General features: G+C 36.3%; 5 protein-coding genes, 2 long non-coding RNA genes, 1 other non-coding gene and 1 pseudogene across 17 annotated transcripts; 5 read left to right on the forward strand and 4 right to left on the reverse strand.

Annotated features, from left to right (window-relative positions):
* The first annotated feature begins 8405 nt into the window (after positions 1-8405).
* Positions 8406-9334, forward strand: PMCH (pro-melanin concentrating hormone). Its single transcript, XM_006205902.4, has 2 exons — positions 8406-8780; positions 9128-9334. Exons 1-2 carry the CDS (start codon positions 8532-8534, stop codon positions 9332-9334), a joined length of 456 nt encoding a protein of 151 aa, XP_006205964.2. The 5' UTR covers positions 8406-8531.
* Positions 8774-62982, reverse strand: PARPBP (PARP1 binding protein). 2 transcript variants are annotated; one of them, XM_072973108.1, is made up of 12 exons: positions 62901-62982; positions 59131-59286; positions 50270-50503; positions 46359-46418; positions 44919-45026; positions 39510-39680; positions 38043-38197; positions 28093-28276; positions 25430-25608; positions 23520-23601; positions 10830-10965; positions 8774-10367 (listed from the first exon to the last, which is right to left on the reverse strand). In XM_072973108.1, exons 2-12 carry the CDS (start codon positions 59281-59283, stop codon positions 10030-10032), a joined length of 1800 nt encoding a protein of 599 aa, XP_072829209.1. In that variant the 5' UTR covers positions 59284-59286; positions 62901-62982; the 3' UTR covers positions 8774-10029. The 2 variants fall into 2 exon arrangements, with proteins under 2 accessions (XP_072829209.1, XP_072829211.1); XM_072973110.1 differs by lacking the exon at positions 46359-46418.
* Positions 62983-63018: 36 nt separating this feature from the next.
* Positions 63019-107960, forward strand: NUP37 (nucleoporin 37). 2 transcript variants are annotated; one of them, XM_072973164.1, is made up of 11 exons: positions 63019-63125; positions 64322-64537; positions 72956-73080; positions 79984-80056; positions 82745-82839; positions 100000-100090; positions 103141-103322; positions 103813-103863; positions 105882-105975; positions 106476-106574; positions 107729-107960. In XM_072973164.1, exons 2-11 carry the CDS (start codon positions 64382-64384, stop codon positions 107777-107779), a joined length of 1017 nt encoding a protein of 338 aa, XP_072829265.1. In that variant the 5' UTR covers positions 63019-63125; positions 64322-64381; the 3' UTR covers positions 107780-107960. The 2 variants fall into 2 exon arrangements, with proteins under 2 accessions (XP_072829265.1, XP_006205965.1); XM_006205903.4 differs by having other exon boundaries at positions 106476-107960.
* Positions 96624-115800, reverse strand: LOC140700189 (uncharacterized). The gene is made up of 3 exons (XR_012078481.1): positions 115737-115800; positions 104634-104698; positions 96624-96800 (listed from the first exon to the last, which is right to left on the reverse strand). It is a non-coding gene; the product is annotated as an uncharacterized lncRNA (long non-coding RNA).
* On the forward strand, positions 114926-159091 carry WASHC3 (WASH complex subunit 3). 5 transcript variants are annotated; one of them, XM_072973165.1, is made up of 7 exons: positions 114926-115119; positions 116701-116799; positions 124982-125047; positions 126860-126967; positions 131163-131273; positions 147888-147952; positions 158851-159091. In XM_072973165.1, exons 1-7 carry the CDS (start codon positions 115108-115110, stop codon positions 158933-158935), a joined length of 546 nt encoding a protein of 181 aa, XP_072829266.1. In that variant the 5' UTR covers positions 114926-115107; the 3' UTR covers positions 158936-159091. The 5 variants fall into 5 exon arrangements, with proteins under 5 accessions (XP_072829266.1, XP_015096077.1, XP_006205966.1 ...); XM_015240591.3 differs by lacking the exon at positions 114926-115119 and adding an exon at positions 115932-116139 and having other exon boundaries at positions 131166-131273; XM_006205904.3 differs by lacking the exon at positions 114926-115119 and adding an exon at positions 115985-116139.
* A 53671-nt stretch (positions 159092-212762) lies between these two features.
* On the reverse strand, positions 212763-247841 carry DRAM1 (DNA damage regulated autophagy modulator 1). 3 transcript variants are annotated; one of them, XM_072973167.1, is made up of 8 exons: positions 247322-247824; positions 232748-232815; positions 229456-229598; positions 223998-224175; positions 220135-220193; positions 215650-215742; positions 214846-215053; positions 212763-213024 (listed from the first exon to the last, which is right to left on the reverse strand). In XM_072973167.1, exons 1-7 carry the CDS (start codon positions 247450-247452, stop codon positions 215009-215011), a joined length of 717 nt encoding a protein of 238 aa, XP_072829268.1. In that variant the 5' UTR covers positions 247453-247824; the 3' UTR covers positions 212763-213024; positions 214846-215008. The 3 variants fall into 3 exon arrangements, with proteins under 3 accessions (XP_072829268.1, XP_072829267.1, XP_072829269.1); XM_072973166.1 differs by lacking the exons at positions 212763-213024; positions 214846-215053; positions 215650-215742 and adding an exon at positions 218565-218936 and having other exon boundaries at positions 247322-247841; XM_072973168.1 differs by lacking the exons at positions 212763-213024; positions 214846-215053; positions 215650-215742 and adding an exon at positions 219344-219658 and having other exon boundaries at positions 247322-247831.
* On the forward strand, positions 224140-229538 carry LOC140700190 (uncharacterized). Of its 2 annotated transcripts, none has more exons than XR_012078482.1 (4): positions 224140-224442; positions 225731-225872; positions 228603-228724; positions 229408-229538. It is a non-coding gene; the product is annotated as an uncharacterized lncRNA (long non-coding RNA). The 2 variants fall into 2 exon arrangements; XR_012078483.1 differs by lacking the exon at positions 229408-229538 and adding an exon at positions 229128-229372.
* On the forward strand, positions 233984-237382 carry LOC140700354 (large ribosomal subunit protein uL15-like; annotated as a pseudogene).
* LOC116282710 (U1 spliceosomal RNA) lies at positions 238535-238697 on the reverse strand. The gene has a single exon (XR_004192295.2). It is a non-coding gene; the product is annotated as a U1 spliceosomal RNA (small nuclear RNA).
* Positions 247842-261821: the final 13980 nt, after the last annotated feature.

The following is a 261821-nucleotide window of genomic DNA, read 5'->3' on the forward strand; positions in this document are numbered from 1 at the left end:
ATGTCTCTCGTGGCCCACTCCAACTAGAAACATAAAGAGAAAGAAATTTTGGAAAATGGAATTCAGTCTAGCCAGGTTGATGCATTACAAAGCTAACACAGAAACTGTTTCTACTTATCCTATTTTCTGATTGCATTTTTGTAAGATTGGTATTATCATTTGGAATAATTTAAGAGTAAAGTCATTTGAGCCTAGAGTTTTCCTTGTGACAAAGGGTTTTAATTTATAGATTCAATTTCTTTAATAGATATAGAAATATTTAAATTTTCTATTTCTTCTTGTGCCAGTCTTACGTCTTTTTGCCTACAGCATTTGTCTAGTTCAGGGGTCAGCAAACTATGGCCCTCAGCCTGTCTGTATTTGTAAATATTTTTACTGGGACACAGGCATACCCAATCATCACATACTGTGTACGGCTGATTTTGTGCTGCAATGGAAGAACTGAATAGATGTGATTGCATGGTGGTCCACAAAACCTAAAATATTTACCATCTGGCTCTTTACAGAAGTTTGCCAATTCTTGATACAGCTCATCTAAATTGTCAAATTTCTTCACAAAAAGTTGTTCATAATATTCGTTTACTATCTTTTTAATGTCTATAAGATCTGCAGCAGTGTTCCCTCTTTACATAACTGATGTTAGTAACTTGTGTTTGTCTTTTCTTTCTTGATCAGTCTTTGTACAAGTCTTTAATTTATTAATCTTTACCTTTGTTCTTTCACTAATTCCTTAAGATGTAAGCTTAAATCATTGATTTTTAAAATCTTTATTTTCTAAAATATGTGTTTTAGAGCTATACATTTCCCTGTAAGTGCCACATTAACTGAATCCAAGTTATGCAGTATTTTCATTATCTTCAGTTCAAAATATCTTATCTCTATTGCGATTATCTTCTTGAATCACACAATATTCAAAAGTACATTGCTTAGTATTAACACTTATAGTCTTAGCTATTTTCCTATTATTAATTTTAATTCCAGCATAATAAGAGAATATACTCTATTATTTCAAACATGAAGTTTGTTGAGACACAGAATATCCATAGTTTTGAAAATGAAACAAGTTGGGTCATTTACACTCTTCAACATTACTATAAAACTATAGTAACCAAGATAATGTGGTACTGAGATAAGAAGCAACAATTAGATCAATGAACAATTTAGATGATGGCCCTAAAATAGGTCTGTACTTTTGGTCATCTAATTTTTGATAAAGGCACCAAAGGAACACAATGGGGGAAAGAGAATCTTTTCAACAAATCATGCCTAAACATCATGTTATCCATATGAAAAAAGGAACTTAAGCCCTAACTCACATTCATACCATACACAAAAACTAATTTTACGTGAATCATAGACCTAAATGTAAAAGTTAAAACCATAAAGCCTTAAGAGAAAGTACAGGGCCCTCTAAGAGCAGGCTTGTCAACATCTTGTGATCCTTCTTTAGATGCTATCTTGTTCACACAGTTTGTTTGCGAGATTACTGAAGGGGAAGCTAGGGAAGAGATCTGGTCATCTGTTAATTACTTATTCTACTTCTTTGGAAGAAGAATGGAAAGAACCAATGAGATAGGAAGGAAGGAGGCAGGGCACAGCCATTCAAAGAATGACACAGCAATTAACACCAAGATGGCAGAAGATTCAACTCCCAGCAGGCCTTGAGGCCCAAGATGGTGGGAGATTTGATTTCCAGTAGACCTTGAGCTTCATTATACATTCATTGTAATATATTAGCATGATAAATGACACTCCTACAGGCACCATGACAGTTTCAAGGCTAATTATAAAAGGTCAAAAAGTGGGCAGTGGCCCAATTCCTGGGAATCCCAGCCTCTTTCCTAAAAGTAGTAGAAATAATCCTCCCACTTGTTAGCATATGAAGTTACTAAGCCCATAAAAACTAACAACCCCCACACCTCGTGGATGTTTTCCCTTCTGAGTAAGATGGCTCACATTCTGTCTATGGAGTATATAACTACTTTTACTTTAAACTAAGCACCCAATCCCCATACCTCATGGCCTTTCTCTTGTCTTCTGAAACAGCCTGCACTCAACAGAGTATGTAACTCTCTGAATAAACCTAACTTTACTCAACTGTAGCTTGCTCTTGAATTCTTTCCTGCACGAAGGCAAGTGGGGCACGTCCCAGGGGCTCAACTGAGACCTGGGACATGGCCATTCTCACCCCACATTCATTTTCCTATATCACCAACATGTAGGGCAAGGTATTGTGTGATCAAAAAATCTGAAAAGTGTGCTAGTGATAGAGATGAGTAGAGCATGGGGGTGCCTACTTTAAGATTAGTGACAAGACAAAAGGGACCTCCTGCAGAGAGCTCTCCATCAAAGAGCTCCTTCCTGCCAAAATCTGCTTACAGAAACAGTGATGTCCTCAGAGCAAAAGGTAAGGGTGAGAAGTAGAGGTGGGTAAGTGGTGGCAATTCACTAGGAAGAGGCAAGAGATAACTTTCTAGGGTGATGGCAATGTCTTATCTTGAAAGAAGTGTGGGTTACATAGGTATATGCATATGTCAAAAGTTAGCAAATGTACACTTATGATTTGTACATTTCATTTTTTGTAAATTTTATCTTAAAAGAAAAATTCTAAATAGTAAATTCTAGTTAACACGATATGCATGTTGAAGTATTTAGTGAAAAATATACTAATATGTGTAATGTATTTTGAAATGCATTAAAAGAATAAGATGATTAACGGAGGGATAGAAAGATGAATAGATAATAAAACAAGTGTAGTAATATATTAATGGTAAAATCTAGGTGGAAGTATATAAGTTATCCACTGTATAAATTTTAGAAGGAATTCTAAGTTTTCTTTAATCTTTTGATAATATAAGTGAGCAATCTTGGCCAATTAAAATTAGCCAATAAGAAATTCAGGGTTCTCAGTAAAACAATGACCAATCCCTAATCTTACTTGCATTGAATTTACTGGCATCAAATGGCAAAGATATGTTAATTGAAGGAAAGAGAATTTCAACAAAGTCATTTATAAACCTATGATGTTAGTAAGTAGTTCTTCAGAAAATGAGGATAGCATTTGATATAAACTTTTTGCCTTTCCAAGGTTTTCTGAGCCACCCAAGCCCATCTGGCAATAGTTTTTTTCTTCAAAGTTCCTTTCTACCACTTGGGGACACTTAATTTTCAGCATCAATGGAAAAGAAATCTACTATGCTCCATTGCACATCAGAGTAACCAAACTTAAAAAAAAATTATCATTAAAAAAAAATTGGCAACTAACTCCGTAATTAAATGGTTATGGGCTCATAATGTTCAGAGACTACGACAATTTAAGCAAAATAAAGGAAAACATTAACTAACTTTTCTAAACTGTCAAAATGGTTTGGATTTGGTCCCAATTTTGGGTGAGGATTGGCCAAACCAATTCATCTGGTAGAAATTTAAAACAAAATACATAATTATTAATATTTATACTTCCAGAACAAGAGCTAAGGAAAAAAGGTTACCACTAACAAGGACTTTTGTAGATTAACTCCAAAGCAGGTTAATACCCTGAGAAACAAACCTGGGCATAGTTAACAACATTAAAAAAATAAAGAAGCTCTAAAAGCCGTGAAGTCAGATGACTTCAGAGTCTTTTATTTATAAATATACTCTCAGGAAATATATGCCTAATTAGATTTAAATAGTCCCCAAGAGAATTAGCAGCTAACTTTGCCCATCTCTGATCAAATATACTTAAAAGAAATTAGAATATTAAACAGCACCATTTAAGAATTTGAAATACAGACCCATGAGTTTAAAAGGAAGTAATTTAATATACAGTACATACACAGTTTGTGCAAATGGATTCAAATTCCCTTGCAGAGAGAATTTTCCACTAAAAAATGAATTGAGACATCCATTTCCAGCAATATGGCAGACTACTTGCACAGAAAACACCACTCAGTAAAAAAATTCCTTAAAAATGCTAGATGAAAAATCTTTTATAAAGTATGGCTGGACTGGCTGTAAACTCAGGAAAACCATAGAAGGCCGGAAAAGAGAAAGTGCAATATTTCAATAGGAGTTAGCAAGAATTAGGGGCTGCATTCACGCTGAGAGATTCTGTGGATTCCTGGTGGCCTAACACCTGGTTTTAATGGCCCACATATGCTGGAACAGAAGACAAAGCTTAGGACCTATGTAAATGAGAGATCAGACCAGAAACTCCCAAATAAAGCTGGGAACCCCCATAAAGTACTCTGAAAAAAATGCAGCTAGTAGAAGGAAACATGCCTGTGTTGGGAGTGGCTCTGAGCAGAAGTGGGGGGGGGGGGATATATATATATATTATCCTGATAATTCCTAATGAGAAAAGAATACTAATTTAGTTTGGTATTTGCAATGATTCTGTGGCCTGAAAAGCCTCAAGAAGAAATTTTGGTTTAAAGTGCCCCTCTATTGGTAGTACTCCAGGTGCCTGGCACAAGAAAACACAGGAATTTCAAAAATTCCTTTGGATACAATTTAATAAATATATGTGCAAAATGAAAATTTGCTAAATACATGAAGAAGATACTATAAGCCAGGAACAACAGAAATAACAAACTGCGGATCAGACAGGCAAAGACAGCAGATACTGAAACAACTAGATACAAATATAAAATAAATGTTTAACATATTTAAAACAATAGAAGAGACTGAAAATATGAATAAAAAAATAGAAAACCATAATGTAAAAAGGAACCAACTAGAACTTATAAAAATAAAAAATATAAGAAGTTAAATTAAAAGCTCAATACACAGGTTAAGCAGCAGATTAGATACAAGTAAAAGTGCACTGGTGAACTGGAAAACAACTCTGAAGAAATTATTTAAAGTGTAGCACAGAGAAAGAGAAAATAGAAAAGAGAGGTCATAAGATATGGTGGAAGGAGTGAGCAGGAGGTCCAATACATATTTACTGGGAATTCCATAAGGAGAAACAGACAACAGGAGAGAGGCACTATCCAAAGAAATAGTAACTAACACTTTTCCAGAATTCATGAAAAACATCAACCCTCAGATTCAAAAATCTGAGCCAAGATAAATTATAAGAAATCCATTTCCAGATACATCATGTGAAACTGCACAACATGGAAGCCAAAGAGAAGATTTTACAAACAGCCAGATAGAATACAGAGATTATCTATAAAGGAATCATGATTAAAACCAATAGCTGAATTTTCTGTAGTAACAATAAAAATCAAAAGAAATTGAAATAATGACCAAGTACTAAGAGAAAATAATTGTCAACTGAGTAATTGTATAGTCACTGAAACTATTTTTCAAGAATAGCAGAAAACATTTAATTAAAACAAAACAAAACTTAGTTCATACTAACAGACTCTCACTAAGCATCTAACTTAGTATACCTCAGAAAGATGTATTTCAGCAAGAAGATAAATGGTTGTCAAAGAAAGATCTCGAATATAAAAGGGAATGGTGAGAACAAAAATAGCAAACTTGTAGGTAAATCTAAACATTAGTTAACTGTACAAAATAATCCCTAATTTGTTTCATTGAAAAATCAAGATAGAACTTAACTCTTTGAAAATAATAGCATACAAATTAGGAATAATAGTGCCTGAAGTTAAGGATTCTGTCTTTACATTATTTAGGAGAAGGGCAGAAATACTGATTAAATGTAAATAACTGAAGATGATATTAAAATGTCTAGTATACCCTTTAAAAAATGAAAAATAGACTAAACTTAAATCAGAAGGCAAGAAGGTGGGAGGAAACATATAAGAACAAATAAAAATCACAAAAGAAGAAAGTAGTACTGAACATTAGTAATTCAGTAAACAGAAAAATGTAAATGGACAAAACTCTCCAAGTAAAAGACAAAGATTGTCAGAATAAAAATTCCAAATTCAGCTGTACATTATTTACAACAGACACATGTAAAACATATAGGTGATAAAAGAAAAGTGATAGTAATAGACACATCATTAAAGCTAGAGAAGGTCATGATACATGGTTTGGTTTATAAGGAAGATGTAACAACTTTCAAGTTGAATGTCCTAATAATGTAAGCTCAAAATAAATAAATAAAGCAAAAACTAAAAACTACAAATAGAATTAGATAAGCCCATTACCATAGTAAAAGAATTGCAAATATTTCCCTAAGTAATTGATGGTTTATGCAGACAAAAAACTCAGTAAGACATCTGTTACCTCCATGTCCAGCATTTACTGGAGGTTTTTATTTATTGGAGGTTTTAGTCAGTGTGTATGCACCCACTGACAGACAGACAGACAGACAGACACGTGTATAGGACTTGTAAGGAGGAAATAAAATATCATTATTTTATTATTTATATCAACATAGAAAATCACAAAGAATTAATACATTCATAAACTATCGGAATTAAAAGAGTCTAACAAGATTTTTGTATATAAGAGCACTAAACAAAAGCCAATTGCATGCGTACAAACCAGCAATGTTAGAAAAGGTAAATGTTTAAGAGATACCATTTATAGTAACTAAAAATAAGGAGGTTAATTGTAATTAAATTAGAAACAATTAAATTCCTGCAACAAATGAAATGCAAGATTTTTATGGAAAAAACAAAATGTCATTAAGAGATTACAGAAGATCTAAATAAATAAGGAAAAGTACCATGCTTATGAGTAAGAAAATAAATTATCTTAAGGGTATCAATTCCCCTCCAAAATTAACCTATAGAACCAAAGTAATTCCCTTCAAAATCCCATCAAAGTTTCTCACAGAACTTGAAAAGCTGATTTTAAGATTTACATGGAAAATAAATGGACAAAAATAGCCAAGGAACTGCTGTAGGAAAAAAAAAAAAAACTGGTGTGTGAATAGGGGGCTGAGAAACCTGACCTACTAGATACCAAAAATTATTTTGAAGTTATAATAATTAAGACTATAGATTTGGTGTTAAGATTCTGGGGTTAAGGATTAACTGAAATCCTTAAAGGAAATAGCTCAAAAAGAGACCCACACATATAGAAACCTAATGTACTGCAGAGATGCTACTACAAATTAGTGGGGACAGAATAAGTTCAAGAAATTCAAGAAATATACAAGGACATTTGGAAAAAGTAAAAATGGATCTCTTATATACAAAATTCTAGATGAATTAAAAATTCAAATTTGAAAGTCAAAATATTTAAACTTTTAGAATATATAGAAATATATTAATGATCTCAAGGCTGGGAAGGATTTCTAAATAACATTAAAAATACTACCCATAAAAAGAAAAAAATTTAAACATTAAAATTAAGGAGTTTGGTTCACCAAAAGACACAATAAAGGCGTCCAAAAGGCAAGATGTATATGTGAGAAAAAATATTTAAAACACATATAACTAACAAAGAATTAATCTCCAGCATATATAAAGAACTCCCATGAATCAATAAGAAAAAAGCAAACCCAGCAGAAGAATAGGCAAATTTTTCTTTCAAAAGCAATTTACATAAAAGGAAAGATAAACAACTCATAAGCATATGAAAGAACATTCAACCTCTTTGGTAATTAAAGAAACACAAATTAAAAGGACAATAAGATAACTATGAAATGGAGCAATAAGAACTCTCATAACCCTGCAAGAGGGAGGTTAAATTGGTTACTATTATTCTGTAACCATTTTGGCATCGTAAAGCTAAATATGCACATACTTCCATGACCCAGCAATTCCATAACTGGAAATAAACCCTAGAAAAACTATGGCACATAGATACTAGACAGTATATACAAGAATGTATTCTCTTATTAAAATCAGAAATTAAAATTAGAAATTAACTCTGGGATGTTTAATTAAAAATCATACAACATACTGATTCAAAATTAATATTTATGGAGCATGTAACAATTCTCTTCATGGACTTCTTACTCATTAATTGCTAAATTCATTAATAAGTATCAGTAATATCCTTTTGTAAATAAAGAGATAAAACACACCTGACAGGTCAATTTTATATATAGCATGAATGACTTTTTGTTCATACTAACAGGCATATATACTTTAAACATCATAGACTCTATCAAGCACTTACAGAAAAAAAATCCTTTCTGAAGATTATATCAATTTAATCAGGATTAAAAGTATTTAAACTTTTATCCTTATTATCCTGAGTGAAAGAAAAAACTTTAGTTTTAATATTTCACTTAATCAGAAAATATACAGAGGGAAACAGAATGTGGAGAGCCTGATTTCCTGTGGGCTTCCTTAATAACAATCTCTTTCAAGAGACCATAATCTCTTCAACACAAAGCATTCTACCAAGGATCTTAATGAGATTCTGAGAAAATTCATACTAGAAATAAACATGCCACTAAACCCAAAACAAAATAGGTATTAGCAGCTATACAAAAAGTTAGCTTCTATCTGATGAGTCACTTCTAAAATGATGAAAGTCTACGTCTTTCAAGTGCTTTCTATTCAAACTGGAAAATATATAAAGGTAGGAATCATTTACAAAGCAGGTTGACTGAGAAATTTTACTTCATTTTATACATCCTTGTTTTACTCTATGCAAACATCAAACTAAGAATGGCAAAAATGAGTTTCTCTTCCTACATACTAATACTAACTTTTTCTTTGCTTTCTCAAGGCGTCTTACTTTCAGCATCCAAGTCAATAAGAAATTTAGAAGATGACATGGTATTTAAAGCGTTGAGGCTAGGGAAAGCCTTTCAGAAGGAAGATACTGCAGAAAAATCGGTGGTTGTTCCTTCCCTGGAGCAATATAAAAATGATGAGAGCAGTTTTATGAATGATGAGGAGAACAAAAATTCAAAGGTAAGTGGCAATGTGATCTGTCCTTTATTTCAACAGAATTTGAATGATTTTTATGAATCCTTTGAAAGTAAAGTCAATATTTTTTATAAGCAGAACTATGTGAAAATAGCCACAATATGCATTAGAACAACTAATGAAATTTCATACATACCAGGTTGTTCTTTTGTCCTAAAAAACACCTCTTTATCAAAAGGGTTTTTTCCTGAAAACCTTGTATCTAAGGTATTTTCAAAGAGTCAAAACAGTGCAGAGCATCTTTGAATTGATCAATAAGAATATTATACAATTGTATGATAGTTCCATTCCCAATAAAACAGCTAAAACACAAATCAACCTTTTCTTTACAGACTACAGGTTCCAAACATAATTTCTTAAATCATGGTCTGCCACTGAATCTGGCTATAAAACCTTATCTTGCACTAAAAGGATCTGTAGCTTTTCCAGCTGAGAATGAAGTTCAAAATACTGAATCAACACAAGAAAAGAGAGAAATTGGGGATGAAGAAAACTCAGCTAAATTTCCTATAGGAAGGAGAGATTTTGACAGTGAGTAGTCTTTTTAAAATTCAATTCATGTATCTTAATACCATAAAACAGAACTCTGTGTTTAACTGAATTTGGGTCCAATCATAACGAAATCAAACAAGACCATGGTTCAGTTTACACCTGATATTAAGTGACCTCTGCCAAAAACATGAGATTAAAAAGTAATTAATTAGTTATTATAATTTTGATTTACTCAGAATTAGCTATACTAGATCCATTCTTCTATTTCTAATCAATTTTGTGTGATAATGCTAGTTTAAACAATTTCAACTTTTTTTCCCTTCAGTGCTCAGGTGTATGCTGGGAAGAGTCTATCGACCTTGTTGGCAAGTCTGATGATACCTGTTGGTCCACATCACCTTTTCAGAAGAAAAAAAAATCATTTAATTGCCTGTGGGGGAAAAGCCGTTAATGTTACTATGACTTGTATTATTTTAAATGTCTGTTTTAAAAGAAAGTGGTATTAAGATATATCAGTAACCTATATGATATGCTTTATCTGTGCATTAAACTTTGTGAATATTCTGCATAATTATGACTTACTAGTATTTTTTAAACAATGCCTAACATACTAACCTTACATACACTGCAGTCCAAAATAATAAAACACCGTAATTTACACCTTGATCTCTTAAAAATAAAGTAGATGCCTTTCATGAATGGTTTTATATATGCATAAATCTAAAGCACATAAAAGACAAATTCATAGTCTAAAAAACTGAGTTAACTTTGTCTGGCCAGTAATCAATTTGTCGTTGGTGGTACACTTGTTGCTTTTTGCTACTCTGACTAGTTTGCCATCCAATTTACTTAGCAAATCTTTTGATGTCTTAGGTATCTTAACATTTTTATGTTGAAGTGGTTCGTTTCCATTATCACAGAGAGTATTTTCATCATCCAGATCCACCTGTTTCCTTTTTGAGTTTTTATTTCCAGTCTGACTACTTGATTTTCTTGCTACTTCATTTTTACTTTTGTCCAGATGAACATTTCCAGAACTTGCTCCAATTGTTGGTCTTCCAACAGATGAATCTGTACCTTCTGTTATGCAAGGTGAAAAGAGGAAAAAAATTATATAATACTTAATACTATTATACATGAGAATTTTATAAAAAACTTTTTAAATAGCTAAAGAATATTCAAAAATTTATGATTTACAAACAATGCTATAAGTTACATGATTAACAAATATAGCTGTATTACTATCACATTTCTTCTCATTTTACCATATCACTTTTTATCCCTACAAAAAATAGAATGCATTTCTTTAAATGCTACAAGTCATTTCTTAAATATACTTACTTAAATCAAATTGTGTCCTATTCCTATATATAAATTTGTAATTAGATTTAACTTCTTAAAAAAAGTCAGGTCTTCAAAAATATAAACCTTTACATTTCACATTTCATATTTTGTAAAAAAAAATCTATTTTTACTTAAGTTAAAATCAATTAGTACACTAAAATTAAATTGTTTTTAAATTGCTCAAATAAGGTCAATTACCAGAAAGGTCATTTTCCATGTGAAGAACACGCAAAGCCTTTGATGCTGTATTAACATTATTCCATTTATCCTTGCTTATCATGCAGTCATCTTTGTAAGTACAAGCAAACTGAGATCTAATTAACATTTGCTTCACCTGGTAACAGCAAGAAAGAAGAAAATATGCAATTTAGTCTTCATTTTGATTTATTTTTTCACTTAGATAGCAATACACTCTATAGTAATCAAGGTATCATAAAAATTTCCCTTAAAAATTCCATTATTTCTTGGGAACTTTTAACCCTTGATGTTTCATAGCTTGCAAACTCATTCACTGCTACAACTAGCATTTTTGTCCTGTTCAGTAATACCACCTTCATGTGTAATTTTGAAAATTTTTGTAACAATTTAGAAAAAACAATTTTGGACTCTTGAGAGGTCTTTGTTACACATTCCTGTGTCTGATCTGCTTTAGAATGTGGATTTTATTATAAATTTAATAGTAATATATATGATATACATAATGTTTATGTATATCCTAAAAAAAAGTATACATATCCTATGTATCCCTAAAAAAAAATACAAGTTCTTCATCCTAATAACGAATTACAAAGCATAACTCTTTTAGGGCAAAAAATAGCATATGAAATTCAAAAAATGAGAGAAATTAAGGAAAGGAGAAATGCAAAGATGAAAAAGAGAAATAAGAGAGGGTAAAGAAAAATAGGAAACTAACAAAACCTGAAAGATAAAATTCACAATGGTGAATGAAAAGCATTATTTCTTGATTAAAAATTTGAATCTTTAGAAAAAAGTGAAATATGATCCAAATATATGATTGTAGGAAGATTTGACCAGGTGATTTATAGTTGAATATTCAAAGTATACTCTTGTATTTATCTTCAAACATCACAAATAGGAGAGAACTAGAAAGCTAAATTTAATTCTTAATCACTGAAAAGGATGCCAAGAAAGTACTTTTGGAAATGTATCCTGTAAATATAAAACCAGTGGCTGTTTTAGGGACAGAAATTAATTTCTAAACAAGGTAATCTACACAGATAATACAAATTTCAACAATTACAGTTTGCCGTGTAATGCCATTCAGTTATAATATATTTGCCAAATAATTAGAAATCACCTCAAATCCTTTTCGGAAATAGACAGTTTAAATTTCAAATACATGATTAAATAAAGAGGATCTCAACAATTCAAAAAATTTAATGCTTCAAAGTATAACTGCGTTATGCTGAATAACACAAACTATGTATTGATACAGTTCATGAAGACTAAAACAGCATGAATTTATATTATATATTCAGTAATTATATATTGTTATATATCCAGAAAGAAAACTGCATTAACCCACTCATATGTCTGCAAAGATAACAGCAGTAAAATCCACTGACTACAGTTTAGAAGAAGTTAGAGTAGTCTCCAGAGCAGCTGCTTCATAAAAGCAAGTTTTCTCAGGATGACAAGTTCTGTGTCTTTCTGAGTAACTCCCAGAGCACTAAAAACCATGTTTACTTTGAAGATTAAGACAGTTAGAATTTATCTTCCATTTAAGCACAAAAATACATAAAATTGAAAAAAATGTGAAAATATAAAAGATCAAAAACTGTTATTTTAAAAAGTGAAACAGAGTAGGCTCTAAATAATGGATGGATCTACAATCCAGTATCCTCATGAATCCACAGGAGTGCAACCACTGTTACATAGTTTCCACCATGATATGCCCTAAAATATAACGGAAGGTTTTAACTAGTCCTTCCTGGACTTTATTAATTCCATAAGTAGAGAAGTAAAGCAATTGATAAAGCTATTAAAATAAATTTTGTTAATAAAATTAACTTTATATTACATCATATCATTACTATAGTAACATTATTCAAAAACCTTTATTTCTATCTACAAAACCAGTGCCGCTGACTTTTTTTTACACAAGGTTTCTTTTATTTTACCAGAGTTTTCCCTTATAGAGAATTATAAACTTATTGCTTATAAAGAGTTATGAAGAATATAGTAAGACCATGAAGGAAAATGGATGCTAAATAGCTGGCGAGAATCACTCCTGTACTGTCCAGATGGTGATGGCACCGCACCCACAGGTGGCTTGGGGAACTTCAGCCTCCCACTACAAAACCATCAGTACCACCCATAAAACACTCTAAATAAAAATATAATAATTACATTATTTAGTACAGACAATTGATGTTTTCTCAATCTCATGCTTCACATGAATAAAAATTTCTTTAGAAAGTTGTTATTTTTATTGATTTTAAACATACATCTAAGTAAAAACCTTTCTTTGCTATGTAAATACAGTCGCAAAGTAAGTTCAATAGCTCTCCTAACAGCTAGATTTCCTCTCTTCAGGCCCTTTCTCCAACAAAGAGAAACTCTCTAGCCCTTTGTGATAGTAGGGCAGTTACAGAAAACCAGAGTTACAAGACAATGGATTCTTAAAATACTGAAAATAGGTTCTTATGTGAAAGGAAAATAGTTAACCACTTTATTTACCATGAAAAATATTATTTATAAATATATCAAAACATGAGAGAAAACCACAATGGTTCTACAGTAATCTTGGAATACTATGTCCAAAACAAATAACTGAGAGTAATCATACTGAGGGTGTTTTTCTCTTTTTATGAAATATATGTGTGGATTTTTCCCTGTCCTGTATAAAAATCTTTTTTTTTAATCAATTACCACTTATTAAGTTCCAACTATGTGACAGACACACAGTATCCTAAAGAGATTACTAGGATAGCTTCTATAATCACAAAGATATTCTACTTATAAATTTTGCTGTTGATACACAGCTGGAAGAAATAATAAATAAATTGGATAATAGAAACAAGATTGAAAAGATCTCAGAAGGCTAGAACCGTAAGTAGAAAATAATAAGATGAAAATGAACGAGGATAAACAAAGCCCTGTATTTAAGTTCAAAATATCAATTACAGATGTACAGGATGAGAAGAACCTGACTTAAAACAATATATGAAAAAGACCTAGAGATTGTAATTGCTCATGAATGTGACTGGAGCCAACAATGTGATGTCCAACTAAGAAATCAGCACAAAAAGACAAGATGATATGATGGAAAAGGCATTAGGTTTGCAGTCAAAAGATCTGGCTTCCAATACTGGCCCTTTCACTTTAGTTGATCTTGGGTAAACCTCTAAACATCTCACTTATCCACACATAAATGCAAATACTCACCTTACAGAATTGTCAGGATTAAATGAAGTTAAAAATATGAAAGCTATGAAAACTCTAGACATATACATAGATACTATACAGTTATTAATGTAGTAATTTATAAAGACAGTATTCCTGTAAAGTAAGAAATCTGTTGAATTAGATTTCTCAGGACCAGGCCAACTCTAAAATGATTCTAGGAATGAAGCACAAAAAAAAAAAATGAACTTATAATTAGCTTCTTCACTTTACTTATTAAAACAATACAAGTTACACTGGCTTGTATTTATAACTTAAAAGAGATTGCTTCTCCTTTGTTCATAAAAGTTGAATTTTTCTGCACAAGATTAGTGGCTACATAGAACTGAGATTACTTCCTGCTGCAAATCTTCCAAATCTCTCTGTGTATTTGATTTGGAATCACAAATAAGCAAAACAATTCCCTCTTGAAAGTGCTTTTGAAGTACTAAACAACTACGAATAATGTCCAGATTCATACATGGCTGTTAAAATCATTTTAAGTTCAAGTCACATGAGAGAAAAGGATTCAAAAGTTTTCCTTTGTAGAGTGATTTCCCCCCTTTGGAAAGATTTCTATCCACAGTAAAATTGCAATGAACTTCAAACTTGCCAAGAATTGGAAAAGTCACAAGCTCTTTTTAAATTGAAATTATTAGTAGGTTCCCAGTTTGAGGAAAATAGTACTTCACATAAGAAAGCTTGATTCCAGTTAAATTAAGAAAAAAGAGTCAAAATATTGAAAAGTTGCAGAAACTCTCAGTTAGCTTAATATTAATAAGAAAATGAAAGTTCTAAGCGCCCAGTGTGCCAATAAATTTTATCAAGAGGTTTGAAAAAAGGAAACTACTCTCAACAAGGCTATTACACTTGTAACTAAAAATATTCAAAATTTATCTTTTCATTCTTACACTAACATATTTTTCAAAAGAACAGACATTTGCTATCCTTGAATTGAATATGAATTTATAAATATATCAAATGATCTATTTCTTCATCACCGAAATTCTATTTATTTTGCTAAATAGCAGGAAGATTAATATTTTCCACCTAGGTAGTAGCATTATCTTTTTATTACTCTTTATTATAACTACTATGCCTTTATTTACTCTTTGGAAACAGCATAAATTTTGAAGTCTTACACCTAAAAACAATCCTTGCTCTGTTATTTACTAGCTATATGGTCTGAAAAACAATGCTTTCTAAAGTTCAGCAAGGATTAATTAGAATGGGGGATATAAAACGTCTAGTATAACACTTGACACTTACAAGGTATGCAATAAATCTCAAATTCATTACTTCAGCCAAAACGAGTTCAAATTTTAGTTGAGACTAATACAAACATCCTATTTTCATTCTGTTGAAAAATGTTGCTCATTCTCTTAAAATCTTTGCTTAATGTCACATTTTCAAAGAGACTTCTACTGATTATTCTCTTTAAAGCAAAAAACACACAAAGGAACACACTCTCCTTCCCACACTCCCCCTCCCCAGCTTTATTTCCCACCATAGCACTGATACATCATATAATATACCGTATAATTCACTTATTTGTTTTGTTTACTGTCTGTCTCTCCCAACTAAAAGATAAGCTCCATGAACAAAATTTTAGTTTGCCAACTGATGGCCTGCTCTGGCCCTCCTGTGACCCTCCTCTCCCCACAGGACGCTGGATATGCCTAGTAGGAGCTTATGACCCCACCCCCCCTTTTAGATCCTGTTCCAAGTACCTGGGACCCCAGAATTCCCTGCTCAAACTGCCCTAGGCACTGGGCCAGTGCTGGCCTCTTCCTCTAGGAAGGGCTGACTGTTTATGACAAAGATGATGGGGAGTGGGGTATGTACATTTCTTGGTGGAGTATCCCTAAGAGTATGGAACAGAAACAGGATTGAAGGGACATGGGAGTAGGCAACAGGTTTCCATTTATATTCTTGCATCTTAGTCCCATTAATTTTGGGGGAAGATTTGTCCATAAGGGCAGGGGGTCTTGTCTGTTTTGTTTACTGATATACCTACAGTGCCAAGGACAGAGCTCGGTATCCAGGATGCATTTAATAATGTTTGTTGAATGAATTAATTAGTTAAGTAAAATTATAATAGACTCTAAACAGGTGTATATAAGCAGAAGGTATGAGGGAACAGAAATCATAAGTAAACAAAAGCTTTGAGGTAGAAAAAGATGTACAGAATAGATTCTATTCTTTAATAGAGTGTAAAGAAACCATATGATACAGAAATGAGAGAATTAGACTGGTAAAGAACAGCTAAACCACCCTAAGGACAAAAGCTCTGAAATAGAAAAACATGTACATAGTAAACTCTACTCTGTTCAATAGAGTAAGGAAATCATTTGGTACAGAAACAAGAGAGAGGTTATGCACGGAGAGAAAAGTTAAATCATATTTAAGTATAGAAAACCACATAGCTGAAGTCCTTAAGTCCCATTATATCCACCATTCCTTTCAAGCTCTTAACTATTCCCCCTTTCCCAGGTTCTCTTGCACATATCCGTACAATAAGCCCTACAAAAAATAACTATTCCTTAAAACCACATGTGGCTTTAACCTTGCCCTACATTACTTGTTCATATAGTTTGTACAACTACCCAATGTACAGTCTCTTGATACTAGTAAGGCAATCTAATACTTTCAACAGGTTGTTTGTTCAGTCTGAAATGCTCTCGTCCATTCTCACTGCCTATTTGAGTCTTATTTATTCTAATCTCTCATAGTCAGAGTGCCATTTCCTCTACTCTATTGTGAGTTTCTAGTTACTGCAACAGTTTAATATGCTAGCCATGTGTAGTTAATTAATTAAAATTAAATAAAATTAAAACTCGAGCTCCTCAGATGCAGTAGCCACATTTCAAGTGCTCAAAAGTACATATGCCTAATACCTACAGTACTGGACAGCACAAATACAGAATATTTCCACAGAAAGTTCTATTGGAGGGCACTGTTCTAGAACAAAGCTTTACAATCTGTCCTGTGGCACATACATGAAGGGCAGATGGATTTTCAAAGGACTCTGAGACATTTTTAGTCTGCTGGGTACATAATACTGGAATTCATATACAACTTTATATTAGTGAAGGAAACCATTCATCTGTTCCCCATGTCTTTTAACTACTACCTGATGTGAAAGGACCAATTAAGCTTTGGAAAAATTTATAATCATTATATCTTCAAATACTTTTTCTAGCCTATTTTCTCCTCTCATTCCAGGAATCCAATTAGGCATATGGTAGACATTGTCTATGTCCTCCTCATCTCTTTCACTTTTTTATTCTTTATTCTCTCTTTGCTTTAGTTTAGAGATTTTTCTAATGACCAACTTCATGTCCACTTATGATACCTAATGCTATGTCTGGTCAATTATTAAATTCATCTAATAAATTCTTAATTTTAGATAACATTTTTACATCTAGATAATGTCCTGGAATGCCTGCTTGGTTCTATTTTAAATTTTTGATTCTTTGTTGGAATTTCCCAATTTTATATCCATTTTGCCTATCTTTTCCTTTAATTACTTTTATACATTGAAAAAAATTTAATTCCTTATCAGCTGATTCTAGGTCATTTGTGAGTCTGCCTCCATTGTTAGTTTTTTCTCTTGATTAAAGGACAAATCTTCCTGTTTTAGCTCATGTCCATTATATTTTAGTTTCAGGCTAGATATTGTGTATAAAGGAGCTACAGAGTTTCTACATGAAATTTGCTATCAAGAAGGGTTTCCCTTGTCTCTGTTAGGCAGACACAGTGAAAGGCTGATAACCTCAATGCAGTCAGGGACTGAGCTGAGTCAAAGCTGGACTGCAGTTGTAACTGATATTTGACTACTGGTTCTTACCTTTTCTTTGAGAATGTCCCTCCCAAGCTTTCAACAGGGAGACTTGTGGATCTCTATGGCCTCTTGACCTGAAAGTCTGGGGGATTCAGTCTGTCTTTTCAAATTGTGCTTTCTGGCTTCTCAACCCACTTTATTTCCAAATGTGGCAAATATGTTGAGAAGCAGACAGCCATCTGTTTGAGGCAGGTCCCACTGCTCAAGTGGAGCCTTGTCTTCTGAGTTACTGCAAGACCACAGGTGATTTTAGTCTACTGAATTGAGGCTCCTTAGTCTTCCCCATTCAGCTCCAAAATTCAGCGTAAGTGCCCTAGGTAAAAATAACTGCATTCAGGGCTCCCACAGTTTCCAAATTGTTGCCAACCCCTCAAGACACTAAAATATTTGTTATTTCCTCTTTCCCTCAGAGAAGTTCCTTTACTTGGGCCAACATCAATCCATGGCTCATACCACACAGGAACTATGTTCAATATCTTGTAATATCTTTAATGGAAAAAAATATGAAAATGAATATATGTGTATATGCAAGACTGGATGTTGTACTGTACATCAGAGATTGACACATTATAATTGACTATACTTCAATTAAACAAACAAAGCTAACATTATAAGTGAAAAAAAAAAAATCCATAGCTCATAGCCAAAAATGGAAAAACAATCCCAGGAAAGAAAATTCTGTTAGATTGTTCACCTCAGAAAAATTTCACCCTCTCCAGATTTTTAGTTTATTTAAACTGCTTTCTTATGTCTTTAAAATATATTTCCCCAACTTATCTGCCTTTTGTTATTGTAGCAGAAACGGTATTCACCATGATCTATTACATCTTAGTTAGAAACAGAAACCTCTAGGTCCGTGAGTGATTTCTTAATTCCATTTCCTCCTTATTTTAGAGCATTTTATTTCTTCCTCAGTTACATTTTTAAGGCTGCATATTTTGTTATCCCTCATTTTTCTGCAGCCTGAGAAATAGTGGAGGCAGAAGTAATGTTCAATTGAGGAGACAGGCAATTTCTGGGGTCTGCACTTTCTTCTAAGAGTTTACTATATATTACATGCAGTATAAAAAGGCTCATTCTCTCCACTTAGAAACTGTATTTCATTCAAATGGAAGGGGATCATTGGATAGTTTCCACAATTCAATATGTAGAACTAGAACCTTCACTGTGTCAATGTGTAAATCCCAGAGTTCATTTTCCACATTTTATTCATATTACTATGCAGTTGCCACTTCTACTGTTTCTCTAAAATGAAAGAAGGAGGAAAAAAAAAAAACAGAACACATACACTTACTAGTTTTTCAGCCTTGGAAATATTAGTGATAATTCTCAGTACTCTGTCAACTCACTAGCACAGTAGGTGGGGACTGGGGTTGGATTAAGTTGCTATATCATGTTTTGCCTTTTCTCTCTGAAATCTTCAGTTTCCTTCCTTGGCCATCATTTTTTGAAGTTTATTAAATCCAATTACATTATTTTTGTGTTGTTTGCTCTTGGTGAACATTTTTACACTAGTTTTTATTATTTTATACTCATTTAAGTATCGGGGGAAATTCTATGAGTTGAACTTAATCCACCATTTTTTTAAAATTTTATTTTATTCAGTTGTAGTCAGTTTACAATGTTGTGCCAATTTCCAGTGTAGGGCATAATTTTTCAGTTATACATGAACATACATATATTCATTGTCACATTCTTTTTCACTGTGAGCTACCACAAGATATTGTATATATTTCCTTGTGCTATACTGTATAATCTTGTTTATCTATTCTATATATGCCTGTCAATATCTACAAATTCCGAACTCCTAGTCCGTCCCTTCCCATCCCCCTCCTCCCTGGCAACCACAAGTTTGTATTCTATATCTGTGAGTCTGTTTCTGTTTTATACTTATGTTCATTTGTCTTTTTCTTTTCTTTTCTTTTAGATTCCATGTATGAGCGATCTCATATAGTACTTTTCTTTCTCTTTCTGGCTTACTTCACTTAGAATGACATTCTCCAGGGACATCCATGTTGCTGCAAATGATATTATGTTGTCATTTTTATGGCTGAATAGTATTCCCCTGTATAAATATACCACCTCTTCTTTATCCAGTCATCTGTCGATGGACATTTAGGTTGTTTCCGTGTCTTGGCTATTGTAAATAGTGCTGCTATGAACATTGGGGTGCAGGTGTCATCCTGAAGTAGGGTTCCTTCTGGATATATGCCCAGGAGTGGGATTCCTGGGTCATTCTATTCCTAGTCCTTTGAGGAATCTCCATACTGTTTTCCACAATGGCTGCACCAAACTGCATTCCCACAAGCAGTGTAGGAGAGTTCCCTTTTTGCCATAGCCTCTCCAGCATTTATCATCTGAATCCACCATTTTAATTTGGATATATTCAGTTTACTAATACCCTAAAGGTTAAACTTGGATATTGAATTTTCTAACACTATGACCATTAGACTGCCTGGCTGCTTATAAAAGAGTTAGACCCAGCCTTTTTTTCATACTGCCTATTTCCACTGTCCTGACTATGCCATGTTTTAAAGAGCTACTATTTTTCAGATCCACTCACTTAAGTTATTAAGTCAGTTAACACTGATGATTATTTTGACATATATACAATATGAAGGAAAACATTAGACTCAGAATAAGGAAAAGGGATGTATATACAACTTTTCGGTTGTGTCTGATATGCAAAATACTTCTAAATCAAGCTGGAAGGAATAAAACTAATTATTTTAGAAGAATATAAGAAGGCAAATTTCTACTTGAAAAATCTTTTAATATAAAAGTATGAAGGTACTTTTATAAACTGCTTGGAAACTGGGGGTATAGTGAAGAGAAAACATTCTCTAAATGTTCCTACCAAAACTATGAAGGTTCAGGAAGAACCTTCTGATTTTGGCAGAAAATTTATTTGACCATCATAGAAAGTTTCCTAAAAGGCTACAGTAGAAAATAAAACTTGAAGACTTAAAATGAGTTAATGAACACTTTCTAAAGTTGTGTCATAGGATTTTGTGACCAGAGTAGTGCCTATTTCTATTTATGAATGAGGAAAAGAAAATCTCAGAAAAGTTCATTTACTCCATATAATAATGACATGGATATTTCACAATCAAGTATCATCTGCAATCAAAATTCTAAGTTCTCTAGTATTATCTACCTTTGCCTTTCCTAGACAGTATTTCAAGTATAGATCATATATTCTTTCCATGACCGAAAAAGAATTAAATGCCAAAACAGAAAAAGTATCAGGATTATAAAGTAATAAGCTGCTAAATTACTTTTACATAGTTACTTAGTAGTAAATATTAACATTTTCTGTTATTCTAGCAAGTACTCTACCTGGCTATGATTCAGCTGTTTACCAGGCTAAACCAATTATTTTCACACTTAACTTTCATAAAGAGTACTGTACTATAAAATATAATCATAAACACCAATTCCTTTCTTTCTCTACTGCCATTAAGTTTCAGAGCTATGTAGACTAAGCCAACTTTACTATTAAGTAAAGGAAGCAATGTAATTATAATCTCATTAGTATTCAATCATGGCTTTTCACACTGGCATAAAACATTTCATGGTAGTTATGACATCTTGGATAAGGTACTTTCTCAAGGAGTTTGGTCTCCTTATCTGTAAATGAAACTGAATCAGACAATCTCTCTTCTACTTCCCAAAACTTTCCACATTTGTCCACAGATTTTATAGTAATTAGTTGACTCTTCCCAATGTCTAAAAAAATCCTTCACATTCTTCAGATTTTTTTCATTTTGATTTACTTAGTCCTAATAAAATATCCCAATGATCTTTAAATAAAAATATAAAAGCTTGTAAGTATCCATAGCAGGAAAAAAAATTAGGAAATTTATGTTACATTTCTGTTTCTAATCAAGTCCAAAGGATAGATATCTTTTAAAAACTCTAATAACTCAACTACAAGTACTTATGTTAATACAACAAAGAATTGAAAGTGTCCATCAATAGATAACTGGATAAAGAAGTTGTGGTATATTTATACAATGAATACTACTCAGCCATAAAAAATAATGCCATTTGCAGCAACATGGATGGACCTGCAGACTGTCATCCTAAGTAAGCCAGAAAGAGAAAGAAAAATACCGTATGATATCACTTATATGTGTAATCTAAAAAAAAAAAGATAAATGAACTTATTTATAAAACAGAAATAGACACACAGACATAGAAAACAAACTTATGGTTACCAGCAAGGAAAGGGGATGGGAAGGGATAAATTGGGAATTTGAGATTTGCAGATACTAACTAATATATAAAAAATAGATAAACAACAAGTTCATAATGTATAGCACAGGGAACTATAGTCAATATCTTGTAGTAACTTACAGTGAAAACAAATATGAAAATGCATATTTTGTTCATGTATGTATGTTCATGTATGACTGAAGCATGATGCTGTACACCAGAAATTAACACAACATTGTAAACTGACCATACTTCAATAAATATATATATCTATATCTCTAAATAAAAGTAAAAAATAAAGAATTGACAAGTTTTTTTCACAGAAAAATTATATAAAACTCAGTGGAGTATTCCATAGATATTAATTACTAACAGCTACTAATAACCTATAGAAAGATAAAACTTACTAATCTTAATAAACTAAATAGACTGTGGGTGTATAGATGAAGCAGATAACTAAAAGCTTTGCTAGTTGGGACTAAGTTTCTAACTGTGAATATAAAAAGTATACAAACTAGAGTTCTCAAAGTTGTATTAAGATGAATACTTATTTGATAATTTAAGGATAACTATAAATTTTATATGAAAACTTTGCTGAATAAATGAATGAATTCTCAACCATAGAAATAGTGTTTGGCACATAGCAAATACTCAATAAATCTATGTTGAATAAATGAATGAGTTAAGATCAAGTGTCTTTTTTGGAGGGTGGGATGTGGAGGGAGGTAATTATCTTTACTTACATATTTACTTTTTTTTTAATGGAGGTACTGGGGATTGAACCCATGACCTTGTGCATGCTAAGCGTGTGCTCTACCACTTCAAGCTATACTCTCCCTCTGATCAAGCGTCATTTTGAAAAATAAGACCAAGAAAATTTTAAATGCTTGATAAACATGTTACTGACTACTTACAGGCACAAAAGTTTCAACTGAGGACTGGAATACTCAGTTCAAACCAAATGAAAATATAAATAGCTCTAGTCAATAAAAAATGTGAAAGGTTCTTATCTCAATGTACAATCAATATTCTGCCATTATATCTTCAGACAGGAACAAAGTTGAAATTACATAGTCTCTCAAGATTCAATTTAAGATATTAGAAATGTAAATGAGAAAATCATGCCTTATTTATTTCCCCCCTTATTCACTGAACAGATATTTACTGAATACTAACCACAGCAGGTGCTTATTCTTTTTCTTCTTTTAGGTCCAGGGGATTGAACAAGCCAGAGAAAGATCAGCCAATATTGTATTAAAAGGAAAGTTTCTGTATGTCAACTGCCATAACTTATTTTCCATTTAATTCCTATTGTTCCATGCACAATGTATATTTATAATATCCAGCTCAGCTTTATATATTTATTTCTTCTAAAAGTAAAACAATTTTTATCATTTTCATAACAGTACATTAAATTGTACCTTAATTTTTTTCTCTTGCATTGACTTATGGATGCGTTCTCTTAGGGGTTTCACCGATGAATTATTCACTTGTGTGGGAGATCTATGCGCAAAAAAAGCAAAAATTTATAAACCAAAGTAGCTTTTGTCTCTCCCCTAACCAAAAGCAGTTATAAAATAAAAAATATTCTAAACAACTGAAGCTAGTTATTTATAATACTATGTAAGAGTGTCAGTATTCCTATCCTAAAAGTTCTAAATATTAATAATTTGCTTAATTAATTAGTTCAGTCACTAAATATTGAGCTTCTACTATATATAAGGCATTCTATAAGATATTGTGAAGGATAGAAAGTTCATTCATTCATTGGCCCTTAAATTGAGGCATCTTTATCTAAGTAAGGGAAATATGATATCTACATAACTAAAATTCAAAATAAAAAAGGACAGGTGCCATAGCAGGGGAATTCGAAAGAGAAAAACATAGTTTAGAAATAGGAGGGTCAGAGAAGGTATAATAGAGAAGGAGACACTGGTGCTTTGAAGTCAGACAAACCTGGATTCCTCAATAAATTCCTTTTTGGCTTAATAGAGCCAGAGTCATAATCCCTTCAACTCAAAAGACCAGGATAAGAATAAAGGATAGTCTATTCTAAGAATGACTAGTTTATAACCCTACAGTGACTTACATTCATACACTACATTGTCCTTAATTTTATCATTTCAATGCAGACCATTAAAAATTTACTTTACCATGCACTAGTACTTGTCTGCACAATGTTAAGGTAAATATAAACAATTGAAATATGTTTGGCCACATGATTGAATACAGAAAAAATACCTCTTTAAAATGGATGTGGGAATTAATTTTGTTTAGAAAATCCTATAAAGACAAAATAACTTTCTTGAAAAAAAACAACAATTCAATCTGAGAGAAAATTTATATCATTTATATTTCTACCTAAAGAAAACTTTGTTGAACAGAAGGTAAAAGGAGGAAAATACGAAGGTTCATTTTCTTTATAGTATTTCTGGGATTCCAACACAGGGTATAAATAAATCATTGATAAAATAAACTTTCATTATAAAGGAATTAGAGGACAATACTGAATGATAACGCATTATAAAGTTTCTCTTTAAAGAGAAGAAAAAAGATGGTGAGGCACAGGGGAGAGAGTGCATAAAGAAATGATGGAAGGATATGAACAATTTTAGACTAAAATCAGATCTCTAAAAAGTAGCTCAAGCAGAAAATAGAAAAGATCAAACAGAATGATTTTGTAAAAAACCCTCCACAATGTACTAAATACAATTTAAAATTTTTAACTGTTCTATAAATGAATGTTTATTAACTAAATGTATCACCAATTGTTGTTAAAACTGGATAGTATCAATAACTTGCACAGAATACCAACAATAATTTCACTGTAAGTTTAGCATACATGCTCTCTGCTATTCTCAGGCAGAACAGCACAATCCTTGGAGCAGAGACCTTAGGCTCTGGAGAAAGACATCTTTGCTACTTGCTAACAGATTACTTAATTTCTCTCAGGTATTTAATTTTTCACATAGGAAATGGGGATACTACTAAAAGAGACTGTTATGAAGGAAAGCATTTAGCAAAGTTCTTGATACAAGTATTTAAGCAAATAAATATATTTCCAAGGCAAAAACACAAGAACAAAAAAAAACAAAAACAAACAAACAAAAAACCAGTGTTACACTCACAAAATACTGTCTTTTTATACATAACTCTCTCACATTCAAATGTTCAATTTCCCTTTAACTAACTTTGTTTTTTCTCTTCATATAATCTCCAAGTTTCCTACCATAGCATGTATTTCTTTTATAACCAATGAGGTGTTTTTTCAAAAATTTCCTTTTTAGAGTGCAGATAACTTTCACATACATATATCTTTCACATTTCTTACCTAAAAAGTGTAAGAATAGAAGTTCCATTATGATGAATTGTATTTTCATCATCATATAAAAGCTCTGCTTTGTTTTTGGTAGGAGCACTGGCTGCTTCTTCATCCAACAGAACTAATAAAGTTTTCACAGTATCTCTGCCACAGTATGCAGTGCCATGGTTTATGGCATGAGATTTTGGCTAGAACAAAAAATAATTTCAAGTAAATGAATAATCACCCAAGCTGGGTCAAGAAGCCACTCTTTTCCATTTCATGTGCTATTGGTTCTCCTTCCTTCTCTATTAAATTATAAAAAAATCAGCCATAAGAAGTGGCACATGAGTATTTCTCCCTCAAGTCATCCTAAAATCAATCTCATGAACTTTCAGAAGCACAAAAGAATACAGAAAATAGCACCATCAAAAGCAGACATTAGGTTCTGGTCAAAATAACATTAGGCTTTAAGTCAGAAAATTTAGCTACAGTCTATGTGACTTCAGCACCATGAATTTACCTCTCTGAGTATTTTTTCTCTCTTATACCAGAAGCAGGGTTCTGATGATCTGAATACCAACTCCACAGAGGGCTGTAAAGATCTACTCAAATGCTAAGACAAAAAACTAGTAGGTGGGGGTGGGAAGGGACAGATTGGGATTTCAAAATGTAGAATAGATCAACAAAATTATACTGTATAGCACAGGGAAATGTATACAAGATTCTGTGGTATCTCACAGCGAAAAAAAAAATGTGACAATGAATATATGTATGTTCATGTATAACTGAAAAATTGTGCTCTATGCTGGAATTTGATACAACATTGTAAAATGACTATAACTCAATAAAAAATGTAAAAAAAACAAAAAACAAAAAAACTAGTTGGCATTCATTCATTAATTATTCACAAGTACATACTAAGTCAGGCACTGTGTTTGAAGCTAAGGGTACAAAGGTAAAAGCCAATGCCTCAAGGAACCCATCATCTCTTTGATAAAATACTTAAGTAACCAGTAATTGCACTATAGAGTGTTGAGTGCTATTTCTAAGAGAATGTATACATTATGCAGTGGGAGCACACCAAAGGTCATCATCAAATTACCCTGGGATCAATGATAGCTTCACAGAGGAGAAACACAGGAATAAGAGAGAGCATGGTGTCATTATATTATATGATAATATAAAATTACATATAGATACACATAAGCACAAACTCTGAAGGCATTTCTGGCTAGGTTTGATACCGACTTACCAGTTGTGTGTGCTGTGTAACTCTGGGAAAGTTGCTTAACCTCACTGTGCTACAGTTAAATCACTGGTAAAAAAGGGGTAATGATATCACTTAACCCATAGGGTTGTTGGACATTGTGCTTAAATATCAGAGTTGCCCTTTCTGGGATATCTGTTATAGTTGTACCACTTTCCTCAGCTTTCATCAACATGGTCTTGGTCTCCTTTCTCTACTTCACTGACTCAGGCTACACTGGAATTTTAACAAATTGCATATCACAATCTGGTGCTTAACATATATTTTTCATTAGTACCAAAGAAGTCTATACTGTTTAATACTAACTTCATTGAGAATTATTGCATCATATTTTTCAAACATTTCTGATTTGGTTGAAAATGTAAAATTAAGAACCCGGTGTCTGCATCTTTATTTCCTGTGATAGGAAATGGGAGAGATTGGTGATCTTAATTGTCTTTGTTGTGATGGTTCCTTATTTATACTTATAGTAAAACTTGGTTGTCATCTGAGCTAAAGTAGTCATAGGAAGTGTTAACATACATGAAATACTTGGGGCAACAACCCAGAATCTTCCCATGTCCTGCCTTCAAATTAAAATAAAAACATGCATTGTTATAGAAAATAGCTTAAAATGGTTCCCAAGGGCTGTGGATAAATAAATGAATAATAAAAATTAAACAAGTCTTCCCTCATACACTATCACAATTACACCTAATGAAAAGGGGATTTTTGTTACCCAAATAATTAAATTGTGATAAATGGACTATTAAAACACATACTCCAAAATTCTGTTCTAGAACTAAAAACATGGTAGTCAATTTTATCTAGAATACTATATTTATAACATAGTATAATGTTTGACTATCTATGTAAAAAAAAAGGTAAATTTTCTCAAATATATAGTTGGAAGATTTCTAAGTAGAGGAGAAATTGCTAACGTTTGCAGTAGACTAGCAATAGAGGTAGAAAATAAGAGCTCATGTAAATAGAAAAATCCTATTAAAGAAAAATAAACTGCTGAATAGAAACCATTTCTGTTGCTGTTCTATGAAGTGCCTAGTAATTGGGTCATAACTAGGTTCTCATCTCATATCTGAGTAAATGGGAAAATAATTGTTTTATAAGAATAATTATTGAAAAACATGACAAAATTCCCTAATATCCATCAAGAATTATAAATTTCTAGTGCTACAAGGGATAATGAAGATTATCGAATGCCCTACTTTAACAAACACAGACAATTTGGCCCCAAAATGTTATGATTTACCCAAGGTGAACATAATCCTATATAATCCTATTAAAAACTTTAATTTTCAACAACATCTTATAAAAAAGGAAATACACTCTTCTGACTTAAGTAGCAATAGTAAACTATTTCTACAGCAAATAGAAGAGACAATGTTTTGTATAGAAGGATAATGAAAAATAAAAAACTCATTACCCGTGCAGGACTGCTGTCAGTGGTACTAACAGCTACATCTCCTTGTTGAGAATTGGTAATATGTTTAATCCTCAAATCCAAATCTTGAGCAACTTCCTCTACTGCCTTATAAAAAGGATCCCTGCTGTTCTGACCTTTAATCAGCTGCATCTTTATCACTGAGAGTATTCGACCCCCTGCAATGCTGAAAATAGAAATAAGATCACTTTTATAATAGTATTAGAAATGACAATGTTTATAAGCTTGAAAATATAATTCTCAGAGTTAATCAACACTTTTCAAAGAATATGGCTTTGATCTTCTAAATCAAATAGTAATACACCTAAGAAAAGGATGAGAACCATTTGAAACAAAATTAAAAAGTTTTTCTAAAAGCAAGTTATTAATCATAATACAATAAAGGTGTTAAAAAATAAATAAATAAAAGCCAGTTATTTCAATAAGGTAAGTTACGTCTTCCTTAATTTGAAAGCTAAAGGCAAATAATTCAGTTATACATGATATATGATAAAAGATTCAGATGCAGTTATATACATGCAATATACTTAAAATATACACCTTTAGGTACAAAATAACACAAACAACTACCTTTCACTGGATACCTAAAACCCTACATAACTTAATCTTAAAACCAATTCAATAAGTACTATCACCCTTAAATTATATATAAGAAAATTGAGTCTCAAAAAGTTTAAATAGCTTGTTCAAGAACATACAGTGGGCTAGGAAGGAGGTGATGAGGAAGGAGACTGACCTGAAATACATGATATTGCATTCTAATATGAGAAGGGTTATTATATGAAAAGGAAACTCAACTATTTAATACTGACCTAAAGCAAACCAGAGACTGGACAAACTATGGCCAACAGACAAGTATTTTAATAAAAACTTGAAATCAATTCTTTCTTTGTACTAAGTCTGAACCTGAATGAATTTGGGTTGCAGTTCCTGCTCTAGAAGGCTGACCTAAAACCAATGTAAGAAATAAATAGAAAGGAGGATTTTGATCCAAGGAAGATATTAGAGCTGTCTAACAATAAAAGAGGGCTCCTTTTCGAAATCAGGAGATCGCCATCCCTAGAGGTATCCCTGGAAAGGCTGCATAGTACCTAAGGAAGTGGTGTGGTCAGGCTGTGGAGTCAGACTGCCTGCGCACACATCACAGCTCCCCCACTTTCTATCTTGATTATGCTATTTAACCTCTCTGTGACTTTTATAGTAGCATAAAGGAAATTATGAAGTTTTCATCCTCACTGCCTTATTGCCAGGCTTCATGTTTTAGAGAAGAAGCCAGGTTCCCTAATAACACTGGAAATATGACTGTTCACATTTACATAACTTGTCCAAATAGTGAAGGAAAGTTAGACGAAAACTGCAGAGAGACAATGTGTGATTGTGCAATTGACCAGTATCTTCCAAATTTGCCTGATCATCAGAGTCATATTCAGCATTTGCTTAAAATATCAACTCCAGATCCCGTTCCACTGAATCACAATCTCCAGAGAAGGGTACTGAATGGTTATATTCGTTTTAAATGTTCCACAGGTGATTCTTATGACTAGATGAGCTTGAGAAACATTTCATGAAAAAATTAGTTCCTAGAGAAAGGAACCATATTTCACTAGTCTTCATAGTAACAGTTTATACTTGACACACAGAAGAAATAATTGATATGTTTGTTGAATAAAGGACCACCATCACATGCGACAATCAGAAGTTTTTACTTATTAGACAAAAGATTTATACTTTACTATTATTCATATTATTATTGCTTGCAATATAAAAAAGCACTTACAGACTTTCAACTGACACTATGGCAGACTAAGTTACTCTGGGGAAACATTCCACTGAGCTTGGCAGGAATGGGGGAAATCTCTAAGTACCACCCGATCTCTCCCCTAAAAAGTGACAAACAAAAGTTGGAGCGGAAAGTTGGAAGCTCTGAGTGGTAAGCAAGGAGGATGAATGGGATTTTCCTGAGGACAAAAATCTCTAATAGCACTGTGATCAGGATACAAAGCCCTGAGTGGGAAAGAGATTCACAATGACTCTGAACCTTCCAAAGGGGAAGAAGCTAGTATGGCTTTTATTGGATTTGTCCCATGCATTTTATATTTCTGAAGCTTTTTGAAAAACATTTTCTATTTGGTTACAGTGTAGACAAAATTGCTTTTTTTCCCCAATTGATCTGTGACCAGCAACACTGTTAAACCCTACCATCAATTTTAATAATTCGCCTTTAGATTCTTGGAGTTTTCTACACATATAATCATATTATTATCAAACAGAGTTTTATTTCTTCCTTCCTAATTGTTACATCTCCTATTTATTTTTCTTGCCTTACTACACTGAACTGGACATCCAATATTACGCTGAAAAGAAATAAGAGCAGAAACTCTTGTCTAGTTCTAAAATCTTAAATGATTAAAACATTTTACCACTAAGTAGGTTTTCATAGAAACCCTTTATCAGGTTAAAGCCCTTATTCTCAGTTCATTTTACACTGAAAGGATAGTAGCACTGTAGGGTGACTATGTTGTCCCAACAGACACCTCACCTTGGGCAGTCTCTGGCCTTTGTCCCCTGCCCCTTCAGACTTTAGTGGCTATAAGAATAGACCCTTCAAATCACCAAATTTAGCAAGTACTCTCAAAACAAAAGCTTCCCTTCTTGACTTCTCTCTCTGGCTTTCTTCCTTCCCCTACTTTTTGGCCTGTATTTTCATTATATTCACCTCCTCATTAATGCATTTAAGAAGTATTTTAAAAATATGTTATCCACCAATATTAATTATTTTCAATGGAAGGGTCAATTAAGGGATCTATTCTGCCATACATCTGTGACCAGAAATCTGAACAGACCCTAAGAATTATTTTATGTAAATAGGCACTCCCTTTTCCAACTGGTTTTTTTTTCTTAATTTTCAATTAAAAGTACAGAAAGTAATTGGATGAAATGTAGCCAAAAGGAAAACATAGTTAACACTATGTGCTTTTTCTGGGAAGTAATCTCTAATGGAAGAGTTTTGGAAAAGAGTCAAAAGGATAATCAAATATGAAAAAGCGTCATAATGTCAGTTACAAGAACCAAAAAAAGAAAAAAAAAAAGAAAAAAAGAAAAAGAAAGCTTTCAATAACATTAGGTAAAAGTCATCTTTGCACTCTCTTCTCATTCCTTCTACAAAAACAAATATCCTAAATTTTAAAGATATAATCCCCTGAATGAATTCTATTTAGGAAAAATTTATAAGATTTATCTTTCAGATGCTTGCCAAGCTTAGCATTTTGACCTTTAACAAAATATGGCAAATACCAGTGCTATATGACTAGTCTATCGCTATACATTCACTATAAGAGCCAACCATCAGCTCTTCAAATATCTGCTCGGCAACAAAGTGGCATAATTCAAATTCTTGCCTCTAGAGCCTAGAAACTCCTGAATTTTTAACCTGAATGATGCCAAGACATTTGTGCTAGGCACTAGAAATACAAAATGAATAAAGTGTTTCTTTTCAAGAGGTCACAATTGATCACTTGTGATATACAAATGACACTGAACGAAATACTAATGACACAGAGGGAATTTAAGTGGGGAGGTAGGGAAGAAGAGGGTATTCAGGAAAGCATCCCAGAAGATACATTATGACTACTCTGGATAAACATTAATAGAAGAATTTATGTGAGAAAGAGGTAAACTGACGCTCCTAACTACTAAATGCATCACATTAAAGCCCTAGGGCAGAAAAAGAAAAATGAAGCTAGTGAGGAGAAACACAATTAAATCCCCAAGCCTGTATCAAAACATAATGACTGAAAGAATAATAAGCAATAATGTAAATAATTGGTAATATTTTAATGTAATCATTGACTATCTTTACTATATAGAACAATTTGGCTTTTCCCTACCATCTTTAAGAATTTGATAACTATTTGCTAAAATAAATTACATCTTTAAAAATTAAATGTAACTAAAGGTGCTACAAGAAATACATTGAAAACACTTCTGAAATTTTTTATGAGAAAAATGTAGCATTAGAATTCTGGACTGGATAATTTCAACCAGATTTAACATTCTATAAATGTGTAATATTTAGCTCAATAAATATAAGTCAGATGTGCACTAAAAAGTTGTGTAGTAAACTGGAAATACAGGGTTTTAAACGTCTGAACAAGGAGCTAATTTATGTATTCTGAAACCTCTAATTTAAGATGTTTTTCAGGTGAAAGTATAGTATTTTATAGTGGCACCTACTGGTAAAGTGTAGAAATGCAGCCAAATAATAGCTAAGATGGCATGATGAAAAGCTGGCAGTGGGGAGGTATGATTTTAATTCCTTCTCTGTCTGTCTATCCCCTATCCTTCCCTGGACTCAAAGATTAGTGATTCCCTACCACCCTTTTATAAGACAAGCAGTACAAGCTTACACTTAGCTCCAGAAGTTACATACATTTTTATTTCTGAGTTTTAATGTTGAGAGAGACAGAGGCCACACTGAGATACAAGCAGGAGGTAGAGAGTACAGAATTTGTACGTCATACTGAGGTTTCTGGAGTTTTATCCTGTACCTAATATGGAATCATTGAAGAGTTTTCATTATTGGAAGTAACATCTGCTGTTTTAGAAAGACCACTGGCAGCAGTGAGGACAACAAGATGGGGCAATTCAAGATTGGAGGCAAAATGAATAACTCAGAGATAAGTAAAAAGCTCTATGCAAGAAAGGATCAAAGTCTGAAAACAGATTTTTCTATAAAGAATTGAAAAAGGTAGTAGCTGTAGGAATAGAGATGAGAAGAATATAAAAAATGTTGAGTAAGAAGAACCGATGGATCTTGGTGACTGAAGGGACAGAGAAAGGGGGGAAAAGGAGTTTAAGATATGTTCCACATTTCTGCTTGGGTGGTTGGAGGGAGAATGGCTTCATCAAGCTGGGTGCTTTAGGAGGATAAGCAGGGAAAGATGAAGATTTAGTTTGGGAGATGCTAAGTTTGAGTTTCCTTTGAGGTAACAACTTATAGGTAGTTAAAGATATATTTTTAAAATTCAGGAAAGGGTTTGAATTTCGCCGAAATAAGGATTTAGAATTTGCATATATGCTGTCAGAGAGGTAGATGGAAAATAAGAAAATGAGGGAGATTTCAGGGTACTCAGAGTAGGGAATAATAAGTTATGGGGAAAAGACTTCTAAGAGAGAAAATGATCAAATCTGAGGACTCAAAAGAGACCAGAGACTACTGCCAACTAGAAGATCATAAATTGATCTTTGGCAGTATAGCTTCAGTGGAGTGGAAAATTGAATGAATGTAAGTCGTTAAATACAGACAAAGAAGTAAATACTGAGTGCCTACTCTGGGCCAGAAGCTGTGCTAGGGCTAGGCAATATTAGTGAAGAATACCAAGAAAGCCCTCACAGAGTTAACAGCCTCATGAGAAATTGATATTAAATAATTACAAATTGGGAAGTAGAATAAAAGACAGCATTTTTTCAAGAATTTCAACTATAAAAGGAAGAAGGAACTGACAAAAACAGAGAAGATGATTTGCTGTTTTTTCTTATAATCTTTATAGACTGAGGCTAAAGGACTAGTAGAAATTGAAATTATATAACAAAACAAATAACCAATGAAACGTTGTCCCAATAGGTTACCCACATTATATCACTATTGGAAATATCCTCCCTTCTCCTTCATTTCACCTCCATTCTCCATGTCTGGGTAATTCCTTCAAGTTCATCCTTCAAGATTAAGCTCAACTCTGACAACCATCCAGGTGAACACTCCTGACACTCTTATCCTTGGCTCTCATAAACTAGGTCAATTGTCCTTTCCTCTGTACATCCTTCTGTTATTGCATAAGTAGGATATATCTTTTTAGTTTTTAATAACTTTCCTTTTTAAAATCATGAAATGAATATATACTTAATATATGTAAAACTGCTCATAAAGACTGCTCAGATGGACTATTTAGACACCCGCTTGCACAGCCCACTATTTAAACTCCCACTTCTTCAGTATCTTCCCTAGAAAATAGAGTAATTACTCATTACGATCAAATAGGATATTCAAAGCAACTGGCTGCTAAGTTGAAGAACTGAAGTCTATTTTCTCACCCTGGATGCCTCTAAAATGTATGTCTGTCCTGTAATACAGAAGTGTACGTACAAATACACTTCTACCTGGCTGACAACTTAGATTAACCAGAAATTCCTCCAAAAAGAAGTATCATTACAACAAATTACATTGGACTGAATACATGCATTTATATCTGCTCCCTCGTAAAGCCCCACTAAAATGATAAAAAGGCAAGGGTTTAAAATCATAAAGAAAAAGAGAATGGGAGGGGCGACAATAGCTAATGAGAGCAGGGACATATCATGAAAGTACAGAAAGATAAAAAGCAGATGGGCAAGTGATAAACTGACTACCCAGAACAGAGAAAGCTATAACCTAAGCAAATGCTAAAAGAAACACCAATAAGAAGCAACCTCAGAAACTCTCAGAAATTGAAGGCAATCCTGTAGGCTAGAAGGTGAAGGTGGGGTTGCAAATAAGAAAGGTGGTTGACAGTCTATATAAAAAACACAGAGACCTCTACATCTCCTCTCTTATTCTTAGCAGTCAGGCTAGTGCACTTCTCTCACCTCAGCATGGAAAGCAGGATTACTCTGAAGAAACTAAGCCAGAGAGGCCCCAGACCTAGAGGCACCAGGGACTAAAAACAGAGGGACTGAGTAAAAGCCTACATGTTGAATGGCGAGACTCAGCATCAACTTACCGTCCTCAAATCCCAGAATACTGCTAGCCAGACTTACAGTTTTCAGAAAGAGACTAAAGGATGCCTCTGTGGAAATTGTTGGGCAAGTCCCAAAGAAAAGACCTGTAGTTACTCACATTTGGAGAATCCCCAACAAAAGCACCAACTGGCTACCGCAGTATAATGAAGTCCATTGTACAGAGCTGCGAATCAGCTTTATAGGGCCTCATTGTTAAATACTAAGGAATAGCCAGAATCACCATACATTTTAGGAACACCTCTAACATGACAAAGGGCAAAAACAAAAAGAAAAATACTCAAATTAGATGAAACAAAGACCATCCAATAAGCAGATAAAAATAATCTTAGAAAGTAAATAATCTTAGATAAATGAAACATGACATAAGATCATATACAATCAAATGTGAGAATAAAGATGTTTACCTACCATTTACTTTTTCTCAGAAAACTACTTGAGCAATATAAGGGGTTTAACCAACTAAAAATGGAATCATGACATCGAGGAAACAAGGCAGAGGCAAAGAAAATTCACAAGGTACAGAAGCTTCATGGTTGCCATTCTGAAACAGGCATAGTAGGCAAAAGTACAGATTGAATGTGGAAGATAGACAACTCTCCAGAAGGAATGCCTTCAAAGGCAAAAAACCAGAACTGACAGATGACCTAATAAAAACAAGAAATTGTATAGTTTTGTTGACAACTTTGATAAAGAATTGATGATAAATATATAGGAAGCAAAGCAAAAGAAAAAAGTAGATAATCAATAACTCTAGAAAAAAACAAAGTGTTGTACAAGAAAGAAAGTCTAATCACAGTATATAATATAACTAAACAACAAGGTCCTACTATATAGCACAGGGAACTATATTTAATATCTTATAATAAACTTTAATGGAAAAGAATCTGAAAAAGAATATATATATGTATACATACATATAACTGAATAACTCTGCAGTACACCAGAAACATAACATTGTAAATCAATGATACATCAGTTAAAAAAAAAAGATGCTCCATATCACTAATAATTAGAGAAATGCGAATCAAAACCACAATGAGACATCACCTCACATCTGTCAGAATGGCTATCGTCAAAAATACCACAAATAACAAATGTTGGAGAAGATAGGAAAAAAAGGGAATTCTTGTACACTGTTGGTGGAAATGTAAATTGGTGCAGTCACTATGGAAAACAGTATGGAGGTTCCTTTAAAAACTAAAAATAGAAATACCATTTGACTCAAAAATTCCACTCTTGGGTATCCATTTGGAAAAATAAAAACACTAATTTGAAAAGACAGGTATGCTCCATTGTTTATAGCAGCATTGTTTAAAACAGCCAAGACATGGGAACAATCTACCCAACAACAGATGATTGGATTAAGATGTGAGCTCTACATATATATAAAATAATGGAATATAATAATATAATGGAATATTACTCAGGCATAAAAATGTAATAATGCCATTTGCAGCAATGTGGATGGACATAGAGAATATTATGGTTAGTGAAGTAAGTTAGAAAGAGAAAGACAAATACTATGATATCACTTATATGTGGAATCGAAAAAATAATACAAATGAATGTATATACAAAACAGAAACAGATTCAGATACAGAAAACTTATGGTTACCAAAAACAGGGAAGGGACAAGTTAGGGGTATGGGGTTAACAGATACAAACTACTATATGTAAAATAGATAAGCAACAAGGATTTACTGTATAGCACAGGGAGTTATACCCAATATCTTATAATAAACTATAACGAAATATGTGCAAAAACACAGAACCACTATGCTGTACACCTGAAACTAACACAATATTGTACATCAACTATACTGCAATAAAAATGAAATTTAGCTGCATAAAAATTTAGCTACATAAAAATTTCTTTTAAGATATAGAAACAAATACAAAAAAATTAAAAGTTAACTCATTTGAGTTTTTACTATAAGTGTGTAGTACTATTTGACTTTAACAAAATATACCTAGACTGCTTTGCTAAAAATAAAATATTTTTAAAAATTAATTATCTGCTATCTCAGAAGATATGGCCAGGTAATATATTATTTGGAAGTTCATAAGAAGTCACTGATACTGACTATAAGTCATATTCAAACCCCCTTTCAAATTCACTTTGTTTTAATCTATATCTATATTTGAAGATAGATGGAAACAATTCAGAATAAAATCCTGAAAAAAATTCTTCCTGGAATCTCAAAGTGGAAAGAAGTTTTATAGAATAACATATAGTGACTAAGAGAATGGGTCCCAGGGTCAGAACTGAATTCAGATCTCAACTCTGTTACTTAAATATCAATGTGACTAAGGTAAGTTACTTAGTCCCAATGCTTCAGTTTCTTCCTCCCTAAACTGGGTTATCTATCTAGCACATATAATGTAAGGTTGTTGTAATGATCAAATATAATCCCCATATAGAGCTTAGTATAATGTCGGACATGTAGTAAGTGTTTGATAAATGCCAACTATTTTTATTAGTACTATCCTATGGCATACCAGCCAAATTGACAGTAATCTACCATGTTTGGCTAGCATAAACAACCCACTTTTGCGCCCCACAAACTAATCTAAAAATAACTCACCAACCAATATACTTATATTATAAATGAGAATCTATCACATTTTAAAAAAACCTCGTATTTTCAATATCATTTAAAAAGGAATTCCAGATGAATCAAAGATTTACACGTAAGAATATGAAAAAAAAAACTAGCAGAAAACAGAATATAGAATTCATCACATTTTTATCAATTTCCTTACTCATTCTTGATATGGGTTTCCTTTATTGCTAAATTGAAAGTTTAAAAAAATTATTCAGTCATTTCCTATCCTCAAAAACCTATTTCTTCCGGAAAAAAGATGAATGGTAATCCCTCTTCTCTAGCCAAATTTAATCTAAACATGCCATTTGACCTTGGCAAAAATTTTAGGATCACAGATAGGCAGAAATTTAGTTGGGGGAGGTCATGTTTTCATAATTTATTCACATAGATGTCTGTTTCTTCTCCCTAGTTAGGTCTCCCTAGTTAGGTTTCTTCTCCCTAGTTAGATGCTTGGTCATTTCAATAACTCTTATATGCAAATCTACCTCTATTTCTGTGAAGTTTTAAAGACAGATTAGTAACACACATTTGTAATTTATGAAAAGTCATTACCTTGGATTTGGTATTTCTCCAAGAATTTCATCTAATTTGTCAATGAAATTAATAAAATGAGACAATCCTTTTATATGTGTCCTTAAAGGATCAGATGGTGATGGTGCATATCCTTTCCCTCCAAGCTCTAATGTTCTAATAAATGATGTGGCCACCTGTGAATTAAAACAAATAATTTAGTCATGTTTAATGATTTAACAAGTTAAAACTACATATTTTATGAAGCTAGGTACATTTACATATTTCTAGGTACACAGGTAAAGTGAAGCACTTTTTAGACTCATACCATACTTTCATTCAGAAGTAAATAATCAAAAAAACAGGTGCCATGGAGAATTTATGCCAGCAAGGGTGATGGCAATGCAGGTGGAGACTGAGGAGCCAACTTACGGACAAATTAAGGGCATAAGAATATGTTCATAAGAGTATATCACTGTCTATAAAGAATTAGTTGGTAAATATATTCTTCAACATAGATTGACTATTGGCTATTGGAATTGTTACATTGAACAAAGGGATTTTTCAGTGTCAATCATGTTGATTTATTTAAGGTTGGGCAATTAATTCAACTTTTCCAAACCTTAGCTTCTTTATTTGTAAAATAAAGATTTAGACTAGATAATTACTAAGTCCCATGTAGCTTTTCCCATGTAGCTTTCTCTTTTTTTGGAGTGAGGTGTGGGGAGGGAGGTCATTAGGTTTCTTTCTTTTTTAATAGAGGTACTGGGGATTGAACCCAGGGCCTCCTACATGCTAAGCATGTGCTCTACCACTGAGCTATACACCCCTCTCCATGTAGCTTTCACATCTTAGAATTATTTGATCACGTGTAGTTCAAAACACCTTGTCTTTACAGTGATAAAAATACGCTTATACACAAGACTATCTCCATCAAAGATAAAATGTTCTAAAGCTGTATTTTTCAAAGTATATCCTAAGAAAGAAAAAAATCTATATAAAATTTCAATAATCTGGGGAAAGTTTCATGGTTAAATAACTTAGGAAACAAAAGATTAAATAACAAGGTTAACTTAAGCAGATTTCTTTATGGCAGGACTTCTCAGAGTTTTTGACATATAAACATGTATTACGTATATCCAATAAGGGTATATACAATTTCTAACTTTTTGCCCTTGGAAACATTTACTCAAAGAGGAACTTTTGGAAACGTTTATTCAAAGAGGAACTTTTGCCTCTGGAAATATTTATTCAAGGAGAATTTAACAGGGCTAGCACTCTACAGAACATATGTTGGAAAACACCACTTTAGAGACGTTCTCCCTTATCAACTTTGAAGGATATGGTAAAAAATAAAAGTACTACGGGTTCTCAAATATAGAGGTAGAACACATATTTGCAATTTAGGGTTTGTTGTTTTATCACAGTTACAAGAATTCTATATTAGGGTACATGGCTCTACTGTTCAAAGAGTTTTTAAAAAGTCTTAAAAATGTAACATGTCCATACCAAAAAGATAGACATCTGTTTCTCTCGAGCAGCATGTTTCAAAGCAGTGAAGGCTTCTCTTCCAAGTCCTCTATCAGGAATATTGAGAATATGAGCCAGAGCCAAGTCATTCTTTGAATTCACCAGCAGGTTTAAATACGAGTAGATAATTTTCTTTGCTAGTAACCGCACCTGTATAATAAAATATTATTTTCTTTATTGAAGATGTTCTAAATACAAAGATCATCTCTTTTTTATATGCAGTAAAAATATTTATGACTATTCAATATCTTACTCAGCTCTTTGGGAGCATAGAATTGCCACATAAAACAAAAGTTGGAGTTAAACAATTAACATATCCTTGCTCATGAAACCAAGTTGCCACCTATGATACTCTATGAACAAATAACAACCTATCATAATAGTTGGAAGATGTCTCTTAGAAAATAATGTAAAAGATACAGTCCAAATTATTAAGGAAGTCTTGAGTTTTCATACATCTTAAGAGAACTTTCAAAGACAACATGCTTTTGGATTACTTTAATTTCATGTGGAAAAAAAATTCTTGAAATATGGGAGGCAGTCAGGGTCAATTTAAAAAACCTCAATGGACAGGAAAATGTTACCTTAAATACAGACTCAAAATACAATTTAAGTAAAATTTATTAAAAGAAAGAGTTTAAATATTAACTATGAAACTTTTTTTCTTATATATTAAAGAGAGTAAATGTGACCTTTGCAGGGAGGCTCTCTGATTTTCCAAAATAAAGTAGTGTCAACTGAAAAAAATGCACAATGTGAGAGTTGTGAGTTAAGTGTTATTTGGGGCAAAATAAAAACTATAGCTGGGAAGAAAGCCTCTCAGATAGCTCTGAGGCACTGCTTCGAAGAGGTAGGGTGGGAGGTCAGTATTACATGTGATTTTAGTAAAGCAGGATATGTGCACTCCGGCACACATTTTGGCAGAAGGTTGCTGCTAGTCACGAGGAGTAGATGTCTCCGTTAATGTTTTTAGTGCTTTCCGAGATATGAGAAGATACAAGAAACTGCGCTCATAAAATCTCTTGAAAATATCTAACTCTGTGAAGGCCTGTTCTGCCAGTTTTTCCCAGAGAACAGAGTGCCTCATTTCTGATCTCCACCCTGAACTCCATGGAGGGTGTGTTGAAGGTCAGTGACTGCAGTGGCTCGTGATTTCATTCATATAGAACCAAATGGCAAGTATCAACTTTTTCTTGGCAGGAGCAATTCACATATTCCCTTTCTTATCACCCTGTTATAACTGCATATCTGCCAGTTATAATTCTCTGCACAAGTCTTAATACTTTCTGATACTTTGTTTATTTTCTTAATCTTTCTACTATTTTATGTGTTCTGTGAGAGCAAATGATGTATCCTTAGAGCCTAAAAGAATGACTGGCATTATAGCAGGTAATCAATACATTTTTATTAACAGGTTCTCAATCAGTTTTCATTCAATGACAAACAAAAGAAAAATTAATATATGCCCTTTTAGATATTTCAAAATTGAAACTACTGATAAAAACTTATCTGGGACCAAATAAGTACTTATATATTTTTATCATATTGCCTTAAAAACAGAAGTACTAGGGTACAACTAAATTAAAATTATCTTTAAGATTTGTCCTAAATCTTATAAAATAAGGTATAACACAGTTTTCTGCTCATATTTCAAGTGTCTTTTTATCTTTACTTTCACAGTAAATCACAATACTTAATGAATCTATAATACAAAGATTTCCATTTTAACTTCACAGTGCAACAGTCTGTCTAAAAACATAGGAATTTCTTCTTTATCCCTTTGAAATTCGGGAAGGGTAACACAATTTGCCAAAAATCAAAGCAGAGAAAAGTGACATTCACAATGGAATCAGAAACTTCTTTACTCTTTCTATATTTAATCTCATGCAATCTCTGTTTTCACTGTATTTCTGCTGTTCAAAAATAATGAGAATTTATCAATATGTGTATGTCTAATCCTTATTAAGTACAAAATCTGGACTTAAACTCCCATATCTACAACTTGCTCTTTAAGGCTAGCAAATTCTGTTCTTCTGATCTGCGATGCTAGGCAAACATCAGGGAAAAACATCTTGGAGTCCTCACAGTTAGAGTGTTTCTTTTAACTCATGGCTACAATTGGAAATCTATCCCTATCATTATGGTCAGATAATATGGCAGTTATGGTTTCCCTGCTCTTGTATTTGCAAGTGGGTTTTAAAGAGGCTCTCTGGAAAAGCATTCCACATAAATATAGTTATGATGTCCAGAAGCAAGGGCCTAAATTGAAAAATCCACAAAATTGAAGCTTTTACCAAGATACCAAAAATAAAGATAGTGTTCTGTTTATTTGTTTAATAAACTGATTCTATCCATACCACAAACTATTTGCAATGTTTGTTCAGACATAAAACAATTTTATTTACGCTTTCTGATAATTTCAAGTTAATTATTACTGAAATGCAGATATACCATCTCAATTTGAAGAAAGTCAGTTTTTCTATATTGAGAAGATTAACGATTTATACAGGTATTTTTTTGCTTTCTTGGTCAACACATAAATTCTTAGCTATAATGAATCAAAAAAAGTTGGATTAGAACTAATATATCTGTAGAATTTTTTATTTAACTGATTATTTTCTTTCAGGGCCTTTATTCTATTTTCCCTTCATTACCTTAGAATTTCTAAAGCAGTACTTTAGTACCTTAGGGAAAATTAAATGAAGTAAAATTTTAAAAATAAGGAAACAAAAATATCATTTCTCCAATTCATTCCATTCATCTACTTGAGGAACTGGTGTGGCATTAATAAGCACATTTGGTGATAAAAATATATCTTTGCAAGACTGCTGCCCCAAAAGTCACTCTGGAGTTTTAATAGAAATATACCGCCTTCCAAAAACGCTTTGTAAAAAGAAAAATTAGAAGTCTGAAAGTAATCGAAAAATGGTTGACAGGATGGCTGTTACTTTAATAGTCCTCATAAAATTTAACCCATCAGTTAAATGGTAGATAAAATTCTCTTAGAAAATATAATCCAAGAAGGCAAAAGATAAATAGTAGAGGATTAATGCAAAGAAACTCATTGTTTTTCAAATGAGAAAACTATAAGCTTACAATGAAGACCCTTCAGTTTCTATATACTATAATCTTCTTTCATGGATATCCCTTTAAGATAGTATTTTATATCTATAAGACTCTAAAAGCTTAGGCCATTTTACGTGTACAAATTGGTTCATTCTTCTTAAATAAAAGGCACAATAACAATTGTTTCCTCCTTGTAGAGCCTAGAAGACAGATCGAAGAGAAGTGATTTATAAGTGATCTTGATGTATGAATGTACTCCTTTAAGCACCACTGAGAAAAAACAATTTGGTAAACATTTTGTCAAGGTAGGATGAAAAAACAAGGGGAGTGAATGCAAAAAAATTAATTTCTAGCAGGAGAAAATAGTTACAAATCACTACAAAAAAACTATGCCTGGGCAGGAAACAATTGAAGGTGGGCTTAGAATATTTTCTTGTATCAGAAAAGAGGGACGTGCTCAAAAGTCTAATAGGGCATATAAAAAAAACACAGAAGCCAGCTTGAAGGGGACCCCTATATTTTAGCATCAAAGATTAATGACTAATTGATTTTAAAACTTTGAATAAATAAAAATCCATAAGTACACAGTAACATATACACACATGAAAAAGAAAAATAGAATAAAATTATCTAATTTGCTTCCTATAGTACAAGTAACTATTACACCAACTACTAAACTGGTAATTAAAGAGAAAGAATTAACTAGTGACCCTACCATTTTTAGAGAACTGTACTTCATACCAGTTGATAAGATATAGCTCTTCTTTACTGAGAAGGAACATGTAAAGACATGACAGTTAAAAGACTCACCATTCTGCAAACTCTAAAGAAAAACTGACTCAGACAAGGATCATCAATGCATGCTTAAAACCATTTGGTGAAAGGTTGGAAAACAGGGTATTAACAGTGTCAGAGTATCACAGATCTCTTCTGACAGCAAAAGGAAAACTACATCTTTATACTGGACAGACCCAGCAATTGAGGAGAACTTGGGTTTGTGTCTTCTGATGTGACACAAAATTAAACAGTCAGCATCAGTTTGAAGTATTTGTTAGGAAATGTTAAACCTCAATCTAAACAAGCTTTTAGATGTAACTTTCATTTTATCGTAAATAAGAGGAACAAGTTAAATAATACCAGTAGGAACTCATCAGATGACAAGAAGGGAAAAAAAAAAAGACTTGTGGGGAATACTTCTAGATTAAAAGAATCTAAAGAGACACAAAACCCATTATGGGGACAAATAGAGAGTTCTGAATAGGGAAGATAGCGAATGATACTAGGGAATACTTAAGTATTCTTATATATAATATAATGACATTGCAGTTATGCCCTTACTCTGAGGAAATGATACGCTGAAGAATCTTAGGGATTAAACGTCATGATGTCAGCAACTTAACTTTCAAATAGGACAAAAATCACTTCTAGGCCTTGTGGCTGAGATCAAGTGGAGTACCAAATAGGACAGAGAAAATATTAGATTTTTCTAATATATAGAAGATATAAGGCACATTACTAAGCCTAGGAAGTAGGTAGATAGCTATTTATTTGGGGGCAGTGATAAAATATATTTTTAAAAGTGCTACCTGCATAGCATGGGACTTATGGGAGAATCTGCCTTAGCAACATTTTCTGAAAAATGAGGGTGATTCATCAAGCGTGGTAACTTATTGGAGCATTTGGATTTGGAAGTTAGCATATTCTAGATCTTTTATACACCACATTTTTAGATATCCTTTTTCTAATAATCTTAAACTTTCATCTTGTCAATGGTAATTTTATTAAGAAACTTTCATAAACACAACTTCCATGATTAGTGAAGGATTATTACAACTAATTAGGTACCTAGCATAATGTTCAGCAGAAGGTAAATTATATTAGAATAAATCTGTACTACTTTTCTTGTGGTTTGTTTGCACAACAAATCCTGTTATTAGAACTTGAGATGCATTAGTTATTCTACTCCAGAGTGCAGAACAGATTTTTCTGTTGTACGTATCTTTCTAAAAATCAACCATTTAAAATGCTAACTGTGAAGTTTACCAAATAGAAAACCTGTACCTTCAAGTACTTTTCTGATATCTGGAATGATAACCTATTTTTGCACAGCGCCTGTTACCACGGCCAAAACCATGAATAAACTGATTATTATCATGTGCCTGCCAGTTTTCAATGTATTACTCCTTGTAAACATAGTTTTATTTAAACAAATTAAAAACTTTTAAAAAGAGAAAAAAAAAACAGCAACTGTAATGTACAATCAATTCATAGTGATTTGAAGGGATCATATCCTGTTTTAATTTACTCATAATTTATCCATACCTTTTCATTATCCTGGTTGTGTTTACTCATTGGTGATGTTGGTACACAGAAATCAGTTTCATCATCTACTGCATATTGTCTGCCACACAGAAAATCCCGTAGTTGACTCTGTAAGTAATATAGGATAACAAAATATTATGCCAACTGTAAAAAGTATTTCACACTTAGCTTTAGTTAGTGTCTCTGACGTTCCAGTGTACAGCGTATTACATGACCTCTGTCAGCAGTGCATAATACACATAGAATTAAACTTCCTATCAATCTCTTTCTAGTACACATGAATTCAGTTTTACACATTTAGAGTTAAGAGATAATGTTGGAAATTTCATCTGAGCCTTTTATTTTTATGGAAGAAAATTAAAGAAGTCTTACCTAATGTCCACAATAAATGCTTCATTTTGGCATATATATATATGTAAATCTATTTCTAAGTGGCATAATATTTCAAATAAAATGAGATTACATGAAAAAATAATTTATAGAGATATTTGCTTTCAGTCTACCATACTACTCAACATTTCCATATTATTTCATGTATTTTAAGGGACCTAAGATCATATAGGTATGTATAAACACACACACACGCATATGCACACACATACACCATCCTGATAAGTGAATCTAAGAAAAAGATACAAACTGAATTAACAGCCCAAGAGATAATGCAAAGTTACAACTGAAGTAACTCATCAGTATGTACTTCTTAAAAAGAAATAGTGTTTGCCACAATTCTATTGATGTGATAAGCTAGTACTCATAAAGAGTTAATCATGAGAGGAAAAGAAAGCAAAATTAGAAAGCCTAGGATTTTGTTGTTCATAACATATATAATTTTTCAATCTCAAAATTCAAGATCACCAAAAAAAGAATTCACTATTCAACAAATTTTGAATAAAGGTAGTCCTCACATTTGCAGTTCTTATGTTTTCAGAAGAGATGTTAAAAGCAAAGATTTATTTTTCCATAAACACAAATGTTATTTTTTAAAATGAGAGAATATTACCTTCAGGTTAAAAGCCATTTTCGTATTTAATTATATGTAAAATGCATTATTCTAGATCAGTTCAGTGGGTCTCCAAGTATGGTCCAAGGACTCCTGAGGTCCTTAAGACCCATTTAGGGAATCTGGGAAGTCCTCCCTTTTCCAACTATATATCAATGTGATCCGAATTTTCTTGATATACTTCAGTCAAAACAACATATCAAACAAAAGCATACATGAGAATCCAGCTATTTTCTATCACATATGACACTAAAGGCATTTGTAAAAATATAAAATAATGTCACTATTCTCATAATTTTTTTATTTTTAGAAAATTAAGTTATTCTTTGTTATTTCTATTAAAATGTAATACGTTTTTGTCAATATTTTAATAAGTGATAAACATACACATTTCTCAATTTTATTTAATATGGCAAATATCAATAGATATAACTCACATGAACAAAATCTCCTTCTAGTCCTAGATAATTTTTAAGAGTGTAAGGAGGTTCCCAGACCTAAAAATTGGACAAGCACCTTATTTAATATAGCATAAAATTTTCTGAGGTAAGCATAAAAATCGCAATACATTTGCTGTGATATACTATTAATTTTAGATTTGTACCTTTACTGATTTGACAAGTTGCTATTCATTGTATTTTTATCCTCTTATTAATTTGGAAGATGTACTGTATTTTTCCCACTATGTTCCACTAGTGGTTACCTTCACTTTCCCTGTTTTCAATCAGACTCATATTTCTCTATTCTTATTTAAAAGTGATAACGCCTGCTACTTACCCCTAACAAACTACAAAGTTTAGCAGTTCTGATTCTAAACTAGTATCAGAATCTCCCTTAGTATAAGCCTTCCATTTAGCACACATATTCCCAGTCCATCCTTATCATTTTAATTATACATATACTCTCCAAGTTTTAGTGCACACTACCATCTTCCCCTAGATAGGTATCTGTTTGAGTTTATCTGTTCAATTATTATTGTCTTTGGAAAGGTAAATGCTTCACAAGAGGTATGAGGAGGACATTCTGTAAATTTTTCCATATCCTCACAAATGCTTTAATTTGGCTGATAGATGATATCTTGGTTGAGGATGAGATTCTTAGGTCCCTGTCCTCTTCTTTCAGGACATGCTATTTAATGTTTTGTTCTTTTTAAATAACTTGTTCTTTCTGCAGGAAATTAATTTTATCTTCATCCTTAAGAGTTCAGGAATTTTACCAGGATATGTCTAGGTATGTCTTTTCTCACCAATTCAGCATGAAACTTCATAAACACTCTTAACCAGGAGACTCAGGAAAATATTTATTATAACAAATGTAGTTGTAACATATTTATTTAATCATGGCCTCTTTAGCATCTATTCTTTTTTCTCCTTCTGGGACTCCTATCATTCATATGTCAAATCCTCTAGATCTAGATGTAACCTCCAAGTTTCTTAACTTTTCCTTCATTATTTCCTTTTTTTTTTTCTATGCTTTAAATATTTATTGTACGTGACTTTCAGGATACTAATTTGAGTTCGAATTCATCCGTTACATTGGGAAATTTTTTCTTTCTTCTTTCAGACCTAGAAAGTCTTTTGTAGGTGTATCCTTAAAAATCCTTGAGTACTTCCTATTTTTATGGATTTCAGTTGTTATCATTCCCCTCTAGCAGCTCTACTTTGTTGGGCATGTGTGTTCTCAGCTGACTCATCTTTCTCTGGCTATTGGGACTCCTTAGGTTGTTGTTGCTTCTCTTCATTGGCTCCTTGGGGCTGAGTCAACTGCTGAGGTACATTAAGTGATGATAGTTCCACAAGTAATAGAAGATAAAATAGTCTCCACTCCTTATGGAGAAGCAGTGGAGAAAGAAACAAGCAGCCAGTCACCTGCTTAGGCTGAGGAAAAGTCTTCTTGTGGTCTTTCAAGCCTCACCAACAGTAACACCATCAATTCAGCTGCTTCCTGGCTTCCTGAGAGTCAGGAAGCCCTCACACACTCACAAGGCAGTTGTTGACCTTCCCCAGAAAGTCCCCTAGGGACTGCTAAGCTCTTCTTAGGATCTACCATTTCTGCTCCTTAGCCCAGGTCTCTGATTTGTCCTCCAGATAATCACTCAGTTCATGAGAAAGCAATCTTCACACTAATTCTCCCCACTTAGACTCCAGTTAGAATCCAAGGCCTTCTATGCCCCCAGATGTCCATGGCCCCTGCATCCACATTCTCAGGAGAGCACTTAGAAAAGTAGGAAATAAAGGGGAAAGGGGCATTGTTAAAATTATCATGTTCCCAGAACTTCCCTGTGTTATCTTTATCTTGATTTCTCATAATTCTTGCCTTATTTAGGCTACAACAAATTAGAAATAAAAAATCTTTATCAGGATAATGAAATTTCAGGACCCTGAAACTCAGAAATGTTTAGAACCATCTGATATGCATCTTTAAAGATTTTTTTAGCATAAATTAGGGTTATACTTAGTGCATTTTTGAGAAATCAAAATCCATCTAGGGATATTTTCTGGCTCACTTTTTCCTCATTGGAAATTTCCTTTGACTATCGTAAGTATCAGAGATCAAGTTGTTAGTATTCTAAGGTTTAAATGCAGAAAATCTACTTCATATACTACCATCTCAGCAGCTCCCACTTCATTCCTGATGTTATGCAGAGGAGACATTGATATTTGGAGACAGAATTCCTTCAAATTTAGGCCCTTATATACATCACACTGTAAGTTGATTCACTTAAATAAAGAGACTTATTAGAGGACTTAGAGGCAAAATATAAAATGAAAGCAAAAACCTCAGGCAGATTATACACTCACTGGCTTATCAGCTCTTATTTGTTGTTTCTACAACCTAATACTTATGTTTTATTAAGCTCTCTAAATTAACTTTGTGAAAAGTAGTTAAAAATCATCTCTACAAGAAAGCAAATAAAATATAACTAGGGAAGAATAAAAAAAACTGTCTTCACTCACAAGTATCCTTATCATAGTATGAGTGTACATGTGTGGGTATGCATTTACACATGTGCATGTGTTTCAACAAAGTTAGAACAGGGCAAAGGTTTCCATGACACCTCAATGAGGCAAAGACAACAAATCGCCAGCCAATATCCATTTTCCCCTTCTTCCTTTGTATCAGAGCTTTCTTTTTTCTTCTGGCATGTTACTACCCAGAATAAAGACTATATTCCCTATCCTTGCTAGCATCTTAGTGTGGCCATGTGACTAAACTTTGGTTAATGAGGTGGAAGCAAAAGTACTATATCTCTTTAAAAGGAAAGGAGAGTGCTGTGCTCTTATTAATTCCTGCTGAAAGGAATGCTGATAGAACGTCTGGAGCTCTAACAGCTATCTTAGACCACAAATGATCTTGAGAGTAGAGGTTAAGAACTAAGATGGGAGAGCAAAATGGGATAGATGGGACAGAAAAATCCTAGGTATCTGATAACCGCAAAGCTATCATATCAGTCCTAGATCCTTACCTTTAGATATCATTTATAAAATAATGAAATAAACTTTCATTTTCTTACACAATTGTTATTGTGGAGGTTTCTATTATAAGCAGCCAAAATATTATTCCCAAGTATAGACAGAAATATTTATAGAATATTTTAATACCTTAGGAAATACAGTAAACATTTTCTTCTAATTACGGCTACAATTATTTTTTTATTACCACTATTTAATTACCACTTTAGTGGTAGTTGGTAAATGTTAAGATAATGAAAAATATTTTCAACACTTTAAAACAAACTAGATACATTCAAATATATTCTGAAACAGTCAACTATAATGTAGACAAAACTGCAAGGAATGCTATTCCATTCATTTTAAAGTTTATACTCCATTAAAAAAAAAGGCAATGAAAATGTCTGCAAAAAAGGTATAGTGTTATTACCTCATGTATATTGCATTCAAACTATCCTCACAAAATAATACCCCATCTTAGTAAAATAATATTATTACTCCAAAGAAAGAGTCACAGCAATCATTTATATAACATACACAAAATTAAAAGATGCACATTAAACCAAGAAAGTAAAATAAAAAACAATCCTGGACATAATTCAAAAAGAAATTATGCATTTGGGACTGATTTCTTTGTTAAATCTTTTTTTGATCTAATAAGTAGCTGTCCTTATATTTCAACCAAATAATAATACAAATTCAACAAAATTTACCACCAAAATATTTCTTTCAAGTAATGACTAGCTTTCAGGTAGCTAAATTTTCCATTTTTAACATGATCCAAAAAGCAAAAGCCTTATCAAGTTACTATAAATGCTGATATCATAGTTTAAAATAAAAATATTTCCAGCCAAATTTTAATTTGATTAAGATAGAATTGTTTAAAAAATACTTACAGGAGATATATTGGCATAATTTTCATAATTAGAAGTCAAAATGCCACATTTTTTATAAACATCGATCAGATCTAACATGTTACTATTCTTAAAGAAATCATCATAAATCCTCCTAATGTCCTCATAATGGTCAATCACTTCCATATTTTCAACTGGTAAGTTCAATTTCTCATGTAACAAATATTTCCAGGTCAATAAGACATCGCTGAGAGAGACTGTAAATTCTCCACTGTGCTGAAAGAGATAATACCACAAAGAAGATAAAGTTGGGTGCAAGATATTCATTAAATTATAATTAAGATGGAAAGTACAAATTGAATTGTCATAGAAAAGTCTACATTGAATTCCTGTGGGTTTTAAAAGAACATCCAAGTAATTTTAAAACCAGATATAAAAGAAAAAGATTTTGATAATTTTATAAAATATGAACAACTGTGACAAGTTTGCACATGACAAAATTGGCAAATATATAGTCATCTTTCCTGAAGTTCATTAAATTTCTCCTACCCAAAGTGGGGTAGGAGCTATACATAAGTGCTACTGATTGGGGAAGCATTTGATTCTGTTAATATTGTTCCTTTCAGTTCTTTTTGCTAATGTATTTTTAATCTCTTATTTAAAATTGTCAATGCCATATTGAACTACTATATACCAAATTATTCCAAGTGTTAACTCTTAAAGCATGATCATAAAAATTTTTAAAAATTATGTTTCATTTCATTATTATTCCTAGGAAAGCAAAATATCAGTGCTAAAATTTGGGGTCTGAGAAGAATTTTGAACTTCCCGTTAACACACTAAACTATAACAAGTGCTAAAAAGCCACAGTCAGGTTTCTTTCTATAAGTTGTTAGATGTTACTAATAAGGCAAAATTGTTCTTTTTTTCCTCTTCTTCAACTTCTACATGATAAATTATCCCAGTTGGACACGTTGAAGACTTTTTAATTGATTGTATTTTATTCCACTTAATATTCCAGACATTAATAATGGTGCGCTCCAAAACATGCCAGACCTAATTCAGTGAAAAAATTCTAACTACTCTTTCCAATGCAGCATGAGTAACAAATATTTTTAAGTATCCATACATGGTTTTGAGAAATGTATTTTGTTGTCTTCTTTCACAGTTAAGGCCTATTAATATGTTAGTAGTTTCTGCTAATACCAATGTCTTTCCACTAATAGCATTTAAAAATGGGTGGGTATTCAAATAGTACTATAATTCACTGGAACTAAACTGTAACATCATCTTTAGCCAATGATGAATAACAGAAAGAAATCAAACAGAGCCAAATAATGTATTATTTATACTACATATCTGACTCTCAAATCTGTATTTTTATATCTTTTATAAAAAGTCAGTCACATTTTCTAGTTACTATCCAAATTTAAGACAAGGTGTCTTTACACTACCATAAAATATTTAACTATTCATCTATATAGTGGCAGCCATGAAAATTATCTTTATTGTCCTTAGAGTAGGTGCCTGTTATAGCATAATTATGAAAACTAATTACATTTCATGAAACAAGTTCCACGAGCAACAACAAAAAATCAATAACTATCAAATATTGGATCCATAAGCCAAATGTAAGACAGACTTGCAATTTCTCAGCATTGCATCAAAATTGTATACTTTACTTTCAAATCCCACAAAGGTTATATACCATAAAATCTCCAAATGGTATTCAAGTTAAATAAATTCAGTTATTTAGAGTTTCAAAACTAAATTGTTTTCTCTCAAAAATTCCTAAAAACTATTTTGGTATATAACATTGTGTTAAAAATAAATTAAGATTTTTACCTAATGTAAATGTACAAATCTCATTCTATTGACTATAACTAGTTAAAGTAAAACTATGCATGTTCTTGATCTTGTGAGAAAAGGTTTTGACTAGATTAACAGTGTTTATACTGGGATTGTAAAAACATTTTAAATCCAAATAAAAATGCACTCCAGATATCAGTTTTCATGATCAGGTGCCCACCATGACAGCATATTCTATTATTCAAACCAGTAACAACTGATTGAGAAAGTCTGTGGTCAAATCAGAAAATGTTTTGCTAGGAAAACATGCCAGCTGGCTAATATTTGAAGGAAGTTCAAAATGTTCAATGCTTTAGTTCTCTGATGGACATAAGAAGGATTCTATCTCACAAGAATAAAATGAGAAAAAGTGATAGTTACACATTTTCAGAGCACTCGTACTTTGTATATTTTACCGAAGTTATTTTTATAATTACTCAAAATTTTAAATAAATTTTACATTTTTAACTAATGAGAATTTTTACTGTTATCAAAAGAGAAAAGATAACTGGTTTACTTAAGAGCATTAATTGTCTGTGTGTGGGTAAGATACTGAAAGCCCTCTAAGTCAGCTTCCTTGGTTATAAAGTGAGATTGTACAGATTAAATAATACCTGATAAATGGTAGATAATCAAAAATGTCAATTTCCTTTCTTTTCTTATTGAAAGTAAAATAATTGTTAGTTTGTTGGGGGAGGGGTGGTAGATAAATGTAATACAATTTTAAAAACTGTTTCTTCTTATTTGTTATGTCACTGTTGGGTCTTTTTCAAATCTGACTATCAACCACAGGTGCTGTGATTGCTGTCCATGAAGTTATAAAATTAATACCTTTGTTTCATCCAATGGAACATTTGTAATGTTCTTAAGGCTATTTGAGGTGAGAAATAGCTTTAGTAATGTAATTGCCAGACAGATTAAAACTATGAAGCCAATTCCAAAGAAAGAGAAGGCTAAAATTTTATTTGCAATGTAGTAATAGAGTTATATGTATTTTCCATATAATGAAGTCAGTAATCCTCAATGAATCTATAATAGATTTACTCTTTAGCAGCATAAAACTGCTAGAGAGGTGTCATATAATTTAAGCTAAAATATCTTCCCCCTCAGAAAACATGCCAAAAGCCTAAAACTCAAAGGTTATTTTAATGTATCATTTATTTTTCCCCACTAAAGCAGTTAAGAAAACAAACAGACCAATAGAATACAAACTCTACCAGGTATTCAAAGGTTTTATCGTAGTCAAATTCAGTTGTAAGGACTATACTTTAGGGACTTATGTTCTCAAACTTCAGAGAATTAAAAGTCTAAATAAAGCTTAAACAGGGTGGAAAATATAGGTGAGGGATATACATAACCAATTCCACATGTTTACTATCTGATACTTTCGAATGCATCTGCAGGCATGTGTATGATGTTTCATATTGCTGAGGGACTTGGAAGTCTGAGCACAGATGGAATGCCTGAGCTAACTCTGTATATGGAGAGTTACAGTAAAACTGAACCACAACCCACCATCTCCACTGCACACATGCACACACATGAACTGAGAAAAGTTCAGTTCCAATTCACCTTTCCTTTCCTTTCCCATCCAGAGTCTCAATTCTCATACTGAATTAAGTGAATTAACAAGTAGGAAGAGACCCTGAGTGAATGCTACGTAGACAAATTCTGAAGAAAAAGTGACTTGGATTGAATTATTTCAATATGTCAAATTTTTTACAATGAGAACTAAATTTTCTTCAGGGTATATTTCATTTTGCTTGTGGATGTATTTATTTTTTAATTATTCATAAACAAACAACAGGAAGTGCTTTGAACATGGTCTGTTTGATGCCAGAACAATAGCCCTCAATCACTATATAATAATGATTCTTAATTTCTTCACTTTCTCTCTCTCTTTATTTTCCAGTGCATGGCCACCAAGGTTTAACCTTCAGCTAGCCCATTCCATTTATACAATATTCTTAGACTCTATTACTTACCTTAGTACCATTTCTTCAGATTACTAAAGAAGGACAGATTTGCTTTAAAAAATGCTGAGGCAGTAAAATTGGCAAAACTTGGAAATGAATTTCAAATGGGAGCAAAGGAAAGTGATTCTGTGATGACTTGGGTGTCTAGCTCCAGTGACTAAGTGAATAATGGAAGGGAAGGTAGGTAAGTTGATGGAGCAAACAATATGGTCTACTTTTAAAAACTGATGTGAAGACAGTAATGGGACATCAAGGTAAAATATCCAGTGTCAGCGGATGGGTCTGGCATATAAATACTGATGAAACAACGTAAGGGAAGCATATCCAGTGAAACTGGGTAAAATGGCACACACTGGAAGACACTAACAAATTGTATAACAAAGAGAGTCTCTAAAATACATATAGAACTCTTTTAAAGAGTAAGAAAGAGACAAAAACAAGTCAACAGTAAAATAATCATAGGATATGAATAGACAGTTTAAGAAAAGGATACCTAAATGATCAGATAAGGATTTTAAAGTGCTTAAATGCTCTAGTTACCAGAAAAATTAAAGTGAAATACCACTCTTTCTCCATTCTAATAGTTTGATAACATCTAATATGGAGAGAGATAAGAAAATGATACTTTCCTACACAGTAGACATAAATGTCAATTCTAACAGCCAAGCTGAAGAGCAGTATGGAAGTATCAAGTCAAATTACAGATGCATCTACGATATGACCCATTGAGTATGGGGGCCTAGAGAACATCTCATTCAGTGCACAGACATCTCGTTTCAGTGCAGAACTGCTTGTAATACAAAAAAAACTTCAATAAAATTCCATGGTCCATCAAAGAATAAAATCTACCAGGTATACAAAGGTTGACTGTTAAAAATGAATAAATCTGATCAAGTCTTCTGTCTATCAGTACCTGAAGAAGTCCTGAAAACAATGTTGGATGATAAAAACAAGATGCAGAAAGAACGTATACCATCTCCTCTAATTTTAAAATAGCACATTAACAGGGCAATTTGCCCAACTGGATAAACAGAGAAACTCCTCCTGGTATAAAATATCTATAATTATGGGAGGAAATAGGAAAACTTTTTTAAAGCATGACTGAATTGTCCATAAGAGAAGGGAAGTTACAAAAGATTGAAAGCGATGAAAAAATGACAAAGGGGTAAGCAAATGGCAGGGTCTGTGCTTCCTTGGTGTCTACCATTCCCTGGCACTTAAGAACCTGTTTTTTATGAACTCCGAGCACATAATTTAGAAGACAAAATTGGCCAAAAGAAGATGGGAAGCTGGATCAGAGACCCTCCCTGCCCACTATGCCATATAAAGCCAAAAGCCCCTAAAGGTGAACACTCTTAGTGTGTCCACTAGAAAAAAAAAATCTGCCTAGCAGAGGGTGATGGTAGAAATACTTGCTGGTGAAGAGATTTCTGAATAGTCTCAGCATTGTGCTTACCTCTCTGGGTAATCTTCTCTTAAATTTTTGCCTAATAATTAGTTTCTGCTGAGGTAAGGGACACTAGTCACCCACCTCAGCAGAAAATTGGAGGTTTATCCCCTGGACAGGGTAAAATAGTCCATGAATTGAAGAGTGCAGTTAAGAAAGAGTATCCAAATGAAAACCATAGGAGTCACTTGACAGTTTACTGAATTTTGACACTCCTTTCAGGCATCAACACATTGGCAGTTCAACTTTACACCATTCATGCAGGAAGAAAGACGACTTCTAAAGAAACTATTCCAAAATGGATATTCTATAGATATCAACATCAAAGGTTCCCCAACCAAATGACCCAGTAAGATCAGGTTGCCAAGCCCTAACCCTTCACACAGAACTTCCAATAAGCATTTGGGTACTCCACTTAAATATAGGCGAATGGTCAAAGATCACCATGAAGGAAATCTCTAATTGGAAGAAAGGAAATCCTTCCCAAATAAAACTAACAAAAACAAGGAACTTAGAGGAAAAAGATTATGCAAGAAGAAAACCTCAACAAAATATTATTAATAGTCTCAAAGGGGAAAATATTAGATGCTGGAAGCAAGAGCAGCATGATATTTTTAAAAGATAGAGAACAAAAAAGAGCTCAGGTAAAAAAGAGGATGACAGCAGAAAATCCAATAATTATTTCACTATTAAACTAAAAAAATATTAAATATTGGTTGAAAGAAAAATAAAACAAGGTGAATCTATAAATAAACTGATACATCAACACAATGGAATATCATTCACTGCTAAAAAGAAATGAGCTATCAATCCATGAAAAGATACAGATGAACCTTAAATGCATATTACTAAATAAAAGAAGCCAATAAGAAAAGGCTATATACTATATTCCAACTACATGGCATTCTGAAAAAGGCAAAACTATGGTGACAGTAAAAATATCAGTGGTTGCCAGGGGTTGGGGAGAGGGAAGGATTAATAGGTAGAGTACAGAGGATTTTTAGGGGCAGTGAAAACATTCTATACAATACTATAATGGTGGATATATGTTATTACACATTTGTCAAAACCCACAGAATATACAATACCAAGAGGTAAAGACTCAGGATGTCTGCTACTTTCTATCAAATGGTTCATACAGAATAATAATGGTAATATGCATATATGTATATGTGTATTTGTACAATATATACATGTATATACTTATATTTTATATACACTTATAAAATACTAAAAGAATAATGCTGCAAATGTGGCAAAATGTTAATAATTGATGAGTCTAAGTGAAGGGCATACAGGAGTTCAGCATATTATTCTTGTCATTTTTCTAGAGGTTTAACATTTTTTCAAAATAAAAAGTCGAAATTGCTACTTCCTTTTTTTTTTAACATGTCTATGTGAGACTGATTTTTAACAATGATTATAATTAAAAACAAGGAACAAATGGGACTTGCAACCACCACCGCCACTGCCTTTCAGCTACAATGGCCCATCTGCATTTTCTCAAACTCTATCCGCAGCCTCTAGCCAATCTGCAGTCTCCTGCCACAGGACCTCTGCATATGCTATTCCTCCATCTTCATCTTGTCCCTCAACTCTTTTGACTAATTTTAAACCCTCTCTTACCTTTAGGGATTAGCTTTCTCTCTCTCACCAGATCAACTCCCTGGTGTCATAGCATCAAATACCTCTTCATCTCACAGCATCAAATACCTCTTCTTCTCACAGCAATAATTTTACATTTATTTGTATTACCCTCTATATAATGTCTGTCTCGCCTACTAGGCAATAAGTGTCACATAGGGAAGAGCCATGTCAAGCTTTGCTCATCATTTTAACCCCAACACTTATCACAATGCTAGGCACATAGTTGAAGCTGAAAAAAAGAAAAAAGAAATCTGTGGAAAGGAGGAAGAGAGGGGAGAAATTAACATTTATATAAATAGCTGAACAATTGTATTAGCCTCCTTGCTGTTCCTTAAACATGCCAGGCATATTTGTACTTCAAGGCCCTTGCATCTGCCATTCCTTTTGCCTGGTAGTCCCCTCCCACAAAAAATCCCATGACTTCTCCTTTCCTCCCTTCTTGCAAATCTTTGTTCAAATGGCTACTTCTTGATAAGGCATTCCTTGACAACCCTATTTCAAATCGCAAGAACTCCTCCACCCCAAACTCTGTACACTCCTTAGTTGCATCTCTGTTTTATTTTTTTCCCTGCAGCACTTCTTATTGTCTAAAATACTAAATATCTTATTTATTAGAGTATTATCTGTCTCTCCTCATTAGAAGGTTAATTCCACAAAGCAGGGATTTCCTTCAGTGCTGTATTTCTAATGTTTAGAATAATGTCTAGCACATAGTAAAAATTCAATAAATATGTTTGAAATAACTGCCTACCTAAGATAGAATTTTGTCAAAGTTTTTCTATGTTCAAAATTTATCTTAATACACGTTATTTTAAATATGCAAAACAACCAACTATCCATGCATAAGAAAAACCTTCTTTTACATTAAGATTATATAATTCCTAATTTTTAAAGTCTTAAATCATTCTTCCTTTTTCAAAATGATGGTCCTATTCATTATTTTTTCTCAATGGCTTTATGTGCCAACATGAGAAATGTTCAAATCTGTCAATGTCTAATTTGGGGGGGAGGGGTGTTTACTGGTATATGCAGTTTAAAAGTCTGGTAATTGACATATGGGATTAAAATAATTCATCAGAATGTCATTTCACTACCTAGCCCAACAAACCCACCGAAACTATTCCAACCCTCAAAAATAGTTTTTTCTTACCATCTCAAACCATCTCTTTACCATCTTCAAAACATCAAGATTTTAATCTCCCTGGATGCTTCTTCGGAACTAACTTTCTTCTTCTTATATCTTCTCTTTAAATCCTCTCATGCAAAGACTCCCCTCCTTTAAGACTAACATGTAAAATCCAAGAAGCCTTTCCTTACCACGCCAGCCTGCACTCACACTTGTCTCATCTGAACGCCTCTAATCCTTTAGGTAGAGCTTATTCCAAACATAAATTTGGCCCAAGCCAAATATGTAAGAATCACTTCAGATTAAAAAAAGGTTAAATGGTTAAAAAAGGACAATTTCCAGGGTCTCAGTGCAGATTAGGAGAATCAGGTTCTGAGACTGGGGCTGAGGAGCCAGGATTTTTTAAAAGCCCTCCTGAATGATTCTGATTTGCAGGCTGGCTTAGGAATAATTATATCATACAGTCTGAAATTAGTCATATAATACTTGGATTATATTTTAATAAACATTATTTATGTATGCCTTCTAGAATCTTACTTAGAGAAGTCTTATAAAATAATTTTCAACCATAATAATCATAATAGTTGCATGTTTACCTTAAGATTTTAAATTAAACATTAAATGTGCATGTCCTACGTTAAATTATACATATAAAGGCCTTATTTTGAAACAAATTATTTCAAATTCAATTGTAATATTTTGACACAGATATCCAGAGGCATTTGTGAAAACAGCATATTGCTATTATCATAGGAGGGTGTATATTGCAAAGAAATTATGTAATTAAGCTTATTCAAATGGGCAAAAACCAAAATACACTTAAAAAAAAAAAAAGTTAACCTAAATACAGTCTACTAACCTGTTTGTTGTTCTCTGCCATGGAAAGCTGCAATGCCAAGAGCATGGAGTCTGCACCACACACAGTAGTCCTCTCAGAGTTACAAAGAGTATGCCAATTCCTTCTGAACTCTCTAATCATATGCATAACAGACTTCTGGTTAAGCACAGCCATCCTCTTAAAGCAGGACAGAATACAATGTTAAAAAGACTTATTTTAATTGGAAATTAATATTTAACATATGTAAGGAAGCAGAGTTTGAGAAAAATAAGTAGTGAACAAGAAGTCATTTCATATTTACTAAGACTGCTTTTAATTAAATTTAGGAAAACAGAATAGAATTTCTGCTCAATCATACTTTCCTCTCCTTTATTTTTAAGCCAAATTTTTTGAAATAGCAAAATCTAACCTTCAATGTGAAAATTCATACAAAACAGATAAACACACATTTTGCAAACTTGTAATAACAGACACAAATATAGCTAGTTAAAGCTGTATTTTAAAAATATTATTTTGAGATAGATAGCAATATCTGCGGTAGATTGAAAAAAAAAAAGTCAGTTTCCTCCCATCCCTATATTTTCCCAAAAAGGATGGTCTATTTTCCACCCCTTTGAATCTGGGTCAGCCATGTGACTTGATTTGACCAATAGAATGTGGCAAAAATGCCATCATGGGAGTTCCAAGCCAAGAGCTTCTAGAAGGCCAGTGCAGAAAAGAGTTAATACAGCAAGCCTAACTACTATCCTTCAAAATGCACATTTACAGGGTTGACCCTTGATTGGCATCTGGGAACTCAGATTTCAGGAGGGTTTCCAGTAAGAATGTCTCACTGTGCCTAAACTATTTGTACAAGCAATATAGTTTACTCTGAATACACTCTTTCCTTTTGAATCTGGAGTTTGGGGACCCAGAGGATACCTACTTGTTCAGCCACCAGTAAAAACCCTTGGCGCTGAATCTCTAAAGAGCTTCCCTTACAGACAACATTTCATATATGTTGTCATAATTTGTTGCTGGAAGAATCAAGCATATCCTATGAGACTCCACTAAGAAGAGACTTTTGGAAGCTTGTGCCTGATCTCCCCTGGACTTCTCCCCATGTACCTTCTTCCTTTGCTGATTTTGCTTGGTATCTTCTTGCTATAATAAATTATAGCCATGAGTACAACTACATGCTGAGTCCTCTTAGCAAATTACCCAACCTCAGGTGGTCTTGGGGGCCTTCACACAAGGCCTTGTAATTTTAGCTCTTACTCTCTTGCTTCTCAGAATGATGTATAAAGAGGTCCAAGTTAGCCCGCTGGAGAGGCCATATGGAGGAGAACCAAGGCACTCCAGCTGACAACCAGTACCAACCCACAGACATGTGAATGAGGCCATCTTAGATTATCTAGTTCCAATCAACCTGCCAGATGAAATACAACAACATAAGCAATCCTAGGCAAGACCAGCAGAACCACCTAGCTGAGTCCAGTTTAAACTGCTGATCCACAGATTCATAAATAAACAAAATGATTATTGTTTTAAAGCCACTTAATTTTGGAGTGGTTTGTTACACAGCAATAGACAACTAGTATAATAACAAGCTTATATTTAGAAGCTTTCCTGGTACCAGACACTTTTCAAAAGCTTGGTATTTATTACCTTATTCAATCTTCACAAGAGTTTATGAAGAAAGTCTATTATCCTCATTTTACATCTGAAGAAAAGGATTCCATGTGTCATTCAGCTAGCAAATGGCCAAATAGACCTAAGTTCAAGATGCCTAACTCCAAAAGTTATGCTCTTCAATCACTACATTACATAAGTTCTCCTGACAGACAAAAGCCTTCCAAAATAATTGGATGTAGTTTCAATGTTTATATATCCAAATCGATATGAGGCAGCCAATTCCTTTCTCTGAGTTTATAGACATGATTGCTAAAGTTTTTTCCCCTACTTTCTGTTAAGTACCCTAGTCTCCAACATATTCATGTGCCATTATCTTATTTTGGGTATTTTACTTTACACATCCCATTTACTTACTCCTGTAATATTTTTTTCCTTTTTTTTTTAATGTGTTATGAACAGAATTCCAGTTGTTTACCAGGTATCTTGGGTTTGTATGATCAAAAAAATGGGCATTTGCCATTTACAAAAAAATAATTTATAGACAGTCAGTGGTGCAATATAAAAGTACAGGAAGAAGACTATAAGTTAAAATATCTACAAAAAATACAAATCCTACTAAACAGCTAAAAGTTATATTTATCTTCAAAGTATCACCCTCATCACTTAAAAGAAAAAAAAAAGTGACAAAGTAACGCTTCAGTGATATGATCAGTTTGCCTGAAATAAATCTTTTGTAGTAAACCATTTACTGGTAGTTTTTAAAGATACTATGAGTTGAGATTGCTAAGAACAAAGACTAATGTGTAATTAGACTGTTCTGAATCCTGGCTCCATCACTTACAAGCTGTGAGAGCTTCCCTAAGTTATGTCACCTCTCCCTGCATCAGCTTGCTTGTACTGAAAATGAAATAATAGTCCTATCCCACAGGGTTTTTTAAAAAGTAAATGACATAAATATAAGTTAAGCTTTTAGAACAATGCCGTGTATATAAAATTCAATAGTCGTCCAGATGTCAGCCCACTTTTTGGAAAGGGTCAAATGGTAATCATTTGAGGCATACAGGCCATACACTCTGTTTCAACTACTCAGTTTGTCCTTGCAGTGTGAAAATAGCCACAGACAATACATAAATAAGCGTAGTTGTGCTTCAGCAAAACTTTACAGAAAAGGAAATCTGACTTTCATATAATTTTCATATGTCACAAAATATTATTCTTCTTTTGATTTTTTTTTCCCAACCATCCAAACATGTAAAATCTGTGCTTAGCTCAGGAACTGGCTACAAAAAGACAGGAAGTGCCACCAGTTTGCCAACCCTAGTTTAGTCTCAACTCTTCCAGTAGCTGGCTGGCTGTGTGAGCCCAGGCAACAAGCTTTACCCCTGACTGCCTAGGTAAAGGTTTAACACCTTGCAGCCAGTTATGAGAAGTCAATGAAACAATGAAAATGTAAGCATTCTGAACGTCAGGCTGCACTATACAAAAACAGTAGTAGAAGGCGGCAGCGATAATAAACATTTGTTTTTGAAAAACTGGATTCCAGGCCGCACGGTAGCAAAAATTGTAAGATGGGAAAATGTCACTGGGGAGGCAGTAAAATGGTTAAAATAGCTACAGACCAGGGTCCACATCCAGGGTCCCCATTTATTGGTTATGTCCTTCAGTATTTAAAATACCTGACGAACATAAATTTCTTCATCTGTAAAACGGGGAAGATATCTCCTATTTCATAAAATTACCAGACGTTACTGAGACAAGTAAATAATCCCCTTAGTGCCGGGCACTTAGTAGATGCTCCAAAAACATGTCAGTCGTTACTGCTCATTGTCAGAAAGCAGGTCCTTAAACAGTTCCTGGGGAGGATATAATAGGGAGAGGTCGAGAGCGGCGGGATTGGAATCTATATACGTCTCGGGACTGGAACCCTGGCTTCTTGCTTAACTAATGACTCTAAGTAGGGCTCTGTGGGCCTTTGGCTTCCAGTCTTCAGATGACCCCCTTAGGAACTTCCAGCTCCAACCAGCACTGGGTCCTATGAACTCTGTTCAACACCCTCAGTCCAAAACAGGCTCCAAAGCAAAGACACTGCACAAATACGGCGCTTTGCTGTCACCGAAAAACCTTCACAGCGTTCCACTTAAAGTGCGACAGGCGCGCAAGGAAGAGGCGACACTCACCTGGCTCGGGGAAGACCCGGTAGTTGCGGCCTTGCCTGAAGAAAGGTCCAGCCAGGCTGCAGTACAGCAGCTGTTCGAGTGGTCGCGGATTTATGTTTTAAATCTCGCGGGAGAGCCCGGGAGCCAATCGCCGCTCCCGCCCTCTGACCCGGAAGCAGAGCAGGCGCGCGCACCGGCCCCCAAGTAGCCTTCATCTGCTCTTTGGCGGCTTCCAGGCGTCCTCTGGTGCGTATCGCGCGTGAGCCCAACGGGGAGCTCCGCTATGCTGCTGGCTGCCCCGCACTCCCCCATCCTGGGAGTTCCTCCTCTCCCCCAACCATTTCCACCCCTTTCCCCGCTGACCTCGGGTTCGGGGAGGTGATAGCAGGGTCTTGCGGGACTTGCCTGGCACTGGGAGAGGCGTCCGAGCTCTTTGCAGGGTCTTCTCTTATTCGCTCCCTCCTTTGCTCTAGTAATTTTAAAGGGGCAAGTCCAGCCCACCGTGTACAGTGAGACCCTGAGAATGTAATTAGACTGGGCACTACTTTAATGAGCAATTAGGGACCGAGTTTCCTGATATAAAATCTTTTGCATTTCCCACACTAATATCGTATTGCTTATCACCCCTAACAAATGTCCAGTCTTTGATGCCTACTCGTAAGGTTACTAGTTTATAGACTTTCCGAAGTGGAACATTTCATATGATTCTGAGCAAATATTCATCAGGTGTTTGATGTGTTTGTTATGGAGCCCAGCTGTTTTCAGGACAACTCCTGACGTCCAGTTAAAAAGAAAAAAAAAAAAACTCTTTAAAATCCATAAGCCTCATCTGGGAGTGCTACTTTCAGACTGCACTCCAGGCCATGAAAGGTTGAAGTTTCGTGCCTGGTTTTATGAATATTATTTTTATATTACATTCTGGCACTCCTTTTTCCAGACTGTATATTTTGTATCTACTTAGAACTATAGCACTTTTCACATTGAATCATAAATAACCCTGGATGGTGAGCTCCTTCAGGAGTCTGGGTTTTTATTTTCTAGCACTGGTGTCCAGCATGTAGTAGTCTTTCTGGCTCCTCATATGAGCTTGGCAAGCTAATGTCTCGGTTTCTTCCTCTTCAAAATGGGGCCCATAGGTAATATCTCCCACTTAGGTTTATGCAAGTATTAGGCGTGATAATATCGGTAAAATACTTAACATGATGCCGGCAAATAGTGCTCCATAAATGTTAACTTATTAATTTTTATGAATATATTATTAATGTGATTACATCTTTAAGTACTTGCTATATCTTTTAAACAAAATTTTTTGGTAACTTACTCTGCAATTATCACTCAAAAAGTGGCCTTCCTGTTGCCACATCCTTATTTTGATTCATTTGTTGGAAATAGCTAACATTTTGACAGGTTTTATCTAACTGTGTCTGTGCTGTAATCCACAGTTTCGTGACCTTGACCAATAGAAGTCTATTTTTACAACTGCACAAGTTTTACCATACAGGATGAAGCAAGATGCCACAAGAAATGCTGCCTACACTGTGGATTGTGAAGATTATGTGCATGTGGTACAATTTAATCCCTTTGAGAGTGGGGATTCAGGAAACCTAATTGCATATGGTGGCAATAATTTTGTGGTCATTGGCACGTGTACTTTTCAGGTTAGTATACAAAACTGCAGTGAATGACAGTGAAGATATTTCACTAGTAAGAAAACTTACACAAACTTTGGTAAAGTTTGGCTAAACTTTGAAAGTATATTGAATTTGAATGTCAAAAAAAGTGATATGAAGAACTGCAGGGAAACGCATTCCCAGTGATAACAGATGCCTGAGGTTTGTGCAAACATTAAATACGTAGTTAAAAAGAAAAATACAGTTGACCTTTGAACAATATGGGTTTAAACTTCGTGATCCACTTATACACAGGTGTTTTTTTTCCAATAGTAAGTACTAGGCTGCACTGTTGGTGGGAATGTAATTTGGTGCAGCCACTATGGAAAACAGTATGGAGATTCCTTACAAAACTAAAATTATGGTTACCATATGATCCAGCGATCCAACTCCTTGGCATCTATCTGGAGTAAACTAATTTGAAAAGATACATGCACCCCAGTGTTAACAGGCGCACTATTTACAATAGCCAAGGCATGGAAACAACCTAAATGTCCATCAGCAGATGATTGGAAAAAGAAGTTGTGGTATATATATATATATATATATACAGTGAAACACTACTCAATCATAAAAAAGGATGAACAAATGCCATTTGCAGCAACATGAGTGGATCTAGAGATTATCATACTAAGTGAAATAAGTCAGAGAAAGAGAAATATCATGTATCACTTGTACATGGAATCTAAAAAATGATACAAATGAACTTACTTACAAAACAGAGACAGACTCACAGACATAGAAGACAAACTTATAGTTATCAAAGCAGAAAAGGCAGAGGGAAGGATAACAGGAGTTTGGGATTAACAGATATAAAATACTATATGAAAAATAGGTAACAAGGTCCTACTATATAGCACAGAGAACTATATTCAATATCTTATAATAACTTATAGTGAAAAAGAATATGAAAAGGATTATATATATGTATAACTGAATCACTATACTGCACGCCAGGAACTAACACGACATTGTAAATCAGCTATACTTCAATTAAAAAAAAATTCCAATTCAGGTGTAACTGTAATTCTGCAGTTCCTCATCTGTGAATTTAACCAACAGCAGATCATATGGTCCTTAGTCCTGTAGTATGTATATATTGAGAAAAATCTATGTATAAGTGAATCCACACAGTTCAAACCCATGTTGTTCAAGGATCAACCATACTTAACAGGGTTTTGTGAGAATGTTGTGAGTTGGTACATGTACAGTTCCAAGAAGGCATCTGACATGTTTAATACATATGTATGTTTTAGCCGTCGTTCGATTTGGTCGTTGGTGACACTCAGGCACAGCCCCATATTTAATCACCAAAGTAAGATTGCTTTGTGGTGAGCATACTGTTTTCTCACCAGAAAGCTAATTCTATATGTAAGAGAGACTTTGAGCAATGAGAGGTCACCTCAAGAATCTCTGGTTAATCTTTGGTTATCAGAATATTATTCATGGAAGAATATTTCTCAAATTAAGGTTAATCAGTGGGGTAATTTGGCAGTGACCAATTTTCAAAGATTTAAAATAACTTTATCGTCAAAAGTGATAATTATAAACATTGTAAATATTATTTCCTCTTTTACTCAGGAGGCAGTTCAGTATCTTACAGTATTTTGACATTGTAGATGCAGTTTAACACTTTACAGTGCAATAAATGTATTAGGTTATACACAGACTGTGTGCATATTTACCCTAAGGAGGAAGTACAAATTAAAAACTTCATTTTATTGGTGTCTGAGTAGAATACAAGAGCTGTTACATTATCCCACATGTCTCTTAAGGTTGGGGTAGGAGTTTATAGCTTTTAGACTAAATATGACCCTCAGCCAGATTTTAGCTGGACTACCAGGTTAGAATCATAAAAAGTCACATGATTAAGAGAAATTATACAACAATCTTGAAAAAAACTGAAGGGAAAACATTTTTCTAATGCTGGCTACTAAAGGATAAAGCAGTCCCCTGGAGGTGAAGTTGATATTTTACCTCATTACTTTTTAAATTAATAGTCGTGAGCATAGAATTGTATTCAAAAGTACTGAAAAAATATCCTTCATCTCTCATTTATGTCAGCTAAGAAATGTTGAGGGAGAAAGTCAAGAAGGGAGAAAAAATCAGGAAAAAAGAAAGGCAGAGGTGATGGTTGTCAGAGAAAATGGGAGGAAAGAGGGGAAAATGACAAAAATGAGAAAAAAAGAACTAGCAAAAAATATCGATATTTCTCTGTTAAGATTTGTGGTCATATGCTTGTCCCTGTTGATCCTCAGTCCTGTGAGATTGGCAGTGTAGCTCTTACCCCCTAATTATCTAAGGAAAGAATTGAATTTTTATTAATTTAGCAAGGAATGAACATAAATTATATTTATACCAGGTACTGGAGTTACAGTTAAACAACTGTCCCTGTCTTCATGGAGTTTCCATTCTACTTCAAAGAAGTTCAGGGATTTATCTGACTAGTAACTGAAAAAACAAGATCTAGACCCCATTTTCAAACCCCTGTTCTTTTCCTTCTATGCTGCTATTCAGGTGGTTTGAAACCAGAGTACAAACAGTTCTGGAAGAGAATCGAATTTCTGTAATTTGCCCTTGGGGATTCAGATTTCTTCTTTTGAGTTTTTTTTTTATCTAATTAAGCACTATTAAATTTTGTTCCTATTCTTTCATGCTAGGACCTTCAAGTCTATAGCACTCAAATTCTTACCCTGAGAGAAAACCAAGTAAAGGTGAATTGAATTGAAAGATTTCCACATTCCTATCAGAAAGGCAATCCTCATTTTAAGACTGTTAGGAAAACACTGCTGATACAGTGAATTTTAATTTCAACAAAGCATTTTTCAGAATTTCATGGTATTCTTTTGAATATCATGTTGGAAATTTAAGCCAAATGATAGTACTATTGATTGGAGTCATGTATTTGTGGGATACTCATTAAATGCAGATAGGTGCTAGAAACTGATGATACATACTTTAAAAAAGCAAGGACGCTGCCTTCAAGGAAATGTAAGGCATTTATATGCTTTAAATATAAAGCAATGCAATAAAATAACTGCTGTAAAAGTCCTGCATGTGAAGGAGTGAAGCGTGAAAGGAACCATGAAAGTTTCTAAGTCTATTCAAAGGGCCATTGATAATGAATTGCAGCGTCAACTGGGACTTGGATAAGAACACTTGGCTTAGGCAAGCACATTGAATTTATGTAGGACGTGAAGCCGAAAAGGATATCTAATTCTACGTGTGACAGACTTCATTTAATAGATTTTTATTGAGCATCTGTTGTATGTCAGACTCCAAATATCATTTAGTAGATTAGATTAATGGGCCAAAGTTGAAAAAGTAAAATTAAAGTTGAATATGAAGTCTTAAAATGCTAGACTGCTAGAAGGCAGAGTCATGACTTAGAGTTTCAGTCACCTGGATGTTCACCATGAAGCAATGTAATGATTAAACTGCCAAAGGAAGTTAATTCAATTCTGTCCAGTAGAAATGCAGTGTGAGGCACAAATATAAGTTTAGATGTTGTAGTACCCACATTTTGAAAAGTAAAAAGCAGGCGAGATTAATTTTAATAATATATTTTTTACCCAGCACATCCAAAATTTTTATGTGTAACCAATATAAAAATTATTGAGATACTTTATATTCTTTATATACTAAGTCTTTGAAGTCTGGTGTAGATTTTTCATCTTATAAAGTGTACATATTTTAGCTTGAGCTAGCCACATTTCAAGTGCTTACTAGCCCCATGTGGCTAGTAACTACTATACTGGACAGCTTACCTCTGTATTCTCCTCTGTCAATTGACAAGAATGTTTAATGTTTACTCAGTTCTTAGCAGTATTATGGTTCAAAGGAGGTAATGTATTTGAAGACAAGTTTCAGAGTGATAAAGTATTTTAAACGGTCAAGTGAAAGAAGGATTTGATTCAGAATGGTAAATATTTCTTGTCTTGTTTGTCAATTCTGTTTGAGTGGAGTTGTTGCTTATAATGCTTAAAGACTGATGCTTGAAATTGCTTCTTTGAGTGTGTTCACCTAGGGGAGATCAGCTGTGGCCAGATATTTGCCATCAATCAGTGAGTTAGACTTAGTCTGTATGGTTCCAGAGAGCAGAATTTGGAGCAATCAGTAGAATTTACACAGCTTTTGGTTTAATGTTAAGGAGAACTCTTCTAATAATTAGAACCCCCCCCCAAAATTGTATAAACTCCCCCAAGAAGTAGGTAGTTCCCTGTCACTTGAAAACGTTCATAGAAAGATTGTGCAGACTTTTTTACAATGTTCTGCTAGAGATTTAAGCATTAGTTGAAAGAATTAAACTTGGTAAACTTTGCGATTTCATCCAGCTAAAATTCTCCATTTGGCCTTAAGTGGGTGTGGTGGGAGGGACTGCCAATTTCAAATCCTTAGAATAGCCCTTTCATCAACCTGGCCTTGCCCCAACCTCAAATATGCTGGAGCCTTGTATAATGATTTGTATTATAGCAAGTTTTCCATAGTGTCTTAATTTCCTGCCTATACAATACTGCATACACCCCAAACTAAACCCAAAATAGCATTCATCTCTGCCTATACCACACACACACACACCCTGGCCTTTTAGTTGGCTCAATGGCAAACATTGCTGCCAGGAAAAAAGTTTTCACTGGTAATACATAAAGCTCAGGCTGTACAGTCCCTGGGATTTCTTTAGCCCCACGACCACCCAATGACTCCATATACACTTTGGACGACAAATTATAGGACCTAATTGTCAATACTATTGTTACAGTAGCAAAATAATGTTTGTTTTGATGGTAAAAACTTCATTTTTAGGAGATAGATTTGTCAAGTGTGGAAAAATAAATGTAACCTAAACTATGAAGTCAGCTATGATTAGTCTTCTAACATTTTAAAATTACTTAGTGGTTGCTCTTTGGCATATCTGGCTGTTAGCTATACAGTTATTATACAGACAAATTATGAGGTAATAAATTTTGACAGTGTTTTTCTTTCCTTGATAAATGCATTTGTGTTTCCTTTTTTCTGCTAACTCTGAGTTCAACTGGAATTTTAAGTTATTTTCCAGGAGTATCTGAATTATGTAGAGAAAGATATATGTAATATATTTGTGAAATGCTTTGCTGGGATTCTAAAGGCTATCCTGGAAAATTAACACATCCACTAGGACTCAATTAAACTACATATTATAAAACTTTGCATTTAGATTCAGGATGAATGAAATTCTTAGACCAGTCCTTCAGATAATTCCTATCTGTATAGACATATGTATTCTATTAAATATCAATTTTAATCTGCTCTGGATATTTTCACTGATTTTTGTAAAGGATAACTGTTGTCACTTAACACAGAAGATTCCTCCGGCAAATTTGTCATGAAAAATTTTGCTTTAGTCTCTAGGCTCATTTACGGTTTTGATTTAAATAACAAAACGATGATTGATTTATTTTAAAATTGTATTTTAAGCTTTAAAATGTTTTAAACTACGTACTATGCATATAAGATGTAAAGAATAATAATAGTAGATCCATGTATACCTACTACCTAGCTTAAAAGGAATATTAGCAATTCCTTTGAAGCCTCCTGGGTGTTCTTTCCTTACTACCTCTTCTGTCTGAAATTCTGTTTTTCTTCATTGAGTTACCATATGTGTAGGTGTTGCAAATCACTTCAGAGTTCATTTATCTTCATTGTAGTATGGTGTTTTATAATATGAATATACTACAATTAATCTATTTATATATTGGATGTTTGGGTTAGTTTTAGTTCTTTACTGTTGAAAACATTGCCAGTATTCGTATTCTTATGGCTTCTGTTTGTATTTTATTACCTCCTTTCATCTTTTTCCTTCCTTATATTTTGGAAGTTTTAAATGCTATTTCTCTTTTTTAATGTTTACCGAATATATTTTAATATGCATACTTAATTAGAGTTAAAATTAACACCTTTAACTTCTTTATGAACAAAGCAAGGACCTTTGACACTTGAATTGTTATCATCCCCTCCAGACTTAACTATTGTTGTATTTTATTTCTCTATTGTTTTTCTTTTTATTGAAACTCACAAATTCATGGTTGCTTTATGTGGCTAGTATTTGTTTAGATTTACCCACATGTTTGCCTTTGATTTTTTACTCGCTGTTCCTTACATTCAAGCCTGCCTTTTGGGGTCATTTTTCTTTAACTAAAAGCACATCCTTTACTACAAGAAAAATAAACTTCTGTAAAGGACTAGATAGTAAATATTTTCAGATTTGCCAGCCATTTAAGGTGTCTGTTGCAAATTCTTTGTTTTTTACAACTCTTTAAAAATATAAAAATGATTCTCAGTTTGTGGACCATCCCAATCCAGGCCATAGACCAGATTTGGCCCCTTAGCCATGGTTTGCCAGCCCCTGCTTTAGGAGGTCCTTTAGTGAGCCTTTATTGATGCCAGCCCTTGGTTTTTGTTTTTATGAAAATACTTTTAATACAGCTTCATTCCTGAGAAACAGTTTTGTTGTGTCTACAATTTTACAGTTTTTCCTGTAATTTTGAAGGTATCATTCCACTGTCTTTCTGCATTCATTTCTGCTAAGAAATTGATGATTGTTCTAATTATTATTCTTTGATAGGAAACCTATCTTTTCTTTCTGACTCCTGTTAAGACAACTACCCCTGCCCCTCTCCTCCTTGCTCCCTCTCTCTCTACTTACTCCCCCCTCCCTCTCCAAATATATGTGTGTGTACTTGTATGTACATGCACGTGTATGTATATATCATGACAGTTTGTGTGTTCTGAAATTTTATGATGTTGTGTCTAGCTGCAGATTGCATTTTATTTAAGCTGCTTGGGATTTATTTGTCTTTCTAAATATGCATATTGGTGCCTGTTCTCAAGTGTGAAGAGCCCTTTGCCCTTATCTCTTCCGAATATTGTCTCTTTCCCCATTCCCTTTATTCACTTCTTTTACAACCCAAATTAGATATATGGTGAAACTTCTCACTGAATCCCTCTTAATATTTCTTTTTGTCTTCTCTTTGCTACTTTCTTAGTAATTTTTTCAAATCTGTCTTCCCACTCCTCTAAGGATTGATTTTTTTCTCATTATGATATTTTCACCTTAAAGTTTTGTTCGGCTCTTTTTAAAATTTACCTGGTCATTTTTGGTAATCTCTTCTTGGTTTCGCATGTTTTTTGATTACCTCTTGTAGATCCTGAAAAATACATCTTTTTCGGTATCTTTTTTTTTTTTTAATCTAATGTCAAATGCAGGTTTGATTCTTCTGTTTGTGTTTGTGGTACTTTATTTTCATATGTAGTAGTGTGTCTATATAAGATCATATTTGATTGAACTATATCTGTGAGAACTTTATGAGACCTGGGTAGAGGAGTTCATCCAAAGAATTAACCTTTTCTATCAAGTACTTGTAGTCACTATCAACATAAGAACATTTTGAAATAAATTGTCATTTTCTGGAGCAAATAGTTAATGTGAATTCAAGCCCAAAACTTATGTTAAGGCCAACCAGTAGTTGAGATTTCTCATAAATGACTTTTTCTCTTTCTTGGCCTTCACCCATGGTAGACAGTTTACATAGCACTTTTGGTTTGTTTGTTTTTTTCGCTACTTCCCCTTTAAAGGTCCAGGATCTATGCCTCGGTGCTCAGTTGCTTGTCTGGATTTGGATTTTGCTTTAGTTTTGTAGTCAGAAAGCTTTTCAGGTTATCATCTATATTGCCAGAGATGACTTGACTTTTAAAAATTCATTTTTTTCCTCATCTTCCCATGAGGATAAACTGAAATTATTCTAGTAGTACTGAGCCAAGTAAATAAGCCAACTTTATTAAGTATCTTACCCAGAATCAAATATCCAAAAGACCAATCATTGTTTGCATATTCATAATTCATAGAGTGTAATAGATGAACAATTGGTAACATCTCCCACATAAACGCTGCCATGTGTAATACTGTGTGAAAACCATTGGTACTCATAATGACTTTGAAGCATCATAAGGTACAGAGTATCTTGTACATATCAAAACTTTATATTCAGTGTATATTTTTTATATTGTCAGTTGATTAACCATGTATGGTAATTCATTTATCTAAAATGTGATTAGAGCATTCCATTTTCATTGTGTTTGCTGTGAAATGTATTTACTATTAGGGATAAAATCTCTTCTAAGTAAGGTAAAGTCTAACTTGTTTATCCTTTGTTTTCTGGTTGCTTTAAAAAGTTATTTAGTGAGGCTTAGACAGCTTTGGATATTTTTGTTACTGTTCAACAAACCAGTTACATCTCAACATATAACGTGCTTTTGAACTTCTCAAAAGAATATGTGTGGCCCCCTGATAAATTCTTCATTATAATGAAGTACAGAGTTTTATATTGTTTGTTCTCATATCTTATTAAAGTATTTACTATGTATGCTTAGGAGGAAGAAGCAGACATTGAAGGAATTCAGTATAAAACACTGCGAACATTTCACCATGGAGTTAGAGTTGATGGCATAGCTTGGAGCCCAGAGACTAGACTTGATTCATTGCCTCCAGTAATCAAGTAAGTTTAAAATTATTAAATGCAGCATTTGTTAATGTCCTTTGTGTTCATAGGGATTTTTTCCTTCTATTTCCATTCCCCAACCCAGGTATTAGGTATTTTAACATTTGCTGTTATTTCATAATTTAGGCATATTGTCTGAATTTGTGATTTAAATATACATCCATAACAGTGATGCCTTGAGCATGTGTTTGAGCCTAACTACAAAGCTCCTTCTATGAGATTCATATGAATCATTTGAAGTGTTCATAGATTCTTCACTTAATTTACCACTTACTGAAAGTACTACTCTGTTAAAATAACTAAATACCCCATACATAGGCCAAGGTCACATTTTTGTGTTTAACAATACATGAAAATGTAATCCTAATCCTTGGGCTTCAGTGTTTGTGAAAGGATTTGAAAAGAATGCTTTTTGAGAAAAATCTTAACACTCTTGCTGAGGCCTTCTTCACAAAGGCAATAATATGTCAGATTATTTAAGGTTTGTTATGAAACACTAATCTTACTTCCACAAATGTCAGAGCTAAAATATATGTCTTCTTTTAGTAAACAGTATTTAGCAACCATAATTTAGCTCTTACTGAGCTAACCTAATTTTTTTAAATTAAGGGATAATTTACATATGGTAAAATTCTCAACTCTTAAAGGTACAGTTTGATCAGTGTTGACAAAATACACATACTTGTGTAACCTACATGCTGGTAATAACATAGCATTTCTGTCACCCCCAAAAATTATTTGTGCCCCTTCCCAGTTAATCCCTGCACCCCATCTCCTGCCGAAGCAACTATTGATCCAGTTTCTATTACCAGAAATTAGTTTTGCCTATTCTAAAACTTAATTTAAATAGAATCGTACAGAATGTATTTTTTGTGTCTGGCTTAATGTTTTTGAAATCTGTCCATGTTGTGTATTCTCCCATAAATGGATACTGGGGAAGTTTCCAGTTTTTAGCTATTATGACTAAAGCTGCTTTTAGTGGATATATGATTTCTTTTCTCTTAGGAGTAGAACTGCTGAATCAGAGGGTAAATATATGTTTTCAAAAATACCAGTTTATACTGGTTCTGCCGTTTTATATTCCCACCAATACTCTAAGGATGTTCAACTTGTTCACCAACTTTCCAGTATTTATTGTTGTCAGCCTTTTAAATTTTAGCCATTCTGGTTAGTACCACAATGACATTTCCCTGATGACTAATGATGTTGAGCATTTTCTCATGTGCATTCTGTTTGCTGTCTAAGGAATCTTTCCCTATAACAAGATTGTGAAGGTGTTCTATATTTTTTTCTAGATGGTTTTACAAGTTTTTAGTTAACTGAATTTTGTATAATCAGTACAACAGCTTTTGTCAACACATGTAGGTTATTATCAACAGCCAGTGTGCTGTTCATTTCCTTTTATATTAAAAGGAAGTGTTCACAGAATCTGGAGCTAAACAAGATTCACTCAGTTTCTTTGCATTCTCTAGCAGATTTTGAAAGCTGTAGAAACTCTTCCTGTTTTTTTGCTTTGGGCCTATTTTCCTATCCTCCGTTTAGTGAATTTGCCGTATTGTTTCATCTTTTTTATTGTTGTTGCTTTTTGATAACCTGCCTCAAATCCTTTTGGAACTATGTAAATATAAATAATAAATTCAAAACATTAATCAGCCATCAATTTTTAAGACAGCACTTTTAGAGTAAACTGACAGCATAATTTGTTGTTTTCAAATGAGTTACATATTTTCATTATAAAAATAGTATACACTCTATCAAACTTAGGATATAGAGATATGTTTTTAAAATGCCATCTATATACCCAATTCATAAATAATTTTACACAATTGCAATGTAACTATATATGTAAGTTTTTATGCTTCTTATTTTACTTTACTTTTTTTTCATGGTATTCCAAAGTAAATGTTTTTTTTTTTTTCATCACTGAATCGTGGCCTATGAAAATGACTGAGGTATATAACTTTATATCTCTCTTACTATCATTAACTTTTATCTTATAGTTGGAAAGAAATTCTTCCTAATGTTTTATCTTTAGCATTTATTTGCCTTAAGTTCTGTTTTCTCCTAATCTCTCTCTCTCTCCTTCCCCCTCTCTCTCCCCCTCCCTTCCTCCCTCTCTGCCTCTCTCTCCCCTGCTTCTCTTTCCCTATCATCCTCTGCCTTTCTACTTTTTTCCCATCCCGACTTGCTTTTCTTTCACATTTGCTGGAGAGTGAACTGTTCACCTTACTTCATTTGTCTGAGGCTTTCTAGTTTAATTAAAGGATGACTTAAATATCCTTAATATGTATACGCGAAAGCAGTAAAGATTTGGAGAAAAGCTGAACAACATAAGGTTGACTATAAACTTTGTGGATTTTTTTTTAATCCTAATATTCTTTCATTAATTATCTTTTTAAATTATTCTTTGACTGATGTAACTCCTTTATTCTCTGATGCTTCTACGGAACTTGACCTCATTATACTAGTAATACCTACTTTACAAACCTTTTGCTTGGAGTATTTTTTTTAAAACCTTCTAGAATAGCCTTTGTAGTTTTAGAGATGATATTTTGAACAGAGATTTTTAAATGATTTCTTTAGGACATAACTATGAGGAACTCTCCTTTGGGAGACCCTCATATTAGTAATATTATTCTAGCAAATTTTTTCTAGAGTTTCTTCTGAGTGGGGAAATAATGGATACCCCAAACAATAATGAGACAAATTCAAAGGAATAGAATTAGGTAAAATAAGCCTTGTTTCTTAGTTTTTCATATCTTTTATTTGTATGTATGAAATATAGCATACATGTCCCAAAAGCCAATAGGGTATATATGTGCAGTTTAACATGATTGTAAAACACATACCCATGTAATTAATGATCACCCAGCTCAAGAAACAAAACATTGCCAATACTGGCGATTCCCCCATGTGCCTCTCCTTAATCAGTCTTCCCCTTTACCCTTAAAGATAATCATTCTTGTGATTATTATGACAATTATTTCCTTGCTTTTCTTTATAGTTGTATCAGCTATTTATGCATCCCTAAACAATACAGTTTACTTTTGCCTACTTATGAGCTTTCTTACAAATGGAATAATAATATTATTTTTTGGCCTTTTTTTTGTTCACTTGACATTATGTAAGTGAGTTTCTTCCATGTTTCTAGTTACTGATCTCTATACTATATAGTAGTCCATTGTCAACATACTACAATTTATTTATTCTGTATTTCCAGTTTGGAGCTATTATGAATATTGCTGCTTTGAACATCCCTTTACATGTATAATATTATGTGTTCACATTTCCATAAATATATATATTTAGGAGTAGATGAATGCCAAACCATTTTGCAAAATGGTTATATCCTTAACATACCCAAAACATACTTTTCCCATAGCAGCTAGCACACTTCTCTTCGGTGTTTATTAGTCCTTCTTATTCTCTTCCCGTCTTTCTTTCCATGTCTCTTCCATCTAACAGAGGTGTGAAGAATGGATGGGATGATGGACTGAGAAGACTGAACTAAAGGAAGGTTGACTAGCCTAGACTGGGGATATTGGACCAAATTAGACAAGTCCTTGATATCAAAGCTTGGGCATTAGTGACTTGTGATACCATGTGTGTGCCAAAGGCAGCACAAGAGGGTTTTTGGTCTTTAAGAAATGTGTGTTGCTATCAGAAACATAGTTAAATTATTAAGTGGACCTGGTTGGGTTCAGCCCTCCTTTTTCCTTTTACCTATAATGTACCAAGTGATAGAATCTGTTTTTATAATCCATTGTTAATTAAATATAAGTATTGATTAAATTAAATTAAAGAGAAGAAGCTAGGAATACACATTTGCATTTTGAAAGAGAATTGATAAAGTACTTGCATTTATGAACTGAACACTTATGAAAGGACATGAGAAGTAAACTAATTCAGTTTATAAAAGAGGAAACTGAGACCTAGAACAATTGAGTGCCATCCTCAAGTCACATAGCTAGGAAGTTGTAATGGCAAGACTAGGCTGAGCTGGTTAGTCAAATGAAACCAAGAAGGCAAAAGACTTGTACACTAAGAACTGCAAAACATTGCTGAAAGAAATTAAAGGAAACACAAATAAATGAAAAAACAGCCCATAAAGACTTAATTATATTAAAATGTCCATTTTACCCAAAGCAGTCTACAGATTCAGTGCAATCCCTATCAAAATCCCAATGATATTTTTTACAGAAATTAGAAAAAGCATCCTGAAATTCATATGGAACTTCAGAGGACCCCCACATAGCAAAACAAATAAAGAAACAAATGAAAGCAGCAACAACAACAACAACAACAAAATTTAAGAAAAGCAAAGCTAAGGGCCTCACCCTTCCTGATTTTGAAACATACTACAAAGCTAGAATAATCAAAACAATATGGTACTGGTCTAAAGACCGATGTATACACCAATGGAACAGAATAAGGACCCTAGAAACAAATCCTCACATGAATGGACAAAAAATCTTTGACAGAGGTGTCAAGGCTAGATAATGTGGAAAGGACAAATGGTGTTGGGAAAACAGGATATCCATATTCAAAAGAATGAAGTTGGAGCCTTACCTTACACCATATACAAAAATTAACTCAAAATGGATTAAAGACTTAACTATAAGACCTGAAACTATAGAACTCCTAGATAAAAGCATAGGGGAAAAGCTTCATGACATTGGTCTTGGCAGTGATTTCATAGATATGACACCAAAGGTAAAAGTAAACGAATGGAATACATCAAAGTAAAAAGCTGCACAGCAAAGGAAACAATCAACAGTGATAAAGGCAACTTGATGAAAGGGGAGAAAATATTTGTAAATTGTATCTGATAAAGAGTTAATTTCCAACATATTTAAGGGACTCCTATGATTCAATAGCAGAAAAAACCCAAGTAGTCCGATTAAAAAATAGACAAAAACTTGAATATACATTTCTCCAAAAAAAAATATACAGATGTCCAACAAGCATATGAAAAGATACTCAATATTACTAATCATTAGGAAAATGCAAGTCAAAACCACAATGAGATACCACTCTTACAGTTAGGATGCTTACTATCAAAATAAATAAATAATAAGTGTTGATGAAGGTGTGAAGCACTGATTGTAGAAATGTAAAATGTTGCAGACACTATGGAAACAGTATGATAGTATCTCAAAAAAATTAAAGATAGAATTACATATGACCTGCTAATTCTGGGTATATACTCAAAAGAACTGAAAGCAGGGTCTCCGCTATTTGCACACCCATATTAATTGCAGCATTATTCTCAGTGGCCAGGAAGTGGAAGCAACCCTAATTATCCATCAACAGATGAATAGATACAGAAAATAAGGCATATGTATGCAACGTAATCAGCCCTCAAAAAGAGGAAATTCCAGGGGAGAGTATAGCTCAAGTGGTAGAGTGCATGGGTTCAATCCCATTACCTCCATTATAAATAAATAAAAACCTAATCCCCCCCCCAAAAAAGTAACTTCTGTCATCTGCTACAGCATGGATGAACCTTGAGGACATATGCTAAGTGAAGTAAGCCAGTCACAAAAAGACAAATACTGCATGAATTCTACTTTAATTTATATAAGTATCTTTAATAGTCAGATTCTTGGAAACAAAATAAAACGGTGGTTACTAGGGAGGAGGGCAAGGGGGAAGGAGGAGCTGTTCAATGGATATAGAGTTTCAGTTTTACAAGATAAAAAACTTCTAGAGGTCTATTGCACAACAGTGTGCATAAACACTACTGTAGTGTATGTACTTAAAAATGGTTATGATAAATTTTATATTACATGTTTTTGACCATGAGATTTTTTTTTTACAATTTAACATAGTAATCACAAGAAAAATTTTAATAATATGAAGAAAAAGAAATTAAATAGGTGCTTAGTAAAAAAAAAAGAATCATACAAGATTAAAATTTGTTTCCTATTTATAAACTATATGATGAAACTACTAAAATGAAAAACTACAGAGCTGCCTCTAAATTACTTAGTGTTATTTCTAGGAAATGTGGATATTTAGAGAGGCTTCCCTCCCCAATTACTCACACAGACACACACACACACACACACACACACACACACACACACACACCCACCCACCCACCCACCATCTCATCCACCTGGGTTGTGTGTCTTTCCCTCTAAACTCAAGGAGAGGAGATTGGAAAATTTGAGCTCTGGTTTTGAATATTTCACAATAGCATAATCCCAGTTGTGGGGAGAAAAACTACAGTTGACCCCTGATAATGCAGTGGGGGGTTAATCTAAGTATAAATTATAAACAGCCCTCCTTGTCTGAGGTTCCTTCACATCTGAGGATTCAACCAACCACGTACTGTGTAGCACTGTAGTATTTACTACTGAAAAATATCCACATATAAGTGGATCCGTGAAGTGCAAACCTATGTTGTTAAAGGGACAGTTGTACTTTATTTCACTACAACTTTTAATTTCACCTCTGAGTAAGCCTTGGACAAAAGAGGAAGTTAATTTTTATTTCTTCCTCAGCCATAATCTGACGTGCTGAGAATTTAAAACTTTTAGGATTAAAGGCAAGCTGGTTAAAAAATAGTTGTTTATTGCTTAGATTTTATGTTTTAATGTAACATATATTGATGTACTTCTAACAATGCCTTAAATACATTTTTATTATTGAAGAGACAGATCCAGAATATATTAATGTTGTATGTTTTCCCAAAAAATGTAGGTGCCTCCTACTTTCAGTAATGATTGTGTAACGTTTTTAATAACAGAGCTGCAACATCTCCCTTCTGCCCTTCAAAAAGCATGATTATAAGTTTATGAAAACGGCTTTGGCAATTAGAGGGGGGATTTGATGGGAGGGGTAGAATCTTTACTTACATAAGCCCAAAATGGGTTTGTTTTCATTTTCTTGCAGATTTTGTACTTCTGCTGCTGATATGAAAATTAGATTATTTACTTCAGATCTTCAAGATAAAAATGAATACAAGGTATGTTGACAAGTATAATTTGTAGATCTTAGTTTATTTTAAAACATGTTTATTTCTGCTTTTTTAATCAGATTTATCCCAGTGTAGGATGATATTGTTATCTTTAAAATATGTAGTTTAGGATTTCATTTACTCTATTTTAGGCTGTAGTAAGTAACTAGGTTCATAGTGAGGACTGCAAATTATAAATCTGATATCACTTACTGAATTAAAATATTAGGTAGGCACAGCAAATGAGGGAGAATTAGAAATTCAGTATAACAGACATGAACACACGTAGAGTAAGAGTTGAGCTTCAAGAGGACAAACTCGGTGCAGCATAGTGCAAGGTAGATTACAAAGTGGCTAAACACACAGACATAGGAGCCAAACCACCTGGGTTTAAAGCCCAGCTCTACCATTTTAGTAACAGTGTAATCTTGGTCAAGTTCCTGATCTCTTTGTGCTCATTTCCTTACCTGTAAAATGGGGATAATCATAGCATCTCCCTCATAGGATTATGAGCATTGACTGAGCTAATTCATGTAAGACACTTAGAACAGTGCTTTGTACTTAGTAAGTCCTATATATGTGTTTTTTCTATTAGTATAATAAATAGCCCTGTAAAATAAGTCAGAGAAAGACAAATACTATATGATCTCATTTACATGTGGGAACTCATAGAAACAATAGAATAGAATGGTGGTTGTCAGGGCCTAGGGAGTGCGGGAAATGTGGAGATGGTGGTCAATGGGTACAAATTACAGTTCTAAGATGAATAAGTTCAAGGAATCTAATGTACATCATGATGAGTATAGTTAAAAATCCTTTCTTTTACTTGAAAGTTTCAAAGAGCTAATATTCTTACCATGAAACAAAACTGATAATTATGTAAGGTGATGGAGCTATGAACTAACCCTATTGTGGAAATCATTTCACTAATCCTGTTATGGTAATCATTTCGCAATATATATGTGTATCAAATCATCGTGTACACTTTAAACTTACACAGTGTTATATGTCGATTATATCTCAATAAACTGGGGGCAATTAAATAAATAGCTCTCAGTTTGCATGGAAATTGAATCATGTTTTGTATAAGAACAGTATTGCCTTATTGATTTTCCAGTAAATCAAAAACATGAATAATGTTATAAAAGAAGGATAAACAATAACCTTTCTGTTCATTTAGAGAATAGTAAAATTTATTCTCTACTCTAAACTGTATGCAATGGGCTATCTACAATTTTACCATAATCCAGTGTACTATATATATTAGTTAATTTAAAGCTGTACCAGTGAATAGCAAAGTGTACAAATGGTACATAAAATTTTGACCCATCAAAAATTAATAGTTATATTTGCAACAACAGGGATAGACCTTGAGATTATCATGCTAAGTGAAGTTAAGTCAGATAGAAAGACAAATACAATATGTGGAATCTACAAAAATGATACAAGTGAACTTCTTTACAAAACAGAAATAGACTGGCAGACATAGAAAACAAATTTATGGTTACCAAAGAGGAAGTGGGAGAGGGATAAATTAAGAGTTTGGGATTAACGTATATAAAATAGATAACCGACAAGGTTCTATTGTATAGCACAGGGAACTGTATTTAATATCTTGTAATAACCTATAATGGAAAAGAACCTGAAAAATAACAGATTTATATATATATATATACATATATATAAATATAACTGAATCACTTTACTATACACCTGAAACTAACAACATTGTAAATCAACTATACTTCAGTTAAAAAAAATGTTAATAGTTGTTAACTATTATTATTCCTAGTTATAATTGGCATTAAATATTAAATGTTAATTTAGTTTGGCTTGTAGGCCTGTGAGATAAGCTCTGAAGAATGATTTGGAGGACTTGAGTTTGTTTGAATCAAATCCTTTTTTTACCTGATGATTTATTTCTAAGTTGTAAGTAGTACCAAATAGAACCACTTTATTAATCTTAGACCTGAGATCAAATTTGAGTGTTTGGAAGGAAAGTAGGAAGCAAGAGTTATATTCCATTAAAATATTTAAATATCTGATCTCTGATAGGTCTGTTTAGGATTTCAGTTATAAAGATTTAGATTAATTGAACCTTGCCTGCTCACAAAGTCCTTTATCTTACAATTTCCTATTTGTTCCTTCTATGGCCAGAAGAGGATTTCTAGGTTGTTGTGATAATGGGCTTATAATACTAGCTGTCTCCAGTGCTGGTAGTTACATTGAGCAAGTAAATAAAGACAGTGGCCAGTGAGTTCTATCCTATGTGTTTATTAGGTAGCAGCCAGTGTACAGAGCAGCAAGTATGAGGTAGAGTCAAGTGGAACTCCTATCTCAGTGCCCCTAGAAAGTTCTTCTTGCTCTCACTTTTATTTAAGCTTTATGTAATAAGTGAGAAATGAGGTGATATGAGGACAGGTACAGTAAAAAAAAAAAAGTGTGTGTGTTTTTGTAAGACATGCACACTAGAAAAGAAAGATCAGGCTAACAGCAGTGTGTTGAATGATCAGCTTCTTTCCAAGATAAACCTTCCAGAAAAGTGGGTGTATAAATCATGCTTTAAAAATAGCAGATTGCTAAAGAAATATTTATAGAAAAGAGAAGCATGCAATGAAAGCAATGAAGTAAAAATATTAGGTAGGGATATTGTAGATTATTTTCCTGTGTTCTTAATAACTTTTCCTCTTATGTCAGATTTTAGAGGGCCATTCAGATTTCATTAATGATTTGGTATTTGATCCCAAAGAAGGGCAAGAAATTGCGAGTGTGAGTGATGATCATACCTGCAGGTATGTTGCTTATGTTATAACCCGATTTTTGAATTTTCATCTTATTTTAATGAGAATTACATTTTTTAAATTACAGAAAATACAGCTTCTATATATATTCTACAAAATGTTATAAAAGAAGCATACTTTTTTTAAAACTTAAGTATGGCATGAACATGAGTTTCAAAACCAGTGTGTTGAGTTCTCATCCCAGTTAATAGAAACTTCCCTTTCTGATTCTTGGGTGCCTCTCTGCCTATTATTTTGAATTTGTGCATTTATGAAATTTCAGTATATATTAGACCAAACACTGGACATGATGAGTAGGATAATAAAAGGCAGCTGCCTTATTGTGAAGTTATTTCACAAATCCTGTCTGATAAGTTAGTGTTAAACTGAGAATATCATTTGCTAAAGCAAGACTCGTGGAAAATTTAATGTTTTAACAAATTCTAAAGTCTATATAAAGTTTTTCTTTAGATATAATACGTTTCTATATCACATTCTTCCATCTCACCCCCTAGTTTGGAATGGATGAGGTAACTATAACATTTTAAACGGTAACTAAAGCTGGAGAATATCACAAGTAAAGAACAAGATGAAGAACAAGAGTAGGAGGTGGAAATAAATTAAGGAGTCAGGAGTGACTCAGTCATTAGAGGAGTGCCAGTTGCTTCATTTGTTTTAAAGGTACTGTGAGAAAAAAAAATTGCTCTGCTATTTTGCATACTTTCAATGTTTGATAAAGCTATAACAAAATTATGACCAAATCATTAGTATAAGTACTTGTATACATATAAAAGTACTAAATGTGTGTCCTTTCACATTGAAAGTAAAGCCACTAGCTTCTTTTTAAATTTTAATCTTAATAGCTCAATTTTTTAAAGTTACACAGTCATAAGCCATTACTCTTTATGTGCTGCCTGTTAAAATTTTCATGTCAAGGACATGAAAGATTTACATGATATTAAGATTCCAGGGCCCCAAGTGTTATAAAACTAAGTTTGTATAGAGACTGAACAGTATATGGGACCATTTTTAATGTAAAACTTAAATTAGATCACTAGAAAGAAAGAATGACATTTTAGTTCTCTAACACATGGAGTTTCCTAATCTCAAGCATTTGGAATAATGAAATCTGAGAATGTGGAAAATGAGTGTCTTTGCAAGCCAAGGAATAGCCTCTGAATAGTGAACAACAGCCAGAGAGACCTGGGATTACATTCACTGGTCTGATTTTTTTCTTTTTCTTGTAGTAGTGGGAATTTTTGTAGAATATTAAAATTGTCCTAAAAAGTTTGGGGGTTGACAGAGGGTTGCCAGCTTTCTATTTTGTCAAGTGATAAGAATTTTTAAAAGGTCTACTGCCTTCTATTGTTACCATCATTTTATAAAGAAAGAACATTATTACTCTAAAAAGGAGAGAGGACTTAACTTTAAAGCAAGTCCTTTAATTTAAATAAATTTAACTTTTTGAAACTTGCTCGTAATTGTCTTACTTTGATAGGCTTTGGTTGATGGTGTTATTGTTCAGTAAATACATACTCTCCCTTCCCCCCTCCTGTGGAAGGAAGAGATTTTCTTACTCTGTTGAGATTAGCCATGTGACTTATTTAAGCCATTGCAATGTTAGCAGGTGTAACTTAAGCAAACACTTTAAATAGTTCAACTGATCTGTCTTGTCCTACTATCCTCTGTCTTCTGCTATAAGATGAGCATGTCCTAGATAGCTACTGGTCCCAGAATGAAAAACATATGAAGCAGGTATGGACCCTTCTGGCATTATGAAATAGAGCTTCCCACAGACCTATATACAAGAAATTTGTTATGTTTGTAAGCCTCTGAGATTTTTGAGATTGATAACATCATTGTAGCAATAGCTGGGGAGCTAAATTTAGAATTTATCAACTTAGTTTGCCAACTAGAAATAAAGGACAATTTTGATTGGCTTTTAAAGTCAAAACTCTTGAGATAAAAGCTTAACAATTTAGATATGATTAAAAAAAAGATATAAGTAAATCAAGAAGTTTAAGGGAGAGTAGTAACATCCACTCCCACAGTAACAAAGGAGAAAAGGACTTCTGAGGGGACAGACTACAATAGAGAAATGTTTCAGTACAACTGTCTTCATTAACTCAAAGTATAGAATTGCCAAGTTACAAATAAAGACACTGGCAAAATGGCAACTGTGCGATTTGGGCGGAGAAAATAGCCATATATACTCCAGGAATCATTTCTATCACTCTTCTGAAGTAATGCCTACCATAGACTGGGTCTGCATGTTGGTGGTGAAGGTACATTAATGAAATCCTTGTCCAGTCATACTTAAAGCCTGTGTCATCTTGGGAGTAGTATTATATGTAGTGACACAATGCTTTAAAAAGACATGCTAAATAGAATAACTAGACTGAAGGTCAATAAAGAAATATAAGATATTAATAACATTTTAAACTAACTATGTGTAGCAGGCGTTTGAAACATTCCAGACACTCCCAACGTAAGAATACACATTCTTCTCAAGTGCACATGGAACAGTCTCCAGAAAAGCCATGTGTTAGGCCTCAACAAACCTAAAAAAATGTTTAAAGATTGAAATCATACAAAGTATCTTTTTTGACCACAGTAGAGTGAACTAGAAATCAGTAACAGGAAAACTGGAAAATCTATAGATATATGGAAATTAAACATCATATTCTGATTAAATAGCCAATGGGTCAAGAATGAAATCTCCAGGGAAATTAGAAAATACTTTACTATTTGTGAAAATGAAAATACAGCATACAAGATTTATGGGATGCAGTAAAAGCAATGCTCAGGGAAATTTATAGCTATAGACACCTACATTTAAAAAAGTAGAAAGAACTCAAATCAGTAACCTAAGTTGACACCTTAAGAAGCTAAAAAAAAAAAAGGGAAACCCAAAGGTTGTCGGAGCCAGCCGACAATCGATCAGGTCCAGAAACCTGTGCTGCAGGACTGAGAAAAGGAAAGACGTAACAAAAAGACAGCAAGACAAGACTAAAAGGTGGGGTTGAGAGGGTCTCACTCTAGCCCGCAAGACGCTAGGTCAAGAGTGGACGACGAGTTTATTTCAGGTGGTTCTTTTATATGATTTTAACCCATTAGCTCATACATTCCTGCACGTAGGCAATAAGGCCTAACCTCGTGACTCGTATACATTCAACTCAGGTGATACATTCAACTCAGGTGATTGTTCTCTAAAAGGATCACTGATTTGTGTGCCAATTGTATCTCTCCCTCCGAAGGTCTTTTGTGACTTAATAGCTCAAAGATGTTTCCTCAGGCATTAGCGCACCTGGTGCATTCTTTAGTAAAAGAGGTGGCGGGACAGAGATTGTTCTAACTCAATTGACCTTTGAGCCGGGCGCCCCGCACTGTGGGAGTTTAGGCCCAACCTTTGTGCTCGGCAGCCTCAATCTCAGAGCCTGGCGCCCTGCACTTTGGGGTTTTACGCCCAAGTTTTGTGCTCGGCAGCCCTCCGTCACGAGCGGCTCCCCGCAACTCCCCCTTTTATTTTTATTAAATAAAGACCTAGGTGCTATATGGCGGAGGACGATGAATAAGCAAGAGAGTATACAAGGGGCCATGCAAATCAGGATCAAAATTATTATGACAATCACCAGAGCATGTTTCCACCAGCCACTCTTAAACAAAGCTAGTCAAAGCATTAACTTTTGTCATAATATCCACAGTTCCTAAAGAAGGGACAAAGATAGCAGCTAGATAGTCATACCATTTAAATGCTGATCGAGTCCATCGAGCATGTAAATTAGGCATATTAGCAGGAACCCCCTGTACAGATTTTACAATTCTACCAGGGGCTATAACAAATCCTAACGTACAGCGTCCTACCCAACCACAAGGTAACCAGGGCCAAATATTAGTTCCACAAAGCCATTTTGTTCCATTAGGTGCAGCTATTCGATGTCCAGATTTATAGTCCCAATCAGATCCCGGCCACTGAAACAGTTTTTTACAAATGAATGTAACATCAATAGTCCAATTACACAATTTTTGGGGTAGATATCCAAGATATTTCCAATCTTTTTTTGAGTGCATGTTGGGATGCTGTTGTGATCATCTTCTGAGGTGGTGTTCACAAAGCCGGAAGATGTTCTTCTAGGAATCAAGCTTCAGCAGCCACCCAAGCTTCATTTCTTTTCTTCTTTAAAGTTCAGTTTAGAAATCTCTTCCATTCGTCCAAGTCAGCCGAGGGGGGCTGAAGAGGGATTCGAGGTGAGCTGCCCAACCGGAAAAATGTGCGGAAGGCGGCTGCAGCCGCGGCGCTCAGCACTCCCTTCCCCTTTAACAAGATGGCGCGTTCCCCACATAAGAGCTGGATCTAGTTCTGAATCAAAAGGACTATCGGTTGCATTTACTGCAGCAATATTTTCTATTTTCACAGTATCAAACCTCTCTCCCTCAGTGGCTGGGTCGAATTGCCATAAAGGGAGAATAGTAGCCGGCATTTTATTTGGACCATTAGCAGTATAATAGTCTCTCAAACGAACTCCAACAACCTTCCAAGTTTCTAAATTAACAGTACCTTGTTCCGGAAACCAAGGACAAATTTCTTCTTTACTATTATTTTGCCCCATACTCTCAAATACACTCCCCGCGGAAACCCACTTTCACTTTAAATCCGCGAGCTCTCCGTTCTCTTCCGCGGCGGTCACTGCAGCAAACTCCTTCCAGATTTCAGGTCCCTGTTCGGGCGCCACTTGTCGGAGCCAGCCGACAATCGATCAGGTCCAGAAACCTGTGCTGCAGGACTGAGAAAAGGAAAGACGTAACAAAAAGACAGCAAGACAAGACTAAAAGGTGGGGTTGAGAGGGTCTCACTCTAGCCCGCAAGACGCTAGGTCAAGAGTGGACGACGAGTTTATTTCAGGTGGTTCTTTTATATGATTTTAACCCATTAGCTCATACATTCCTGCACGTAGGCAATAAGGCCTAACCTCGTGACTCGTATACATTCAACTCAGGTGATACATTCAACTCAGGTGATTGTTCTCTAAAAGGATCACTGATTTGTGTGCCAATTGTATCTCTCCCTCCGAAGGTCTTTTGTGACTTAATAGCTCAAAGATGTTTCCTCAGGCATTAGCGCACCTGGTGCATTCTTTAGTAAAAGAGGTGGCGGGACAGAGATTGTTCTAACTCAATTGACCTTTGAGCCGGGCGCCCCGCACTGTGGGAGTTTAGGCCCAACCTTTGTGCTCGGCAGCCTCAATCTCAGAGCCTGGCGCCCTGCACTTTGGGGTTTTACGCCCAAGTTTTGTGCTCGGCAGCCCTCCGTCACGAGCGGCTCCCCGCAAAAGGTAGCAGAAGTAAGGAAATAATACAGATCAGAGCAGAGATAAACAAAACAGGGACTAGATTAACAATAGAATCAATGACATAAAAGACTAAGTGACATGAACAAATTCTTAGAAACACGAAACTGCCAAAGCTCAAGAAAAAATAGAACATCTGAATAGACCTGTATAAAAAATTAGGAAGTTAAATCAGTAATCAAAATTTCCCAACAAAGAAAACCCAGGACAAGATGCTTCACTGGTAAATTCTACCAAACATTTAAAGAATTAATACCAATCTCCCAAATACTTCCAGAAAAATAGAATAGGAGGGAACACTTTCTAACACATTCTGTGAGCCCAGCGTTGTCCTGATACCAAAGCCAGACAAAGATGTCAGTAGAAAAGAAAACTATAGACCAATATTTCTTACAAATATAAGATGAAGAATTCTCAATATCTAGCCAATACAAGAAAACTCTTAGAAGACAGCAGGGGTAAATCTTTGACCTTGGATCTGGCAATGGTTTTTTAAACCAAAAGCACATTTATTAAAAATAAATAAATAAATTATACTTCATGAGAATTTAAAACTTTTGGACACCAGAGGACACAGTCAACAGACTGAAAAGACAACTCACATGTATTCCATTACATATATGTGCTGCATCTTCTTAATCCATTCATCTATTGATGTGCATTTAGGATGCTTCCGTATCTTGGCAATTAGAAAGGATGTTGCTGTTAATAGTGGGGTGTATGTATCTTTTTGAATTAATTCTTATTTTGTGGTTGGTTTTATTCCTTTGATAACTATGTAAGTTTAAAAAGCTAAAGCTCTAAACATTCTTAGAAACAATAGTACGTATATGTAAATTTAAATATGTACAGTATATTGTGTATATGTATTTACATGCAATAAATTGTATATGTGCGGTCAAATTGTAACACTTCTACCTAATAAAACAAAAATGAAAAAAAAAAAGAAAAGACAACTCACAAAATGGGAGAAAATATTTGCAAATTACATATCTGATCAGGGCCTCATCCAAGATACATAAGAAAATCTTATAAATCAAAATAAAAAGACAAACACAACCCAGTTAAAAAAATCGACAAAGGACAGCAGTTCTCCAGAGAATATAAGCAAATAATTTAAATGATGAGTAAAGTAAATTTATAAAATAAGTGAATAAAAAGTTTTAAGTACTAAGCTTTATTATGAAGTCCTACAACATGAACAGTGCTACAATATAGATTCTTAACATTTTGTACTATAAAGAGCAGAAAAATGTTTCTCTCTAGTTCTGCCACCTCAAAGAAAAGTATCATAAATAAATTCAGTGTTTTGATCTGTGCATATTTTCTGATGTTTGACTTCAGCATTTTCAACAGAGACACAATATTATAATCAACTAAGAGATTTGTGGCCTTAGGGACATCAATTCAAAACAGTCTATCCCCTGAACAGATGCATAAAGTTTACGTATTTTATTGAAAATTGCCAAATTCTGAGTCAGACATAATGAAGATAGTTCTCACTTGTACTAGTATGTCAGTGTATCCATTAAAAAGTTGTCGCTTGTTTATCTCTTGATACAGAGAACAAATAAGTTTATCGAGAATAAATTTAATATATAAACTAGTTCATTCAGTCAGCAGATATCAAGTGTCTACCATGTGCCAAGCACTGCTAGGTACCTGATAACCACTTGATATATTTTTAAACCTGTGAATAATCATTTCAGAACCATTTCAAGCTTCTCTAAGACTGACAAAGTTATTTTATTACCTGTAAATGCATTGCAGTATTAATAAGTGAAAATTACTAAATATTTTGACTGTTTTACTGTATGCTAACCATCACTCTAAGTGCCTTACCTATGTAAATGTATTCAATTTTTACAACAACTCTGAGGTAGATACTAATTTTACCCTCATTTTACAAGATGAGGATACAAGATGTACAGAAGCTAATAAATTGTGGAAAAAGACTTAGCTGTTAAGGAGAGGCATAGGAATATTAAGCAGTCTGGCTCTAATACCTGCACTTACTCAATTTTTTTTCCTGAGTGACAATTTTCAGATTCATCCTGAAAAGATAGTATTTGTATCTAAGAATATTTTAAGTGTTTCTTACTTCTTTACATTCTGTAATATAAGTTCAGTAATTCAAACTATGAACTTAGGTGCTACTTGTAATATGAAATATAGAAGATGATAGATTAAATTTATCTAATATTCCATCTAGTTTTAATATTCTGTAATCTGTACAAGTTTATAAGAAAATTGAGTTCTCATGTAAGTCAACAGTTCTTTATCAATCCCAATACCTCATTTTTTAAACATTTTCTAACGTATTATAGAGTATATAGGGTAATATACTATAGAGTCTTAAACTCATAGAAAACATAACCTATCAAAATACATAATTATAAAAAATTATAGTATCTTAATTGTACTATGCATTTCTATTAAAAAAAACTGTTACAGAATAGCAGTACAGTGTGTATATGCTCAGATACAACTACATTAGAAGATGCAGTGCAGTGAGTCCCTGTCACTCTTTACAATGAATAAATTTGAGTATCACAAAAATAAGATAAAAAGAAGATAAAAGGCAGAAGCAATGCTGCCAAGTTGCACAATTGCAGGAATATGGCTTGCAGAGTGCGATGTAAATAGTGCCATCTGGAGTTCTGCAGTATCATAGCCTTGAGCAAAACTAGTTACTTGGATAAAAACTCAAGTCAGTAGTAATGAAAAAATTTATTATGGGAAATGAAAAATGGAAATAATGTCAATCAAAATAAAAATAACATGACAAGACAAATTACAGGATGTCAAGTTAAAAAAATAAGGAAGGATAAATAATAATTTACTGTTATGTCATAGGATAGAGTACTACAAAGATTGCAAAAATTGTATCTCCTGTCTTGAAATGGCTCCACCTTTTGAGGTATTTCTAAGTTTTACTGTAACATCCAAAAGTCAGTAGAATGTCTAGCATCTCTGATTCTCATTCATTAAATGCATGTAGCATCCCAATAATTAAGATAATCAAAAATGTCCCCTAAGGTGTTGGAACAACCCCCTGTTGAAAATCATTGATTTAGATAATAATAAGTGAGCAGGCACTGTTCTAAGTGTTTTATATGAATTAATTCAGTTAATCCTCAAAAGTTTCTTTTATTCTTTTATTCAAGAAGTTTTAACTTTTTTATATTATTGAAAAAGCAGATGTTCATATTACCTGTATATTCTGATCAAAATCAGGCATTATATAGGGTTTAACAAAATTGATAGAATTTTGTCTAGAATCATGTCTACAGAAGTTATCTGCTTGTGAAGAATTTATGATTTATGAAAGATACCTTTGCTAAAACACTCTAGTACCAGTTCTTGAAATGAAGATGTCATGTTCTGTCTTCATATGTCATTAGCCCAGTTTTCAGGTGAGGTACAAGAGTAAGGAGAAACAGAATTTTGTAGATGATGAGGGAAACTATCCTAGAGTAGACTGCTCTGGCCTTTTCATTAATAAGGTATTTTGCAGGGCCAGCCATGGTTTACTACCTTGGAGTCATCTCAGCAGTAGAATAGTGCCCTTGTGATAGGTATTCAGTGAATGCATGGGTGAAGGAATGAATACAACCCTGTCACCATGTCTTTATTAAAAAGACATCATTACCAAACAAAGCATCTGATGGGGCATATGTTTAAGAAAAGAAATTCCCAAGTAAGTCATAGGATTGCTAACCATTCAGTCTCATGTTCTATAGCATTTCTTGAGGGGGGTGGTGAAGTGGGCGGGAGATGTAATTAGATTTATTTATTTTAGTGGAAGTATTGGGGATTGAATCAAGGACCTTGTGCATGCTAAGCATGAGCTCTACCACTGAGTTGTACCCTTCCCCTTTACATCATTTCTTTTGTGGTCCCTCATCATGTCCACCTTATATAGATACACACATATACATACATATACATATTCACACACACGTGTGTGTGTGTGAGAATGTGGATATGCACAGGAAATTTATAAATATTAATATTTCAAATTATGACCCAGCATTATCCAAAGAAGGTTAAAATTATTTGAGAGATAAATAAGTGCATATTTATTTAGAATTATTATCCCATACTTCCAAAAGAAGGTAAAAATGGTATTTAAGTATTTAATGGGTTAAGCTTATTTTAAAAACTCACTAATGCAGAACATCTCATTCCCAGTGAGTGCCAAATAACAGATGTTCTTGTATATTAAAAACAGTACCGTTCTGTAAGAACAAGTCAGATCGACAAGTATTTATTAAACACGTTTAGTATAGCCAACGTTTAGTACTTCGGGGGATACAAAAGAAATAGAAGACCCAGTACTCACTGTAACTACAAAAGATGTCAAAACTAAATCCCTTCCCTCCTCCTCCTCCCCAATAATCTTTTAAAATATTAGATAAAATTTATGGTGAAAGAAAATTGGCTTCTAGAAACCAAGGAATTCTTACTTTAAGACTGAAATAATAGAGGCATGTAATGTGCCATTCACTGTGTCTATAAAACATGGGATGTTAGTAGTTGTCCATGTTCTAGGTGTCGTCATTTTTAAAAAGAATAGGAGAAAGGATGAGAAATAAAAAAGAATGATTTTTTTTTTTAGGAATATAACAAGATTACATGAAAAGGGAAAAATAAATTACCTAAGATACTCACAAAGACAATAGTACCGTTTTTTGGAAAATTTAACAAGAGAAAAAGAATGTTTATCAAATCTTCTGTGTATCTTGTTATATCTGTATATTCTGTTAGCTAAGTTCTTTCATCTCCATTTAGGAGCAGTTAAACTGTGCCTAAAAATTGCAGGTACAAAGTGAAATCAGAAGAATATATATTATTCATTATAATGTTATGGTTAATTCCAGAAATAAAATTTTCCACTTGTCTTCTAAAATACCCTCTAACTGTTGGTAACATCTTGAATCAAGATCAATTATTGCACAGTTATAGTAATAGCTTTAACAATCAGATAAAAGAGACAGTTTGTGTTGAGTTTACCTCTGGTGAATGAAGCATAGGGATTTGTTGTCTTTATAAGAACCATTCAAAAACTAGTAAAGCCTTTTGATCACATTTGCAAATCTTTTCTAATTTAAGGCAATGAAATAGTGTGTTAATAAAAGATTATAATAGAGTAAAAGTTACAAAGTGATGAAAGAATTTTCTGAAATTTTATATGATCGTGTACTGTTAATATCACTCTGTAGTATTAAACTCTTTGTTCTCTCTCATGTGCCCTTGTAGATGAAATATAAAACCAGTACTTCATAAAGTGTATTACCCTATCAGTGATTACAGTAATTTAAGCTTGCTTTATGTAGCCATTGTGTGGTTGTACTAAGTGAATTGTATAAATGAGAATCTTAAACATTTTTCAGGTTTATTTTGAAAGTCCATTTATGTAACTGATAATGAGTACCCTTTCCTCATTTATAACATATATTCAAAATTTGTTTGCAAAGTGTATCAGTATTTTTCTTGGAGATAATGAAAGGTTAGTATCTCCTGGGTAATATTACTGGTGTTTGTGTTAAGGTTTATGTTAGTTAAAGGAAAAGTCCTTTTGCTCTAAATTCCTTGAAGCTGAAATAATTACATATGATCTGTTTGAAAACTACCAGGTGGTATTTCTTTACATTTGAGAGTTTAATTTTGAGGTTTATTTTTAAATGTGACAATTTCTCACAATTCCTAACCTTCAAAAATCTGTATGTCTATGTCTATATTTAATGTCAGTTCTACTCTGGGGTGGCCTCAGGTAGTTTCTCCCCTCTGATGATAAAGTTGTAGTGTCTGCTGCATTTGTTCATAATTTTAAGAGAACAAAATGAAGGAATAACATGTAAGCTTATATAAGATTTTTTTTTAACCCCTCCAAGGCTTCATGAAGATGTACAATAGTAGATGTTTCTTGTATGGTGTAGTGGGTTCATTAGTGTTGTTTGAAACAGGCCACTTCCTCTCCCCTCCAAAAAACATACTGCTTTTGATTATCAGATGTCTTATATATATCCCGAACTAGCTAAGTTGTTTCTGTATTACTTCTGTTCATGTATATTTGAGAGTCTTCAAGATCCATAGTTAAGACAGAGTGTTCTTCCCCCAACGCTACCCCAATTAAAATCACAAAATAAGTGATCTATTTAAAAATAATCCTTGCGGGAAATAGAAAGAAGAGGACTGAGAGCCTTCTGAAGGTAAGCAAATGAAACATTCCTTAGGAAATCAATCTCCATTGAGGAGCAATTAAACTAAATCTAAATGAATCTTTTTGACTCATTTTTAATTATTGAAGGGTAAAATAATAAGCATATGCAATTATCTTTTCTTTCATCCTCATAATTCTTACTCTCAAGTCAGTAAAATTTCAGGTAATCCATTCCATTTATTATTTATACTACTTGCTTAGTAGTATCAAGTTTGTTTTTTTTAAAGCAGAATTACTCTAATCTTATTTCTGAATATATTTGAAACACTGATACATAAAGTACCCTTTCAATATTCTTATTTTATGTTCTTATGCCATTTCATTGCCTCCATTGTTACGGTTTTTGCCTAGGTATCAAAGTTCTTGACAGTCTAAGCCTCAAGCTGACTTATTTATTAATTTATGAGTTTATTTATTCACCACTCTAATCTACCATATCCCTGTCAAGATTTGTCCACCTGATTCCTAGATATGTGCTTTTAATTATATAGTTCCCCACCTCTGACCTCCTTTTGCACTTAAAACCAGATATTTTAATACTAAATTATTTTATAATTTGTTTCACTTTTTTCCTGTTTCTTTAGTTTTCCCCTTTTTTGAATCATCCATAGCATGATGAATAACTTAGTGACTGATTATTGGGAGATAAGAGAATAAATCTTCATTTTGCTGTTACAGACTCAGTGAAAAACAAGTTTCTTGTCTAAGAATGTTGGAGGTTCCTTTCCTGCACCTAGTAACATTGTAAAGTGCTGTCTCTTCTTTATAACTACATCTTGATGTTACTTTTCTTCTTGTTTTCATATTTAGTTAATCCATACAGTGGTTCATGTGATTCAGTCATGTCTTTTAGAAAGACTGTGGTTTGAATTTTTTGCTTTTACCAGTTACTGAGGGCCAAATGGATACAGATGTGTCATTTAATGTCATCCATTCCTTCTTTTGTCTGTGTTGTCAAAAACATTTGGTAGCAGAAGTTTCCTTCTATAATGAACTCCTTAACAAACAGTGAGCTGCCACTTAAAAATGGAGAACAAACAAATGAAAAAAACAAAGTATTGCCCAGGAAATTTCCCTTTGAATTTTCAGAGGGAACATCTCTACTAATTGTCAATAACATTTAAATACCATATGGTTGAGAATACTTAATGTTCTGCTGAAAAGCACTCAGCCTGAAATGAGGCAGTAATTTTAACAATAAACTACCAAAAGTAAGGTAAATGTAATTCATGATCTTAGATCTGAATATCTCTTCGCCTGTACATTTTACAGCTAAATCTGAAAGTTCTGCCTAAGATCACATTGTTGGGATGGGTGGGAATGTCTCTTATAGTTGTCACATTGGGTTAAAACTATCATTTTATTTATTTGAAGAAGGATGCTATCTATACTCCAGTGCCCTTTGATTCAGTCTGTACTATTGGCTTCTTAATATGTCAGCAAATTAACTTTACCTTGAAAGCTTTTGTTTGAAATTTCCCTTGCAGACATTTAAATTGATACACATTTTATATAGCTCCTGATTTTGGTCACAAGTTAGTTTAACTTGATAATATTATAATTTTATACTATTATGAAGTGTCTGCTATCTTAACATGTGTTAATGTGTATTAAGAAGACTATAAACCCTTACAGTTTTTCTCTTTCTATGATATACTATTTTCCTGAAAAGTATGCTTCTATGGTTCTAATTAACTTTTAGGTAATTTTAGTTATTATAAACAAATCTATCAGCAATAAATTTGGAAATACTAAAATATGAATTTATGATTTTTTTCCTGTTATTGAATAAACTCTCTTATCTGACATGGTCTAAATCTGTAGTTCCTTAGTTAACCAAAAAGTCAGTAAACTAAGGAAATTATTTAAAAGGAATGTCTGTCTACCTTATTTTAATATATAACATGTGTGAAAGTTTACCAATTTGCCATTTGCCAATCTTTTGATACTAAACCAAGCTTTCTGTTCTTCTTAACTTTTATGTCCATTGATTAGCACTGGACCTCTTATTTGTACATGAACCACAATCATAATACAGTGTCTACTTTGAAAACAACATTTGCTAAGTAGTCTTAATTCAAACACATCTAGGTTATTATTATTTTTATTGCTTAATCTTTTGTAACTGTCACACATGCCTAATTTAAGAGCTTTTTTTAAAATTTAGAATCTTACCTTGAATTAGTTGCCATCAGTTTAGTTTAATTGAAACAACTTCCATATTCATGTTATGTCAATTTATATAATACTCATTATATAATTACACTAATAAGCATAGGTTTACATCACTTACAAGTAGTGATTCACTGAGCAAAAAACCCATATTCCCTCTTGGTAAGCCTACAACAAATGCACGTGAGCCTGTTAGAAAATAGTATTTCTCCTTGTTCTTGTCAATTCTGCAGAGAAAAAAGGAAGTGTCAGAAGGAAATCAATAAAGAGAGTTTTTCTATACATTGTGCTCACAACATTTTAAAACTGATGCAGATTTATTCGTGTATAGATACATGAAAATAAAATAAAATGCAAGAAAAAAGAGTGATTTGAGAAATCAACCTTACAAATAAGGCCAACTGAAAAGTTGTTCCTTTTGCCATTCAGACAAATGGTTAAGATTGTTCTTGTCAGAAAATTTGTCAGAGAACATTTAGGCTTTTTCAGTTGGTGATTAAAAAGAAATACAAAAGAAAAAAATACATAAATAAGGTATAGCCAGTCTGGAAACCTATTTGAAATACCTGCTAACGTTGAACATATTTGTAAGCTATGATCCAGCAATTTCATGCCTAGCAGTTACCCAACAGGTGGGTTAGTGGTTAGGAGTGTGTTGGGCTTGTGTAAAGCAGAGAATGGAAGTATGAATGTCTATATTCACTAAAAGACATGTACAAGGTTTATAGCAGTATTACTGGTGGTGACAACCTAAATGTCTGACAGCAGTAGAATGGATAAATACATTGCAGTATATTTAGTTAATGGAATACTATAAACATAATGAGAATTAACAAAGTGCAACATTGAACAGTGTTGGTAACTCTCATAAGATTTAATGATAAGTGAAAGATGCCAAACCAAGAATACATATTCCATATGATTCCATTTTTATGGTATTCAAAACAGTCTGTGGTGTTAGAAGTCAGGATAGTGGGTACCTCTTGTGAGAAGGCAAGGAAATATGACTGGAAGAAGTTGGAGTTTTGGAAGTACTATCTTAATTTGGGTGCTGTTTTCTCTTTGTGCTGTATGCTTAAGATTTGTGGATTTTTGTTATATATGGCGTATTGCAAAAAATGTATCAGAAAAGGAAAAAATGTGACGTTATCTGATGGTAAGTAATTAGGTTTAATTATTTAGTTAGTTTTTAGGAGAGGTACTGGGTGATTGAACCTAGGACCTCGTGCATGCTAAGCACAGCTCTACCACTGAGCTATATCCTCCCCCTTGTGACGTTATGTGATGGAACTAATACTAACTAGTAGTAAAGGCACAAGAAAATTAGTTGAGCTTCACAAAAGGATTTGAGAAGTGCTTAATTATGGAATCTATCAAAAAGGAAAATAAGACTTAACAACTTAAAGTGAACCATCTATAGCTAATTTAGTTGTGATAACTCATTTTTGCCCAATTTGTTTTATTATGCATATTTAATAATTGGATTATGCAGCCACTGAGAATATTTAATTAGCATATAATTATAAATCATGAATCATTTATCCTAGTTCTGTAAAGTAATCTGGATCAACCCTCATTTTTAAATCAGGTGGGGGTTTTTTTGTTATTGTTGTTTTTCATGAAGTATCAGATTCTGTTCAGGATAAAATACTATTTAAAAATTAGATTAAAATTTGGTTCATTGGACAGGAATACACTTCACATTGACCTATTTTTATGTTATATCTATGTTTTCTACCTCTTTGTTTTTCTCCATTTAAAAGAAAAAAACATGAAAATATTCTGGTATGTATTTATTCAATATAATGGCAAATAAAAATCAAATACGTATTAGAGTAAGATCAGAAGAATGAAGCCTTTAAACCATTCTCTCATGGGATTCTCTAAATTTGCAAGACAAATTTCTACTATTTCAGTAGTGGTAAAATACATGCTAGCCCAGCACTACTATGCAAAAGGCAATAGAGAAGAAAGAAATATTCAGTTGCTATAATTAATAATCTTATTTATTGTGGGAAGTGAAACACAATTGAGTAAGCCCCTAGTAAATGTAATGTCCCCTCTTCAATTAAATTGTAATTGTCTCCCTGTAGAGTAAATATAGATGAAAAGTGTTGATCGGGCAAGAGAAAAGAGTATATTCTAAATTATTTAATTAATTAGATAATTATTTTGAGAAACATACTAGTTTATACGTAACTATAATATTTCAAGATTGGAGACCCTATAATTTCTACAAAAAAGAAAATCCTGAATGATGTGGCTTGGCACAGAATAGTAATAGCATTGTCCAATTAATATGTCTGCTTTCTTTGAAATAAAATTTTGCCTAAACTTTAAAGACATATTCCCTAAATTTGTTGAAATTGTTTTACTGTCCCTAATGAGATTTGAACTATAAAATCTATAAGAAAAAGTTCAATGCATTCTAAAGCATGTATTCTGTCCTTAAGGATCAGATTCTGTGGGCACTTTACCATCCACCATCACTTTCTATCTCCTGAGGTGCTAATTCTGCTACACTCTGAATCAGTGAGAAAAAACAATGGCTAAGTGTGAGGAATGAGCTGGAAAACTTAACAGTCTTGGTGGCAGATAGGACTTCTCACAACATAGTGCCATTACTGAGATTTCTGATCTTGATCTCCACTCTGGGGTTAGGGAAAATCTTCAGAGGGAAAGTCGCGTCGTTGAGTACCTTGGTCGTCGTTACTATGGATTTCTAAGTATTGAAGAGAGGGAGAGTAGGAGGAACCAGATTCGTGTTCCTTCAACCCTTCAGTCCTTTAATGTGGTAGCAATCAATCAAGGGCACTTTGAGGAAAGAATTGGGGAAGTAAACCAGATCAGAAAAGGTAAAAAGTATGAAGTAGCCCCTGGCACAGGAACCCAAAGGCAGAAGGAATAAGCCACTGTGGGAAATTCTATCTCCCTAAATTCGCATCACTTCATACTAGTTTCTTCATATCCTATTTTTAAAATAGGAGCACTAGGGTGGAGTGGAGGAGGGGCGTGTATGTTTTAAGCATCCCTGATAGAAATTATTGTTACTTGAAATGACTGCTGAAGTAAGTAGGAATGCAACCTGATTAGTGACCTAGAAACTTCAAGATTATGCCCACAAAATTGAAGAGTTTGTGAATAATTTAATTTGGTTACTGTGTTACAGTGTTGCTAAACTAGATTAATTAGAAAATGTATGTGACTTTTTCCATGATTGAATATGGTAAAACTTAAATTCTTCATACTATTACATTTTCTAAAATAATTATAATTATGCTATAATTTTCCTTAAGGTATACTTTGAATACAGGTGTCTGCCTTATAATCTCTAGTTGGTAGCTTTGAATAAATTTATAGAAATTTTATTTTTTTAGTAGTGATATATCAAAACTATTTAACATTATACTCCTATTCTTTTATTAGGATCTGGAACTTGGAAGGAATACAGACAGCTCATTTTGTTCTTCATTCCCCTGGAATGAGTGTGTGCTGGCATCCTGAGGAAACTTTTAAGGTTGTTATTCATAACTTAGATTTTTTTAATCAAGCTGAAAAGATATATACATGTGTAATACATAGAGGAGAAAAATCAATGACTTTTTCCATCCCAGAAACTCTTAATTGGCACAAATGCATTTGGATTAATCTAGAACCATAAAAGTTCTTTGTAATTAAGTTTTTATTTGACAACCATCATCTATAAATGACATTTATTCAGAGTACACTTTTCATGACCTTAGATAGATTACAATCCAAAAACTAATGCCCAGACTATCTAGTAAGCAGTATTCTTTTTTTTTTTAAAGTTAAAACCATGCTTGTGAGCCATAGTGTGTAAACAGAAAGCGTCAGTGGCGTAAGGACAATTTGACCTAGCTGCAGGGGTATTCAACTCCTGTTTAGAGTAAAGCTTTTCTAAAATTCTAAAAATACACTACGAGTTATTATCAATTGGTCTTAAATAATTCCATCGAGAAGATAGGAACCATTCAGTAAGAATTCTCTCATTTCCCAGTGTCTTCTTTTGGGCATCACTCTATTTTGTCTTCCCTAGGATCTTAAGAAGTTACCATTTTCATCTTTTTAAAGTTAGTCCTTTAGCTTTCTAGAGCTCATGCCAGTTACTTAGGCATTCTGGTTTTCATAGCCCTCTAATATCTTCATACTTCTTCTCCATTGACTCTTTCCTCTCCTCATACTTGCACAAAAAGATAAGCTTGATTAATCACAGCAAACACTTACATGGTATTTATATATGCTTGGCCCATTGTCAGACTTTTGTATACTTTAGCTCATTTAATCCTCATGACAACCTTATAAGATGGGTGCTGTGATGAGCTCATTTTACAGATAAGGAAACCAAAGCTCAGAGAAGTTAAGTAACTTGCCCAAGTTCGTACAGCAACTAACTGGAAAAATTGACATTTAAACCCAGGCAGTCTGCTCCAAAGTTCTTGGACTTAACCATTATATTCTTCTGTTTCCCCTTTTAATTTTAATCTATCCTCACATCTTTATTTCTGAATGTTTGAACCCATCACTTACAACTTTTCATTTGGGTCCATCTCTCCTCATCCCTTGATGTAACTCTGTAGTCTTATTCAATCACCTACTCTTTCAGAAGTCATCAGTGATATTTTTTAACAAATTCAGTGGCTTTCTTCCATTCTTAACCTTAAGGCAGCCTTTACACTGTTGATCACTTCTGCCTTGAAACCCTGCTTACTTGGTCTTTAAAGCTGCATTATTCTAGTCCTTTTGAGCAACTATGCATGTATATTCCCTATTTCTCTCCTCTGTCAACTCTTCTTTCACCATGTATTTGTAAATAGTTATAAGGGATAGTTCTCACCTATACTGTACCCTTTATTATAATAGAGGATAAAAGAATGAATGAAGTCCTTGTCCTTGAATTACACACTGACTTATAAGTAAGAAAAGCATATAAATACAGCAACACAGATTTTAATAAGTGTTGGAATAAAAAATCTAGTTAAGTATAATGATGACATAAAGAAAGATTAAACAGATCTGCTCACAGCCTTGAAAGAAGAGGCAGTCTGGAGCTAAAATGCCCCAGACTACATACGTGTTGTCTCTGAGCCCTAGGTTTCCATGAAATCTCGTTTCAGTCCTATTTGATCTTTCATCAGTAGAATTATACTCTGTGTGCATAAGTGAAATTTTCTAATTCATATTACATATATAGGGATTATTTCCATCTATAAACATTTCTGAATCCAGGTCCTAAATTTTATTTTATGTATAGGTTTCTCCCCTGTAGCAGTGAGTCTTTTTGAAGCATAATCAAGGAAACTACCAAAATGTTAATATCACCATGTATAAATATAATAGGCTAATTTTTAAGGACTGTGACTGTGACCTAGATGTGAAATGAAAATGTTTATTATAACCTCTATCTCAAAATTTATATCTTAATATTTAAATTGTGGTTATTTCAGATCCCTTTCTCTTACACTCTTTAAGTTAATTTTTTTATTCTCTATACCATTAAAATTTCACTCCACTCCATTTCCTTTTTCTAATTTTTTTCCTGACTTCAGAATTTTTGGAAGTCCTTACTTTAAATTATGTCAACTCAAAATCCTGAAATCACCTTAGATATCTTTCTTTCCTATATGCAGAATTATCCAGGTATTTTAAGTTTTTCTTCACTGTCACTAGAATACATTCTTCTTGGTCATTAATGTGTATTCTTCACCTTTGTATCCTCAAAAGTAATTCTTGCCAAGCTTTAGCTTATTTCTAAAGTCATTGGTTCTTCAGTCTGATTCTTCTTGCCAACTTTACTTACACTGACCTTAAAATATCAGTTTCATTGTGTCACTACTAAACTCAAAAACCTTAAACTACAGAAAGGCAACACAGAGGAGTGGATAAAAGTATGGATTCTTGAGTTAACTGCCTGGAGTCAAATCCCAGTTCCACTACTTACTAGCTATATGATCTCTGGCAAGTTATAAAAGCTCTCTCAGTCACTGCCTTTACTTCCTCATCTTGTATAATGGAGGCTCATGAAGATTAAATAAGTGAATACTTATGAAAGTCCTTAAGAGAAAACCTGTACATAATAAGCATTCAGTCAATTTTAGCCGCTTATCATTGTTGACACTGCTATTTCCCATGTTCTATATAATCCCTCCTTCTGCATCCCACCCTTTAATTTCTTTTAGGATCAGTGGTTCAATATTCACTTATTTAGTGTTTGCAGCAACTCTGCAGTACTTAACTACTGTGAATAACTCAACAGTGTGTGTGTGTGTGTGTGTGTGTGTAAAATGAACCTTTGGCATGATCTCCCTGGTGATCATACATAATCACTTAAAATTGGACTCAATTTTTTAAGTCTTTTCTGTGACACTTTTTAATGTTCGATACAGAGTTTTACCTAGACTTCTCTTATTTCCTTTGCATTTGATCTCCCATTTGTAGTATATGCAGATGTTTACATTTTACTGTATGTATGACATTGAATCTCTGCCTGCTTCTCAAATTTAGCTAGTAAATTAGGTGGTTGAATTTTTCTGTATTTTTGTCTTACAGCTGATGGTTGCAGAGAAGAATGGAACAATTCGGTTTTATGATCTTTTGGCTCAACAGGCTATTTTATCTCTTGAATCAGAACAGATGCCATTAATGTCCGCACACTGGTGCTTAAAAAACACCTTCAAAGTTGGAGCTGTTGCAGGGAATGATTGGTTAATTTGGGATATTACTCGGTCCAGGTACTTTCTTAGTGTATTTATCTGTTGCTTACGAAAATGTCAGGTCACTGTTGCCAAATGATCCACTGAGCCATTGTTGTATACCTGTGCCTCGCTGTAAAGCAAAAACAAGTCTCCTCTCCTTAGAAGAGCCAGAGCTATGGGTTTCTACATAACAGAGATAGGTTCACAGATTTACTTTGAGAGTAACACAGAAAGAATAGTGCAGAGGAGATCTTTGATCTGAGCAGTGTTTACTTATGTTTAAAAAAAAAGAAGAAAAACACTGACCTTGTTGAATGATGGTGTTCTGTAATGGTTCTAAATTATGTTTATGTCTTTATCATATTTCATCTATTTTAAGGCAGTGCTTATATGGAATTTTGTCACAGTTTATTAAGTACATTGGGCATTGTGTGTTTTAAAGAGAAAATGCCTTTTATATCTTAATTTAAGTTCCTCTACTTGAGACCAACAAATAATTCATAAACTGCAAAATACTATCTTTTAGTTACCCTCAAGATAAGAGACCTGTCCACATAGATCGAGCCTGCTTATTCAGGTAATATACCATTTTTGCTGAGGTTCTAATTTGAATTTTTGAGTTTGGTTATTTTGTTCATGCCGTGCCAACATCTAGAATACTTTCCCAAAACTCTCCTTTGCACTATTTTTTTTTCTTTTTTTTTTTTTTTCTGATTGTTTTTATAAATGGTTGCTTTATTTTCCTAAGTCTTCACTTTTGTCTTTTGGTCTGGGCAAGTGATTTGTTTTCCAGTGTTTTCTTTGAAAAATATTGTAAAACATAGAACATGTTGCTGCCCTACCAATACCACCTGAACAATTTGGAGCATATGCTTTCTTATTTCTTGTTCTGATAAAGAGGTAAGATGTAGGTGGAGCCATGTTTACGCATATGAACTTCCTTGTTGTTCTTTAAATGAGAACACACTAGATATTATTTATCTGCAACTTTTTTTTTCCACTTAAAAAATATATTTGTCTACCTTGTTCTTTTTCATTCACTTCTACATATTGTTGCATTGTATAATGTAATCATTAGGGTGCTTTCAGCAGCAGGAAAATTCACTAACAGAGACTAAAACCAGTAGAACATTTATTATATGCTATATTCCTATAAATAACAAATGAATAAATGATAAATTTAAATATCTCAATAAAATTGTAGAACTTGGGGCCACTATTATTTTATGTACTCCTAAGAAAAAAATATATTCAATTAAATGTGAGAATGCCATAGATCATAAGATGCATCCTGACTTTAAAGATTTGAGCAAAGATTCATTTTGAAATCAGTGAACTATTACTTACGAACTGGAGGAGCCAGTCTCAGGATTGGTTTAGTAGCTCATCAGTGTCATTAAATTCAGACCTTTCTAGGCAGGGAGGGATAAATTAGGGGTTGGGGATTAACAGACACACATTACTACATATAAAATAGATAAACAACAAGGACCTACTGTATAGCACAAGGAACTATACTCAATTTCTTGTAATAACATGTAATGGAAAAGAATCTAAAAAGAAAAAATATGTATGTATATGTATAACTGAATCACTTTGCTGTACACCTGAAACTAACATTATAAATCAACTACACTTCAATTAAAAATTTAAAGGAAAAGAAGAAGAGTTCAGACCTTTCCGTCTGCCATCCTCAATGGCAAGGCTTTGGGCTTATTGCTTCACAGTCACAAGATGACTACCAGAGTTGCAGGCACCATAGCCTCATACCACATTGTCCAAAGTAAGAGGGAAAGAAGGAGCACTTCTCTTTTATTGGGGTTTGGGGATTGCTGTCTTTGCCTTATACTGCTGTGTCTCATCCTTTGGAGTCAGACACACTGTGCCAGAACATAGTTGGGGTTCACTTAACACAGAAAAGGGGCAGAATGGCTGTTGGGCAAACAGTAATGTCTGCCACACATTAAAATATTAACTAGACTTTAGCCATCTTTTTTTTTTTTTTCATCAAGGAATCCTTTTTCTTTTTCCTTATAGCTCCCCCGCTGCACTTCTCATAGTGCTGGGCTTATCCCTGGAGCTCCATTAATACTTGCTGATTTCATTAATTCATTGTATTCCAATGTCTAGGATGCCTTGAAACTTAAATATTTAAATATCTGTATATTCTAGGTGTTGGCATCATTCCAAGGAGTTTAAACTCATGCATTTATTATTAATTTTAAGACAATAAGAACATTAAATGTGATAGATTTGTTTTTTTTTTTTAATGTTTTTTACTGTGAAATAAGTTCTGTCTGTCTGATTCCTTGTTTTTATCTCCTACCATACTGTCAACCCTTTGGTTATAAGAAAGGAACTGCTTGTATAACTTTAAAACATAACAGAGTGGCACATGATAAGCACTTAATAAATATTCACAGGTGAGAAAATATTCATAGCTAACTTCCCTTGAATTTCCAGTCAGATTATAAAGCCATGTTATCAAATTTAAGGTTATAAAATTATTCTTGTGCAAAAAGAAATAACATTTTTAAAAAGGTTGTAGTTATCTGTAGAATACTGTACTGATTTTCATCCCTTGTCTTTTCTTAGATGGTCTACAATTAGTGAAAACTTGTTTGCAACCACTGGTTATCCTGGCAAAATGGCAAGCCAGTTTCAAATTCATCATTTAGGACACCCTCAGGTAACGTGGAAGTGTTTGGTGGCATATGTGTTTTTAAACTGGTTTTCTACTTTTACATTTATAGCCCCCAGATTTGTAATGTGTAACTAAAATCATTTATGAACATCTGTTACCTGCTTAAATTGGAAAGAGATGGCATTTTTTTCATGTTTAAATCATAATGGAAAAAGACTTTTTGCCAATAATTGTGTAAGAAGCATTTTATTTCTTCTATTTCCTCCTTCATTTAAATATAATAATTTTGCTTGCTTAGTTGATTTAGACTTCAAAAATATTTGAGTCTGGGCTGCACCAATTATTCATAGATTATTTTTATCCTTCATTCTAGCCAGCTGCAAACAAATAATGTGTATTTCACCTATGAGGGAGCACATTTTTTAGTTCTATTTCAACTATAAACAAAGACATTTTATCAATGCATTTCTTATTTTTGAAGGTAGTTTTTATTTATTACTGTTGGTGAGGTATTGAGCTTCTTTAATTCTTCACATTTTTTATAGCCCATCCTCATTGGTTCTGTAGCTGTTGGATCTGGACTCTCCTGGCATAGAACTCTCCCACTGTGTGCAATCGGAGGAGACCACAAGCTATTGTTTTGGGTGACTGAAATTTAAACTAAATTTTTTGTGTACCTTAGATCCATAAAACTGTGTTTTTAGTACATGTTTTGGAGAATTCCTTATTTTTATATCAACTATAGACTGTAAGCTCTAGAAATGTTCCAGTTATTGCTTTTGTTAAATAAAATATTGATGGTTAGAAAAATTATTTTCCTACTGTTCTGATATATTATCTATATATATGTGTGTGTATACATATATTTATATATGTATTTTTAATAATCTTTTAAGACTACGATTGACTCAGCAGCTCTAGAAAACATGGAAGGAAACATGTGTTTGATTTTATCACAGGATTTTTCCAAAGTGCATCCTATCTTCTATACCTTAAATGCACGCTGTTTTCCTAATTCTCAAGAAAACAAACATTTACAAAAGGAAAAATAAGTCTTCTCCTTTCAGTGTTATTCTGGAAGGGATTGAATGTATATGTGTAGGTATATGCAATCTGTATGTGTAGGGGTCTTATTACATCTTCCTCAGTAATTATAAAGCATTATTATTCAATTTCATATAAGAAATGATTTTCCATTTCCTTAAAATGTGACTGATTATGTTACTTGACCTTATTTACTATATGCAAATTCCTTTTTACTGGATGTCTCAACAATTTCAGAACATTTGGTTTATGGGATAAAGCTTACCTTATGAAATGACTTATAATTTAAAAGCTTTAAAAGCCTCTGCCTTTTATAAATCTTCACCATTCTTATCAAACTTAAATGATTTTGAGATGGCACCTAGTGGCAATAGAACTGTATTCACCCTCTCAAAGATCACTGAAATAAACATTTTATAAGGCAGCCGTAACATGTTTTTGTGACACATCATGATCTAATCAGAAGAGTACAGGGTTAAATACATTTCTACAAAGTCTATATTCCTGTGAGTTAATGCCCTCTCTGAAGCTGCATTTCCTCCTGTAAAGTGGAGATAGGAATCACTGTCTCATGGAGTTGCTGTGAGGATTAAGTAAAGCTGAATGAAAATACCTGTCTCACACAGTTCAGGGATTTGTAGTTATTATTAATTTACTTCAGAGATGGATAGTTCTTGTTTTTGAGGATTTGGAAATTTCTTTTTAATTAATGTCAGTAAATATTTTTTACTCAAGCTTTCTGTTCATATCTTAGGTAAGTATCTTAATGGAATCACAGTTAACTTTAAGAAATAGGGAATTGTAACAAGCAATTCTCCAAGGAAGACATACAAATGATCAAAAAGCACATGAAAAAATGCTCAATATCACTAATTATCAGAGAAATGCAAATCAAAACTACAATGAGGTATCACCTCACACCAGTCAGAATGGCCGTCATTCAAAAATCTACAAATGACAAATGCTGGAGAGGCTGTGGAGAAAGGGGACCCCTCCTACACTGCTGGTGGGAATGCAGTTTGGTGCAGCCACTATGGAAAACAGTGTGGAGATTCCTCAAAAGACTAGGAATAGACTTACCATATGACCCAGGAATCCCACTCCTGGGCTTGTACCCAGAAGGAAATATACTTCAGGATGACACCTGCACCCCAATGTTCATAGCAGCACTATTTAGAATAGCCAAAACATGGAAACAGCCTAAATGTCCATCAATAGGTGACTGGATAAAGAAGAGGTGGTATATTTATACAATGGAATACTACTCAGCCATAAAAACCGACAACATAACGCCATTTGCAACAACATGGATGCTCCTAGAGAATGTCATTCTAAGTGAAGTAAGCCAGAAAGAGAAAGAAAAATACCATATGAGATCGCTCATATGTGGAATCTAAAGACTCATGGACAGAGAATACAGACTTGTGGTTACCAGGAGGGTAGAGGGTGGGAAGGGATAGACTGGGATTTCAAAATTGTAGAATAGATAAACAAGATTACACTGTATAGCACAGGGAAATATACACAAAATGTTATAAATCACAGAGAAAAAAATGTGACAATGAGTGTGTATATGTCCATGAATGACTGAAAAATTGTGCTGAACACTGGAATTTGACACAACATTGTAAAATGATTATAAATCAATAAAAAATGTTAAAAAAAAAGAAATAGGGAATTGTTACAGGTAGTTTTTTAAAATTTAGTAAGATTTTTTAAGTATGTAGATGTTTGGTATAAACTATTACAAGCTTTAAAGTACAGATGAAAAATTGTGTAGTATAGCAGTTTCCAATTTAATTATTTAATACAGTGAAATATAATTACCAAATAATAGAAGTAGTTTCTTTTAACTCTTCATAAGCAGATTCTGAACTTAAGGCAAAGGTCAGGGAATTTTAACATGGTTCCCTTTAACAGTCCCTGATGGGACAGAGAACCCTAGTAGCATCAAGATAGGCCAAAGAATTTATAAGAATTTGTCATTTCAGGATGCATTTCAAAAATGACAGATTGGGCCAGTGTATTTGAAAATTGTCTTATACTTAGAAAAGTTGACTTAAGAATTGAGTGGGCTTAGGAATGAAGATTGGAGAAGTGAGTGTGTTGGAGCTTGGGTATTCCAGTATCTAGAAAATGGATCCTCTGGAACAAGGGCTTACCCATATATAAAAGTTACCTGGTGAAATCACCCAATGGGGCTACTATCAGTTAGAGGACACAGCAAGGGAAAAAAACTCATGGTGGTCCTCTAAATAAAATTATGTCAAAGAAAGGCAAGAAATGTTACCCTCAGAAAATGGTGGTTACATTTATAAATTAAAGACTCTGAGATAAGACATTCACAAGAAATGAGAAGGATGTCTTTACCTTTTAGTTTTAGGAGTGGTATACGTTTTATACCGAATAAGCATTGAGAATTCTAAACTTCTGTTTCTTTAGATCTCACAGACAAGCTATCTGACCATTTTCCAACTTGCTTGTTAAACTTCAGTGTGTTCAATTACTTTAAATGGTATAATGATACTCTTTTTCCTTAGTAAACTTTGTTCTTGGCAAACGATGTTTAAATGAGACTAATAAAGGAGGAAATGCTTAATGGGGAATTAATTATTGGTCATCACTTGTAGTTCCTGATAAATAACAGGAGATCTGATTGTGTGTGTGTATCCCCTAGTTTTAGTTTTTCCATGTTTGTTTATAAATGTGCCTAAAAGGTTTTTCGTCTGTTGAAGTAAGTTTTCCTTGGGATTGCTTCACTTACGAACATTGTAGAAAGAAAAAAAAGTTGCACTTATGTTCTAAAACTCGTATTATTTAGAACTGTTGAAGCAAAAGTCAGGATATCACAAATCTGCAAGATTTCAGAACTAAATCCTACTCTTTCAAAATGATGGGATCGTGTAAGTCTCATTTTATTTTTATGATTTGGCTTGTATGTTGTGAATATTTCAATATCTTTCTCATGCCAAAAACACAAAATCACACACCCATGCACTCCAGTTTGTTTCTTACTTCGGTAATTTGTGACTACATATTGACACTGACCTAGAAATGTTCCTGTTGCTGTTTTAAATCTCATGTCAGTGGAGAAGAAATTGAAATCTGGTTTGCACATTTGTGTCTGGTTTTTTGTAATTGTCCAAAATCTGACATTATCCCAGAAATGCTGATTGGGAAGTTATGAGACAGTATTGTGCCCAAAACTAATTTCTGAAGAGAGAAAAAGTATTTGCTCCAAATTATTCCCCATGTTTTTCTGTAGCTCAAAAAGTTAAACTCAGTTTAACTCAACTTAAGACCATACCAGTAATACCCTTAGTTCTAAGCCTAAGTAAAATTTTGAAAGTGAAAATGACCATTGTGATGGTCCATTTCCACATATTCCTGATGAGAGCTTGTTCAACTTCTCAGAAGCAGCATTCTGTTCCAGTATATCTTTATAAGCTGTTGGTGTACTCAACAACAGGGACAGGAGAGAACACTCTGTTTCTTTAATCTAACACCTTGCTGATTCAAAAACATTTAACAGGCATTGAGAAAGAATTTCAAAACAGCTAACATTCGTTTCTAATTATACATTTAAAGATATATGCCCTTTAAAACATAGGTAGATGTTTTCTTTTGTTAGTATTATTAACATGACTTTAATTTACAGTGATCATTTGTTCACTAAGCACAGTAACAACAAAACAGGATACCAACTTTGAGGATTCTCATTCCACAAAAGGGAAAAAGAATACACATTTGATGACATATTCATTACTTAGACTCAACATAACCAATTTCTTTTGTATGGATGGACACAGACTTCATGGGAAATCAAAAGCACTGAATCTACTTTCTGATCTCTTCAGCTGTTCTTTGAACTACCTTAGTAAAAACAATTGTTGCCCTTATGTAGGATCAAGTTACTTTTGCCTGGAAATTTCTTTGAATCAGCTTGTTTCTGTTTAACTTATGTCTTTGTTATATAGCTATTTACCTTCTCTACTAATTTTTAACAGAACATACTACCTTGGGATTTGTAACACTTATATGAGCTTATAAAATGCATCTGAACAATGGTAATTAAAAGGGGAGAGCACCAGGTTTCTCAGCCTTTGCAAACAATTTGAGTAACCAAATAGATTTAAAGATGGATGAAATAAGCATTTCTACCAACTGCAGTTTTAGTGCTGTATTGAGTTGAGTGCCTATTTCCTTTCTTTGTAGTAAAAGACAATAAATGCTGCTGGTCTCTTTGCTTCTAATGGTGGTTGAACACAAAACTTTGATCTTTCTTATAAACACAGCTGTTGTCCTATCATTGAGCCAAATCCAGGCAAGATTAGACTTTGGCCAAAATTAAGGTTAATCTCTGCAACCATCTCAAGAAGACATTTCTAATACTGTTTTAGGAAATCTCTATTTTTGAGACAGTGTATAAAGGAAATAAGCCCCAGACAACTAACCTTAAGTAAACCAGAGGCAACTAGTGATAAATTATACCACAGTGGTAAAAAAAGGTATAGATTGTCTAAACAAATTAGTTCACTTTTACTTAGACTATAACTATAAGAAACAAATTTCTTAGTTAGCAGTAAGGTTGAACCAGACCAATATAAATTATTTTTTAAAGAACTTTTTTCTACCGTCTCTTTTTTTCCCCTACCATCTTTTCTTAATGCTTCTTAATTGCTAGTTCTTTCCTCCATTAGTACTAATGAAAACGAGGTGTTTGTTTATTGCAGGTAAAGTAATTCAGATATATTTTATTGTGATTATCGTATAATAGCTTAGCTCATTTCGGTTTCCAGCCTACAAAAAGGAATTTTTTTTCTTTTTTCATTAAGATTTAGACTCTCTGGAATTTTAAATACTTTGCCAAATGTTCTGTTGGGCTGCTGCTCCTGAGAGTTGGACACAAGTGCCTCAAGCTGTGTTGTGAACAGCTAATGCTGCATTTCTCTCCCGATTGTAGAACATCTGTGGGAGGCATCCCTCACGTGATATCTGTAGAGTGCTAGTAAAATTTCCCTGGCACTTGATTTTTGAGCAAGTACAGGACCTGTTCGTATATACAGTTGCTTCAGAATTCTCATCCCATCTGGATTTACCCCACAAATACATTAAACTCCAAACCCATGGAGCAGTCCTGGAATTGTCAGTGTTTTTCACCTATTCCTTTTCCCATCATTCTATCTACCTACCACAGTAACTAAGATGTGTTCACTTATGTATATAATCTTTACAAAACCCTGGGTCATTGCTTCCCAACCTGTTGATGGAAAAAAAAAACTGCAAGAATATGAAATTATTGGAAGGGTTTCTCAATATTCATATTACCACTATGAAAATTTTCATTTTCCTGTAAGTCATGGCCTTCTGGGGTCCTGAGATAACACAGCCCCCAAATCAAACTTGCCCACATAATTCTAGAAGACCTTGACCTCAGGTTCCTGCCATCCCACTCTTCCTCCCCCAAAACACCATTAACAGGTAGTAGGACGAATGAGCCTGCCAATGAACACTTCCCTCCAGTTCAGAGAGGTGACTTTTGAAGATCTTATTCAGAAAAATTGATAGGGTTTAAAAGTTCCCAGCTATTTCAAGGCATGCCTGTCATCTTGATATCCTTTATGACCCCAGGTTTGGCTCTGGAATTCAGATGAAAGCCAGAATACTTTAACTATTCCTGCTTATGTAATGTGTAAGATTTTCTAAGGCAGGATTTATTATAGGAAAACTAATAGAACCTAGCCTGGGAAATAAGAGGGAGCAAAATACTATCTTCGAATGAAAATTTAGGATTTTAAGATGGATTTCCCAATAGAGCTCACCCATTTCACTTAATATTACTATTTAAGTCCTCAACAATGTTTATGTATTCATTCAGTGAATATTAAATATCCAGCTGCAACCATCTGGGGCTTCTCAAATTTTTTTTCTATCAAAAAGGGCTTCTCATACTGGAAAATATTGTGAACCACTTTCCTAGACTGACTGGCTCATACCTTCTGGCCCATCGTCTTTTAAAGGGTAATAGCAAAGGTTCTAACATGATTATTTTGAATTCTAGAAACAAGGCTACAGAAAGAAATGTTGATATTGAACTTCCAGAGTAGTGTTAAGTGCTTTTATGAGGTTATGATTCAAAATAACCTGACTGCTTTAAGAAGTCCAGGTGCTGAGTCATTTACGGAATCAGCCAGAGGAGGTTAATAAGAAGCAGCTGATAGTGGCACCATATGCTGTTTTGTTTTGTTTTGTTTCTTAAATAAATGGAAAGGGTTATTCTGTGAAGAAGACAGAGTACTACAGAAGGTGTACAAAGATAAGCCATGACCCATGCCTGAAGCCTACCTCATTTTATACCACCCCCCAACCATGGGGGAAAAAATCTAACTTAGTGAATTCAAGACAAAATATATTTGCTCTATAAAAATGCAATGGTTACTTCTAAGAATAGTGATTGTGGCTGACATTTTTCCTACCTATGCTTTTTCCTTGAAGTTTTCCATAATAAACATTTCACTTTTATAATAAATTCTTAACTTAAAAATAAGTAGGTGTAAACTGTCTATCATTTGTAAAAGGTATAAGGGAATATAAAGAAATGAAAACTGGCCTCTGGCCTCTGGCCTCTGACCTCAGAGAAATTACACAAGTCAGCAATACCACATGGTCACAAAAGATAAAGGTAGCATCTAGGTCTCAAATGAGTGATGAAAGCAAGGAGTGTATTATATGGATTAAAAGTGGCAGTTAAGAAGACACTTGGATTTGAGGAGCACCAGTTCCTCTGAAAGTGGGTACAGTGTTTTAGGCATTAGCACAGCAGGAAGTTTGTTAGAGTCTGGATGTGGAATGATTAGACCCTCACTCTCAAATAGCCTCCCCCTGGTTTGCATAGTCAGGTAGCTACTCCTTCCCCTCTGATCACTTCTTGAGAAGTTGAATGAGACTAGACCCAGAAGGTGTATTGCTGAAACTAGTGCCTAAAAGGCCACACACTGAAAGGTGGTGTTCTGTGTTTTCTTAAGATTCTGTAATTGTCTATTCAACATCTATTCATCACAGGTCCAATTATATTAACTGTATTTTCTTACTTTCTGTATTCTGAAGTTGTGGCATTTGTGGTCTTCTAAACCCTGGGAAAAACTGTATCTCCCAGGACTAATTAATTCCCAAAGACAGTCAAACAATTTACTAGAAAGCACGTTTTTCATATGCAAACCAACCAATCCCAGCCCATTACACCCAACCACCTCTCTATCTAAACTCACACACCAAGCTTATATTTCCCCCTGCCCTAAATCAACCCAGAGCCAGGTATAGACAGCAGGTACAGCTCCTATGCCCCAAAGCCCACTGGAATCATTCACACCAGCCAGTCTTCACCTGTTTCTCCTGCCCTGCCTTGCCCTTGCCGCAGAAACCCCAATAAAGACTCTGGTCTAGACTTTCCCCAAGTTCCTGCTTCTGCCTGCCTCCTATCCAAAATCTAGCGTTTCCTCTAGGCCCTGTGTGGCATGGCATACTCCCTTCTCTTAGGAAATGTAAATAACATTCTTTCAATGATATTAACCTCTCTGCGCCATCGCTCAGTCACCTCCATAAATTAAAGTCCGTGGGTACAGATACAACAGGGAGACCTTCCCCCACACCCCCCTTAAAGCAGGATACCCATTAGACAATGTGCTGTTTTTATTGGGAACTCCCTAATTGTAAATATCTTCAGATATCTTCTCTTGAGGTTGTCTGCTTTTTAGGGAGGAATCCAGTCTCCTGCCTAGAGGATATAACCCTACAACCCAACTGTCTGATTGAAGTTAGGAAAGCCACAATTAAAAGAAGACGCCTGAAACAATGGATTCTTATTCAGGCTAGACAACAAGAAGCCTAGAATGAAGAACTAGACTAGAATTCCTATACTTAACCAAGCCCCAGTAGATGCTTTGTATCACTCCTGAGCATGGGGTAAGCAGAGATAGGGGACATTTAAATTTGTTTTCCCACTGTTAAGAATCTCTGTTCATCCTGAGGCAGAGCAGGAAAAAACACAAAAAGAAAAATTGGAACCCAGAGCTCATCATTTTTCCCACCTAAGAACTGATTCATGATAAAAACGTAATTTTCTAGTTATCTGCTATGAAAACAAAGGTAAGTATTGGAAAATTCTTAATATTTTTAATTTAATGTATATATGCAGGTGGCATTTATAGTTTTTGCCCTTTGAAATCAATATTTATTACAATGTACTTGTTTTGCCTCCAAAATTCACTACAGTAAGTGAAATCTGGTAATACCTTTTCAAAGAGAGGAAGTCTGGAGGCAGGAGGATATATTAGGATTTCTGGCAGTGGACCAAGACTTTTAGCTACAGATTATTCTTAATAGCCCTTTATAGTCAGTTATAAAGTTGTGAATGACACTGCTATCAAGAGCTATGGATGATTCATGAACAGTAATCATCAAAGGGCTCTAGGAGACAGAAATTCCCACTCTTCTGTTAATTAGAAATTACATCTCGTAGCATTATATTTGTCTTTTCCTTTTTTTTAAGAAACCAAATCACTTTCAAAAACATTTTTGTCAATCGGCTGGCCAACTGAGGATAAGTTAATGTTTCTAAAGTCCTATATATACGTTCAATCGGATTCCATCTTTGTATTTACCACAGGGCCTAGCAGTGTCTGGCGCTTAGTAGGTTAAATACATATTTATTTATACATACATATATTTTTTCTTTTAAATTAACGAATGACTTAACTCCTTACATAGCTGAGACGAATAAGCAGGGATAACCTCAAGCAGACGTGACGCTTTACCCTTTTTTTTTTTTTTTTTGACCCCCCTTTTAAGATTTTGCTAGAATCACAGCCTTCCCCCACCCGGCGCCCCTCGTTGACGTCACAATATGGAGCTAGAACTACCAATCCCAGAATGCGTGCGAAGGGGGCGAGCTCTTGGTGAGCCGCCGAGTGATTGGCGGGCGGAGGCGTTTCCTTCCGGCGGGAAAGGCCTGGGAGGCGGGGACTAGGGCCGGCGGTCAGACGCTGTTACCGGGTTGGGCGGGCCGGCCCGGCAGGGGTTTGTGGGTAAGCTTTGGGTTCCCCGCCCGCTGAGGAGATGGATGAGGATGGGCTTCCTCTCATGGGGTCAGGCATAGACCTGACTAAGGTTTGTAAAAGATGGAGTCGAACTTCGGCGTCCTGGGAGGAGGATGGGGAAGGGACGTCAGGTTCCCAGGGAGACCCCTATCTCTCTCTGGCCAACTCTGGCTCTGGGCCTGTTTTCCACTGGCCTCGGGAGGGAGAGTCCCACAGTTCCCACCCTAAAAAGAGGTCTTTCCCGAGTTGTCTATGGAGGAGGGTGGGGGGAGGAGGAGCGTGCCTCTCCCAGCCTTCGCTTCCTGGCTCACAAGTACCTATCCTCAAGGGTGACCGCTGGCAACACGGGCCGGTTCCGATCTCTGCCTCTTTTGTTCGGCCCGTAAGTTTTTCATGTTTTTATGTACGTTGCCTTTACCTTCGAAATTTCTCCCTCGTGAACCCAGAGCCCATTCTCAAACTTTGCAGCCTCTGCCAACTTTGACACTCCACCCCCACAGTTTAGGAAAACAAGTTAATGACTATTCGCAGTACTTCCAATAAACTCAGACTACAAGAGCAAAACGCCCCGAAGGGGATCGCATGGTTACGTTCCTCCTGTACGGATCATGTTTATCTTTACGAAACACAGGTGCCAGCTATTCAACAGAAAAGAACGGTGGCATTTCTAAACCAATTTGTGGTGCACACTGTACAGTTTCTCAACCGCTTTTCTACTGTTTGTGAGGAGGTAGGTCCTGTGATACTGGTTTAATGAGTAGCGCAGTAAACAAGAATTACAGTCTGTGTATTCATGTACCATTACCTCTTGTCAGTCAGTTATTATGTTAACATACCTTAAATCCTCTTTGATTCTTATTGCCTTCATTCCTGCAGCCCACCTCTGCTGAATTAATTTTCTAGAAGCCTTTGTGAGATAGTTCAGTGAAGCTTATTGTGATTAAAGAGAAAAAAAGGAATTCCAAAATTTCACATTTAAAAACATTTTTTTATTTTGAAATTGGTTAAAGATTTACATTTTAAGTATATATTGTTTCAGTTAATATTAAAATTACTGTACATTGCTTGATCCAAAAGATGACTGGGGAGGTAGCCTAGAAACATAACTTTGGTACCAAATATCATTATGGAAATAAAAATACTTTCTGCAAATGGCTTGTAAAGTGAGGATTAAGTAACCCAATTACGGGTTAGGTACCAGATCCAGGGAACCATGTCTTTTAAAGAGCCTAAAAAGAGAATGGGGAGGAAAATGGAAACTATGTGTTGAAATTGGGTTTAAGAAAGGAGAAAAGGAACAAGGAAATAGAACAACAGTAGTCTGAAACGAAAAGGTGTTGTTCTTGCTCAGTTTTCTTTACCAGTTAAGGATCATGTCAAACCTTAGGGCTCCATTTTGGTGTCAAGAATTACCTGAGTGCTGAAGTTAATGTTCCCCATTTGACTAAGTATCCTCTACAATCAAGTCCTTGAATAGAGACTGTTCATAGAGGGATGGTCTTTGCCTAAAAGGTGTAGGAGTCAAGATTGTAGGCATCAGGGGCATTATGTAATAGGAACAAGTTACACATACACACTTTATTGTTAAAATCATTGACTGTGCTCTGTCAGTAGACAAGAGTAAATCTCCACAGTGGTATAACAGTATTTCTCTGGAAGGTTGCAAATTCTACTTCACAAAAGTTCAGTGACCATAAAGCTAAATACACTTTCAGGTATGCTTTAATCAGAAATTAAAAGAATTTCACTAAGAAGTCAAGGCCTGCTGCAGGAAATACCATGAGAATACCCCGAGACTTCCCAGTCCTAGCCAATCTACTTTTTTGTGCTATGAAGTATCTCCATCCTAGATGCATTGTGATTAACACAGTAGAAAAGTTCCTGAGAAGTTAACTAGTAAATACCAATTTTTGTCAGGTGAATTATTGTTATGTTGAGAAGCTGTTATAAAAATCCTGATTAATCCTTCAAAATAAAGTAACCCCCCCTCCAAAAAAAAAAGAAAGGAGAAAGGGGGAAAATTAGATAATTTGCAGTTGTGTCAATTAAATAGTATTCAGTTCATTCTGTCTTATATATAATATAAGGTAGAGCCTCAGCATATGTTTTTTGTTAGATATATTATTAATAAAAATTGGAAACGTTTCACTTACATAAGGAAAACTATTTTCACTTGTATAAGATTCCTTCTGTTGTTTTTGTCTAGTTGTCAAAAATCTCTTCTGCCTTCCAAGACAAAAGAAATTGGAATATGATATGATAATTGATAGAGTAAGGGGGTTCAAGTAATATATTGTATCTGACAAGCCCAGAGACTAGGTGCTTGCTTCAAGGGGTTTTATCTTGTACTACTGCCTCTATAAATGGCAAGGAGACTGACTAAAAATCAGTACGCCTCGGATTTAGCCCTTCTCATTTTATACCAAGGTAGGGTGGAGAAGTATCTGGAGAGATTATTCCAGGATTGTTAGAGAAGGGCAAATACCCATCCTCATACTTCTCATCACCAGTTTAAAAAATAAAGCAAGCAACAACAAAACAGCTGGCAAACACATCTATGAAGGCAACTTGATTGAGCTGCCCTGAAGTGGGGATAGTCCCTTACCCTTGTAGTGCTTGACAGTTTTCACTAGATCAAGTATAACAATAATTGTCTCTTGTTTGTTGATTGCTTGTGCGTTATCAAAGCCTCAGGATTCACTCTTTCTCCCCTTCTGTTCCACTTTCTACTCCCCCTACAACTGTTTTGACTATATCACTATTCCCTAGTTCTTGAACTCTAGAAATAGTTTGTTGACCAAAAATCCACGAAATTTAAAAGTAGCTTATTGCCTTTTTCTCCTTAATGGATGATAATCTATGGTTGACTGTAACTCATTATTTACATTTCATATTTTAGCTGTTTGGATATTTATGTCAGTTGTAGCCTGTGATGTGATGACAATAAGTAATATTGTGTGTTTAATCTGTGCTAGGTGTTGTATTGTTTTACGTGTTTAATCACCACAGCTCAGCCCTTTGAGAGGGGTCTAATTACCTCTTTTTTAGAAATACAGAAACTGAGATGTAGAGAGATTTAAATCATTTGCTTAGTCATTCATTCATTCACTCACCATATATATGAGTACATAGTATGGATTGCTGCCGTAGCTGCTCTGACTTGCCCACACTCACACAGCTAGAAAGTAAAAGAGCTGGGATTCCAACTCTGATCTGTTAACTAGAAAAAACAAATGTCTCAGTCTTCTGTTGTATTGCACCATCTGATCTGAATAAGAGGCATGTTTACATCATTTTCAGGTGAGAGACTGCAGTGTCTTCTTTATAGCTACTTCAAAACTTAGTTTCTAAATAGATTTTTTGTTTTAAGTTTCTGCTGTATAGCACAGGGAACTATGTTCAATATCTTGTAATAACTTGTAATAAAAAAATATGAAAACGAATATATGTATGTATATACATGACTGGGACATTGTGCTTTACACCAGAAATTGATACATTGTAACTGATGGTACTTCAATTAAAAAATAATAATAATAATTAAAAAACAAATAAAATTAAATTTTAAAAATACCAAAATTTAGTTTTTAGATTCATATTCACTTCTTTGCTATATTATGTCCATTTGATGTGATGTTTTTTTTGGTATGATAAATTCCAAGGATATAATATATGTGTTCAAACATAAAGTGCCATTTTCTCCTGAGTAAAGATCAACGTAGTTTTTCGAAATGAGTTGTAATTTGTTAATAGTACCTATTAGACCTGAGGTCCTTGTTTAGTTAAACTCTTAAATAAGAACCAAAGTGACTACATTTTCCTCAATGAAAAATGAACCTCAACCGTTACTTTTTGAACTAGAAGTGAACTGAAGGAAGAAGAAAACCTGGTGGTTTTATTTTTTGGCTTTTTTGGGGTTTTTTTCCCCACATAATCTTGTTTGAACCAAACCCAAACTGTATCTTCAGTCACAGCTGAACTCGAACAAGAATTAAATTTGAAACAAATTTCTAGGATTCTCTTCATCAGTAATACTGGTTTCAGAGTTCTCTGATAAAGAGAAAAGTGAAAAACTTATCTTTTTAAAAATTTTCTGGATATCAGGCTACTTTGTAACTCTTCTAATGACTTGAACCAAGGTAGGAGAAAAGTTAGAAGACAGAGAAAGGAAAGTAGTTGAATCAGACCCAAGTTACAAAGTTACTTAGGGTCATTGCTTCCTTCACAAATCTCCTGTAAGCATTTCTATTCTGGTCCTAATCAGCAAAAATCTTATGGTAGTCCACTGGGACCGAAAATTTAAAAAGGGAAGTAGAGGAACAGTGCAAGTTCTATGGATTTCACAGATAAAACTGAGCAGAAATTTAACGTTACTGTGATTTTTGAAGTTAAAGGTACTCTGTACAGGGCAATTAGATGTATTATTTTGACTCAGACTTGTAACATGCCTAGAATACTGGGGTTTTAGTCATTTTTTAAATGTTCTTAAATGTTTCTTTTTTCAGAAAAAAAAACTTTAATTACAGGCATAAGTGCTGAGAATCTTCATATAGCCTAAAAAATATTTTCAGTGCTTATCTTTTACATCCAATTTTTAAGCCCACTGTCAGATTTAACCTTCAAGCAAATAATGTTTTGTTTAAAACTATTTACTCCTACAACTTTTACAACTGCTGGCCTTAATTGTCGGATGAAGCTTATTAAACCATCAATTGCTTCCCTTTCTGGCTTTGAGGACATAATCAACCCAAAGTGATATACCAGGAGATCCATTATTTTAAAATACTGCTGCTCTTTTAGAGAACTGGATATGCGAATTAGATATTGCAGTATTTTTGTTTCCACCTTCAACTGTTAACCTCATGTTTCTTCTTTTGTCTTTCATTTGAATAAAATGAAATGCCTTTGGAATAGGTGAGTGATGCATTAGGAAGTTTGCGGTTTATCTGACCAAACTTCTGGTACCTTGTAAATTCCCCCGTACTCCCAAATCAGGGTATTTCAGATTTGCTTTAAATCCTTATAAAGAGGACGGTTAAATGGGTGGAAAGGACTGTTATCTTTCTATTTCCTCTCTGCTGAAACTTTCAGAAATGGAGACAGTTACCATTATTGATCATGTTATTTATAATATATCTGTAGTCATCTACACTTCAGTGGTTCTCATCCAGGGGACGTTTGGCACTGTCTAGAGATGTTTTTAGTTCTCACAACTGAAGTTTTTGTGGCATTTAGGAGGTAGAGGTCAGAGATTCTGCCAAACATCCACAGGGTGGCCCCTCAGAACAAAGAATTATCCAGCCCAAAATGTCAGTAGAGACAAGGTTGAGACCACCTGCTTTATGGTGGTCTGGGGGTTGTAGAAGGAAAATGTGGAAGACATAAACAGCTTAGAAATGAGCTTCCGCAACCCATAAATGAAGTCAGGTGTATTTTGTCAAGTGACACTGGCTTTCTAAAAAGTCTGTATTTATATATCTTACAACAGTGATTACATGAGAACAGACTCAAAACCTGTTATGCTGAATAATCTTTGAAAAGCAGAGGTTCTTAATTGTGCCATGGATCCTTTGGCAGTGTAGTGAAATAAAGTTGATGTTTTTAAATGCATGAAATAAAATGTGTAGGATTACAAAAGAAACCAATTATACACTTTAAAAACTCAAAATTGTGGTACAGTACTGTGTCCTTTATTAAAGCATTAAATTTTATAATCCAGGTGGCATATTTAATATTTTAGACTCTCAAAAATCAGCTCTAGAGAAGATGGATAATACTTCTATGAATAATTTTAAAAATACAATTTATTCATAACAAAGATCTTCCCTAGCCAAGAGAAAAAGCCTTCTGTTGATCTGATTTTGAGAAAATCATTTGCATAGTGGTTCTAAACTTGGGGTATGTGAACTTGGATGGGAAAAAAAATTATAATTGGATTTTTTTTCACCTCTAACTTTAATTGCGCATTTCCTTTAAATTTGATCAATAAAAATCATAGTAGTATTAGGACATGACTTACCTATAGAAAGCACAGATCTTCTTTTAATTAAATTACAGTTGTTTCAGATTTCTTTATACTTAATTTACAGTTGTTACTATATACCAAGGATATTCAGGTAAATTATTACAAATTAAAATGTATTGAGTCTTAGATCAATGTCTTTCATGCCTTGCATGAATAAATCATTCATATAATCTTGTTTTATTAAAAAACCAGGTCACTTCATTTTGGTGAGGTTTTGATAATAGTAGATAAAGGTAGGTAAAATGAGTTCCAAAGCAAAAGAGTGACATACCAGACAAATCTGCATTCAAAAAGATTGAGAATTACTGCTGTAGAAACTACAGCTTTTTATCTTCTAAGCCTCTGTAATCTTCCTTGTCAACAAGTAGTTTTCCAAATAAACATTTTAATCCTTATTCCCTTATTTACTAAGACTTGTATTTCAATCCTTACCCTATCCTGTGTGAATTTTTGAGTATCCATTTAAGGACAATTTATGATCAAACCCTGAAAAATTTTTAATACATATGTTGTAGTAATTCCAGAAAAAACATCTATTTTAGGAAATTTGATTAGAAGTTTGATTCCCAGTATTTAGCACAGTAGCATCTTAGTTTTAGTGAGAAGTAGACTGATGCTTTATTAACTTTGAATAACAAAAATTACATTTATGTAGTGCTTGGGAATTTTACTTTTTTTTAGTTAACTAAGCTTTATTTTCTAGAGCAATTTTATATTCACAGCAAAATTGAGCAGAAAGTATAGTGTTCCCGTTTATTCCTTGACACCCCCTCTCACCCCATGTATACAACCTGCCCCACCATCAACATCCCCCACCAACATGGTACATTTGTTACAGTCAGTTTGTTATAATCTACATTGACACATCACCCACAGTCTGTTGTGGCATTATGCTTTAACACACTGATCACCCCCTGTGGATTGAGTGCCCCTGAAGAAACACAGCTGTCACCCAGATTTGGGTGATGTGGCGATCAATGTGTAAACAAGGTGAAATTCCCTCAAAAATAGTATCTGGATTTGCAGTGTTTGTGTTCAGATTGTTTTACTTAATTTTCTCATCTTTAAAATTGGCATAATAGTTCCTACTTCATAGACTTGGTGTGAGAGTTCAAATGATATGTTGCATATACAGTTTAGCATGGCAAGGTAAATGCCCAAATGTTTACAGTGATGATGATTATTGCTTAAAAGTATTTGTATGAATACATGAAAACAGACATTAATTTTTAATTTGTCTCTTTATTTTTCTGTGTTCACTTATTTTAATAAAACCAATTTATGCATTTTAAAATAAGTTAGAAATTATCACTCACTTTACAGATTAATTTGCTGTAGGATTTCTGCAGTTACTAAGCTTTTTTCTTCTTTTTAATGTATTTTTATTGAAATATAGTCAGCTTACAATGTTGTGTCAATTTCTGGTATTCAGCACAGTGCTTCAGTCATACATCATCATACATAGATTTGTTTTCATAATCTTTTTCACCATAAGTTACAAGATATTGAATATAGTTCCCTGTGCTATACAGTATGAACTTGTTGTTTATCTATTTTATATATAGTAGTTAGTATCTACAAATCTTGAATTCCCAGTTTATCCCTTCCCAACCCCTTCCCCACCCCCGGTAACCATAAGTTTGTTTTACTAGGCTTCTTTAGACTGATTAAATATGCCAAAATTTCATTTCCATGACTTTCAGTAAAACACCTGTAATTTGGAGAGGAATTTATCCATATGATGTCTTTATGTTTACCTGTGTTTATATTGTCATAAAAGCCTTATGTGAACAAATCCTGGAACTCAAGATTAAACTTAGCTTTGAGTGCCATTAAAACTAGATTCTAATGTTTTCTTTATAAATTAGGTCATTGTAGATATCAAGATGCTCATCTTAAAAATAAATGTCTTATGAAGAAGCACTAACTACTTTCTGGTTTTTTTCAGTTTTTTCCCCCTCTGAATGTGGCCAAAATGACCATTTCTTGAGGTGTTAAATTTCTGCTTGAGTTAATCAGGGTCTTGATAATATCCCAGAAAGCAATCAGAATGCTGTACATCAGCCAACTAGTAAACTGGCCAACTGCTCATAGACTGTGTCTCTGAATAATGTTTAGGATTAGGGAGTTTTAAATAAATGTTCTTACTTTTATTTGTGTAAGAGTGTGTGTGTGTGTGTATATATAGCTAATTTAATTATACAGAATAACTAGAGCATGGTAAGCTCTTGGTTCTGGTTTATCTTGGATTTTGATGGTAGGTTAATTCCTTTTGCTTTTATAGTATTTTTTCTAATTTTGTATCTTTGTTTTAATTCTTTCCATCATTAACTACTCATCTTCCAGTTTCATCCTTTTTTACTTTACAACCTTGAAAAGTTTGGGTTCAGGACTAATTGTATATACTTATGTGTTTAAGTAATTTATAAAGGCAGATCCTGTTCCAGGCTACTTGGGGCTAACATTTATTCTTGCTTTCTGTGAAGAATTTCTTCATTCATCAATAAATAATTATGAGGCTCCTGTTAAGTGTCAAGTACTGTTCTTGAGCATTAAGTGTATAGCAGTGAATAAAAAAACTCTGTCCTCAGAGTCTACATTCTGGTCCCAATGATTGATTATTGCTTTGATAACGAGTGTGATAATATTGAAAATGCAACTTTTTCTTATCTGTGAATACAGTTTTATAAAATAACTGTGAAGCATGCTAATGAAGATAATAGAATACTTGAGTTCCCAATCTTGTGTAAATAAGAGAGTAATATATTAGAAAGTGACAAATATTAAACCATAGTTATTATTATTTTCAAATCCGTCCTTCGTTATCCTTGTTAACAGTTTGTTTTAATCAGATTTTATTCCTTTGTTTCTAATCTTTCTTTTCCAGAAGCTGGCAGACCTTTCTCTTCGTATTCAGCAAATTGAAACAACTCTGAATATTTTAGATGCTAAGGTTTGTATTTCTGAATAATTTATAGGATAAATTTTGCTCTACATATACCAACTTTCTCAGTCATATTTAACTTTGATTGCATTTAGAAATGAATTCAGTTTAGTTCCTGCATCCATTAGGTGGCACAGTGTTTCTCTTTGTTTAATTCACTATAATTGCAAAGGAAATGATATTCATTATTGACCATTAACTGAGTCTGTTTAAATGTACACATGGATTGAGATTTCTTTCATTATAATAATCAAGAGCATAATGTAACATATTAACAGATTGAACTGTTACATAGTTTACTTCCTTTGATAGAAAGTTCACAATTGTCTTAATAGTAATCATTTGATAACAGTAAAAATTATATAAAACTTTAGATGCCTACAGAGCAAAATTTGGAGAAAATATCTATTTTTCCATTTTTAAATATATTAAATGCTAATGAAGAATACTAGTTTTGATGTCAGAAATTACAAAAAGTAGCTAGCAAAAATAGGTTGTTTTGATTTGAAAGTGTACAGGTTATGTGTATTTTTCCTGTATATAAAATAATAGAGACACTAGTATATTTTTGTCCTTTTATCAAAAAAATGATGTGAAAAAATATTTATTGAATATTTATGAGGTAGTGGAGTAACTAATACCTTTTAGCATAAGGATCAGAGTGTCTAGTTTGTACTTTCTGCATCTTCCTGTAGACTTCAGCCACTATATTTCTCTCAGAGCATTTCTCTAGCTTAGAATTTAGGATACCTGGCCTTGAACATGTTCAAGATAGTCGCTTAGCAGGCATTCCTGCTTGAAAATATTTGGACCATAGCCACAGTTCTAAATACTGTCATCAGTCAACAGTTCTCAATGAATATTGCTGCTTCAGATCTTATTACCATTGGTTTTTCATTATTCTTTATTAGGAATATGTGTCTTATTTTAATGTTTGTGAAATTCTTAAGTTAGTGTCAAGGTCACAAGTTAAGTTACCATATGGGCAAGTTAACCTTAATTATTTCCATGGCCATAGAGTTAGTTAATCCCCAAAGTTAGCCAAACATTTGACAAATGTATACCATTGATACCAGGATGAAATCAGAAAAGAAAGTGTGCATGGATCTTGCAAATACCACCTGAAATATTTAACCACTGACAATATGCTCATCTTTTGTGTATGAAAAGTAACACATTTTAGTAACATTCAGTGATGAATGTTTAAAGAAAGAAGAAAACAAAGAATAAGCTGTATCATACATTAAAATGTACATTCAGTGATGAATGTTTAAAGAAAAAAATAAGCTGTATCATACTTTAAAATGTGACAAGAGTTTTATTTCCCAGATTATTCAAACCTAAAATGTGCTACAGAGTGCTTTTTGGGGATAACAATATGTTTAATAAAAATCTTTTTACAACAACTCTGTGAGGTAAGTTTTATCATCCCCACTTTACAGATGAGAAAATTGAGGCCTGGGAAGATTTACACATGGTCACATATTTTGTGACCTAAACCTAGGCAATCTGACTCCAAAGCCCATGCTGTCATTCCTTACACTAGGATTCCTTATACTAAAAAAAAATAATTCCTGAGAAAAGAATGGTAATAAGCTTAATTAGATTTGTGAGAAATTCTTCAAAAATTTATTTGTGAATGCCTTTCACTTTTAAGTAGTTTATGGCGTGGAGAATTTCAACCAAAGATGAGATTGTATAAACCTACCTATTTAGGCTTGAAAACTTAAGACAGCTGCTTAAAACATACACACACCTAGAAACTTAAAGTGTTTAAAGACCTAATATTTTCATATACCAACATTAATTTTCTTTTCTCAGTTGTCATCTATCCCAGGCCTAGATGATGTTACATTTGAAGTATCTCCTATAAGTGTCAGTAGTATCACAAACGAATCACATTCTGTGACCACTTCAGAGCAACCACAGGTAAGTATTTAAGTTCCAGGAAACATGAGCAGATCTTCTTAGTTGAACCAGATAGATATAAGCAGCAGGTTTGAAGAAAGAATTTTTTTTAATGTAAAACTCTGAATGTAAAACATCTTAAAACCTAAAGATAGAAAATGAAGTTTGAAAAAAAGTTACTAGTTTTTCATTTTGTTATTTTGAAGGGCTTCCTGAAGTTAATATTTTCTTTGTCTATAAAAAAGAAAAGTGATCTTTTTAGAACTAGGAAAAATCTAGGATAAATTTTTTTTTAATTTTACTGTGGAAATTTTTTCTAAGATCTTATAGGAAGTGTACTTTTTAAATGTTCTATTATAAAAACTTTCAAATGTACACAAAAATAGAGTAGTACAATGAATACCCAAATGCCTATTACTTGGATTCACCATAAAAGATTTTGCTGCAATTGCTTCATCTGTCTTTTTTGTCACTTACTGAAGTGAATCCCAGGCATCATGTTATTTCACCCCTATATAATTCCTTGAACATCTCTAAAAGCTCTGACATTTTTTGTATAACCACAGTGCCTTTATCATACACAATATAATTAACAATAAATTCCCTGGTAGTGTCTAACCCCTTGTTACTCAAAGTCCGCTCTGTGGACCAACAGCATGGGCATCGCCTAGGGGCTTGTTTGAGATGCAGGATCTCAGGTTCCAACTCAGACCTACTGAGTCATAATCTGCATTTTAACAAGATCCCTATGTGGCTTTTGGAATTTAGAGATCCTGATATAAGAAATACCAATTGTCTAAAAAGGGTGTTTGGGGAGTTGATTTATTCAAACCAGCATCCTAGTAAGGGCCACACTTTATGTTTGGTTCTTATGTCTTAATGTTCATTTATGCTCTGCATAAATTTAAATTTTGTATTACTTTTTATTTCAAGAAATAAAAATTCTTCACTGTTTAAGAACTGGTTGCCTCTAGTGACCTCGGTGAGATACTAAAATTCAAAATAAAATAATCACTGAAATAGTGATCTACCAAGTAATACTGAACAAGCAGACAGACTTCCTATCCAAATGGAATTCTGCATTTGTACCTGGAGGTAAATTTCACAGGATATTTTTTAGATCATGATGGTGTTGGCTGTGATAGTAATACCTAACATGTGAAGAGTTCTTACTGTGTATGAGGCATAGTAAGAGCTTTTTGTAAGTTAAATCATTTAATTCTCACAACCACCATATGAAGTCAATACTGTTATCGGTCCTACTTTACAGATATGTCAAAGGAGGTACACAGAGGTTAAGTAACTTTCTGAAAGTCAATAAGTGTAAGAGCTGGAATTTTAACTCAGGCAGTCTGGTACCAGGAGTCCTAGCTCTTACCTGCCACACTACACTATCTCCAGCACCTGTGCTGAATTCATTTAACTTTGAGCACATTTGGTGCAAGGTCCTGTGGGAGGATCCTTATATTTAGATATACGATATATTTGGAGAAAGAATTAGATGACTCTTTACTTAACAATTAGTTATTAGAAAATGTAACATCCATTTAATTGATACCACAAATTCCATTGGCCACTGGAATATATATAATATACAAGAAGAAATCCAGATGTTTTAGAGGAGTTTAACTTTAAAAGCTTCCTTTAATTAAGTATGGACCATCCTTTTTCTAAAAAATGTAAAAAAAGAAAAAAAAATGTTTCCATTCTACCTAGTAGTCATTCTTTGGTATACTAGCTGACATATATTTTTTCAAGTTTTTTAAATGGTATCTGTCTAATGTTTATATTACTTTTTCCAGGTGTTATTATGCATGCCATCTATAGTATGTATTTTAAAACTTACGCAGTTGTGTTGGTCTTGACTATTTAAGGTGTCAAAAATTGATTACAAGTAATCACAGCTAAATTATCTGTATTCTACATGACCTGATATTGTGGCAGTTTTATTTAAAAATTGTGTATTAATTCATTTGGAGGATTTATTAAGTGATGTTGGCTTCCTGAGTGTAAAAATTGTGGCAGGAGTGTGTGGGGAACTCTTGACTGAGGAGAAGGATGTGTGGGAATTCTGACTGAAGGAGGTTGTCAGGAAACTGAAGGAGAATGTGAGGAAGCTGAGTGAGGAGGCTGGGAGGAAACTTTGACTGAAGGAGGGTGTGAGAGAACTTGGAGGGAGGAAGGATGGGAGGGAAATCTGAGGAGGGTGGGAGGAACTCTGAGTAAAGGAGGGTGGGAGGACCTCTGAGTGAAGGAGGTTGTGAGGGAACTGTGAATGAGGAGGCTGAGAGTGAATGCTCAGTGAAGGAGGTGGGGTGGAATTCTGAGTAAAGGAAGGTAGAAGAAACTGAGGAGGGTGGGAGGGAACTCTGACTGATGAAAGGTATGAGGAACTATTGAGTGAAGGAGGGTGTAAGGGAATTCTGAGAAGAAAACATTGTGGTAAAGATGTATTGATTAGTTTATAGAATAACTGTTCAGCCTGTTCTTAATATTCAAATCAACTTTTATTTTTCTACATTGTTATTAATTGGTACATTTTATGTAAAATATTTTGACATATACTTAAGTATTGGTTAACATAGAATTTCCATAATCATATACTTTTTTAAGAAATCATCCATTCATTGCTACCTCTAATTTCTGTATGAGTCAAAGACCCAAAGATTGCCTTCTGATTTTTCTGCAACTTTAATTTCATAGCTCAGATATTATCATAACTCACAGTAGAACATCCAGTTGTGCAGATTGAGATTACTTTGAGAATAAAATGAAGGACAGTTGAGAGATATGAGAGAGGATTAAATGGATCATTCAAATAGCAAAGGTGTAAGACCTGATATAATTAAACCTTGTTGAGGACTTGTTTATTAGGCCGAAGTTAAAGGCTGAGTCTTGAAATCATTGGTCTTATACGTAATTATCATTTGCTCCATTGTGGTATTATATGAGTTTATTGTCCATAATTTGTTTTTAATATACTTGGGTCTTGTTTGAAATGTTTATTTAATTAAATGTTTTGGACTTTTTGTGATTATGTATTTTATAGATACATATATATATATATATATATATATATATGTATCTACTCACTTTTGGATGCTGAACAGTGTCTGTCATATAACAGAAGTAACCTAAAGAATTTTTTAATGCTTCATTTGCTTCAGAGTTTATGACAGGTTTAATTTATATTTGAATTATCTGAGGAAAACTCTTAATGTATAATTCATATTCTAAAAACTATGACTACCTTAGAAGATGTTTCTTTATTTATCTACATTTCAGCATAGGTATATAGACATAAAATTTATTTCGTTCATTAGGGAACTTCCTCAGAATGCTAATATACAGATAACAAGTATGAATTTACAAAATAAACACTCTTGAGTGTTCAGATTGATAAGAGAAATCAAGACTATATATAGACAGTCCTTGCTTTGCACTTAAGTGAAGACAGGGTTCCAATATGGACAAGTTTCAGTTGACACAGTGCCATGCCACATGAGAACTGCTTATACTATAGAAGCATTTTTATCTAAAATGCTTTCCCCAGTGTTAAGTGAAAAACCATTCCCCAGTATTAAGTATTTAATATTTATAATCTTAACCACTCTGGGGAATGTTAATAGTTTCATCAGTAGCTGAAATATACAAAACTAGATAATTGTATCTGAGAAATGGGCTTCTCTTCCACATAGTCTCCAGGCATTTTCTTTAAAGACATTGAAATAATCATATCCACTTAGAACAAAATTTTTCAAAATATAAATGAAGAATTTAATTGTGTAGGTGATGCAGATACCTAGAAAATCAATTTACTGTCTGCTAGAGTTGAACAATTGACAAATCAAATCTTTATTATCTTTATTAAACATTTTATTAAAATATTAGGTCCATCAATAATTCATGTTTTATATCAGCACTCAGGGGACAAGTAAAGCAGAATTCTGATTTTTTTAATGATATGACTATATTTGCATTTTTAAGGAACGATATAGTATTGATATCAAGTATAACTTCCTCTGGAATCATATTTAAGTATTTATAAATATTTGGGAACATATATCCCATAATTAAATTATTGGAATTTAAATTTAGAACTATGATTTTCTGATATTGATTGCTTTAGAATTATAAAAAGAACCATCCCTTTTAAGTAACATGATGGACCCCTTTTGTGAATTGTCTGAAGATTTATACGCAATACTCTCTACAGCAGAACAGTTTACAAGACTCTGGACCACAGGAAAGTGAAGTAACACCAGAAAATATCTTAACTGTAGCCAAGGATCCAAGATATGCCAGATATCTCAAAATGGTTCAAGTGGTAAGCTAATTTGGTCTGTCTTCTCTGTCTAGCAGCCTCATTTAAAATTCTTAATCTTGGAGGTTTCATTGCTTTTTTTTTCAGTTTGAGAAAACTGCTAAACCAAATGACCAAGTTTTCTACTCTTCTTACTTCTTTCCTCTGTAATTACTGCTCTGATAAAAGTAAGCAGAAGTCAAATCTTTCTAGTTAAAATGATCTCGCCTTTTAAATTAACATAGTTTAATATGTATTTATGTACATTTTTTGTTTTACATAAGGTAATCTTTGCAAATCTTGGATATATCAGCTAGAGGAATGAAAGTGAACTATTCACAGTAAATCGTATGGTTTTAGGTTAATTCTCAATACAGTAGTACAAATAGTGGGGTTTTTTTGTGTACGTTTTCTCTAAATTTCACCTGTCAGTGATTCATAAGAAAGAACATTAGTCTCTTGGCCGTGTAAGGTAATGCTTTTACTAGTATGACTTCAGAATTTTTATTTTTTCTAAGAAATCACTACATGATATGATGCAAAAAAATATAACAAAACATTTGCTGTTGTCTCTGACAGCAGAAATTAATCTCTTTTCATTCCTATAGAAAGTCCTCTTACAATGACTGAAGGAGCTAGCTGTCCATTTTTCAGTTAATCAAAAAATTAATGCTTTTGTAAAATTCTATTATCAGGCAAAAGAAGTACTAATATTAAAGAAAAACAGTTTTGCTATTCTTGGCATTATTTATCACCAAAATAATTTAAAAACAAATTCTGTCTGACAACCAGAAAAAGTAGATTGGCTCATTTGAAAGCTACGGTGGTGACAATGGGGAGGAAAAAGTACATTCATTCACTTTTTCTAGCTGTCAGAAGTGGATTTGTCACTTTCAGAATTCTTCATTGGCAGTCAAAACTCTGGGCTTTAGGCTTTAGAAGGAAAAATAAAACAGACTTTGGGATAAAATATATGAAGTTTTTTTTAATTCATAAAAATAAGTATAGCTGGTTTGAGTGTGAACATGATAAATGAATTTTTAAAGCTAGAACCCAGGAAAGCTTAAGCTAAGCATAAAATATGGACTTTGACTCTTTCGAAGAAAAGAGGTAAAGTTTCAGAGTGATTCTGAAAGACTGTTTATTTAGTTTCTTTTTGCCTAATCTGTATAAAATATGAAATAGGAAAATCTACTTGATACCTATAATACTGAAATATTTGATAAAAGACCACATCTTAGGATAATTGTTATATTGTTGATACATTGCCTCTGATTTTACAAGAACTTCAGAAACTCTCATTTTCCTTTCCAGTATAAATCTACTGTCCATTTATTCCACAAATATTTATTAAACACTTACTTAAAGTTACTATATTAGGTATTGTGTAGATTTATTTAGGCAGCTAAGTTTCCCAGATACCACTTGACGTTTCTAATTTTATTATTATTTACTTAGACAAACTTCATTGCTTTTCAGAAACATACATGTTTGTGTGTGTGTGTGTGTGTGTGTGTGTGTGTGTGTATTCATTCTTCTAATCACATGGCTTACCATCTCACTAGGGGTAAAAGCCAAAGTCCTTCACAGGCCCATGAGGTCCTAAATAGTTGAGCTCCCTCATTACCTTTCTGATCTCATATCTTCACTTACTCTACTTCAGCTTTACTGGCCTCTTTGATGTTCCTTGAATAAATATATGGACAGTCACCTATCTCAGGGCCTTTGTGTCAGCTCTTACCTGAAACACTTTTCCCAAATTTCTTTGTGGTTTGCTCCCTCACCTCTTTCAAATCTTTACTGAAATATTACCTTCTTTCTGGCCCCGTTCCTTTTACTCCTTCCCTACTGTATTTCATGTAACCTTCCAATTATATGCAAAATGCTATGTATTTTGCATATATTGTTTGCATGTCTCCTCCTACTAGAATATAAACTCCACGAGGGTAGGGAATTTTTTGTTTGCTGCTCTGTTTCGAGTTCCTTGCATAACACCTGGCACATAGTATTTACCCATGAATGAAAATGCTTGTATTTTTCTCAAGGCCATTTTAATTTTTGATAGATTTGGTGATAGATTTCTTTTTTACACTAGCTCAGTGTTTTTCAGAGTGAGAAACTTTATCAAAATACAACTTTCTGGTTCCCATTCTAAATCAGAGTTTCTGGAGTTGGGACTTGAAGCTAGAGCATATGTGTTTTGAAAAAATTTCTTCTTATTAAGAGCAGTTTAAAAATATTTTACACTATATTGTAACATCATTCAAATAATTTTTATTTTAAAACATTTAAGAAATAATGAATTGTCTTTTTATTTTTTGAACTATCTAATTCTATAGCAGTACCACTTAGCTTTAGCCCATCATTTTGCTTGGTGAGCAGGTTTTTAATTCTGCCTCAGAATTTCTGTTTTTATCCCAGTTTCCCTGATTTCAGTCCTTTGCCTCCCTTCTGCCTTCAGTACGAGTGTTTCTAATTCCTAAACATTTCCAGGGTTCTGGAAGTACTGCTTCTTTGTGTATTCTCCTCTTTGGGCACATGAACTTGGCCTTTTTTTTTTTTTTTTTTTGCTGTGCTAAGTCATTTTATCTGCTTTTAATTTCCATATATTGTGGGTCGTAGATGCCTCTTAGTCATTAAAATTAGAGTTTGTGTTCAATTTCTTTTTGCCTTATTGTTTAGGGGTAATAATTTTCACAGAGAAAGCGGGACCAGCATCTTTGCTTTGAAATTATAAGTTCATCCAAGTTAAATTTAATTTTATCGTTTAGTTCATTGTGCCAACCTGTATCCCAGAATCTTATTACCCAACTTTTGTTTCCTACTGCTCCCTGTCCTATATTTCATTCTTCAGACAAAACCACAAAACTTTCTCAATATAAGCTCCATGCTTTTCCACCTCTGTATCTAGATCCCCCTTCTCTTGATCACTATATGTCCACATTTTACTCATCTGACATATTTCTATGAACACTTTCACTAAGTTCAGATTCTAAATCCACTGGCACATAAAGCCAGAAGTAATATCTCCCTTCATTAATCTGTCCAACCACTTTATATTTTTATCACGTATCTTGTTCTATAACTAAATATTTTTATCTCTCCTGCTGAAAAGGAAATCATGAGAGGAAGAACTGTATCTTGATTGCTGATTGTATTTACTTAACACTTTGCCCATAAAGGTGCTCAATCAATATTTGTTGAATGTGCTATTTCATCCTACATATATATAAACTCTTCTTTCCCAGCTTTGTGTCACCTGGAAATGTATAAATGTGCTTCTATTCAAGTTACCGATTTTAAATATTTTGTAGAACCAAACCCAGAATAGATCAACTAGAAGTCTTCCTCAAGACTGACATGAACCTGCCAATCATTATTCTTTGGGTTATAGTTATTAAGCCATCTATAAATCCACCATTTCTTCTGTTTTCTAAAAATATCATGAGTGACTGTCAAAATATCCAACCACAGATGTAGCTACATGTTTGACAATGCCCAAGATTGTCTTTATTGGTATGGTCATTAATAGAGTTCCTGTCACTTCTGCATCATCGTTCAGTTTTGGCTTTTTGTTTAAACTTAAGTATGAAATAGTTAAATCGATTTCCCTCATTGCTTCCCTTATTTTATTGGAGGATAAAATTTTCAACAGAGTAACTTAGGAATTTATCAAATGCTCAGATTTAAACAAAGTTAAGCTTCCATTACATATAAATAGGTAATGTCCCTCACCCATCGTGACTGTCTTATCCTTGTGTTTGTTTGCAACATGTTTTAGGAAAGCTTGACCTAAGCTAGCATCTGGTCAGGTGGCCAAAACGTATGTTCCTTCTGATAATACAACTGTTACCTTCTTTTAGCCTCACTTAGGGGTTCCTGTAGCCCATGTGCAAGAATTTCCATGTATCTGTATATGTATTGGTTCAAAGTTATCTTCTGCCTTCCATTGTAAGACATTCCTTTCAAATACCAGTTCCCATTAATGAATTCCTTCCCGTTAAGTAGAAACAACCACTGAGATATACTTAATTTAAAATTTCAGGTTTGCTCTATATAAATGCACAGACACTTTTTGTAGGCTATTGGATTTATAGTCTCTTTTTATTTCTTCTCTTAATAATTACCTGATAGTTCTTCCACTCTGTTTTTCTCCCCTATGATATTATTCTTATAGTCTTGCAGTTTTAATTGAGGAAGTTTTTTATCTTTTGATTTCAGTTTAAAGGCCCTTCATCAAACTATAGGTCTTGCTAAGCGTAATCTTTTGGTTCTTCTTAACTACTTAACACTTTCTCAGGAGTCCTAAGTCATTCTAGTGTCATGAGTCATCATGTGAAATATTGATACAGCAGCATCTACATAGCTAGTTGTGTCTCCGATATCTGTATTTTTATAAAACTGTAACTAAAGAACAAATGACAGTTCCTTCTTGCTTTAGAAAATGCCTCACAGAAGTAAAGAAGAATCATTAGAGACCATTACAATCTGTATCATTGAACCCTTCAGGTTTTGTCATTGACATGGGAAGAATCTAGACAGCTTTATATCTCTGTTCTCGAGGATAGTAAATTGCCTTCATATTTTCTGTGCTAGTCTTCTAAGCAGTTGTTTATTCTGCCAGGGTGATTCAGTTCCTTGAGTGTGACTGAGGGTTCAGAGAGATATAGGTAGAAAGAAGAACATATTTGATATAAAGAATTCTATGGGGTAATTCTATGGGGTAGCGTCATTAGAAATTGTCTTATCAATACTAGAAAGTGCTTCACTTTCCCAACAAGATTGTGGATTAAAATGACCAATTTTTCTCAACCCCAGATGGTGACGGGTTTCTCTTGCTTACCCACTAGTAAAAATTTAGTTTTAGTTATTAATGTAGAGAAAGACCATATCAGCATAGTTCATCAGATGAGTTCTACTTTGTCTATTGGTATGATCTCAAGGAGTTTATCTTCTACCATACACATTACCACGTGTTATCAAAGATGAATTTTAGAAACCTACATTCTGGAATTAAGAGAATTGTTTGTATTAACAAAAGGAAAGATAGCATGGGCTCCAAAACAACTGTCTTTCTGAAAAAAATCACTATATACCAACAGTATAAAAATCTACTCTAAGGTCCCCAAAATAACTATTTCTATACCCTCAGAAAGGAATTAACAGTCCCACAAGTTCTCTCCCCTGCTAAGGACAGCAGTAGAATTTCTTTTATTTTAAATTGCCTTTACATTTTTGTCATTTAAAAATATGAGTTGCTGCTCCATAAGCAGAGTTTTATACGCGTAATTCCACGTATGCTGAGTTTCTTACCTTTTTCCAAACTGTGATATTCTTCCACTCAGCATCTTAATACGTACTAGGCCCTCAACCCTCTTGAAATCTTTTCTCTTGCTCCTTCCCCTTCCTGAATTATTGTTAGACTCATTTCATTCTCTCTAATAAGACAAAGAGTAGACAAATGTTTCTCAAGCCCTTTCTGCTTCTCCACTTGTATAAAAGCTTGAATTTGCTGACCGCCCATGTAGTGATCAGTCACTTCAGATGGGAAGACACAGAAAGTCCTACAAGTTACAGAAATAGACTTCTTTGTTTTTAAATTCAATTTCAGGCTTTCTGGATGTCAGGTGAACTAAATCTTTTGGCTTTCTTCCTAAGCTGCCATGAAAACTTCATCTTCCTGTGTCCTAGATATTTCCTGAAATGTACTGCTTTTATATTTGCCTTGCTTCACTTGTCACATACCTGTAGATCTGTATTAGAGCCTAGGTAATTTAAACTGCTTAATTAATATAAACTCCTTTAAACAGAAGCCAACAAAATCTTTCAAGTGTCACAAATACCAGTGCACAGAGAAATAAACATACTTTGCTTTTTGGTCTTCATACCTTTTTCTGTCACTCCTGAATAACTACCTTCTGTGAGATACAAGAATGATTACAGTCCAAGGAAGTAGTTATTTCTCTGTTAGACAATTTGAATGCCTCTGAGTACACCCAGATCTTTACTCTCTATTTCTGGGATGCAACATGGTATAGTTTCTTAGCTTTGTCATGGAATTCTGTGTGACCATATTCAGGTCATATCACCTATCAAGGCCTCAGTTCCCTCATACATAAAATGAGATCTAAAGTTCTCTCTAGATTTATGATCTATTTATTGATCCTCTAATTTGGATCTCATTATTGATGAATGTTTCTGAAACACCTGCTGGCATCTTCCGATTTTTTTTTTTAGCTAGTTTTTCATACGGTTTTTTCAATGACTAATTCTATTGTGTTCCAAATGTGGCAGATAATTGATTCTGATATAATGTTTGTTGTCATAATTGTGTAGCGCAAGTCTTTACTAAATTACATACTGCTTTTATAACTTAACTGGAATTCTGTGCATAGATCACTTTTCCAACAATTCTCACATTTTTACTGGCAGAGCTTGGTAAATCCTTTGCCAGTAATAAATTGTGCATTGGGAAAGTCCGACTTCCACATTAAGACGCTAATGACTTGTATTTTTTGAAATCATATTTGCCAAAACACTCTCTTCAAACACAGACTTTTTTAAAGCTCTGTTTTCTTTGGCTGGCTTAAACTGTGAATTGAATAATCTTGGTTCTGGTGGTTCTGATGCATCTGTTGCCAGCAGTAGATGTTGGCCTGGGGAAATATGACTTCCATTACCTAAGGTGAAGAATCTCCAACTGATTATTAAGGGTGTCCATCAAGAATTACACACCTTGGATCTGGGGAAACTAATCAAGCATGAAATAGAGTGCTCTTTAGATAAGGTGTAGCTTTTGTAAGAGTAATTAGGCTTTAAAACCTTATTTGGGATGTGACCCTCGTGTGACTTTCCATGTTCTAGAGAATTCCAGGTTAGGTTCCTCTTCACTGATTGGCAATGTAGTCAAAAGGAGGAGCTGCTAGTTTATATATAGTCAAAGTTGTGGAAAACACTGGTACAGATTTAGCTTAATGACTATATTCTATTTCATTTTTTAATTTTTTTAACTCTGTAGGTATTATAGTTTGTGTTCTGTTTCCTTAATAATCACTTAAGTTTATTAATCAATATCAAGGTCAGTATTTTTTGACTACATAAAGGTTTAGAGGCAGACAATTTTCTCTGGTTTTTCAGCATCACACTGTTCATTGAAGATAAAAGCTGCATTACTGTGATTGATTTACCATACATATGAATGTAGATAAAGAAAGATACGAGTGAACATATTTGTCTGTTTAATTAATTGCATAATGTAACCAACTTTGAAAGTTGAAAAGGGAAAATATTTTATCCTTTCCATCAACTAAATGATCAGTCAATTCCATTTCACTGTAACTAAAAGAAACAAAGCTTAGCACAATAGTAGACTACATGGGTAGTAATTTTGAGTTGGGAAAATGGAACTCAAGTGACCACAGTTATCCTTCTTCCTCTCCGTTCTATCTTGAATCAAATGCAAGGATTGGATAGATATTTCCCCTAAGGCAGAAAGCCATAATGGCTGCCAACTGGGAGCCCCTGAGGTAACAGCCTGTGCTTTGCCATAGGTTTTCTGGAAAACCTAGAAATAGGTAACTTTCTTGTTGTATCTTTGCAAAACAAGAAGAAAAAAACTACCAATTACTTATTCTCTGCTAAAGTCAATGAATAACCTCTAAGGAAGCCATGTGTAAAGAATTATTATGTCAGTTTTCCAGATTATGATTTTTTAATATTTTGGCTGACTTTTGAATCCTTCCCAAGTTGCCTTGAAGTTGATTGTTAGGGAACACAGAACCAGTAATTCTATGTACACATTTAAGATTGATAAGTATTGTTTTTAAATAATGTGCTTGCCCTTTTGTTTATTCCTTGCTATTTTATTTTTCTTATATATTTGTGTTAGAGAGCAGTAAACAGAAATATTGCTAAATTCAGGTTTTAAATTTCTAGCTTTTCCTGATGTTTGTTTTCCTGATTTGTTTTCCTTAGAACTCTTGAGGGGAAAACATATAGTGGGCAGAAACTACAAGTTATATGATTGTCATTATCCATTTGGTAACATTTTTTAACATGTTTTATTGATTTATAATCATTTTACAACGTTATGTCAAATTCCAGTGTAGAGCACAATTTTTCAGTATACATGAACATATATATATTCATTGTCACATTTTTTTCTTTGTGAGCTACCGTAAGATCTTGTGTATATTTCCCTGTGCTATAACAGTATAATCTTGTCTATCTATTCTACAGTTTTGAAATCCCAGTCTGTCCCTTCCCACCCCCCGCCCCCTTGGCAACCAGATGTTTGTATTCTGTATCTATGAGTCTGTTTCTATTTTGTATTTATGGTTTTTTGGGTTTTTTTTTTTTTTTTTAGATTCCACATATGGGTGACCTTGTGGTTTTTTTCTATCTCTTTCTGGCTTACTTCACTTAGAATGACATTCTTCAGGGGCATCCATGTTGCTGCAAATGGCGTTATGTTGTCGGTTTTTATGGCTGGATAGTATTCCATTGTATAAATATACCACATCTTTTTTTTTTAACATTTTTTATTGATTTATAATCATTTTACAATGTTATGTCAAATTCCAGTATAGAGCACAATTTTTCAGCTATACATGAACATATATATATTCATTGTCATATTTTATTTTTCTGTGAGCTACCATAAGATCTTGTGTTTATTTCCCTGTGCTATATAACAGTATAATCTTGTTTATCTATTCTCCAGTTCTGAAATCCCATCTCTCCCTTCCCACCCCCTGCCCCCTTGGCAACCACAAGTTTGTATTCTATGTCTGTGAGTCTATTTCTGTTTTGTATTTATGCTTTGTTTTTTAGTTTTTGTTTTTGTTTTTGTTTTTTAGATTCCACATATGAGCAATCTCATGTGGTATTTTGCTTTCTCTTTCTGGCTTACTTCACTTAGAATGACATTCTTCAGGAGCATCCATGTTGCTGCAAATGGCGTTATGTTGTTGGTTTTTATGGCTGAATAGTATTCCATTGTATAAATGTACCACTTCTTTATCCAGTCATCTGTCGAACATTTAGGCTGTTTCCATGTCTTGGCTATTCTAAATAGTGCTGCTATGAACATTGGGGTGCAGATGTCTTTTTGAAGAAGGGTTCCTTCTGGATATATGCCCAGGAGCAGGATTCCTGGGTCATATGGTAAGTCTATTTCTAGTCTTTTGAGGAATCTCCATACTGTTTTCTGCAGTGGCTGCACCAAACTGCATTCCCACCAGCAGTGTAGGAGGGTTCCCTTTACTCCACAGCCTCTCCAGCATTTCTCAAAAATGTTCTCCTAATGCAGTCTACCCAAGCAATAGAAACAAAAGCAAGAATAAACAAATGGGACCTAATTAAACTTACAAGCTTCTACACCCACAGCAAAGAAAACCATCAGTAAAACAAAACGACAGCCTACGGAATGGGAGAAAATTTTTGCAAACGATGAAACCGACAAAAGGCTTGATCTCCAGAATGTATAAGCAGCTCATACAACATAATAAGAAAAAACAACCCAGTCCAAAAAAGAGCAGAAGACCTAAACAAGCAATTCTCCAAGGAAGAAATACAAATGATCAATAGGCATATGAAAAAATGTGCATTATCACTAATTATCAGAGAAATGCAAATAAAAACTATGATGAGGTATCACCAGATACCAGTCAGAATGGCCATCATTCAAAAGTCCACAAAACTATGTTTTAAGAGGAAATAAAGTAGATTTCAAAATCATGAATTTTATTGGGAAAAATGAATGAAAATGATCTGTTCTTCTATCTTAAGATATTTACATCTTTTGTATTTATCTTAATAGTGCAGTTTTTTTTAATCTCCAGATGTAAAGTATATCTTACCAAAGCTTTTCATGATATAAGACAGCATCCTAACTTTTCTTGTTCTTTTCCTAACCCAAGTTCACAAGTGACTTTCATTCAGGTAATTGGTTAGACCATGTACTGATGACCCATTGATACCAGATTCAGTGCCCTTCATTGTGGTTCTTTAGCCACATGGAATGTCTGATCCTGGTTATCTCTCTTTGAATGGGTTCCTATGGATCCCTAAGGGCACTGAATGAAAGACTCACAACACATCGGTTTAAACACATTACCGCTATTGGGAAATTATTTCAAAAGTGAATTTTCTGTGGTTTCAATCAGTAGTATCATCTTTATAATTAATTACTGAGAATTCTATTCTTTGTAAGTTTTATTACCATATTTGCAGATATTTCTTTAAATCCTCTTTAATAGACACATAGGTAATATGTTTTCAAAAACTGAACAGGAGTCCATCTAAATTTATTATACTTTTAATTTAAGTAGCAAATTCCAAAATGATTTGCTATAGAAATTCTTTTAAAGTTTTCCTAGAAAATAGAAGTATAATTAAATTTGGAATATTCTAATTAATGCATATTTCAGAGAACAAATATCATTTGAATGAAATGAGGTACAGCAGGGCTATCATGTAGCTGATGTATTTATAGTGAAGTTCTAGCATTAACCTATCAAAACAAGACTTTAAATTTTAGATACTATTTTTGCATTATAATGAAGGGAATAGAATGGATCTGCCACAGCACCAAATTACTGTAAAATCAAGAAATGCTTGAGGTGCTACAAAGAAAACACCATGCACTTTTTTGGACATTACACCTAATATTTATTATGTTACAAGAATTTCCAGGGAAAAAATAAACCACATGGGAAGGTTGATTCAGCTATATTTTGAGTTGTCTCATAGCAATAGATTCCTCACTTTTTGAAATAATTTCTCTAAGGGTTTTTCTTGATAGTCATTTAGGTTAACTTTAGTTCCCATTTTTAAAGACACAAATGGAACAGCTAACATGTATTTATTTTATGAATAAAGTAATAGTAACTGCCTGGGCCCTGGTCATGGCTCGTGTTATTTTTGTCCATTTTACCATGTGATTTGTTCCTACATCTTTAAAGATACATGATGGGCAGTCGAGTGAGAAATACTTTCTCACTGGGATAAGGATCTCTTAATATAATCATTGAAAAAGGAATAACTTACTGTTAGCTCCATAGGATCTGTGAGCTTCTTTTTGACTTTAGATTCTTTTTATTTAGATTCAAATTAACGACCCTTGGTGACCCTTGGTGGCAACAGTGTCAGAGTTAATGTCAGAGTCTAGTGTTTTCTAAATCTCTACAAGTCATGAGAAATAAAGCTTCCCTTTTAAAAAAAAAAATAGTCATGTTCATTTTACAGTGATTAAGAGATTTAAATTAATTTTGTATCCTTTCATGGAAGCTTTCAGAAAGAGATCGTTGAGCATGTGATTGTTTTTGTGTTATAATTTGTTCAGTAAATATTTGTTATCTATTATATAGACTATTTCACCTCAAAATTTTGTTCAAGATATAACACCCTACTAATATATTTCATAAAATGCACTGTAGGTATTTTAAAAATAGTTCTGTCGAAAACCAGAAGGCAAAGAAATAATTGAGTTTATTTCACCTAAGTTGAAATTTAAGTAAACAGAGCCTGACTGGAGTACTGGCTGCTTTTTTACAACTCATAGCATTTTCTCAACTCCTACTCATTTCCTCTTCTTTTAAATAAAAAAGTTACTATCCACCTATCAGCTCAATAGAGTTTTTCTTTATTGTTTATCTAGGTAGGGAAAAATCCTTAATATTTTCTGATTTTCATAACTGAATTGTGATTCAAGCTCATAAAATGAGAGAAAAATTTAAAAATATAAGGGGCATTTTTATTATTTCTATAAAGGAAAGTAATTTATTTCTATTAGATTGAGTAAGAGGGTTTTCCCTCTTTCTAATCTAAAACTTTAGAATTTTAGCATGATTTATAAAGGAATTTTATCTTGATTTCATTAACACAGTAACAGATAATTTAAATATGGCAGACCTATAAGCCTCTAACAGTTTTTGTGATATAAGAAACTAGTATTTAACTTATTAGTGTTGTCATCATAATTTCATTAGTTTGGCTTCTCTACGCACTTTCTCCAGTGACGCAAATACAGACATGATTTTTTGGAACATCAGACTTATGGCTGCCTGCTCTCTTCTTCATTACTTATGTTGGACAAAGTGCCATTAACATGTGCCAAAAATAATCCCACAGTTCAGTAGACTTCAATTTTGAGATCTCTTATGTCCTCCTTAGACCACCAGTAGCTTTGTTTCTTGGAGATCAGAAATTAGACACTTCTTTTTGATGTTCAGCAAACCAGACTGTTCCTTAACCTCCAAGGAAGAATACAGCAAAACAACAGATTTTCTAAGCAACATCACTGGAAACATAGCAAATCCCTTTCGAATATATCCTTTGGAATGCAGGCCAAATTATTTTTGTATCAAGCTTTATGAGATTTGTAATAAGGTGATGATAATAGTGAAGTCTTTAATAGGGTAAGATATAAATTATATGTATTTTCCTTTATCTGTATTCATATACAGCAATGAGTAAAGACTCACCAAATTTTGGTAATATCTGTATTTTTGTGATGTAACCAGCTTCGGGAAACTAAGAATAAAATATGGAGCTTATAGATTCAGGTTTCCACTATTATACCATAACCAATTCCATGAAACTAATATTAAAATAAGAAGCTTGTCTAATTTCACCAGCTTCCCTGTTCTTCAGTTCTCCTTTCCTGCACACTGCTTTCTCTTGCTCCAACCCCATACATACTCACTTTGCTGTATTTTAGGAAGCATTTGTTTAATCCTCATTTCTTCTCCCTTCTGTTTTCTCGGCTTTATGACTTATTTATATAACCTTTCCAATGATATCCTGTGGATTATGCTAGACTATAATAAATAAATCACATAGTTCAGTTTGTAGAAAGACCTTATACCATCAAACCATAGTTAATAAAAACTGAGAGGTCCTTTTAAAGAAGTATGACCTTAACTTTGCTCTTTTTCCCATTTCTCCATAGTACTTCAGTGTTTTTTTTTAATGAAATGTTTCAGACTCCTAACTTTCCCTGTTATACTAAACAATTGAGTGGCACTTAATGATTATCAAGTAAAAATTTCCAGCCTTGTAGTTCAAATAGCTTCCTCTTCTACTATTAAAATTAAATATTTTTATTACAAAGCAATTATTAAGTATATCTTATTTTAAAATCTTTATCTCACGTCTTACTTCCAGATAATTTTCAAGTGGTGCAAGTTTTAATCTTGTGCTTACTTTATGCCAGATGTAAGAATCTGTTCACATTGGATGCTCCTAAGCAAGTAACTGCTTTTTTCCCCCATCTTTCATTTATCCTTAAACTGCATGAACTACCAAAAGGTCCAGAGTTTTTTCTTCCACCTTCTTTATCTTCCTAACTTACTGTGGTTCACTTTTCAGAATACCTTAATGATTGCCCCATGGAACAGTATCACTTTCAAGAGTACGGTTTTGAGGAGAATTCTGTGATAGTGCGGTTTACTTTCATCAGTCTAGTATTTGGGATGCATTTAAGTGTTTATTGTTATTGAAGTCTTAATAGGTTATATTTTACTAATTTATAATATAAAGCATAACGGTTATGAAGATGCATATATAAATAGGCCTGTTAATGACAGCCTTGCCTCTTTCAGGAGAGTCTTCCTGGTAACCTGCGAATTTGAAAGAAAGCTTTTGCCTTCCCAGCCTTCTTTAACCTAGCAAGCTGTAGAGAACTTGGACTTGTTCTCCTCTATAGCCAAAATAAGAGATCATGACTGTTGAAGGCATCTTATGACTCTTTCTACAACTGTTTTTTCTGGACTTTTTTTTAAGTAAGGATTAAATTTTTGATACATTCTCTGATTTAAAAATGAGGATTATAGTTAATAATAATCTGAATTTAATTTGGGAAGATCTATAACATTGCTGTAAGAGATACATGGTCATTAATTTTGAAGACTGAATATTAAATTTATAATCCATTTGACTCTCATATTTTTACATATGCTCAGTACATGTTTATCAGGTGAAATGTAAGAGAAAGTCAACATTTTGAGGGAGAGCTCCCAAGGGGCCTCTTCCATATCTTAAGTTCAAAATTGAATGTCACAACTGGCTAGTGACATGGGAAGGCCAAAGAGAAGAGTATGCAACATCATAGAGAGGTGACTGAGCTTTTTCCCATGTAAACACTGGCTCAGCTTACCCCCTTTCACCACATGGAATGAAGAGGTATAAGGGAGAGGGTACCAACCATGTGTACAACCTTTTAAAGCACTGAGACCTCACTTACTTTTGAAGGCGGTGTAATCAAGGTCCTCAAATCTAGCACATGGGATTAATGTTTCTTCATCTTTGGGGGTGATGTGAAGAGAAAGAGTTGACAAGAGACTTGATTGTATCTTCTCCCCTTAGAGCTTCATAAGTGAGCTTTCAATAAATGTTTTGTTTACACATCAAATCAGTCCTCTTTTCAAGTAAATTTGTACTTATTGCTGACATATCCTCCTCTTACTGTTTTGATATTCTTACCTTGAACTTTGAAATTCACATGTTCTCAATGTTTTTCTGACTTACACGCTTCTAGAATTATTACACGGTATTTGTATTGGTATAGAGAAGATGTATAATATAATCCCAAAAGAGTTCTTGAATTCTATTTGACCTTTGGGCATAATGTGTCCAAATGAAATTGGACCACTTGCTTATGAAAAGAACATTAACATAGCTATACTTTAGAGTAGAAAGCTCTGAAATCTTTATTTGAAAAGACATTTATTCATATTGTTAAGTATCCATGGTACTCTCCCAGCCAAGGCCCTAATCATTTGACTTATCAATGTTTTCTGTCTTCCGGTGATATAGGAAGAGTGAGAATATGGTATCTGGCTTCTTTCCTGCAGAATTAGTAATGGATAAACACAGATGATTTAATTTGGCCCTATGTAATTTGGGGCAGCAGTGTTCCATTAAATCAGTTAAAATATATACCCTAATAGATTTTTCAGGTACTATGCAAATACTAATATAAAAGCAAAATAAGAGCTATTTTAAATAATGAGACATCTAAAAGGAGGCTTTTTTCCAGCTTCTATTTTTAAAATTTTTCTCCAGTTTAACTGAGAAATAATTGACATACATCTCTGTATAAATTTTAAGGTGTACAGCTTAAGAGTTTGATTTACGTATGTTGTGAAATTATTACCACAATAGGTTGAGTTAACATCCGTCATCTCATATAGATACAGTAAGAAGAAAAGAAAAAAAACTACCTTGTAATGAGAACTCTTAGGATCTATTCTCTTAACTTTTCCATATATCATACAGCAGTGTTAACTGTAGTCATTATGTTGTACATTACATCCCTAGTACATATTTATCGTATAACTGCAAGTTTGGACCTCTTGACAATCTTCCTCTAATTCCTCCTTCCCCTACTTTCTACCTCTAGTAATCATAAGTCTGAGCTCTTTTTTTATGAATTTGGTTTTTTTGTTTTGTTTTTAGATTCCACATATAAGTGAGATCATACAGTATTTGTCTTCCTTTGTCTGTCTTATTTTACCTAGCGTAATGCCTGCAAGATCCACCCACATTGTCTCAAATGCTAGGACTTCCCTGTTTTTTAATGGCTGAATAATATTCCATTGTGTATATGTACACTATACTTTATTCATTCATCCATCAGTGGGCACTTAGGTTGTTTTCATGTCTTAGTTACTGCAAATAATGCTGCTATGAACATGGGGAGTTAGTGTTTTGGGGTTATTTGGATATATTCCCAGAAGTGGAATTGCTGGATCATATGGTATTTCTATTTTTAATTTTTTGAGGAAACTCCATACTGTTTTCCACAGTGGCTGCACCAATTTACAGTCTCATAAATGGTGCACAAAGGTTTCCTTTTCTCCACATCCACATTAACTTTTTTATCTCTTGTCTTTTTCATCATGGCTATTCTAACAGGAGCGAGGTGACATCTCATTGTGGTTTTATTTTGCATTCCCTAATGACTAGTGATGTTGAGCATCTTTTCATGTACCTGTTGGCCATCTGTATATCTTCTTTGGAAAAATGTCTATTCAGATTCTTAGCCCATCTTTTAATCAGATTATTTGGGGTATTTTACTCTTGAGTTCTATGAGTTCTTTCTATATTTTAGATATTAACCTCTTATCAGTATGATTTGCAAATGTTTTTTCCCATTTTATAGATTTTCTTTTCACTTTGTTGATGATTTCTTTTGCTGTACAGCTTTTAGTTTGATGTAGTCTCACCTGTTTATTTTTTATTTTGTCTCACCTGTTTATTTTTTATTTTATTGCTTGTGCTTTAGGTATGATTTACATAAAATCATTACCAGACCTATGTCCAGGAGTTTGCTTTCTGTGTTTTCTTTTAGGATTTTCATGGTTCCAGGTCTTACGTTTAAGTCCTTAGTCCATTTCAAGTTAATTTTTATGAGTAGTATAAGATAAGCTTTATTCTTTTACATATGACTGGCTAATTTTCTCAGCACCATTTATTGAAGAGACTGTTTTCTCCAATAAGTATTCTTGACTCCTTTGTCAAATACTAGTTGCTTGGGTTTATTTCTGGACTCTCAGTTCTGTTCCATTGGTCCGTTTGTTTTTATGAGGGAGATATTTTTAATAATTGAATTATCGTCTTGTGTTCTTTGCCTAGGGTGTTCCGGTGATGGCAATAAGAAACAAAATGATATCAGAAGGACTAGACCCAGATCTTCTTGAGTAAGTAATTTTTCTAGTATAATGATATTACTGCCAAGAAGTTGAATTTATTAGTCAAAATAAAAATATTTCAAGCTCTATATGTTTTTCCTATGCAGAGTTTTATGATTGAGGAAACAACCTTCATAAATAGTGTCTGCTATTTTTCAAAAATTAAAAATCCATCCTATGCTACTAAAACCAGCCTTAAAACATTTTAGGAGTAGTTTCAATAAATTAGTGATGAATCTATATATCCAAAATAGATGGAATTTGATGACCGTTTTGTTCCTCAGCAGTAGTGTCCAAAGAAGCACTGTTGTTTTTATTTTCATGCTCCTTTTTTCCTTCCTTTCTTCCTTTCCTCCCTCCGTCCCTGCCTCTCACCCACCTTCCTTCCTTTAAGTGTATAGGAAATTTACTCTACCATGATCTAAGTTGAACCAGATGGGGAAATACATAGGTTAACTCTAGATCCACCTTAATGTTTATTATGAAACTAGATATGGTTTTGTGTGAGTTTTATAAAAAATTTTTGCAAAATGCTGAAATTTTGTGGCTCAGAAATTTGACAGTAATTTATTCTGTCTAGGCAAACCTGGCTACATGGCTCATCCTGGATAAAATATATCTTAATGGATTATTCAGAACTAGTTTGTTTTGCAAGTATCTAGACACTTGGAAAGGGTCTTTCCAGTTTGAGGTTTTAGTTCACCCCAGTATATTTAGCTGTGTTAGCTATCCAGGCATTCATACTGTACTAGCAGTATGCTTTGGAATTTTTCTTGGCTCTCAGCCCTTCAAGAAAATGTATGCATTTTTTCTCATATATGCAATTTTTTCTCATATTTTGTCTTTCAAAATACGAAATTTAAGAATTTTTTAAAAGTCTGCAAGAACAGATTTCCAGCATCTACTTCCATTTGGTATATCCGGTAGCAAAGAGTTCAAATACAATGGTATGGATTGGTAATTTGAACTAAAGCATCTCCAGGATATTTGGCATTTGTTCTGGAAATTGTTTCTGACACACTTTAAAAGCAGATGGATTGTGACATACACTTTAATGTGAATTGAACATATGGGTCCAATCCATTTTGGTACTCATTGGAATATATGTTGTAAATATATTTAACTTTGACCATGACCTCTTTTTTGCTTCTGGAAATACACGGTAGACCTTCTTTAATAACAGAGAGCTAAAATGACCTTTAAAATTGATGATTTTTCTCTCCAGAGAAAATGTAATAAATGGAAAACTAGCAGCCTTATAAGCATCAGCATATGCTGGATATCCAATCCCTTTACTCCCTACTGGTCTCATTTCATCCCCTGCCCAGCCTAAACCTACTTCATAATCCTTTACTTCAACCAGCCACCCCATACTAGCAACTTGAAAGTCACCCTTGATTCTGCTCCTCTCCCTACCCCTCCCTTACCATGTCAGTCACTGTGATTTTCTCATTTTTAATATCTCTCACATCTGACCAAATACCTCCATGCCATTGCTGTTCAGTTCAAGCCCTCATCATTTCTCACCTAATTATTATAATAGTTTTTGATTTGTTTTCCTATTCTCTTTCAATCTGTCACTAGAAACTTAGTGGATCAGTTCATACACACAAATCTTTATGTGGCTCTCCACTGCCTTTAACATACAGTTTAACATCTTAGAATTGCAAATAAATGCTTTTATTATCAGGACTCTAGCTTTCTTCATCTCTTGCCACTTGTCCATACATCGCTATGTCCTGTAGCTGCAACAAAACTGCTTGCCGTTCTCCAAATGTTTCATTTTCCTATTTTCTTTTCATGTCTTTGAATGTTTGTCTCCCTCCTCATTGAACTTTCTTCTCCAATCTTATTCACTCGGCTAATTTTATATTCTTCAAGAGTCCATTTGGGTATCACCACCTGAAGAAGTACATGATGACTACCACAGGGAGAAGAACCCCCAGCACTCCCAGTACTTCCTTGATGTATCTCACTTAGCAAGTTTGAGGGCACGCCATTGTCTATAAATGTTAAGAAACATTCAGATGCAAGATAGTGCCAAATTTTAGAGTAGAATTCCAGTAACAGTTACGTTGTCTTACAGAAAAAGCTGCTTCTCAACCACAGCCTGGAGCCTGAATTCTGACCCATTACCTCATAAGTACATGCCATTGGTCACAAGGGGTGTTGGTTAGAGTAGGGGTGACTCACCATAACCTGTCACCACTACCACTAGAAAACCAGCTCCAACTACATTTAGCTAGATATGATAAGTGGAATCAACCACCTTGCTAAAGAGGAATTCTGGCCCTTGGGAAATCATGTTTACACAAAAGTTAAAGAGCCTTACTTTGAGAGAAAAGTCTGAGATGATGGAGAAGAAAATGTGCTGTCTAAGGAAAGAGTGTACTTTTATTTAGAATCTTGGGTACATATTAAGCCTCAGCCAAGAAATTTCAGTAAAGATTGGTCTTTTTTCTTTTAAAGTATAAACATACAGTTTTTAAAATTAGCCTTAGGTAGTAAGACAGACTCATATAATGGTAAGAAGAAATAGTCTAGATCTGTTTGCACTGAACAAAGAGCAAAACTGAAGTTAGTATAGAAATACTGAGCAGAAAATATGTAGTTATTCAATTGGCTTGTGTATATAACAATTTGGAAGCTAAGAATATGTAATTTTAAACTAAAACAGTTTACATGATAAGAGAGCCTGGCCATTTTCCTAGAAAAATGACTGTCACTGAATTTTAGAAAATCTATAAAACTGAAGAAAATTCCTGATAATTATCAAATAAATAGTGTTTGTTTGCTACTTCTGAGATTATTTAATATTTTTGAAAATCCAAATTTTTAAAAATAATAATGTTTATATAACCAAGAATTAATTCTGTTTAGCTTGTGAAATTTAGTAAAAAAAAAAAAAAAGCCACTAAAATAAAAAGATACGTGAAAGAGTGCCTTTGTCACCATCATACTCAAAAGAGTTTAAGGGGAAAGAAAATGCAAAATTTTAAGGTTAATCTGTTAGTTTTGTGTTCAGAAATATAGAACAGGTAAATCCTGCCTTATAAATTCTTTCAATCACTGCCCGGATTTTCTGGGGAGAAAAAAGTATCTCCCTATCCTATTCTATGCTTACATTTATGTTCCATAACTAAGGTTACTAATACTACCTTATAATTACTACTTTTACTACTCTTAGACAAATAGACTAGCTTCCGGACCTGTCCAGCAAGAGATGAAATTCAGGTTGGTTAAGGCAGACTTTAGAAATGGTCTGCTTGCTAGGGTCCAGATTTTGCCCTGCCACTTTCTAGCTATATATGACCCTGGACTAATTACCTAATCTCTTTGTGCATCAGTTTCCTCATCAGTAAATGGGAAATAGAAGAGTTCACCCTTTATAGAGTTGTTCAAACTAAGTAAGGGAATGATACAAGCACTTAGCACAGCTGTGGACAAGCATTAAATGTTTAATAAATGTTAATTGTGATTTATGAGTTTTTAAATGGAGGAATATGTAGCAAGTTCTAAACAATTGGATATACCAGGCTTTTGGATCACAACTTGTTTATAGTCCCATAGTTGCCTGTATACCATTGTGTTTTCAACAAAGACATATTTAACATACACAGAGTAATTATCCTTTTGAGTTGTACTTTTTGTTTTCCTAAACTAAAAAGTCTGCATTTTAAACTTTGTAGTAAAGAACAGACTTCTGAAATTGAAATTTAACTAGTCATACTCTTACTATTAGTGGAAGGGTACAGTTTGTAGCATACTGATGTGGCTAAAGAAAGCAAGTTACTTTGCAGACTTTAAACAGAAACAGCTGAGTTGGCATTTGTCCTAGAGATATCTATTCAAAAGACATTTGTACCCTTCTCTCAGATTGTGGAATGACCATGATTATGGCTGCCAGAAATAAAAGTAACCACCTCAGCCTACTTATCACTGAGACAAGAGAGGATTTATTAGTGTTAACTAAAAGGATACTGGAAAGCAAGAAAACTTTATTTAATTATGTTCAAGGCATGTCCAGCACATTTTCCCGCCCTCTAGGGGAACTCTTTATCTGCCAATGATCTTTATCTGTCTCCTGCTACAAAACAACATAATGGATTAAAGGTTGGGTTTTGACTGGTTGAGGATAGAATTGATCTCAGTTCCTCAACTGGATAATTCCAAAAATAGATTTTTTACTTGTTCCGTTTTTTTAGTTTTTGCTGAACTGGGATTCTTTTCAACATAATTACCAGTCCTCGACCACTGGCTGGCAGACTGGCTAGAAAGTACAGGACAGGAAAAAACAATGTCCAAAAATCTTGATTGGTCCACTATTGAGGACCTTGGTCACAAGGGTAAGAGATAATACAAATATCAAAGAGGTGGTGTGAAAAAGCAGTTATGGTCTGCCAGTGTCTAGCAAGCAAGAGAGGGGATCTGCCGGGAAGTAAAGAACCCCAAGATAAACAATGGAAATCCATCTTACCTAGTATGACTGACTTTCTTTTTCTTTATAATATTAGGCATTACACTGTTTCTCTGGCTACAGGAATCTCCCTACCACAACAGAGGACAGGGTGTACCTGTCTTGGTGGGGTGTTAAGAATAGAAAAGACCAAAGGATGTATAGTTTGAGTAAATGTAATGCTGAAATAACTCTTACTAGCTACTATAATATCAGAGTCAGAATTGTCTTTTTTTTTTTTTAACTACCCCAGATGTCTTTATATAGTCAGTGCAGTCTCAGTTTAGGAGTTTAGTGTTTTGCTCTTTCCTTAAGACCACAGATACTAACTAATATATATAAAATAGATAAACAACAAGTTTCATACTATATAGCACAGAGAACTATATCCAATATCTTGAAGTAACTTATGGTGAAAAAGAGTATGAAAATGAATATATGCATGTTCATGTATGACTTAAGCATTATGCTCTACATCAGAAATTGACACAACATTGTAAACTGACTATACTTCAATTAAAAAAAAAAGACCACTTATTGCCATTGCATGAGGCTCTGAGAACAACACTAATTGACAGGTATCATGTGACATTATAACTTTATGTGTCCTGTAGTTGATATTGAAAAGTGATTTGAATAACTACTGCACCCTCTTTCCACAACGCTTATACTCAGCAATATTTTTACTAAAAGTGTTTTTGGCACTTAATCTGCTTTAAATTCAACTATTTTAAGTTTAAAGAAAATGAAAAATATCTTTAAACTATCTATCTACATAAATGTTTTTCCAAAGAATATTTATAGTGTCTTAATGGTTTTAAATATAAATATCTCTTTAGTGAAAACAAGTTAATGATATTTGTATTTTAGGACTGATTTCATGTTCAAGGATCACAGAAACTAACTCAAACTATCTTAAGAAAAAAGGGAAGTTATTGACTCACATACCAAGAAGTCTCAGTAGGACAGAATCAAGGGCTGAGCATTATCAGTGCTGGCTGGCTGGCATTCTCTCTCACCCAATACCTCATTTCACCTTTACTCCTTGGTGTAATAATTCACTTCTCTCCTACTGCTGATGAGCTTCCTCCTTGAAAACAAGGAATTAGCCATTACTATTTGCTTTATATTTTCTATGGCTTTAATATTGCAGTTTTGCCAGCTGAATATAAAGAAAGCCCCTTTTCCATAATCCATAGCTCATTTCTAGGAAAGCATTCTCATTGTCCCTGCCTGAGTTATGTGCACTCCCTTGAATTGATCTCTTTCCAGGAGAAGAGATTCTTGTGACCTCTTAGGCCTGGGTTGTGTGATTGAAACAAAGAAGAGTATAAGGAAAGGATGAGGGCAGCAGGGATTGTAGTTGACAGCCTTATTTAGTTCACATAAATGGGAGAGGGTGTCAAAAGTAACATGCACACAGCATCTGGTATGCTAAAAAGCACTTACCTGTATGTGGTTAGACCTTTTTTCTGCTTTCCTTTCTAAATTTTGGCCTTGTTGTTGTTGGGGTTTTTTTTTTTTTTTTTTTGGTTTTGATTTTACAATAATGTCAAGTTTAAGCTGCCAAATATACAAGTTGGATTTGTGGAGCATGTTTTGCCTGGGTGCTACACCGTAAACAAAGGCTTTTCTAAATGATCCATGGGCAGGTTTAAGAATGGACCTGGGGCCTGGGCAGAGAAGAGGGATGGGGAAGGGGGAATTGGGTGGGAAGGGTAGAGGGGAGGCCTTAGTCAGAGGGGACTGGCCGAGGATTGGCTCAGTTTTAGTTGAGGCCAACATAGTAACACCTTTGAAAATACTTATTTTTAAAGAAATTAGGCTTAGTAAATAGCTTAAAGTTAAACTTCAAAAAATTTTGCTTTTACTAAGATTTTTATTATTTTATTTATTTTATAATTTTACAAATTATATAAGTATACTTACTAAAATGTACCTACCAAGCTAGAGTTTTTATTATAACCAATAGAGATTGAGATTTTTTAAAAATTCACATGATAAATCATGAATATACTTATTATTTGTCTTTTTATGCATCTTAATGATATACTCTTTTTTTAGTGATTCACTTATATTTTTAAAATACTGAGTATTATGGAGTTTTCATTTCCAGATTTTAGTGGTGAAGTGTGTTTTCTTTGAATTTTGAGAAGTTAAAATTTAGACTAGTAGTTTAAAGTAGCTACCTTTTCCATGAAATTTCTTTCCATAGAAAATTTCTTTCCATGGAAAAAACTTAAAAGTTTCATCGTATATATAGGATCAAGTAAGAACAATTCTGATCATAACATGAAAAGCCAAATTTCTGTTCCCACTAAGAACGTGAATATCCAGTCTGGAAATGAAGGTGTTATTGTGATTTTTATTATTTTAATTAACATTTGTAAAGCTTTTTTAACTTATAAAATGCTTTCATATATATTACCTCATTTGATTCTCATGATTTCTTAAAGTTTTTCTCTTTTTTTATATCCAAAAGGAATTAGTATACAGCTTTTCTTTTGTTTTCATAGTAATTCCAACTCAGAGTAGCTTTAAATTTAAGATGAATGAGGAAAAACAAAAAATAGTATTGGTGAGAATATGAGCAAATTGGAACCCTTGTGCACTGTGAGTGGTAATGTAAAATGATGTAGCGGCTATGGAAAACAGTATGGCAGTTCATCAAAAAATTTGACATAGAATTACCATATGATCCAGCAATTCCATTTCTGGATATATACCTAAAAGAAGTAAAAGGGGGCACTGAAACAGATGTTTGTATACCTGTGTTCATAGCAGCATTATACACAATAGTCCAAAGGTGGAAACAGCTCAAGTGCCCATCCACAGGTGAATGGATGAACAACATGTAGTATGTGTGTACAATGGAGTATTATTCATCCTTAAATTGGAAGGAGATTCTGATACATGCTACAACATGGATGAACCTTGAAGACATTATAGTAAATGAAATAAGCTAGTCACAAAAAAGACAAATATTGCTTGATTTCACTTATTTAAGGTGGTTAGAGTAGTCAAATTCATAGAGACAAGAAGTAGAGTGGTTGTTGGTGGCTGAAGAGAGAAGGGATATTACTGTTAATTGGTATAGAGTTTCAGTTTTGTAAGATGAAAAATTCTGGAGATTGATGGTGATGATTCACAACAATGTGAGCATAAACACTACTGAACTGTGCATTTAAAAATAGCTAAGATGGTAAGTTTTATGTCTATCATACCTCAATAAAAGAATGAAAAAAATGAATGAGGACGGAATAACAAACGTTGACAAGGATATGGAGAAATTATAACGCTCATATTCTGCTGGTGGGAATGTAAAATGGTACATCCACTGTGGAAAAGCAGTTTGACAGTTTCTCAAAAAGTTACACATGGAGTTACCATATAACCCAGCAGTTCCACTCTTAGGTTTATACTCAAGACTATTAAAAACATGCATTCACACAAAAACTTGTATACAGTTGTTCATAGCAGCATTATTCATTACAGCCAAAAAGTAGAAATAATCTAAATGTTCATCATCTGATGAATGGATAAGCAAAATCTGATATATCCATGCAATGGAATAGTATTCAGCCAAAAAAAGTAATGAAATACTGATAAATGCTACAACATGAATGAACCTTGAAAACATTATGCTAGATGAAAGAAGTCAGACACAAAGCCTGAATATCCTATGATCTCATCTATATGAAATGACCTGAATAGGCAAATCCATTGATATAAAAACGATTCATGATTGTCAGTGGATAAGGGTAAAAATAAATGTAAAGTGTCTGCTAATGGATTCAGGGTTTCTTTTTGGAGTAGTGAAAATGTTCTGGAATTAGTGATAAAAAAATACACTAATTTTTACACTTTAAAGTGGTGAATTTTATGGTATAGGAATTATATCTCAATTAAAAATAAATGACTGCCTAAGTGTCCATCAACAGATGAATGGCTAAAGCAGATGTGGTATATATACAGTAGATTACTACTCAGCCATAAGAAAGAATGAAATTTTGCCATTTGCAGCAACATGGGTGGACTTGCAGGGTATTATTACTGTAGGATATCACTTACACGCGGAATCTAAAAAATACAGCAAACTGGTGAATATAACAAGAAACAGACTCACAGATATAGAGAACAAATTAATGGTTACCAGTAGGAAGAGAGAAGTGGGGAGGTGATTAAGAGACACAAACTATTATGTATAAAATAAGCTACAAGGACATATTGTACTACACAGGGAATATAGCAAATATTTTATAATAACTATACATGGAGTGTAACTTTGAAAAATTGTGAATTTCTGTTTTATACTTCTATAACTTATATAATATTGTACATTAATTACAAAAAGAAAAAGAAAAAGACTACTTAAGATTCCTAAGCTTAGTTGTGTAATTTCAGTGAAAGCTTACATTTCATTTAACTTCTCCCTGCCTCCCACCTTTTGCTCTTGTCATATGGCATAATCTTATCTACCGTTGTACCCCAGTTACTTTATACCGTAACTAGTAAATGACTTATAGGTCCCAAAAGCAGTGTGCTGCACCATTCCCATTTTTTCCTTTACTCTGAACACTCTCATCCCCACTTATCCCTGCCTTTTCTGTCTCTAGAAAATTCCTACTCATATCCCAGTGTCTCCACCTCTTCACTGACCAACCCGAGTAGAGTAAATTACCTTTTCTCTTGAAACAAGCATAATTTTGTACAACTCTATTTGTGTGTATCACACTGTATAAAAGTAATTTGTTTGCATTTCTGTCTCCCCCACTTAATTATCAGCTTCTTCAGAGCAGAAACTACTTGTTATGCATCTCTGTACCTCCAGCACCTAACACAGTTCCTGGCAAATATTAGGTGCATGATAACAATGAGAACAATAATAATAATAGATAACATTGATCTAAAATATTATGTGCCACATATTATTCAATATAATTTACATTTGGTAATTCATCTTAACCATCACAACAATCCAATCAGTCAGTTGGATACACAGTGGTTAAAAAGCTTCCCCAAAGTTGCTCACAGGGAAGCAACAAGGCTAAGATTTGAACCCAAGAAGTCTGGCTCCAAAGTCTGAGTTGTTAACCACTATGCTATGTAACATCACATATGTTAAAAAGTGGTTACACACATGAACTAATTTTATAATTTCACTCCCTTTTAGGCCTAAGCTGCTGTTACCCTTTTCTTAAGTAGCATTTATATTAGGGGAGTTGTGTATATTGTTTTATTTGTTTGAGTTGCCATAGATACTAATATAATTTTGATGTGGTACTCAAATAATTCCCTCAAGTAATTTTTTCCTTTTTATCAAAGTGAGAACAGTAAGAAATTAACTATATCGCTGAAGGAAGTATACTGAGGACAATGTGCCCAATATTTATGCCCACTACTTCCAGAATTCTTGCTTTTGTGGAGAATGATGAAGACTGTTGTCCTGTATTAATATTTTAGGCAGATGGAGTATCAGTCAAAACTTAGAAATGCTGTACCTAGCTTTAAAGTTTTATTATACTAAGTACATGTGACTTCCTTATCAGGGAGAAATAAGTCTCAGAGCTTTTAATTATTAAAACAGAGCCAGATATATTATTCTTCCTTTCCCTCTTAATTTCCCCCAAAGTATACTTTATTTACTTAATTTACTTTTTTGGTAAAAGTGAATAGAGGCTGAGTGACAGTTATGCCATGTTAATTAAATGATTTACTGACAAACACTATGGACCTATCTAGTTGACTGTTTTAATGACACCATTAAAATTTCATTTGGTTTATTATAGCACATCTACGCATAGTTGAAATTTAACTATTATCGTATCTTCTTGTGCCTAGAGAATCTTCAAAACATTATCAATTCATTCTTATATTCTTTCTCTGACGATAAAACACATAAGCGAAAGCATTCAACAGACATTAAGAACCTTCTTTGACCAGGCATTCTCCCCACAAAATTTCCATATTGCCTGTACTTCTTAACAGCCATTCTTGAACTCTCTTCTGTTTTAAAATTGCTCCCTGCAGCTTTCTTAAACATGAAGTTTTTCTTTTTCTTTCCATTTCTAGCTTTCCTTTCTCTGTACCTCATAGACACTTGGAAGCTGCAAGGATTTAGCACTGGTCATGCCAACCCTCTCAAGATCTCATCTCTGTCTGTAGTTGGGTCTCCATGGTAATAAGAAGCAGAAAGTGCTGAAGAAGCACACTGTGTAAGGACTGGCAAGAGAAAATAGTGCCGTGGCTTGTACAGGAATAACACTTAATCCCCACGGTGCTGGAGAAGCCAACGAGAAGCATGCTGTGGTGGAGAGTGGGAGACTCAGTTAAGGACGCAGACTTGGCAGATTTATTAGCAGCAATATTCTAGGATGAACCTAATTTACAGTTAGTGAGTGCTTTTTTTTCAACTGGAAAAACTGTTAAGATTTTTTTCCTTCTCTTTCAGGAGGCCAGATGCCCCAGTGCCTGATGGTGAAGGTGAAAAAAATACAGAAGAAAGTTCAGATAGCGAATCTTCTTTTAGTGACTAAGCTTAATTTTGATAACAATTACATATACATGTGTTGGTTCACATTTACATTCTATAATAGAGCCTGAACTCTTAGTCATAAAAACATCAAATGGCTACATATCAACCACCAAGTGTTAAAAAAATAAATAAATAAAGCATTTATAATAACCAGGAAGTATGTCTTGTTACCAAAAAAAGAGCCCTGAACTGAAAAATAGAATAGCCTAAATAAAGTGCAATTAGTGCTACAAATACTAAGATGGAGTATTTCAGGGATGCAATGAGCATCTAAAATGAAGTCAATGTGAGTTTAGTGATCAGAAATAGACTTAATGCAAAAAAAGCAAACTTGACTAAGTGAATTACTCAATTTTTGTGAATATTTTAGCTTGAAAACATGTACATTTGTATCATAAGAGATTTCTGGCAGAAAGTAATACTGGATTGAAATTTTCTGTGACAACTTGAAAGTTTTTTCATATTTATTGTGAATCTGGAACTTACTGGTAGTGTTTATTAGCATATTGAGCTTTTCACAGCTTCACCATCAGTTCACATACCATCAAAATCAGATATTCCTATTTATCATCAGTTAAAAATTGAATTGAAAGTAGTTTCACTGTGGTTCGGAGTGAGCAAGCATTATTGTCATCAACTCTTCTAATTGCTTATGCAGAAAAAAAATTAATTTGTACAAGTTTAAAATGCTGTACTCACAGCCTAGAAAATCTCTAAAATACTTACATGGAAAGACATAAATAAATGCATTTGATTAGCGGTGCTTATCTTTGTTTAGGCCACCTGAAAGTAGACCCTGAGAAAAGGACCTGGGTGTAGGTATGTCATTTGTGAGGTGATCCCAGGAAGCAGAAGTGAGAGAACAGGGAGCTAGAGGGAGAAAATCCATGCAAAGGTAGATTATCAAGGTTACCATTTTGGGCTTGAGTGCTCTAAGACCTGAGAGGCTTACAAAATGCCTCCCCAAATTGTCCACCTAATACAGATGGGATAATTTTAACCAATTTCCATATCCCATTAGTTGAGAGTTAATCTCCAAGAAGCTCTAACTACCCCTGCACTTCTAGGCCATGCTTTTTGTGAAAAAAAGAGGCTCGCCTAATGTTGAAAAGAACTTGGAACAGAAAGCAAAAAAGATGCATGGCCCACACTTGTGGTGGGATTTCACTCATCAAAAAAGTACAAGTTTGAGCTTAGAACTGTCCAGTGCAGCTGTAGCTGACAGCAGAAGTTGACAAGGGGATGTGGTGTGGGGCAAAAGAGGTGTTTGCTGTTATCCACCTCTTGTCTATTCAGAATTGCTTGAGTCCCATGTTATGTCCACTCCATCACCAAGTCTTCCAGATGATGGCCAGCCAGTTTATGGACAACTACACAGGAGAATTAGTGAGACAAGCTATAGTTCCTGTTGGTACAGCTGAACCCAAGACTAAAACTCATATTTATCATCTCCTTCCTCCATAACCCATTTGAGACTTTCCTTGCTCTCTGCCAGAAATTTAGCAGGTTTAGTTTGGTTGCCTGGTAGAGTGACCCAGACCTTCATCCCTTCAGAGATATAGGGCCTTGGTTGGTTTGCCCATTTTAGGCTGTGATTATCACATTTGTCTGTTTGCGGTCTACTATTCACACCTAGAAGCATCAAGAATCACTCCCTGTGAATCACCTGAGTTCCAGACACATCCTCCTTGTTTCATTTTGTAGTTATAATCCTAACTCCTCATGTTAACCAACACATTAACTCCTTTGTTTTGTGTGTGTGTGTGTGTGTGTGCGCGCCTGTTGTCCCACAGACACGAGCAGCACAACAGGACCAGTTGGCAGCAGTAGCTTCAGTTCTGTGGAAATCTTACTGTGCTTCTGGATAGAAATATGCTAGCTTTTTCCTCTTCTGTCTAGGAATTCAGCAAAGCCTAAGGTGGTTGGGATGGGAAGCACAATTCTGCAGGTCATTGAGAATGGTGGTAAGAAGAACCAGTCCTGTTTCTATCTTCTTGGCATCTGGATCTATGAATTCTAGCAGTTAGGGGCATGGAATCACATACTGGCCTTTGGTACAGTGCATCCTGGAGAACAGTACCCCAACCCTGCAGGCTGTTATCTCTGAGCTGGTATCTAAGTGGACCCTGTAATAGTCCTTCTCATTGTTCTGTTAGATTGACTGCTTCTGGATAATGCTGCATATGGTAGGATCATGTATCCCATCATTCATGTTGCTCTTCATTTACTACAAAATGGTTTCTTGATCTGAGGTAATGTAATGCAGGATACTATGCTGTAATAGGTATTCTGTAGACTGTCAATTAGTAATGATGTCAGAGGTACTGCTGGAAGGGAAGGCAAGCCCATATTAAGAGTAGAAATTAATTGCATTAGGAAAGAATTGCTTCCTCCTTCAAGGTTGAAGGAAATTAATGCAAACAACTTGCTACTAAGTGGCTAATTTATCTCTTGAAGGGGTGTTATAAACTCACTGGTCTCTACTGCTGACAGATCATATATTCAACAGTGGCCTAACTAGATCAGCCTCAGAAAGCCCAAGCTGTTGGGCCCATGCATAGCCTCCATCTCTGCCACCGTGATTCTTCACTTAGGGGTTTGTTGTGTAAGCCTGGTTGGTCAAGAGCAAGGCTGGCTGAAATCTGAAGGAATCATCCTGTCTACTTTGCCTCCTCAGGTGAGTGCTTTCTTATTGACATTCCATGATACAAATATCTACACACTTCTCCATAACCAAAACACTGTTTATTCTTAACTCAGGCCACATCTTTCTCCATCAGCAGGGATGACCGAGTGCACTGTTTGAAGCTCTGTCCATCAGGAAGATTTTTACCTCAACACTAACCCTTATGGCCATCTATGAGAGGCTGTAATGTGGAAGCAAGCCATTTTTGGCTCATAGCAACGTATCAAGCTGGCCCATCTATGAACAAGGCCCACTTTTTCCTCCTCTGTCATCTGGTATGTTAATATGGCAGAAATAACCTTATTCCTTCACTTCTCCCTGTTTCCATGCCCTTTGCCATAAAATTTTGCCTTGCCTTTCCACTCTGGGTGGAGCATTCTGCCTCACCTTTGGCCTCTGAACTTAGCCATTTGATTTTTCCTTTGGGTCAATAGAATGTTAGTAAATGTAGTCCAAGCAGAGGCTTAAAAAATACTTGGATGATTGGTCTTGCCTCCTCTTGTACCTTCCCTACTGACTTAAGAACATGACTGAGATAGTCTGATGGAGAATGAGGTGTGTGGAGCAGAGCTAAGTTGTTTTAGTCACATAGCAGTCAATTTCAAGATGTGAGCAAACCTAGCCAATATCAGAAAACCTGCCTAGCCAATTCCCAGCTGGCCTGAATAATAAATGCTCATTGTAGAGTCTCATAAAGATTTTTTTTTGCTTTATTACATAGCATTATTATAAAAATAAACACTGATACAACTGACCATAGAGGCTGCCCTGTAGATCACAGGAGTAGCTTGAAAGAGACGCATCAGTGCAAGACAGGTAAATAATATGTAAATCTAGGCTACTTGTCCATGTAATTTACATGTGCCCTCTGAACTTGCTCAGACTTGATCCCAAATATATCATTGCCATCAAATAATGGATTGTTACTATTACCTGACCTTACAATTTGGTGAGCCTAATAACACCTAGCTCATGACAGCCAGCTCCCATTAATCACTTGATGTCATATATGAGCAGATTATCCATTTTTGTTGGTCACAGAGGCTTGTCAACAAGTGGCAAAATTGAATTCTACTTTAGAAAGGTCACTTTTTGCTGCATGGACCTCACTGAAAGAAACCAAGACTAGAAGCAGGGAGGTATGACTAATTGATCCAAAAGATAAATAATACGATGGTTGAATTAAGGCACTAGCTACAGGGAGAGAGAGAAGACCCATTTGAGAAATGCCTAAAAGTAAATCAGTATGACTTGGTGACCAACTAGATACGAGATTTAAAGGACAGAGAAATCAAGGATGATGCCAAGGTTTAAGATCATGATGACTAGTTACCATTTACTAAATTAAGGAGTGCAAAAGAAAATAAATTTAGAGTAAATAATAATTCCCTTTGAGACTTATTTTGGACCACTTGTGGACATCCAAGTGAAGCTGTCCAGGAGATAGAGCAAGTCTGGTACCTAGGAGAAAAATCTTGGCTGAAGATATAGTTTTGGTACTATCAGCCTATAGTGGATAGATGAAACCAGGATATGGATGTGATCATGAAGGAAAGCTGAGATGTAGAGTTGGAAGAAGGCCAAGGAAGGAACCAGAGGGAAAACACCTAACTCATGGGACAGGTGGAGGAAGAGCAGCCCAGTACAAAGGCTATAAAGACCTAGTCAGAACTAGGAGAAGAGGACCCAGGAAGGATGGCATCACAGAAGTCAATATCAAAGAGCTGTTCAAGTGAGAGGGAACAGCCACCATCAACAAATGCCAGGTAGCACTTACCACACCCCTTTACTTCATTGTTTGACTTTCCTGACAGACTTGAGCTGTGGGAGGGCATCTGTACTTCTTACCATCTTATTTCCAGCTGCAGGTACACAGATACATAATATTTTGTTAAATAAACAAAGATTAAAGCTAAAAGAACCTATTGGATTTGGTAGTAAATAGGTAACTTGGTAACCTTGATGAGAACAATTTTAGAGGAATGATGAGGATGAAGCCATAAAGCAGTGGGTTGAGGTGTAAATGGAATGTGAGAAAAATAGAAGACTCTTTTCAGATCCTTGGTTGAGAAGAGGAAATGATAAAACAACAGCTAGGAGTCAAGTAGGGCAGAAGGGACATGGGAAGGTTTTTAGACATCAAGCCTTTTATTTTTTTTAGGGATAGTAGATACCTGAAGAGGAAAAGAGAATTGGAGGAACTATGTTCTGAAGGGGTAAGAGAGAGAATCTAGAGCTTGAATGGAAGAAAGACATAAACATGTAAATAGCTGAATAAAATTAAAAGGCTATGAATAGAAACAACTCTGCAAAAACTCCTGTCAGTCATTGCACGATTAATTGTCAAACAACTGACAGTCAAAAAGGGATCAGCGTCAGGAGAGGAAGAAACCACTTGCGTAAGACTGAGAATTTTTTTTTGGAGAATGGAATTTGAGCTGGGTCTTAAAGTGTGTGTTAGGTGGAGAAGATGGAGAAGCGTTCTACATGGACTACTGAGGTGGTATTTTGTAATGATGATGATTTAAAGAAAAAAGAGAGAGAGCGCCCCTGGATCTTTTTCAAGCCATACTTCAAATTTATCAAACATGGAAATTTTCAGCCATTGTTTCTTTTTTGTTTGTTCTGTTTTGGTGAGGGGAGGTAATTAGGTTTATTTGTTTATTTACTTTTAGAGGAGGTACTTGGGGTTGAACCCAGGACCTCGTGCATGCTAAGCATGCACTCTACCACTGAGCTACACCGTCCCCACCTCAGCCATTGTTTCTTTTAAATATTTTGTCTGTCTTCGCTTGCCATTCCTTACCTTCTGGATCTCTTAAGTACAAATGTTAGGCTGCTATTGTCCCACTGTTCACTGATGGTCTATTCATGGTCTCCAGTCTTACAGTCTTTGTGCTTCATTTTGGGTAGTTTCTACTGCAGTCTTCAAGTTCATTGATCTTTTCTTCTTACCATGTCTAATCTGCTGTTAATCTGTGCCCCATCCAGTTCACTTTTCAACTGTAGAAGTTTGACTTGGGTCTTTTTAGGTATCTTCCATTTCTCTCCTTGTCATACTCATGCTTTCCTGTAACTCCTTGAACATATGGGATATATTTATAGTAACTGTTTTAATGTCTTTGTCAAGTAATCCCATCATCTGTGTCATTTCTGAGTCTGTTTCTATTGATTTCTTCTCATATTAGAGCGTATATTCCTGCTTCTTTGCATACCTGGTAATTTTTAATTTAATGTCAGACATTGTAAATTAAACTTTTGGGGGTTACTGGATATGTTTGTAATCCTTTAAATACTTTTGGACTTTGCAATAGGATGCAGTTAAATTACTTGGAAACAGTTTGATGTTTTCAAGTCTTGCTCTTAAGCTTTATTTGGTGGGTGCAGAACAGCCTTTAGGGCCAATCTGACCTTTCTGTTGAGGCAGTATGCTTTTGAAGTCTCCTTCAGTTCCTTATGTGTTTAGAAGTCTTTCTATTCTAATTAGTGGAAATATAAACTATTACCAGTCCTGTGCATGCTCCAAGGATTGATCTACTGACTCTTTTCCAGTAGTTTCTTCTCCAGTCTTGGTAGTTTCCTCAAATCCATGTACCAATTATTATTCAACTAAAGACTCAGGGGGACCCTATGTGGATACCTGGAGCACTCTCTCCTTGCAGCTTTCTTCGCTCCAGAACTGTGCCCCATGAAGTCTAGCTGCCTTGGTATTCCTGAACTCTGAAATCTGTCCCTCAACTTAGGAAGATCATCAAAACTGCTTAGGTCCCCTTCCCTGTGCAGTGGTCTGGGAACTCCCCATGCAGTAAGCTGAAGCATTCAGCGGGTTTGTCTTGGGCTTTTTTCCCCCTTTCTTCCATAAATTTTGACCAATTTTTCAGTTGTTTAAGGAGGGAAGGGTACATGTGGTCCCTGTTATTCTACCATGACCATAAGTGGAAGTTTAGTGCATCAACCTTAGACCCTTAAAATTTTTTTTTAATTATGAAGTGTAGTTTATTTACAATGTTAGTTTCAAATGTACAGCAAACCAATTCAGTTATACATATATATTTTTTTCTTTTTAGATTCTTTCCATCATATGGTATTAAAAGAAATTGAATACAATTCCCTGTGCTATACAGTAAGTCCTTGTTGTTTATCCATTTTATATATAGTAATGTGTGTCTGTTAATTCCCAGCCCCTAATTTATCCCTCCCCGCCCTTTCCCCTTTGGTAACCAGTTTATTTTCTATGTCTGTGAGTCTGTTTTTGGCTTGTAAATAGAATTTATAACTTTTTTTTAGATTCTACATATAAGTGATATCACATGATATTTGTCTGATTTACTTCATTCAATATGATCATCCTTAGGTGTATCCATGTTGCTGCAAATGGCATTATTTCATTCTTTTTTATGGATGAGTAATATTCCATTGTATATCTCTATATATATATCAATCACATTTTTATCCAGTCATCTGGATAAAGTGTCCATCTATTGATAGACACTTAGGTTACTTCTATATCTTGGCTATTGTGAATAGTACTGCTAAGAACATTGGGGTGCATGTGTCTTTTCAAATTATAATTTTCTCTGGGTTTATACCCAGGGGTGGGATTGCTGGGTCATATGGTGAGTCTATTTTTAGTTTTTAAAGGAACCTCCATACTGTCCTACATAGTGATTGCACCAATTTACATTCCCACTTACAGTGTAGGAGGGTTCCTTTTTCTCCACACCCTCTCCAGCATTTATTATTTGTAGACTTTTTAATGGTGGCCGTTCTGACTGGTGTGAGGTGATACCTCACTGTAGTTTTGATTTGCATTTCTCTAATAATTAGCAATACTGAGCATCTTTTCATGTGCCTTTTGGCTGTCTGTGTGTCTTATTTGGAGAAATGTCTATTTACACATTTTTTGCTTGGGTTTTTTATTTTTTTGATATTAAGCTGTATGAGCTGTTTGTATATTTTGGAAATTAGTCCCTTGTTGAAAACCCTTAAACTAGAACATGAGTTCCTGGAAATTCAGCTAGCACCTAGAGCAAAACCTGGCACATAATAGGCATTCAAGAAATTTTTTAAATGAATGAATTTTTTTTCCTGTTTGTTCCCAACATTGTCCTCAGTGAGCTTTTCCCTTTTAATTCTAACCATTTTTCTAATATGCCAAGAACATTATCAGTTCTCTCCTCTGAAATACTTTTTCTATACTCAACTTGATATGGTTAACATTCATCCATATCATTTCCAAAATGTTTAGGAAAAAAATAAAAGATCCTAAGAAAGGACCTACATAAAATGTAGGTGCCTCTGGTTAACTTAATCTACTGATTACTCTTTGAGTGGAATTTCTAATCAGTTGTATTCCCATCAAATGGTGATCTAATCCAGTAACCTGAATTTTCCTCAGAGGAAATGCTTCATATGCCTCATCTGCCAGAATAATTTAGCCTGGCTCTGGTCTAGCTCTAATTTATGGCCTACAGACTGGAAAGTACCAAGAAATGGCTAGTATTGGCACAGTGACTCTGTTACTTCCAGGCTACCAGGCTAAGTGCTAAAAAAAAAAAAAAAAAAGCCTTGAGTGAAATAATCTCCTAAATTAGAGGATCTGATTTAGGATAAAGTAAGTTCAGTCCAAAGCTAATAACTGTATTAGCACATAGTGGAATGGGCATTTGGGCTTCTTCCATCATTTCTACAGCTGTTCTTCTGTTATCCCTACTATCATGTTTGCCCTTTTGAAAAGTAGAATGACATGACAAGAGTGGAACTACATATATCATTCAAGCACTATGAGAAAAAAAAATCTTTTTTTCCATTTTTTTATAAATCAGATGTGGAATTAAATGGAAACACCTTTTTAAGTGAAAATAATTTTTTGGTAATATATTCTCCCCAAATTAAAGTGGAATATGGTGTAGAGTAAGAATGCCACCTGATAAGCCACAGCATGTGACTTATTGTTACTACTTTTAAAGGGAGCATTTCCCAACTTACTGCCCTTATTCTACATCCATTTTTCACTCTGAAATAATAAATCTGGATGTGTTAAGTCCTAAAAGAAATTGGCACCACTTACGCCACTTTGCTGACAGTCCCCAGACTCCTAGGGTTTATCGCTAGCAAATTAGATGAGGCCTGGAAGAATGGTAAGTTTGAAAGGGTTTTGAATATTTCTTTTCAGATTTTGATGTAAAGAGCAATGAGACTGTTTATTTAGGCTCACTGTTGAGTCAAAGTTAAGCCACAAATACATTTTCTGATTTTTCTGGGACATAATATGTTAATATTTGAAAATTTTCTTCTGTGTGAGCTATCAAGTCACAAAGCATTTCTCATATACACTGGCCTCATAATAGCCATACATCTCTAGAAGTGCATGCCTCTCTTCAAACTTCTCCCTTTAGACTGTTGAAACTGAATGGGAAAAAAAGTGATCTCTTAGAGTTTCTTTACTTTAAGTAAAAGAATTTAGTTATTTTTAAATGTATGGAATATACTACCCAAACAGGGCAGTAAAGCAATGAAAGTGGTAGCAAAACAAAACTCTGTAAAATTAATTTATTAAATAGAAATATAGTTTGATTTTATAGATGAAGATGTGCTGAAACATTTTGACCACAGAACTTGTGAGGTGAAGAAGGGGAGGTAACATGGGAGAGCTGAGTTTAATTTATTTTTCCCTAATTTTATTTGCAGTAGTAATTTGAGGGAAGATTTTTTTCAATGCTGGCTGTAATTATTAGGCCAAGAGATTTTAGTCGGCATAAGGTTGCAACATTCAGTACACAGGAAAAACAGGACAAATCAAAGTCAAAATAAATTTCTCCTTCTGGAGCTATTAGCTGAGTGAAAACAGCTTGTACACTAATTGCACAGATGAAGTCATTTTCATTGTATCAATATTAAAGTCTTATAAGAATCTTTCAGTTCCATCTTGCTCTGCTATATAATGCCCATGACAGATATTTAAGAACTGTCTGTTCTGTCCAAAAGGTTCACTGTCTACCAAGTACCATCAGACTGACTATGTACATAGTTAACACCACTCCCAACTGCTTTGAAGCACAGCAGACCCTCCGTATGGCAGACACGCCTCAGATTCTAATTCTGCCCTTTGGATTTCATAATTATCATTTAACTTTTGAAAAACAAAATTTCACTTATACTTCAAAGACAGTGAATAAGGTTTTGCTTTTTTAGAAAAAGAGGCCACTTTAATTTAAAAACAAACTTACTTGCTTCCTAAATGCAAAGAGCCTTGCAAAACATGGTAAAATACTTTATATGATGTCTCAGATCCTTCCTTAAGTTATTTTCATTGTATAATCAGTTCCATTTGGTGGAGAATCCTTGAGGTTATTTCACATTCTGTTAAATGCTAACACACACCAAATTTATAGAATCATAGGGAGTTGTTGGTGTGAAGCAGGAAGGTTCAGCAAACTTAGGGAAAATTAAGCTAAAATTTCAGTATTATGATCAAATGTTACAATTTCCACTAGCCCACAAGGGAAAAAAAAAAGAACTGAAAGCCCTGCAGTTGAATCCAGGAATGCCCTTTCTGAATAGTTACTTGCTGTTCACCAATGTGAAAGCAAAATGACCTCTCAAGAACTCTGGTTTGAGAATTTGCAATTGTTGTTTAATGTTCTAATAGAGATATTGGCTCCAACCTCTTTGCAAGAGAGGAATATTTTGCAATAACTTCCTCTTTAGAAAGGTTCAGTCTATTGAAACATGTCAGACTGCAACTTGCCCTGATATGAAACTTATTAATATGGGACCTCTTCCCCTCCTTGTCTTTCTTGCCTTTTAATGACCCCAAATAATGAACCCTTTCAAATTTTTATTTAAATAATTTTTCTAATATGTAAACTGCACAGAACACCATGACCATTAAAACAGGCTACAGGTGCACTAATCTCCATGGAAAGATTGAAAGGCAGATAAACAATTCTGGACAGTAGACAAGAAAGCATTAACTTGTTTTATACATTTTGAATTTCATCCTAGTGCACATGTTGACAGCTTCCCTACATGGGAAAAGTTCAGAAAAATCAGAGGAGATAGAACTATTTTATTTTTGCAATAGAAAATAACACTGAACTTTCTATAGTAGTTTTGTTCAGCAGAATGATAGATAATATTAGCTACATAAAACTATTTAAAATTTTCTAGTAGCCTTATTTCAAAAGGTAAATGTATTTTAATACATTTTATTTAATCTAATAAATCTAAAATATTATCAACATATAACCAATACAAAAAGTATTCATGAGATATTTTACATTATTTTTCTCACACTGAGTCCTTGAAATCTGGTGTGTATTTTATACTACCAGAAAATCTGAATTTGAACTAGTTACATTTCAAATGCTTAATAACCACACATGCCTAGTGCCTACCATGATGGACAGAGCAGTCCTGTAGAGTGGTACATATTTGCTGTATTTAAAAAGAAATAGAGTATCTTCAGTGGAGATCTAGTGCAGTCTCCCATTGAACTTTTTAGAAGCTACGTTGGACTTGACATGTTCCTGTCCAGAATGATAATGCCTCAGGGTGCTCTGTATGCTACATGGAAGAAGATCCACCAGAATCTGGTGATATTTTGCTTCCCTGTGTCTTCTTGTATTAACATGTGCCCCAAGCCAAAGATAAATCTTGACTTCTGGCTATAGCATTAACCTTCTAGTACCCTTCACCCTTCAGGGCATCTAGCCCAGCAACCTACTGCTAAAGCTGACTTTAATCCAAGAGAAGGCTCATCCAGTTCTGTTGGGCCATAAGTTATTGTCAACCTGAACAGCCTGTCAAGTAGCACACACTGAGTATCTGTTACAGGCTATGCACTAGCTTAGTTCGTAACCTCATTTACTTGGATTCTCAGTTGCTTTCAGCAGTACCTCAGTAGCATCCTCATCTCTGCCTCTTTTCCTCAATTCTCAAGTCATCCTCCATAGATCCGCCACAGTTGACCTGAATATATCTGATTGTTCTGCCTACCCAGTGCATCTCCCACTGCTAATAAAATGCAAACTTTATTTAGTGTTGCACATGACCGGTCTCTCAGGCTACAACTCTATCTAGTTCCCTGATTGTGTGGCCTCTCACCCATATACTCTCTACACGTGTTCCAGTCAAATGGCTTCTTGCCATCCCCTGACCATACCGTATCATTCTTTCGTGCCAGGTTTATATACACAGTTCCCTTTGCCTAGAACGCACTTTTCCCTCTTGTTTACATATCAAAATTCTCTTCCATTCTATAAAATCCAAGTTAGTATCCTAGCTTCCCTATTTGTTCTTATTCTGTTGGGGGGCTGCCTGCTAATATGAAAACACTTTTGTTTCTGATGGTTGAAGTCAAGTTCCATCTTCTGTTCGGAGAAAGTTTTCTCACTGTTTTCTTACTGGCTGTCTTATTTCAGATAAGAGCTGCTACTAATTCATGAGCAACCCCAATAATTCTCAAACTTTGCATAGCATCAATGCCTCAGCAGTAAGAATAATCTTGATAAGACAAGAGAAAACCAGTGGGAGTTGTTTTTTTTTAAGGTGTACATGAAATCTATTTGAAAATAAGATTGAACAGTATTTAATATGGTCGTGTGAAGAAGGGACTAAAAATAAGATGTAGACCATTTAACTCCTTTTTGTCAGCTAAGTCCACATAAACACTCATTTTGTGAGTATTTGTTATCCCTGTATTGTTTTTCAGGGCAGTTTCGCATTCATGCTTTTTGCAGCAGAGTTGTCAACAATTCACTCTCACACCTCAGCATGTCAAGCTCATCACCATTTTTTTTAACCTGTTCTTTTGGCCTTCTTGAGTTCTGGAAAGAACATCACTTGGAGTTATACCCAACATGTCCTTCTCCTTTGCTCCTGACAACAATTAAGCTGCCAAGTCCTCTTACTCTACCTCTGCAGCATCTCTGACAGTCATTCCTTCTCTGCTATTCCCACTGCCCAGATCCTAGTTCAGGCCCACATTGCCTCCCACCTGTACCCGTGGAATTGTTGCCAGCCTGGTTTCCCTTTAACTCCTAAATTCCAACATTACCAAGATTTCTAAAGCCCAGCTCTAAGCATGTCACCCCCCAACTCAAAAACCCTCAGTTCCTCCCCATCACCTAATAAATAAAGTCCAAATTCTTTAGCCTGATATTCAAGGCCCACCCATACTCTGACCCCAATATAATGTTATAATATGATCTCCTCCTACTCCCTAGATAAACTACAGCCAAATGTACTAATTGTTCCCTAAATACACCCTGCCCATCCCAGCATCTGGCCTTTGTGGTGTTTTTGTTTCTGCTTACTTCCCTAACTTCTTGCTGGTTGGAATATGACCCCCATCCTTCAAGTCCCAGTCAAAACTACTACCTCTACCATGAAGTCCTTCTGGATTTTCCAGCAGGAAATAGTTTTTTGGTCCCTATACACACTTTATTTGTATTTTTGTTATGATTCTTACTATAGTGTACATTGTAAGCTTATTTGTGTGTATATGTGGGTATCTTATATCTGCTCCCATTATAAAGTTCATTTCATATAAAGTTCATCATAAATATATAGATGGCTGTCCTTCAGCACCTAGCATGTATGTTGCACTTTGTAAACACTCAGTGGTTACTTGTGGAATATATGACTAAATTCCTAATTTATCTGAAAAATGCATTTCCAGAAAGTTTTATTTTCAGACCAGAAAAGTTAAGAAAAGGAATTAAATTTAAAAGGCTTCAGAGCATCTGAACTAGGAGTTCACAACATATGTGTGTGTCTCTTGCACACTTTAGCCATGGAGACCCTGGCAAGCCTTCACACAGAGACCTTTGCTCTCAATTTGCACACATCTTTAACAATAATAATCATGACAACAGCCACAGTGAGCTTGAGTATTTGATTTCCAAGCTCATTTCAGATGAGAAGCAGCAAATTAGGAGCAGGTAGTGGAAATGGCACAGTCAGTCTCACTGATGCCAGTGTGACTGACAGTCCAGCAGCAAGGGAGGACCCAGAAAAGCTAAAAAACAAAACAAGAATTTTTAAAAAATACACACGCACACAGAAATCTGCAGCCATTTCGAATAGGGACAAACAGTTCTGCATACCTCTGAAGGGCCTGAGAGCTTCTCAGTGTTATAGCATAATACTACTTTTAATGACAACCTCGGTCATCAAGCTGGATTATGTTTATAATGCACTATTTTCGAAGGCAGGGAAGATTAATATATTGGAAATGTTTCCATCCAAGATAATTAAAACTCTTAGTGTTTAAAAGGATAAATCCTCAGCCATCTATTAAACTCACTTATCCAGAACAACTCTCTCATTCCCACCCTCAGGCTCTAAAGCCAGGGTTTAATTGTACTTCCTTGCATTGTTTGATTCATTTGCCTCAGAATATTTGTTGGCTCTCAGCATCTAGTTCAATTTTATTCAGTAAGTTTTATCCCCATTTTATTCGCACAACACTCTGTAAGGGCCAATGGAGGAAACAGAAGATTTGAAAAGTGTAGGCCCTGGGCTTGTCTTGGAGATGCTCAAGATCTAGTTGAGATAAGACCTACATCCTTGAACCAACATAAGGACACAATAGAGAGATGCAAAAAAGTGTGTGGTGAAACAAACTTTGTAATGAAAGATCATCTAGGAAAGGACTAAGGCTAATCAAGATTTCTTAGATATGAGCCTCTGAGTCAGAGGTGGAGAATTTGGAGTAAAGAAAACAGCACAAAGAAGAGTGCATACCAGTGGCAAGAAAAAGCAAACTGTGCAGGCAATGGTAAAGCCAGCCTAGGAGACCAGGGCTGAGGGCCCTGCTTGGGAATAAAAAGAAAGAAGTTTGAAGCATTTCCACAGTTTTGTATAAATTCTTATCATCTTTCTAAGGTTATGATTAGTCTGCCCAGGCTGCCATAACAAAATACCCAAGACTAGGTGTCTTAAAAAAAGAAATTCATTCTCACAATTCTGGAGGCTGGGAAGTCCAAAATCAAGGTAGTAGACAATTTGGTTTCTGGTGAGAGCTGCTTCCTGGTTCACAAACAACCACATTTTTGCTGTGTCTTCACATGGGGGAGGGAGAGAGTAAGCCCTCCAGTGTCTCTTCCTATAAGGACATTATTCCCATCAAGAAGTCCCCACCCTTATGACCTCGTCTAATCTAAGTACCTCCCCAAAGCCCCATCTCCAAAAGTCATCACATTGGAGGTTTGGCCTTAAACATATGAATTTGTCAAGTGTAGGGGGTCTGGGGATGGGGACTTAGCATTCGTTCCATAACAGGTCATATGAATGTAGGTCTCTGCATATTTTGAAGAGCACAAAAAATCAAATTTGATATATCGATTAATACTTTGTCTTCAGTTATGTCATTTTAGTAGAGAATTTATGTAACAGCTAGTGGCAAGCTACAAAGCTGACTTGATTTGCTTTCTCTACCTTCATTTTACAAATAAAATCATAGGAAATGTTAAGTTCTGTGGTTAGAAGCTCTGGAAGGATTCTACTTCTAGATGATATCAGTATGTCTGAAGCTTTGGGTTCTGATAGTTAACAGATTCATGAGTAATTGGGTATAAACAAAGAGTGTGCTGAAACTTTCTACAGCTTGTAACTGGTAAAGACTGGAGATTTCTCAGTCTGTTAAAATAAGGTTCTAATAACTGTGCTTTTACCTTTCTCAGTAGACTATAAACTCTGGGAGGGTGGGGTACGTGTTTTCTCCAGCATCTTGACCATTACCTACCACAGAAATAGGACTTAGTGTTAAGTGAACAACTGAATAAGTGATTGAATGCAAGACAAGTTAATTTGTTGACATTTGACTAAAATAAAATCATATATTTCTCAAAATTGACTTAGCCTGAATTGGCTGAGATGCTTATGACTGGTGGATCATGCCTTTGTAACAAATTAAAAGCAAACCACAAAATCAGAGATTTTAAACTAATTTTTTCACAGACATGTTCGTTGTAAATCCAATATACGTATCCTGCTGAATTGGCTGGTTTGTGTAATTGAGAGCCAATTTCAGCGTTCACATGACAATGAAAATCTCAAGCTTAAATGTATTAATATGTTGCCTTGGCAGAACACCAGACCTCTTAATAGCAAAGTATGGAAAGAAAGGACATTAATCTCCAAAGATTTGGATTTGATTTTGAAAATAAACTGATGTTTTTCTTTAAAAGATCATTCATAAGGAGGCATAACTGTGGAGCTGTGGACTATAAAGCAATTTAAATGAAAAATAATCCAAAGGACAGACAACCAAAATTTCAGAATGGTATTTGGTTGGAAGGCCCAGGGATCAATATATTTAAGTGTTTTAGGTCCCGCCTGAGTATCAAATCCTGAATAGCTGCTAACGCACCAATCAGATAACTCCTAATCTAGACATACTTAACAAGTAATTTGCCAAATACATTAGGAAATGAAGCAGAAGAACTGCATAGTCAACCAGTTGGACCCCAGAAAGGGAAACTTCATCATTTCTAGTAGCCATGGCTATCATTTCTCGAGCACATACCAAGTATCTGTCCAGCACTATCAAATGCCTTATAGATTTACCTAATCCTTACAAAACCAGGTGAGGAAAATGTCTTAAAAATAGGTTAAGTAAGTACCCCCAATTCAGCAAGACTGTAAATGGCAAAGGTGAGGTTTTAGCCTTTGCCATTGACCACTCTGTTTTGTTCCACTGCTCCTCAAAAGATGGGCCTTGAACTGGCAACATCAGCATCACCTGGGAACTTGTCAGAACTCAAAGTCTGGAGCCCCACACAGACTTCTGAATCAGAATCACTGGTTGTGGGACCTAGCAATCTGTTTTAACCAGCTCTCCAGGAGATTCTAATGCACACTAAAGTTTGAGAAGTACATGTCCATTCTGCTCTATTTCTCCAAACTTTAGCAAGTATGTGTAGTTCACTTTGCCAGTGCAGTTTCTTACAACACCCAGAAAATTAATATCACATCCGTTTCTTTGTTTGAACTGAGAAGTCACTAGACTAGCAATGTTAATTCCTACAAATAGAATCTATAAAATGAGCCCCAGGGAAAATAACCCAATGGCATTTATCCATCTAAAATATGAATGAGGGCTACAGTGATTGGAATTCTTTCAAGACCTGACTACACATATTGACTCAGGATTAAAACAGTAATCACTTAGTTCATTATAAGTTTGAACAGATAAAATAGATTTTTAATATAAGCTCAGAAATGACCAAGAGGGCAAGAGTAACCAACCAGTGTGCTGTGACATAAGTGAAATACAATTTATGAAAATGGCAATCAGAATTCCAATCTGTTGCTATGAATGATTGTCTTGCCAAATAATGACATGTATTGACATTGCTGCTGAGCTATCATTGGCATGTTATACAGACATTGAGATTTTCTAAGCAAAGTTACTGGAAGTCATTCAAATATTTATAATGGTGTAATGGGTGAACTGGAGACTTTCTCTTTCAAAAAAAAATTTGTTCCAAACTCCTTGATGAGAAAATATTTGGAATAAAACGCAACAGATTTATATACAGACTTATATGGCCGAAATTGATTTTTGTTTCCTTGGGAATTTAAGAATCTTTTTAATAGTTGAGAGCTGGTGTACAGCTGCAAGAGGTTGGCTTAGTACGGAGCCAATATTTATGCTTTCTTGATAGAACAAATGAGAGTTCTCGCTCTGTTTTCTATCTTACTTATGTTGAAAGCCTGGCAACACTGGGATATGATACTTGCTTCTCCAAAATGTTTCTGAATTGTACACTGTTTTGTATTTAATCTTGAAGCTGCTTTATTTATAATATTATTAAACCTCAAAGAAACCCATATGGTGGAGAATAATGGAGAAATTTTGTGATATCACTGTTTTATTCTTCTTTAATAGAATTTATGTGAAACTGAAAATCATTCAAGTTTGTGTTTTTATTTTCAAGGAGTGTGTCCATGTCTTGCAACGGGATGGCTTAAGCAGACGGAGTAATTACAGTATGCAGTACATTTTATGGCTGACATATAATTGCAGAAATCGCTCTTTTTCTGACAGGTATGTGAAGGTTCATATCGATACTTGTTATCTCTGTATTTAAATATAGCAAACCCAGCCTTGAAAAAATGCCAACTACGTTTCCGCAAATTCAGATCAAGCACTGTTGTTGCCAACAGCCCCCACTTCTTAATAATTTCTAGGTTCTCTCTAACCTTACTTACTTATTCATACTGCTTATCATTTGCTTACTATATTGAGGACCTTCTTAGGACCAGTATTATACTTGTGTTTTACCTGGATATTGTGTGTACAGGTACAGTAGTGCTCTGACACATGATTGATAACCACTTAAGCAAATATTATGTGTAACTGCTGAAAATATAGAATTTGTCTGTAGGAAAATTAATTTATGCCTCTTGGACCCTAGGTCTCACCAGCAGAGTTTTGACATCATATGCACCATCTTTTAGCATGCATAGCAGGAATCCAACTGGTCAGTGTGATGTAGTGGTTAAAATCATGGGCATTGGTACCAGACAGCCTTGGTTCCATTCCTTGTTCTATTGCTTACTACCTGTGTGACCTTGAAGCAGACAATTTAAGCTTCCTATGGTTCCCATTTCTTATGTCATAGAACTGTTGTGTGGATTAACTCAGAGAGTGCTTGGGAAAGTATTTGGTGTCCAGTAGGTGGTCAATGTATGGTAGCCACCATTGATATTCTCTAGGCCCTTTTCATCACCTGTAAATGGGTGCAATAAATAAACCTTACAGAATTTCTGTTATGGGGAAGGCTAGAGGTTCCATGAGGTCAAGAATATGTCTTTTCATTACTGGATCCTAGCACATGGCATAGATGCCTGTCATACAAATGAAAATGTAACTGACTGAATAAATTTTATATATATATATATATATATATATATATATATATATATATATATATATAAAATGCATTTGTCACAGTGCCTGGCACATAGCAAGTGTTCAAAAATGAGGGCTGTTTTAATATTTTTAACTATTTTATGGAGTTCACTAATAGAACTTTAATTCAGGCCTGACCTCGGTTCATAATACTGGGAAGTCTTTAGCGAGAAGTCTTCATTCCCTAGAACTAAGACCTCGGGGAAGCTCCTTCCAAGGCCATTATGGAGTAACTCCTTAGGCCTTGACTAGAAAGGAGTTAGCGGTAAGAGCACTGGGCCAGAAGTCCAGTGGATTTAGGATTCTGGCTTAACAATTTCCTAGTTGTGTGGCCGTAGACAAGTCATTTCACCTCTTGAGTTTGTTCCTTCAATTTTACAATGAATGGTTTGGATTGAAAATCCTCTTTTAACTTTGGATCTCTATAATTTTAGAAGTTATATTATAACTCTTTGTTCCTGAACATATGAACAATGTTTATGGCTTATTCCACTCATATGTAGCATGCCTATTACACACACACGTGTGTGTGTGTGTGCATGCATGTGCACAAATGTGTATTATGAGTCAGCAGTGCCTGCTGTGAATGTTTTAATCCAATACAGGAACTTTTCTTCTGGAACAATTAATTCTTCTCTCCATTTATACCTTTTTTGGCGATGCCTGCATGCATGTTATTTAGATTTGGCATCCACATTAGATTAGAAATTAGAAATGTTCTAAAAAGAAGACTTGATTAAGAAAAATGAATGACTTATTTTGTCCATTCCAGCCCAGTGTGGTTTCCCTCCTCCACACTCATCCAGTTTGTCTTGTCTGTGCCAGTTATTTGCCATTTCTTAAACATCCAACTGGTCAGATGCAAGAAGAGCTATCACTTACTAAGGACCTGCCATTTGCCAGACACTATGCTAGGAAATTCTCTAATTCTTTCAACAATCCTCAAAAATTACAGATGAGGAAACTGAATTTAAGTGCTTAAGTAGGTTGCCAAGTTCAAACCACAGTAACTGATGGAGCCAGAATTTGAACTTGGGTCTGTCTCATCAAAGTCAGTGCCTTTCTACTCTACTGTCTTTCAAACAGCTTCTTGCCTTGTCAAATCCCAACAATCAAAAAATTTCCCTGGATATAGATCTGTTTGTTTTGTTTATTTAAACCCTGCCCCTCCAAACACACACACACACACACACACACACACACACACAGTTGTGAACATAATAGATGCTCAGTAAATGTATGTTGGGTAAATGGTAGGAAAAAAGGACACACTGGGCCTTCTTCAGTTTGTGGCCTCATTTCTCAGAGTTCTTCGCTTAGATCAAAACAGGAAGTGATAAAGTTGTCTCATGAATACAAATCATGGAGTTGTGGAAAGTGCAAAACTGGCTCAAAGATATTAAGGAAGTCAAAATTTGTCCTCATTACTTCTTTCCCAGCATTCACAGACCTAAACTTCAGTCACCCCATCCTATGCAGCCTCTATAGACAGCAACCTGATTAGCCTTGTCCTAACCAGGGGCAAAAATTCCTAGACTTTTTCGTATTCTACATCAAAGAGTTTTTCTTGGGGCTTATTAACGTATATTTTAGAAGAAGTTGATCAGTTCTTTGGTATTATTACCACATATATATTTTGAAGACTACAAAAGTAAAAGATTGAACAAGCCATTATTTCTGATCACAGAATTGAAAGAGCTCATACTTAAAAGAGGGTAATAAATGGAATTTTAGAATCTTCTTTACTGGGTACTCCTTTGAAAAGTAGGTAGCCATGATCAATCTAGGAAAGTTGCGTTAAACTTAGCATTTGTATTAGGCAAGTTTAAACTGACAACTGTAGCAAGCAGTCTCCAACTTCCAGAAGTTTTACATAATAAAAGTTTATTGCTGCCTCATGAGATAGTGTAATAGAAGTATTCTTGGTTATCCAATGATCCCCCAAATAGTATCTCAGGGACCCAAGTTCTTTCCCTCTTGTAGTACCACCTCTTCTAGATCTTCAGAGTCTTCTCCATTAAGCTGCAGGATAGAGATTGGAAGAGTAGAAGATTAGCAGAAAGTTTTTATAGACCAGGCTTAGATACAGATCACTTTCTGCCCACATTTCATTGGCCAGAATCCAGTCATATGACCATATCTAACTACAAATCTAACTGCAAGGAGGGCTAGGAAAGGTAGTCTAGCTGAGTGCCCAGTAAGAATAGGAACTGGTGTAGAGTGAACACATAGCAGTCTCTGCCTCAGCTCTACATGTGTACTTCCTATCCAGCATCATGGGGTTAGCAGCATTCCACGTAAAGGGCCAATAAATGGTTGCTCTTGTTACAACTGGTACATCTGATACAATCAAATAACCATTATCTGAGCCTATATGGAGCAAAGCCAAGTGTTAATTATGGGCTAGGATAAATAAGACATGATCTCAGCCCCTAAGAACTTTGTACTTAAAGTTCTCCAAATTGGAGAAGAATAAGATAAGGATAAAATAGAGGCAAAAATCTTTTGTAGCATACATCTCATATTAGGTCTGTATGCCCTAACTTTAAGCCACTCAGGACTGAGACCTGATAACACACCTTTGTGTTTGTGTTCTTTATTCAGTGCCTGGCATATAATAGGTATTATAGAAGTGTTTTTAAAGTAATGAAAATAAAGAACCATGTTGGAGGAGTGCAGAGAAGGAAATAATTACTTATGACCAGGAGTTGTTATAAGTTGTATACTGTACAACTCTAGGAGGCTCTTGTAGTCATTGTGAATGGCTCTCCTCATAGTTGTATAGTACACAAACTGCGCAGTTGTGTATGGAAGCTCTGGGCAGAAGAGCAACCAGAAAATGCATCCAAGAGAACATGAAAATTGAACTGGGCTTGAAATATATGAAGGATTTCTACATGTAAAGAAGAACAAAGGCATTCTATACTGAAGAAAGAGCCCATTCAGAAGCAAGAGTCCTGGAATGGTGGCTAGTAGGCCAGGTAGCTGGGAGTCATGTTGAGACAGGGAGGCAATGAAGAAAGCTGAAGTTACTTTGTTGCTCAAGAATGAATGGTGTTGATCACCCACACTGAGAAGTGTGAAGTGACATGTTTGAGGAGGATCATTCTGGCCATCAGTTGGGAGATGGACTAAAGAAATGATAAAGAAGGAAACCACGTAGGAGGCTACTACCATATTGTAGCTGAGAGATGATCAAGAGCTTGCTAGCATAAACACAGAGTGAATAGGAAGAAGAGGACAAAAAGGACTTTGTGACTTATTGGCTGACCCAGGTGAGAGAGAGAAGTGAAAATTACTCCAAGGTGACTTGGTAGATAGCGGAAGCAATTAATCACAAAAGAGAATAGGAGTTTTAAAAAGGGAGATGATATGTTCAGCTTTGTATATATTATATTTGAAGTGCTACATCTACATAAATACTTGGTCCAGAACTCAGGAGAGAGGTGAGATGATTTCTAAACTATCAGCCCATGGATAGTAACGAACCAGATAGACCAGGTAGACAGTATAGAGCAATAGTTCTTAACAGGCTTGCGTGTATGAATGGGGAGAGGGGGATTGGTCTTGGTTACCTATCGCTGAGTAACAAATACAGTACCCTCAAACTTAATGGCTTAATACAGTCATTTACTTTCCTCATAATTTTGTGTGTCAGGAATTTGGGAAGGACTAGGCTAGATTTATTCCACATGGCATTAGCTGTAGTGGCTGGGCCTGGAGGATCCACTGTCAAGATGATTGTTTATTCATACATGGTGCCTCAGTGCTCTACACATGGGGTCTTGTCCTTTCGAGTGCTCCATGTGGCTTGAATTTCTCACATCATGGTTATCTCAGGATATCTGATCACATTTCTTACAAGAGGCAGGAGTTAAAACGACCAGGTCAGTAAAGGGCTATGCCCCAAACTGGCAGTGTCACTTATATTACACTTTACAGGGCCTGGCCATATTCAAGAGATTGAGAAATAGATTCTACTTCTTGATGGGGAAAATGGCACAGTCTCATTGCAGAAGGGCATGTGGGATGGGAAATACTAAGGGCCTTCTTTGGAAAATACTGTCTGCTATCGGAATGTCCATCAAAGTCAACTGAGGAACTTGTTCAAATTATGGCTGTTATGCTTCCAAGTTTTAAATAGTTTCCACAGGGGATTCTGATTCACATCCCCAGCTAAGACCCTCTGGTGTTGAACAGAAAGAAAAAGTGGCCCTGAATAGGGAGTTCCTGCTGATAGACCAGAGATGAAAAAAATGAGCTAGAGGAATGACAGGAGCCAGAGGAGGAGAGGATTTCAAGGAGGGTGTGGTCAGAAGCACCACATGCTATGGAGACAGTGAGAATGAGGAGAACTAGGCAGAAGCTGCTGGATATGGCTTTAAAAGCTCTCCAGGCATCTCAGAAGTCTGTTTCAGTTGGGGTTAGAATTCAGAATCAGAAGCTTGCAGACTGAGTCTGCACCCAGAACAGGTTCCTTTTTTTCCCCCCAGTAGTTTGGCTATCCTTGTGAAACCCTATTTGTAAGGACTGAAATAGCAGTTGTCCAACAGCAATATCCAATCTGCAAGTGAGAAAAGTTGTGACAGACTGTAAAGGTAGTTAGGGTGTGAACTTCAAGAAAATGGAGACATTTCCCTTCTGCTGTTCCCTTTTATCTTTGCAAATAAGTTGGGTGACAGTTAGTTTGGTGCTTTTCTTTATTTGGGATCTCAAGTCAGAATCAGTGTATCAGCTAGCTCTTGTTGTATAACAAATCACTCCAAAGTCAATGGCTTATAATCAGGGGTCTGCAAATTACAGCCTGTCGGCCAGATGTCTTTGTAAATATAGTATTGTTTGGACATAGCTGTGTCTGTTTATTTACATACTATCTGTCTTATCTGTTTATCTGATTTTTGCACTAGCGTAAGCAGAGGGGAGCATATGCCTCATAAACCTATAATATTCAATATCTGGCCCTTTAAAAAAAAGGTTTGCTAGATTCTGCTTTAAAAAAATAAGTATATCTTATTGCTTATGAGCTAGCTGGGTAATTTTTCTGGTCTCAGCGAGGCTCATTCATAATCAGCTGTGAGCTGAAATCTGGGCTAGGTTCTGCCATATGCCCTAGTTGACTGGTTGTCAGCTAGTCTGACTTTAGCTGTAGTAACTGGGGTCTTCTCCCTGTGACTTTTCATTCTCTAGCAGGCTAGTCTAGATTTGTCCTTATGGTGGTCGTAAGATTCCAATAAAGCAAGTGGGAAAAATAAGAACCCTTGAGACCAAGGCTCTAAGGTGGCATACCATCACTTCCACCACATTCTGCCACTTCCACCACATGTGATATTGGCCAAAGAGGCAGGGAAATGGAGTCTCCTTGAGATGAGAGAACATGCTAAGTTGTATTGCAAAGACATAGATACAGGGAGGCCTGAAGGTACAGGCCTACTGTATAGAGTATAGAAAGCACACCAGGCTGGGACTTGTGAGAACTGAATTCAGATCTTGACTGGGCTGTAAACTCAGTCTGTGACCTTACACAAGTCACTTGGTATCTCTGGGCCTCAGACTCTACATTCATGTTAAAAATGCTGTATTCTGTTCTTGTTTGCATTCAACAAATGTTTATTTTCTTGAAATATTTTTTAACAAGACTTGAAAATACTCTCTGTTTTTTAATGTGGTATTACTTGAGGCTAGCATAAGGGAAAAACATCTGCTTTTATTTCATTCCCTTGACAGGGATTCTAAATATTTGTAATTTACATGAAAAAAATTACAACATTCATACTGGGTTTCTTTCAAATGTGGAGAAAGAGAAGAGGTTTTTCAAATGAAAATGATAGAAGCCACCTTAGTAGGAAAATAGTCTGAAGATGATTTTTGCGCAGAATGACTCAAAAAAAGTCCTAAAGTTCTTGCCTTCCCCAGGAAGTCCTGGTAGATAGGTAAGAAAGATTTAGGTTAACAACCTCTTTGGAGAATGCTCTAAGAAGGGTTATGACTGGGTTCCAAATGAAACTAGTAAAAGTGGTATAAGCCTGGCTATTCCCTGATCAGACGTTGAGGAGATTCTCAAGCAGTATCCTTCCTACCCAGCCTCCAGAAGAGCTCTCTCCAGACATCTGCCTTCAGCAAGGCCAAGGCTAAAAGAGAGTTTACACAGCTGGACTTGGGTTTCTTGAAGATCTTCATACTTTGTAATCTGTTTCTCAGTGCTACTTTGGTATACCCCTGAAGATGGGGAGCCAGTTTAGCTCCAATCATCAAGTAAATTATTAATCAACTCTCCCATTTCCAATTCAGACCCTTTTATGGGGGGTTAGGAGGTAATTAGGTTTATTTATTTATTTACCTTTAGAGAAGGTACTGGGGATTGAGCATGAGCTCTACCACTTGAGCTACACCCAACCCACCAAATTCAGACCCTTTTACTTCAGCCTGGTCCTTTCCTCCATCCTTAGCTACAACTCGCTGTCCATTCCCAACTCTGTGTCTTGTTTATATTGTTCTTTCCTCCTCTTTCTCTGTTTCTCTTACTTAAATCCTAATCAGAATTCAGGCTAAATTCTGCCTCTCCCTGGAGCTTCCCCAGCCAACTACAGGCCTCAGTGACCTCTCCCACACAGGCATGAGTTACCCAGTAGGCAGGCTGAGTATATGCATAGAGTACTTGTAAGTCAAGGATCTCACCCCCACCTCACCACACACAGGAAAAACCTCAGCATCAATGAATATATCCAAAATTTTGAAGTGGAAAAAATCTAAAAAGAATTCATTTTAGCATACATCACCTTCATGACACTTCAAGAAATAACATTTATTATGCATTACGTGTGGAGAAGGGGCACAAAAAGGGGTACTTTTTCAATTTAAGGTCTTTAGAGTTCTTGATTTTGTACTGATCTCTCCTCTGAAATTATATTGCACTTACTGTGTTTTCCAGAAACATTGGTATTTAATTGTATATTGTAATATGTACATATGTGACCTAGTGGCTGAGCACATGGAATCTTAACTCTGACACCTACTAGCTTTGTGAATTTGGGCAAAGTATTTGTGGTAGAAAGTCTCCAGTCATGGCTGTCGTCACGTCCCCTCCCTGCCACTTCTCTATTGAAAGGTGAAACTTGATTCCCCTTCTCTTAAATCTTGCTAGGCCTGTAACTGCTTTGACCAACAGATCATGGCAGAAGTGACATTCTCAGCCCAGGCCTTAAGAGAACTGAAAGCTTCCATTTTTTTCCTTCTGCAACACTCCTTCTTGGAGTCCAGCTGCCATCCCAGGAAAGGCAATGGAGAAGCAGATATGTACTCTGGTGGACAGTCCCAGCTGTTTGCCCAGCTAACATTCAGCATGAGTTGCCAGCCATGTGAGCAAGCCATCTTGCATGATTTAGCCCAGTCGAGCCTCCAGATAAATGGACATGGACATGGAGAGACAACATCACATGGAGCAGAACTGCCCAGCTGAGCACAGTCAACTCAGAATATGAAATATAATAAAAAGGCTGTTGCTTCAAGCCACTAACTTTTGGTGTGGCTCGTTATACAGCAATAGGTCATCAAAACAATATTTAACCCTGCTTAGATTTGGTTTCTTCCTCTGTAAAATGGGGTCAATAATGGTACCTATTTCATAGGATTATTTTGAGGCTCAAATGAGATGAAATATATGGTAAAGTGCTAGTGATGTTATTCTATCTATTTATGTTATGTTATGCTAATTATATATTTTTTTTAATCATGAAAGGAGAGGCTCTGTCACTGGTTAAAAGATTTCAAGCATTGGAGTTCAGGAGGTCATGAGGGCAGGAGAGAAAAGGAAAATATAGAGAATAAGTTGTACTAATATTTATTGGTAACCTACTAGGTACCAAGCCCTATGCTAGGTTTTTACATATATGATATCACTTGCTCTTCACAAAACCCTTGTTAGGCATGTATTTTTATCCTTTATACCATTGAGTAGAGGTTCAGAGAGATTAAGTAATTTATTCCAAGGTCCTACAGCCAGGAGTGACCAGAAAGGAGTGCAAATGGGCTTCAGAATGGGCTGTCTGACTGCTAAGCCTGGTCTCTCTCTCTCTTTTTTTTTTAAACCCTCCCACACATTTTGGACAGAGGGGCTTCCTGAGATCATTCAAAGTGTAACTGCTGTTTTAGTGAGAAATTACACATTCAATCAGATTCTGTTCAACCCAACCAATATTCTGCCTCTGGTAGAAATACTGATGAAAATTTAAGAATATCCCCCAAAGTCCTTTACTTCCAGTAATAAATTATTACAAACCTAGCATCAAGGAATCTAATTAAATCTTTCATGAAACTAGTTATTTTTAGCTTATGTCACATCTCTGAGAAACAAGTTCAGGCACATAAAGCTGTCCTTCCTTTTATTTTTTTCTAAAATATCATTTTTATCCCTCTAGGAAGGGCTGCCCCATTATGCCTGTATACACTGCTGCTTAATTTTTAAATGAGACATTAACTTGTCTTTTCTCACAGGGCCAGTTTGCTTGGTGTAAGGTCAGTAAAATGCTGATAAGAACACCCATATGAGGCCTCTCAAGCCAGGCCTCTGAGATCCTGGCTGAAAGCTCACCACAGATCTGTGTCCAATAATAAAATCCTCCCTAAATCTGAGAGCACTCAGCTCATTCCTGCATTTTCAATCTTTTAAGTGCCTCCTTCCCATGCTCCTTCCTTTCCTTTCCCCAGTCTCTCACAAAATTTTGTTCCAAAATGTCAGTCAACCATCAGCTAATGGGATCAGAAGTTGCCTCACAGTCACAAAACCTCCTGGTTCCCGACCCAAGGGCCCCCCGTTACATCCAGTGTCCCAGGATGACCTCCCAGCCTCCATGACGTAAGGAAACATTTCAGAGCAGCTTTACAAATGGAGAAACTCATTTGTTATTTTTTCAAGGGACCAAGAAAAGAAAATGTTATGAACAAGGAAATTGTTGGTGGGTCATTGGCCAGGACACTGAAATTTGAACAGTGAAAATTAATTTGAGGATAATATAAACAGGTTTCGTTATACAGATTTTAGGAATATGACAGGAATAGTCTGTTGTTTTGAATTCTGGAATGTTCTTCCCCCTTCTGCACCCCAACCCCAACCCCAGCCCTATTACTATGAGTTGGCGTTCTCCCTCCCGCTGGTTGTTTTCTCCGTCTACATCCGCTGTTAGAGGACAGACGAACGCGCTCTGCGATTGGCTTCATGTGGTTGCCTTGCCTACATTTATTCTGGTTTTCTATTGTGTTGCCGACACACATTTTTAAGAGTTCCATCATGTTAGGGTTTGGGTTTTTTTCCCTACTCTCTTCAGAAAAATTGACTTTTCAAAGGAATACTTTTTTAATTTTTTTGTTTAAAGAAACAAATATCTTTCTAAGTTCTTTGTCCTCTTTCACAATTACAGCCATGTCATCCATAAGGAATCCATTAATGTGTAAGAGGCTTTGAAGCTGCTGGATGTGTTTGTGTGTGTGTGTGTGTGTGTGTGCATGTGCACACGCACTGTTCTTTTTCTTTTTCTCTCAGAATCTTGCTGCTGCCAACCACTGATTTAGGAATGTTTAGGGGTATATGCCAACTCAATAATCAAAATCATTTTGGTACTGGGAACCCAACCACAGTCTCTGTAGACCAGTGGAATTTATTTCTTGCTCCAGTTTATTAAGTAATAGTACCAACAACACTTTGAATAAAGAAGAGTCTGATAAGATGTGATAGAATGTCAAGATAATTCATTTTGATCAAAAACAATGCTTGTTTTGAATTTGGAATACTAAAATCACGAACAGCCTGATGGTCCTCGCTTCCTATGATTCCTAGCTCACTTCAAGAAAGAGGCTCAAGACAGACTGCTGGTTTTCTCCTGCATACACATCCCTGTCTTCATTTCACAAATACAGAGCTAGACCCAGTTGTGGACCAAGCACTGGCCTAGGCATTGACACTATGGTGGTGAACAGGATAAACACAATTTCTGCCACATGGCGTCTCCTAAAGGAAGATATCTTGGCTGCATAGATTACTGGCTGATGATGCATTTGAGGCATATGCAAAACAGAATAACGGTGAAGCTTGTGGACTGTGTTCAGATCCAGGCTGTACCACTCCGAGCTATTTTATCTTGAACAATTTACGTGACTTCAGATTCCTAAATTGCAGTGGTACTTACCTCATAGAGTTATTCTGAGGATTACATAAAATTTTTTTGTACAGCTTTTACCATAGTGCCTAGTTAATAGCCATGAGTAGTATTATTATTATTGATGGGCCACATTGTCCTTCAGCAGAGAAGGCTATTTCCTCATCCCTGGCATGGCAAGTTTATGCATCCAACCACTACCAGGAGGTCACATATCGATCCCACCCTGGGAGTCTCTTATATATGAGGGAGAAAAAAAGAAAGTCTTGTCCAATGTTCAGAACCACATCCTCTGTCTTCTAAAGCCGCAGTGCCTCCTACTGCTCATGGAAGAAAATGTAGCTCCTTCCTCCCTAGCTGTATTTGCCAGCCCGCTGTGGCGAGGATCCCTCACATCCCTGCCATCTCTGATCCCCCAAAAATGTGACACCCCTCCCTCACCATTGCCCGTGAGACCTGCCGTCAGCCACTGTGGCCATGGAAGCCTGCCATCCTGTGGTGTAGACTTTTCCCACCCTCTCTTCCCCTTCAGAGCCTCATCTTGTTACATACTGAGCCCAAAGCAGCAGATCTGGAACTTCCAGGGATGCTTGGGCTTCAGGGCTCACAAAAAACCCATCTTTCTGATGGATCCTGGGTTATTTTTTTCCCTTCATTTAACTCCAGAAAAGCACTGAACAGTTTCCATATGGCTGGCACGTGCCCTGATGTTTTGGCCAAGACAATGTGACTGCCATACCTGACCAGACCTCTCCCAGAATGGTCATGAAGTTCTCCTGGGGACAGCAGTAGCTGCTCTGCTCAAGCTGTGATGCAGAGCAGAAAGTTGTGCTACCTCGTTCCTTTGCACCTTTGTTTCTCTGGAGGCTATGTTTTCTGCCCAGAAGGAAAAAGGCCTTCGTTTTGGTTTCCATTCTAGGGATCAAGGTGCAAGAATAACCCACCGTAGCTAATCAGCCCACTCCCTTCCCTATGAAGTGTGCAGGCACAGAAAATCTCTGACCCTGCCCAGCTCATCTACCCCTAAGGGACCTTACAATAGCTAGCATGTGGGAGGAGAGCAAATTTAAATGAAATCAACATGAATTTCCTTCTAACAATAATAGTTCTATTCATTCAACACTTACTGAGTGCCCAGTTACCTACTTGTTGCCAGAAGAGAGACAAAGCCCAGCTACCCTCTTGGTAGTTTGGCAAGAGGCTGGCTGGGTGGATCTGTGTTCACACAAAGGAGGACCAGCCTGATGCCAGAGGCTGATCACTGAAGGCTCCATCTTTGCACAAGACCACTTCCTCAACCAGAAAATGCCCACTACTATATACTACACCAGACGTTCTCTGTCATGCTTTTCCTATAAATCCGTCGAGCTGTACAGGATGGGCTCCTTCCCCTAGAGCCATTTCCAGAGTGCGTTCAGCTCTGGTGGGTCAAGCACACATCCCTCTGGCAAGTGGTGGCACCCAGGGTACCCACACCTTCTGCTGCCTCTCTCCATGAAGATTTCCCCAGGAAACCATGCTTCACTTCCTACTGTGAGTTGCTAATAAGGTTGTGTGTCTATGCCACCTTGGTGTGACAGCACACTGGTGTGAAGAAGTTAAAGTCTCTACACACAAGTTGCTCATAGTCTTGTGGAAAAGAAATCAAAGGCAGTACTAGATGCAAATACACTTACACAGACACATGAGGCAAGAAAGGACTTGGACAGGTCATGATTGCACCCCAACTCCAGGCAGCAGATAATGAAAACACATAGTTCTGCCTGATGAGCAAAGTACTGGAGGGCCGCTTGTAAAGGGGCTTAAACTGGTTTCTAGGCCCTCATTTTCACTCTCCAGGGAAAAAAGAAGCCTTCCCACCTACCCAGGGGACTCTGTCTGACAAGAACTGCTTCTAGAATAAACCTCCATAGGAGGAGATATTCACTAAAAGAGATTAATTTTTGTGGAGAACGAACCACACACCAACTCTTGGCTTACACTGACTCATTGAAGAGGATTAACAGAAAATACTAAGTTTTTGCTACACATACAAGTAGTGTTTCAACATAAGCAAATACTCCAAGTGGATGGAAACATGGCTTCTGGCCCTTTGAAGAGAAATGGCAAACCTAGAAAAATACTCAGACCAAGGCTACTATGTTCAGATGAGGCCTTACACACAAGTGCAGGGCTGAGGGGAGAGAGGTGCTGAAATCTGGCCTTTATTCCTCTTTCAGTTTGTATGGGTGCAGGCGCCTGGAAGAAGGGGTGCCATACTTTTATTCCTCACACACACTACTCACCCACAAAGGCCACTTTTCCTAATACATCAGACTGAAACAGCTCCTTTTTATAATAGGTATCATTTGTATGTGCTAATAGATGACTTAACTCCCTTCAACTCAAAGCCTTTCAGGACTTTGGCTACTATAGTTCAAAGCATCCATCCCAAACTTGGAAATGGCAACTTCAGAAAGGCCTTGGACTTCTGCTAGGACTCTGGTCTTTTCCCAGGGAGTAACCAGGGAACTTTGGAGAATAATTAGCTCTGTTCATTAAGATTTTGAGTTTTTTTTTTAACTAAATGCTTTTATTTTGAGATACTTGTAGATTCATATGCAATTGTAAAAACATACAGAGAGATACCATGTCCACTTTACCAAAGGTTTAATTTTTGGATTGGGTTGTTTGTTTTTTTATTAAGTTGTATGAGCTGTTTATATATTCTGGAAATTAAGCCCTTATCAGTCTCATCTTTTGCAATTATTTTCTTCCATTCCGTAGGTTGTCTTTTTGTTTTGCTTATGGTTTCCTGTGCTGTGCAAAAGCTTATAAGTTTAATTAGGTCCCATTTATTTTTTCTTTTATTTCTATTGCCTGGGTAGACTGCCTAAGGAGAACACTGCTAAGATTTATATCAGGGAATGTTTTGCCTATGTTTTCTTCTAAGAGGTTTATAGTGTCTTATCTTATGTTTAAGTCTTTAAGCCATTTTGAGTTTATTTTTGTGTATTGTGTGAGGAAGTATTCTAACTTCATTGATTTACATGCAGCTGTCCAGTTATCCCAACACCATTTGCTGAAGAGACTGTCTTTACTCCATTATATGTTCTTGCCTCCTTTGTCAAAGATTAATTGAGCAAAAGTCTGTGGGTTTATTTCTGGGCTCTCTATTCTGTTCCATTGGTCCAATATGTCTGTTTTTGTACCATTACCATGCTGTTTTGATTATGATAGCTCTGTAGTATTTTCTGGAGTCTGGGAAGGTTATTCCTCCAGCTTCATTCTTTTTCTTCAGTATGGCTTTTGCTATTCTGGATCTTTTGTGATTCCATATAAATTTTAGGATTACTTGTTCTAATTCTGTGAAAAATGTCCTGGGTAATTTGATAAGGATCACATTAAATCTGTAGATTGTTTTGGGTAGTATGGCCATTTTAATAAAATTAATTTTTCCAATCCAAGAACATGGGATATCTTTCCATTTCTTTAAGTCATCTTTAATTTCCTTAGTCATTGTTTTGTAGTTCTCAGTGTATAAGTCTTTCACTTCCTTGGTCAGATTTATTCCTAAGTATTTTATTTTTTTGGATGCAATTTTAGAAGGATTGTTTCTTTACTTTCCTTTTCTGATATTTCATTGTTAGTGTAAAGAAATGCAACTGATTTCTATATGTTAAACTTGTATCCTGCTGCCTTGCTGAATTCTTTCATCAGGTCTAGTAGTTCTTGTGTGGACTAAAGGTTTAATTTTGTAAACTAGTATTTGCTGAACACTCTTTCTTTGCCTCAGGAAAACAGAGATGCCTCAGATGAGATATCTGCCCCTTAGTACCTTAGATTCTTGTGATGAACACACACACAACAGATCTCTTTGATGAAATTTATCATGCAAATTGTCAAGAGGCAAGTGAGCATCTTGGAGGAAAAATACTGAGAAGTGTCTTGGGGGCTAAGGAGAAGTGAGTGTTGGAAGGGCAGTCTGGGCAGAGAAAACAGCATGGGCAAAGGCTCAGAGTATGAAATATCATGGTGTGTGCTGGGAGCCCTTCAAGTAATTCAGCATGGATAGGAATACAAAATTCAAGCGAGTTGAGAGGCATCTGGGGAATGAGAAGGGAATGTGTGATTCTGGCCTCCCACATTCTATGCTGGGGAAATGAAAAACAGATGGGAAATATGCTCCCAAACATGGCCCAAGCATGGCTCTCAGAGAAGAGGAAGAGAACCTTGTTCCGGTTTGAGGAGCCCACAGAGCCCTCACTTCCAATCTTTGGGCTATGGCCCACTTCCTTCCGTGATCTTCACCCAAGGCCAAGGGCAGGAATTCTAGCTTACATCCTTTTTCTGCACAAGTACAGCAACTGGAATGAAACAGAGTGCCCCCCTCTACCAGTCTGGGCTGCCATATGGGACATTCCAGCTCCTGTCTGGCATAGAAATTATCTAGAAGTCCTCCCAGAGCCCAGTGAAGAATGCAGAAGATAGTAGATGGTGCTGTTGGCAAGCTCAGCAGAGAGTAACCAAAGTGAGGGCTGTAAGGCAGGCCACCTAAGCTGGGACCCAAGTGGAAACCCCAGTCATACTTCAACCCAGAGAGCTGAGATGAGGCAAATTAAGTAGAAGGACTCCAGGCCCAACAAGCTGAGAAACAGCAGACTTGGAGTATTCTAGCCACAGATGTCTGCAGAAGGTACTAGTAGAGTGAGGAGTGACCAGGAACACAGGGAAATCACCCTTCAAAGACCGTGAAGATCCAAGGAGAAGCATAGGAGCTGAGTTTCCACCTGCCCGCCTTCACAGTGTTGCAATAAGCAAACCCTTGTTACTTCCAGGCAATCTGGAGAAGATAGGAGGGGATACTGAGACATCAACGTAAGTTTCCTTGTTACTCAGCAGGATGGGGCTCATAAAGAAGATTAGGTAATTTATAGAAAACTGAGAAAGCCACATTTTCTTTGAATAAATGAGTATATTGTGTGTAAATAATCAAACCCTCTATATGTGGTTTATGAACATGCCAACCAGGTTTTGAATGAAACAAGTCTATTTTAATTTGGAATGACAAGGATTCAGTGTTGGTTGGTGACTTCCAAATCATGGCCATACTCTGTATCAGTGCTAAAATATTTCTTACTGAGGAAGAGATGAGCTTTTTTTTACCTGTCTGCAGGTCCAAAGACGTGACAACCCTGGTACATCCCCGTTAAAGGAGACATGGCCATTATAAGAGGACTGGGGTAGCCTTTGGGTCTGTGAACTGGTTTCTCCCAGGACGACCTGCTTTTGTAGTATTCTATCTTGTAATTGAAAGGGGAGGAGGGAGAGAGAATGGTGTGGGAGTAAGAAGAAAGCAGTATCCATTATGGGCAGGGCTTCAAGTTTGGTGACTTATGAGTCACAGATGGCGATATTTTTAGGTATTTTTGTAACATTAAAAGGGAGATTTTCATCCCCCACGGGGATGTATGTGCAGGGCTGTACTCATCTGACATTTACTCTTACCTACGTGGATGTACTGGAAGAAGTGGGCTGGTCCCAACACTTAATAGTTTTCTTTTTTATACTCTATAAGTTAAATGTGCCCACTTTTCCTTGTTTCAGTGGGGGACAATGTATGCATCGGGGAAGCAGCAGGGGCAGAAGAGAGACAAAGAACTAGCCCAACAGAGACCATCCAAATAGCTTGTTTTTTTAGTTTACATCTTCCCTAGGGCAAGGCATAGTTACGGGTCTATTTTTTTAAAGGTCCTCAGCTTAAGTCCTATGTCTGGTAGAATAAAAGGAGATGATGACAATGTTTAGCAATTAATTAAATTAGTAAAGTAAGTGCTTAGGTGAATAAAAAAAGTTAGTGTGACTCTAGAGGAACTACTGAGTAGAAAACCTCCACAGATATTCAAGTTAATATATTTTCACATAATAAGCCCACTGAGGTCTCATGTAACACATTTGTTCAAGTAAAATGTTTTTAAGCACTACAAGTTGAATAAGAAACAAACCTAACAACAAGGTCCTACTGTTCAACATGGGGAAATATAGTCAATAGCTTGTAATAACCTATAATGAAAAAAATATATATAACTGAATCACCATGCTGTACACCAGAAACTAACACAACATTCCAAATCAACTACACTTCAATAAAAAAGAAAAAAAGGTGGGGGCAGATTTTCTTAGTGAAGTTGGCTGTGTTAACAAACCCCCCCAAATCTCAGTGACTTGTTACAACAGTAGTTTTTTTTTTTTTTCCCCTCATGCTCTCTGGAGGCTGAAGTGGGCCATGGCTTTCACCAGGCCCTGTGAGTAAGAAAAACTCACTCCTCCTCCTGTATGTCTCCCACTTACCTTCACACCACAACCATACTCACAACACTTTTGACACCAGATGTGGGAGGTGGGCGTGTTCCCACACCAAGCAATTCTGCGACACCAGCTAGATATCCTATAATTCAACTCAATTCAGACACTATCTTCCTGGAAATAGTGTCAGATCCTATGGGTTAAGGGCTCAGTCCCACAAGAAACCCCCACCACCACCACGTAAGATGCCAATCAAAAGTCCAGGTTGTCACTTGTGCTGCTGACCAATTATCCGTAGATCAAGTATTCCTACCATCCCCCTTTTGGGATTGATTAATTTGCTAGAGCAACTCACAGAACTCAGGAAAACAGTTCCCTAACTTTATCAGTTTATTATTAAAGGATATGATAACAGAGGGAACATCCAAAAAGAAAAGATGCCTAGGGCAAGATCTGGGGAAGGGGCTTGGAGTTTGTATGCCCTCTCTGGGTGCAACTCTTCCAGCACCTCCATGTGTTCACCAACTCAGAAGCTCTCTAAACCCTGTATTTTGGGGATATTTCTGGAGGCTTCCTCACATAGACATGATGCATCACTAACTCCATTCTCAGCCTCTCTCCCTTCTCCAGAGAATGGGAGGAGGCGTTGAAAATTCCAAGCTTCCAGTCATGGCTTGGTCTTTCTGGTGACCAGCCACTCAACCAAGAGTCACCTCATTAGAACAAAAAACACTACTATCACCCAGGAAATTCTAAGGGATTTAGGATCTCGGTGTCAGGAACCTAGCTAGGTCAAAGATCAAATATTAGAACAAAAGATTCTCCTAGTGCTTTTATCTCTTAGGGAATTACAAGGGTTCTAGGAGTTCTGGGCTAGGAAGGGGAGCAAAGAAAATATATATTTTCTATTATCTCATACCTTGGGCTTTGCTCTTTCTTCTCATTTCAGGACCCATGTTGAAAGAGCAGCTTTTACTTGGGACATGTCTGGGAAAGAGCAAGAGAACTGGCCAAAACTCAAGAAGAATCATAAACCTCTGCTTCAACATGGTGAGTGCCATATTTATTCACATTTCTTTGGCCTAAGCATGTCATGGGCAAAATAGAGGGAGTGCAGGAGGGTCCCTGAGAAGGCAGATCAGAAAAGAGGTCAGCTCCTGTACTTTGAATTTGTTCCTGGAAAAGAGAGTTTTTAGACGGGACCCCCACAGAGCTGTTTTACTCTTCCGAGTCTGCTTGGGGTTCTTTTGATGTAGTTACTCCACAAAATCTCACATCTCCTTAATTTAAGATTCAACTTCAGCTAAGGGCCCTAAAGAAACAAGGCCTCTTTTGAAAGAACAGAAGAGACCAGAAGCTTCTGGGTTCAACAGGCCACTGTTTAAACTGACAACCTGCTCTCCAACCTGAGGGATGATAAAACTTTACAGGCTGGGAGAGAATTCCGCTTCAAGAATGTCTGCTTCTGAAAGCTCACTCTGATTGCCCTCATCCCCATTAACAAAAACAGATGTGAGCTCATGAGTAAAGTAAACGTTCAAGGTCAATATACATTCCTCTCCACCAATCTAGTTTGGCACTTCAATATGAGAAAATAGGCTATGAAGCAGAGTGGAACTTTTCTATAACACTGGTGTTGAGTGACAGGACTCACATCTGTGTATTAAGTTAACTGTTATATTAAATATCTACAGAACAGACTTTCTCTGTTTCATGGGGAATGATCTGAGCTGTGGTAAATCTACTGACATGGAATAGTTATTCTCTATGAGAGAAACAAGAGAATATATTTAAGAGCCTGAGTTTGAATCCTGGTTCTAGTGCTTACTATCTGCATAAACTTGGGCAAGTCATTTGACTTCAGTTTGTCTCTAAAATGGGTGTTTTAATAGTATGTATTTCCTACCTTGTCAGCACCAAGCATATAAAACTGAGCTCATTCTAGGATTACTCCATGGCACTAGAGGAAGTCGTATTCAAGAAGGCTAGATACCTAAACTTGTCTGCATTCATTTTTCCATCAAATATTTCAGTCCCTACAATATACCGGGTAGAGATATGGCATGAATGTTGAAAGACACACCTGAAAGTCATCATGGAGCTTATGGTCTCCTGATTCGTCTGCAACCCTCCCTAGACGTAACCCCCCTATTATCACTCAGCACCATGAGCATGGTGTTTCTCAGAGTTATTTGAACCTAAGAGTCACCTGGCACTCTTGTGAAAAGACAGATTCTAAGACCTCATCTCATCCTACTGAATATCACAGGGGGATTCTGACTTCCTTTACCTCATTGGCAAAATAGGGAGCAGAGAAACCCCTACCATAGTCTTACTGTGTGTTCCAAGAGAAAGGATATGGGAAAGGTCTTTGGAAACCATGAAGTTTCTTTCCAGTGTGTGGCATCCAGCCTCTCTCTGGAGGTTCAGAGAAGCCAGCCAAATGCCACTCAGAGCCTGTAGTCTGTCCTAGTGTCCTTCCACCCCACCTCGTCTTTCTGGACTTTCTGGAGACATGAATCAGAAGCCACCCACCCCCGTTTTAACTTAATGAGCCAGTGGGTCTTAGACTGGAACCAGCCTCAGGTCCACCAGCAAGGTGGATACCCGCATTGCATTTTGAGAGTACCTGTTACAAAGCTTCAGAGGGCCAGTCAATGGCCATCCGTAACTGGTGGTTTCCAAGGAACAGCCCTGAAATGGGAAATGAATCCAGAGATTAGGGTGGTGAGCTGTAGGATCTTGTTAAGTTTTCATCACCCAGCCTCTGCCCACCTCTCCAACTTCATCTCCCACTCCTCCACCCAGCCAGTAGCCCTTGACTACCTCCAGAATAATAACTACATTTCCCAGCTTTCTTGCTGATATGATCAATGGATGTAAGCAGAAATGTCATATGGCTGCAGGAACAGTCCACAGTAAACAACTGGCGTATGTTTTATTCCTTTTCTATCCTGTGCCTTCCTCCATCCTGCTTCTTGGAAAGCAGATGTAACAACTGAAGCTCTAGCATGTATTTTAGATTTGGGGAATGACTATAAATTAGGTGTACTGGAAGAGAGAAGCAGTCCTGAGCACCATATGGAGCCAAGCCTCTGGTTTAGTATTGAACTATCAACCTCTGCACTTTTACATAAAAGAGAAAAAAAGCTTTTATCTAGTTTAAGCCAGTGTTATTTTAAGTTTCTACTTCTCACCTCCAAAATGAGTCTTAAACTGATACAGTGCTCAGAAGAATGGATTCTGGAAACAGACTGCCTAGGCTCAGTCAGTTATTAGCTCATAGACACAGGTAATTTGCTTCACTTCTTTGCCTCAGTTATAAAACGTGAATGCTAAAGACAGCATCTGCCTTCGAGGATTGTTGTTAGGAATGAGCTAATATACGTGAAGCTTAAAACATGTGAGGCCTGGCACATAGTAAATACCCAGAATAAAAGTGTGCCCCAAAGGAGCCAGACTGAAGGTTATTCTCTCAAATCAGAGGTAGGCATTGTAAGTGCTGCAGCGCTAGCAATAGTGCTAATAATTATATCTTTTAAATTTTTATGGAATCTTTTCAACAGTTATACTTGAACTATGTATTATGTATGTATGAGTTATGTATTCTTACTTGCATTCCACAGAGAAGAAAATGCAAGCTTAGGGAGGTTAAGTTAACATGCCCCAAATCACATAGCTAGTAAGGCGCTGTGATAGGAATCACACCCAGGTCTTTTACTTCCAAATTCCCTACATTTTCTGAAAAATTACACATGCTCTTGAATGCAAGTTGTTGTACTGCTATGAACTCTCTTTTTTTAGATGCCCAGTGCACATACATTTTGGGGGAAAGGGATTCCCAGGCTAGATTTTTCTATTTGTAAAGAATCAAAAAGGATGCCCAAATTCCCCATGTAAGGAATTTTGTTTTCTGGTCACTGACAACTTAAATGTGAATAAGCTGTGTATTTGATCCCATAAAATGCTAGCTCTAGAATATACTTTGAAAAAAAGGGACTTGATCAGGGCTCAGCTCAGGAATAGAGGTGGAAGAATAGCCTTGATCCATCCTGATTGCAGTCTGGATAACAGGGGCTGATTCTGAGTGACATTTTGGGCTCATCCTAAAAAGGGCCCAGAGTTAAACATCTACGGTGGGAGCGAGGCTTCATAATAGCGCATGTGTTTTGCATTGGCAATTCTTTGAACAGAAGCAGTTTGGAATCAGGACTGGGAAGCTGCTGCTCACTAGAATGTTGTAGCCATTTTCCATGTTCCTTGAGGGCAGAGCAGGTGGTTCCCACTGCATCTGGGGGGATTTAAGTTAGATGCTGGGAAGAACTTGCTCACTCTAATTAATGATTGTGAAAGGCAGACGCAAATGTGGTTATACGTGCAAAGAAAGTATAGGAAAAAAATTGTTCACACATCCTTTCATCCTTTACTCATTAATCTTTTCCTGTTCTGTGACTCTGGTTCAGACTTCCTAGAATTCTAAGGCACTGAAAACATTCTGAAGAGCTTCAACTGCTTAATTTCTAGCTTCCTAGCTCTTCCCAGCCTTACTCTGTGAGAAAGGTGACTGGTAGAGATGGATCAGAAATCAGGCAAATGATTTCAGCTTTGCCTGCTGGCCCAGCAGCCCCCTCCACCTTCCATTTTCTCCACTGTCCTCATCAGTACAAGAATGGGGTTGTCAAAAACAAGATGCTCCACCCAGTGTACAGAATCAGGGAGGGATGTAGCCATTGCTTGTGCACCTTGCTGCCTGCAGAAATGAGTGCCTGAAACCTAAGGGCTTGGGACTGGAGTCTAGCCCAAGGGAATAGGAAGAAGCTCGGCAGGGGCCAGGGTGACATACCTCCCTGCGTGGCCTGGCCACTCAGGTTCCCTTGTGCACACAAAGAAAGGATGAGATTAGGTGGGGGCTGAAGACTCTCCAAATTCAAAGTTCCTTGGAGACAGAATATAGAGGATTTCTATCAGTGGAAAGTGATTTCTCTGTCCTCTATCACTTTTTGTGCGCTATACTCCTGAATCTTGTTTGCACTTTCTCTTAAAGACAAAATTGTTTAAGTCTAGGTAAATCTCCTCTCCTAAATGGGAGGCTCTGTGTAGGGACAGCATGGGAGGGAGGGGGTAGTTAACAGTGAGGGAGGATGTTGTGAAAAATGACAACATCAACTTAGAACCAGTCACTCTAATCTCATGCGTTTGACTTAGATAGGGAGGCCTGCCTGTTTTATTCTATTTCACAAGAAAATGACAAAGAGGGGATAAGTCAGAAAAAGTTAAAAGTTGTGTATATCCCTTTGCCTCCAAGCATCTTGTAGCCTGCCACATCATTAAAAAGTCCCACTGTGTAAGTCTTACAAAGTTTAGAGGAAGAAAATTAATTTAAAAGAATTTTTTATATCCTAATGAAGTTTGTTTTTTTCTTGACCTGTACAAAATTTTTTTTTCCACTTTAAAATGAGAACATTGATGAAGGGAAGAATTTCTTTTTCAACTCACAGTCTCTACATTTAGTCCAATAAGAACTTCCACTGTAAAATGTAGTTGCCTGAAGTGAATAGAGTTAACAACAAGCAGTTGAAGAGTTGCTTCCTATGATTTTCTGTCCATAAAGGTAAAGAACAAACGTACAGTGCTATCTATCCTGATTCAATCTCAATTTTTTCCTCCAAAGGAGAGAGAGAAACCTAAAAGAGAGAGGAGTCGGCTCTCAGTAGCTTTCCATTCAGCTGGGAAAGGAACAGCTCTGGTTGCTACAACTTCCGTTGCTCTATCTTGCTGTATGCAGAGGGGTGGCAGTTCCTGCAGTCCACTATTGCCCCCTGTTGTCCGTTTCAGGAAACTCACAGGGCAGCGTGAACGGCTAAACCTGGGTAAGTCATCTTGACACCCTCTAAACTTTTCTGACCAATTTCAGAAATTTGAAACTGTGATTCCACCTTATAATTCACTGAGGGGCAGTTTATAGTCAAGTTACATCGTTATTTCTGAAACTTAGAGAATGTTAGGATCTTTGGAAAATATTTAGCCAATTGGTTTTTCTACCTAAGTGTGCATATTCTGAGAGATCTTAGCAATTATTATGTGAAACCAAAGAGGGTTAGGAAATGGTGGGTTAAATAAATAATAACTGAAAATTAGATAACCCGATTCTTTCCTGCTGTCCTTCTCAGATCCTTTAATATGGATTGTGTGTCTCCCAAGGAGAAATGCAATTCCCCCATAGCACTTGACAACAGAACCACTTTTTTACATAAATTTCTTATAGGGCCAGTGTTCCAGGGAATAAACTTGGAAAAGTGCTAATTGAGTTCAAATGAATCATACTACAAATTTGGAAAGTGATTCCCAGGGAGGTGTCAGTGACTGGGTGGTGGTAGAGCCACTGTGAAGATCTGTTAGGAGGCTCCCATGCTCCCAGAGCTGCTGCTTCACTAGAGTGCCCACCCCATACTTGATCCTTAGCATTTCTGTCTCTGTAACATGTGTTTATTTGTGGAATGGGAAATGACATTGCTTTCAGTCAAGGACATTGGGAAAGTGAAGTCAACCCCTTTCAAGTACGCGCCAGCTCTTTGGGGAATAAAATTTGCTTCTGGTATTTTCACTGTCTCTTGTGAGGAACTTCATTGTTTTATTAAAAACCTGTATTCAACAAATACTTACTATGCACATGGCTTCATGCTAGTTGGATGATACAAGATGATATACCATATTGGTTACAAGCAAAGGTTTAGAGGTCAAGTTCTGGTTCTGCCACATTCTGGCTGTGTATATTTGGACAAGTTACTTTGCATCTTTAAGACTCAAGATATAGAAGCAATTTAAGTGTTCATCAATAGATGAACAGATTAAGAAATAATGGTGTATATATACAATGAAATATTCAGCTTAAAAAAAAGATCTTGCATTTACAAAAACATGAATAAACCTAGAAGACATTATGCTAACTGAAATAAGCCACACTTATATGTGGAATCTAAAAAAGCTAAATACATAGAAGTAAAGAATAGAATAGTGGTTACCAAGGGTGGGAAGGTGGGGGAAATGGGGAGATGTTAGTCAAAGGATACAAAGTGGCAGTTATGTAAAATGAGTAAGTCTAGTGGTCTGATATATAGCATGGTGTAGTTAAGAATATCATAATGATTACTGGGAATTTGCTAAGAGAGTAGATTTTAGGTGCCCTCACCACAACAACAAAAAATGGTAACTATGAGAGAAGGAGATATATTAATTAGCTTAAATGTAGAAATTTTTTCACTACATATATGTATATCAAATCACCATGCTGTATACCTTAAATATATATAATTTTTATTTTAAAAAATCAATTTAAAAATAAATAAAAGACTCAGAATTCTTACCTATAAAATGGGTATAATACTAATCCTTTCTCAACATGATTGTGTTGAGAATTAAATTAGAAAATAGTCTTGGTATTCACATGGTAGTTCCACCGCCCCTACCCCATCCCCAACAGATAACAAAAGCTGAGGATGCTCAAGTCCTTTATATAAATAGCTAGTGCAGTCAACACTCCATACCCAGGGTTCCACATCCATGCAGATTCAACCAAGCAGATTTAAATCTGTGGCTGGTTGGATCTGCAGATGCAGAGCCCAGATATGGAGGACCAACTATACATGTAAAATGTAGGTATTTGATAAATATTTGCTGCTATTATTATAGTTCTCATAATTATTATTGTTATTAATATTATTACCCCTGCCCTCAAGAATTTAACAGCCCAGTCAGAGATAGAAGACATGCACCCTCAGAAACTTCAAATAATATAAGGTAATGGAACAGGGATAGCAACCAGGCTTAACATCATTTGCTGACTCCAGTAAGTCTTTAGTGGCTGCCTCAAGTGCTATGTTGAGAAGAATTCTGAAGTTCTTGCCAACCTTGGAGGGAAAATGTACCAGTATTAATCAGTGATTTTTTTCATGGGACTGGGGAGTATGGATATGAGATTAGATGACACATATTTACCATTCTTAGAATGAATGATGAAATGTCAGATGTGACAGATTAGATAGAACAGTCATATCTAGAGGAGATAAGATAGCTGGACCTGGAGGATGGGTCTGATATGAATAGAAGGAGTTGGAGTAAGAAAAGGAGAGGCATATCTGGCACCAAGAATTTTGTAAGCAAATGTGTCATTGATAAAATCCATATGGCCTATTTGGGTGGCAATAAGTAGACCAGCCTGTCTAGAGAAGAGTTTGATGCTAAAGATTAGCTCTACAAGTATGGCAACCAGAGATGCTGAGTTGGTGACCCAACATCAAATATGCTGTCCAATTATTCCCACAAATTCCTTCTTATGTACTGGGCCATGGGCCTGGATTTGAAGTTCAGAAAATGTGGTAAGTCTCTAGCATATTGTCTACCATGGACCTTTGCAAAGCTCTTTTCCATCACCCTTGTTCATGAAGACCATCCTTTCATGTTGAGTCCATGGCTGCTGTTCAGTGCCCCTCACTCTATATGTACTTAAAAGTCCTTACAAATATCTTCCATCATGTACATATGGTATTGCAGCCCAATGCATCTGATTCTCAACCAAGGCACACATGGATAAAAAGTCACTGAAAATGAAAAGTGAAGAATCAACCTACCAGAAACTGTAGCTTCCATCTAAACCATGTGCCTCCTCTCTATTCAGAACTGTGCTTGCTCTGGGAGGGATATCAAAGAGGTATTTATTAAAACCACAAATAAGAATAGGAAGTTTTGAAAAATTCCTGTTTGCAAAACTTCATAATGAGGTGTAATGAGATTTTATTCATCCATTCTTTTTTTTGGAGTGTCTACCACAAAGCAAGCAATTCTTTATTAGTTGGGACTTGTGTGGTTACAAGTGACAGAGACCTAACTCAAACTCATTTAAGCAAAAGAGGGGGTTATTATAAGGGATAATATGATGTCTGTGAAACCCAAAGACAGGAATGTGCCTGGGGCATAGCAGCAACAGAAACACAGAACATGAAGACCAGCAGGATTCTCTTTTATTATTCTTGTCTCTGTGCCTTTGCTCTGTGAGTTTCATTCTTGATTCTAGCTAGCCATCAGCTTTCTCTATAGGGTGAAAATGGGGGCCATTAGCTCTCAAATGTACCAGTATATCTACATACCTCTGGGTACTAGAAAGAAATTATCTTAACATTCTCTCTGGTTCCAAGTTTAAAAATCCCTGGGAAGGACTCACTGAAGCAGTTCAAGTCAGGTAAATTCTAGAGAGTCATGAAACAACATGGCAGCTCCTGTGGGAACCACAAAGATGAAGAGAAGAAAAGAGGAAACTTCTGGAAGAAGGGAAGTGAGGTGCTGGGCAAACAAAACAAGAGGTGCTGATTATACCTTCCCTTTTTTTTTTTTTATGTCAACTCAACTTAGGTCAACCAACAATTTCATTTGTTTACTAAGTACCTATTTGCTTACTGAATATCATCTATGTGCCAGGTACTATGCTAGATTCTAGGAATGAAATGATAACCATGATGCCTCTTAAGAGTGCTTGGCACTTAAAATAAAAAAAAAAAAGAGTGCTAGGCATCCAGATACAAAGAAATATAAAGTATCCTTGTGTATGACCTCTAGGAACTTACCATATAACTGGAGAAATTAGACTATATATTTGGAAAATAATCAAGTGGTGAGCTCTGTGCTATGGATGATGAGGGTAAGAGAAAGTAAATGGGGTCAGTGAGGCCTGGAACATTCAGGGGAAGCATCTTGGAAATGGTGATAGATACTTCTGCAAGGTCTTTAAAGGGTGAGGAAGTTTTTGTTTATGACTACGTGTGTTTAAAGTGCAGGCTTTTCACAATATCACACTAAGTGAGGCCCTCTGCTCCTGGCTCTCTGCATCTGGAGTTCTGGAATGCAGCCGTCGGCCAGTGGCCCTGTTCCTTTCTCAGAGACAGGACTACCACCCACAGCTCTTCAGATAGCCTTGTGTTTTATTGCCATGATCTGTTGGATCAAAGCCTCTGAGTTTGATGCAAGTTCAGAATAATTTCCTTCAAGGATTAACTCATCTTTCTGGGCTTGGGGAGCTACACAAGCAACATCTGGTACAGCCTGCAGAGGGATTCTTCACCCAAGGAGTTTCAGATTTCAACATGTGAGCCGTCCTGCTGAATAACATCATAGACGGGAAACTCAGAGACCTCCTCTTGTAACAAGAGCTCTGTGTAACGCCCCGCGGTCATGTTTTGCACATGACTATAATAAATGGTGCAAACTGTAACAGGTTTTTTATCACTTTGTTTCTTGCCAAAGGGACGGAATTCCACACTGATGGGGTTGAAATCCCCTTGTGAGTGTCCTCTGGGGCCATTCCATAGCCCATCCTAGCATGATTAACAACACCCTCCCTGTGCGTGGACCAGACCATAGCCTCATATTTTAATATAGTCACAGGGAATCTCTTGGTCAGTTCCTTTTGTCAGATCCCATCTATCACCCATCTCTCACCTCCCTATCTGCCCAGGCCTCCTGGAAAATCCTTGGTTGGGCCCATCTCCTTGCCCCTTGGTAAATCCTATCTTTATTCCTCCACACTGCATTTTTTATATCTCTGGCTCTGCCCTCTGCTTCCCATGGGTTAGTCCCACCACTACTGGAGTTCTCTGCAAGGTCAAAATTTTACCATTTTCTTATAGGTGAAATACTATAATAGCTAATGGTTGGTTTTTACATGTCAGGGATATATTATCTATAGGGCACTGTTATCATCACCCATGACTCACCAGTGAGGAGAAAGAGGCTCAGAGTTTGAATGAATTGCCCAAGTACAAGATATGAACCCATGTCTGTCTCACTTCTAAGACTGTGCTCTTTTTAAGGGATAAGTATAGGAACCCCAGAATATGGTCATGGGAGTCCCACATGGGAATTTCTGCTTCTAAGGGAGAAGGAAAGAGAAAGAAGGAAAACACTCCTGAGAGTAGTGGCTCTGAATTCAAAGGAGGAGAATATTGAGACATGGTAAATTGTGTCTAAAGCCAGGATGGAGAATATTGAGACCACTGGCATGAAGAAGGCTACTGGCAAGTGTTTTCAAGAAAAACTTCAGTTGAGTAATGGGTCTGGAAGACATTAGGTAGTAGGTAGAATAACACAGACTGCAAACAAAAAGGAAAGGGCCACCAGATAGACAATGGAATGAAGTGAAGGGCTATTCTGTATCTACTAAACTTGAAACTCAAGGGGTTGGGGTAGCCCAGGAATGGGTTTACTGAGCCCTCCAGGTGATTCCAATAACACTAAAGTTTGTGAACCACTGCTATAGCACAGTTTCTCAGCCTTGCCTACACATTGGAATCACCTTGAATAATGATTCTTCTGCTCCATTTCCTGAAATAATTGTTCTGGGCAATAGAGTTTTACAAAGCTCTCTGAGTGATTCTAATGTGCAGCTAGAGATGAAAATACTGCTACCTCAAGGAGGAGGTGGAAGGGGAAGAATAGCTGCAATGCAGGAGCCAGCTGTGCTAGGCACTGTGCTAAGAGCATGCTTTTCAAGCTTTCATGGGCATAAGGATGACTCAGCAAGCTCCCGGGTGCTTTACAGACATTGCTCCAGTGAGTCCTCCTGACAAGTCTATGATGCAGTTACCATAGCTATTCCCATGTTACAGATGAAGACACTAAATTTCCAAGAAGTTATCTGACTTGCTGGGCTGTCAAAGCCAGAATTTGAAAATCAAGTCTTCCTTGAATCCAGAGTACTCATTCTGTTTTTTTAAGATTGTGATAAAATATACATAACATAAAAATTTCCACTTTCACCATTTTTAAGTGCACAATTCAGTGGCATTAAGCATATTTGCAGTGTTGCACAACCGTCACCACTATTCATATCCTGAACTTTTTCATCATTCCAAGTAGAAACTCTGTACTTACTAAACTTTAACTCCCCATTCTCCTCTCCTTCCAGCTCTTGGTCACCCTTACTCTGCTGTCTCTATGAATTAAAGTATTCATTCTAAATCATCATTTCCAGATGGGCTCAAAGAAGAAATTGATCACATTTTTTCCTTGAATAAGGGTACCTCTGAGTTAGGTGAGGCTCCCATCTGAAACCTGTGCCCCAAAATACTGAACAATTTGTAATTGCCACCAAACAGCATATTCTGTCTTGCTTCTGAGTCATAGCACACGTGAATCCCTCTACTATGTGTGCCTTTTCCCACATTTTCTTTATTTAGCAAACTGTATCTCTTCCTCCAAGTCTCCCTCCAGGCATAACCATCCCTGGGGATCTGAACCAAGTGCTTCAACTATCATGGCCCCACAAACCAGGCTTTGTAAACTAATATTAACTCCAGTCCCCTAGCATCTTGTTAAAATGAGAATTTGGATTTAGTGAATCTGCAGTGGGGCCCTAAGATTCTGTGTTTCTGTCAAGCTTCCTGGTCCCTGGGCTGCACATTGATTAGTGAGATCAGAGTGCAGTGCTTCACCATAGCATATTTTACTATAGTGTTTCCTTGGCTGTTTCTCCACTCCACTATAAATACCTTGAAGGCAGAAACCCTCTTATTGTTGCATTCTAGAGCCTAGCATTGTGCCAACCGAGAGTAACTATCAATAAATGTTGAATGAATGAATAAATAAATGAGCTCACAAGCTGTAAAGATAAAAAAAAGATCCAGATATGTGAAGAGCCAGCTAAGCCATACTAAGGAATTTGAAATTTATCCTGAAGTTATGGGGAACCATGGAAAGAGTTTAAGAGGGTGATACATCAAATGTGTGTGTGCAGGGTGTAAGATGTATTGGAATGGACCAAGACTGAAACCAAGGAAACAATAGTGAGCTACGGCACTAGTCCAGGCAATTAAATTTAAAAAATAAGGCCTGCACTAAGGTAGTGATGGTGGAAGGGGGAGGAGGAAGAGGACTCAAGACCATATTGATGGTTTAACCACATGTCCCCATTTGATTCAGACAGACCCAGTTTACTCCTGGTACAATTATTAATAGTGTTCTTTTCAATCCCCAAAATGCCCTGGTTTGGATGATAATTATCTTTCAACCCTGAACATAGGAGATAAAGTTAGTAGAACAAGAAGTAGGGGTAGGGAGCAGAGTGAGCAGTTTAGGACTATCACTCAAGTTTCTGCCCTGGGTGACCCAGTGAATGGTAACACCATTCACCAAACTAGGCGGTCCAGGAGGAGAAGCAGGGGGAGAAGATGTTTCTCTTTAAAATAAAAAGATAAGTTAAAAAGTAGGGATTGAAAATGATTCAGTAAATTGCAGTAAGAGCATGACTGAAACTGTAAAGGAGACCCGCAAATGGCTAAAGTTTTGAGGACTACTGTTGGAAGGTATCACCAAGGAGAGCACATTCTCCCTCCCTTGCCTCCGAATTGAGTCAGCCTCAGGGCAGTTTTTAGGGAAACCTGCCCTAATCTTCCATTCACACCACCTGCAGATGGGAAATCAAAATGGCCAAACAATTCTGGAATTTGTTTCTCACTTCCCATTTTCTCCCAAGTCACTGCTGCATCTGCTCCCAACAGCCAACTATTTTTGAGTATCTTCAGCATTAATTGGATCACAGCTGACCGTGGTTATTCAGACAATCAAAATAATGACGGACCACGCCAAGACCTAGTTAACTGAGTCTAGTCAGAAGAACACAACCCCTGGTTGGAGCCAAAGGTCAGGGAACACCAAAATGTTCTACCTCATTTATAAGCCACATGACTGACCCAAGATCCTTACTAATCTCTATTCATACTTGCCAACACTCGGCTTTTTTCCTCCCCCCACAACGTGTCAACAACTGGGTAATTATTTAATAAACCTCAGAACATACCTTTTCTTCTTTTGGTCAGAGACCCAGGATTTTCCCAGTTTCGGTTTCAAGGTGGCTCTGACTTCAGGGTTCCAAGTGCAGTCAAGCCGAAGAATGAATTCACCCACTAGAGCTTTTTGAGGGAACTTCCAAACAAAACTGTGGCTTTTCAAGTATTAAGAGGAAATGACAGACTGAACTATGCTCAGTATTCATTTTAATACATGTGTTAAAGGTTATGTTAGCAGCTGTCAGATCGCTGGCCAACTCTAGCTACATCACTCTTCACCCTGAATCAGATGTCTTGGGTGGTACCTGGAACTTGCTTTTCTGGGCTGACCCTGAGCAATAGGACTGTTCAAGAAGGTGAAATTTGTCTTACAAGCATTCCTATCACTTGTGCTAATATTAGCCTGATGAGTAAGAGAGCTAGAACCCATGACTCCGAGCCCTGAGACTTTTTCTGCTTCCTGCTGCTGTAGGAGGTTCAGAGAACTCTACATCTACATCACCTGCTGGAAGTCAGACACCAAACCCATTTGTCTGATGAGTGTGAATGCTGAGGACTTCTGTTACCCAGCCTGGGACAGCATAAGTGGTCTCTCCTCTGTTTCCCACCATGACTTTCCCATTGACAAGTAGAAAGCAGATGTTTCTAACCCCAGGTCCACTTTAATGCACCAACCAGAAGCAAAAGATACTAAGAGTTGAGTCCTAACAGCCACCAGACCCTTAATCATACTGAAAGTACCCCAGCCCAAAACCCCCAGCCTCAGTGCCTAGTGGAATCCTTGGCCATCAGTGTTCCTCCTCATGGGCCATGCATGGCCATGGGAGAGCTGATCTCAAACTCCTGCCAAAGACTGGTGTGGCACACAAGCCCTCTCTATTCTGTTTCTACTTCTGATTCCCAGTACCTACTTCCTGCCCCCCAAGTCTTGGCATGCACAGAGCTCAACCAGGACTCACTCTTTGAAGCAACAAAAGAGATATTTCACCCATTTTTCTAAACTTGCCAGTTTAGGGATTTCACTCCTCAGAACCTTTTATTATATGATCCTATAAAAGCTAACAAGTTAATTCATACTCAAATGGTAATTGTTGATAATCACATGGCCCTGTTGGAAAAGATTGACTGTGGGAGTCACAGCCCTGGGTTTGGTCCCAGCCCCATCACTTGGTACCTACCTGGTGACAGCCTCACAGTATGCACCTTAATTTCCTCAGTAGTAAAATGGGGATAATTATGAGGAACTTCCCATTCTCACAACATCTTTGATATGTTTGGATGTTCATCAGTGTTAACAGACCCTGAGTGATAATGCAAGCAGGTAAAAAAATTAAGCAGATAAATGTTAAGCGAAGTTCCTGAATACCTTGTACTGAAAAAACTGCATGCTGCCTGTCCATAGGTAATCTCAATTGTCTTTTTCAAAATGACAAAAGAAATTTTTAGACAATGAAACTATTCTGTATGATACTACAATAGTGGGCACATGCCATTATACATCTGTCAAAACTAATAGAATGTGCACTACACCAAGAATGAACCCTAAGGTATACAGTGGACTGGGGGTGATACTGATGTACCAGTGTGGGTTCATCAGTCATAACTCACATAGCGCTCAGGTGTGGGTAGGAGAGACTGTGCATGTCCGGGAGCTGGGGGTATACAGGAACTCTACTTTCTGCTTCATTCAGCTGTGAACCTAAATTGCTGTAAAAAGTTTAATTTTTAAAATGACATAAACAGTCATTCAGGCAAAATTAAAGCCTATTATATCTAAGTAAGCTTTTCTTAAATGTTTCAAAGCTGGAGAAACTCTCTCTGTGTTGGCCGCTACACTGCTGCCGTCCCCAACTCATTGGGTCGTTCCACACTGATCACCGAGTTACAGGGCCAGGAAGGGCCAAAAGTTCTGTGGATTTCCCCTGGTTCTGTAGTGGGTCCGTTTACCAGAAAGGAGAAAGGGAATATTGTGGTTGATGACTGATGTCTATAAAAGCAAAATGTTCTCAGAAGATAAGGAAGTGTGAGTGAAGTAGCCACCCTTCAAAGAGATACCAAAATAGAAAGTGGGTGTAGAAAAGGGATAAGGTTAGAAGAGGCAGAGACAAAAGTGCAAGATCACAATGAAAAACCCAAGTGAGACAGAGATGCTCTTGACCATGGAAAGGAGAGTGAGCGTCGGAGGGGAGGAGGCAGAAGACAGTGGAGTTCTGCTATCTGCAGAGAGGGGAGCAAACAGCCTCACCCTCCCTGCCCAGGAGGTTAGATAAAAGGGAGAGCAAGGAGGGTGTCTGTAGAACAGTGACACAGTCAGCTGGCCTCTGTCCCACACTATGCACTGCAGAATCCACGTGATGAATGAGCTGCCAAGAAAAGGTGAACTTACAATCAGCATCCTCAGTTTAGATGGAAGGGTAAAATAGTTGGATTTTCCAACAACAACAGAATGCTCAAGTAAAAAGTTTCCAAAGGCAAAACAACAGTATTTGTCAAATTACAAATGCAGTTCCCTCTCGCCCCAGCATTCTTACTATGGGGATTTCTCCCATAGGTTTCCTTGCGTGTGTGTGAAGTGCTGTATGTACAAGGTCCTTCACTTGTAATCGCTAAGTTTGGAAACCACAGGATTGCTCATCAAATAGGGGATTTGTCAAATAACTGGTGGCACACCCAATACAATGGAATACTGTACAGGTGTAAAACAGAACAAACTGAAAAATGGAAGACGCTCTCCATGTATTGATAAGGATACATTGCTTAGTCAAAAAAGGAGGGCTCACACCTGTCTGTAAGGTATGCTTCATTTGGTGTAGAAATTTAAAAAGGGAACATTTTTAAATGTGTGTTTCTGCTTGTATTTTCATAAAAAGAGGATACCGCCAAGAAGAGGGGTGAATGAAGTAAGTGTGGGTAGAAGAAAATACAAAGGCCTTTCACAGAGTACCTTTTTATATTGTTTTGATTTTTGAATCACATCAATATATATGATTCAAATTTTTAAAAAGAATACATGGCTCAGAGTCAGGGCTGTGAATGGAAGCAGCTGAATTCCCACTTATCTAGAAATTATCTTTTCACCCCTGCACTGTGAGTCCAGATAACAATGGTTTACTGTATTTGCATGTTAGGAGAACTCCTGGGCGTTTGTATCAGCCAGGCTCTTACAGGAACAAGCATCAGAAATCCAGCTCAAGTTTACCGAAGTTAGAAAGAGACTCATGTAACTGAAGAGTCCAGAGGTGGAGCCGGCTCTGGGGATGGAGGGCTTTGCTCACCACTGAGGGACTGCCTAGGCCGCAGGCTGACTAGGCATCTCATAGCACCCTGACCCAAACCACAGCGCAGACTGCTGGTATTCCCTTCTGCATTTTCCAAGCATCGATTTTGGAGGTCACCGCCACTCCCAAAATGAGTTTGGCATCTTGCTGCCCTTCATTTTAGAAAATGAATCTGCTGGGGGCGACCCAGGAGCGTCAGAAGCTTCTCCTCCAGGGCTTGAGGCTGTGGTTGCTCTCTTGTGCAACAGACAGGACGCAGATGCATGACATTCTGGCCTTGAGAATGTGGGACATTCAGAGCCAGACCAAGAGTATGTGTGTGGGGAGACGGCTGGGCTTACAGACTTGCCAGAATCAGGGAGTGGGAGAGAATGGAGACCACTTATCTCCCTCCCACACCCCCTTCCTCATTCCAGGCCCAAACACCAGACCAGTGTGTCTCCAACTGAGTAAAAAATGGGAACATGGGACCACGCCACATGTAAGGGATGTTAGGAAACCCAAACACAGCACAACACTGATGTACTTAATTTGGTTTATGAAATGCAATTTCTGTGGAATCCTCTGTTAGTGTTTGAAAAAGAAAGAAAGAAGGAAAGGGAAAAGAAAAGAAAAGAAAAGAAAAAGAGGCACTTGATTATAAATCAAGAAAACAAGAGTCCCAGACTGGACTCTATTGCCGTCCAGAAGTAAAACTGCTTACAGGTCACTGAACCTCTCTCTTCCTTTACCTTAGTTTCCTCATCTGAAACACGTGACAACTAACTGCCTGACCAGCTTCACAGAGGCTAAATAAGAACACAAGAAGCTGGAAAAAGTATAAACATAACTTTGAAATTAACTGAAGGCACATTTATTACCTACACAGCTTACATGTACTATTTTTTTTAACTGAAAAGGTTGGCAGCAGGTATCATTTAGTTTACTCTGAATCAAATTGGGTTGGTTTTTCTGACTTGCTGCGTCAGAGGAAACAGATTCCATAGTGGAATCTGCGGCTTTGTGTCTATCCAAAATCCATTTCCCACCCCTTTCTTCTGAGAAACAACTTCACACTCCATCAGTCCAGTAGACTGGATGGTATTGCCCCTCTCTGCTCCAGAGGTGGACATGAGACACTGGTCTGACCAATCACAGCATCACACCTCCCTGGGCTACAGGATGGGCATGTGACCCAAGCCAGCCAATTCAGAGACAATGTTTCAACTTGAGGGCTTTTGTGGGAATGATTGAGAAGTCCTCTCCTTCCACTGGACAGTCTGTAGCCTGGGGCTTCTAGAAGCCATCTCACTCCCACTAGGGGAAAGCTTGCCTGAAAATGATGCCAACAGAGAGAAGGGCAGAGCTGAGAGGAGAGAATAGATGGAGTCCTAGTGGTACTTTTGAATCCAGCCATCCCTAAAGGCTGCTCTGCCCCTAGACTTCTCCGTTACTTGAGTCAATAGGTGCCCCTTTTTCCTTCAACAAATTTAAGTTGGATATCTGGTGAAGCTTCTGATACTAATATTCAAGAATCTTATACTAATGCAAAGCTACATGAATTAAGAAAACATAAGGTTTAAACTATACCTTTACAAAGTCCAAGTGGAGCTAGAATCCTTTCCCAGATAACTACACTTTACAGTAGTACCCCGTTGACACGTTGTAATTTAACAGAGACACAAATTACTAAAATAAAGAAATATTTCATTTTATTTTACTCTTTCAGCCATGAGGTCCAAGGAAATGCAAGTTCATGGACATTAGAAATAATACCAAAATATGGAGACCAGCTTTAGAAGTTTCATGGGATCAGCAGAACGTGATCATCTGGAGTGATTTTTGGCCTTCTCAGTTTGCCAAGCCAGGTATACCATTTTGTCTAGCCCATGTAACAATTTCTGTGGTAACTGTCCAGGTTGAAGAGAGTTGTCATAGAATGGAGAAGCCCAAACAACTAAAACATTTACAGCACACAAAAGCAAAACAGTCAACATTACAAGGTGATACAGACTATTTGTTTATCACTTAACCAGTAAACCAGAGTAAATCTCATTATGCAACCCTACCACCATCCCCAGCCATTCCTTCATTTGCTCACTCCTTCACTCATGCATTCAATGAGTATTTATTAAGCACCTACTTTGTTCCAGGAGGTAAATGCCAGAGTTACAAAATTAAAGATTAAGGCACAGACTCTGCCCTCAACGAGCTCCCAGAGAGATGCAGAAATGAAGAATGACAATGCAGCATGAGAAGTGCTGATAACAAAAGTCTGATCCAAAGGAGACCCAACCGTGGATTCATTCTGCTGCAGGTTCCTGGGTAAAGGTATGTGGCATTCCTCCCCCGTTCCAGAATAGCGAATGCTTGGCATCGCTTTCAGTTCCAGTGTTATGGGGAGCCACAGCATTATAACAAGTCACAGCAAACCCAGACATGGGTATCAGGCTCTCATGCTGAACCCTTAGGGGAGACACATTTTGTCCTTGCAGAGGTGGCTGACCGCTATTGAGCCTCACCCCTTCACCCCTCCCTCCACGGCTGTCCAGGTGGGCTGCTCCACCCTTGGCCTGTGCCCTCAAAGTCACAAGACCACTTGGCCGGGTTTATAGTCTGGAAGGTCCTTGAAGGAGAATTCCTTCTCTTCAGCTTTCAAACCTAAGCCTTCACATTTCAAGGCCCTTGTCTTCCTCTGGAATGTCTTGCTTTTCATTTGTCATTTGGGATTTGTCATTTTCATTTGTCATTGAAAAGTGGAGCGTGGAGGTCTTGCTGAGCAAAGGACCTGCTTCACATTTCATATAGTGTGCAAACATCCAGCCACAGGCATTAAGAGAAGGAGCAAATAAACTATATCCTGTACCTTTCTCCTCTCTCAGACCTGCACTCCCATCGACATGTTGACTGGCATAAATGAACTCGAGATGTGAGTTGCAGCCTCTGGGTCAGATGGTATATCAAGGTATGCCAGTAACAATACAGGATGGTTTTCTAAGTGGTATTTGTAATGCTTCGCGCAGGGTGGCTTTTGCAGAGACTTAGTATTAAGCAAAAGTCTCCTTCCCATAATCCTGCCTTCCATGGATGTTCCCTGAGACACACTTCCCCTCCTCACTCCTCTAGAAAAGCAACAATCTGGAATCCAGTGGGGTTTTCCTATTAGTTGCTCACCTCCATTTCACCTTCATTATAAGGCTTTTAATTTCTAACCTGCCTTGCTGAATCCATCCCACCTTGAATCACACAACTACAGACTGCCAATTAGCAGCAAGGGTAAAAGCTTGGTCTCTGTGAGCAGGGAGGCCCATAAGGGACGGAATTTCAAAACTGAGGTCTTCATGGTGACCAAGTTAATATGCACAGTGGTATTAAGGCCTTTCAATAGAAGCATTATGCTTAGTTCATCTAAAAAAATCATAGTATCTTAGTGTTAGTTTATTAACTAAATCTTAATGATCATTATAAATTGAATTTGATACATGCACTTGTGATATAAAAATTATACAGTTCATTCTTTAAAAACGAAATTTTAAAATGAATATCCCCTGATTTTACTTTTTAATGAATTCCTCATTTTTTAGTGTAGTTATATAAATTACTCACACACAAAGGAAAAAACATAACAGAATCTGTACAAAAATAAGAGGTCTCCATTTTCTGGAATACCTTATCTTTTCTGTAATGGATTTGTTAATATAAAAAAGTATCTACTTAGAAAATTATAAAAACATTGCTACAATATCATAAATGCTCCACATTCTCTAGGCAAACATACCTTTGGAAATGGTACAACTATTGGGAATTCTTAAAGAATTTCAAGTCTTAGATATGCAGCAGATGAATTCCACACAGGGCAGCATTAAAACCCTGTCTGTCCTCTGTACCACTTCTAGAAATTGTTTGCCACTTTTGTTGAGTGAGATAGAATTCTTCTTTCTTCAAACATCACCATTGATTTCTGTGGATATCCTTAGGGTGACATTCTAAAAAAAGGGAGGGGGGGGAAGCTGTTAAAGAAGGTAAACAATTCCAGGGCCAGCAATGAAACCCCCGAAGGCTTTGTATCCCCTCAGAGGTGATCTCACTGTGGTTTGTACTGAGCTTAACCTGGGTCCTCAAGAATTTTCTTGGCTTTCTGTAACTTTTGAGCTCATAATTCACTTGTTTCAAAATGTAAGATTTCCCCTGCTGCCAAATCTGACAAGGTCCCACCTTCTCTCTGCCTTGGGAACATTTTTGAACAACACACTTTAATTTTTTTAAAAAAAGACATACTTCCTGTTATTTGGAACTCATGAGACCTCCTCACACACACACACAAAATAACCAGGATCTACGACTTAGAAGCATCAAATGGCAGAGGACAGATGAACATTTCATTGTTTGGGAGAGCTATTCATGATGCTTTCCTTTGGGAATACACTAAATTGCACAATACTTACATACTTTTTAAAACACGTAAGAGTGGAAAAAAAAAAGATAGTACTCTTATTTTTTTTCAAATGCAAGAAGCATTCTATAGACTTCTACTAATTCTCACCATCAGGAACGTATAACACTTGCCTGAATAAATACCTACCTGGAAATCGTGGATGAATGTTAAAAAGTAGAAAATAAAACCAAAGGCCACTATCCATTCACAGATTGCACTCACTATGTGATATACATAATCCTATGAACAACAAAAAAAAGAAGCAGAATTTAGCCTAAATGCATTCACTTTAGTGTACGTACTGAAATAATAAAAGCAGGTAAGACCAGAGGAAAAAGCGGTCCAGTACACATAAATCAAACCCTGGAGGAAACATAGTAAACAAGGCCAGGCTGATGCTTGTCAGGGAAGCTGCAGCTGTGCAGTGAGAATGTGAATACAGTTACCCCAAAAGTTCTTCTAGTTCTCACACACTCTGGCTTTAAGACTTGTCTGTGTAACTTCAAATGGCAGAGTAAGGACCACAAAATGGCTGAGAGTGGGACTCAACAGAAGAAATTTCCACACCAGGTATGACTTGTTTTCCCACTACTGGGAATCCCAAAGTTGAAAGGCTTGAAAAGCACCTACCCACTGTCCATGCGGTTATTCCAAAGACCACATGTATGCGTCTAGAGGAAACTGGCTGGCTGTCACCCCCGGGTTTTGTGTTTCTCTGTTACTATAGAAAGTATCAGTTCATACATCTCAAAAATGTTCTCCTAGAACAGCCTGCCCAAGCAATAGAAATAAAAGCAAGAATAAACAAATGGGACCTAATGAAACTAATGAGCTTCTGCACAGCAAAGGAAACCATAAGCAAAACAAAACAACAACCTATGGAATGGGAGAAAATTTTTGCAGATGAAACTGACAAAGGCTTAATCTCCAGAATACATAAGCAGCTCATATGACTTAATAAGAAAAAAACAAAAAACCCAATCTAAAAATGGGCAAAAGATCTAAATAAGCAGTTCTCCAAGGAAGACATACAAATGATCAATAGGCACATGAAAATATGCTCAATATCACTAATTATCAGAGAAATGCAAATCAAAACTACAATGAGGTATCACCTCACACCTGTCAGAATGGCCATCATTCAAAAGTCCACAAATGACAAATGCTGGAGAGGCTGTGGTTTGGAAAAGGGAAACCTCCTACACTGCTGGTGGGAATGTGGTTTGGTGCAGCCACTGTGGAAAACAGTATGGCGATTCCTCAAAAGACTAGAAATAGACTTATATATGACCCAGGAATCCTGCTCCTGGGCATATATCCAGAAGGAACCTTACTTCAAAATGACACCTGCACCCTAATGTTCATAGCAGCACTATTTACAATAGCCAAGACATGGAAATAGCTTAAATGTCCATCAACAGATGACTGGATAAAGAAGATGTGGTATATTTATACAATGGAATACTATTCAGCCATAAAACCGACAGCATAATGCCATTTGCCTCAACATGAATGTTCCTGGAGAATGTCATTCCAAGTGAAGTAAGCCAGAAAAAGAAAGAAAAATACCATGAGATCGCTCATATGTGGAATCTAAAAAAAAAAAACAACAACAACAACAAAACATAAATACAAAACAGAAACAGACTCATAGACATAGAATACAAACTTGTGGTTGCCAAGGGGGCAGGGGGTGGGAAGGGACAGACTGGGATTTCAAAATGTAGAATACATAAACCAGATTATACTGTGTAGCACAGGGAAATATATACAAGATCTTGTGGTAGCTCACAGCGAAAAAAAATGTGGCAATGAATATATGTATGTTCATGTATAACTGAAAAATTGTACTCTACACTGGAATTTGACACAACATTGTAGAATGACTATAACTCAATAAAAAATGTTAAAAAATAAAATAATACTTTTCCACTAAAAAAAAGAGAATGTATCATCAGTTCAGAAAATAGGTCTGCTTGGCGTTTTAACGTAAGCACAGCTACAAAGCAAATGCTAATAAGACGACTGTCTTCTTGGGGACAGAAATGAGAGACTGGAAGGCAGGAAAGAGAATGGCTTTAATTGAGGGTTCTAAAGTCAGCTGCCTTGAGGACAGGAAAATAATTAAAGAAATGAAACTGATGGTTGCAAAAAGAGAGGAACTATGGGGAGTTCACACATCAGCAGCTCAGTTCCATTTTCACCAAATGGGAAAATATGACACCACTGCTGTGTGTGTATGAGACCGAGCGAGCGAGTGCGACAGCTAGAGAGAAATCTCGTGATTTTTAATTACATGCTGGAAACTACTTCAAAAGCATTTTAAACACTAAGTAAAGGATGGGTGTCTGCATAGGGACTTTAGCCCACATGTCAAATTAGCCTGTGGACTATCATCAGTTTGTGCCCTCTGATTTCAAATTATAATCTATATATTTTTTTGCTTACTTCACTGTCTGCTTTGCTACAGGTTACAGTTGTGAACAAGCGAATGTGCAAGATTGCAGGTCAGTTCTTTTCTTTGATCCAGTTTTCACCCACAAAGATCTAATCGAGGTGCATCAGACTCTGAGACAGCACTGCTCCCTCTACCCACAGACGGTCATCCACCCACTGTTCTCGTCCAGGTCACCCTGGGGAGAATCTGCCCAGCCTACATTACAGGGGTGGAGAATGGAGGCCACCTCCTTTCCGTGCCAGCACTAGGGAATCCACCCCATCCTCTGTCATCCCTGGCAATGAATATGGTTTATACAAACAAGCAGAATTTGGGGGTAGGGGGAGGATATTTGTAGCATGATATCAATGACAGTGCCCTGAAACAAGGGTCCAGGCTCTTCCACTGTACGTGTATGAATGCAGGCAAAGCTCTAATCTCCTTGCTACATAAAATGAGACAGTGACATCCTAATTCTCACCCTCCCTACCAGTGCACAGGAATGTGTTGTGAAAGCTCTGAAGCACTCCACATTTTGGAGCAGTACCTAAGTGATCATTCTATTCCATGAATGGAGGTAAAGAGTTTTCTTTGCATTCGTTGATACTGGGAACAGAAGACAATATAAGAACGGCACAGTAATTTATGTGGCGAATAGAAAACCAGGTACTTTTCACATTTTTAAGACAGAAAATGAAATGAAAAAGATTTTTCAACTGTCTGAGGATATGCTTTGATGAATCCTTCCCAGCAGCTAATGTTTGGTTTGTGGTGGAAGGTCTCCCTCTAGTGGTTCAAGAGTAAAGTACATCGAGGGCTGCTGGGCTGTGAGGTTTCCTTTTTCACCAAGCACTTCTGTCTGGATCCTTCTTGTCCTCACCAGCTTCACTCTCTCCTTTGCCTCTTGCAGGCTCCCATCACATGCCAGAATCCTCTGTGGTGGAAAATCCTTCCTCTGAGCCTGCTGTCCCGTGTAGCCAGCATCTTGTTTCTCCTCCTCCAAACATTTGATTGACACAGTGAACCACTGCTCTGTTTCTTTAACCTCCTGCAGTTGGCTTCTAACTCTGACATTTTACTGAAATTGCTTTTTGAATAACACCAGTAACTCCACCTGCCCTTTGGGTGAGGGGGACTGCTCTTCTCTAATTCCCTTCTCTCCTGGGGCATCATCTATTCTCCTGTACTGCGTCTTGATGAGCACCCGGCATGAGTCCATCCAGTTCCAGACATCTGATTCCATGTATTCTGATGTTTGGTCTGGAAATTACCAGTCCCTCTACCCTATGCTCTGATGGCTCTCAGTCCTACCAGACGTCTAGTCCCCCATGTCTAACTGGACATTTCTTCTCCATGTTTCACCGCAGCCTCAGATTCAATGATTCTAAAACCAGATCCATCCACTTCCCCCCACGCAATCATTTATTCCTGTTAGAGACCTAATCTGTCTCTGTCCATGAGAACAAGTTCTTTGGTTCACCAAAGACAAACATTTGGAAGTCATCTTCACTTCATCATATCCTTTCATTCTCATGCTATTGCTTCCAATCTAGGCGAATCTTGATTTGAAATCTGAATTCGTGGAACTGCCTTCTCACTGCCATCCTAATCCTGGGCTCACGGCTCTTCAGTCCATCCCAGGTGTTGCGTCTGACTAACATTCATCCTATAATATCCTTTCAGTTTACTTTCCTGTTCAAAAGCCTTCAAAGACTTACTCTGTTGGGGGTAGGGGGGGGTAATTAGGTTAATTATTTACTTGTTTATTTTAATGGAGGTACTGGGGATTGAACCCAGGGCCCCATGTATGGTAAGGACACACTATCACTGAGCTATACCCTCCCCCTCAAAGACTTACTCTGATCACCTACATCAAGCATGAGCCTCTCAGCCCACCTCTTAAAGCCTTGCACAAACTGCTCCCCAGCAAACTTACCCCTGACCACATTTATTTTTCACTCCATCTGGATACAGACTATCCTCTACACTGTTCTCATCCTCTCTGGTTAACATGCTGGTCCTCCTCTGACCTCCATACACCTTTATTCACATTGTTTCCCTGCCCTTAAATGTCCCACCCCTTTCACTAAGCCTAGATGGTTGAGGGGTTTAAGAGAGAATTAGGAATTCAAGTTTTTTAAAATAATCCCAGGAACCAGGTTTGACAATCACACTGAAAACGGCTTAAATTTTACCTTTTCTTTTGGATTCCACTCCAGCTTGGTTATAGAGATTAGCGAAGCACAGGCAATCACTAAAAAAAGGAAATTGTTAAGGAAACTACAGAATAGGTCCTTTAATGTTAAGATTAGGCTATTTTTCTAATAATATAAGCATTACACAGTGTTAAAATGTTAGTACCAACATTCCTGCAATCAAACCCAGTTATATCAGTGACTTATCGTCTCAAACCATAAGTTTGATTATGACAGTAGTTAAAATACAACATGGAAACAGTCATTCCATAGTAATACTTTGTCAGTTATGTATAGTAAAATTTTAACCTGTGGCTACATTTTGCTTGACCTTGTTTAAATTTCGTCAAAATGACTGACACAGCAGTCTAATATGTGTACTTTTGAGAGTATTTTTCCCTAAAATACTATTTTCTCTAAATAAAAATTTATTAATTTTTATTTGATTAAATTCTTTTCAATTAAATTCTTTTTTGATTAAAATTCTTTTTCCCTAAAATACTATGTTCAAGGCAACAGCTTCAAGGAAAAATTAACATTTCAAAGTACCAAAGCATTACAAAGAAAGGGGAGGGAAACAATTCAGCGGTGGAGCTCATGCTTAGCATGCACGAGGTCCTGGGTTCAGTCCCCAGTACCTCCATTAAAAATAATTAAAAACAACAACAACAAAAGTACCAAGGCTCATATACAAAAAGAAACTAAAGAAATTCAAACTTTTATCTTAAAAAAAACAAAACAGACTATTTCTGTTGAGTAACTGGGTAAAAGCAGAGCCTGTCCTTCCTGGCCCAAAGGGTTTACAAATCAGAGATACATCCTACATCTGACCTTCAGGATGAAGGACAAACCCTGAGAGGCCAGCCTAATAAGGCCAGGGACTGAGGCTATTGCCCACCATGGACAATGCCTGTCTGCAAAAAGGTGGTGACAGCCATTTTGATTGAGCTTAGATAGCAAAAGAGACAGCTAGAGAGAAGTGAGATGCTCTTTAAAAGCTTTTGCAAAAAGTTAGGAATCCAAAATGTTAGGTCAATCAATGCCAAGTTTAGAGCCTCCTCTGAATTCGGAGTCAGCACCCCCTCTCCCTGCCCTCCCCTTACCTCCCGTGTTTTCCAATGCATAACACTTCTTGGTTTCTCAAAACAAAATAGAAAGCATAGAAGTTTCTCTGATCATGTCATGACCATACTTCTATTTCTAATAGTTTAAAAGCCTCTTAATTATTTCACTTAATTCTTTATCCCATCTTTAGTTCCATCAGGTACCACGCTGGGGAGGCGGATGGGGAGGCAGAGAAAAGTCTGGCAAAGTAGACTTGGTCTCAGCTCCCAGAAATATCACAGTCTTGTCAGACAAAGTCCAGGGAATGTGCCGCTTTAGAGAGAAAAGAACAGAATACAGTGATGACTCGGGGGAAAATTATTAACTCAAAGTGGAATGGGTTTCAGGTATTAAGGAAGCTTCACTAAACTGAACTTAACCTAAGTTGTGAGCCTTCTAGAACAGCATCATCCCACAGAAATTCAGGGCAGCCATATGTGTAATTTAAAATTTTCTACTATAGTAGCCACATTTATAAAAGCTAAAAGTAACCCAGTGGAATTAATCTTTTATTTTATTTTTTTAATGGGGGTGGATTAGGTTTGTTTACCTGTTTGTTTGTTTATTATTACTTTTTTTTAAATGGAGGTACTGAGGATTGAACCCAGAACGCTAAGCACATACACTACCACTGGGCTACATACCCTCCCCGTCCCATGGAATTAATCTTAATATATCTTACTTAACCCAATATATCAAACATTTTATCATTTCAACATGTAATAATGTAAGGAATTATTAATGAGATACTTTACGTTATTTTTTTCTTATTAAGTCTTTGAGATTGGTGTGTTTTACACTACGGCCCATCTCAATTCAAACTAGCCACGTTTCAAATGCTCAACAGCCTCATGTGGCCGGTGGCTCCCGTGTGGGACAGACAGCCCACAGCTCTAGAAAGACAAGGTGGAGAAGGTAATCCAGCCAAGGAGAAGAGCGTGGGCAAAAGCAGAGGACAGGAAAGAGCCACGGCGAGGGGAGAGAGTGTAAAACTGAGATGGAAGAAATAGGCAGCCTCAGACTATGGGTCTCAGCAAAGGAACCTGGACTTTGCGTCGTTAGTGATTTTATGAAGGCTTTTGAAGCTGTAGGAGCTGGATGCAAGATAGATGGTTTAGCAGAGAGGGCTCAGAAGCACAAGTCTAAAGACTGCCTTGCTCCAGGCCTCAGTTTCTCCATGAGTCAAGTGAGGCCATTTCATGGAAATAATACAGGAAGGAGAAACGAGGGCATTTTAAAGATGCTTTAAAGGAAATATAAATCCAGGCTAATGTTTAAGACAAAATACTTTCTTACGGATAAATTTGTTCAAGTTAATTGGATAAAAGGACATAACCTGTTTCTGTTCAGGAAGCTACTGGCCTGGCTCATAAGAACCTCCTAAAAATGGGAACTGTAAGTATGTGAAACTCCAGCCTGAAATGCCAATTCTATTAAAAGTCTCTCTCTTTTTATTACCTAGAGATCTGTCTCCAAAGTTCGAAGCAAGGAAAGGCTTCCTACACCAAGAAATTCTGCTTTTAACACTATAAATAGTTCTATAATTCTTATCACTAACACAAGCTAAACGTTTTAAGGTGATACATTTCAAAAGAAAGCATGAATGTCTCCAATCCATAAATAGGACAAGGAAGCTGAGAAAGAACTAACTTAGGAACCAGGGTATCTATTTGTTGTTAAATTTCTCAATACTAGGATTTGGTTCCTCTGTGCTAAGAAATTTTGTAATTAAAAATTTCCTTCCCTAAACAACAAAAACAAAGCCCAAAACCATACTTAGACCTCACAGTTTGTATAACTGATTTTAGAAGAGAAATGCAGCGCTTAACAGTTAGAAGTACATGATGACATGCTATCTTTTTACTCGTTTACCCACTTTGTACCACAGCCCAAGCCCAATAATCATGACTGCTGCTAATAAAATAGTCCCTATTTTCCTACAATCTACTATAATCACCAATTTTTAATTACACTGCAGCTTTTGAGATGACTGCAGATGACATTTTGAAAGATGGGGAATTTTCCACCCCGGAAAGACTACAGCTTTTTTATTTTCTTTGTTAAATACTTCTTTAAAAAAGGGAAAAGAAAGAATGAGAAAGAAAGAAAAGGAAGGAAGGAGGGGAGGGGAGGGAGGGAAATTTCTTTATTTCTTCTAAATCAGAATATACAAGCACGATAAATTTATATATTCTTTTCACGTTGTTGAATTAGAAAAAATAAAATTTCCTTTTGAAAACGAAATCAGTGATTAAAAAGGAAAAGTAAAATGTATCTTAAATTACTTAGAAATAAATGGTGTAGAGCTTTTTAAAACCCCTTAATATGGACGAGTAAATCAAACCATCTAATCACCTATGTGTGGGGAGAGAAGAGAGTCTGGCCTCTTGGGACTCCACAGGGCTATTACTTTAAGTACAATATCAATATTTGGTGTCTTTAGCCAAGCACTACAAAGAAAAATAAATATTTTCACATGGCTCATGAAACCAACCCTGTTGAAGGAAAGTAAACAGAGACTGAAGTGTTCAGACATTTTTTCCCATTTTCCTTTCACAATGTTCTTTTCCCCAAAGATACTTTTGATCTAACCAGACGATGCTGAGATATTTTCTTAATGATTTACCCTTTTCTCCCAACTGTTCTTCTGAAGCATGTCGACCCTTGGCTGTTAACCTTTGCTTCCTCCATGGTTTTTTCGGGGGGGGGGTGCGGGGGTGTCAAACTTTAGAGGACACTGACGAATGTAAAAAGGATACTGGGGATGACAGCAGCACAGGAGACAGCAGAGATGGCCATCCGTACGTGGCACGTGGAAAGGCTGTTCCACTGGGGACACGATTTGTAAGAGATGATGGATTGCAGAAGTGTGTACATGACACCGCAGACAAAAGCCAAAAGAGCGCCGCCATCATGGACCACTGGGACAGCTAACTCCTAGAAGACAAAGTCACACACATGCTGTTACTCCACGCGCGTCTGTCTACATCTCGAGCAGAGCACTCACTCACTCTCTCACTCTGGGCTCCTCAAAGCCAAAAGGTATCACAGGTATGCCCACCTTTCTTTGGAAGATGCGGCTGCCTACAGAAGATAACCAAGAGAAAAAAGCCTTCCCTGCATTGGAGTAAAGGCCAGGAACATGGTTGTTCCACAGCAAACTTTGGTTCATGGGACTAGGACAGAGTGACGTCCGCCTTACAGGTAGGGGAGTTGGGGATGGTGGGCTTTGGAGTCCGGCTGTGCTGGAGAAAAAATATGGAGTCCACCAACTGGGCTTTGTGACCTTAAACCACAATATCTGTATCTAAAATAGGCATAATCATTTCTGTCTTGCAGGCTTGCAGTAAAGACTGTAAAACAAATTTCATATAAAAGTACACGAGACTCGGGGGGAGAGTGTAGCTCTGTGGTGTAGGGCGTGCTTAGTATGCATGAGGCTCTGTGCTTCCCCATAATCACTTTGACCCTCCCAAGCCACCCCAAATGAGCACACAAATCTTAAGTAAAAACACTACTCTCGTGATGCAAAAGCAACTTCCAGTCAAGCCCCCAGCCCTCAGCATCTCTAACCAGCCATGTCAACCAAAAGACAGCCCCCACACCTAGTCTAGGCAGAAGGTCTGGTGTTGACCCCAAACATGCTCATAACTGGCCCAACAAGAAGCCTCATTTAGGCTGCTTTCAAATGTGCATTGGGCACCTGCCTTCCCACATAACAGTGATGTTTAGATTGACCACCTGAGTCTCCACCTGAACTTGAAAATACAGGCTTTGCAAAGGAGCAAGTTGAAGCACTGTCCATGAGAGCCTGGTTTTGGCCCCAAGCACATGCTGACCCCAGTTCACTATCCACACCCATGCCCTGGACTTTTCTTTGACTCAAGCCACTCATGCTTCCCCAGAACCATGGTGTTCTTCATCCAGAGTGTTCACAAATAAACTGATCCAAAATCTTTATCCTCCACATGGGAAGGGGAGATTGAAAAAAATTTTTTTTACTTATTTACTAAGGAAATTTATTTCCTGGTATCAAAACCTCATCATAAAGAAAAAAACTGTGTTAATTAAACTTACTGTGGTGATCATTTTACAATATATACCTGTATCAAATCACTATGGAGGAGGGAGGGTATAGCCCAGTGGTAGGGTGCATGCTGAGCATGCACGAGGTCCTGAGTTCAATCCCCAGTTCCACCATTAAATAAATAAATAAATAAACCTAGTCTTCCCCCGCCAAAATCACTATGGTGTATACTTTGGACTAATACAGTGTTATGTGTCAGTGATAGTGAAACCATGCCCCACAGAGTTAACAGAAGCTGATTAACTAATAGAAATTCTTGAACTGTCTTAACAACATAACAGATAAGGGAACAGCTAATTATTAAAACCCCTTTACTTGTAAACTGTCTTCACCAATTAAGTTCACTTTAGTTTTTTTCTTTCTTTTTTCCTCTCTTTAATTACATGCCTTCCCAACTTCACACAGCCCAGTTGTTTTAGAGGAACTTGGAGTCAGCGCTCGCCCAGTTTGAGCTGGCTAGGGGCTGGTTTGGACCACAGACCCTAAACCCGGATCTGATGAAGGGCCTTTTGACATCAGATGCTGGAAAACTCCGCCCTCCGATCCTGTAAGTGCCTCTGTTTTGGGGCGGTGGGGAGGTAATTAGGTGTGTGTATGTATGTACATATGTAATGGAGGGACTGAGGACTGAACCCAGGACTTCCTGCTTGCTAAGCAGGCACTTTACCTCTGAGCTATACCCTCCCCCCAGCACCTCCACTCTGAATATGTAGAAACATGTAGCCCAAATTACCTCACCTTTTTCCTCATCTCCAGTCACCTCTTCCCACCCTTAGACCACCCTGCTTATACCCCATAAACACCCCAACCTCATGCCTTCAGGAGGCAAATCTGAGACTCGTTCTCTGCCTCCTTGCTTGGCTGCCTTGTGAATACTCTTTTCAAAGCCATAAACCTTGGTGTCTCAGCGTTTGGCTTGCTGTGCGTTGGGCAAGCGGGCCTGGTTCAGTAACAATATCTCAATAAAACTGGAAAAGAACCAATATTAAACCAAAAAAGAAAGAAAGAAAGAAAGAAAGAACTATAGAAAGTAAGTCCTTCTCACCCCTTTGTTAAGACACATTTGGGCAAAGGAAGATTAACACAAGGCAAGGCATCTACTGCTAATGAGTTGTTTTTTAGGAATAATCTAAATCTCTCCATTTCCTTTTCATGCTAATAAGAAAATCAACACCCGGAATTTACATACTTTGTTTCTCCCCCCACCCCCACCCCACCCCACAGCACTGTCAGGAAATTTGCTTCCTCAACCCTGGCCAATTCAATGGGTCCTTTAGGATCCTAACCTGCAAACTTCATGGGCCCCCACATGAACCCCACGTGATCAGATCTAAAGGCCCTTGATTCAGTGGGAGTTACCATCGCAATGTGCCTTTTTCACTGTGGAGTATAAATTCTCTCATCAATAATGTCTTTTAGAAGGGAAATGACTCTTAGATCAGACATGAATTTTGGATAGAGGATAAGATAAAAATCTGGCATGTTTTTGGACTCTCTCTTGTTAATTTAAAACAGTAAAAAAAAATTGAGAAAACTAGACTATTGAGAGGGTTCAACCTCAGAAAAGTTGACTCTTCCACAAAGGAGACTTCTTGAGGGAAAGGAAAGCATTAACAGAGACTGGTGAGGGCACACCAAAAAGCAGCCATCCCACCCGCCAGTCCAGGAAAGACAGGTGTCTGCGAACTTCTGATAAATGCCACTTAGTCCCACTCAAGGAAAACCGGAGTCAGTGCTCTCACGCTCTCTCTCTTGCCCTCACATCTCTAATCCTTCTTGAGGTAACAGCTCAAGTTGGTTTGCTCATGGCATGCAGGAAATGAATGACAGGACATCAAACAAGGAAGTTGTAAAGATATATTTATGGGAACAATGCACAAGGAAACCCTTTGCTCTCAGGAGTTAGGGATTCTGTTTCTGGTTTTTGTCAAGATGTAATCACATCACAGAAGCCTTAAAGGGAACCAAAAGTTTAATGATCTAACCACTTAGGTTCTCTTCCTAAAGTCTACCCTTTATGGTTTAAACCCTGAGAGCTGTATCGCTTGTGATGATGAGTTACTCAGACAATAACGTGATGGGGATCATACAGTGCATACTGTTCCCCACTGAACAATTCATGCCCACGCTCTGCTAGACAAATTGTGTCATTCCAGGGCTCCCCCTTCCCTTTTTAATTTTTTTTTCCCATCGTGCTTTCCGATGCTGGAACTGAATTGTGTACACACTTTTTTCTCACAGGGATTTCCTCATTCTAACCTTTCCCACAGGGTCTGGGCAGAGGGCTTCGATTCAAAGGCGACTTCTGCCTTTCATTACTCATGTGGTCTTGGGAGAGTATTAGCCTTCTCCATTCTCCAATGATAAATGAGGAAAACAATACTACCTATCTTCTAAGGTAGTTACCAGGATTATACGAGTTAAAGCATGAAATATTTTCATAAATGTCTGTGACATGGAAAACTTCAATAAATGTTGTCATGAAAACCAAAACGCACATAGATCATAAAACGTAAGGAGATGTCACAGAGGGTCTCTGCCATGTGACAAATGTCACTGGCAACTACTGTTGTTTGTCTTATTTCCTTATCTAGAGACGTAAGAGTCGGAATGTTAAACAGAGCCAGAAGTAAACTGGGCTCACAAGATGCCCTCCTTGAAGCCCTATACGCTTGCTTCGGGGAGGCTACAAATTTGGCTCGCCCTTTTCCAGCTTCCAGTGTTAACAAGGAAACGAAACACTGGTAATTATGGATTTGTAACATCCCCAAAACAAAAACCCAATGGCTACAAGACCTGAGAGAACATTCCTGCCCTAGGCTGTCCTGAAGATTTTGTGTCATAAAAGGAAGGCTGCTGCACCCCCACGACACAGCACTGGGTTTCCCAGAGGGCTTATGAGACTGTCCCCCACAACGACAGACGGCTCCCTGTAGGGCAGTGCAGAAAAGGTGACTCCCCGAGGCCCGTGTGGTGCAGGATAGGCCGAGGGCTCTCTGACTGTGGTCTGACTTCATGCAGGAAGAAACATTAGAGAACAGGTGGAAAGCAGTGGTGTAGGGGGTGGGGTTATTAGCTTCCCACATCCACACCAGCGTGCAGCGTGCGGATGGACATGGACTTGAGCAGTAGGCTAGCACGGAAGGCTGTCACCTTTTTGTGAAAATTAGCATCACACAAGATCAACCCCCTTCTAGAGGCAAAAAAAGTTAAAGGAGTACCCCCGGGGCAGGACCAAAAGTCTTCCAGCAGTAACTTCCTTTCTGCTGTCACAAAGGGACAACGTCCTCCCAAGTGCTGGCCTACAGAGATGGACCGATGGTGACCATGACGACCACTGAGCACAGAATGCTGGGCACCGTACATTGTCTCACTGACTCCTAGCAGTAACGCTGCGAGGTGAGTACCATTATAATCAGTATTCATCTGAAATACAACAAGTATCTTTAAAATACTAAATATTGTCTCCATGGGCAAATAGGTCCCATGCCTTCCTGAAAGAGACCTGAGAATGAAAGGAATCCACAAATTAGGATAAAACAAGTAGGGTTTTTTCAAACACACGACGCAGCAAGAATATAGCCAGTGGATTCCGCAGCAGTCATTAATTTGTTCCAGCAGGGCCATATTTTGGCTCTGCAGCTGACTGAGTAACCCTCAGGAAATTACTTCACCTCCGTGTACCTGTATACTCATCTATGAAAGGAAGAAATCAGATGCCGCTTTGAATTGAACACTAGAGGTTCAAACGGTAGAATCAGTACACACACTCACATTCACACGCACCACTATTTTCTTGCAGTTACTGAAATCATTGCAATGGCAGAAGTAACACATCTCCCAACACATCAAACCATGTCAGGAAGAACACGGAGTGATGCAGAGCCCGCAGCCTCGACTCTGAAGCATGCTGTCTCTCACAATTGTGCAGACGTGCACCCCGTCTCTCCCCAGTACCTGGCAGGGCTGACTTTCAAATGATAAAGATTTGTTTCTAAAATAGCAAACTACCCCATTTGTATAAACTTGGCAACTATTTGAGAGCGATGCTAGCCTCCTGTGTTCTTGCTTTTCTCCTCCAGACACACAGACCCCAACACCCCAATAATCAAGAAAACTTCAGATCGTACCTGGAAATTGGCTACAATGCCCATTCCGATACATCCCACCAATCCCAGAACTAAAGACATCAAGTTAAAAACAGGAGTGCTGATGTAGCTGGTTTGATTCTGCTTCTCTACTATTTTATATCTTGTATACATCGTGGCTGCACCTGAAAAAGAAAGGGACTCTGATGAATTTTCATTATTTGACTTTTTAGAAGGAAAAACACACAGTTTGGTATGCCTTTTTCCAAGTTTGTATTTTCAATTTCTTGATTGCAATAGTCTCCCCATTCCCTCATCCCCATACTTCTTCATCCCGTCATACTCTCCTACAGTATGATGGACGGACAGACGGACGGATTGACACACAAACTGTCTTGGCTGTTATCCTCTTCACATAAATGTTATTGTGTACATATTGTTCTGAGACTTGCTTTTTTTCACTTAAAAATGTACCATGGAGATCTTGCCAACATCAGTTAAAATAGGTCCACCTCGTCAAGTATGTTGTGAGATGCCATATTTATTTAATTATTCTCCTAATTGTATGTTTTTCCTACTACAGACAATGCTCAATGAACATCCTTGTCTTTGGCACACTTTCAGTGTTTCTGAAAGATAAATTCCTAGAAGTAGTATTACTGGGTCAAAAAACTATGCTCAATTAGAAAGCCAAGAAGTACCTCTAAATTTCTCCAAGACTGAGGCAATTTATACTCCCACAACAGAGTTTGAATGAAATTCTGTGTGCCCTTGCCTTTTTAATTACTGCTAATCTGATAGCTGAAAAATGGCAACCTGTTGGTTTAATTTGCATGTCTCTGATCATTAGTGAGACTGAGCATCTTTCAGTTAAGTCCACTAGTCATTTGCATTTCTTTTTCTGGAAATTGCATGTTTATCATTTTTTCCTTATTTTTCTTGTGAGTTTGTCTACTCATTTTTTAATTTGTAGTTGTCTTTTACACATTATGTACATTAGTCTATTGTCTGCTATAAATATTTTCTTCTCGTCTATTGTTTGTCTTTAATTTTATGTTATCTTTCATTGCTTAGAAGTTTTAATTTTTTATCTCTCCAAATCTGTCCCTACTTTCCTATTTAGCTTTTGGGTTTTGTATAAGCTTAGATAAGCTCTTCCATCCTAAGGCTTTAAAAATATTTTCCTATAATTAAATAGAAATCCTCTTATGGTTTTGTTCTTCATGTTTAGTTCTTTAATTGCCATTGGTTTTTGTGAACGGTGTGAGAGGGTACTGAGGGGACGTTTTCCAAAGAGCTAGTCAATTAACCAAATATCATTTATTATTTTGGAGAGCAATTTGACAACAAAATGTAATCTCCATGAGAGCAGGGTCCTTGTCTGTCTATCATTGTGACCTGTTGTGACCCCAGCACTCAACATAAGCACTAAGCCAATCCCATAGGAGGCACTTAGTCAATGACTGTTGAATAAATGGATAGCTATCAAAATTTTAGATCTGTATTCCCTTTAACTCAGCTAATTTATCTTATAGTAAAAACTCACATAGCTATGCAAAGATATGTTTAAAAGATATTCACTTTAGCATTGTAAATTACAAAATCAGAAATAGCCTGAATGTTTAATAGGGGACCAAATACAAAAATTATAATACATTCATGAGTAGGATATCACATGCATATGTTAAAAGGATAAAGTAGATTTCTATGTATTGAAATTGTGATGGCCATAATATTTTTGCTGAATTTTAAAAAGCAGGCTAAAAGCTAACCATTTATCACAGAGCATTTTAAACAAACATATTCATGTCAGATTCTGCCTTGCCTAGAAGCAAAAAGCCCTACTTATCACTTTCTAGTGATAAAATAATCTGTCTTCTAAATCTGGACTCTGGGCAAGGACGGTATAAGAGGCTGCCGACTCCTATTTCTACTTCCCTTGCTTGCCTCCAAAACCTTAGGAAAAGACCACAAATGGGTGACAAGGTGAAACTCTCTCTACCAAGTAGGAGAAACAAATTCCAAAGATGCCACGTCACTAGGTAGGGTTCCCAGCACTCTGTCCCTTCCCAGCCTGCACCAGTAGAGGGGGACAGAAAGTGCAGGGTACATGATGGGTCCCTGGCAAACACCTGGTCGTTCCGTAGGGAAGGGGTTTATGGAAAGAGCCCACATCTTCCATCTGTTTACCCTCATCACCCATAGAATACTGAGTTTTTCAGTCATTACATTAACTAGCCCTTGAGAGGGTTGTCCTTTTTCAGCTGCATCTCAGGTGCATTTGAGAAATTGAAAAGAAAAATCGTAGCTTCATTGGTGATAAGCTGTTCCCTGCTTCACCTTTCCCCTTCCTCTAACAGGTGAGAAAACACATTTTTCAGTGGTTCAAAAGCCTTCCTGAGAATCCAAGTCCCTTAGAGTGCTGGTTCACAGCGCATATTCTTCAGCCCCACTCCCAGAAGTTCTGATCCAGTAGATCTGCAGTGTGGACCTGAACAGGACTTTTAACCAGCACTCCAGATGATTTTCTTGTAAGCTGCCTTCAGAACAGATTCCGAGAAACATTAGCTTCTATACACTAGGTGTCTTTGGCTTACGCAAATGCATTGGATATAAGTAAATCACAATTTTAACAGTCAAATTACATTTAAAACCCATTTTAAATTCCTATGGCAAATTATAAGATGAAGTGAAGAACGGTTTGATAAAGAGGCCATAAATAACTTTGGATTTCTGATCATTTTAGTTTCTCAAATTAGAGCAAAATTCTAGTAGCAAAGATTACACTTTTTAAAAATCATGCAAACCAAGAATAAACCCTAATGTAAACTATGGACTTAGGTTGATAACAACATGTCAGTTTAGGTTCATCAACTGTAACTAAGGTACTAAACTACTCTGGTGAGGGGTGCTGATAATGGTGGGGGGGCTATGGTTAGGGGAGGGGATGCAGGAGAGCAGGGAGTACCTGGGAAATCTCTACCTTTTGCTCAATTTTGCTGTGAACCTAGAAGTGTTCTAAAAATAATGTTTGTTAAAAAATAACAATAGAGGAGGGTATAGCTCAGTGGTAGACTGCGTGCTTAGCATGCACAAGGTCCTGGATTCAATCCCCAACACCTCCATTAAAAATTAAACATGTAAATAAGTAAATAAATAACCTAATTATCTCCCCCCTCAAAAAAAAAAAAAGAAAACCCAAACAAAAAATGTAATTAAAAAAGTGAAAATGAAAAAAAAAACCAATAAAAAATGATAGACAAACTGTAACATATTTTACTTCTTATGAGATTGGGAATTTTTCATTTATTTATAATAATTACTGTGTACTTACCAAGAAACGCAGAGAAGTTTATCATAAACCCAAAAATACCACTCTCTGGAGGTGTTGTTCCTGTATCACTGGGAAAGAGAAGACATGTCCAAATTAGTAAGAAGAAATTCAGTTCAGCCCTTTGGACAATCACATAATCAGCAGGTTTTATACTGTGTTGCCGCTGGGTGTTCAGCCACTTTGAATTGCAAAAATTTGACTTTATTTTTTCTGAAGTATTTTCATTTTGACTCTGAAAAATTAAAACCTCAGTTTTTTTCCCTTCCAGTTTTATTGAGATATAATTAACAAACAGCACTGTCTAAGTTTGAAGTGTGCAGCATAATGATTTGACTTACATATAACATGAAGTGATTACCACAGTAAGGTTAGTAAACATCCATCATCTATAAATACAAAAGAAATTTTTTTTCCTTGTGATGAGAACTCTTAGGATTTACTTGACAACCTTCATACCTAACATACAAGAATGTTAATTTTATTACTCATGTTGTACATTACCTCCCTGGTACTTATTTGTCTTATAACTGGAAGTTTATACCATTTGACCACCTTCCCCTCACCCTGCTGATCTGATCTCTTTTTCTATGAATTTGTATATATGTGTGTTTATTTGTTTTGAAGTATAACTGACCTACAACACTATGTTAGGAAATAAAGTGAATGGTGGTAGTGGTTTTCAGATGATCCCACCTGATAAATCTGCTATGTGTGTCCATTCTTGGTGAGGAATTGAGTGTGACTGTTTTGGGGAAAAAAAAAACTGGTGTAAAATCAATTTTATAAAATCCACTATTTGGATATTAAATACACACAAACATATCATTTTAATCTTTTTAAAAATATGATTTATGCATAAGAGTTTACATTGCTGAAAATATGATGGAAGGCAAATATTATTGATTCCTGTCAGTACTTTATGGAAATAATAGGGTATCCAGGGTATACTCATTGTGATAAATTACTTTAAAAAAATAGCTTCTTTGAAACACTTTTCAGATGCAGGCTATCAATTAATTAATTAAATGAGCTGGAAAGTTGTGTTTGACCTGTTCTGGTTTCTGTTCATTAACGTCAAGGTTTACACTTACATTCTCAAACTGCCCGCATAAAGCACAGTTTAAAACTGAGGGCAGAATCCCTCCCAACAAGAAACAAGTCATACTCATCTTGAGTGTTTCCACATTTTAAAACAGCTCTGAAATTTAAGTACTGAAAAACTGATCACGTTGAAAGATGCACTTCAGAGTGTTTGAAGAACTCGATGAGAAGCCTGTGTGCAGAAAGCAGGAACCTCTAAGCTTTGTGAGCACTTAATGTTTGAAGACTGTAAAGCCGTTCGTGTTCCGCCTTCCCACAAATGTTTCTATCTCCAGTTATTTCATCTCAGTGTCCTTTGTACCTGTAAGTCTGAAGGGTTTAGAATTCAACATTTTTCCTACAAATAACCTTTTTGCTCAGGAAAGGAATGCCAAGGTGGAGAAGTCTTCTAGACAAGCTGGATGCCCTTTTGAGCGCGACGTGGTCCTGAGTGGGTGAGGAGGGGTGGAAGCCAGTCATGGGAAGAAGCTGGAGACAGCTCAGACCCTTGGGCAGCACTTGTGCCTATGCCAGGAGTTTGATTCTCACAGGGAGATGAAGCCTTCTATTCTTGGCCTCAGGGTATAAAAAAGCGGCTACCAGGTAACTCATGCCACACATCTGAGAGGTACCTGCCATGAGCCAGGAAGATTGTTGGCTTGTTTATGGAGAGAGGAAAGGAATGGAAGAATAAGGAGGATAATCAGGGAGACAGAAAGATGGGGGCACAAAGGTGCTTTAACAGGAAGTGAGAAGAGGACCTGACTCAGGAAATATCTGTCCACTGTTAGCAAACCGAGACAGATGTCAAGCGCCCAGGTGTACAGTCTACATGACATCACACATGCCATCTTAAAGCTCAGAATTTCAGGGTGATATTTTATTCTTCCTTATCTGTACATTTAAAACCATATAGACAGAGGGAGAGGGGGTGGGTATAGCTCAGTGGTAGAGTGTGTGCCCAGCATGCACAGGGTCCTGGGTTCAATTCTCAGTACCTCCATTAAACAAACAAACAAACAAACAAACAAACCTAATTACCTCCCTCAAAAAAAAACATATAGACAGAATCAAAAGTGCTTTGCAAACAGCCTTTCCATATGTATTTGTTGAATGAATGACTATCAGTACTGGCAGTAGATACCACTTAATGAACATTTACTACCCACCAGGCACTGTTAGGTGCTTACCGTACATCATTTCATTTTATCCTCTCGACTCTGAGGTGAGCCTAATATCAACCCCATTTTACTAAAGAGGAAACTGGGTATCAGAAAGCTTCCATCACTTGTTCCAGGTCACAGAACTATTAAATAGAGAAATCTATCTGTATTCCAATCCAGATGTCCGACGGTGACTTTCCTGTCTCCACTGTGCTCTAACAGCAGGCAAGAAACAAAGCAATTAGAAGAATGATGGGGGGAGGGGGCAGTGGAGGATGAACACTGATGTGCTGGTAAATGCTTAACAACCAGCTCTAGAGGGCACCTGATTTGTAACATAGGCCAATTTCCTATTTGCACCACATCAGTGACTGGAGCAGTTCGCGTCTTGCTTGTGGCAGCATTCACCCCGTGTCTGTGTCTGCTCACTGATCAGAGTCCACAGTTTAGCAAGGATGACAGTTGGGCAGAAGCTCTGATTCGTCTTTTAGTGGTGATGCCTCACACCAACTTTCCCATAGTAACCTGGGTGATATCACCCAGGTTGAGATAAATATTCCCAACCTGTCAAAATTCAAGCTACCAAAATGCCAGTCACTGAACGTGGAGTTGGGAAGAAATGCACACAGTTGGCTCTTGGGAGCACATAGCAGCTGGCTGGCCCAGCACACCATGGGAATGAACCAGGATGGTGGTAAGAAGGGATCATCATGTCTTAGCTGTATACCAGGAAGGTGTAAAGCAGGAAAGACCTCACAGTTCTCAAGTGCTATAATTTAATCATAAAGCACCTTCAACAATTATTCACCACCATGGTAAATCCAATTTTCTCTCAGGATTACTGAGTCTAAAACACCCAGCATCAGTGCATGAGTACCAATGGGCCTACGTTCCTACACTTGGACTACAACGTAGGAAATGTGAATACTACAAAAACTACGGAAAGAATGAATGCACTGCATTCATAACCAGTTGTTTGAGTAAATAAAACCACCTGTTAAATTATTTTTATTTGACTCTACAAATAACCATAAATTCTATCCATTCATCAACAAAATATTTATGGGACACCTAACATGTGTCACAAATTCCCGTATCTGTCAGGTAAGAATGGTCAGTGTGTGATTTATTTCCACTAAGTAACAAAATGGTACCTAGATACATTTGGTGAGATTTTGCTCAAGAGTATTTCAAGAAAACTTCCCAAGCAGCAGATGAAAATGTGGACACTTCTAAGAACTTTTAAGAGTAGCTGTGGTTGCCTACTATTGTTAATACAAAAGAAAGTCTTGCTCTTTCATCTCAGCCACTGACACGCCATCCTAAGAAAGACGGAGAAAGTAAGGAGCCACGTGAGCCATGGCCACGGCTGTGTTGTAAAACACCGGAAGCACTCAGAGGCCTGGTAACCCGGGTGGCATGCATCACCCCAGGATCAACTCTGACAAATATCACCCAGGTTACTTTGGGAAAGTTGGTGTAAGGCATCACCACTAAAAGACGAATCAGAGCTTCTGCCCAACTGTCATCCTCGCAAAACCATGGACTCTGATCAGTGAGCAGACACAGACACAGGGTTAATGCTGCCACAAGGAAGACTGGAACTGCTCCAGTCACTAATGTGGTGCAATCGGGCCACCATCAAGTTCTAGGAGAGAGAAAGCTCCCAAAACAGCTTGTCATTTTAAGCAGACAAGGTAGAGGGTCCCTGGAGGAAAAGAACCAGATATAGCTTTTTGACTTAAGAGAAGCCATTTTAGGCCTAAGCCATTTTGTGACCCAAGCCTGGCCACAATGCTTGCCCTTGAACAGGGCTCAATGATAATGATCTCAAAGGAACAAAAGAACAAACAAATGTTATCAGGCAAGAGAAGTTACCAACAGCAAAGATAATAAATCAGTTTAAAGACTCCCAGTTTTAAAAGTACATTAGCCTGAAGTCACTTTCTTGAGCTGTTTTATAGAATTTAAACGCCCCTTGAGGGCTCAACCACGAGATCAACTGGAACCTAAGGGATGAGAACATTAACCTTTTCTGACCTCCATGACGTCAATCAGCTAAAGCTTGGACACTGTCGACCTTTGCCCCAATTCTATGCTGAATTCTCTGCTCGACCCTGTTCATGAGTATGTGGGAACCCTCATCTTAAAATTGCCCCAATTGCCCACATGTTTTCCTTACTTGCTGCAAGTAATAAATTCTTCCTTCTCCCGATCATTGGCTTCATTGTGTCTTTTTAGCACCTACCAAGAGGTGAACCAGGTTTTGGGTAACAGCATCATGAAGGTTAAATTCTTCAGCAGAGGAGCTGAGGACAATATTAAAGATGTGTAGGGGGTGGGAGGAGGCTGTGTACTGATAGCTGGAAGCCAGTGGAGGGAGGATCATTGAATGTCAACAAGTGCTTTTCTTTGAAAAAAAAAAATACATAGGTATGTATGAAAAGCTCTTCCCTTTAAATATTCTTTTAAGCCTTTTGGTCTCCAAGCTAATGTTTTACATTGAAGTAAATATTGCATCACATCTTCTGCCTGACATTGGGATCCAGATGAGCATAACACCAAGGGGTTCCAAGAGAATATGTGAGGAGCCTCTTTTTATTTTACCTTTTTTAAAGCTCACAGTAAATGATCTCAGTGTAGTAAGCAGAGGTAGTAGGATTTGGTTGGCACAGCTGTACTTGGGCACCTGATTCAGGAAACTGGGGATTAAGAGGCTAAACCAGTTGCTTCCCAATGTGGCAGAAGTCCCCTTACAAAACTCCCACCTTGTGATTCTCTACCACATGGCTTAAGCAATATGGTTCTGGCCCTGCCCCAGTTCCATCCACCTCCTCGTTTGCCTCCCTGTAAATGAGGCACTTCCTGGAAACTGTACTCAGTATAGGAACTAACTGTTCATTTGCACGTGGCTTAGAAGCTGTTGAGGACGGTATGGGTACACAGCTGCTTCTAATAAGGGTAGGTTGTGCCCAGGAAATCAGTTGACATCTATGTTTACTGTGTTTACATTTCTACAAGTTTTGTTCCTTGTGGAAAATTCCAAATTGTTTATTTAACATCTTCCTCTGAACTAATTTATGATGTTGAGCCAGTACATAATCACTTGATGCTCAAAGGAATAGAGACAACACAAACAAGATGTGCATAATACAAGCTCGGTAGAATGCTGTTGGATACGTGTGATTGCATTATTCTAAATCCTGGAGTCATAGTTTATTGGGAGGACTGAGATGCTGACAGTATGCAGAATTATCTGTGTGCTCACACTGGGGTTTATTAGATTGCCCTAAAATCCTAGGCCCATTGCTTGGAAGATTAGTCAGGACTTAGAACCTAAAAACACTTAATGCACCAGTAAAAGGAAACCATTACTTCCTTTGTCTCCATGTTTAAATATATAATTTAAAATAAATATGATAATAAGAAGTCATTACATTTGATTACTTTAAATTATTAGGGCTGAGTTTTTGGCAGCTTCAGTTGGTGATTATTCTAGAGTGGGTGGCACCCTATAGCTACAGCAGCTTTTTTTTTTTTTCTTTACGGGAAAGTGCGAATGCAGTCCCCCAATACCACAAATGATTCTGTCAAGTTTCCCACATTGGGGAAATCGCAGGGGTCAGCACATCCAGAGTTCAATGGATAAGCCTCGCCCTGGGAAAACCACCGGAGTGATCATGTTATCTCCTCTACCAGGCAAGTATGCAACTATCTTTTTTATTGAAATATAGTTGATATCAATATTATAGTCAACTGTTTTGAAACATAAAAAGAATTCCTTAGCCATAAATGCAAACAATTTGCTCTTTTCTCACGCTATCCACATGAAATTGCCCTCTATCGATCCAAGCTCCCTCTTTGTTCACTCATACAACATTATTAAAATATTGTTAAGCACCTCCTGTGTGTTGGGAACTGTGCTAAGTGATGATACAAAAATGGCAAGATACTTCACTACCTTCAAGAAGTGTAGTATCTAACAAAAGATTCCTTGATTCAACATATAGTTACTGATTGCCTTCTATGTAACAGGCAATTTTGTAGGCAAGGTGAAGGCAATGGTAAGTAAAACAGAAAAAGCGCCTTCTCTGTGGAATTACATTCCTGTAGGGGCCAATAAAAGTAGTCTGGGAGTGATGAATGCTGTGAGGAAAAGAAAAGCTGGATAAGACGACAGAGAGAGATAGGTGAGTCGCCCACTCAGGACTGAGTAGTCTGGGAAGGGTGCTTGAACAGAGAGGACTAAATGAAGTGGAATATTTGGGCCAGGAAAATTACAAGCAAAGGGAAGAGCCAAGTCAAAGGCCAGAAGGTGGCAATATATTAAAAAAAAAACTGCAAGGAAGGAGGCGTGGCTGGAGGAGAGTAAGCAAGGACCTGTGTGCACAGATGGGAGGGTTCATGGAGAGTCCCCCGGGTCATGGCGAGGATTCTGAGTGTTACTGTAAGTAGGATGGGAAGCCGCTGAGGACTGAGAGCAGGGAAGTGATATGAAGTTGATTGATGATTTTAAAGGATGTTGCAAAAAGACTGTGGAGAGGCAGGCATGGACCAGGGAGACCTAGGAAGCTATTTCAGTAGTTTATCAAGAGATGCCAGTAGCTTGAACCAGATGGTAATGAAGAGGGAAGCATAAGAGGTCAGATTTCAACTTTTTTTTTTTTTTGGAGAGTCTGTTAAAAACAATCCCTTCTTGGACTACAGCTGCTAACATTACAAAAGGAAAAAAAATTAACATTTTCTCTGTGCTTACACTTGGCCAGGTACATCTTATTTGGTCTTCACAACATTATAAGGAAAGTACTTATTATGATCGTCTTAAAGATGAGGACACTGAGTCTTAGAAAAGTAACTTGTCCAAGGTCACAGAGATAGTAAATGGTATAAAAAATAAAATAGTATAAAAAACCATCCATCTAGAGCTGTCAATGGACACAATTTAGAACTCATTTCTGTTGTGCTGTATTACATTTCTTTTTATGATAACATATCTCTTCCATGTGAGTTTACAGAACTGTACTATCTACAACTGGATCTGCACCAGCAATCCCTTCTGGAGCCATTGGTAAGTTGTCCTTGGTATGCGGTAAGTCTACAATGCATGTTCTTGATGGACTGAAATGCAATTACTGTCAGGGAAAGAGGACTCTTCAATGGAGCACTCCTTTTTTTAAGTTGAAATTGAGCACTTACATTTAAAAGTTGTCAGCCCTGCATTAATCAAGACTTTTGAGCAATATTGTACTGCCCTTTTAAAAGTAGGAATAGCAGGAAAAAAACCATTTAACTCAGTGGAAAAAAAAAAGAATCCTATGTAATCAAATGACAGTGGAAATTTTAAATTAAACAGAGGAGAACTTGAATGTATTTACAGTTGACTCAAGCCAAACAACACTACATCAATCACTTCAAACTTTGGAGCTGCAAAAACTGGGGATCTTCCATTTTCTTATTATGCTTTCCTTAGAATTATCTAATTTGGGCAAAGCTTTTTTGAAGCAAATGTCAAACTACAAAATTATTATTTCAAGGATGATACTGTTCTAGCTGAAAGTTTTACGTGGCATGCCTGCCTTTTCATTCTTATGATACTGTGGCTTAGAGATACTGTAGGTAACAATCGCTGCACTATAAAGACTGAAGAGTCATTAACTACGTGTCAGAATATGTGACTCTATACAGAGACACCATTATCTGACTGTTTATTATCCCAGACCCCAATGATACAGCTGAAAAGGAAGCAAAAGTCACCATTGCATGAAATTCAATGTAATAGTAATCAAACAGGTTGGTTTAAGCAGGAAGTCATCAAAAAGTATATGGATACACTGCATACATTCACGTGCCTACTTACTGATGTAGGACAAGGCCATTACATGAGTACCAGTCTCACCGTATGTCTTCCTGGCATACAAGCCACATCTACTGTGAATGATCTCATTCCAGTTTTGATTTCTTTAAAGTGGAGGGATATCTTAAAGACAATTTTGAGGCAATCTGTGCAGAATCCTTCTAGCTTTTTATCAGTTTTTGGTAAATCTTTACATTTGTCATAACCACTATTAAACAGACCACAATTTTGGACAACTTATCTCCTGACTCTTTCCAAAGCATTCAACTGAGTTTTCTTAGCAATTACAGTTCCCTTTTTGCATTCATGGACCAATAGTTCATGTATGTTGAGATAATCACAATTACAGTAGAGAAAGTACAACCAGCTTAGACACCTTTGGAACAGACTCAGCTGGCATTTGACAAGGGGACAAAGAAAGAAACAGGTGAGAGAAAAGAGCAAGCAGCAAGGGGAGGGGCCCCCTCTGGGAGAGGTTTCCAGGGACCACCAGCTTCCTCAGTGTCTTCTTCAGAGAATGAGGTTATCAGTTAACACAACAGGTTAAGTCGAGGTTAGTTAAGAAAACTTCTGCTTATTCTCAAACTGATCACTTATAAAATTAGCCCTCAACCAAATGTTCTTTCCTACTTAACACTAGCATCAGATCAATGTGGACTGGTATCTTGATAATACTAATAACAAATGCTTACAGAGAACTTACTATATTCTTGGACCAGGGTGTTAATGAGTTCTAAGTGAGTTCACATGTTAATTTGTAAGGGCGTTCTATTATTGATCCACAGAGACGCAGAAGGAAATAACTTGTCCAAAATCCCACAGCTGGGGCACATGGTGGAGTTGCATTCTAACCAATGTTGCCTGCTCCAAAGTTGTTCCCTTTTCTACCACAGTATGTTCCCTCTTAGTATGATTATCAAATGCTGTAAATATTCAACAGTGTAAGTCAAACTGACTGCAAAGTGAAGGTGCAAATCTGGTAAAACACGGGGAATTGCATGAAGTCAACAGAAAGGATGTTGAAGAACAGCTGGAAACACAATGATGTTAATGAACAGTGAACACTGGCAGAATCAGTTAAAAATTGAAGAGAGGCTGACAAGATTAATTAAAACAGGTCCATCTGCCGTAAATTACCTGAGTATTCACGCAACATTTACCAAGCACCTACTATGTGTCTGGCACTGTCATACATGCTGGGGATGCAGCAGTGAACCCTAAATCTCCACCTTCATGGAACTTGTGTTTTGTCTGAGTGACAGACAGTAAAAAAGATCAGTATCCTCACACATGGAGTAAAATTGATCATAGTGAAAAGTGAAGTCATGAAACATTTCTGCAAAATGAGCCTCTTCCTATCCCCTTTCAAAACACAAATGTAAAATCAAGAACTTTATAACATAATCATAACACTCTATTGGAAAAAGTTTGTACCCTTCCCTTAAAAAATCAGCAACTGAATAATTTTAAGATTTTTGTTCATTCTAAGGATTTTGTCTTTTCATTTGGTTTTGTTCATTATGAGTGTTCACTATAATGAATTTTGTTCTTTATAAGCATTAGCACATAGTTGTGATTATAATTAAATTTTGTGATTGTTAAAGATAAAATAACTTCCCTAATTTTTAGATTCATTTTCAGAGTTAAAGACCCAACCTCTTTTATTTTGTTTACTACACCATTTTGGTCCCCTTTTAAGGTGGCTTAATTCTAGGTAACCCAGTTTTCTGCCACTAATCACTGAGCAGGGTGTGTGGTCATGAGGAGAAACAATGCGAAAGGCCAAAGACAGCAATGGACCCAACTAACACAGCTTGCCCAAATGGTAAGACGAAGCTAGTAAAAAGCAACCATGATGTGCAGAATTGGCAAAACTTTAAAAGGGCCACAGAATATTCTAGAAGCATGAGATCCAAGCCAAAGAGAATATATAAAAGAGAATGGCTTAACAGCTGCCAGAATTTGGTAAGTAAAGTTGTTTCAAGACCACCTGAGGAATTTGGTCATGGAAGAAATATAAGAAACTATAACAAAGCATGATTGTACCTAAGAATATGGGTGTAAAAATGTAAAGTAATACTCTGAGGTTGATTTTTATTTGTCCTTGGTTTGACATCCTGGTAACAATAGTTTCATAACACAGAAACATCACTCTGTGCCATTCCCACTTGTTAAATTTGGTGGCTGTTTGAATTCCTATACTTCTAATTTTAATTTTCTGATAGGAAACCCATCCATTTAGCTAAAAATAAATTCATGCAAAAAGGTATGCCAAGTTTAGAAGATGTTTCTGTATTATTTTTTTCTTTTTTTAAATGAAGGTACTGGAGATTGAACCCAGTACCTCCTGCACGCTAAGCATGCTATTTACCACTGAGCTACACCCACCCCCTCTGTATTATTTTTTACAGCTGCAAGTAAATCTACAATTATCTTAAATACAAATGTATATATTCCCCCTCCCTGCAACCAATAGTAGAATATTTGTTCTGCATCTTGCTTTTTTCCATACAACAGTGTATTGGAAATTTTATACAGAGTAGTCTATGTATAGAGAGCGTTCCTTTGAGGTATTCTTGGATAAATATATTTATTTAACCAGTCTCCTACTGATGGACATTTGTACTGTTTCCAACCTTTTGTTACCAAAAGCAATGCTATGTGTAAACTTACAGATACATATTTTTGTCTTTTTGATAGATAATGCTAAAGCCCCTCCACAGAGATTGATCGACTCAATTTACATTCCCATCAGCAACATATGATAGCCTATTTCCCCAAACTCTCTCCAATAGAATGTGTTATCAAACATTTGGTTTTCTGCCAATCCAACAGATGAAAAGTGAGAGTTAATTTGAATTTTTATTCCGCTCATGAGGTTGAGCGTATTTCCATGTCTAAGAGCTATTTGCCCATTTATCCAATATACTAAAGAATAATAGTGTTACAAGAAAACATGGGAGTAGAGGGATAGGGTCTAACTCAGCGGTAGAATGTGTGCTTAACATGCACAAGGTCCTGGGTTCAATCCCCAGTACCTCCATTAAAAACATTTTTTTAAATAAATAAAAGCCTAATTACTAGCTCCCCCCCTCCCAAATTTTTTTAAAAAAGTATCTGATAAGGGGGCTGAGTTTGAATGTCTTACTGGAGAGGGGTCCTTCCATGGTTCTGGATCTTTTTTATAATGCAATGGCTGGTGGTGATCATTTTGTAATACAGAATCACTATGTTGTGCACCAGGAACTAACATTGTGTTGTAGACCAATTATACTTCAAAAACAAACAAACTCACAGGAAAAGAGATCAGATTTGTGGTTACCAGAGGTGGGGATGGGGAGAGTGGGACTTGGATGAAAGCAGTTAAGAGGTACAAACTTCTGGTGGTAAGATAATTAAGTGCTAGGGATGTAAAGTACAACATGAGTAATATAACGAACATTGCTGTGTGTTGTGTAAGAAAGTCGTTAAATCCTAAGAGCTCTAACCACGAGGAGAAAAATATCTCCTTTTTCTTTTATTTTTGTATCTATAGGAGATGATGGATGGTCACTAAACTTATCGTGGTGCTCATTTCATGATGTACATAAGTCAAATCATTAAACTTATACAGTGCTGTATGTCATTTATATCTCAACAAAACTGGAAGATAAATAAGTAAATTTTAAAAATGCAATGGTTCCTTTTTGTAACTTTTTTTACTGAGTTATAGTCATTTTTACAATGTTTTCTCAAATTCCAGTGTAGAGTACAATTTTTCAGTTATACATGAGCATACATATATTCATTGTCACATTTTTTTTCACTGTGAGCTACAAAAATGCAATGGTTCTTATTTAAAGTGTTCAACATTGTTTAAAAAAACATCACAACATCAGATTGGTTGAACAATGTCTTCAGGTAAAAGGGTGCTCACCCTAAACATGTCCAGATCACTGTCCACCTTATCAAGCCTTCCCTCAAGGGATCTGCCCTGCCCTAGAGGGAAGAGTAACAATACCCACAGTGAGCACCCAAGAAATATTAATTCAACAAATACTAGCAGCCTTCATGGATCTTACATTCCAGCAAGGGAAGACAGAAAATCAACCTAATCAACAAGATCATAAAGCTTGTTAGAAGGTGATAAGTGCTATGGTGAACAATCAGATTGGATAAGGGAAGCACTAGGGTGCCATTTTAAATAAGGCCACCAGAGCAGGCCTCACGGAGATAATACCTGAACAAAGAGGGAGGTAAGGGAGAAAGGCTGGTGATGTCTGGAGAAAGAGCATTCTGGCAGAGGAACAGCCAGTGCAAAAGCCAGGAGGAGGCCGTGTGCCTGATGTGCTCAAGACACAGACAGGAAGGAGGCCAAGGAGGCCGGAGGGAAGTGAAGGGAGTGGGAGCAAGGGAGAATAGGAGGCCTGGACAAAGATGAGTTACAGGAGTAAGGCTCAACAGGGCTGGGCCAAATGGACAAATCCGAGAGTTAATCCTGTCACATCCAGATGTCTTGTTCTAATCTATGTCTGGCCCTGGCCTCAATGACTTAGTTTTCTAGGAGGGGCAGAGGCAATCCAGTGCCAGCCACTCAGGTAGTCAGAGAGAGCCTACAGCCTAAAGGCCCCAGGCACGCTTAGGCAAACTGTCATGTGTTTATTGTTTGTAGGCTGAAGACTCCTGGCAACAAGGGGACAATCTCGAGGATTTTACTCCTGTAATTCTGCCTCTTCCTGAAAGCCTCCTTTCCTTACTAAATTTACCACATCTTCCTTGCAATGTCTGTGACTTGAGCATCTCACGAGTGGTTCATCTTGTCAGCTCATTCCCCCATCTCGGAATGTCTTTCATTTTAAGCTCACCTGAGGGTGGTATTAATTGCAGCTACATCAGACACTTCTACAAAGACTACTCTGCCTCTGATCGCCTGGCCAATTTGCTTATCAGTATTTTCTGTCTCCCATCTTCAGATTGGTGACAAACACAGCTACTACTTTCTTAGTAGAGAGCAATACAGAGAGAACTCTTCCTTGTTACACAAGTCTAAGAGGATCTATCCTACTTCGGAATCCAGAGAAGGGAATCAATGGCACTTGGGGCTGAGATGAGCCACGAGACACCAAGCCCAGGTTTCTGCAGGGGCACCAGGTGAGATGGGGAAGCCTGGATGCATGGGACATCTCGTCTTGCATGGGCAAAACCACCACCATTACTACTGTTTTGCTGCTGTGTACTATTCTCCATATTGCTCACTTTCTTGCTTCTTTAAACTCTTGTCCCCTCTTGCTTTACCTTTGTTTCCCCTTCCTCACCTACAAAAGGCATTCTAGAACATTGCTCACCAGGCAGAATGGCTGCTGGAGGAAGTGGCTCTACAATCTATGCAATCATTAAGCAGTTGACTTGGGTGTCACCAACTTTATCATCCCTTTGCCAGACAATACAGATCCGGGGAGTGGAGGGGTGACACCACTTCGATAAGGATGGATCCCTGTTAATGTTTAAGGAATGCTATGGCCATGGAGAAGGCACAGATCTGGGAGCCCTATGAAGAGTATCTGGACTTGTGTCTTGTGGACTGATGAAGTGACCCTCAAGAAAGGTGGGGAACAATGCTTACTGTATAGCACAGGGAAGCATATTTAATATCTTGTAATAACCTATAATGGAAAAAATCTGAAATAGATTTATATATATATATAAACTGAATCACTTTGCTGTACACCTGAAACATCGTAAATCAACTATACTTCAATTTTAAAAAAAAAGGTGGATGACAAAGCTCATGAAAAATGAAATAGTATAATGACAGTACAAAAGATGTCACCCATTGTTGACAACTTGAGGGCACAGTACCCAGAGGGATCTTGGGCAGCTGCATCCAAGAGAGCTTAAATCTGTCTCCCAAAGACCTAGGGGTGGCATAGTGTTGCTTTTGCCGTAGGACAAATTTGGATGTGAGTTCTGCTTCCACCATTTCCTAGCTGTGACATCAGTGTCACATTGACGATATTTCAACATCTACTTAAGCTTAGCTTTCTTGCAAGGAAAATGAACCAGACAACCACTTCACGCGGATGATCGGAGGATGCTGGTAAACGGAAGTGAAGTATGTTTAGCACACATCTGGATCTGCCTCTTATACACTCAACAAGTGGCATCCATCAGGATCCAACCTTGTTTCAATGTCGCCAAAGAAGCGTCTTTCAGAGATTCTGTTTCATACCCAGTCTGAAAGTTCTACTGTCTATCCTGTACCTCTACCCTTCCTGATGCCACTCTGTTCAGTGCTCAGGGTAAAATCAGAGGAGCTCAGCTCCTACCTCCTGCCTCCCTGAACATCCCGGGCCGCCAGGAGCACCCTCTCCTGGTTGGTGGTCCTCGGTCTTTTCGCAGGACGCCCCAGCGGGGTCTGGACCCCTTGCCTCCGCATCAGAGCTCTCCCCTGTGGTGCCTCTGCCCGGTCCCAGTCCTGCCTCCCACCCGACTCCTCACCTGATGTACGGGAGGAAGGGGTTGACGTGCCGGGAGAGCACAGCGACCACGTACGAGATGACGAAGGCGGCGGACGACCAGGTCACCAAGAGGAAGGGGACGAAGGCCATTCCCTTCAGAAAGCACGGCATCGCGCTGCCGCGGGGAGGGCGCCGCGCTCCGCGCTGCGCGGAGGCGAGGGCTGCGCACGTGCCGGCCCGCCGGGCTGCGGCCACGGCGCGCACAGCCGCGGGCGGCCGGCTGGGAGGCTCCGCGACGGCGGGGCAGGCCCGGCCCGGGAGGGAGGGGAAGCGCGGGAGCGGAGCGAGGCGGCGGGCGGTGAGGCGGCGGCCCCGGGGTGGGTGGGGCGCGGGCGGCCCGGGCTTGTTGCGAAACAGTGAAGTCACAAAGCGGCGGCCCGGCCGCCGTGCAGGCGCGCGGCGACCTCCCCTCGGACGCGACGCCGGGGCTGCGGGGCCGCGGGGTCCGGCTCCTTTCGCTTTTGGTTCGGCCTCCGGGCTGGGGGCGGCTCCCGGGACGCGCGGGCGAGGATGCCTGCCCGGCCGCCCTGGCTCTTGCTCAACTCCAGAGAAATGGATTAACTCCTCTCGGCCCCACCTTCCTCAGGGTTTCCGGGGTACCAGGCCTCGAACCCCGACGGCTTCCTCCCCGTGGCCTCGCCGTCCGCCTGGGGACAGCCACCCCATCCCGCCGCGCTGTGGCTGCGGCTCCTGGGCTCCGGGCAGAAGTGTTCGGTGAGGTTCGCCAGGCCACGGGGCGTGGATGTGGCACCCACCTGGAGGGTGTCTACCTGAAAACCAAGAGAGTGTAAAGGGGGGGAGTGGCGGAAGCCGGGCCGAGTGGTGCGGGCAGAGGCGCGGGCGGGGCGGAGGCGGGGGAGCACTGAGCTCTGGCCGAGCCTGGACGGCCCCAGTGTTGCCCACAGTTCTGCTTCCCCCACCCCCAAGCCCCACAGCAGACTTTTTGTTTCCTAGAAATAAAGTTTCCCTTTCTCCTCGCACGGATCAGGGCTAGCACAAGCGTGGAGCCACGACCTAAAATGACTAATGGTGACTTGATACAGTTCAAACCCTGCAAAAGGGATTCGTGTTCTGGAGGAGCTTGAAAGCGTGATTTTGAAGTAGAGTCTGCGCCCAAAGTATGTGGCCGAGATCATTGGGTCACTGGAAACCAAAGGTGGGTTTGTTTCAGCCCCGTAAACGTTTCCTGGGTGCCACGCCCTGCTAGGAAACAAGATTACAAAGATTCATAGTTCCTTGGGGGTCTAGGAAACTGATGTTATCAAAATAAAATACAATTGTACAGAATATTAAATAAATGTATATATATGTATATTAAATACATGTATATTTAATAGAGATCTGCACAGAGCTGAGAGGCAGGTCCCAGTACTCCTATGAAGAACCAGAGAAGTTTTCCTGACGATGATATTAGAGTTTTTGAAGTTTTCTTTGCTCTCCAGGCAAAGAAAAGTGAGACTAGCGTTCCAGTCCAAGGAAACAGCAGGAGAAAATGCATAGATGGCAAATTGCTTGTTTTTCTGGAACTAGAAAAGCAGTGCAGTGTAAGGCAGAGAGGACACATCACCTGAGCCCTGCCAAGAATCTTGTTTGTTTTTGGTTTTGTTAGCGAGGAGAGCAGGAACACGGACAGACTTGTATTTCTGACCACTGTGGCTGGGGGGCGGGGGGTGACCATCATATCCAATAAAGCAGAAGCTTTTAATCAAGCTTTAAAAAAAAATCACAAAAGCTGTCATGCATAGTGAGCCATCATATGTATCTGCCTAGGTTTCTGTGCTCTGAAAACCCATCCTCTTCCCCCGTCTTCCTTCCTTTCCCCATCCCCGCCCATTTCTCTACTCTACAGCTGATCTGATTTTAAAAAACCCTCCCTGAGGCAGAGGAATTATGACATCAAATGGAATTCATTTGACCGCTTTATCTTTCTGCTTTGTGTAATTCCCTTAAGCAATCCAATTGGCTAATCACTTTTAACACCAACATACAAGAGTTGTCTGACTGTAAAGGCAGTAAGAATTTTGTTGTGTAAAAGAAGTATGTGTACGTGTGTTTATTTATAATAGGTGTATAAGTGTAACCGTCTATGGGTACATAAGTGTCAAGCGCTGAGGAGAAAGCACAGTGCTGCTCTCCCTTGGAAAAGCTTTCCAGGCCATAGATCTTATAACACCCATTACCTGGAATAGCAAAGTTTATATAAGAAATGCAAAGTCCTGAAAAACAACCTTACCGGTGAAGGAAACCAGGATATGTCACCCTAAAATATGCCTCTTTGACATACTGTTTTGAGCTGAAGGCAATTAAGAAGCAGGAAAAGCTCTCCCTACCCTCTGCCTTTCTGTCTAAAGGCAGGATATAAATTTCCTTTACTGGAGGGCGTTCTAGACTCAGACCTAAGGATGGCATCAGAGGAATCTGCAAACAAACGTCATTTCATTCTTTATCCCCCATATATTAATCCCACAGTTTCCCACCCTTGGAAGCCTAGAATCATTTTCCTTTGTCCCGTCATTTCTGTACAGATGTATCATTTCTCTGTTAAGATGCTATATACACCCAAGTTCTAGCCACCTCTTTGAGTTACTCACCCAGGAATTTCTGTCATGTATATTTGAGATATATATCATAATAAACATCTCTTTATTTTTCTCTTCATCTGTTTTTTGTTAACAGAGACCCCAGCTGAGGACTTATAAGAGTAGAAGAAAAAATTTTTTTCTTTCCTGACGTTGGGTACCCTTAGGATATATAGTAAATGTGTGCTTTTTCCCCCTTAAGTTGATTCCCGACTTTCTTTCTGTCAAGGAAGTCACAGTGTCTCAAAGTAAGTGTCTCAGTGGACTGTCCTTTTGAGAATGATTCTTCCTTGGTGACCATCATCTAGTGAAAGGCAGCATGCTTCTGATCTAAATCCTTACATCAGAGCTCAAGTATCATCCCCTTTTTATGGATGAAGAAACTGAAGCTCAAGGTTGTGCTGCTAATGAATAGAGGTGCAGAATTTGAATCTAGGTCTAACTCAAAAGACTGTAACACTAACCGGTGTGTGAGCTCACACTTCTAATTCCTCAAACTCCAGAACTACAGAAGGAAATTCCTTAAAATATATATATAGTTATATTATTTTAAAGCTTTTGTATGTATGTGTATTTATGCATGGATGTATTTATGCATTTTGAAAAACATCATATATAATAACATAAACAACTGAGAAGCAGACATAAGTCCCTGACAAGAGGTCAACGTTCTCAATTTCCCAATTTCTGTTTGGTCCTTTCTCATAGAAATATTCAAAATTAAATTGTAGTTACAGATTTGTAGATTGATTACTTTTATGTATCAAATATCTACTCCATGTTGTTAGTCTTCAAGTTACCACTTTCACTCAGTATTCACCCATTGAATTAATGAACTGTAATTTATTTCACTGCCCTCAATGTTAAACATTTATGATTATCCAGATAGTTCTCTATTTTAAATAACATTCTACAAGCATCTCAGCTTTTTCTGCATTTCTTTTCCTTTAGATAAATCAATTTCTTTGCTCCCAATAACTGGAGTGTTGCAGTTTCATTACCTATCACCTCCACATCTGTTTTCTTAATGTTATCTACTACAGGAGCTATAAAACACTGTGGTTTTAACTTAATAATTCTTTTTAAAGCTATCAATCCCTTATTTCATTGTTGTAAAAGAGATCACTAGTTACCCAGCACAGCATCCATCTTCACTTTCTCCTTAGTAATGAATTCCCACTTCAGAGTGGATACATTCTGCCCTATACAAAAGGATCAGATTAATCAGTTTCCCTTGCAGCTAGGGGTGGCCATGTGACTTGTTTCTGACCTATGACATGTAGGAAGAATCCTAATGTGATATAAGAAGGCTGCTTAAGGGAAGATGGAACCTGACGGAATGGCTGGACTCCAGCAGATGTATTGGAGTATGCAGTAACTGACCTTGAGGAGAGAGGCCATGAGCAAGGATAGTGAAACAAAGAGGTAGGTACATAGTCCCTAATGGCATCATGGAGCTGCTAGGGCAGCCCTGGATTGCCTAACTTTGGGCTTCCTTTATGTGAAAAAGAAATACACTTCCACCTTACTTAAACGCTATTATTGGGGAGTTTTCTCTACAATGTAGCCACAACTAATATAGTTGACCCTTGAACAATGTGGGGGCTGAGGACGCCAGCACTACTGCCAGGAGAAAATCTGAATGTAACTTTATAGTTGGCCCTCCGTATCTGTGGTTCTGTATCAGTGGATTCAGCCAGTCTTGGATCATGCAGGACTGCAGCACATATTTATTGGAAAAAACCTGCATATATGTAGACTGGCACAGTTCAAACCCATGTTGTTCAAGGGTCAACTGCACTTCCTAAATTAGTTGTTTTATTGCATCTCCTTTATGATGTCTCTAAATCCCAGGTACCCAGTTGTTTGATGGGCCATTTTCCTAGAAAATTGAGTATAAATTCATTTTTCTAAATACCACCTTTGAAATACTTTAATGGATCTTCGTAAGTCACCCCTTCATGTATCCCTTTTGTAAATCTGGATTTGCATGTGTTAAATTTGCTTAAAAGCCTTGCTTATTTCTTCTCCTAGGTCATGTTAATTTTACAAACTCATCCTGCAATCTTTGTGTTCTCCTCTTAAAGTGTGTTTTTACATACCTGGAGTTCCCACTTTAAGACACCATGTTGTTATCCTAGATCAATTATGAGACACAATACTTGAAAAATTCTCTTTAGAAATGATTTTAAGTGTTGAATGATGTTTCTCCAAAGATGATTTTGTTTACTTCATGTTGGCACTGAAGACACTTGTTATTTATCATCATCCGGACCTTATTTTAGGGCTTGAGGTTTTCTATGTCCCCCAGATACCTTGCAACCAGACTTAATGCTGTGTATGAGGGCTAGGTATTTCTTCTTCACCCTTACTTTGGCCCCACTGCCCTGGCCTCGGGAGCTTAAATCCCCTGCCCCTACTTATAAGGTAGCTGAAAGCCATGTCCAGCGGCCTTTCCTCACTAGCTGATGCGCCTGACCAAACACAGCCCCATAGCTAAGCTCACTCTTCTGGATTTCTTTTTTTTTTTTTTTTTTTTGAGATCTTGGCCCAGTAACTCCACATCCTTTGGTTAAATCTGATGCTTTTAAGATGTTTTTATATTTCCACAGATTTTTCAGTTATCTGAATTTCCTAGTCCAACATTATTAGAAGCAGAAGCTGGAGCCTTGCATTGATACATTTCTTTTATTAGGATAAACTGTCATGTTTTTTGCAAAAGCAACTTTTTAAAATTTATAGTTTCAGTCACTTATCATTACTCAGCTCTTTAATTACCAGATAAGAGTGTACAAAAATTAGCACTGCTAATTCCATTTCCCTACCATTCTTTACTTATTCTGTATGTTTTTATTCACAGGCAGTAAAAACAAAACAAAAAAAACCAATTATTTCTCTTTTCTAGAAGCTGCAGTATCACTTCTTTGTGAATGTGGACTGAACTAGTGACTTCTGAAGACTAGAGTATGGAAAGGAAATAGATTACCTTTACAGAGGAGAAATCTGGCAGACACCACCTTAACCAGATGATCAGTTAACATCACCAGTAATAAACTGATATTCTGCATATTGATATCATAATATGATATTATGAGAAAGTATTTCACCTCTGTGGTATTTTGCCCAAAGCCCATACCCCAAGTCTAATCATGAGAAAACAAGACAAAGACAAATTGAAAGCCATTCTATAAAATACTTGATTATTACTTTCAAAAGTATCGATGTCATGAGAAACAAGGAATTATTGAGAAACTGTCATAGACTAGAAGGGACAAAGGAAACACAGTATCTAAATGCAATATAGTGTCCCAGACTGGATCCTGGAACAGAAAAAGGACCATGGTGGAAAAACTAGTGAAATCTGAATAAAGCCTATTGCTTAGTTAATGGTAATGTGCCAAAGTTAATTTCTTAGTTTTGAAAAATGTACCATGGTTATATAAGGTGTTAATATTAGGAAAAATTGAGTCAAGGTATGCTATCTTTGCAACTTTTCTATAAATCTAAAATTAATCCAAAATGTTTTTAAAACTCAATAAGATTTCATATTTAAAATCTCATTCTTCATTAGTCACCTTCTGATAACCCTATTACTTTTCTCAATTACATTGTGGAAATAGAAAACATACACTATGCCTAGATGTTCACCTATAATGAGAGATTCCTGCTCCTTTTCCATTGTCCAGTTCTTGCCAGGAAGCAGTTTCTCAGGCAGGGACTTCATTTCCTCCTGGAAGGATCAGGACTGGTTCCTGCCAGTGGAAGTTGTGAGTCACTTCCCAGTGTGGGTGGTGAAAAAGTGGGTATGCTGCCTTCACTTTCTTCTCCTGTTAGCTGGCTGGATGCCAGTGCCCAGGATGACCTTAGTCACTTGTTATGGATAGAGACAGTCAACCTTTGTCCCTGAACAACTTTGTGCAGCAAAGCATTCCATCCAAACCCCAGTCTCCAGCCATTAAGAAACACTGGTTCTCATAAATGAGAAACTAAAGCCTTTGAGATTTCTGGGTTTATCTGCTACAGCAGATCACATTTCTCAGTATATACATATACTTAACTTGATTCTCCCACCTTGTCTAACTCATCTGAACTGGGCTGACTTCACATGGTATCTCTAGATTCCCAGAGAGGGTCAGGCAGAGATTAACAAACATTGCTATGAACAAAAAATACAGGAGAGCTAAAATCAATAAAAGATGATTGTAATCAGTACATTTAAAATCAAATCAAAATACCGTATTTTTCAACAAATGGCAGGGCTGAGGGATCATTCCACCCAAGAGGATATCGCCATCCTCCCTCTTCCAAGAGTCCTCTGAAACAGACAAGCAAATTTATCTGAGTAAATGTGTGTAACCACTGCCCTGAAAAAAACGTCTCACATACTAGTGTGTACTATCCCTTTAAAAAGCACCGTGTATATGTTCTACTCTTCCTTTTATGATTCAGAAGAAACTTAAAGCATGCTCTTGGGGTTAGGGGTTAAGTAGAATCTCTTCTCTATAGTCCTGCTTCTGGCAAAGGGACATTGTCATCATGGGGATGTCATGACGCAGGGTGTTGGTCACCATTTGGCATATCCTGTGTGTGTGTGTGTGTGTGTATGTGTGTGTGTACAGTGAGCCAATTTTTCTGGTGCCTAAGCTATACTCACTTGTACATAATTAACTTTTAAAGATACAGTGTTTGTTTTCTTTTAGATTGTTCATCTGGCAAAATTTCTTCAGGATATTCTCCTAGGATACCTAGAAAGGGTGCTCTTTCTGCTTTGTTTACTACTCTGTTTCCAGGCTGGGAGCAGTGCTTTGGCTTAGGTGCTTAATAAACACTTGCCTAATGTATTCACCTCAGCAGTGACCTTCAAGAAATCTCCCCTGACACCGCCGAGGGCTGACCTCTGCCACTCCTCTGCATCCGGAAGCCTCCTGGGCTACTTCTGTTCCCTACTTCATGATGTAACTTCGCAGCCTACCCACTAGACACTCAAGTCTGTGAGCAGGAACTGAACCTCCTGTATTTGTATCTCCAATGCAAGCACTGTTTTGTGCTGGTCAATAACCAGTGTGGTCAATAACCAGTGTGGTCTGATTGGCTCTTGTGGTTATTAGGATTGCAAGATGCCCATCAGCAGTAGCCATCAGGAAATGTTGAAAAGATAAGGGGTTATTACAAGACCTGAAAATCACATAGCCTAGGATGACAAATCACCTGGGGCCACACAGTAAGGTCTAGAGGAAAGAGAGTGAGCGAGCTTGGGCCTGGGTTCTGCTTTTATTGGGGTGGAATAAATTACTGCAATTCTCATAAATATTTTGGAATAATTTTAAATTTATTGAAAAGTTGCAAAGATAGCACAGAGCATGAATCTAAAGCAAGAGAAGAGAAAAAAACCCAAGTAGTCCAAATGGACAGTTACTGAAATCAATCAAGATCTCTAAAACAAAGGATCCTGGCTCTTTATCTAGTAGTCTGTGGTTGGCAATGTGTTAACTTGAGATGGCCATCCCTGGATGCTTCAGCAATCAAAGCTTAAGTCAGGCACTAGCATTAAACAAACAAATAAACAACAAAATATATAGAAAAAATAATAAAAAATTAAAAAATATTTTAAGTAAAAAAGAAAAATCAGTCAGGGCTTGCACTATACACTAGTGCAAAATAAAGGGTTAATAAATGTTTATTGAAAAAATATGTACAGATGAATACTCGATACTAGTTCAACACTAATACCTAGAGAACCTGGTGTTAATACAATTATACATACCATTAGCATATTAGCATCTCCTAAGAGGCCCTATTAATAGCATATCACTGAGTACAGAAATCAGAAAGGCTCAGCAAAGGTTTAGAAGTTGTGATTACTCAAAGGGAGAGAAACCAGAGCCCTTTGTGGGAGTGCTACCTGCTCATTACAGGTTATTACAGGTTTGGGCAATGGTACCAGAAACTCCTTCAGTTTCATAATACTTTCTGGCAGATGTTTTTAGGCTACCAGAGGTAAAGAAAAAAGAACATATTTCAGAAATTTGGGGATTTTCATCATGACAATGAGAGTGAGAATTTCTTGAAAATTTTAAGAGGTTAGTTTTTTTTTCCCTTCCCCTTATGAATAGTTTCTAAATTAACTTGCAAATATAGGAACTCATATGATCTGACTTTTTCAGTTTCACTAATCTTAAATTTCTGCTTACTTCAACAGTCCTACATCCTATGTAAGGTTTTCTTATGAGGTGCAGCTCATACTTTAGTTGTCATTGTCTGTGGAAAACATGATGCTCATGTTTACCATGATCTCATGAATTTATTTCTCTGCACAGTAAAGATATTACCAAAAAGGGGGGAAGGTTTTGTCAGCTGCTCTGCTTTTGATAGTTGGGCATGAACTGAGCAGGATTTGAAAATGGCTGGGATGGTGACAGAAATGCCAGGTCAGCAAGCAGTTGTTGGCTTCCTGTGCATCTGTAAAAAAAGTAATTTTACTGAGGGAGGCATTGCTTTCATAATCCTTTTACTTACTTACTCAATTAATTAATTAATGTTTTATCAAGAAACTAAACATTCAGGATTTGTGGTTAATTCATTCAACAAACATTGAGGATGCACAAGTTGTCTGGCGTTGTGTTTTGTGATTAAGGACACACAAAGAGAACACTCCATGCCTGAAATAAAGGTCTCAGTGTGGAAATGAACTTGGTTTGTTTCAGGGATGAAAAGTGGTCCAGGGTGACTGGAACACATGAAGATCAGGCTGGGAGATTCTGGTGATGACATTGCAAAGGGCTTTGCATCAATATGGTAAGGAGACTGGATATAACCTGGAACTTACCTTCAAGAAAAAGATGAAAGTTCGTGAATAGGGTGGTGTCATTGTTAGATTTAGTTGCTGTGTTGAAAATTCCCACAGGACTAGAAATGGCAGTGGAGATTAATGACAGGTGGGTTGTCTTAAGAAATGCTAATAACCTAACCTAAGGCAGTGGACTGTGGAGAAAAGAGATTTGGTGGCCAATTGGATGAGTAGAATAAGGGAGAAAAATTGAAGATGATAGTTGTTTTCCTGCTTGAGAGGCTCTCATGCACTGAGCCAGGGAACAGAAGTATGGAGGATTTTGAGTTTGATTTTAGATATAATAACAGTTTAATGATTAATTTAAGATGCTTCTCGGGGGGAGGGTATAGCTCAGTGGTAGAGCACAGGCTTAGCATGCATGAGGGCCTGGGTTCAGTCCCTAGTACTTCCGTTAAATAAACGTAACCACCCCCCACCCCCAATGCTTCTAGGAAACCTAGGTGACGACAACTGCTAGGCTCTTGGAAATTGACTTGGGTGGTATCAGTGGATGGGGTGGCACACTATTAAAATAGGTGAGGTCACCAAGGGAGTCAGTGCTGCAGTGACATCAAGCACAAGGAGAAAAAGATTGGTTTAGGCAGATTGTCATTGAACATCTCTATAAGAAAAATGTAGAATAGTACAAATAAAAATTAGATTGCATTGGACTGAAGAGTCCAATGGCAATAGGCTTAGACTTCCAGTTGCAAGACAATAGGTAGCGAAGTACTTGAATACAAAATGGGAAGATGTTTGCATTTATGGGTAGGACAGAATCCTATCTGAGGGAGAATTTGAAGACTGATTAACAGAGGAAGTAAGTGGTGAAGCAAGGTCGTCTTGGAGGAGGAGGGAATGAATAGGAGCAAAAGTATGTTCCATTTTCTGGAATTTTTTGTTTCCCAATCTCAGCCCTGTATTTTCTGTGCCTGCACTTAGGTTGGGCATATCATTCAGGGGTTCTGTCTGTTGCCCAATACACGTTCATGTGCCTGACGCCCCGTGAGGCCAAACAGAACAGGGCCAAGCAAGGAGAATGGGTGGCTCATGCTCAAAACCCCCAATCTCCCCAACGATTTTTGGGGAGAAGTTTTACAGGCAACATTTGGGGTGAGGGCTGCAGAGTATGTGATTTTCTTCTGATTAGTTGGCGGTGAGGTAACAGGGTGGTGCTCCAGGCAGGACTCCTGTGCTTAGACTGCAGTTGCCATCCTCCCATCTGGGCGGGGGCTGTGGTTCTCACGGAAGAACTCAGATATTGTTGTGTCTATTCCTTCAGGAAGAACCGGGACCAGCCCCAAGTCTGCACTATTGTTTCTTGACTGCTCCTCCTTTGTTTCTGCATTCCCCTCACTTCCCTGATTAGCAATTGCTGTTTGAATCTGCCCTTTGGTACTCTGGGAAGATCTAGGAGGCTGAAGCCTTTTTTCCTACAAATGAGACATGAAAAGTGGAAAGGATTTTTACCCCGGAGGGCCCCACAAGAGCCTGCTTGGTTTCATCATCATTTGCAAAATGAAGATTACAACTGTTCTTACTTAATAGGGTTAAATTAATTAATATATTAAAAGTACTTAGAACAGATGAAACAGCAGGACCCTGTGGGGTCCCCTGTTTCTTGTAAGAAATAGGCTTCATTCAGCCTTCTTGACCTTCCCTGAGTTCCAAAGGACAGATTCAAACAGTTCCCTAGGGGAAGGGAGTGAATGCAGAGACAAGGGAGAAACAGCCAAGAAACAACAGTGAATTCCACGTATAAGGGACATTATATGTTATTTGCCTTTCTCTGTCTGACTTAATTCACTTAATATAATCTCTAGGTCCATCCATGTTAAAAAAAAAAAAGAGATACAATTTTTACTTATAAACTGGAAATAGACTTTGGGACATAATAAATAAGCTGTGATTACCAGAGGGGAAAGTTGGGGGGGGGGAGAGGGATAAATTAGGAGTTTGGGATTAACAGACACACACTACTATCTGTAAAATAGATAAACAACAAGGACTTACTGTATAGCACAAGGAGCTCTATTCAATTTCTCATAATGAGCTATAAGAGAAAAGAATCTGAAAAAAAAGTGTGTGTATATATATATATATATGTACAACTGAATTGCCTTGCTGTATACCTGAAACTAACATTGCAAATCAAATTCACTTCAATAAAAAATAAGAATAACAAAAAGAAACAATAGTGCAGCTTTGGGGCAGGGTTCTGGTTCCTCCTCAAGGAATATGCATAACAATACCTTTGAGTTCTTCTGCAGGAACTAAGGCCCCACCCAGGTGGAGGATGGCAAATTCAGTCTGAGCACAAGAGTCCTGGAGCATAGCCCTGTTATCTCACCACCAGCCAATCAGAAGAAAGTCATAGACTGGCAGCCCTCACTCTAAATTTTGTCTATAAAAACTTTACCCCGAAAACCGTTGGTGAGTTTGGGGTTTTCAGGCATGAGCTGCCTTACTTGGCTCTACAATAAACCTTTCTCCGGTCCAAACAATGATGTTTCAATTTGTTTGGCTTCATTGTGCATTGGGCACATGAACTTTTGTTCTGTAACACAGTCAGGGATATAGTTAGACACAGAAGAAATAGAGATTTTAATGTTACATTGTTATAATAGTGATAATTGTTTTGTTGTTATAATATTGTTATACTGCTACTAATTATTATTACTATCTTTGTTTTTGTCATTAAGCAGGTAGGTGAGAGGCTCCCCGGAGAAAGAGAACCAGGAATGGCTTTCTTGACATAAAAGAATCCATTTTGGCCTAAGCCATTTTGTGATCTAAGCCACGGTCAGGGAAGAGCAGACCAGGACATCTTCTACAGAGGCAGGACACAGATTACAGCATTGCTGACTTGAGAATCACACCATATCTGCACTGACTCAGTAGCAAAAAATAGGTGCCATTTGTCCAACTTCTCTCCCCATGTCAGTCCCAGACTAAAACCTTCTGTGAACTCATCTGATTAGGAAAATCTAAATCATTCTTGAAACCCTAGTTCCAGGGGTGTGCCAGTTATCAGTTGTTGACTCTCAGCTCCAAATTCATCCCCTCAGAACCAGGCTCTGTGATGATGGACTGTGGAGTCTAAGCATTTCTCCTTTGTAGTAATTATGATGTTCAACTTTGCCAGTAGAGGGCGCTGGAGAGATACTGCAGGAGGAAGAAGGCTCTTTCCAATTTCAGAGTGGCTTTTGCTTTTAATTCCACCTGCTGGCTGCATGGTGGGTTTAGTGTACAAATGTATGAGGATATAGTGGTGCTCTTCCCCAGCCATGCACACCCAGACAGCCAAGTTACCACCTTGCTGTGGTTCCCCTGAAGAAGACGCTGTGCCCCAGATGGGGCACCTGCAGCTGAGCCCCAACTCCCAGTGTGCACCTGTATTCCATGTCAACATTCATGGGATGCAATAAAATTAATACTTAGAGGGAAGCTATAGTTTTGGAACATTTATGAAAAACAATAAACACTGAAAAAAACTGAGCTAAGTATTAAATTTGAGAAACTAGTTCAAGAGCAAAGGAGTGATTTCAGACAATAAAAGAAAAAGAAATTACAAAGATAAAGGCATAAGTCAGTGAAATAGAAAACCACAGAAACAGAGAGAATGAGCCAAAGAATAAGCAGAAAAATTATTTAGGAAAAAATTGACAAGATACAAAGAAGCAAAACACAAAATGAAACAAACAGTAAATAACAATAAACATAACAGAGATTTTAAAACCAAATGAGTACATTTCTAGAAACACCCCTATACCAAAATGATCCAGGTCCAGACTTTCCATAGTGAGTTCTCCAAAATTTTGATTTGTTGTCCATAACAGTCTAGCTTTCTTTAATACATTGAAATTCAATTCACCAAAACTTCAATAATTCCAACTATGTATCTGGTTCTTTTATCAGTGCAAAATATGTTCATTCATCTAGTAAATTTTTATCAATTGGCTACTTATTGGCAAGGCACAATGCTAAGAGCAGGGATATAGATATGAATAAGATGGGCAAGTCTCTTGCCTTTATGAGGCCTATATTTCATACATGAGACATACCAAAAAACCCACAAGTAAAAATCAAGTAAATAGAATAAAATATGGTCACACTAATGTGAAAACTATGTATATTTGTTTACATATATGTGATATATTTACATTCACAAAAAATTAAACCGTGGGCCATGTTACATTTTGGCTCTTGGAATTCTATCAGAAGCAATGAATTTTCTTAATAATTTTGTTTTATTTGCTATTTTGCAAAAAAAACTTAAAAGCTGTCCTGGCTTTTGTTTTTGTTTTTAAGAATAAAGAAAGGCATGAATTCATTTAAAACAGACCTATGTTTTATGAACACACACTATATATCCTGAAAGGAGGCAAGGTACAAAATCAAAGTATGTTTCCTGACAACAAGCAAGCCTGAGGCTGAAAAGTGAAAGCATCTCATAATGTGAACATTTTTATCTTTTTACTTCGAGTAAAGCAAGGACTCAGCTAAATATAGAGTTTATCAGGAGTTATTTAAACTTTGCTTAATCAACTAGTTAAAGCTCTTTGTTTAGGTTCCATTTTCTTATCAAGCTCCAGGTAAGGCTTTCCAGGTATATCATCTCTGTATTCAACATTTGTGTTTTGTAGGCCCAGGGCAAATGGCTTTTCTTTATGCAGGACTGTTTACCTTGGTTCACTTTTTATCAAGACTGAACAAGAGAAGACTAAGGTGTTTGGTGTTTAGGGCCCAAAAGTTAAATTCTCATCTCCTGAGTTTCCAACCCTTTGAGAATATGGTGTAATGGACAAAGGGATGGAGATCAAAGCATCAGCTTTAGTACTGAGAAAGTTAATTGGAGGATGTTGTTTACCTCTTCAGACAAGTGGGCAGCCAATATTTTATCCCTGAATGAGACACTTTCTAGGCCCAAGCCCAGGTGAGCGCACAGGTATTTCCATTGCAAACCCCTTGAGACTTAAATCCTCTGGGTTTATTCCATTATGTGGTAATGTCCAAATCCCCTCTTCTACCTGAAGGCCCTCCTAGAAATTACCTCATGCCAAAGTAGAAAT

The sequence above is a fragment of the Vicugna pacos genome, chromosome 12 (genome assembly GCF_048564905.1).
Source record: "Vicugna pacos chromosome 12, VicPac4, whole genome shotgun sequence".
Classification (NCBI taxonomy): domain Eukaryota; kingdom Metazoa; phylum Chordata; class Mammalia; order Artiodactyla; family Camelidae; genus Vicugna; species Vicugna pacos.

Coding starts and splice junctions, on each gene's coding strand:
- PMCH (XM_006205902.4), top strand. CDS start 8,532: ATGGCAAAAATGAGTTTCTCTTCCTACATACTAATACTAACTTTTTCT. Junction 8,781..9,127: donor AGGAGAACAAAAATTCAAAG/GTAAGTGGCAAT, acceptor TTTTCTTTACAG/ACTACAGGTTCCAAACATAA.
- PARPBP (XM_072973108.1), bottom strand. CDS start 59,283: ATGGCTGTGCTTAACCAGAAGTCTGTTATGCATATGATTAGAGAGTTC. Junction 28,277..38,042: donor GGAGAAATACCAAATCCAAG/GTAATGACTTTT, acceptor TTCTATTTTCAG/CATTGCAGGGGGTCGAATAC. Junction 10,368..10,829: donor CATGGAAAATGACCTTTCTG/GTAATTGACCTT, acceptor CTTGCATAACAG/AAGGTACAGATTCATCTGTT.
- NUP37 (XM_072973164.1), top strand. CDS start 64,382: ATGAAGCAAGATGCCACAAGAAATGCTGCCTACACTGTGGATTGTGAA. Junction 64,538..72,955: donor TTGGCACGTGTACTTTTCAG/GTTAGTATACAA, acceptor ATGTATGCTTAG/GAGGAAGAAGCAGACATTGA. Junction 105,976..106,475: donor ATCATTTAGGACACCCTCAG/GTAACGTGGAAG, acceptor CATTTTTTATAG/CCCATCCTCATTGGTTCTGT.
- WASHC3 (XM_006205904.3), top strand. CDS start 116,089: ATGGATGAGGATGGGCTTCCTCTCATGGGGTCAGGCATAGACCTGACT. Junction 125,048..126,859: donor TGAATATTTTAGATGCTAAG/GTTTGTATTTCT, acceptor TTCTTTTCTCAG/TTGTCATCTATCCCAGGCCT. Junction 131,274..147,887: donor ATCTCAAAATGGTTCAAGTG/GTAAGCTAATTT, acceptor TTCTTTGCCTAG/GGTGTTCCGGTGATGGCAAT.
- DRAM1 (XM_072973166.1), bottom strand. CDS start 247,452: ATGCCGTGCTTTCTGAAGGGAATGGCCTTCGTCCCCTTCCTCTTGGTG. Junction 232,816..247,321: donor CCCTTCCTCCCGTACATCAG/GTGAGGAGTCGG, acceptor TCTCTTTCCCAG/TGATACAGGAACAACACCTC. Junction 220,194..223,997: donor CTGTGCTGCTGTCATCCCCA/GTATCCTTTTTA, acceptor TCCTTTTTTTAG/TGATTGCCTGTGCTTCGCTA.